A 282,101-nucleotide genomic window follows, 5' to 3' on the forward strand; every position below is an offset into this window, starting at 1 on the left:
TTTTGAATTGATATGCACACCATCTAACCTAAATAAATCTAATAAATGAAAGTATTCATACATTTTGTGTTACACCCATTAAATATAAATATCTATTTTTGTAATTGATTTATTTAAATGTATCAAACAATATTTAAATGTGTCACCTCGAAGAAGGGCTTGAATCGTTTTTGTGAGTGTAACCTAAATAAATCTAATAAATGAAAGTATTCATACATTTTGTGTGACACCCATTCAATATAAATATCTTCGTTTGTAATTGATTTATTTAAATGTATCAAACAATATTTAAATGCGTCACCTCTAAGAAGGGCTTGAATCGTTTTTTTGAGTGTACTTGTTGGGCTATCCGAGTCCCCATACTGTACCACCATGAATACATCTGTACTTTCAAGTGGCGGCTGGTTGACTGACGTTGAGCAGATGACGTCTGCAAGCTTGCTGCAGACAGGCGCTCCCGACGGGCGAGCAGGAGCACCGCGAACGCGCCTCTCTCTCTCTCTCTCTCTCTCTCTCTCAGGTACGCGCACATCATAACACTCACAACAGGTTAACATCACATGGCACTTGGTTAGTTTAAATGTTTTTGTAATAATATTATGAAAAGACGTTGTTCTTTATGGGGAGGTGACATAATAGTAATGAATGAACACGTATTGTCACTATGACGCAATGTTGCGCAATCAGCGCTGCATATGCCACGGGGCCGTTGCTGCTTGCGTTATATATTCCTTTATTCCAGACTCGTGGGTCCATAAAACAATAAACACAAATACAACAACAATATATACAATTCAAGACACAAATGTGTGCAAGCTGTCGCAGGATTCACGTCTATAAACGTGCCTGTAATGGTCCATAGACCTTTGTGCCGACATTATTTTTCATGCACGCCTCCTGGCCCCTCCCCTCCCTCCCCTGTCCACGTGTTGGGGGCATCCTAATGGGCAGTTTTCCACCTACAATCTCCTCCATGCGTCCTGATATTTAAGTAGCACCCACACTTTGAAACCTACAGTCTGCCATCGAGGACTTTTAACAGTGACCCTCTTTGATAGTCATATAATCAACCTTTATTTTGACAGACCACACTGGAAGTGTAGAATACATTTACAAAAAGTAAAAAAAACAAAAAGTGTAAGACCATCATGGAAAAAGGTATGAGCTGAGTGAATATGGATTATTCTTGTGATATGACTTTCTAATTGAAACGTGTATTTTAAGTTAGATGCAGCAGTCTGATGCAATCTGTTGTTTTGTGCTAATTTGTTCCCTTGGCTGGTGGAAGTAATCCTGCTGGAATGTGCCAGTGGTTTGACTTTTTTTCCCAATAGGTTTTGTCTGCGTAAACATTACCCTGCATAATCTACCAGAACATGTCAACATGTCCTGAAGCATGCGTTACCTGCTGAACCAGTGGCTTTCTCTGCTTTTAATCAATCACTTGAATTAATAGGCCTTTTTGACATTTCTTCTTTTATTTGCAACATTTACAGCCAAAGTATCATTTTAAGATTGCTTGTAACCAGACTAATGGTTAATCTGTGTTTTGAAGAACTGTATCTCAGAAATTATCTTTTAACATACTGTGAAATGTCACTTTGAACTCGAATGAATGGCAAAGTATTTTCTTCTTAAAAACTTGTTTGGTTGCACATTTTATGTTGGGATATAATTGATAAGATAAACATATAGAATACTTTGTTTTATGAACTACCTGATAGATGATTCACAGTCTTGAACTTTGCCACATATTCTAGAGGTAGTGTTACTCCTCTTCTAACAATAAATATAGTTTTACTTGTTTCAAATCCCTTTTTGTTAATCTAATCTGGACACGTATGTGCTTGACAGCTCGTAGCAACATGATAGAGTTTTGGAAAGAGCACTCCAAAACTGCCACAGTGGAGGAGATGATGCTGGACACTCGTGCCAAGGAGCTGAATCAGCAGGAGATGCCTGAGATCCTGTCCATGCTGCCCTGCCTTGATGGATTAAGAATACTGGAGCTTGGAGCCGGCATCGGGTGAGCACACTGCTGCTTTAGACTAGTCAGTAGTACTGCATGTGTGTGAGCAGACTTGTCAGGGTCTCTATAGCAGAAGGCAAGTTCAGGTCTTTAAATGTTGTGTTCTGCACTGAATGAAGATGGTAAGGTAGATTTATACTGGTGTGTCTCTCCAGCCGTTACACCAGCCACCTGCTGACCAAGGCCTCCCATGTGACGGCTGTGGATTTCATGGAGAGCTTTGTGGAGAGGAACAGGGAAAACAATGGTCACCATAGCAACGCTACCTTCATCCAGGCTGACGTCACAAAGCTGGATTTACCCCAAAACAGGTGTGTGTGTGTGTGTGTGTGTGTTTGTGTATGTGTGTGTGTTAATACATCTATTGCGGAGAAACATTTATTATTTGTTTTATGATGTTTTTTATTGCACCATCTTTTACTGTGTATTTTACTTTGCTCTTTTAACTGTTGAAATGTTTTGGCGCCTGTTATTGCCAAATTATTTTACTTGACTACTGTATACTGCACTTTGCAATATAAATAACCTTTACTAACTTACTGACTTACTTTACTTACCCCCAGTTTCCATTTAGCGCGATTATCTGCTCAGAACCTAAATGTGTCTGCTGATGTCAGCGTTTAGCAAAGTGCTGGAGGATGAATGACGGAAGAGTTACGAACGAGTGCCCGCTTACACCTCTGGTACCCGGTGGCCGTTAGATCATACGTTAGAAATTTCCAAGATCTCAACTGAATACCGGCTATATTTATTAAAATAAAGCAATTACAGCTTTTTGTTTCATTTGAATGTATCCATGTGTTGTGCCCCTCAGCATTGACTTCATCTTCTCTAACTGGCTGCTGATGTACCTGAGCGACGAGGAGCTGAAGTCCATCATGAAGAGCATGTTGGGCTGGCTGCGGCCCGGTGGCTTTCTTTTCTTCAGAGAGTCCTGCAACTACTGCTCAGGTACTGACTGTGTAAAACAAGTGTATAAAGTACCCAAAAGCAATACTTGAGTAAAAGTAAAGATACCGTACTGGAAAATGACTCCAGTAAAAGGGAAAGTCACCTATGAGAATACTACTTGAGTAAGAGTATAAAAGTATCTGATATTTATTATATTTAAGTATTGAAAGTAAAAGTACAAGTAAATACTGTTAATAAAAAAGCAAAGGGTCAGAACTTATTAATTATGAATTATACAGTTTATTCTTTTATGTGCTGTGGCCACCATGACCAGGGACAACATAATAGATTGTATATATGTATACTTTTGCATCTACTATGAACTTATTATCATAATTCACCACAACAACATCAGCAACATTGGGACTACAGATGAAAAATAGCCTCTTGGCTAACTCTGGCACATTTACTGCAAAGTTTTTATCAATGTGCACTGTCCCTTATTAAATAAACCATTAAAATAAAATAAACTAATATGACACTATGAAGGAGTTGTAGCAGTGCGTTTATAAGTATGCTCATTCAGACTAGAGGATGTAGAGGGAAAATGCATAATAGTGTGTTCAGCAAAAAAGATCAACTTGATGCATCAGGTCAGTGTTTTGAGAAAGGAGAGCTGCCTTGTAAACTCCTCTGGGTCTGATTTGAACACAATAGATCTGGTCATCCACAAAATGACTCAAATATCAAATCATGATCAAGCAGCTTTTTCAAAAAACAATAAGGAGAAGAAATGATTTATTTCATCTTGTACATTTGAACCAAGGTGACTCCAAGAGGGACTTCAACCCCACCAACTACCGCACTGAGGCCCACTACAGCCACATTGTCTCATCAATGCAAATGGAGGAGCCAGAGGGGGGACAAATGTTTGGTTTCAACATCGTGTTGAAGAAGAAAGTTCATGCCTATGTCGAGGTCGGCGTTTAAGTATTCCAGTGAAACCAAGTATAAAACAGAAGGACAAAGCTGTGTGTGATGTAGGTGTGATAATGCGTCGTTAACCCTCTCCCTCCTCTTCCTGACCCCTGTCCATCCCGCCTGTCCTCGTCCTTCTCCTTTTCCAGATGAAAAACAATGCGAATCAGATCTGTTGGCTTCTAGAGAAGTCTCCCCGCTCCTCGAGCACCGAGAGCGGATTCAGCAACTTCCAGCAGTTCCTGGACAACCACCTGTACACTAACCGCTGCATCTTGCGCTATGAGAAGATGTTTGGGACCGGTTACATCAGCACAGGCGGGCCGAGCACCACCAAGGTAGGAATAATGTCTGGAAAACACCAACAACATCGTCTGGAAGGAACCAATGGGTGTTTTTTGGTTGTTGATAGTGTTCGCTAGAGCGTGAAACAATTGTACTGAGGTCCACTACTTTGATCCAGATTGAAATATCTCAGAATTTTTTGCCATGATAATTGCTACACACATTCAAACCAGACTCGGGATGAATTTGAATAGCCGTCAACCTTTCATCGAGCAGCCAATGTGACTAATACTTCGGTTTATGATCAATTACCAGCTAAACTAAAGACACGCCCATCAGCCTCAGCTGTTCTTTGTGTTTAATGCTTTATTTTTTCATTCAAAAGTTGTCATGCCTAAACTAAGATGGTGAACATGGTGCAGCATCATATTCTAAAATATAGCCGCTTATTATCGTCACGTAAGCATCATCCAACAGCACTAACGTGGTAATGAGTTGAGGCTAGCATTTAGAGAAAAGCAGTGCAGTTCCTAAATACAGCCTCAAAGTTTTTGTTAGGAAAGCTGCTTTTTCTTGGAACATTGGTAAAACTACATTTCTGTGAATAATGACAAAAGAAATGTGAAATATGACCCATGTGTGTCATGAACGAAATGACAGAAATATTGCAATTGAAGCATTAAAACCTTCGCTCACTCTCATCGTCAGTATGATATCGTTGATATTTGGCACTGAACACACAGGACACGTATGTGGCTTTATCTCTTTGGACTTTGAGTAAACTAAAGAATGAAGCCTTTTTCTGTGCTGACAGGAGTTTGTGGACCTGCTGAACCTGAAGCCCGGACAGAATGTTCTGGATGTTGGCTGTGGCATCGGCGGAGGAGACTTTTACATGGCAAAGGTAAGAGCCACGGCATCTGATGTTCGGGATATTTTATAACGATGAAAGGGACTGCAGCGATGCCAATGGTTCGGTTACTTTTCAGACGTTTGGAGTGGAGGTGCTTGGGCTGGACCTGTCAGACAACGTGGTGGAGATTGCCATGGAGAGGGCGATCACTGAGAAGTTGCCATCAGTACGTCTTATCCTACTGGTTTAAATACCTCAGATAATGGTTTGATTAATATATATATATACACTACCGTTCAAAAGTTTGGGGTCATCCAGACAATTTTGTGTCTTCCATGAAAACTCACTTTTATTTATCAAATGAATTGAAAATTGAATAAAAAATATAGTCAAGACATTGACAAGGTTAGAAATAATGATTAATATTTGAAGTATTAACTTTGTTCTTCAAACTTCAAGCTCAAAGGAAGGCCAGTTGTATAGCTTATATCACCAGCATAACTGTTTTCAGCTGTGCTAACATAATTGCACAAGGGTTTTCTAATCAGATATTAGTCTTCTAAGGCGATTAGCAAACACAATGTACCATTAGAACACTGGAGTGATAGTTGATGGAAATGGGCCTCTATACACCTCTGGAGATATTTCATTAGAAACCAGACGTTTCCACCTAGAATAGTCATTTACCACATTAACAATGTATAGTGTGTATTTTTGATTAATGTTATCTTTCTTGAAAAAACAGTGCTTTTCTTTGAAAAATAAAGACATTTCTAAGTGACCCCAAACTTTTGAACGGTAGTGTATATAATTTATATGTATTTATTTATTTTAATCAGTAATGGCATGCACTTCAGGTCCAGTTTGAGGTGGCTGATGCCACCCGGAGGTCGTTCCCTGAAGGTTCCTTTGATGTGATCTACAGCAGAGACACAATCCTGCACATAGAAGACAAACTCGCCCTCTTCAAACGCTTCCACGTGAGCATCTACTCCCATACTTGAAACGGTTGCATTAAGTCGTGTCATTGACTACCAAACCTCTTTAAATGTGTAGCTTGTAGGAAGTCCGAACAAAACACATGCACAAACTACATCCAACCCTGTTATGTTGTGTCATATATCTAGTATGTATCCCTTGTTTTATCTTTAGGAAATTAGAGCCTTTTTTGTGACTTGATCTGGTCTAACTAAACTGCCTTGTCTTTTTCACACACCTTGTTCTTTGTGTTTAGTCATGGTTAAAGCCGGGTGGCAAGTTGCTTATCAGTGATTACTGCAGCGGGGAGAAGCCGTGGACAACGGCGTTGGAGGCCTACGTCCAACAGAGAGGATATGTCCTCTACACACTCGCACAGTATGGCACGGTAACTACAACACAGCCTAATTGTGCAACAGTTTGCAAAAGCACCACACTGCCCTATGGGGGTTTCAACCTTTTGCTCCTCTTTACTATGATGTAACTAGATTGGGACACATAATATCGCAATTACGTTGCAATGTCTGTTTGCACACTTTACCATTCAATATTTAAACAAAGTGATATATCCGTGAACTTACTACAGATGCTTCAGTTTTGGCTTATATGTTGACTGATAAGTTAAAAGCATTATGAGTCGAGAAATGCCAAAGATATGTTTGGCAGAAAATAGAAACAATGTCACCATTACATCGTGTGTCCACCAGATAGCACTGACAATTACATTTTTAAACTGTCGTGCCATGCTCCTCTTCCCTCACTGTGCAGTGAAAAGAAGAATGTATGTATAATATTATTATACATTTTTTTAATGGTGTCTTGTCTGTGCACTGTTGGCTATTTAACATATGCACAAACTTCCCTAAAACAAAAAACTCAAATCGTAGTCAATGAGTTATAAGACATAACGAGTATGGTCCTTTGACTGTTAGTGAAGCTAAGATCTCATGTTCAGTTAAGATATTACACAATTAAAGACTGTTTAATGAATCCTGTGTCTGCTTTACCAAGTCCTCGGGCACATTGGGGAACAGTCTGCCCTGTAGATGTAACACTCATGTCCACCAGCTGGTGGTGCTGATTCCCCGCCTACTCCAACCCCTACTGTCTCTTCTCCTGTAGTTCCTGCAAGAAGCTGGTTTCTGCAACGTTCAGGTAGAAGACCGGACAGACCAGTTCATCCAGGTTATCAAGACCGAGCTGCAGAGAGCGGAGCTCATCAAGGAAGAATTCATTGAGGTTAGTGGGCAAAACCATAGAGTAAAACAAACTAAATGTGCATCCAAATGATTTGGATGACTGCTCATCATGGTTGCTCCTGTCCTCTGCAGGAATGCTCTGAAGAGGACTATTTTACAATAGTAAACGGATGGAAGACCAAACTGGAACGTGCCAACAGCGGAGACCAACGATGGGGACTCTTTTACGCAACAAGAGATTGAGTGATTGCGCTAAGATTTGAGAGGATAATAAAAGAAAACAGGGAATGTTCCTTTATTATCCATGTTTTGTCTTTAACTTGTTTGAAAAAAAACATTGTTAAGAAATTGACAAGAAAACATGCAGTGTTTTTTAAGTGAGAGACTGTCCAATGTGATGAGATTAATAAATATAAAAAGTGTGTGTGTATATATATTACGTTAGTTACAGTAAAAAAAAAAAAGGCCAAAAGATGTAATCAGATTACTGATGCATTTATTAAACTGAGGATTTTAGCAGGATTCCATTTTCAAAAAAACATTTTAACTAAAGAACGATGTACTATGCACATCTGCACACGTTACAAGTTACCATTCAGGATACAAGTTAGATCCACAAACAGCTCGCTCCTCCGGGTCCCCAACACCAGGCTCCGCACCACGGGCACCGGCCTTTTGCTCTGCAGCGCCGCGCTTATGGATCAGTCTCCTGGAGCACGTGAGGGCAACACGGACACCGGACTCTTGTAAGACCGGCATCAAAACCTTTTTATTCAGGAAAGAGTTCATGACTTTGTGTTAATTCACTGACAGCTATTTATGTTGTATTATAGTACTGTGTACTGTAGAACTATGTACTGGCTCTCGCATTAGAAAAATGACTTTAGCGCCTACAGTCTTCCTTGTATGACCACTAAACAGTAGCTTATAGTGGCTGATTTTAACTATAACTCTACTTGTGTTACTTCTACACTTTCATAGCATTCAGCATTGTCATGTGGCTGCTGTTGAGCAAATGTTCCACAGGTTAATAAAATAGACAGATGTTGAACGTACCGAAAAGATAGCGCCATGACATGCCTCTCTGAAGGCGAAGGTAAAGCGGTAAAACCCGGCTCCTGGAGGAGCAGGGTGTATGTGAACATGTATAAACCATTGTAGATAGCCAGGGTGACTTCTTAACAGCTGCAGGAAACAGAAGCAAGAGGATATTGAAGGGGGGGGGGGGGGCACACACACTTGATACGCATCCGTTAAACAGGCTTTTCCTGTTTCACGCAGTGCATCATGTTTGCATTCACTTCAAACTTCTGGCAGCTGGATTGTCAAGTGTTGTGCATGTTCATCTGCAGGTCAGGAACTACAGCAGCTCTCACCTCAGGGCAAACGACCTTTGAACCATTACCAGACGTATGCCCTCTGCAACTCTTGACCAAATGCCTCATGCATCCTTTTAACTGACACAATGAAAATGTGCTCTGACCAACTGACAAGACAGATTTTTAGCTCCTGGGTTGTGTTTGCTCTTATCAAATTGGCCCAACAGTCCTGTCTATTCAGCTTTGCAACACTGATCATGGTGAATACCTCCTCTTAGTTAGGATGTTGTAATGTTGACGTAGTGTGCCTCTGGTGACAAATATTATAAAGGATATATTCGCTTTAGTTTGGCTGGCTGTTGAAAGCTACGGCAAATTCATGAAACATATGCATTATGTGTATATTATTGCAGTCTCTTAATTAAAATGGGGCTAACTCGTGCTTTCGTTGTGTATGTTTACCCACAACTGCTGTTCGTCGTTGTTGTTTTTTTCGTTTTTTTACTTGGCTTAGTAAAACATATCATGCCAAACACAACAGGACAATGTCAGGGAGGGTCTGCTAGATGCGGTTTCACATCGGTTTGTCTTCAGTGAGTTCTCACCTCTTTAATCTTCCTCATGACTTCCTTTGGCGCTGCGCCTCCTCCTGTGACTGCGGTTACGCGTCTGCGCGCACACGGCCAGTCGCGGCAATGGCGAGGTTAAGCGAGCACGGGATCCGCCTGAGTTCCGTACGTATTTTTCAACCCCAATGTTTATTTTACTTGTTCAAATGAGTTTTCCCCTTAAGGTGCAGAATAATTTAAACTGAAACAACACTCACTAATTATTTTCTTTACATTTATTTCTTCAAGATGAGCCCTTCCTTCCTGAACAGCAACTCCACAAGTCACACCTGGGCCTTCAGCGCAGTGGCAGAGCTCATAGGTAGGTGTCATCACGGAGGACCACGCCGAGGCTTCTGGCTCCTGCACTTGCCGCTCCGGTGCGCTCTGTGCAACTTTCCGCGGCGTTCCCGTCGCGCGCTCCTCCGCCGTAACGCGCAGCGTGGACCGTGTGTGTGAACGATGTGTGTTGGTGCTAAAATGGGACGAATGGACTTCCTCTTTCACAGCCGCATCGGCGTTGTTACTGTGACGCGCCTGTCTGTCTGTTGAACCCGCGGCACAGCGTTATGGTGATCAAACGTGTTATTTCGTATAGGCTAACAAGGTGTGCTTATTATCATGTGTTATCGCCTTGCAATGGTCATAATATTCCTAAAATGCTACTAACGTGTAGTACAGTACAGTAGTTGTACATCAATTCACTATTGCCTATTGTTAAGATATCTGGGTTAAATGGCACAACAAGAACGTGTTGACTATACAGCTGGTAAAAGGTGATTTGTTCTCCCACGTGATACAGCGCGTCCTTTCTGGGCTGTCAACATTGCCATTCCTCCCCTCTAGCTCTCCTGCTTGTTCAGACGTGCTGGCCGTCTGTTGGCTGCTGAGCTTTGACAGGAGGAGAAGTGGGAGTGTGTTATCATGCACTGCACAATTTGTTGTGACATGCTCACAGGGACCTTGAGTGGATGAGTTGTTATTCAACCCTGTTTACAAGCATGTTTGTAGAGGGAAGACGGTGCGTTCTCACACTACTCAAGGTCTCGTGAAAAGATGGACGATCTACAGCAAATTCTAACTGAGAATATTATATTTGATGTGAGTTGAGATGTACGATATGCCATCAGGTAAAGATGTGAAGATGAGAAAACCAGGGTCACTTGCAGAAGAGGATAAACAGATGCATCATGTAGATTAGAGAGGCCAACTGAAACTACGTGGTAATATAGATGTACTAGCATCCTCAGTATGAAGCATAATACCTTATGTGGTGAGTGTAAACTGACGTTTATAATGTTTACAATATGTACAGCTTGGGGCAGAATAATAAGTACACACCCGATATGATGACCTATGTTGTGATATCTGTTGTAACTTGTTATAGTGTGTTTGTAACACGTATTGGTAGAGATGAACGTTTTTTAAGAACATCCAATATTTAATTTATTTGACAGATATCGCAATATAATTTGCGATTTTAGAGGGGGTGATTTGTTTGCATCATTTTTATAATTTTCACTGGTATGACTTTTGCTGGGATTTGTAGCAACCAGGTGTTTCTTACATCTGTACAATATGATGTGTAGGCCAGGACATCTCTGCAGCACCACAATATTTGATTTTAAATGGTATTCTGACACACATTTTGACGTAAACAAATAGTATGTCTTCTGTGATTTGAAAATTGCCGATATTCTGATTAATTGTGCAGCACTACTCAGTAATGATTTTAACAGTCACTTTATAATACTTTAATGTAAATGTCTTCATTTCTTTGTCTTTAATATATTGTCAAAGACTGTTAAACATTAATTCAGAGACAGAGTTTACGAGCAATATAAGGAGCTAAAATTAGCCCAATTTGCCAACTAGCTTCAGCTGTTAAATTCAGCTGCAAAATCAGATTAATTTAGTAAATCTGCAACTATCATTGCAAAGTGCATGTAAGCAAACTGAACTCAATAAATAGTGTGGTTCATAACTAATCTGCATAAAGTATACCACTGTATGTAGTGTAAGTGTATCGACATTTCTTTTTGTTTGGTTATTTCCTACATGGAAATATACTTTTGGAGTTTAAACCATAGATGTATCAAGACTAAGAGAACTCGATACACCGTCGGAGAGAGGATCCCCTGCAGAAGAGGTCCACCTCCTCGGTTTAAGATTACATTACCCAAATCTAAAAAGACAAAATAAAGTGCAGTTGTCTATGGGAGCTGGTTTAATTATAAAAAGGTGCAGCGCTTCCTCACCGACCAAAAAGTCCAAACAAGAGGGAGACGAGAGTTTGCTGTGCCAGTCTCACGATACCAGACAATCAGAGATCCCTCCATCCTAAAGTCTCACGATTATCTCTCCTTCTCTGTTTTTAATTAATGTATTTCATCCTGTGTTCTAGACAATGCATCAGATCCTGGTGTTACCGCTAAACAGATCTGGATAGATGTAGTTGATGAGGCCGGGCAGCTGTGTCTAACCTTCACTGATAACGGTAGCGGCATGACTCCCAACAAGTTGCACAAGATGCTCAGGTAATACGCACACGGAAGTTGACATGTTAAGGAAAAAACATGTAAAAAGAAGTTATGTTGCACGTTGCATGAGAAACATTTAATTGCATGAAGTCCAACACACTGATATGTTCATCTCTTCTGTATTGAAACCACAGTGTGACTCACCAGCACTTTTACAATGCAAATTAAAACTGAAGCACACATTCTCTGAAATAGACCCACACCAGTTGGGAGTGTCCATCAGATTCACACCAAGACTGTAACTACACACAGATACATAGATCTGAACAGATAATATGACGAATTGCTAAAGTATGAATTTAATTTACAACAACTGTGAGAGTCCATTAGGCCTGTAAGTGTTTAAATAAACTAAATGTTGAACATTATTTCATCTTTACAAATGGAGAGGTTTGGCCTAATTGGCTGGCTATGCATATTTCCAGTGGGTAAATGCATCCCTGTGATTGAAGGACAGTTCTACCCATAGAGTCCAGTAGAGAGCACAGCCTAGAACAAGCAATATGAAGACACATTTACTCGATGTATAAATGGCATCAATCACATCTATTGACTTATATTTATTATTAATGACAGTTTATTCTACAATGAAAATAATAAAACATACATCCTTATTCCTCCACTCTTATGTCCAGCTTTGGTTTTACAGAAAAGGGTTCGGGTAGGGCCAGTCTGCAGGCCATCGGTGTGTACGGGAACGGGTTCAAGTCTGGCTCGATGCGTCTGGGCCGCGACGCGCTCATCTTCACCAAGAATGGCGGCTGCGAGACTGTGGGAATGCTGTCTCAGACCTACCTGCGAAACATCAAGGCCCAGGCCGTCATTATACCCATCGTCCCCTTCAACCAACAAACCAATATCCTTCATGAAGAAATATGGCATGGGAAGTAAAACAAATAAGATGTTGTTTGTCTTAACACTGATTGAGAGAGAATATGTTTGTCACATTACAAGCTGGTTTATGTTCTGACCTTGACTCAGTGAAACAGTCTCTGGTGGTGACCGAGGACTCGGAGGCTAGCCTGGCAGCCATCCTCAAACACTCCATCATCACCTCCCAGGAGCAGATTCACGCACAATTTGACTCCATTCTCTCCAAAAAAGGCACCAAGATATTTATCTGGAACATCCGCAGGTCAGAATCATACATTTGCTCGACAGTAAACAGCATAAGATTTTATTTTTCACCTGCATGTTGGGGATTAGAAATTAATTTTAAAATAGTTTGACATTTTTGAATTTACTATTTTTAGCTTTCTTATATCGAGTTAGATGATAAGACTAACTTTTGTATTTGTCTATTAAAGTGTCAATGAACTAGTTTTTTTTCCTTAACTTTTATTATGTTATTATTATTTGTAACTTTAGTATACGTTATGAAGTAATTGTTGATTGCAAAATGTAATGGCATAAAATAATGACACCATAGATGTTCGATTGGTTCCCTACACAGTAAATTCCCCAGTGTTAAAAATGCAGTCAAAGTATATTAACTCTTTCAGAGTTATTACAACATTAGCAAGAGTAAATAGCCCTCAAAGTTGGTGTAAATATTACCCAGTGTTAAAAATGCAGTGTTAAAGTGAATTGACTGTCAGAGCCAGAGTAAAACCCCCAGTGATGACAACATTCACTGTGACTCTGGAAAGCTCCGCCCCCTCCTTCTCCTTTCAAATTGAGTTTTATTACACGCGTTTTAATTCTGGAAAGACTGCAGTAAGTTTCTCGAAATAACTTTTTTATATTAAATGTTAATATATTTCAGCAGAAGCTACAATTTAGCATAACTCTATACTGTGTTCAACTTACACTCGAGATGTTTTTGTGTCTTGAAATATAGAATTGCAGACGGCTAACGTGACAGTCAAAAGCAACACAGTAGAATTAAAGAGTACATTATTACTAAGCCAGTAAACATATGGGGCCTATCTACAGAGAGTTAAAGATCCACTGTTGGTTAGTGGTTAGCAGGTATGTCTTTCAATCACGAGCTTGGTGGTTCAATCTCCACCCAGTCGTTGTGTCCTTGAACAAGCCTGAGTCGTTCCCTGTATCTGTATCTTTGTCTGTGGTGTATGAATGTAGCATGATTGTATGTTGCTTTAAATAAAAATGTCAGCTAAATAGAATATAATATAAAGTAACACTGAAAAGAGTGATAACATTTCAGAGTTAACGCAACTCTTGTAAGAATTATTATTCTACACTGAGAAGTGTCCAATATAAATAACACTTTTAGTGTTTATCAAAATGAACACTTCTCAAAGTAGTGTAGAGTAAAATAATAACTCTTACCAGAGTTGCGTTAACTCTGAAATGTTAGCACTATGTTCAGTGTAACTTTAACACTCAAAAGATAAGGGACCATATGTTCACTGGCTGAGTGTTAAAATGTCCTCTTTAAGTGTAAAATTAACACTGCTAATGTTACTGTGTATAAGTCTGGCTTTATGTCATTCACGCTGAGAGTGAGTTAGTCTTCTCATGCTTATCGGTTGTGTTGACAAGAGTTAGATATTTCCCCAAATGTTTAAAGTTTGAGTTCACACTAAAAGTCTTGGTTTGAGAGTCACTCGATCTGTTCGGACTATGCTCTAAGATTCTGAGATTGATGAGTATGCAAAAACAGACTCAAACAGAAACAGGCAAATAAGCATGAGCACACACGTATGAAATTTGTTTCAAATTGCTTTTAGACAAATGTATGCAAAACACCACCAGAAACAAAGCCTCATATCGTCGTCATATGAAGAGCACATGACATGTGAACCTGTTCCTCGTTGCTTTCTAAAGCAAAGTTTTCTTGAATGAATCAGTTCATGTTCAGGAGTTTCTCAGATGTTCTTCTGATTCTCTTCTAGTTTCAGTCAAAGTGGCTCTACAATTATTACATTACATGTCATTTAGCAGACGCTTTTATCCAAAGCGACTTCCAATAAGTGCATTTCAACCTAGAGTATAAACCAAGAACAACAAGAACACAGGAAGCAACACTTCCTCAACTCAGTCGAACCACAAAAGCACCACAATAAGTGCCATCCCAGTGCCACTGAAATGCAAATCTGTGTTTTAATCCAGATATAGTCGGAAAAGATGTGTTTTCAGTCTCAGGCGGAAGATGTAGAGACTTTCTGCTGTCCTGATGTCAGTGGGGAGCTCATTCCACCACTGAGGAGCCAGGACAGCAAACAGTCTGGATGTAGAGTGATTAGCTCGAGGTGCAGGAGTCAAAAGTGGCTCGGCAAACGGGTGGAAGGAGGAGAGGGACAGGGGGGGATCAAGGAGGGTGGAAAAGATAGAGAAGAGTTTTTTGGGGTTAGAGAAGGAAGACTGAATTTTGGTCAGGTAGAACAAGCTTTTGGCTGCAGATATAGAGGAAGAGAAGGAGGAGAGAAGAGATTGATAGAAGAGCAAGTCTTCCGCTTGATTCGTTTTTCGCCATTTTCTTTCCGTCGCTCGCAGGGTGGCTCTCTCGGCGCGCACCGAGTCCGACAACCACGGAGCCGGAGAGGATTTCCGAACCGATCGTGTCTTAAAAGGACAAAGAGAATCAAGAGATGAAGACAGGGAAGAGAGGAGAGTGTCTGTGGCAGAGTTAGGCTGCATGAGTGAGAAGGAGCCAGTTGAGGGGAGAGCAGATAGGACAGAGGAGGCCAGGGAGGAGGGACAGAGGGTGCGAATGTTGCGTCGTACAGGTGCAGAGTCTGTCGATATGGGTGGGTTGTCAGTACCATAGAGCGAGAGAGAGTAAGAGATGAAGAAGTGGTCAGAGACATGGAGAGGAGTTACAGTGAGGTTGGAGGTAGAGCAGTTTCTCGTGAAAATGTAGTCAAGGCGGTTGCCGACTTTGTGAGTGGGAGGGGAGGGACTGAGTGAGAGGTCAAAAGAAGACAGTAAGAGTACACATGACTTCTGTCTGGATGTTAAAGTCACCCAGAAGGATGAGCGGGGGGCCGTGTTCCGAGAAGTTCGACAGGAGGGCGTCTAGCTCTTCCAAGAAATCTCCCAAAGAACCAGGGGGACGGTAGAGAACAACAATGTGTAGTTGAACCGGATGAATAACCGTCACAGCATGAAACTCAAAAGTCAGTGGGATAAAGAGTGGAAGCGAGTAGGGAGAGAAACACCATTTGGGTGAGATGAGTAAACCTGTAGCTCCACCCCGACCAGAGGGTCTGGGTGTGTGGCTGAAGGAGAAGGCAGAGGAGAGAGCAGCCGGGGTAGACGTGTTCTCTGGTGTGATCCAGGTCTCAGTGAGAGCCAGGAAGTCAAGCGACTGCTCCACAGCAAAGCCAGAGATGAAGTCAGCCTTGCGGTTGGCTGACTGACAGTTCCAGAGGCCTCCCGTGACAAGGTGCTGGGTGTGAGTAGAACGGGTAGGAATGATAACCGAGGAGGGGTTCCGGTGCATGAATGAACGAGTCCTATAGTAACTACGAGTAGAGACACGCACAGGTATGGAAGAGACACACATATTCACAAAATGGTGGAATACACAGCCACCCACGAAGACTCCAACGGAAGACTCCTATGTCTTTGTCCTCCGAGTCTTGACTCCAACGGAAGACTCCTATGTCTTTGTCCTCCGAGTCTTGACTCCAACGGAAGACTCCTATGTCTTTGTCTTCCGAGTCTTGACTCCAACGGAAGACTCCTATGTCTTTGTCCTCCGAGTCTTGACTCCAACGGAAGACTCCTATGTCTTTGTCCTCCGAGTCTTCTACAGCTGACGCTAAAGACCCGATCCGGTTATGAGCCCAAATTGGTGCCAATTACCTCCAGCCGCGTTGACACCACCCCTTGCTCGTTGGTATTCAAATGACACTCAATTGAAACCAGGTGATGAGCGCTCGTCCAATCAGTGAAGATTCAGGTGTCAGTAATCAGGACACACCTCTCTACCAAAACAAATCCTAAAATAGTACAGACCAACAACCCAGCAGCTCCAAACAACAAATACAACAGTAACTCAGCAGATAAACTAATCTAAAGAAGACACTTAGCAGGATCCAAGTAGTCAGTAGTCTCGCCTCACGGGTAGAAAATGCACACATTATCATTATCATCAAATACTAAGTATAAAATCCCCGTTTGTGTAGCTTTACAATCGGAGGATTTACGAGATCGTATTTTTGCTGCTCCTAATAAAAGTACTATGTCTTCTTTCAATGTTATCCTGAAGGGCAAAAGATGGCAAGCCAGAGATAGACTTTGAGACCGATGTGAGCGACTTCCGTTTGCCCGAGATTCATGAAAAGGAGCTGAAGAAATATCTGAGGACCGGTGGATCCCCGGGAGCCAGACATGACATCCCTGACATACACAAAAGTCTCAGCGTGAGTGGATCACATTAATGTTCACTGCAAGCAAAGTTATTTATGGATAGTTTGTGTCCCGTCATCTGGTAGATCCAGTCTATCCGATGAAAAGGTTTTTGTTTTTGTTGTAATTATAGTATAGCATGGCATTACTAGCAATTACATCATGTTTAACTTTGGTATAATATATAATTATACAGCAATGTCAGAATGTCCATGGTACTGATTTGTTGATGAGCAAAACTTAAGTGAAACGGACATCCAAGGCCGTAGTTTCAGTCTATTCAGGAGCTGCTCTGGAGCTTTCGATCATGTCACGGGATCTTTATGATTAGCTCTGTTGTGATGGAATTCAATATTTATATTTTTCTGAGCACTTTTCATCAGAATTATTTAAAAAATTAGGACTGAAAGTAAATACATTTTTATTTGACTCATGCAAGAACACTTTATTCTTCAATTTAACTGAAAAAGAACACGGCGCGAGGACAACTGTGCCTCATATATAGAGATGAGATTGTTCTGGAATGTTTGATGTATAACACGTGGGTATGTGTGATATGCAAAAGCCTTTAAAAGGTGAATTTAAATTTTTTTGTAGAATGGAGAAAATGCCCCGAGACTCCAGAGGGTTAGCGTGACATATTTGAATGTCAGTCAGCCACTGGTTCTGCTGTTCAATGTTAAAGATGACAGGACCAATGGGGTCTCAAATACACCTTGTTTTACTAATCTGGATGTTTCACTGAAGAAACAATTTATCATACACGATATTAAATACCTCGCTGGCACTTTATAGGTAGGAGCCTCTTTGAAAACACAGCTCTGTGTGAAGTTTTGTCTTTAAAAAAACGAAGAAAAAAACCCTTTTAATCGCGATTAATGAATTTCAAAATGTGTGATTAATTAGTTCTTTTTTTTTTATCGATTGACAGCCCTAATATATATATATATATAATATTATATCAACATGTTAAAGAGTGTCAACGAATGGCGTCGGACTGAAAATAAAATAAGAGTCTGCGTTTTAAATGTAAAATGTCTTACTGGCTCGTCTGTTTCTATGTTCCTCTCAGGACTACCTCAGTATCTTGTATCTGAAGCCGAGGACACAGATTTTTCTGAGGGGGAAGAAGATTGTGGTTAAGCTGGTGTCGAAGAGGCTGAAACTCATTGAGCATGATGTCTACAAACCCCATTTTAGTGTATCCCAAACATATTTGTGTGGTTGCTTGTATGTGTGGATGTATGAAGCCAAGTAATGAATCAGGCATTAATACTTCTGCTCGGATCAGATAAGGTAACACTAATCGACAAAAACTGTGACTTGGTACTTTCCACTGTTTTCTTTGGCATGGCCAACCAAACATGTTTCATGGAAAGTTCTACAAGTGCATTATCCTTCCCACAACTCTGTTGGCCGTCTAGGATTTTTGTTGGTTCTGAAACAGTATCTGTTAAAACTTTAAATACGGACTGCATCCACCTCAATAAACCTGAGGGAAGATAAAAGCAAATGCAGAACTATGTTGTTTTTATATCGACACTGGTACCAAAACTCAGGTGTGGTATCAGCTCTCGTGTTGAAGTCCAATGATTTTAGATTTTTCTGTGCGGATTCCATCATCAAGTTTGTTTCTGTTTCATATATTATCAGTAATGCTTGATGAAGCTAATTGTTTTAAAGAGTTACAGCTTACATGAATCTGGATTAACAGTGATTTTATGCAGTTTTCCTTATTTTGCTGTTGGAAAACTGGCTGCTTTCATTTTTAATTGTTGTTAAAAATCATTGCAGAAAATAGAAAGCCAAAAGCATGTCAATGTTGGCTTTTGCTGCTGTTCACCTCGAATAACTTGAGTTTGCAGAATGTTTGCTGATCCCCATCTGAAACCTGCCAATGCCCATTCATGTCAACCTTTACTGTTGTCTCTCAGAAAGATAAGGTGAAGGTGACCTTTGGTATGAACCCAAAAAACAAAGACCACTTTGGCATCATGATGTACTACAGGAACCGACTCATTAAAGCCTACGAGAAAGTGGGCTGCCAGCTGAAGGTAGGGGGAAGGATGTCACTGTATGTCTTCTTGTATGGCACACGCGGTGATCTTAATCACAATTTACAATTCCCTCCAGGCTTCAGGTCAAAGGGCAGGTGTTGGGGTCATCGGTATCATCGAGTGCAACTTTCTCAAACCTGCCCACAACAAGCAAGACTTTGAATTCACCAAAGAATACAGGTACAACACACACATACAGAACAAACTACGGTGGGTGCTAATGAACTATCTGCTGAGATTGAGTCTTGCCATTCAGAAGAAAATGGACAAAGATAATTGCTACATACTAAGTTTACTACGATATTAGAAAACTCTTGCTCATGCAGCTCTTCCTGGAAATGCTCTCACTTCTGCAAACTTTACACCAAAGGAAGCTAATGATGACCACAGAAACCTAAAATGACCTTATTGATCTTTTCGAGACACAGTCCTGTGGAGAAACATTTGCGAATACACTGTTGTGTTTATGGTAAAACAGGTAAAGATATTCACGTGTTCTTCTCCCAAGACTCACCCTCGGTGCTTTGGGCTTAAAGCTGAACGACTACTGGAAAGAGGTGACAGAGAAGAAGGCCAGAGAGCGCGAGTTTCAGGCTGTGGAAAGAGACGAAGATGCAGACCAGCAGGATTCTGACGAGTAAGTGTTGACTGTTTTTTTATATAATCGTGACAGTTTTAGTGCGAAAATTATTCTCCTCACCAAAATATGTAAAAGAAAATAACAATTAAATTTAAGTTTAAAAAATGTGTTTGATTTGTGTATTGCACACTAATGTATGAGGATTTGGTTCATCTGGTTCATCTGGATCAAAATCTGCATACATCTACATAATACAGGAGGATATCAGTTCATAAAACCCTTTCATGTCCGAACTTGACAATTCAACTAAAAGTGTAAAATAGTTTGTTTTATTCAAAACTTGAAATTAGAGACTTGAGACACTTGAGCTGCGATCTCAACAGCAACACAGAAGAGTAAACATGCTGAGGCACGGAGCATTATTTATTTAGCATACAGAACCATAAAATGCAGAAAATATGTGTCTGTATAGTGTATAGTTGTGTATTGCGTATAGATACGTTCATGTACACAAACCGATAGACTCGCTGTGATCATTATTCGAATGATTAATATTGGTGAAAGAACTTCCCCTTAATTGCCAGCTGCTGTTTACTGATACTTCTCCTACATGAATGTGTGTGTGTACAGGGGTCCCATGTGGATACAGTGTGAAGACTGCCTGAAATGGAGAAATGTCCCTGTAAGTCATTATAATGTGGCTCCTGAAAGCTGGACCTGCAGCCAGAACCCCAATTCAAATTACAGGTGTGTATTTATTGTTTTATATTTCCTTGAATTTGACTTAAAGCATCAAATGTTGCTTTTTAAACTAAAGCCATGGAGGGGAGATATTTACCAGGCAGGAATGATCTAATGACGGACAATATTCAGTTTTATTCTGATAAATTCAGCATAGAGCACTATTTTGGATTACTGACCTTAAATCAGGATACCAGGGCCTACTTTTTAGATCATTACTTTTGTCAATTAAGTCTCACAAATATATGAATGTTCAGTGCTGATTTGCTGATGTGGCTCTTTCTACATACTTTTTCAGATATATTTTTTTAAATTATATTTTCTCTCCTACACAGAGGTCACTAAAAAGGAACATTTTTGAAAACAACTTCTAAGATTGGCATTTCTCAAAACTCCAGTTACTTTGTAGATGTGTACATGGGAAACAAAGCTTTTGGGAAACAAATACGTCGTCTCCACATGCTCAATGGGGTTGGACGGACTATCGGTGATTCGTCCGTCCACAGACGAGTCACATTTCGGTTTCTCCGAAGCACCTCGGACCGTGTACCACAACGATGTGTCTCTCACTTTAGCAGTACTTGAGTTGCCAGGTCTCTTTGTCTTTCAGAAGCTGCTCTTCACCAGAGGAAGCAGAAGACGTCGAGGAGCTGTTAACACCCAGCTACCAGAAAAACCACAAGAAACAGTGAGCTTCCATTTTATTTCTCTAAACCTCTCAAACTTTGTCTGAGTGAGAATGTGGACACGGGGAGACGTTCGCTCTGCTCCTCTCACTGCATGCCGGTGCAGTCATGTGGGTTCACGTGCCATGATGCGGTTCCCACCTGTCAGTTTCACGCTCTTGTTTCCTGGCCTGACTGCGTGTGTCTAGTTCTGCTCTTCTCTGCCCGGCCGTGATCTACATAGAAAGGCTGAATGGAGAGTCAGTTTTTCAAAATGTGGTGACTCGTGACCCATAAAGCGATTCAAATATCGATTGGGGGAATACATTTGAAACCAAAAACTGTTTCACCCTCCTGTCGCCTTCGGGTCAATATGACCCGATTCAATGTTTAGCCCTCCTGTTACCTTTATATTTACTAACATATTTTACCCTTGAGGTCAATATGACCCCAGCTATTAAAATCTCCAGAAAATGATGAGAATTAATATTGTTTTCCAAGTTTAAGTGTGAGGTACTTTATGTTTGTTTGTTGACTCCCGAAAGAACACCGACATTAAACATTGAATCGGGTCAAATTGACCCGAAGGCGACAGGAGGGTTAAATATTGAATCGGGTCAAAATGACCCGAAGGTAACACAAGGGTTAATGGCTAATGTAAAATGTGTTGCCTTATTAGGAGCTAAGATCTTCAAAGTAATGTGCTTGCTGAGAAAAATAATGTTTATCTTGCAGACGTTAGCACGAAATCTATGTTGCAATAAAATATGTTTGCAAGAATATCTCACTATTTTTCCAGGGCTTCCTCTCTTCCCTAGTAACAGATAATCCTACTCGCAGTCGGATTAAAGAAAAAGCAGCCAATCAGAAGCTGCATATTGTAGTTTAACTAACTAACTAACTGATAATTCATCTATAATTATGGCTCATAAAAACAATCTCTAATAATCTCAGATCTTAAGGGTTTGGAGCGCAAAGGGAATTGTAGAAAGAGTTATTGGGGTTATACAAATTTATACATTACAGTTAAAGCTCACCATACAGGTTCAGTATCACATTATGTATTTTTCCCCACTCAACTCATTAATCTCTGTTTGTTTTTCCGACAGAGAGGATCGCAAAAGCAGAAAACGAGAAAAATCCATGGAGGTTTGTGAACAGTTGAAAACTTTAGGCAACTTTGCTATTGATAAAGACCCCAATGTGTTGTTTTGATACACAATGTGCGGCCACATTGTGTATAAGTGTGCTTGGTTGTTTGTGCTGCAGGTGAGTGAGTCCCAGGACGAAAGCCAGAAACATCCGCCCCTCTCACGCAGTTCATCAGAGCCGAGTTGGCCCACCATCCGGTCAGATCGAAGCCGCACAGAGGAAGACACACTCGGATCAGACCGGACGCGCACAGTTCACGCAGACGCACACGTTCATGACGATGCGCAGACACAAAGCACCGTCACAGCTGAAGTCACACACACGCAGCAGAGTCACGGTGGAAGACGCAGAGTCATTGAAGGCAAGACACAAGTCACCCATGTGGAAAAGGAGAGCATCGATAACAGGGGAGAAGCTAAAGAGAGAGACACGGACGTGCAGCCGGTTGAAAGAGAAAAGGAGGACACGGACGCAAAAAGGTGCGTTGTGTTGCATGTGTATTGTGTTCAAGTTCAGAATCGTGAATAATCCTCCTTTTAAATAAGATCCATCCATGTATTTAGTACTATAGTGCAATCATTTAAAGTTCAAAGTTGTACAATGTTTTTTCAGTTTATCATTCATTTCAGTTTTCAATGAATTGTGTTGTCAATGAATGGTAATGCAGTTGGGAGCTTGATGGCCAGCAGATAAAGGACACTCCAACCTTTGAGATTCAAGAGATTGCATATTTTAGACATTTCTTTTAACAATGGTAATGTTAAGTTATTAAGAGTCTTTTGAGTGTGTTATATGACTGACTCTTAAATCTCTGATGTTGAAGTGTCCTGAGTTCTGCTTCCACAAGCTAACCCTGACGCTAACATGTAATGTAGTGAATATTGCCAGAGCTGTTTATGTTTTTCGCTGCATTCTCTTTTTTACGCATATTTCTTTTTTTAAATATAAAGCTCATGAAATATGGATTTCCTGTCTGAAGAATATTTGAAGTGACTGTAAGTTTATTTTCACTGACTAGCTTTTGTCCTTTGTAGCCACAAGAGGAAATCACGATCGTTAATTGACTCTGTGAAAAAGAAGCCGCGTCTTCAGAAAGAGCAGCCGGACTCAGAAAATACGGCCAAAGAGATGAACCCTGAGAAACCGACGGATATACCCGAGACGGTGTTCTCGGAGAAGACCAGGCCTGGCGGTAGCAGCCGAGTGGAGAAACAAGGTGATGCAGCACAGCGAACGCCCACCAATCTCTCCTGGAACCACTCGCTCCCCTCCACCCAGACTGTGATGGTTTCCCCTCTGAGTCGAACAGAAGGGCCTTGGAGCCGAATGCCTCCAGAGGGAAGTGGGTGGGAGGCTAACGTGCAGAAGCTGGCCGGGTTGGAGAAAGAGGCCCAGAGGCTACGAAGGCTTCTTAATCTGGAAGTTACAAAGACAACTCAAGGCACGATGACAACTGCTGATCGCAGCTCTGAAAAGTCCACAGCAGGGCCGGAGACGCGTCCAGCCTCCAGAGCAGGAAGAGAGGTCGGCTGCCAGACCGACTTGTCTGAGGTCAGCAGAATTTACACTCAATATTTTGTAGCTTCATTGTGATGATACGTGACCAAAAAAATCACATATGAGCACAGTAAAATGTTTTATTGACGTCCGTCTGCTCAGACTAATCTTGTGTGAAGATCTAGCAGAAAACTCATGAGTAATCCTCTTTTCTCTTCCCTCTGCGTCAGAGCTGCAGTTCATCCAGCAGCCTGACCTCGGCTCCAGGTCTTCTGGGGATGGTGGTCCTGGGTCATAGAGCTGTGTGCGGGCTAATAGGGCAACCTGAGCAGAACGTGTCTAAAAAGGAGAAGACAGAAGCTCAGAGCAAGATGAGAGTCGGGGACAGCGAGGCCTGTGAAAGCAACAGGTGTGTATTCTAGAGAGACATGCGCCGGCACCACCATGTGTGTATCATGAGTTTGTTACAGGTCAGAAATGTGATACTCAATCAGGGGCATTTGTAGGATTCAAAGAAAGGGGGGGCTAAACCCCAAGGGGGGAGGTATGACTGGTTATGTTTGCGTGTGGCACATTTGTGTGTGTGTGTGTGTGGGGGGGGGGGGGGTATTCATTGTTAGAGACAGAATTTCAGGGTCATAGTGATATTTTATGCTCACCTGGACTCTATCAGTGAGTTAAAGATTAACTAGTTCAGTGTCAAATATACCATTCAATGGAAAATAATATTAGAATAATATATATTAATGCAAAGAATAGAGAGATGTCGATAGTTATTTCTTATATTTCGAATTTCGCTCAATGGAGACATGTTAACATTCTGTAACTACCTGGACTTACAGGTCACTCCGTGCATCATTTACTTTGAGCTAAACTCATGGGCTGTACTAACTTTTAAAGCCAATAATGCCAAATTATTTGGGGGGGGGGCTGAAGAACATTTTAGGGAGACTGAAGCCCCCCTAAAATAGGCTTAGCAACACCCTTGTACTCAATCATAGCTTTTCTTGGAAGATTCCGGTCGTAGCGAGCAGTAAAAATAAATCAAACTTCTCCCAGTGTAACTTTATTTACTCTTTGGGCGTGAATGTTTTTACATATCTTCTCCTTTCTTTACCGACGTTCTTTACTGTTTCTTTTTCTCTCACTTCCTCAAAAACTGTTAGGTCATGTCCTCTGTCACAATTATTTAAACATCCATTTTTGCTGAGCAACTGAAAATGTTTAATAGCTTTAATGATTAAGCTGTTCTCCAATCAGATCTTCACAAGAAGATCTGCACAGCATCCGTAACAATGTGGTGGTGCTTCTCACGGCCCTCTTGCCTCAACTGGACCTGGCTGGCATCAGCATGGAGACCGCCGACGTGGACAACATCCTGCAGCAGATCATAGAGGTCAACTCACTGAAGCTGTGATCAGTGTTGTTATAAAATCAAGATTGATGTGTATTTCTATTGAAAGTTTGGATTGGACTTTGTAGTCTTTGTTCTCAGAGTTGTTAGACAAACACAAATCAAGCTGGTTTTACCTGCACACATATTGCCAGTGGCAGTTCCAATTTTCATCCATTTTCGGCGCTCGTATATTTTGAGAAGCATTGCTGTGAGCATTTCTGTCCAATTCACGTAGATGTAACTTTTACTTTGATATTTTCCATTTCTAGAAAGTGTGATGCATTGCTTTTTTTGTTTTTTAATCTGTTTTTAATGACTATTTAAATAAGTTTTATACGCATGTGGTCAACTTGGAGGCATACTTGTTTCTAGATTTTTTCACACACACATAAATGAGACTTTTCACGTTTGCATTAAAATGCTGAAATCATTTCTTGTACTCCGCCTCTTTATTTTCAGGGTTAATTAATAACAATGTGCTGTTCTTCAGTCCAGTGCAAAATGCAGAAGTTCTGCAGTACCTCTTATTTTCCAAAAGATGGCATTGAATCCTAGTTATGAAAATGTGGCTCTCAAATCCGTATTCTTGGAGTGTTTAGGTTATAATACCCTCCGAAACCCTTCAATAATTTGATTTGCCAGCAATAATGACAAGAAAAAAACAGTTTAAAAAATGGTCTGGTGGTTGGATCCTAAATTATATAAAAGTCACACAATTCTGTTTTGATTTTGATGGGTTGGTTATTTTGTTTTACAACACCATCAGCTAAAAACTCTTGCCATGTTTATTAACTCTTAAAAATAGATATATATAGTAGGCCTCTGCTACAACATTGCATACCGAAACTAAAGATGGTGTTTCTTTGCAACCACAATGTCTATTTGAATATTATTTGTGTTATTCAGGCGAGATCTGGCATGTTCTATTCCTTTAATTCTCTACTCGTTTCTTTATCATTCAAGTTGTATTTAGAGAATGTATACAAGTGGATGATATATTATTAAATCCCCGATTTTTCTGTGAAACAATAAATGTATTTATTTCTAATCACTCATTATTGTCTAATATAAAATGGTTAACGATTAAATCATGGTCACAGTTTGGACCACATCTTACCTATTTGTTCCCAAAGTAAAAATAAGTTTTACTATTTAATTCAATTAATTTGTATCGGCCAATATCACAAATGTACCTCGGAGAGCTTTACCATCTCTCCACGACTCTCTGTCCTCGGACCCTCGCATCGGAAAAGGAACAACTCCCCCAAAAAATACACTTTAACGGGGCAGGGCTGCACAGTTATACATGTTTGTAATCAATCAAAAAGCCAAAGCTTGTTTCTCACTTTAAAATAAGCGATATGGTTAGGCCTATAGGTAAATGATAAGTAGTTCAAAGGATTGCAACGAGTGTCAACTTGGCAACCCACTATGTTATATATGTATATTAGGCTATACTTGATATGACATCATTGTATGTATGTGTGCATTTCCCCCCCATGAGTTTACTGTTTGTCATTACTGCATTGCTCAGCAGCATGATGTGTCCAAGACGCATTCCTCCCACTGGACAACGAAAGTTCACCTGACCCTATCACAGCAGAGCGCGCGCACTTCACCCTCCGCACGCCCCGGCGTGCAATGTCAGCTGCCCCGTTACTCCTCTCCCCAACCCCCCTTTCCTTTAAATGTCTCAGCCCACACGAGGAGCCGCAGAACCGGGCACTGCTTGACCCTGGGCACGTTGGAGATGAGCGCCATGAGAGCCGCAACACTGCTGTTGCTGCTCTGCTGCCGCTGCGCCGCAGAGACGCAGCGGCCCGCTGCTGCGACAGCCTACTACATCGCAGCGGTGGAGATCGGTTGGGATTACCTGGACGACGTTGACCCTGCGTCCGACCAAAGGTGAACATTGCTTTGTTTCATTCAAACTACCCACTCTGATGGCGCATTGAGACCTCGTACAGTTTTCAAACGAAAAAAATATCTACAAATATGCTCACATGCTTCTAATATAAGCTCATGTTTTAGAAACTAACACATTTACAATTAATTCATTAATTGATTTAAAGGTCTGATTATAAGTGGTCATTTTATTACTATTGGATTGATTTGGTTCCATTGTTTTCTTTCTTTTGTTTCTAAAAGGAGAGATGTTCCTCAAAAATACATCAAGGCAGTCTACAGGGAGTACACAGACCCTAAATACACTGTCCCCAAACCAAAGCCAGCATGGACAGGTAGGTCTCTTCTGATATTCTACATGCTCTTAATCAAACAAATATGCCTTTAGTTTTGTGTTATTTAATCCGAATTGTGTGTTCATGTTTATTAGTCTATTGATTAATAAATAAAACAAACAAAATAATGTTCAGAACCTGGAATGGAGAGTAAAAGGTTTTCCAGTCAACAACGTGATTGTAATACTGATGTTTTTTCAACATAAAGAACAAACCGTAACAGTTGTCAGTTCTGTTACGGAGCATGTACCCTTGTTCTTAAAGTATGAGGTCATATGTATGACTTCTCTGAGAACATGTTGTCCTGGTTGCAGGTATTCAAGGCCCAGTGATTGTGGTCCAGGCTGGTCACAGTGTGGTGATCCACTTCAAAAACCTGGCCTCTCAGCCCTACAGCATCAGCCCTGTGGGGATCACCTACGGGAAACAGTCTGAAGGTAAAACCTGAATGAAGGGATCTCCAGTCATCCTGTGATCTTTTTTTACTTTCTCTCATGCCCATGCTCCTCATGAGTCAGCAGCAAACTACATTGTTTGACTCATAATCACTTTTTAATGTGAAGTCCATGTTTCAGCTTATATGAGTCAATGGCAACACTTACTAGTCAAATCCTACAAATGTGATCTTCTAACTCAGATGCTTTTTTGTTTTGATTTGCTGAAGCCTGAAATAATTTTGGGGCTATAAATGATAAAGATCCACAGAAAAAAGCGATGATGTAAAAGTCAAATTGATACAAACCTGCAAAGGGTGTGGCAATACTGTGGCTTCAAGTTGACTCCCCATTCTTATGAAATTACAGCATGTACCGGTTATCATTATCTTGTGTGAGCATATTTTTGAATCATTTCTGAGCCAAAACGGTCAGTCTTACAGCATTATGACACATTTTAGGTGCCTTTGAATTTCAATACCTAACTAATAATCCCTGATCAGAGAAGCTTTTGAAGGTTGATATCCTTCACAAAAAGCCACTGGCTGAAAGTTCCCAAAACATAATTTTCCTAACAGTATGTCCCTTTATTTATTTGTTATTGTGTTTCCTGAAATGCCATTATAGCTTTTGTTTGTATAGTATAACCTTAAAACCAGATTACTTGCATTTGTGTGACACATGTTTTCCTTCTTTAAACCCTCCTCTACGGCTGAATAAAGAGTCATGCTGCGTCTTTTCTTTCCAGGAGCCGGCTATGATGACTCCACAGCAGGCCAGGAGAAGGAGGATGATGCTGTCTCTCCTGGAGGCTACTTTGAGTATGTGTGGAACATCAGTTATAAAGACGGTCCGACTGCGAGTGACCCAGAGTGCCTCACCTACTCCTACTCATCCCAGGTGGACACGGTCCGAGATTTAAACTCAGGACTCATCGGTGCCTTGCTCATCTGCAAACCAAGTCAGTGTGTGGAACATTCACTAGTTTTAGGAAAACAAATTTGAGATAATAAGATAAACTCTTACATGTTAAATTGCTCCGTAGCATTGCATAGTATCACATATTGCATTGTGTGTGTGTGTGTGTGTGTGTGTTTGCGTGTGTATATGTGTGTGTTTTTCCCAGGTGCCTTCACAAACAATGGCCATAGGAGAAACCCAATGTTTGTCCTGCTGTTTGCCGTGTTTGATGAGACCAAGAGCTGGTATGGAGAGGTAGGAGAGAGGATGAGCAGGGAGAAGTTCAAGAAAAGCATCGGCAGAAAGGAATACCACACCGTCAATGGATATGTCAACTCTACGTTACCCGGTAACGAACCAGACTGTCTGTAGACAGGGAGTCTGCTCCATGAGTGCTGCTAACTGTGCTCAGTGTATCAGTGGCTCCGCTGCAGGACTGTGGCCTCATTCTCTCTCTCTGCCTCTCTCTCTCTCTCTCTCTCTCTCTCTCTCTCTCTCTCTCTCGCGCGCTCTCTCTGTTTGTGTTTGTGTGTAGGTTTGACAATGTGTCAAAGCCGTAAACATGTATTCTGGCATCTGATTGGGATCGGCACAACACCAGAAATCCACTCCATTCAGTTTCAGGATCACACTATGCAGGTAACTCAAGTCTTCACATTCGCACAAACCAGCAAGAGTATGCTAGAGTTTGAAAGTATCAGTGTTGCCAAAACTTTTCCAGTCAAAGTAGCCATAGCAGCACTTGACCCAAAAGTCTCTAAATCTGCTTGAAAGTCGCAACGTTTGCAACGTAACAGTCAGACCTCCAAAATGTACACTTGTATTGATTTTGTTTAGGTGTTGAACCATCGCAAAGTCAACGTTGAGGTGACCCCCATGACATTCATCACTGCAGAAATGAGACCTGCTACTTTAGGCCGCTTCCTTATGAGCTGTCAGATACACGCTCACCGCCACGGTAAGAAAGACCAGATAAGTCTCTTGAACTTAGGACCATCTGTCACGAAATAAATGTACTTCACCCGCTCCATTTAAATGACAACTCTTGTTGTTACTGTGCACTCCCGCTCAGATGGCATGAACGCCTTTTTCACTGTGGAGAAATGTCCTGACCCCGTGATTCTGCCGGGACCCGACCTGCGTAACGTCAAAAGCAAGGATAACGTGGTCATCGATGACGAATATAGTGACGACTACAGTGACGAAGACGAGGATTTGTTCAACACCATAAGCGTTAAGGCAAAGAAAACACAACTGCAAGCAAGAGCCAGCGGAGGGCAGCCCCTTATAACCTGGGAGCATTACATCGCCGTTGAAGAGGTCACCTGGGACTACACCCTTAATCTCAAACCCACAGATAGGTAGGAAAGATAGAGGAGGAGAAGGAAAAAGAAAAACAGAGAGTGAAAATGTATTTCACTCACTGTGGCTCAGTATTGAACACGGTCGTCCTTCAATCAGAGGATCGGCGGTTTGATCCCCGACTCCACTAGCCGTTGTCGATATGTCTTGGGCAAGACACTTAACCCCAAATTGTTCTCGTAGCTGTGCCTACGCTGTATGAATGTGTGTGAATGTTAGCTACTCCTGATGGGTAGGTGGCACCTTAGCCCCTCCCATCAGTGTATGAATGGGTGTGAATGGGCGAATGATGTCATGTAGTGACAAAGTGCTTTGAGTGGTCGGAAGACTAGAAAGCGCGATACAAGTACAGGTCTATTTGAATTGATTGCCTTTTCTCTTTTGTCTTTGACACATCAGTGAGTTGCGGTCAAGATATTTGGTTGCACCCTCCCATCACCTGGGCTACAAGTATAAAAAGGCGGTGTATAAAGAATACACAGATGGATCTTTCACAAAGAAAAAGAACCCAGACACGACATTGCTCGGTCCACTTCTGAAAGGAAAAGTCAACGATCAAATCCATGTGAGTGAGGACAGAAAATATTAAATTTGGTCTTTTGCGCATCATCAAATATGAGCTACAATAAATAAATCATCAGTTATTAATGATAGAAAACCTGAAGCAAACGTATGTGGTGCTTTTTGTTTGTCTTTCTACTGATCTCCCATTGGTTTGAACTGTGTCTCCAGATTACTCTCAGAAACTTGGCCAGTCGGCCTTTCAACATCTACCCCATCGGCCTGACCAACATCTCTCCACTGCAGAGATCTGCAAATGGTAATCTGGGACATAAACCAACAGACTAAATGCATCAATAGTTTGTGTCACAATCAGCATGCAAGCTTGCAAATATACTAAAAATCTGTAATTTTGTCAACACAAATTGAATGTATAAACTGTTTCGTGTTTTCCAACCTGTCTTTAGTGGTCTTATTATCATTTTACCTTCTGTATGATCTATCTCATCCCATTAAAACAGCTGCAGAGAAGGACTTGCGATCCATGGAAGTGCCACCCAACGGGACGTTTAGCTATGTGTGGAGGCTAACAGCAGACGATGGACCCTTGGGGGGAGACCCCCAGTGTCTGACCCAGCTGTATCAGAGCACCGTCTCCCGAGAGAGGGACTTGGCCTCCGGGTTGGTGGGCACCCTGCTCATCTGCAAATACAACTCCATGGACACCAGAGGACGTCTGGTGAGAAGAACGTCTCTACAATAATAATAATGAATGTGCTTGACGTAGCACATTGTTTCATGGATCATTTGCAAAGATCCTGCTGTGTTCTCTCTCACCTGCTCTTATGTAATATAACACCCTGTGTCTCTTTCATTAAATCTACTGCTGCATGCAGTTGGGCCCAGATAAAGAGTGGAGCCTGATATTTGCTGTGTTTGATGAGAACAGAAGTTGGTACTTCAACGAAAACATGCAGAAGTCCAGCCAAAACCTCCCGAACATCACAGACCCTGAATTCTACAAGTCTAATGTCATTTACAGTAAGATCATTCTCTGTCGGTTCGTCACTGAGCCCTTTCACATTGTTTTCAGTGTCATTTGATAGATTGTTATAAAAAACAAATATTGATTATAACTGCTTTAAAGTGATTATCTCTATTCATGACATCAATTATGTATGTCCACACAAACAGGCATTGCTGTTTTTTGTGTTGTTCTTATTTGTATGATTGATGTTATTTGTATGATCTGCCCATTATACTTTGAGCCATCACATCATCAATTTAATAACTCAGAATATCCTTTTAACTCTAGGTATAAACGGCGAGATGTTCCCCGGGCGACAGTTTGTGGCGTCTCAGAATGACATTGCCTTCTGGCATGTGGCCAATGTAGGCACCCAGAGTGACTTCCTCTCTGTTTACTTCACGGGAAACGTCTTTCAGTACCACGGCCTTTACCAGTCCGTCCTCACCCTCTTCCCCATGACTGGCATAACGGTTCCCATGGAAACCGAGCTGATTGGTGAGACTGATGTTTTATTTGTTAGATCATGTTGGTGCGTGTAACCAAATTGTAACTTGTTCATGTCATACTCTAAATGTATCATGCTGAATGTCACAGTGACCTGAGTACCTTTGTAGCTCAAAGTGTTGGCGTGTTGTGCCGTCCCAGGTGAGCTGGGCTGTCTGTACTGAAGGTGCAGTAAAGTACTGCGGATATGTTTTTATGGCTTGACTGCAGTTGCTAACAATTGTTGCCAGTGTTCCCAAATAAAGTAGGAATATCCAAAAAGATTTAGTTTGACTTGAAAATGCAGTTCAGAAAGGGAAAACACTTTGTAACGAGAACGGGCACTCGGTAGAGCGCATACCTTCGCATATCACAAGATTGGGCATTGAATTATGAACATTTTGGCATTAGTTGCATGCCAATTGGACAAAAATGTATCGTGCTATGGTAAAAAAGATTTTGACCTTTCCATGACCTTGACCTTTGACCCAATTGATCCCAAAATCTAATCAAATAGTCCCCGGATAATAACCAATCATCCCACCAAATTCCATGTGATTCAAGAAGATTTGACCTGTTCATGACCTTTGACCTTGACCTTTGACCCGATCGATCCCAAAATCTAATCAACTGGTCCCCGGATAATAAACAATCATCCCACCAAATTTCATGCGATTCGGTTCAATACTTTTTGAGTTCTGCGAAAGATTTTGACCTGTTCATGACCTTTGACCTTGACCTTTGACCCGATCGATCCCAAAATCTCATCAACTGGTCCCCGGATAATAAACAATCATCCCACCAAATTTCATGCGATTCGGTTCAATACTTTTTGAGTTCTGCGAAAGATTTTGACCTGTTCATGACCTTTGACCTTGACCTTTGACCCGATCGATCCCAAAATCTCATCAACTGGTCCCCGGATAATAAACAATCATCCCACCAAATTTCATGCGATTCGGTTCAATACTTTTTGAGTTTTGTGAATAACACGCATACAAATAAATAAATAAATACACGGCGATCAAAACATAACCTTCCGGCATTTTCAATGCGAAGGTAATAACAAAACAGTTCACCCATTACGACTGTAATGTTACAACTCACGAACTAAAGGAATTCCAAGTATATCTATTACTGCCAGATGGCTCTAAACGTAGCGACGGCTAAGCTGGCGACAACGGCACAAACATGTAAAAAAACAGCTACAATGATGACGGGGCTAATAGTGTTTCACTGGGGGGAAAGTGGAGAGTGAGGATCAGGTTACTGCTGATATGTGGGCGTAAATAGAAAAAAAGTGTTTTTGATGTGTGATTTTTGTGGATTGTGTTTCGCTCTTGAGTCATAAAATATCTTCTCACAGGTGAGTGGGAGATCAGTGCCTATGATGGCAACCTCAAGAGCAAGGGGATGAGCATCCGCTACACCGTACGTCCAAGCGAAGATGGATACCGAGTTGATGAGAAGGAGATTCCAGACGACATCTCTGACTATTTAGATCTACAGCCGAGGGGCAGAAGACCTAAAAGTGCCACAGTGTTGGTTCCAGTGAGTAAGAAGCCCCTCGCTAATAACAATACTCAATCAGGAAACACTTCCGGTCAAAATGTCGCTTGTAATAAAACTGAAGGGACTGGGGGTGAAGAACCTTCAGCATCTCAGATGAAGGAAGTGACAGCAATATCACCGGAAGCAGAAGGAAGAATCCCGCAGGATATCTTGGAGGAAATAGAAAGAGTTGGGGAGCGGACAGTTCCTGAGAATGGGAGTGAACCTGGAGGAGAGGGAGGTGTCAGGCACAAGAGACAAGCAGACAACTTCTGGCCAGATGTAGATGTCAGTTCTGGAGCCTCCGCAGATGAAGGACCTGGGATAGAGATCGGAGAAAAAGCTGTGGAAAATAGGACTGAGGTTGGTGGCCAGGTCAAAGCTGAGGGAAGGAATGAAGCATCCGGTGTGAATAATGGGACGAGTGAAGACCTTGAAGAGAACAACGAGATCTTACTTGACAGGAATCCACAGCCAAACGAGAAAGAATCAACTGTGGGGCTAAGTAAATCAGAAGAGATGGATCAAAACTTAGTGCCACAAAACGACATCCGGTCTGAACCTGAACAACGTACAGCAGATCTGAGGGTTCTGGAATACAACGACACGGTCGATTACAACATCACAACAGGGCTTGAGCTGTCCTTCGAGTATGATGACTACGAACAAGAGGTACCATTCTCTGTGTGTGTATGTCTTATGTGCATTCTTTAATATGTATACTTATATATATGTTGGCTGTTGTCATAAATAGCTGAACAGTACATCATATGTACTTGGTACGGATTACATGGACCTGCGTTCTGGAGAGACCAGATATCGCCACTACTACATTGCTGCTGAGGAGATCAGCTGGGACTACGGCATCAGAAAACCACATCAGTTCATCAAACCCAGGTTGGAATAATATTTCACCCAGGCATCCGTTCAGGACCTTAAAAATGGTGCCTACCTGCACCTGTAGACATCGAAACAACATTGCATTTCGTCAAGTCAAAATATCCACATTTTGCGCTGGTGATTGAAATTGAAATTAGCTTCATGTTTTTCGACAACATGTTTTTTTTGTGGTGTTCAGAGCCTTACTTCATTTAATTTGTGATTGTTAGAACTAGGGGATGTTTTGTATGATTTGGTTCTCTTTGGTAACATGGTCACAATTCTGGGTTTTGGGCAAAGTCAACATTTAAACATGGAACAAAAGACAGTAAAAAAAATGCGTTTTAAAATCCATTTTAATACCAATGTGTAAAGTAGTTGTATTGATTCAGCTCCTCTTTTCAGAGAGATGCGTCGAGGGATGAGGAAGTTCCTGCCCGTGTATAAGAAGGTGGTGTTTCGAGCCTACGCCGATGAACACTTCCTCGTTCCTGTGGGCAGAGGAGAGCAACAAGAACACCTGGGAATTATGGGACCTTTCATCAGAGCGGAGATAAATGATGTCCTCACTGTGAGTTATATTGTCACTGAGCAAAATAAAATAAAATAATCCTCCCTTTGTATTGGTTCTTGGTGACGTATCTGTGCCTTTTATGTCTTATTCAAGGTGGTCTTCAAGAACAAGGCATCCAGGCCTTACTCTTTTCACCTTCAGGGGGTGTATGACCTCAGCCAGGGGGCCGGCTTCGTCAAAACTCAATCCCCATCTGCTCCATCCGGGGTCCCAGGAGAGCCTGTGGCCCCTGGGAAGGCACGGACATATAACTGGAGCGTAACCAGGAAACAAGGACCAACTGACACTGAATTTGCCTGCAAGACTGGGTCTTACTACTCTACTGTGGATAAGGTCTGGATAGGTCTTCATCTTGTGCCTGTTCCCACTTTATCTTCCATGGATATACAGTATTTACTGAATATCAGATTGTTTTTCAAACTGTATAATCAATCTTGCACAGCAGTCAAATGTTCCCATATATATATATATATATATATATATTAATCAATTAAAGTTTCCTCTTTTGTAATTATTAATGCAAATAGTCTTGAGCTATAGTTACATGACAAGAAGAAAATACATATTGTTGTTCTGTGTTCTAGGAGAAGGACCTTCATTCGGGGCTGATTGGTCCACTGGTGATCTGCAAGTCTGGAATTCTCCGGACTCGTCAGAACACACAGCCAAATGTCCAGGAGTTCGCCCTTCTTTTCCACACCTTTGATGAAACTAAAAGCTGGTACCTGGAGGAGAACCTGCGGCTCCACTGTTCTCCGCCCTGTCAGGCCAACACTCAGGACCCCTGGTACCACATGAGCAATAAGTTTGCAGGTGGAGAAAAATGGTTGATTGTTTGTGTCATGTTGTAATGAGCGTACTCTAATCTCAAACTCAAAAATGAAATCTCAGAAATAATGCCTGCGCTTTTCCGTAGCAATAAATGGTTATGTGGCAGAGACACTTCCTGGTCTGCTGGTCGCCCAGCACCAGCAGACCAGGTGGCACCTGCTGAATGTTGGAAGTGATGGAGAGTTCCACGCTGTGCACTTCCATGGTTTACCGTTCACTGTTCACAATGAAAACGAACACCGTATGGGGGTCTACAACCTCTTCCCTGGTAAACACACAAACACACACATAAAGACACACATGACACCAAACATCATGCATACACTCTCTGTTTATGTGTTGCATTAAAACATGAACAGATGTTTACCCCTACATTTGCAGATTTGAGTTTCACTTCTCGGGAACCTTTTCCAATGCCCTGTACAGTAAATACAACTGCAATCCATAGAGGTCCTACTGTAAAACATGTTTTGGGCCAAACTTTAGTCATAAGATTGATTATACTCCACAGACATTTCGCTACGTTCAAACAAATTTATCTGAACCACGTCCTTATTATGCGTTTAATATCAATAAGATGGTTTCTCTAAATTACGTTAAACAGGACACTCAAAAAGACCAACTTTAAGAGCATAAATCAGTGTTTTTACAGACTGAAAGTAATTGAATCATACAGAATAATCATCTTTCTATTGTTTGTTTTAAGTCATTATATTACTTGAACTCTAAAAGCTTTATTCTTGACTATTATTGCATGTGTTGCATTGCTCTTTGTCACTTAGGAGTGTTTGGCACGGTGGAGATGAGACCACCCACATTAGGCACGTGGCTGGTGGAGTGCACGATAGGAGACTACCAGCTCGCCGGCATGAGGGCGAAACTACTGGTCTACAGTCCAGGTACACGCAGTGGCAAAATATCTATATAGTATTTTCTATTTAGAATGTCCTTTTATAGAGCAAAAGGATTCCCTGTAGGTTGTTTATTTGCCATCAATGTCCGGATGAATGCATCGCTTCAATTTTCCATCTTTCCAGCACTCTAGTTTAGTAAAACACAAGGAACTTTTATTCTATTTAAAGCCAACAATCTTGTCAGTGTACTGTTCGTCCCATTGCATGAATAAGTCAGTTACATTCCCCACATTTTCTAGATGTATTTTGTGAAATTTATTTTGCAATAAATTAAACCTGTAGATTCCTGTAGATTTCACAGATGTAAAAAAAAGATATATAGTGCTGTACTATCCAGATGTGTCAAGCGCACAGAAAATGATTTGATGAATGCAATATTGAGCTGGAATTTTCACGTGCAGGATGTCGCGTTCCTCTGGGGATGAAATCAGGAAGGATTGAAGATTCGCAGATCACAGCATCAGATTACATAGGTAAGACAGTGGTGTTCACCTCAAGACTCTTAATATGTGGTAATACTTGTAGAGAGAAGAAGTGCTTATCACATACAGGACTGTCTCAGAAAATTAGAATATTGTGATAAAGTTCTTTATTTTCTGTAATGCAATTAAAAAAACAAAAATGTCATGCATTCTGGATTCATTACAAATCAACTGAAATATTGCAAGCCTTTTATTCTTTTAATATTGCTGATTATGGCTTACAGCTTAAGAAAACTCTAAAATCCTATCTCATAAAATTTTAATATTTCCTCAGACCAAGTAAAAAAAAAGATTTATAACAGCTGAGTGTTTGTCAAGGCTCAGGAAACCCTTGCAGGTGTTTCGAGTTAATTAGACAATTCAAGTGATTTGTTTAATACCCTACTAGTATACTTTTTCATGATATTCTAATATTTAGAGATAGGATATTTGAGTTTTCTTAAGCTGTAAGCCATAATCAGCAATAAATCAGAATAAAAGGCTTGCAATATTTCAGTTGATTTGTAATGAATCCAGAATGCATGACATTTTTGTTTTTTTAATTGCATTACAGAAAATAAAGAACTTCATCACAATATTCTAATTTTCTGAGACAGTCCTGTATACCCAGTGTGCTGAAAAAGAAAACACCCCAGTCTTGCGGCCACCAAGCAGCTTCAATAAATTTGAAGAAAAGGAAATGACCCCCACTGGGTTGGATTATAACCGTGTTTACACACATGTGTGTCCAGATAACTGGGAGCCGAGGTTGGCGAGGCTGGATCAGTCTGGTTATATCAATGCCTGGATGGGCAGAAACAAAATGTCATGGATACAAGTAAGATATACAGCCTTTCTCCTGTTAACCATTGCAAAGCAATGCTATATTATGAAGCGTCCAGTGTAACCTGAATTGAGTGTTATTTTTATAATATCTACATGTAAAATAGAAACACAGTGAAACGTGCTGGAATGCATGTGTTATTAGGTTGATCTTCAGAGGCCCGCCCTGTTGCACGGTGTGCAGACGCAGGGAGTCAGGTCGAAGCTGAGGGACAACTACATTGCACTCTTCCACATCTCCTACAGCCTGGACCAAGAGACATGGACCACTTACAGGGGAAACGGAACCAAGCAGTACAAAGTGTGTCCTCAACTGTTACTAGTATTAAATGTACCAAGAGGCACTAGTGGTCTCTAATCGGTGCTGCATAGCCATGACATCATGCTGTTTCCTTGTCAAATGAATACAGTAAAGGCATCACATTGTTCACTGTCATGTTTTGTCTATATCAAGCAAGTTTGAATGATCCTTGAAGTTTGAGCTGAATTGTTTGTGTGGGTCTGGTTTAGTTATTTCATGGCAACATGGACAGCTCCAAGGTGAAAAACAACCTCATCAATCCACCATTTGTGGCTCGCTACGTCAGGATTCAGCCCCTAAACTTTGTGCAAAGGCCTGCTCTCCGTCTGGAGCTGCTGGGTTGCGATCTCAACAGTGAGTTACACCAGCAGTAGCATCATTTATTGCAGAGGGTTCATTTGATTCTGTAGGCTATTAAAGTGCAGAGAATGACTTGTGTGTGTGTGTGTGTGTGTTTGTGCGTGTGACCAGGTTGCTCTCTCCCTCTCGGACTCAAGGACGGGCGGATTCCTGACAGCAACATTAGTGCCTCCTCATTTTATTCATCTTTGCTGCGTAGCTGGAGCCCCAAGCTCGCTCGCCTCTACCAGGAAGGCAGAGCCAACGCCTGGAGGCCAAAGGTGAACACAAATCCACAAATACTGTACACGCTAATAATTTAGACCACTTCCAAGAGTTGGATGACAAGATCGACACCCCTCTATGTAACTATATCTTTCTGCTGAATATGAAGCTAAACCCAAAGGAGACATTTAGCTGAGTGAAGATTTAGTGAACACTTAGCTTAGTTCATGAAGACTGACAGCAGGGGGAAACAGCTAGCCAAGCTCATATGAAAGTGTTCAGGTCTGCATTGATGACAGGTAGTCAAAGGTGTGCTGTTGCATCCACAACCAAACTTAGCAATGATGTCCTTGATATAAGTCGTTAGCGCTCTTCCATTGTGGGAGGAACAGAGACTACAATAGGCTAGCACCCTTTCAATCTCCTCTGTCTTTCTTCTTCTTCGTTTGTTCTCCAGTTCCTCCTCAGCTTAACATTCAAACACTTTGCAGAACTCAACTGTCGAGGTGTCGAACTGTTGAGCTGTTATTGAAGGTCACACGCCAATCAGTGGCACTTGTGATCCAGGTCAACCACTGCCAACTATTATCTGAATAGCAACCCGAAAGAGCTCCAATGGCCTAAACAAATGCAAACAGGAGCTTCATTTTTCATTGTTCTTAACATCAGTCTCATTAGTAAAACTTATTCCAAATGTTTCCCAGGAAAGAGAATGGAATGGGATGACCTTGATTTACTTTCCCTTGTAGCCTATAAAACGGGGAGAGCTGTGGTTTAAGATTCAATATAATTTGTTGGGGCTTTTCTTGTTGCCAAGCAACTCTTTGCATATCAGTCGAAACCAAAAGTGATCATAAATGTTGGTTAAATTAATTAAAATGGAGAAAATCCCCACATTAGCTACTGGTTAATGTTATGAGGTTTTGCATTGTGCAGCCACATCGTGTCAGTGGAAAAAGATGCACTGCCAGAAACATTTCCCTACTTTATAAGTTTCCTAATCGTATTGTGGGAGAGGAAGTGGTGTGGCGTTCCCTTTGGCCATCCCCACATCTGTTTTCTGTTTTCTTTTGCTCGGCCTACTTCTTTCAGAAGCTGGTAGGGCCTATCTATTTATTTTGGTTTGCTTTGGTATTTCTGCTCATATTATTTCATAATCGCATGATCTTCTTGTAGTTCTCATTTGGAGACAGAGATCATACTATGGGAGAATCAAATCAGATAACAAAAAAATAAAAATAAAAAATGAAATACAGACCCCAGTATACCTTATATATTACTTTGTGAGATTGAAACATGTTTCCTCGGCTCTATTCTCCCCAGAACAACAACCCTCACGAGTGGCTGCAGGTTGACTTGGGGAAAGTAAGCCGCATCACAGGGATCATAACCCAGGGAGCACGTTCACTGTTGACCCAAATGATGGTGACCGAGTTCTCAGTCACCATCAGTCACGATGGTCACTCCTGGACCAGTGTGTTGGAGGAAAGCTCCCAAAGAGAAAAGGTACACATCACAGTTTCCTCACTGTCACACAAGTGGATGAGTCACTCTGTGTTGTGGAGCTGACGACCCAGCAAAGGAATTCTATAAAAGTGTGTTAGTGCCACACTTTCATGGGATTCCTCTGTATCAGTTTAGGTCATCGATTCACTTCCTGTCTCCTTTCCTAAGATCTTCACAGGAAACAGCGATTCAGACGAGGAAGCTCTCAGCGTTTTCGATCCTCCTCTGTTCGGCCACTACCTCCGCGTCCACCCGCGGGGTTGGTTCAACGGCATCGCCCTGCGTCTCGAGGTCCTGGGCTGTGACACAGAGTAGGGGCTCTGACACTGCCGGGACGACTCACCAACGCCAAGCAGCAACATTTTAGTAGCGTCATGTATCCTGGTTTCATTTTGGAGTTTGTTATTAAGAGCACTTATGATATTAAGCTATTTGTGTAAGAGAAGCTATTTGTTCTGTGGCCACAACTTTGTTTACATTTCGGTTGACAAAGAATCCTGTTTGATGTCATTTTAAAAAGGATATCTGATGTTGGTAGAAATCTATTTTAAGATGTGAGTTTAAAGAGAGACACAGTTTTAAAATCTGTTGAGCAACACAGTATTGGCTTTGCTTTAACTTCAGAGCACACCTTTTGAATGTAAGTGTGTGTATATATTTCAGATGGATGTATAAAGTTTGAAGGGTTGATGTATATTGTTGGAAAAGTTAGTATTAATGTATTTTTCTGCCTTATTAGAGTTTATATAAACAATGAATCTCAAGATTGTTTCACTGGCATTTATTTATGGCTCCGGTGTGAAACTGGACTCACACACACACACACACACACACACACACTTGAAAGCAAAATGGTTTGCTTTCAAAACTCTAAACCAAGTTCAGGTTTTTGATTAAACAGTTTCAAACAAGGTTACTTCCAAGGAATGAGAAACACCTCCCGATACACTCCTTCCTGCCCTGTTCTTCATGTCCATGTCAGGCGAGGATGTAGCCCTTGCTCTGTGCTTTTGTTTTCTTCCCTCTTTCCAGCACATTATCTCTGTTCTTTATTCTGTCTCTAACGTGTCCAAAATGTTCCTGAACTGTTATTTTGGCTTATCCACCTCCACCAGGACCTCCCTGCAGAAACAATGACCAGTTCTGCTCAAACATTGTTCCGTCACTAGTTGAAATTCACAGCTGTGTTAAGCAGAAGCTAAAGTGGAAAAGTACGTTCACAGCCCAGGGTGAAATGATGAGATGACTGGAGGGGAAACGGCAAGAGCAACAAGGTGCGTGCACGCTTGTGTTGTAAGTTGTGCATTTTGGCCAGACTGTGTGAAACATAACAACGTGAGCAGCGTTTATCACCTCATTATCAGCGCAGGAAGTTTTGCGGGAGTTAGTTTTGTTTGGAGGACAGGACATAATCCTTTCTGCTCGACTGTCGCACTTTATCTCTCTGAAAACAATAACACGCCGGCTGTAATCTCAGCAACAGACTGAGCACCTGTATACAGGTCCAACTGAATAACGGTTAATACACATGATTGAGGTGGGCAGAGGCTATGGTCTGCTGCCCAGGTGTGATTACCCATCAGCTGCAATAATTCCATAATATTAAGTATAATATAAGTCCTTTATAGTTTCTATAAAATCTAGAATAGTTCAAACGCACTTCAGAATTGTTAGGAAATGTCCAGACTGCTTTTTTTGTCCAGCCAACAGATCAAACCCCCAAAGTTCTCCACTAATGATGAAATAAACACCAAAGAAAAGTGAAACACTTGAGGAACAAGTTCAGTTACTTTTTGGTCTCAAGTAAACCTCAGATCTGTTTGTATGATCATGTTCAGACTTCATTGAAAGTGTGTAAAAACTTATGGGAACTAAGCACTTTCAGAAGAATATGGGTGGCAGTGATGTGTGATGTAGTTTTTGTTGTTAATGGTCTGAAACTCGCAAATCGACCACAAAGGTCCTGTAACAAATGGTAACCCTCAAATTCTTCTTGTTTTCATCATTTCAACAGACTAGAAACTCAAGCTTGCCAATAATGACAAAGTTGAGAAACAGATTGTACAACATTTCTGAAATACTGTATGTATGGTTTTCATCAACTGATCCACCCATGTACGTAATCCGAACTCTTCTGAATTTAAGAATTGCCCCATAATCAAAATTCATCAGATTTTAAACTTCCCAAAAAATTGATCTGGAATTCTAGTTTCTCTTGACCCCGACGAATGATTACCACACTTTCCTTTGTCACAACCTGAACCTACTAATATCTAACAGTGTAAAGGAATCTGTTTCTCTGTTGACAAATCAGTGAGGAAGTGCCATGAGGGGGGCAGGAAAGAAAACAGTGTGACACAACAGAAACATTTCCCACAGTGTTATCACTCTCTCTTACATCACTTCCTGCTTTGTTCTTCGGGCCCTTGTGCACCCAGCGGCCCCTGTCTGTAAGATAATACAAACTAACGTAGACCGTATCATTACCTTCTTCTTCTTCGTCTTCTTGGTTAAACTTACAATACAATAAAATACAGTATGCATCTGTGATGGTTGATGTATACTGTTGGAAAGGTTAGTATTAATATGTTTATATTTCATTAGATAACTGGACTGTACTTGTATAGCGCTTTTCCAATCTTCTGACCACCCAGGGCACTTTTACACTACATGCCATTATTCATAGACTGATAGCAAGGGCTGCCATGCAAGGTGCCACCTGCCCATCAACTCTAACTAATTATTGTTGGCCATCAAATCTAACAGGCATACCCATTCACACACAGGCACAGCTGTATGTGAATGGGTAAGAAGGTCAGATCAACACAGACTATCGAACCCGGGGATTGAACCTACGATCCTCTGATGGAAGGACTGAGCCACGTTCGCCATTACTTAATTTGGAACCAGTTTTCATATGACTTTTGCGTGTGGGCCTGTGTGCGCGTGTGATGATTTTCCCACAAGTGACTATTTTGATTTAATAGTTCACATGAAAAAGATTCTAAGTTTCGCAACCATAGAAAACAGTCATGCTTGTCATATGCTTACAAGGAGAATAAGATCGGTTTTCAAAACATATAGACAAGCTAGTTAATTAGAGATGAGAATATATATATGCATCTTGGTATAACTTGTAGATGTGTCGCAGTAAATTCAGTCAACAGTGAAATCATCTATCTGTTATCAGTTATTCATGGTTTGTTTATAATGTGACATTTTTCTATGTTGTTTAATTTTTTTGCATATGTATAACTAGAATATATAAGTAGGATAAGAAAAAAATATTGTTATTTTATAATATAAAATTAACAATTTACGAATATTAAGTAAATCATGTGTGATGTCATTGAATGTATTACTAGATCCTACAGAAAGAACTGAAGGAGAGAGAGGACCCCTACTGGACAATCGACAGTGTTACATTAGTTATTGCGTTAATGCAGTGGGTTTCAGCACAGTATCGGGACCTACATGTCAGTTTATAGAAATAAAAATATTTAGTCTACATTTATACAATTTATAGCCATCCAACTAATTTATGTTATCCCAAAATAAGGAATTAAACAGCAAGATAAGCTTTATCTTTGACAGCTCTGCAGCATCAGTCAGCTTTCTGTCGGCCCTCCTCCCCTGGGGCTCCTGCTCTCTCTCTCTATCTCCTGGTCCCTCGTTATTTGCTTCTTTCCAAGGCAAGTGGAATTGAAAAAGATGAAAATAAATGTGGTGGCACTAAATCAGAGCAGTAGGTAGTTACTACTGTTTTTGGTATTCAGAAGACGGCGCTATTTGTTTGTATTCATGAATCTGTTTATGTGCTTCCTGTAGCTTTCACTGCTTTGCAGAACGATTGTGTTTTATCAGTGCTTGACACATCCAGGAGTCCATGGTACAAACATATGCACAAACTATATTAATTGCTTGCAGTTTCCAGAAAGAAAAAAAACATACATCAAATATTTTGGCATCAATACATTTGAGTTCAAGTTGCAGCTCCTATGCTCCCTCGTTTTGCAAAAGCCATGCATATCAGAGACTCATTTTCATAAAAGACACAACCTCTATTACTGCTTCTGCTGCTTCCTCGTACTACTACTGCTACAAACCATAAAAGAAATCATATTTTTGAATATCGTTAGCACCATTGACTAAGAGCTGCCAGTTCTCTGTCATTTCCCTTTTCCCAATTCCTTTGAGAGGAAAGTCTGAGTTAATTGGAGGGTTCTTCAGATGATCTGTTTAGCATGGTGTTGGGGACTGACTCCTAATTAAGAATTGAGAGCAGCTTGGTGCAATTCCCCTCTTGGCCAATCAGGGTGTGGCAACGCCCCTTCTTTGTGACTTCAGGGAGGTGGGGACTCACACCTACACATCTCTTGACTTAATGCAGACCTCATTTTATTCGATTCAACCAGAAACCCTGGTCTTCAGGCCCTTTCCGCAATTCTTTCCAGTCTTTTGTTTTTCTGGTTTAGGTTAGGTCACCTGCGTAAGAGCAGACCTTAGTTACCTTGTGTGAAGTACTTTTGAGGTTTGTATCCCCAAAGTCAATATTTCTGTATTGTGTGGTTGGAACTGGTTCCCAGGTTTCTTTGTGATGAGCTGAAATTGGAGTTGGTATTGCCACACGGTAGGTGAAGTTTGAATCGGTGCACTTGGTCAGACATTGATGATCCCGATAGGACCTCTCATTTCTTGCTGGCTTTAATACAACTTTAGATTTTATTTTATTTAATAATATTGTTCTCTTTTTTATACCTATGCCCCATATAAGTTTCTTCTTCACTTTATTCATGTTCATTTATTTATTTTTAAAAAGAGGAAAAAAAGGATCGCCCCAGGCTCAACTTGTGACCTATTCCTGACTTGTGACGACATGAAAAAAACCCGATCCCATAACTTCAGAACTTTGCTGCTTCAGAAAAGTGTGATCTTCAGGACTGCTCGTGATTGGCTGCATTGTGAGATACTGAGGTTAAATAAGGGAAAGATGAATCAAGAGAGGACTGACTGCCTCAATGAACCCAGCCATGTTGCCGTGGTGATAAGGAGGAGTGTGTCCCTGAATAGCACCCGTGTTTACGTGTTCATGCATTCAGAGGGTTTGGGGTTAATCTCCAGCATGAAAGTGGAACAGTTCAGGACTGGAAGCACACCGCCAACAAAAGAGTGACTGGCAATGACAGCATGAGTTGTTTTCATATTACATCTTTATTGTTGGTTTAATAGAAAAATGTGCCTCCTTTGATACAGATTCAAAATAACTTTTTTTTTTTAAACACCAACAATTACCTTAATGATTCTAGCAGCATGCTTTAATGTCAGATATTGTTAAATGAAGTAGAATAACTAAGCCAGAAATATGTATTAATATAAAAAGGTAAGGCGTGTGTCGGGAGGACATTGCAGTTTAGTAAAAGAGCTCTACCATATAGGTTTAGTCGGTCCTGGAGCTTCTGTAGGATACAGGTGATCAAATTCATCGTTTAGAGTTTGACGTGATGACAGAAAAGGAAGCGGTCACCGGATGTCGGCTGCGAGTGAAGCTCAGCACCGGTTCCACAGATGGCGTGCAACCAACCAGATGCACTGCATCATTCCTCATCTGTTAAGCTCCTTCACTGTGGTATTTCATTTGAAAACTACGGTTTCCAGTAGTCACTGAAGTGTATCATTAAAAAGCCCAACAAATACAAGTCAGTTATTAAAAACAATAGAAACATTTCTGGTTATTTAAAGACCATGACAAAGTGTTTAGTATAAAGTACATATCTTCGTACAAACATGTCAGTTTTCTCTAACATACTACTAATAAAAAGGAGCACACTGGTGGTTCTGAGTCTGACAAGTCATTAAGAAAAGACAGAATTAAAAAAGTAAAATAATGAGTCAAAAGTCACGTTAAAATATGGAAAATTCACTTTATAATCTCAAATCTAGCAACTCTGATCAAAAGTCTTTCTTCTAGTCTTCGTCTCAATAAAAATAAAAACATTGATGTTAAGTATAAGCTGACAACATATTTGACAAGTAAATTGAGAAAAAAACATGAATTCACAGTAAAACAACATTGTATTCAATGTTGTTGAGACGGATATATTTTGTGCATAGGAACACAATCAGGTCCTTGAATATGGCCACATGAGGGGAAGTCCTCTGTTGTAGGGTCCATGCCCTCGTTCATTTGCCAGATCGGCCTGAAGGGAAACAGGCCCCTAGTTTGAAAGCAGTAAATCAGTGCAAATTCTCAGTAAGTGGCCAGTGTTTTCTTCAGTGGAGAAGTAACAGAATTTAAAGTGAAAATATGAAGTGATTCATCAAATGTTGCCTCTATTTAATTTCCGAAAAAATACATCATCTGTGTATTGTGGGTGAATGCTGTCCACATTGTAGAGCCAATAAGGTTTCGTTATTTTTAGATTATATAAAGAGAATCTCTCGCAACCTTCATAACACACAACTGTAATGAGAAATTAAATAAATGTCTTAGTTAATCACAATTTATCAGGCATATTGATTTGGTTAAATACAACGCTTCAAGAAAAAAGAATTAGCCAGTAAGAGTAGACGGTGTCCTTATTCCTGGGATTAGATTTGTCAGGAGGCTGATGAACCTAAATTTATGATGCTAGTTACCTTACATCACAGGTACGAAGACATTTCAGGCAGCGGCACTTTTTAAAAGTACCGCTGCCTTTTGCTTTCGTCTGCTAGCGTCAGCTGCGACTTGCACTGCCGATCAAATGTAACACAACCTCCGTCAAACTAGAGGCCTATTTTTTGCTTTCAAACATGCTTCAACCATTATATGGTTCTCCACTGCTGACGGTTGAGTGTCTCTTTAACTTAAGTTAAGGATATTAGACAGTAATGTAACTGCATTTCTTCAAACACAAACAGAGATATGAGGATGTGATAAATATAAGAGAATGCTGTGGAGGTAGAGGTGAGAGAGAGCAGGAATGGTGAGGAGCAAGAACAAAGGAGCAAGTGGATATGAAGGCAAAATAAAATGGAAGGATAAATATCAAAATGGGTTACGCACCAAGTATTCGATTATAGGGAATGGAAGTTTGACATTTCCACAGTTTGGTGGTTCCTAAAGAGACACTAATGAGGTTTTAGAGGAAGCCATGGTGATTTAAAACAGGTGTTGGGCGGCTTTGTGGCTCTGAATTAAATTCCAACAACAAAAACCATAACACAGAAGAGAGAAATAATAAAGTAATGAAGAACTTGTTCATCTGGATTGCTGAGGATTGTTTGATTGCTGAGGTATAGATGTATGTTTCCGATTCAGAACTGTTTGTCTAATAGCATTACTCCCAAAAAACTACTCAGTAATGAGGTTTGTGTAGCTTTTGGGCTCTAAAGTGTTGTAACACAGAAGCTGACTTGGTGCTGGCAGTGACAGCAAAGCTGGGAATTGACAAAAAGTAATAGGCTACCACCTGATCAGCGGGGCACTTCCTTCCTTACTGTGTACTAATTCCTCTCTGCCACTCAGTTATGCGTATAACCACATTGTAACTCAAACAGCAGCTCTACTTCACATCTTTTCATTAAAATGCATGGTTCAAGAGAACTTGTAATCTAAGAGTGCAGAGGTAAGTGGTCCAAATGTTTAAGAAGCATAATAACTGCAAACTGTCCTCTTGAAGGAATATCTCAATGAGGCTGTGACCTTTTATTTTATGACTGCCAACGCAGTGAGTGACGGCCTCATGACACAAAGCTAAACTTAAAGCAGCACATTGATTGGCTTATCTGTGAGATGGCCTAATAAGGGCTCAGGCCATTTGGCAGCTTTAATCTCAATCACCCGCTCTTATTAACAGATCGTAACGTAGTAACTGCCTCTGCTATTATAAATGCAGATGCACACACACAGGCATTCAGAATAAATCGACACGAATCGGAAGTTGAAAGAAATCCGATGCTACCAACAGCGAACACTGCATGATTCCAACTCCTTCCACTTGTAGTGTTCACACTACAAAAAAACGTATGTGAAGTATTTTTCAAAGCCGTACGAAATACAGTTACTGCAGATTTATCTAGCGCCCTATTTAAACTATTCAAGGCCAATAATAACTAGTGTGATGATGGGAAAAACCAACGCTGAGGGTTGAGGCTGTAAAGACTCGTAAAAAGACCTTGCATCACCTGTAGTGTTTCATGAATTAAGGCAGCAGATGCACAGCTCTCATGTCTCACTTCTTCGGATTGCATAAGATAACCTGCCACGAGCTGCAGAGTCATTGACCAAAATTCCAACCGTGTAAAAACTCTAACACTCTAGGGTTCATGGCATATGAATCAGCGGGAATCAACAGCTGCCACAAACACAACTGTGGTCCACACAGGCAGGCTTTTGGAGCAGTTTTTAAAAATGATGAAGTATTTTGGGCCCTGGGTGTGATAACAGTAGTCGGTTCAGTTGAGGTGATTGTGGTGTATGTTTTTCTCTCGTCGCAGTGGAATAGAATAAAGCAAATCCCTCAAAATCAAATTGTGGTTCAGCTACAGTGGACTAAATAAGACTGGATTACTAAATAAAATGTATTGTTAAAAAAAAGTAGACGCATGAGGAACTACATAAAGATAGCATGAATTTATCACCTCACTAATTCCTTTTGTATATGCCTGTTATCTTAATGTGTTCTTTGGAATCTAGAAACAAAGTTTTTTTTAATTTTTTTAGAGCTTCTAAAAGCCAAAGCAGCATGATATGAAATTTTTAAAATCAGTCAGTTAAAATGTCATCATTTCTTTCCTCTTGGAGGTATGTGATACTACAGAGTCTCCACAGATTAAACAACCCTAGTTGAGACTGTGTTGTGCTTATCCTCCTTCATACATTCCCATCATCCTTCGCTGATGTGCCTTCTTTCCATCCTCTCTGTCGCTGGTAGCCAGAGCGCCCTTTTTCGATTTCTCTTCACATGAAAATAACAAACAGCCCATAAGAGTCCAGGAGGGTGAGAGGGTGAGACGTCAGCCGACCGGAAGTCCATGGTTGAGAGAAGGGAAATCTAAGGATGATTAAAGGTGCTGGTGGGCTGAATCCCTGGGGAGTGAAAGCAAAAGCAGAGTCACATATAAGAGGAAGAACTATGTATACGTATACGTCAAAGTGCACCAAAGGGCTCAATGATGCTTGACATGTATAAATATAGGGAACCTTTGTACAGTGCGACTCAGATGTGTGTCTCTATGTCGGTGTAGCCCGGCAGTAGGTCTCCATTGGAGCAGCTCTTGTGCTCCCCCGCTGGTGTTGCGCTTGGCAGCATGTGGGCGGTCGTGGACGTCTCCTCCGATGATGCCGCTGCCTGGAGCCTGCGGTGTATCAGTGGCACAAAGAACAGCACCACGCCCCCCACTATAGGAGGCACCCCAGCCAGGGAGAAGGCCACCGTGTAGTTCCCAAAGTAATCGTGGAGGAGACCTGGGCAGTGGAGGTAGTGGGACTCGATTCATGTTATCATGTCTTCAAATAAACAGGATGGTTCAAAGATGCATACCCTAAACGTTGACCTGTTTCTGAAAAAATAGCGAGAACAGCACAGAAAGATCCTGTTTTTGCAGATCTCCTGTGGTTTAAAGTGTCACTTTAATGCAGTTATCTAGAAGTGTGCTCCTGTGTGTGTCATGAATATAGTGCCTTAAAATTGGGCAGTCAATTGTGTTGGCTCATTGATGCACCAGCCAATTTAATTAGCTATTATTAACATAAGTGGCAACACAATATATGGTCACAATAATACTGTTTTAAATCCAAAGAGTGGAAGTCAACAAGAAGACTGTACTATTGTGATCAAATCTAGCACTAAAACCTGTCCCTGTCTGCAGAGCGTAGATCCACATACTACACACGTCAGCATGCAGGCTAAGTCATACAAAGCGCACCGACGGTGACAAAGCCAGGTCAAGAAGTTCAGCACACTGCACTAAAAGTTCAATCTACCGCTGAACATGTGACAGAGGAGCAGCGGGAGGGGCGTGCACTCACATTGTTGCCTGTAATGTATGCTTTCTTTCTCTTGTACTGTACAGAACAACACTTTCAGACTATGTCGCTGCCTTCGTTGTTCATGTATGTTCATATTGAAAGTATAAATCCCACATTATTGTCGTCTGCATCCTGTCAATGTTTTGTTTAACTACAGGAGACGATGTTATATATCTGTGGTTAGTCACAGGGGAAATTAAAACCATATGCCACATTTTTGTCCTTTATGTCTGAATGCAGATCTTTGTGTGCAGAGACAAAAAGTGCAATCATTTGGCTGGTCAGTTTAGTCCTTTTGCTAAAATAAGATTCAGAGAACGAAAACAATATGTATAGAATACTACATGTAAGTAGATAAATGAATTAAATGTATATTTTTGATCTGAAACAAACCATAATTTTTTTAATCTGACGAACAATCGTTTTGATTAAACAATAAATTGTTCCCTCTCGAAAATGTCAGAAAAAAGGGAACATTTCCCACAGCCTGAGGTGACATCTTGAAATCTCTATTTTTTTTTTTTTACCAACCGCTAAAAATAGTTGCAGATCAGTATCATGGACATAAATATGCATAGTTTGGGACGTCGTCATCAAAGAATTTCAAGATATTGCTTTCCACAATAAAAAAAAAATCTAAAACAGAAATGACATTGGGTTGTTCGTTCGTCCTAAAATGTAATTTGTACAAATATCTCAAACCATGATGAGAACATCTGGTTTGCTGAGCTAAGGCCACCAAAGGAACGCTGAGTGTTTTGTGGTAAAAGCAGTCCCGGTATGTGTGAGACCTAAAAGAGGTTGGCATGAGGGAGCACAAGGATGCCTCAACAATGTAATAGTTGTAATAGTGCACTTCTATACACGCTTGTTATTCGAGAGAAGAAGAGAAGGACGTAGACGAGACACAAGAGGAGTTGAGTTCTGTCATCTGACCCTGTAGTGCTTTTCCCCCTGAAGATAAATCCATAGACAGCCAACAGTCGGCATCGAGCCCAAACCGCTCTACAGATACATTCTGATGCCCTGCATTTGTCTTACTCTCTTTGATCCCTACATACTGTTTTACTCGGATAACATCAATAAGCTTGCTGTGCGTTGCCACTGCCAACATCCTGAATGTAGTGCAAGAAACCAGCTCACTGTAATTAGTTGTGTGTTTTGCTTCTCACCAGCAATGGGTGGCCCCGCAGTCATGGGAAGAGACATAAGGCCAAGAAGGTAGCCGATAGCCTGCGACGCCTGCATCGGCCCCACCAGCTCAAAGGCTATGGGAGCCATCATGGTGAGGAAGCAGCCATCACACAGCCCCAAGAATACGCACACAACCACCAGCCACTCGAACACCAAGCACTGAGGGATCAAGATGGACATCAGGCCCAGAGCCATGAAGGACACCACCTGAAACACACAAGGTAACAACGAGCTTTAAGTCTCTCGCACATTTCTATTTCTGAATGACATGGCTGGCTGTTTCAGAGGCCATAGCTGCAGTCGGTGTTTGCTTGTTTTCAGCGCACTGATGAGTAAGTGAGGGGAGAAATACTGTACAGATGGCTCAGTTTCTATCCTTGTTGTACTTGTACAACAGGAACAGACCTGCAGGCCTTTTGGCTTCCTTTTAAACATTGTGTTGCTTCTGCGACAGAGCAAACCCTCCGGCTACGATTGGGACTTCAAAAAACATACATATTTCAGGTGGAATACAGTGTGGGGCATCTCAATGCAGAAAACTAAGAGCTGAAAATATTTCATCTGTGATTAAACTGACTTTATTGAGACAAGATATTAACAGTTTTTAGGACTAAGGAGTCTAATGGCTTGGGAGGGAGACACTAATGCAGAACCTGGTAGTTCTTATTCCTAGATTGTACAAGAACGCAAGATGGAAAAAACTTGAAAGATTGAATTGAAATAACTTTGCTGACTCAGGGTCCCTCTGCTGAAAAACCCACTTGATTGACAACATACACATTGTGGGGATTTTGGCCAACACAGCCTTTGGGTCGTTTGCATTCAGCAGGCACAAAATGAAAAATCCCATTCCTATTCACCTTTGATCAGAACTGCTGTGCTTCCATTTTCTGCAGACTAAATCATCCCCGCCATTATCCAATCGGGTAAATCTTTTGGCAACACAACAGCTTATTTCTACTCCGGTACTGTAAGTATGTGCAAATAGGTATTTGAGTCGTGTTTCTCTGCAGCCTAATAAGCCATGAAAGATTAAATCTCTCTGGTTGCAAATCAAAATATATAATGTTCAATTTAGTGACACTCCATAAAACTTTTAATAGAATACAATTAAATACATCTTGGCTCAGTGTGATAGTATGTGTGTCAGTGCAGTGAGTAAAACCAAGAGAAAAGGAATGTCAATGTGAATGTTCACAGTGTCTCACAAAGAACCTCAAAAGACAACTATTAATAGATAACCTTCAGTCTTTTGATTACAGTTGGTGTGCAGATTTCTATTTGAATTGTTGGCACTATTAACAATGTTATCATCATCGTGGCATTATACCACAGGAATATACATGTAGAAGCCACAAAGCTCTAAGAAATAGTAAAAAGTAACATTTATCATTGATTGATTGTGAAATAGAAGGAATCCTTAAAATCATGTTCATCTGCACAAGCTGCTAGCTCGACAGCTGTGAGTACCAACAATAGCAAAGAGCTTTTTGTTATTCACGTTTGTTATATGTTAAATCATAATGGCCATTTTGGGGAAGTAATAATAATAAGAAAACATTTAATTTATATAGCGCTTTTTAAGGTACTCAGACACTTTACATGTTGCATTGATACAGCGGAGACACAGCTACAGGGAGCAATTCAGGGTTAAGTGTCTTGCTCAAGGACACATCGACTAGGGCGGGGATCAAACCGCCAACCCCCTGATTGGAAGACAGACCTGCTGACCACTGCCCCACAGTCGCCCCGACGAAAGTGGCTTCGGATGGAGGCCGGACGGGACGAGCTGTCAGTGTTGCAGAATAGGTGGCTTTCTCGTTTTGCTGCTAGCTCCATTCGTCGGTTGAATTCTTTCAAAATCTAGTCTTACTGGTTTTCACATTCTATGCCTTTAAATATTTCCTCACCTGCATGTAGATCTTTTGAACGCCGGTAATGAGGTCTCCGATTTTGCCGAAGGCGAGGCGTCCCACCCCAGATGATGCTCCTATGCATACAAGTAGTACCCATTCCTTCTGGGTCCCCTTGAACTGCTCCTTCACAAAGTTAATCTGAGAAACGGAAAGAGAAACAGACTCAGTGCTGCGTGAGGTTTGGCTGCGTGCTTGTTGGTTGAATCTGATTGTGCCACACAAGAAGCTCACCAGGAGCTCGTAATGTTAAATGATTTATCACACAACCTGCTGGTTACCTTCGCATTGAAAATGCGGAAGGTTATGTTTTGATCGCCGTGTATTTATTTAGTTATTTGTATGCGTGTTATTCGCGTAACAAAAAAAGTTTTAAACCGAATCGCATGAAATTTGGTAGGATGATTGGTTATTATCCGGGGACCATTTGATTAGATTTTGGGATCAATTGGGTCAAAGTCATGGATAGGTCAAAATCTTCTTTTTACCATAGCACGGTCAATTTTTATCCAATTGGCATGCAACTAATGCCAAAATGTTCATAATTCAATGCCCAATCTTGTGATATGCGAAGGTATGCGCTCTACCGAGTGCCCATTCTAGTTTCTCATGTTTATGTGCGTGCTTCAGGCCTAAGAAGTCAATTAACTCAGCAAATGTCTGTGCATTGAGAGAGAGGGGGTGAGGAATTGTCGATCCATAACCCCCAAGCAAAGTTCTAACAATAACTAAATATCTCCATCCACAGACCTTTTGAACAGCAGACCAGGAAAACCCAACACATATAGGTCAGACCCTCCCTCTCTCAGCCCCCAAATCAGATTCAAAACATTAAACTGCTCTCTGAAGTCTTTCCTGAACTTTTGAAAAATGTCCTCTGCTTTGAAGGTCTCTACATTCATCAATAGCCATAGGATAGGCATGTTTAGGAATACAGAGAGGCCATACAGGAGAGGTTTCCTGAGGTGGTCGAGCCAATACAAAGACCGGGGCTGTGCTTACATCTGGGCCCAGCCTGAAACAACAGGCCAGACGGAGGGAGGCCAGAGCTGGAACATCCGACATCTGGATAGAGGGAGATCAACTTCACAGCTACATGCTGCAGCTTTACACTTCATCCTCTTCCTTCACTATCTCACTATTTCACACCAACGTCTGCAATCGATCATGTGCAGATATGTCCCATATTTCAAATTTCGGATTGTTTTCATCGTGGAAAGCTAAATTACTATGCTTTGTCTTGAGGGAGATTTCATTTTATTTTTTATTACCTTCGCATTGAAAATGCGGAAGGTTATGTTTTGATCGCCGTGTAATTATTTATTTGTATGCGTGTTATTCGCATAACAAAAAGAGTTTTAAACCGAATCGCATGAAATTTGGTGGGATGATTGGTTATTATCCGGGGACCATTTGATTAGATTTTGGGATCAATCGGGTCAAAGTCAAGGATAGGTCAAAATCTTCTTTTTACCATAGCACGGTCAATTTGTATCCAATTGGCATGCAACTAATGCCAAAATGTTCATAATTCAATGCCCAATCTTGTGATATGCGAAGGTATGTGCTCTACCGAGTGCCCATTCTCGTTTTATAATATTTAAGTTAAAATAAATCACATTTTTGCAGCTCAATTTAATCTGTTATTTTACTCTTTTTTTTAATACTGTTTTTTATTTTCCGTCCATCCATCATCTGCCGCTTATCCGGGGTCGTGTAGCGGTGGCAGTTTTTTTATTATTAAAAAGAAAGAAAAAAAGGTCTTCAGAGACATATCTTAAATTCTCCTTTTCCTCACAGCCACTGGAGGTGTGTGTGTGTGTGTGTGTGTGTTAGATTAACAGCAGCTGGCAGGCTGAGCCCAAGCAGGGAACAAAAAACAATGTAAACTAACCTGTGCTGGAGCTTCTAAAACAAGGGCAGACATTATGTTGTTCGCAGAAAAAACGTACGTGACATTTGCTGGTACGTCTACATGTTATGTAATGTGCTTCAGCTGTGCGGCTCGTCAAAATACCGAAATACTATTTATACAACACTAATATTAATTCAGAGGGCAAGATGTCCACGTTCTCACGGTCACACTCCATAAGTGACCATATACATTTAACACTTCTTGAACTTTTTGCTTAATATTTGTACAGTTTTTAGTTTAGATAACCCAATTCAAGGCAAGCGCAAACACACAATGTGCAATTTAACTACAAGCAGTCCTAGTATTGTTCTTACCAGATGAACATACGGCACAAAGTATCCCAGTACAGCTGTTGCAACTCCAAACGCCCACAGTCGGTATGTCAAGATGTGGAACACACGCAGGTTGAAGTACTTCCTGACCTCACCCAGAACCCTGCTCCACCTGCTCCCCTCCTGGGCGGTGGCCCCTGGCTGGGTTTGGGGTTTGGCAGGGCCAGGACCCATGCCTGGGGGTCCCATGCCTCCTCCAGCAGGCAGTAAAGGTTTGAACAGCAGCGCCAGCAGGGCCTGGACCAACATGAAGAGGCTGAGAATCTGGAAGGTCCTGCTGAGGCCCAGAGGTTCCCCCACCTTGTTGAGCAAAACCGGGAGGCCCATGGAGAAGAGGCTTGCACCGGCCGTCACCACGCCGTTGGCCAGGCCTAGGCGCTGGCGGAAGTAGTGACCGAGGATGACCAACGAGGGCTGGAAGGCGAAGGATGAGCCACAGCCGAACAGTATGCCATATGTGAAATAGCGAAGGCTCAGGGAGCTGCAATGGAAAATAAACTGAGGGTCAGAGGACAGAGGGTGTTGTATGGTGTCGTCCCTTGTAGCAAATTTGAGATGTGTTATATTGGGCTATATACACTGGTAAATAAATAAAATGTTGCTTCAGCTGAAATATCAACATTTGATATAAAAAAAGGATTTAGAGAAATTCTTTCTAGAATTAAAACGCACGTGATGAAACTCAATTTGAAAGGAGGAGGGGGCAGAGCAACAGTGAACGTTGTCATCAACATGGGGGTTTTACTCTTGCTTTAGTTGTCATGATTCTGACAGTCAATTCAATTTAATACTGTATATTTTACACAAACATGTTTAACTCTGAATATGTACACCAACATTGGGGGCTATTTACTCCTGCTAGTGTTGTAATAACTCTGAAAGAGTCAATATACTTTAACACTGAATTTTTAACACTCTGGAATTTACAGTGCAGGGATCACAGAAACTGCAGAAGTTTGATTCAATATCAGGGTCTAGGAACAACAAGAAACAAAGACCACGAGACTGAAAAATCTAAAATAAATGATATTCTCGGCACAATCCACTGAAGAACTAATTGCAAGCCTGGTGTGCACGAGAGGAGCCCGCACAGGACGCGGAAGTACACGGTCACAGGAGTAATACTCAGGCATGAGGCGGAACTGTAATGATGGCTGCTCTTTATAGATTTCTTTAGGTAACAAAATCCAAAATCTTAAAAGGTTTATGTGGAATTGGTACTATAGCTTTATTTTCATTGTCGTATCTATCTTCATGTTTTTTTCTCCCACTCTGTGTGAGTATAGACTGAGTGCAAGAAAGTGGAATATGGCCATTTTTCAGAAACACAAATGCTTTGTTCTTTGAGTAAAATGTACTATTAATACATTATAGTCACAAAGTAGGACTCGGACAAGTAATACCTTTAATTATTAATGTACAGTAGCTTACTTTGCAAAGGATGTACTGAGCAGTCCTATAAAAGCCAGCAATGCCCCGCTGACAGCTGTCTTCCTACAGCCGAAGTGGTCTGTGAACATGCTGACCACAGGTGAACAGAAGAAGATCATGCCCATGGCCAGGGCCCCGACCCATGCTGGAGAGGAAGTGGAGGAGAGAGAGGTCATCGTCAGAAATATGTTGATACGCTATATGTTGTAGCTATCACATACCCTAAATAAAAGACTTGTACCCATTTGTACAGTAAGCAAGGCTCAAAGTCCATGTAACATGAAATGTGAGCTGTAAATCAACGTGCCATTGATATAAAGGATACAATACCGTACAATTAATGAGAAGAAATGTTTTCCCTTTCCAGCCTGGAGACAATACACTCAGTGGTGTAGATTCAAGATTCAAGATCAAGATTCAAGATGTTTTATTTGTCACATACACACAGGGTGTGCAGTGAAAATAAAAAGTAATAATCACAGGATGGAATAGGCAACAACAACACACACACTATTTACAACAACAACAAACACAATATTTGTGTGTTGTGTGTGTGTGTGTGTGTGTGTGTGTGTGGGAGGTTGTGGTGGGTGTGGGTGGGTGGGTGGTGAGGTCCACAGTCCAGGGTATACGCAGGTATACGGCGTATACCCACTTATTTTTCAGTCAGCATTGCGTATACCCACTTCTCAATCACCGCTGGTGCCTGGTGCAGGGGCGTCTCTAGGATTTGGATACATCTGGGGGGGGGGGTGCTAGTGAGTTTTTCTAGTGAGAGTGTGCTCACCTGTGTGCGCGGATGTGTCGGCGCGTATCACGGCAGAGCGATGCGCGTTATGGGAGCGGCGGCGCTGGGCTTAGCCCAGAAGAGTGAAGCAGCGAAATTTGTAGACATAGAAACCAGTGGCGGTTCGTCCATAGAGGGCGCTAGAGCGCCGCCCCTCTTAAAATTTGTAGATGAAAAAAAAAAAAAAAAAAAAAAAACAACCTGTCAAAAAACATTCTATGCCAAATCATTTAAATAGTAAATATACCGTGTTGACGCGCTAAATGTGTGTGGTAGACCGTCAGCCTGTCAACAACCACTTAAGTTAATGTGAAAAAATATAATATATCGCCATTATCACGGAGAGAAGCCCCTCCCCTTTTTGGAGGCGATCCAACGTGTGTGTACGGCATCAATAAAATATTTCAGTCGTTTCGGCAAGGACGGCTTCTCATTGGCGGATGAAACGTGAATCTTGGGTCGCAAAAATGTGCGCTCGTTGGCCAATGACATCGTTTTATTATTTCACGTGATTGAACTATTCGGCAGATCAGAGACCGGCGTTCCCTCAGCCCAGAGAGCTCCACGGAGCTACGGGAGCAGGTTGCTAACGGAGCTGTCAGCTGGAGGCTCAGTGAGTAATGCGCTGTTTAATTTCCCCTGTCTGTTGTTCCAAAGGGACTGAAACTCTCTGGACTACAACGGGGTGAGGGATCTAAAGAGCTGCAGACAAGTGTAAAGCACGAATCTTGCCGCAGTTATCTAGCTAAGAGCATGGAGCTAACTCGCTAACAGCCTGAAGCTAACCCTGTTTACAGTCAGCAGAAGGAGACCGAACTGGCATCGAAACACAACGAAGAAGTTCTGAAAAACAGACACATTCCCTCAAGAATAATGGAAACAGGCTGGTTACAGACATGATTGACTTTAACCAGAGAGTAAAGTGACCACTTTAAAGAGAGGAGGCTACTTTTCTTTACAGTAGTGGGTCTGCTCTGTCACCCAATGTAACATGTGCTGCATCTCTTTCTGACTATTCTGCTCTGAACCTCTTTTATTTTGCAAACCTCTGAAACCCAACCCAATGTTCCTTAAAGCTGCTCTGAACCTCTCATGCCCAAAGTTACAGTGTGTTGATAGTTGTTATTGGACAGTGTTGAGCACGGTGTGTTCTTGAAATAAAGCTTTGTTTTTTACAATATTCTACTCAAAACCTCTTTTCTTTTCATTGGTGAGTGATATTTAAACTGTGCCCCCCCCCCCCCAAAATTCACCAGCCGCCACTCAGTGCGGTTACATGCAATCGAATTATTGGCTTAGTCGGACTGAAATCGAATTATCCGTTTCATGTAAACACCTTAGTCGGACTATGTGCGGTCCGACTTCGGTCCGATTAACACCCCTGGATAGCTCGGTCCGATCCAGTTGATAATTCGACTCTCGCGTCATGTAACTCTGAATTCGATTCGGAACTGGACTTTGCGTCTTTGCGCATGCTCGAGATCCCGCCGCCCTCCTCCCTCCCTCCCATGTCGTGACCCGGAAGTCGAAAGACGATAAATTAAATTCTCCATGTACCGACGGCGTCTTCTCTGTTATCAACTCAGCCAATAGCGCCATTTGCATTCACTGTACTGCTATTAACACCATGGAAGAATAGTAGAGGGATGTAGCTTCGCCTCGCTCTCTGTTCGCCATCTTTCTCGAAATGTTGTTGTTGGTGGTGGTGAAGAGGTCAAGCGGAAATGGCTGTATCACCACGAGTTGTAATGAAAACAGCGCCGCCTATCGTATCGGATATGACATGCTTTCGGCCAATGATTCGAATTACTCACTGCCATGTATATTGGGATAACAGCAGATCCCCCAAAAGATAGCATCGTCCGACTAAAGCAAGATTCGAATTATACCATCATGTAAACGCACTGACTGATAGAAACACTCTCAGACAGCAGCTTGCTGTTACGTGCGCCCGCTGCCAGCCTGACTCCGCTGTTTTGGGTGAATGACGTCACGTGCGACCTGGAAGTGTTAACCACTTGTGTGCCAAATCTTTTTTTTGTTTTTTATTAACATTCGGGGCTAATTAAAAAACATCCGGGGCTTTAGCCCCGGATGTTTTTTAGCCGAGGGACGCCACTGGCCTGGTGCGCATTATTTAGTAGTGCATGGGTCACTCACAGGCGGACCGCGGTCCGGGTCTGGACCCAGTCGCCGTTGTCTGTGGACCCTGGACCGAAATCCAATTATTATTTCCGAATTATTAACTGTTGATGAATCGCTTCTATTTCACCGGCGCAGCTTTTCCTGCCTTTGCGGCTCTCGTCCAGCGGTCCAGGAAACACACGCCTTGTAAATCCTCTCACACACTCGACCAATCACATGTGTGTATTCCGTTAAGCCCCGCCCTCGACTCTTGTGCCATATTCACACACACGGAGCGACGGGAGAGAGATCAGATAGTTGAAAAAAGTACGTGAATCAGAGAAGTTATTTCACTTGGCGCCAGTGGCGTCCCTAGGCTAAAAAACATCCGGGGCTAAAGCCTTCGCTGGTTAGATTGGTTAGGTTTTTAGCGCGAGTGGAGAGAACTGATAATGAGCCAATCAGAGGCAGGTCTTAATAAGCAAAAATGTTTTGCATATAGACAAATTTGTTAATTTACTTTGAATTATTAGCCTTTACTAAAACGTAATGAACAGGTAAGATGAAGCGAGCCATTCAAACAACAATTTCTTTTTACAATTGCAAACGCCCTCGCGAAACTTTGAAATTCAAGTGTCTTCTCAGGGAAGTAGAGAAACAAGTCTGTCAGTCTTGAGAAATAAGGTCAGGAAACATGCTTTGTCCAAGGCACACACTCAAGCTGTGAAGGTGGCAGAACAACAGAAAGAAGCGGCCATTGAGAATGCAGTGGAGGTTATGACTGAGTCCTACATGAAGGAAACCGAAGCTGTGTTCCGAACAGCCAACCATTTGGCCAAAAAGAACAGACCCTTTTCTGACCATGAAAGCCTCATTGAGCTGCAGGAACTTAATGGTGAAAAGATGGGCTCAATACTTCATTCACGTTACAGTGCAACACAAATAATACAACATGTTGCCAGTGAGATGCAGAGCAAAATTGTCAGTAGCATAATAGCATCATCGACTAAGTTAGCTGTCCTAATTGACGAGGCCTCTTCTTTAAGTCACAAACCTGTCATGACAGTTTCTGTTAAAGCGTCAATTCAAGAAGAAAGCCCTGAGTTCATATTCCTTGAACTTGTTGAACTAGAAAATCAGAGAGCAGATGGCATAGAGCAGGCTTTACTCACCTGTTTAACGAATGCTGGCTTTACAGAAGAGTGGCTATGTGAAAACTGGGTAACATTTGTATCTGATGGAGCCAGTGTCATGTTAGGAAACAAGTCAGGAGTAGCAACCAGGTTGACCTCGAGATTCCCAAAGCTCTTTGTATGGCACTGTATGAACCATAGACTTGAACTAGCTGTTTCAAATGCAGTTGATGAGGTACAGGGTGTCAATCACTTTAAAATATTTATGCAGAAGCTATATTCTCTGTACAGTATGTCAAACAAAAATGAACGTGAACTCAAAGATGCAGCAGCTGAAGTAGGCTCACAACTTCTTCGCATTGGCAGAATCTTGGATGTACGCTGGGTGGCCAGTAGCTTTCGTACTGTTCGTGCTGTTTGGACATCACTGGGAGGTCTTGTGCAGCACTTTAAGAATGCATGTTCTGATGAGATGAGGTCCACCAAAGAGAAACAAATGCACAGAGGTTTATTATATCGTGTTCAAAGTCCTGAATTTATCTGTGACCTTGGGCTCATGTATGACACTCTCCATGAACTAAGTCTACTGTCACAGGAGCTTCAAGCTCATTCTATAACTCTTCTCAGAGCAGAGCATCTGCTGAAACGCTCAATCAGAGTGATACAGTCATTCAAAGAGCGTCCAGGTGAAAAATACTGTGAGGCTTTAGAAGCAAAAGAGACTGGGGAGTATCGCTCTATAACTGTGGTAGGAAATGCAAAGCTGAAGTCAATCAATCCAGGCCAGTTCTTACAAAGCCTTGTGAACAATCTTGGGCAACGCATATCTTTTGAAGATTCAGCATCCTTGATCAGAGTAAATGGCCATCAAACCCCAGCATTCGCCATGGTGAAGAACAAGTTAAGCGACTGTGCAAGCGATTTAACTTGTGCACAGACCAAGCACTGAATGGGATGCGAGACCTACTGGAAGAGCCCAATAGTGAGCCCAAGGACCTAAAACCACTCATGAACTGTATGAAAACATTCCCTGTCAGCACAGCAGAGTGTGAGAGGAACTTTAGCCTTATGAACAATATAAGCTCAGACAAGAGGGCTGTCCTACTGATCTCAAACATATCAAACTTGATGATGATTAATATCAATGGCCCCCCTACTTCCAGGTTTGATCCCCAAAAGTATACGAGGACCTGGTTGAAGAGACACCGTGCTGCCTCGTCTATGCGTTTAAGGCAATGCGGTGTGAAAATTCCTGCAGAAAGCAAGTCTGTCTGGAATATACTGTAATATGAGCACTTATTTAGAAACCCAGCACTGGGTTGAGTCACTGTGGTTTTCATGGATATGTTGTAAAATGTATATATTTGATTTGTGTTCATTGTTAACTAGATATTGTTGTTTTGTAACACATCGCTTTTAATATATTGTTGAATTATTTGAATGATGATATTCAATATTTGTGGTGATATTTGTATATATCTCAAGAGGTATGCTAAAATAGTGTTCAGCTGTTGAAAACCATTTATTTTTTCAGCCACACATCGTATTTCTCACGCTGAAAAAAACTCTTGGCTAGTCACTAGCAGTCAATAGCCCCCCCCCCCCCCCCTGTCAACAACTCTTCTCGGCTCGATGCGCACAGGTGAGCATCGGGTGCTTATGGAAATGTCACGCTTGCCTGTCTTCAAAACTTGAGAGCCCTGAAAATGTCATATTTGCGGATGCTTAGAAAATAAATTAAAGCCTTTATAGACACTATTCTTCTCTTGAAAAGCTTTCTCTGCGATCCTCCACCATCTGGTGTGACTTTCTGTTTATATTAATGTGTGTAATTCTGCTCTTTATTGTCTCTTTACTTGCATCATGTACATCATTAGATATCTCATGGTAATTAGGCAAGTGGACAGGTCGGGCCTGTGGTGCAATATCCATCCAGTGTTCAAATATGACATACCAGAATTATCCAGCTGAGACTCTGCGGACCCTGAAATGCAAACAAACTTCTGGGTCCAGTCTCCCGGGGGAGCAAAGGTAGCTTTAATGTCTACCATAGTGTCTGGGCTGCAGGTCACACTGATCCAACAGCTCAATGAGAATGAGACCAGAGAGTAAGATAAACAGGTGGATGGGATGATTTACCCACACACACACACACACGCACTGAGTACAGTGTGAAACATGAGCTCTACGACACTGTAAAACCAGTCTTTGTTATGTCTGATGACCTGAACATGTTGTACTATACAAGCACACGTCTACCGGCACATGGCGTACACTACAAAGTAAAGTGTTGTGGATAAGGGTGGGACTGGTCCCAATCCTTCTTATAGTTTATTTATCCAAATGGAACAAGACGGGGGGAATTCTCCTATTTAGCATGTACTTCGAGAACTACCACCATTGTGTACCTGTTCCTGAAAAGAAGTTGAACATTCATCCGATAAAAATCTGTGTAAAAGCATTTCATATCCTCAAGGCATTCAGTGGATATCAGTATGCTGCCACAGTAACGTAGGTAAAATGCTATATTGAATGTCAAATGTGAGTTTTCCTCCCAACCCATTTCAACTGAAACACCATACATCAGTGGTCACCAACCTTTTTGAGCCCAAGATCCCTGACCTCCGCCTTCATGACCGGCAAGATCTACCTATTGAGGCGTTGAGAGAAAACGACGGTCCAGACTGGATTTACAACTTTTTATTTGGCCTAATTGTCATTTGGGTCCAGCGTTCAAATTGATGGGACCAGGAACACAGAATTTAAGTGTAATATAACAAGTAAGATATTTGTTAACCGCACACAATATGAACAAGAAAAAACACATTTGCAATGAGCAGCTGGATGAACTACCAATATAAATGTTGTATTTATTTACATTTCGTTGCCTCTGTACCTGTACTCTAGCAATGACAATAAATTTAATCCAATCCAGTTACAGCACAACACTGACAACATGATCAGTCAGTGCAACTCATGTAAGTTCAGCTCTCATCACAATGCCATCAAGCCATGTGATTCCAGTCAGTGTGATGCTGTGACTGAACTCTGTCTGTGAGCTTGTAGTTAGTTCATAATCACAGACAACCAGTCTGAGGCCGTCTGTCAACTGTGTCAGTAATCCAGCTCCTGGTCTTTGATTTGGTGATTTTCTCAACTCCACTGACGAGTTTTTCGGGGCAAATTTGGTATTCATGGAAGTTTTCTCATCTGGGATTGATTCTGAACTCAGACCGTTGGTGATTACATTCACATCAACTCAACAGACATCCTCAGATTTAAATAATTATCATAATAATAAATATGAGAATCACCATTTGTGACTCCTGCATCTGTCCCTTTTCAAATAATAGAATAAATGCAATTGCAATCACTTTCAAGTAAACCAGATTGCTCTATCAGACAAGAAAAAAAAGCTCAATGTTGAGCTTTTGTTTTGAAGGACAACAGCAGAAAAGCCCAACTCACCGAGGTAAGACCTGGCAAGTCGCCAAGAATCTCGGCTGTCGCGCATGCGCAGGCGTAACCTGTTAATGCCGTAACGTAAACATGTACACGAAGGTACAGGCATTTCAACATTTATTTATTGATGACGTAGTTTTATGTCGGTGTACTTTGAGCTTGTGTAATATGTGAAGTTATCAATCAAGGTCTTTCTGCATTTCCCCCTGCGTCCCACCTGTAGTGGTACGTTCCCCTCTTTCAGGAGCACAGCTGACAACACGGCTGTGTAAGCGAACCCGTTTTCAGGCGTTCATGAATCAGGCGGAGATGTTTTCTGACGTCAATCTTCCAGTCAGAAAGAAAACATTTCAGAAGACACTTCAGAAAATGTTCGAAAACAAGGAACAATGTGTTTCTGAATTTATTTTCATTTTATTTTGGAGATCGACAGGGAACGTCTCCGAGATCGACCGGTCGATCGCGATCGACGGGTTGGCGACCACTGCCATACATAGTATACCATTGAGACGGAACTCAATGAAAAAGTTGCTTGAGATCAGATTAGCCCTCTTTACTAAGTAAGGCAAAGAGTTTGGACTTGGCTTCCCATAAGCCCATATCATTCAGAGGCAATGTGTTTTGACCTCCATGTAAGGGGTATATCTGGCTCTTTAGCCACTAAATGCAAAAGGTTGTTCGTATCTACACAACAGCATGTCATTTCTGTCTCTACGTGTTGCGTTAACACTTCTCGTCTCTCCGTCTCTGCAGAGCTCTGATGCCGGCGTGTGCGCGCGCATCGGAGCATCATGCAGCACCAGAAGTCGCATTAAAAGCAAGACATATTTAATTTATTATCCGTTAAAAATACTATATGGCTCTCAATGAAATATATTTAGAAATACTTGGCTTTTATGGCTCTCAGTCAAAAAGGTTCCTGACCCCTGAGCTAGAGGATTTTAAATGCTCCGTAGAGCCGAGGGGAACTGCAGAGTTGGCTTACAATTCTCTGAACCCTTTGACATTACATATCGTACAAATATTGACAATAGCAGTTTAAAATATAATGAACCCTTAAATGTTGAACATAGTTGTAAATTATGTAATAATTCTGTTCCGTTTAGCTCTTGCACCATATTTGTCCTGAGGGGCTAACATATGGCTTTCCAGTATAGAAATACCAAGATTAAAGCACCTCAGTGCAAAACTATTTTGACTGCTCTCTAAAGATTTCCCATACAGCAAACTTGAAATTGGATTTTGGCCAAAAATCTCTCCGTTAAGGCTACAATACATGTAGATGACACAATATCTATATAAATATAAGGGGATACGTGTGATATAATGATGGCTCAAAGAAAAAGGCTATAATATTTGTAAAATGACTCCCATGACTGAAGTGGTGGATGTGATCGATGAGAATAGCCTGTAGTCTCAACTGTGTATGCAAAGCCACATGGCATATGTCAGAAACAAAACAGAAAACCTGAAAATGTAATGATAAATGTACAGTTCAAAGTCCTGAAAGTTAATAGCTAGAATAATGACCCCAAACTCCTGACAGAATCGGCTCGGGTTTAGTTTGCGTTGCCTCTGGTGCCTAGTATCTCAGATACAGGACTGTCTCAGAAAATTAGAATATTGTGATGAAGTTCTTTATTTTCTGTAATGCAATTAAAAAAACAAAAATGTCATGCATTCTGGATTCATTACAAATCAACTGAAATATTGCAAGCCTTTTATTCTGATTTATTGCTGATTATGGCTTACAGCTTAAGAAAACTCAAATATCCTATCTCTAAATATTAGAATATCATGAAAAAGTATACTAGTAGGGTATTAAACAAATCACTTGAATTGTCTAATTAACTCGAAACACCTGCAAGGGTTTCCTGAGCCTTGACAAACACTCAGCTGTTATAAATCTTTTTTTTTTACTTGGTCTGAGGAAATATTAAAATTTTATGAGATAGGATTTTAGAGTTTTCTTAAGCTGTAAGCCATAATCAGCAATATTAAAAGAATAAAAGGCTTGCAATATTTCAGTTGATTTGTAATGAATCCAGAATGCATGACATTTTTGTTTTTTTAATTGCATTACAGAAAATAAAGAACTTTATCACAATATTCTAATTTTCTGAGACAGTCCTGTATGTACACCCTGCAAACTTCTTTATCTGGGATCGCTTTGGCTTTCCTTTGTTTTTCTCCAACTGAAGACAGCTCAACCTATCACAAGTACCACTTTCTGTTCCTTGTTCACTACCTCATGTCCAGATTGTTTGTCTGAAAGGATCCCAGGATTTGAAATCCTTTCACTCATTAACCGCCCTATCTGGACGTCCTGTATTCTGTGTAGTCTCTTAGCGGTTCATCCTCGGAAGTTCTCGTAAAATATTTTAGTCGATTCCTCAGTTTGTGTGTGTCTTTGATAACTAATCCCGCCATCTAAAATTTGTTTGCCTTTCTGTTACTAAACTTCTGTACTGGGTACATGTTGAATCATTCGTTGTATTATAGCATTTTGCGGTTTTCCTAACAGAGGCTGGAGTGAGCAGTTGCAGCCACCATGGCTCAGCACCAACACAAATATAATTCAAGGAAATATACTGCATGACACTCACAGTAGTGACATGCAGTATACTGTGTATAACTGCTTAGTATCAAGGATTGAGACAAATAAAACATATCAAAGGATTACTACATTAAACACTGTCAGTTTGCATATCACCAATATCACTGGTTGTATATATTATTACAGGAGACGGAATCACAAAATGACAGCATGTAGAGTAATGTGGAAAACCTATAGAAATAACTAATTTTACCATTTCCCTTCACAATCATTTTTCCTGGCTTCCGGAAAGAAAGAAAAAAGAAGGGGAAAAAGAACATTGCGTTATTGGAAGCAGCCTTGTAACATGCAATTATCAGTAGTATCAGCAGTATGTCTCACTCAGTGCGTTTACATGATGGTATAATTCGAATCTTGCTTTAGTCGGACTATGCTATCTTTTGGGGGATCTGCTATTATCCCAATATACATGGCAGTGAGTAATTCGAATCATTGGCCGAAAGCATGTCATATCCTATACGATAGGTGGCGCTGTTTTCATTACAACTCGTGGTGATACAGCCATTTCCGCTTGACCTCTTCACCACTACCAACAACAACATCAACATTTCGAGAAAGATGGCGAACAGAGAGCAAGGTTAAGCATAAATTCTGTCTGCTCTTCGGTCCAGAAATGTGTGGTGGCTCTTGTGTTCTCCATAGCGTTGTTTGTTTGTTTTCTGCCGGCCAGGCTCCCGGCAGTGACAACTTATCGTCTCTTTCGACTTCCGGGTCACGACATGGGAGGGAGGGAGGAGGGCGGCGGGATCTCAAGCATGCGCAAAGACGCAAAGTCCAGTTCCTAATCCAATTCACCGTTACATGCCGCGATAGTCGAATTATCAACCGGATCGGATCGAGTTATCCAGGTGTGTTAAACCAGAATCAGAATCAGAATCAGAAACAGTTTTATTGCCAGGAATGTTTACACAAACGAGGAATTCTTTTTGGCGGTAGGTGCAACATTTGGACATGACAAACAACAATCATCACGACAGAAAGACAACAAATAATGTGAAAGTGTTTGGGTGTGTGCTTCAAGTGATGTGTGTTTTAGTTAAAAGTGTATGTTACATGTGGCGTGTGTTTAAGTTAAAGTGCATGTAAATAAAGTGACATGTGTGTGGAGGAGGCCTCAAGTTAAAGTGCATGTTAAAGTGACGTGTGTGGAGGAGGCCTCCAGGAGGGAAGAAGAAGGAGGAGGGAGGAGGAGTAGGAGGAAGAGGAAGGAGCGGGAAGAAGGAGGAGAGAGGAAGGTGGAAGAAGAGGTGGTAGTCCTGGGGGTGACAGTCAGTCAGTGGGGGACCCGGGCTCCATTGATGAGCCCGACTGCCGATGGGAAAAAACTTTTGGTGTGGCGGGAGGTCTTTGTCCTGATGGACCGCAGCCTCCTCCCAGAGGGGAGGGACTCGAACAGGGAGTGTCCAGGGTGGGAGGGGTCAGCGACAATCTTTCTGGCCCGCTTCAGTGACCTGGAAGTGAACAGGACCTGGAGGGAAGGCAGATTGCAGCCAATAACCCTCTTGGCCGAGCGGATGATGCTCTGCAGCCTGCACTTGTCTTTGGCTGTGGCTGCAGGGTGCCAGACGGTGACGGAGGAGCAGATGATGGACTCAACGATCGTAGTCGGACCGCACATAGTCGAACAAAGGTGTTTACATGAAACGGATAATTCGATTTCAGTCCGACTAAGCCAGTTATTCGAATGCATGTAAACACGGTCACTGTCATTTTAAAATTTAGCAATTACTTCATTCAAGCCTGCATTCACATGCTTTCTTGCCTGAACTACTGTGAGGAAGATAATTGTGGTCCCTGCTTGAAAGTGCACTCAGTTCCTGTGTACACATCCAACATATAAGGAACAACCTTCAACCAGAGCAATCCCCAGTTCCCCCATGGCCTGGCACCAGCTAAAGGTCTGTGAATAGACTGAGCTGAGTGTGCTCATTACAGACGATTAGGGCTCCAAACAAAAGAAAAAGGACAAAACAATGGAAACTAAAGTGGAAAGAAAAGATGTGTGTGTCGTGGTAGTGAGGAGGCTGAACAAGCGTTTCTCTCTTGAGTTTCTATACAGGCCTTCAGAACATTCGAGGAACTATCTTCTCTTTGGCAGAGAAACACTGTTGGGCGATGTTTAATGTCACGAGAGAGTTTCACAAGAGTACTTAGTTTTGTTCTAGTTCCCTATTTTTAGAACTATGTTCATTGGTCTCAATGTATATCATGACAAAATAAGACCAAACCAAATATATATGTATGTTTATACAAATACTTTGACTGATATCATATGTATGTGTCAAAGTTGAAACCGTTCCGAAATTAGTTCGGTATCTACATAAACATCCTCCTGTATGCGAAACCAATTACAATATGGAGCCCAAAATTAATTTCACAGAGGTTGCCGAACCTGTCAACTTGCAGCTACAGTGCAAAAGCAATGTGTTTGGAAAGTGACACCATTTTGTTTCGTTTGCCTTTATACGACAGGATCTCTACTGAGGTTAAAGCACCAACTTTTAGTTTAATTTGAGGGTCTTACCATTCCTATCTAATTTGCAGCATATGGATTAAAGACCTTTAGTTCCTCGGTTTTAGAGTTCAAGTAATGTAGGAAGTTAATTTAAATAAAACTATACAGAGCATGCTCTTTAGATTATCCTTAGAGGCCATGACATTAATTCTGGAAAAATATGTTGCCACTGGCTGTTTTAAAAGGTGTCACTGTTTTGAGCAGTACCAACAAAATGTTATCCAGCACCAACCATCCATGCATCTATTTTCATCCGCTTATTCCGGGGTCGGGTCGCGGGGGCAGCAGACCCAGCAGGCTGACCCAGACTTCCCTCTCACCCACAACATTTTCCAGCTCATTCTGGGGGATCCCGAGGCGTTCACAGGCCAGCCGGGAGATATAATCCCTCCAGTGTGTCCTGGGTCTTCCCCTGGGTCTCCTCCTAGTTCGGCACCAATGTAATTTAAAAAATCTGCTTCGATAGATGTCACTGCAAGCAAGTACGAGAAAAGTATTTTGGGGGAATTTCCCTGAACCCTCAACAAAAACAAAAAAAACATTGTCCCCGTTTCATTTCACAGTGCGGAAAACAATCCAAATGAAATCTGACGGATTCCTGTATTATCTTGAGACACATAGAAGAAATATTCCATCAACTAAACAATGCAATACTTGTGTGACTATATCATGATTTTATTTTGGCCGATGTCCAACAGGAATAGTTGGCAGAATTGGATTTAACAAAAAGAAATCACGAGCCAAAGACCACATCAAAAACTTGCTTTAAGATGGCAAATATTTGATGGGTAGGTTTTTAGGGTTAGCAAGCTAAGTGGTTGCTTAATTCTAAGAATCAAGTTCCCAAGAAGATATTGTATCTAGTATATTCCAAACTGTGAGTCTTGTTTACCATAACAGACGGCTACAAATGTTCCGGTTGAATCCTCACGTTTTAGCTTATATCAGTCAACACCTTAGGTCTTATTGGACAGTGCACTAACTGTCAAGAAACTACTGGTATACCCTTTATGAACACACAGCACAGATACACATTAAAGAAAAAACAAGCTCATTCTGAAGGTAGCAAGCAAGTATGAGCTGTATAAAGCGTGTGCCGAGAAGATGAGAAGAAATAAATAAGGTATACGAAAGGTAGTTACGTTGTTGTCAGAGTTTCTCATACTTTCAGCATGTGTGCATGTCAGCGAATATGTTCTCAATAGTATGTTTCAAGGAGGCTACAGCCGAACCCTCGTTCTGTTTTGATCAATAGTAATCGAGTTGATAAGCGTGTCTTCTTGTCTGATCAATACGCAACTGTGAGGTGAATGGACAGAGCGGCCAGCTGCTGATCACTCAACAGCCCGACGTGCACGAATACACCTGGACTATTGTCAATAGGGATGCACAGATCTGATCGGCGCCGATCCATATCGGCCGATATTCCCATTATCGGTTTTGATCGGCGTTCTCAAAACGGCCGATCAAACTGGCCGATCAGATGACATAAAATCTGCGAGAACAATCAGAGACGTTTCAATCGCGGCGCATCGCAACGGAGAAAATCGCCGGCGAGGGCCGCAGAGGTCAGAGGTCACGAGGATCCTCACGCACCGAGCGGCGTCCCCGTCCCCCGAGTTGAATCTCTGGGTCAACTCAGCCGACACTCACATGTCTGCCCCCTAGAGACTGATGTTGACGGTACACGCACTCGATCGGGCGCGAGCGAGGGTTTTTGATAAAGTTAGCGGAAGGATTTAAGTGACAACATCCGGTTTTGCAAAGATAGCGGAAAGAACCACGTGAAACAACATCCGTTTTTCAAAATAAGATTTCGACAAATCATACACGAAATAACATACAAGTAAACAATGAACTGATTTTGTATCTTTAGAGATCTGAGATTTAGCTTAAATTATGCTAACATTAAAACATTTTTACTGTACCAAGGAAGAGTTTATAAAAATAAGTCAGACTTTTGTATGTTAAGAAAAGTCCTGTATATAGATTTCCCCAAGAGTTCCAGGAAATGAATGATGCAGATGTGTTCCACACATATCTGAAATCCCCATCACTGGCAATCAATCAATTTTAATGTATCAATTAGGAAATTTTCAAAGTAAAAATCCTAAATGTTTAAAGAAATCGGTAATTTCTTTAATGTTTGAGGTGCTTTATATATGTATTTCCTCATAGTCCTAGGCAATAATGCTACACAATAAATAGAATGCTTCAATTGACACCGTGATCGGTGATCGGTATTATCGGATCGGCAGATACTGATTTCAGTGATCGGTGATCGGCACCCAAAAACCTGATCGGTGCATCTCTAATTGTCAATCTATAAACCTATCTATTTTAATCTAAAGTGGAAGCAAAATGATTTCCTCAAGCATTGCCTCCATTATTCATGTGAAAAAAATATTTTTTAAAAGACAGATGTCTGCTAATTACGGTGATATGGCAACATAGACAACATAAACAAAAAAATTGTTTGGGAGCACCGAAGACCTATTTTGACCCAGGATAAACCCTGAGAACATAGCATTTTGGGGATCAGCTGTCACAAATGTAGCAGGTGTGTCTTCTAACAAGTAAGCCGCAGTCCATGAATGTGTCAAGCTTTGTCCCTCCTCTCCACACACATTTCTAGTGCCCCCATTCACACAACTGCCATTGTTCATCCGTCCACCAGATGCCGTGGTGCTTTCCTTCCTTTCCCCATCACCGGACAGCCACACACCTGTTCCCACTTCCCTAATAAGCCTGCCCCACTTATCTCCTCATCTGCATCTCATTTCCTTGTCAAGCCCTCTCCACATTTCCTTTGTCAGATCATCATAGTTGCAATGCTGTGCACCTGTCTTCCATTACCTGTCTGCCGGTTTCCTGCCTAAGATTTGGACTTCCTGCCTGTGAGCCATCAACTGTGCATCTGGGTCCAATCCCTGTTGTCCTGCATACTTGCGTTGAAGTTGTATACTTGCTACTAATCCCAGACAAACCCATTCCCCTGCCCTGGAGATGCTGGTGAAATCCTTGGCAGCAGAACTACAAGACAGCATTACAGAGCACAGCAGCATGCTAATTATTTTATTACTTGTTCTTCTCTTGGCAGAATGGAGATTTGAGCGTTGGCCACCTTTGATTCAATAAAAATGTACATTCTGACCACAACTTTAGAAATAAATTGTTGAAACGGATACTATTGTTATTTAAGGCCAAGGTAACCTGCGGATTGACCACGGGTCAAATTGGGCATTGTCCTTTAAAGATTTGCTAATTCTATCCCCCAGTAATAAACACCTGCTAAATACTGTTTATCTGACTATATTGTATGACTAAGCCCTTGTTGAAACTGTCAGCTCAAACGTGTTTTTGGCATTGATTTAAGAAAGTCCGGACAGAAGAATAACGATTCTAAACTCTTTTTCACAGCCCACGGATATATAAAGAGAACAGGATACAGTGTTGGAGGCAGCGACCCGTTCATTCCTATGAAAGTTGCTCCAAAGATGCTCTCTAACACAGAGGTATTACAAGCGAGGCCAATGGTTTGAAATGGGACGTTGGCGTGGTCGTAGCCGGTTATAACTCCTCTGGGAAGCGGGCAAAAAGTAAATAGCTATAAATAGTGTGCATATGTATAATATTGAATTGTTCAACGCAGGCTGTTTCGATAGATACATTAAATATATGACAATACATTACTTTTGTAAGGCACCGAAGAAGCCTTTGGTCCAAAATGGCGGAGGCATAGCTCCGTTTATGCTGCATGCTTATGTTGCAATGGAACGACCAATTAGCTTTCACTTATCGACTGGACAGTGTGATTGGTTGGAAGGCAAACGCTTTCTCGTTAGAAAACCACCAGTGTATCAACGTAGTTCCTGACTCCAGCAACCCATGCAGATAGGTTGGGGATGTATGGACACACAAATCCGATCTGATCATTTGCAACAAACAGTGTGGACATTCTGTGTAACAGATCGGATTTAAGAAACAAATCGGGTTTGAACATAGCCTAATTACCAAGTCAAATAAGACACAATAAAACAAACTACACAACATTCAAACACACATAATCTCTGACTAGTTTTACTTGTATGTTACTATTGTTTCTCAACTATTACTGAAATCACTATAAGCTACACTGAACCACTACTAAATGTGTCAACATGCCATCTCTTGTGGCACAGAGTCACTTGTAACTTTCTGATATATTTCCATTTTCCCACTTAGGTTGTTTAAAAGTCTGGTTTCTTAAGTGTCATCAGTGTCTTTTTTAGCATTTAATGGGCAACTTCATTCACGGCCTAATGCTGCTGTCATCAAGATGTATAGTCTGTCCACTTAACTGGAGTGAGACAAGACAACAACCACTCCTTTAGCTCTACATTCAGACACAAACAGGACACATTGTACTCGAATGAGCCTCTGGTTTTTTGTCTCGTTTGCAGTCTTCCCACTGATCTGTTTCACACTAGTGGTATATAGATGGGAAATAATGTCAAGTATTGAGAAAACATAAATCACTTGCTCACTCAGCCCATGTCTTTGCCGCTTCGCTCGCATTCCCAGTTTTTTCAAATTCTTCTGCAGCAGAAACGGCACAACGCAAACATTTCTTCCTCCCTTGCACATGTGGTTCACCAGTCGTCAACCACACATCACCTCATCCCTCCCCGCGGATTATAGTGTTACAGTTTTTAAGATGTACTGGTTACAAATCTTTTACATGAAAGCAATGGTGTACATGTGGTAACAACAGAAATTAAACTTCTTACCGTGCCATGCTCTAATCATTGAGTAAAATACCAACATCTGCAACTCATAACCCCCCCATCTCATTACCTTTTTTACTTTTAAAAAAGAAGCTTTTTTGATCCCCCACATTGATACTTATGAACTTTTTTGAAAATACGTTGTTTTCGCCTCGAGGCTTAATAAATACCTTGTTTAAACAAGCGTGGTAAAAAGACCTAATTGTAATCGCTTCTCAATCATTTAGTGCTGCCTTCTCTCCTTACGGGGCTGTAGTGTATCGCTTGGGAAGTATGTTGCTTTAAGACATTCTACACATGTGAATGTCATTTTTACTGATCTCTCAGACTGGATTGTTGTTCAAAGGGGGCTTTTACAGCTGTGGCTATTGTTGTTAAACTGTTTCCCTCTGTTTTCTTCTATTGCAGGGGGGAAACGGTCAGTACTGAGCCTACCAGCTTAATCCTTTCTCATATGAGAATAACCAAGAATCAAATCCAAGGAACGGCTCGGGGTGAAATCTCTCACAAGTCAGAAAAAGGGTGGAAAGCTGGCTCGTAATACCTTGACAGCAACTGCCCTCTGTTGAATGCAAGATATACTGTAAGTCAGGGCTATTCAACTTCAGTAGCAAGTGGGCCGAATAAGAAAATCACGGGGGGTGTGAGGGACGCACAGAATATTGATCAAATAATGGCTAAAAATGAAAAACAGTAATGTATATTTCCACAGGTAAACAGTCACACACGCATCTCTTTTCTTCCACTTTATATAATCAGTTACAGACTGTAATTCCATTCCAAAACACAGGAAGGCTATCAAGCTTTGATACAGAAGTGCAAAAGTTACATAAAAAACATAAACAAAAAATGAGACTGTTTTTCTGACATGTCCATATCCACAAATGTAGAAAACAATTTGAAAATAGTCTAATAGTATTCAGATATCAGATTAACAATAAATGAGCCTTTTCAGGAAACTATTAAAAACAATTCCAAGCAGAAATTAGGTAGTTACAGCAGGTCCATATCCCAAAATGCATAATGTAAACTGAACATCTTGAAACAGTATCCATCACAATAATAGTAAATAAGCCTTCAACAACATTTCCAAGCAGAAATAAGGTGCTTTGCAGGTTCATATCCATAAACACAAATAGCCAGATAATTCTGGTAAAACAGCATCCACCAGATAAACAAAAAATGGGCCGACTCATGATATTATCACAAACAAGCCAAAAATAAGGTGCCTATAGCAGGTTCATGTCCATATTTGTTAAAGGTAAAAACTAAAACTCCAGACAAACCAAAAGGGAGCCTGTTGAACCATAAAACAGATTTGTATTCTGTGCATTTTCAGTTTGATAGCATTACATGCCTCAGTCAAGGTATTTTACGACTACACAACTACTTTAATTATCAGACCTATGTGGTTTTGAGCCTGTTTGACTCAGTGAGAAAAATTGCATTGCCTTGATTTGGCAATTTCAACATAGTTTGGCTCATAAGTAGTAAGGGCAACCCTGAGACACTCGTGTAGCTTTTCATTGGTCATGGAGCAACGTGCCCTTGTTTTGATTGCATTCGTGTGAGAAAAGCTAGACTCACATGTGTAGGTGGATCCAAACATTGTTAGTATTAGCAGCGCCACTTTCCTGATTGTGGGGTACTGGTATTGGCAAACATGGTTACACCAAAAATTCACTGCACCCTCAGACAGCAAGTGCTGCTTTAAAGCAAATGAGGACTGGACATCAACCATTTCCATCTGAAGAAGGCTCTCATCAATGCAAGCAGTGGCGGTGCGTCCATAGAGGGCGCTAGGGCGCCGCCCCTCTTAAAATTGTGAGATGAAAAAAAAAATGGGAAAAAAATACATCCTGTCAAAAAACATTATATGCCAAATCATTTAAATAGTAAATATACCGTGTTGACGCGCTAAATGTGTGTGGGAGACCGTCAGCCTGTCAACAACCACTTAAGTTAATGTGAAAAAATATAATATATCGCCACTCATCCTCACGGAGAGAAGCCCCTCCCCTTTTTCGGGGCTCCGGCCAAACGTGTGTGTGCGGCAGCGAGCAAACATTTCACAGTCGTTTCGGCAAGGACGGCTTCTCATTGGCGGATGAAACGTGAATCTTGGGGCACAAAAATGTGCGCTCATTGGCCAATGACATCGTTTTATTATTTCACGTGACTGGACTATTCGGCAGATCAGAGACGTATGGTTCCCTCAGCCAGAGAGCTCCACGGAGCTACGGGAGCAGGTTGCTAACGGAGCTGTCAGCTGGTGCTCAGTGAGTAATGCGCTGTTTAGTTTCCCGTCTGTTGTTCCAAAGTCCTGGGACTGAAACTCTCTGGACTACAACGGGGGGAGGGATCTAAAGAGCTGCAGACAAGTGTAAAGCACGAATCTTGCCGCAGTTATCTAGCTAAGAGCATGGAGCTAACTCGCTAACAGCATGAAGCTAACCCTGCTTGCAGAGCAGCAGAAGGAGACCGAACTGGCATCGAAACACAACGAAGAAGTTCTGAAAAACAGACACATTCCCTCCAGAATAATGGAAACAGGCTGGTTACAGACATGATTGACTTTAACCAGAGAGTTATGGAGAAGTTTGCCAACTTTAAAGAGAGGAGGCTACTTGTCTTTACAGTAGTGGGTCTACTCTGTCACCCAATGTAACATGTGATCTCTTTCTGACTCTATTCTGCTCTGAACCTCTTTCATGTGAGGGTGAAACTCTTTTATTTTGCAAACCTCTGAAACCCAACCCAATGTTTCTTAAAGCTGCTCTGAACCTCTCATGCCCAAAGTTACAGTGTGTTGATAGTTGTTATTGGACCGTGTTGAGCACGCTGTGTTCTTGAAATAAAGCTTTGTTTTTTACAATAGTCTACTCAAAACCTCTTTTCTTCTCATTGTTGAGTGCTATTTAAACTGCGCCCCCCCCAAAACAAATTTCACCAGCCGCCACTGAATGCAAGACATTACCCCTTTTGCTTTTACACAGAAGTCTGCCTCAGGTTTGATGGAGAATGGGTCACGAGCAAACTGCAGTACCTCAATAGGAATACTGAAGCCTTGGAATCTCTCAGTGAAGTTATCAGTCAGATTTCTCATAAAGTTTGTCATGACTGGCGTTACGTGTGCCCCAGGTGCTGCACTCATGAATGCACAGAGTTGTGAGAAGTGCAGCAACCTTCCTGACATTAGGTCTGACGTGAAAATCGTTAACTCTGTTTTGAAGGCGCACAGCCTCTCAACCAAATCAGCGATAGACTTTTCCGCCCCTGAACTTCCAGATTCAAAGTGTTCAAGTGTCCAAAAATGTCACAAAGAAAGTGGACTTCTGCCATAAACTGTTCATCCAACATGCGCTCCAAGAAGTGTGCTGCCCGTTTGTGTTTACACGTGCGAAGGAAAGACAAAATCTCCTGGCGGAGTTCACAGAAACGTTCCAAAACCTTTCCTTTGCTGAGCCACCTGACATCACGATGAACCAGCAAGTCAGTGTGCTCTGCAGATGCGTCAGCAAGCAACATACGGAAGAGGCGATGTTGAAGGCTGGAGGTTGAGCGGATGAAATTCACAATGTTCATAACAGTGTCCATGTTGTTCTTCAGATCGCCGCTGAGCTTTGCGCACAGTACAGCCTGATGAATGATGCAGTGTAAAAACTGCATTTGCGGGCTCGACTGCCAACCTGGCCACCAGCCCTTTCACTCTACCGGTCATAGCAGGAGCTCCATCCGTAACCAACAAGCAGACTTTTTGTAAATCCAGTTCATGCTCATTAAAAAACGTGACAATCTTTTGAAAAATCACTTCACCTGTAGTGTGTCCCTCCAGCGGAACGAGCCCCAGTAGTTCCTCCCGAACGCGCACTCCATCATAAAACCTCACATATATGCACAGCTGGGCCATGTCGGTACAGTCAGTCGATTCATCCACAGCGATAGACATAAACTCTGCTTTTCGAAGGTTTTCCAAAAGCTTCCCTTCGACATCCGTTGCCAGTAGCTCCAGTCTGCGGAGAGTTGATGTGTCCGAGAGAGGCACTTTTTTAATGGACGAAGTGACGCTTGCCTTCACTTTTTCGTCAACAATCATTTCATCAATAACTGCAAGCATGCAGTCTTTAACAGTCTCCGACTCGGTAAAGGGCCTCTTCTGTCTGGCTAGTGTCCAGGCTATCGTAGAGATGCTATCATGGCTCTCTCTTGTTCCGTGCAAAAGCGACTAAGGGTACACTGCCCTCGTTGAAAACATGCTAACAGTCCGTTTACTTTCCTCCTACGTTCATCAGAGCCCTCGGGAAAACTGTTCGAAAATGAGCCATGATTCGACTTGTAGTGCCTCTTTAGTCTTCACATTATATTCTTTCATCACAGCAATGGATTCGCTGCACAATAAACACATTGGTTTGTTGCTCATTACGGCTGGCAAAGTAAATAAATACTTTTCAGTCCATTCACTTTGGAATTGGCGGTTTTCACAGTCAACTTTCCGACGCTTCGGCTTTGAGAGAGACATTTTGCAGCTTAATGGTATCGTCAGCTAGCGCAGGTGTTTCAGTGGTCAGCCAGACCAGAGCGCAAGTGAGGAGTGGGTTACGGCAACCAACACGGGTGCGTAACATAAAGATTAGGGCTGCAACTAACGATTATTTTGATAATCGATTAATCGGTTGATTATTTTATCGATTAATCGATTAAAAAAACAAAAAAACTTTAATTTCCAACCCATTATTCAAAACAGGGTTCGTACAGTCATGGAAAACCTGGAAAAGTCATGGAATTTTTAAATGGCTATTAGCAGGCCTAGAAAAGTAATTGAAAAAAATAAAATCCCAAAATATTTGGAAAAATAATGCAAATTTGTTTTATTCTAATTTTAATTTACACGGTATATATACGGTATGCTTTGGAATTCTCATTGTTAGTTTAAATACTACATCTTCTCACTTTGTAACGTATAGACAGAGTTTTCACAAAATGTTTAATCATGGAAATTTGGTTTAAAGACATGGAAAGGTCCTGGAGATCCACTGGTCACCATGGTGATGAACCTGTTCACTGGTCACCATGGTGATGAACCGTCACAAACAGACTTACAGCTCTCCTCTCCTGAGCAGTGGTCCCCATGTGGCCCCGCCCCCTGAACAATATCAGACGCATTCCGATTTATTATTTTTTTCACCTGGCCCGCTGCCGTTGAGATTGCAGTGAGACGCGGAAAAAATGTGAAGTGGTGCTCTTCGCAATAAAACATCTTTGATGGACGTGTCGCGTCTCGGCCAATCAGCGTTCCGATGTCCACAGCGTTTGGGAAGTTAGGTTAGCTTGAATGTTAGTCCGCTACATCTGCTGCTGTCACGCTGCACGGTGTAGCGATACTAACAAAGTACCCGTACGTTAAAAACGATGTGATTTAGCATATTTTTAGTATCGATACTTCATTAAGAGCGATCAGAGCGCACGCGCTGCTCCGCTCCGTTAAATGACGTCTGCACGCGCAGCGCTCACAGCGAGTAGCGTCGTGGTTTATCTCCGTTGCCTTTCTCCGTGGAAAAATATTTTCCACTATCCGCCACGGAATAAATAACCACGTTTTCTACGTTATACTCTTGTGGAAATGCCACACACGTCGTGACATGTAGCGCCCTGGTGTCTGAGTTCACAACGTCACCCGTAGGCGCACAGCTCCGTGAATGTCTCCGACTACGTGAATAGATAGATAGATATATACTTTATTAATCCCCAAGGGGAAATTTGTCGTGACAGTAGCAGCAACACACAAGAGTAAAAACAAAACATAAGAAACAGGGATGAAAGATATAGAAGTATACAAGTAAAATAAAAGTAAAATACAAAACAAAATATATATGTAAATATACAACACACATGCATACACAACACACAACAACACTGACAAATCAAATACACAAAATATTAAATATAGACAGAGTGCAAAAAGCAAAGTGTGTGTATGAGTGCAGAGCAAATGAAATGATGTGTGTGTATGTGTGTAGTGCAAACAAATGAGATGTGTGAAGTGCAGATCAACATAGTGTAAGTATTCAGTTATTGTTGTAGTTATTGCACTATGATCTGGCAAGAGGTGATCTGTTGTAGAGCCTCATAGCCGCCGGCAGGAATGTTCTCCTGTATCTGTCCTTGTGGCAGCGGAGCGTGAGGAGACGTCTGGAGAAAGTCCTCCTCTGTCCCTGTAGGAGGTGGTGGAGAGGGTGGTCCGGGTTGTCCAATATGGACACAAGTTTCTTCAACGTCCTCCTCTCCACCACCTGTTCCAGGTGCTCCAGCTGGCAGCCGATGATGGAGCCAGCCTTCCTAACCAGTTTGTTGAGACGGCTGGTGTCACCGGCTCCGATGCTGCTCCCCCAGCAGACAATGGCAAAGTGCAGCACACTGGCGACAACCGACTGGTAGAACATCTCCAGCATCTTGCTGCACACGTTGAAGGATCGAAGCTTTCTCAGGAAAAAGAGTCGACTCATCCCCTTCTTGTACACAGCGTTGATGTTGGCCTTCCAGTTCAGTCGGCTGTCGATGGAGACGCCCAGGTACTTGTACTCCTCCACCATGTCCACGTCCACTCCCAGGACACTCAGAGGTGTAGGAGCTGTCGCCTTCCTCCTGAAGTCCACCACCATCTCTCTGGTCTTGGCCACGTTCAGCCGCAGGTGGTTCTCATCGGCCCACTTCCGCTTCCAGCACCACGTGAGCAGCAGCAGCCAATTAGATTCATCAACAGAGGAGCAGCTCAATGCTGATTGGCTCTCACAACGCAGCGTTCTCTCTCCTCTCTCTCCGCTCCGGTTTCTCCTGCGCCGCTCTGCGCTCAACTCAACTTTGTTTATACTCCGCGACTTATTGAGCGCCGTAATAATCGCGCGACACAACGAATCGATAATGAAATTCGTTGCCAACTATTTTAATAATCGATTTTTAGCGATTCGTTGTTGCAGCCCTAATAAAGATGTAACCATACAGGTTTGGTTGAGGCAACAGTGAAACTCAATGGCTCTGGGTTAGATGTCTCAATGTATAAAAGAGGCGTGTCCGTCAGTTTTATTTTTTCTTACCAAGCTATACTGATTTGCAGGCAGTCTTGCGGGCCATAGTTAAATTCAAACGGGCCGTATCCAGCCCTCGGGCCGCTAGTTGAATAGGCCTGCTGTAAGTAATACATCTGGAATCTCTTTTTAGGCCCAACACACTCTCTGACTCACTCAAGTAAGCACTAAAAGAAATGTGATGCCTTGTCGAGCTTCCCCCAGGCAGTAGTTTCCTTCACATAAATTAGAGATGATAAGGTTCAAGACGTCACTAAATAAATTAACATGGGCTTAAATGAGCCTTTTGGTTTTCACTTAAAGTTCTCTATTCCTCTGTAACTGTTTTTCATGCGAATGAGAAATGTTGAACTTGGTCTAGGGAACAGTCTTGGAGCCGTAATCCCTTCCAACATCGTGACCTTCGCTGGTGATTGTGGATCTTGACAGGAAGTTAAGAAAATACCTACTCTTGTTACATGCTACTCCCCTCCTAAAAAAACATTTATTTTCACTATAATCTAAAACAGACCATTTCAGAGTTTCATCCATCAGAAGTTTCTTCCCTTAATAATGACTAATTTAGTCAGAAGTAATTTATGTGATAATAACCTCAGAGGTAAGAGTCCAAAGCTCTCCAAATATGCTTTATTGACAATTAAGTGGATGTGGAAGTGTGTTCCCTTAAAATGTGGTTGTTATATGGAAGATAAGGGAACAAACACAAGCAAAACCATTTCAGTTATGGAAGGAGGCTCGGGAAGTCTTAGTTTTCAAAGTTAGTCTGTAGACTCAGGCACGTGCACAGATAGAGCCCTAGTGGTGCTCAAGCACCAGCCCTTTTGCCCTGGATGAGTAAAGGGCCCTTTTTGCTGGAGACATTTTTTTCATTCTTCAGTATTTAAGAATAAAAGTTACTCTCTCTGTCATCAAGTCCCCACAAATGTGATTTGATATCCGACGGGGCATTTATTTGAGTTCTTGTGAGAATTTCGCCCCAACGTGCTCCGTGGCGCTCACGAGCCCCCCCTCCTCCTCCTCCCGCCGCGCTCCTCCCTCCTCCTCCTCCTCCACTTCGTGCTCGCGCAGTGCTCCTCGCGCCACCAAACGGGTGCACCTCCTTCTCCTCTGACCCGCAGCATCAGACACACAGGTCATGATGGTGTTTGTCCCCCGACGTTGTTTTGTGATAAATCAACCACAACATTAGCGCTGCTGAAAACATGATGTCACAACTGGTCCGACGTTTCCTGAGAAAATAAACAAACATAAACTCACGAAATCCCTGATTTCAAAGCCTTGCAGTTGTTTACTGACGTCATGTTTAATGAATGGAGAGAGAGAAGAGAGAACATTTTCTTTGTGTTGTATAAATGCAGTTTAGACAATTTCGAAAGTATGTTAAAAGTATGTTTATAAATGTCACGAGAATTCACAGCTAGAAAATAGCAGCTAGACTATTCTAACAATGCGAGCTCTCGGTGTCATGCTATCCTTGTGCCTCATTGTTTTATGTGTTATCTCTTTGTTTGGTCTGTTGCAGTCTTACAACGACCAATCTTGTAGAAAACGAACAACACGGCTCAGCTAAAATAAATTTTAATTTACAGTAAAGTAACAACACAAGTGATTCAAACTATAGTTTATAGTCTTCATCACTTTCAATAACACATTTTCGCTGCTTCTGAATTTCCTCTTGGCTGTTGATGACGATCAATATCGCTCATTTTGAAAATGAGGTCAGAGGGCAATACGGATACATATCAGACCGGCGAGGAGGACGATAGTGGCTGGCATGACGACCCATTAGCCAATCAGAACGCTTGTACTGTTGTTGCCATGTAATAATTCATCTTTATTCATAAGGAAAATGTAAGCTAGCTGTCTAATCCTGCCCAGAGGAAACGCAGGTCGAGGACAGCATCATCAGTGTAATGCTTCAACTCTGTCAGAATTTATTTTGGCAATGGGTGCCCTTTTTTTTGGTTTGAGCACCTGCCCCCCAAAATGTCTGTGCACATGCCTGTGTAGACTGATTTGTCTTGTTCCTTGAAAGTAACATAAGTGATTTCTATATTAAGATGCATGTGCCTGCTTCAGTATCTGGCTGTGTCCTCGTCAAGTTTTGCACCATCCAGTATTTTGAGAAAACGTTCACAAACTTGTGATATTCATAGAACAGAATGGTTTAAATTGAAGCATGCAGGGAGACCGAGAGGTGAACATTGACCTTATTATGGTCATGAACGGCATGCGGCTAACAGCTTTACTGTGTGACATATGAATATAAATTCCTAGAATTAAATGATCACAAGGTATTTTAGCTTGTACACTATATTTAGCACTGGAGTAATGTCTATGTCTTAAATCTAACGAAAGTTAGCTGGGTCACACTTGAGTAATTAAAATAGTTGGGGTACATTTCTGTAACTTTCAGCCTTTAAGGGGGTCCACTGGCAAAAGAGCCACTTGTGAATAACCAAAAAGCATTTTCTGCTTCTAGTTAAAAGGAGTAAAAATAACCGTGGTGTGGATGAATAGCGAGGAGAGAGCTGCTCAGCCAAACATCTGTTAACGAGTCTCCAAAACATGCAGCTGACCAACTCAATCAAGGAGTAAGGAGCATGTTTTAGAAGGCATGAACACTTTTCGATAAAAAAAAAACCAACGTGCTGACATGCCTCATAAGGCCCGTTATGTAATGTAATACTATATGTTTAGTGGGCCACTTTAAGTGCAGGGCAAACTCACTTTAACTCTGGGATGATCCATATGTCTTTAAGTGTGCATGTGTGACACGAAACCTAAGCAGCACTCACCACGCTGCTGTTACGAGAGGATGCTGATATTCTTTCAAATCAACGTCCAATGTCCACCTTTTAGCTTTGCATAGGACATGATATGATTGTAATGTACCTTGCATGCATTCAAGACGAATGTACATCACATGTCCACCCGTAGAGGTATCGTTTCATCTCGTCGTCGAGCTCGCCTCAGCAGACTGTCCGGTACTCACCCACTTTGAACTGGGACGTCTTGTCGTCTGGGTCTGCGTGCTCCTTCATCAGCATCATGTGAAGGATGCCGAAAGAGTTTTGAATGCCGAAGATCGACCCGTTGCACCAGGTGGCCGCGAAAACCACCAGCCAGCCGTAACCTCCTTCGGGTGGGACGAACGCGGCTCCGTCGCCGGGCTCCTCCACCCGGACCACCGACTCGGAGTCACAAGCCGGGGAGAGGGGCGGTTTGCAGCCGGCCTCCAGCAACCGCAGGGAGCTGTCCTCCTGCACGATCTGGTCATCCTTCCTGCAGTCTGCTTCTCGAGGAGCAACACTTTTCTCCGTCTGAGGATCCGCAGCTGTGTCCTCCGCCCGGGACACTCCGCTGGACGGCTGCGCCTGGTTGTCTAGCCCGTTGACCCCCATGCTGTCTGGTCTGGTCTGGCGAAGAGGTTACTGTGGGCGCACTGACATATGAGCGCCGATTTAAATATAAGATTATATTGGCTATCTGTCACAAAATGCAGGACAGACGGTCCTCGCTGATTGACACAACCCTTTCCACACGCTGCTTGCAGCCAAAGTCTGAGCGTCAACCTCGGCGAATATACCCCAACCTGCACAACTGTAAATGTCTCATTCTGGTTGGAGCTCTGTATTTTTCCAGGAATTGGCAGGCGCCGCCTATTCCTCCTTCCAATGTTAGGCCGTGTCTGTTGAAGCAACCTATCGACAACAATCATGTAGGCTACTTTTGCTTTCTCCCCAACAGATCAACCTGTGAAAACGTCCGCTTGAATCTCGACACTGTTTCGTCTGGTCACGCAATCCGCGCGCAGGCCCCCCCCCCCCTCCCTCCCTCCTCCCCCCGCCCCTCCCCTCCTCCGCGATAATGTAGCCGATTGGTGCGCGGGTGTAAAGATACACGGCGTTTCTCAATATGCGTACTTGTGCGTACTTTCCTCTACTCGTGTCCTCGTGACTCGTGAAACGTCATCAGTCTCAGCCCGGGTACATGTTCCAATTCAAAGTTCGCTTCTCGCAAAGCACGGTCAAAACACCCGGATGTGACTTGATCCTCCCACTTTCCGGAGGATGCATCAGAGGAGACTTGTGCTTACTCTGGCCAGCCGATATCCCAGAATGCATTTCACCAGCAACCGGAAACAGTAGCGGAGGAGAAAATAAACTACTGACAGTTGACTTTTTATAAATACTACTGTTGTTGAGTCACGGAATGTAATTTTAGGATGTTTTGTTTATTTGACTGTAAAACATAATTTACAGTGAATAATTAGAGTAAACTCATGAGCAAGAACAGCTGATGTGGTGACGTCATCAAGTCAGCTGCTGTTCCAATCGCAGAAAGACCGTCCTCCCGTCCTCCGGAGTCTGGACTCCCAAGACCAGACTCCAAAAGAACACAAGTCTGTACTCGTGTACTTTGAATTGAGAAACGCCGACAATATGTAGGCCTGTGTAGGTCCGGGAGGCTGTCTTTGCTCTCCGAGGTGTAAATAGAGCAACGGCCGTCATTCAACAGCCCGCCCCCGCTCGAACCAATGGCGGAGCGTCGTCACAGTAACGACCGCTGACAGTAGTGGAACGAGTTTTCGCTTCGGATTCACGTAAAGATCCGAATGTCGCTCGGCTCTGACGCCGACGCAGCCGACTTCGAACTTCCTCAGGGCTCGATCACACCAGACACGCCTCTCAAAAACGCTTAGCCCGCAAAACCATTGATTCCCTATGGCACGGCGCGACTTTCAGACGCGCCTTTTAAATGCCACGGGCGCGGGTTTCTTGCGTTTTTCAGGGGCGGTTAAAAGTTAACATATTCTCAACTTTAAGCGCCAGGCGCGCCGCTCATCAATGTCACACTCGGCCAAGGCAGCCAATCGAATCAAGCAGGAGGCGGGCTTTCCTTCCTGTTTTCCCGAGGAGAACCTCATATTATATTAGCGGTATTTAATTACGAATATCTTTATTATTCCAAATCTAAACACGACTCAAACTGACTCCTGCTCGGTCGGAAGTGCAACTGAAAGCCTCGCCATCGAAACACAACTCATGGAATAGATGGTGGTGTTCGCCGTTCCTTTCTTTTTTTAAATATCTTGAACCCAAAATCAACGGTTGGTTGCGCACGCAGGTCCGCTCCACAGGCGCACCGCGCTGTTTTGCCCCGCACGTTTTTGCCAAGGCGTTTTTTAGAGTCGGGTCTGGTGTGATTGTGACTAGTGACACTTTTTTTGCTCCGTCCCGATGCGCGCAGACCGGCGTCGGAGCTCTGCAGCGACTGCGATCGACCAATCGATCGGCGTATTGAGCACCCCTGCATTCAAGCATTAAATAGCCGAGAGTTTTTTTCAGCGTGAGGAATACGATGTGTGGCGGGAGTGCGTGAGTTAAGACCGAAATGCGTGAGTCTCACGCTCAATGCGTGAGACTTGAGAGCCCTGCTTTCTACATGTGGTTTCTTTGACGCGCGTGTTTCATGTTTTCCTGTCCCGTGTTCAAAACCTTTCTGGGGCACTTAACTGGGAGTAAATGGCGAACTGCATGTTCCCTCCCATTGCTTCTCACTTTGTCCACTCTACAATATTTAGATCAATACGTAACGTGAGGCTGCATCTATCCCAGTAGGCCTACTAGGTTATTTCTGAGAGTACAAGTAGCTAGGTAGGCCTACTTGTAATTTACTGTACCATTTACATTGTATGGTTCATTATGTCACTATGGGTGTGTTTTGTTATAATAAGTTATATATCATTGGATTATTATTTCTCATCGATGAATGTGGAAAGAAAGGCAGTTGTTGTAAGTTGCTTTGCATGAAAGCATCAGCTAAATACATGTAATGTTGTAAAATATAAATCTGAAAAGTATAACTTAACTATCTTGTAATCTGAATGTAGTATAAAGAAAATAAACACTCAATGAAATTCAAGTAAAACAAATTATAGTGCTTCAGAAAATGTACTTATTCTCAACACTGTCATCTTGTATCAATGTAAAACATCAATGCTTCTTAAACCACTGTGAAAAACAAAACCCTTTATAACTGTTGACATCATGCTTGGATGATCAATTAGTTTCTCCTCTGAACATGTCGGTCAACCGCACAGCCTCATCTGTTTCGGCTTTATAAAGTGAGTGAGAGTCCCCAGGCCCAGATCATTAATGTGAAGGAATTTCCCACTTGAACAGACTTCTCCAATGAGAGAGCAATAAAAACACCACGTTGCCATGTTGATCTTGATGTCTTTAGACATGCCTCCTCCCCTCTCCCCCAGCACAAATAATTAATCAATTCCGCCTCCTTACCAATGCATGTGATTCAATAAGTTTTACTCAAATATGAAAGAACGACTGTCAGAGCTTTATTTAATTGTTTTCACGTGATTCTAGCTGACAAGTGCAAGTCTTCACCACTAAGTGGAGCTACAGCTCAAGTGGTTTGTTCAGGTTCGAAGTTACCCAATATATTTAATTATTAAGTTAGTTACATATCTTATCTTACTGTAGCAAGATTATTTCACATAACAATAAACTATTGGATTTGTTTTAACTGCAGATACCTTTGTCATCAAAGACATTCTTACATGTCACCGAAGAAGAAAGCTGTAAATAATAACATTAACGATGGCTGAATTTCATTCAGCTGCTTCAGTTTCAGGGTCCCAATATGTGTTACGCTGGCTTACACTGCCACGACTAACCAGGGCACTTGATGAGAATCGAGCAGTCGTTAACCATATTGGTAACACCTGTGCTCTTTTACCATGACCATAAGTACACATATCTGCTGTATAAAAGGCATGTTACGTGGTTGTACGGTTGAAGACCGAAAAAGTATTTAAATGTAGTCAAATTGGTGTTGTGGTTTATCAGTCAGTGCTCCTGTTTCCCGATTATGGTGCCAAAGGTTGCAAGCTGTTTCAAACTATCTTTTCATTGAATGGAGAATAGCTGAGGTTGTGTGTTAGACCCCCACATGCTGTCGTAAAAACTAACCGTATATATATCGATAATGATAGTCCCTTCGTCAGAGACTCAGCAGGCCAACACGCCAACTTTACACTCCCACTATGTTTATTTTATATTGTGTCATCTATCCGAGGTGTGTCATGAGACAACACAAACACATATCAACATGTGATGTTGCCATAACATCCCCACTTCCAGTTGTTTTCAAGCGCTACCAAGCGTTTGTCCAATCAGTGGTCACATTTTCAAAACTCTAAACACAATGAGCACAGCATCGGTGTTTTGTGGCCGTACCATTCACACGTCATGTCGTTTTCAAACAATATGCAGTCAGTGAACACATTTCCACAATGCTTACATTTTCATAACAGACGAGCTATACCTCCCAACAAAACGATGGATTGTTTTTGTATTATTTACGAATGTTAACACACAACATCCCACCATGGCAAAAACAATATTCCAAACCTTAGATACAGTCTAAAAACCTCTTCAATTATATCAGTTATAAAACAATATATCTCAGCTGATAATACACAAACAATTGATTCCCCATCTCCTCCTGATGGTAGGTCAGGGTTTGGAATGTTTTTGAGAAATATGTTTTAGCAAGTTTTGTATTAGAATTTATGTAAGTTTTGATTATGGCAGGTTGAGATGTTGATCACACAGACACCGCCTACATTGACGAACCCAATGTTGTTCAATCATCTGTTGCAGCCGTTGCCCCTAAACATAGTTTATTTGTAAAAAAAAAAAAAAAAACGTGTGGATTTACTGTAACTTTTTTAAAGGAACAATAGTTCCCCCCTGTGTATCTGGACTTGTTGCCGTTGTTTTTTTTGTTCAGAATGCTCTTGTGTGTTTCTTGGATATTTTGTTCACTGTAAGCAATACTGTAAAACTTTTTCTGTTCCATAATACTGTAAACAGTATTTATACTGTACCTCCTGTAGTAAACAGTACAGGAAAGCAAACTGTTTTGTTTTTTACTGGAATGTGAACATTACATGTGGACATACAGTTCCCAACCAAGACATTTAGTGTAAAAACAGTGGATTGCATGTTTTGCATGCAAATACCTGTAAAACTGAAACATAAAAGTCTATGCAGTTTTTGTAATGTCAGCAATAGCCAGTGTTTTGAAACCTGGTGTAGTTTGATTGACTGGAAGGAGCTTGTGAAGTGAAAACAAGAGTTATTCTTTAACAAAATAATTTCATTTTGAGTCAGATTTCCAGTGTTTTGGTAAAGTTAGTGTCTGCAGAAAAAGATGTGTTCTATTTTGAAATGAAGAGTTAGTATATATTTAACAAAAGGTGCTTTTGAGAAGAAAATTATCCATTTGGCCAATTGTGGTTTGTAGGTGTGAGTCTGTGTTAAGAGTTTACAAAAAGTATCTGAAGTATGGCTAAGCGCTTGTTAGCGATTGAAAAAAAAAACTAATCCAGCCAAAGTTGTCTTGTATAGACATTATATGAAATATAAAAGAGCATCTAGCAGGTTTTATTCCCCCAACAAAGATTAATATCGATCAACATCCATGGAGATTCACTAAAGCAGGGTGGATTTAAAATGAACTCCGCCTGTTGCAGCATGGTTTCTGTAACTACCAACAGCCCACTCTAACGTCTACATAGTTTTAATGACCCAAACATGCCGCAGCACCAGGAATGTGAGACCTTGTCATCTGATGGAGCTGCTACATCATCACATGTCTGCTTCCAATTAGCACCATGCGGATCAGTGTCTACACTGCCCACTCTGGCTCCACAAATAGCAGTTCACACAACAGTCATGGTTGCAACTTGCAAGACTACCGCAGGATTTATTTTTGAATGAAGTAGAAGTCCAAGGTGATGTGGCTATAGCCAATAGTAGTGCTTCTGGTTTCAATTTGAATACTTCAACTCCTTAGAGAGGTGTGGGTAGGAGAGGGATTAAGCATCTGGGAGAGGCCCACACATTTCTGAGTTTGATAAGGTCATACTCTGAGGCTTGAAGGCTGATATGAGTAAGTGAATGTGAAATTAAAGTGTATTTGTTTAAGTTTTCTGAAGAGGCGTAGGAGAATGCCTGCCTTAAGAGTGTAAGAAATAAAGCTATTGTTTCTCTCAGACTCTACAGCACTTTAGAGAAATTGTGGCGCTATCTCCAATCAGATGATGGTGACAGGGATGCATGCAGGTTGTCTCATACATGTCCAGCAGCATGCTCTGACATGTTGAGGTGGTGGGAGATGGAAAATGCACTGGCGGGCTAGTCATTATCTAGAACAGTATGACTCACTCTCAGCAGCTTCCTTTATTCCCTGAGGGTTTTGGAGTCTCAGTTTGACGAAAACTTCACCATGCCGGCCAAGAAAGCTCTGTCTCCAAAGTGTCGCCTATTTTAAAGAAAACTATTGAGTTCAAATGAGTCGAGACATTCAACAGGGATTGACTCACCTGAAAGTGTCAATGAATAGTTCCTTTGTTTTTCCCGCTGATAAGTGATAAGGATATGACAGTCGGAGGCAAAGTACAAGAGACAAAAAAAGTTGATCTGCTAAATCCAGATGGTTGGTGGTCCCGGTAGATTTCACATACTTGTTTGTGTATGCCTTCTTCTTGTCCTCTTCCCTTATTTGAAGAAGAGAGGAACTCTTTCATTATCAGATGTAATCTGACCCATACAGTACAGAAAGAGCTCATTCATATAAATAGCAGATGAGCTTTTAAAGACGTTCTGACTCACTCATACAATATTAATAGCTATATTGATCCAGACTAACTCTGTGTTCACCCACTCACAAACAGGAACAGTGACACACTTTCATGACCATATCCTAACAAATAACTGATGTTGTGTGTGTAGGTTCGCTCAGGAGTGAATGTTGAAATGAATCAGATTACAGAAACCTGTACCATCCAGTTACAAGCAGGTTGTTGAGACTTATCAGCTCCTGACGTTGACGACCGGGGGACAGGCGGAGGGAGGGGGGGTGAGATGGTTGTCTCATGCAGACAAAACAACCTGAAACTTGAAGCACTTGAATAGTCTTTAGGAGAAGCCATCCTCTTTGATCCACATCGACATTCTTTAATAAACAATATATCAATGTATGCCTTTCTGCATTATCATTTATATTTGATACAGACTAACCAATACACACAAATAAGTCCAACAATCAACAATATTAGAACATTCCTGGGATATGAAATAGATAGTATGATGACTTAACCTTTTCAATCTGCTCGAGATATCTGGCTCGAAGCAGCCACCCGGCGCAGGAGAACACGGCTGTGTGTGTCATCCCGCCCGCAGACAAGATCATTTGGATATAACATGCCCTCCATAGGTATGACAACAACATCAATCAAGAGGCCACCAACCAAGCTGCTGTGTTATAAGAGGTGCGAGTGAGAATATAGAGGAGCCTATCAGAACATTTCCCAATCAATCACACATGGTTATTGCCACAGAACGTAAGCCTCTTTCCAAAAACCTCCCTGAACAACAACACGTTTTACAATTTTAGAAGAACTTCTCCCTTCTTCATTCAAGTCCCACCCATATTCCCTTAAAGCAAACACAATTACTTGATAATGTTTGCAAGTTCAAAATGAGCAACACTGAGTCATCAATATACTATATGTGCTTCATCAAGGCGTGATCAAAAGCTACATATAAGCTACTCATGAGTTTGTTAAAAATTAAGTGGTTGGTGAATGTTTACAATTTGGGATTCCTTTACATTTAATCTTTATCTCTACAACTGTACACAATATATAGATGCACACACACATTGTGTACAAATTGGAACATACAGTGGGTATGGAAAGTAGACCCCTTTAAAATGTTCACTCTTTGTGTCATTGAAGCCATTTTCTAAAATCCAAAAAGTTCATTGTATTTCTCATTAACTCAGCACCCCATCTTGACAGAAAAAAACAGAAATGTAGAATTTGTTGCAAAATTATTAAAATAGAAAAACTGAAATATCACATGGCTGCAATGAAACAAAGAGTTAACAATTTAAAGAGGTCTGAATACTTTCCGTACCCACTGTATATTCTCCCAAATAAGTAAATATAATTGTATATAACGCTCTATTTCCTGCTGTACACTTTAAAGCAAACACAATTACTTGATAATGTTTGCAAGTTCAAAATGAGCAACACTGAGTCATCAATATACTATATGTGCTTCATCAAGGCGTGATCAAAAGCTACATATAAGCTACTCATGAGTTTGTTAAAAATTAAGTGGTTGGTGAATGTTTACAATTTGGGATTCCTTTACATTTAATCTTTATCTCTACAACTGTACACAATATATAGATGCACACACACGTTGTGTACAAATTGGAACATACAGTGGGTATGGAGAGTAGACCCCTTTAAAATGTTCACTCTTTGTGTCATTGAAGCCATTTTCTAAAATCAAAAAAGTTCATTGTATTTCTCATTAACTCAGCACCCCATCTTGACAGAAAAAAACAGAAATGTAGAATTTGTTGCAAATTTATTAAAAAAGAAAAACTGAAATATCACATGGCTGCAATGAAACAAAGAGTGAACAATTTAAAGGGGTCTGAATACTTTCCGTACCCACTGTATATTCTCCCAAATAAGTAAATATAATTGTATATAATGCTCTATTTCCTGCTGTACACTTTAAGTGGCAGTGTTTTTAAGCCTGCCTTCATTCTTTATTCATCTCCCAATGATCTATTGTTTCTGTGCACTCAGCCCTGTGAACATAAAATCAAATCTTTGTGCCTTCATGTGAACATTACAAATTGATTTGCCCGTGCAAGTTGACACCCTCACAACCTCTCTTTACTGTAATCTGCTTTAAGTTGTTGGTTTTGCTCCTCCAACAATTCCTTGTATCGACTATATATACATGCTCTTAACCCGGCACGGATTTAAATGAAGATATTTATTGTCGGAAAAAGCAGGTTGAATAAATCCTTTAGGTTTTGAAGTTGAGAAAGAAGAAGGCTCCTGCCGTGGTACTTTTCCTCTCATCGGTGCATGTGGGTACTTTTAATAAGAAAGAGAGTGCCCTCTTTGCCAGCTCAACCCCATAAAAGGACGAGAAAGGAGAAAGACTTCATCGTTCCCCTCTGGCTTGTCACAATGGGGGCTACAAGAGGGGGAGGGGGTGTCTATAATAAATACACATGCATGCATTCCTCACCCCCCACTCTCAGAGACACACATAAACACACTGAAGTGACACAATGTCCTGTTAGTTTCCACAAGAACACCTGTAAAGTAAGCAGGAAGTTTAGCTCTTAAAGAAGTAATCAGAAACAAGCCACTACACCGACGGATTAAACAAACGCATACTGCAACAGGCACAAACCTGCCTCCTGCTGCCAGCCAGCAAATTATTATGCAGCGCAGCCCCCATGGCACATGGGGGCTCCACTTTTCCAACGAACATTCACACAAAAATACCAAAGAAAAATGAAAGAGCAGCGAGGGCTGGTTGCATGTTGAGAAAGAGACATGAAAAAAGAGAGAGGAGAACAAGAGAGGCAGACCATGAAAGAGTAAAATGGGAGGGAGAGGCACTGAGGGGAGAACATGAGGGGGTGTTGAGGAGGGGGGGAGAGTCTAAGGGAAGCAGCTTAAGGCTGTGAGAGCAGAGGACTGTAGTGAGCACACGGTGAGAGCAGACAGAGTGGGAACCGGAGAAAATAAAGACTTGAAACGTCCACCACCATCAATCAGGTAAACTTTTCCTTTCTTTAAAGTCACTTTTATCACAATGCTGATTTGTGTGTTCACCAGATGCAAAACACTGGCATGTGGATGTCTATTTTTAGAGATTTAGTCATCAGTTGCATTTACAGGCCTGAAACAGATTATCTTCTGAGTATTAGGGTTATTCCCATATATTATTAATAACCAGAAAGTGTCAAAGTAAAGATTCAGTCTGTTTCACACAGAACTCATCCGGCTTGGTGCCAGTAGGAAATAGAAGGGCTAATGGTGTCATGTCAACAGTTGTATTTCTTTCTTCCAGCACTTATTTATCTTAAGCTGTTTACAGCATGGGAAACTAGAACAAGACAAATGTTTGATTAACCACAGAGACATTTACATCCGTAAACTTTGGAAAAATAGCCTCTTAGTCAACAAGCACAAGTTTAAAGTCCTACCACTCTGAACAAACCTTTCTTGAAAATTCTCATATGTTCTATATCTTATCCTTAGTACGGTTGATCCTTGTTGCGTTGCTTATTTCTGTCTGGTATTGTAACCAAGTCCTGTATTTAGTTTTCTGTGTTTTGACGCAGTGACCACATTTCAGTCTGTTTACTCCAACTTATTTACACTTTAAATTCCTTCTCATAACTGGCCTCTAGGTATAAAAAAATTGTCCACGGTCAATAGAGAAACAATGGCAAATGAAGGCGCATTTCCTTTCTTAGACTGACTGGATGAACATATTGTTTACAATGTTAAGGATTTGTTTGGATGTATTTACTGTATTCTTTTGGCAATTACCAATATTTTTTGAATTCATTCTTATCATTTGTCACTTTCTGTCCATAGAGATGACGTCACTGGGTAAGAACCTGGCTGTCCTTCTCCTTTTTCTGAGTGCCTCGCCTTTCCTTCACTCCCACCTCTCCTCCCATGCTGCCTCTTCTCCCCCTCCGGCCACTCGTCCACGGATCATATTCATGAATGACTTAAGCTCAGATGATATCTTTGAAGATGATTACCTTGACAATGACAACAACAGCTCTCTTCCTGAAGTGGTGCACACTATGAAGACTACCAAACTCCAACTACACACGCAGCTCTGCCAGCACAGCCCCTGCTTGGAGAATCAGGAACCCTGCAAACTCATTTCAAAGAGGACTGGGTGCCTCTGTCCTGGGTTCAGCGCAGCCAATGAGCTGCCTCATGCACCACGCATCCATATGCTGCAGCCAATCAGTAAAGGGGATAATAGAGGGAAGATAGAGGTCCAGTGGTGTGCTCCATCTTCTGTGGTGTCTGTGTACAAAGTGTTGATAGAGGGAAGTGAAACCCTGGAGTTTCAGGAAGTTTCGAGACGAGGTTTGATCGGATTTTTGGAAGCTGGCACGAAGGTGTGTGTGGAGGCCGTGAACAGTGCAGGACATAGCGTCCCCTCAGATTTCTCCTGTACGCGATACGATCCTCCTGAATTCGCTGACCATAAACTGTTTGCGGGGGTTATAGGAGGAGGAGTTGCCCTCCTTCTACTTCTCATCATAGCAGCTCTGATCCTCTGGAAGCATCAATTGCGTAAAAAGGCAAAGAGGGACTCTGCTGATGGACTAGGGAACCCTTCTTACAGCACAGAGGGGACTCTGTGATCAACACTTCAGCACAGACAATTCCTCCCAGCCACACTGAACAGGCCCCTGGAGACACGCGGCACAGCAACGGTGAAATCAAGATCAAAAGGCAAACTGTGTAGGGTGTTGTTATGATTAATCAGAATTAATAAAGTGTTCATACTCCTGTTTCAAGGAATATGTAAACATATTGGGAAAAATAGGAATTGTGATATTAGAATAGCACTAACAATTGGTAAGTCTGTTTCAGGTTTATTTGCTGGCAAATTAAGCTGTGTAGGTTCATTGTAGTGTTTTTCTATACTATCATGGTTGAATTTATTGTAGATATTTTTTTAGTATATATGTACTGACTTTTATAAGAAATTAAAACTTATTTTAATAAAAACAATATTTTGGTCTTGGTTGAATGTTTTGCTTTATGTGTTGTGACATGCAGCTGGGTGGCAAATTTAGTTAATAGTAAAAACAACATTGTGTCTTCGTAAGGAGTTCAAGCTATAAAACAGCTTTAATGTGCATTGGCATTATGTCGGTCCAAACTGTACCAAACCCCATGTGTAAATTGGTTTGCGTCAAAATCTGACATCTCATATTTTACCTCTGTCATATATCTTTAATCAATGGCACAAATATCTCCTTTTAAGAAAGGTACTTTTTATTTTCTTGAGTATTCTTTCCCCTACACTACATTTATTTCAGAGATTTAGTTACCTTTTTTCTTGGCAGATCAAGGTTTGAAATAGATGAAACTATTCAGCACTATAAAGAGTTGTTAGAATAAGCTCCACCTTGACCAGCTTCCCATCACACATTGATGAATCTTTATAATAATTTGATTGCATGCTGTTTAGAGTATATTAAACTATATTATAACACTCTGAAATGGGCCATTTTGCAGAGTGAGTACTTTTAGTTTTTATACTTCTTGTACATTTTACTGATCATTTTAGTAGAATTTTAAATGTAGGACTTTTACCTCACATAATAGCATCCTTCGGTTCACAAGACCAATTTTTACATAAATTCAATTTAGCAACATTTATTTTGAAAGTCTTGAAAAGCACAATTAGTAGGAAGTAGATTTGATTGGCTAACGGCTGGACAACATCCCGCCTTTCCACAGCAGCCGATGACTGCTCACTAAACAATGAGAGGAAGAAAATATTTCAAATTAACAGCGTGTGAAATTACCAATAAGCGGAATGGCGGTTTTTTGGAGAGCTGGCACGAGACTCATCCCGAGGAGAGTTTGCGGGCGTTGGGAGAAGAGCAGAATTTTTCGGTTGAGCAACAACTGTACCGTGAATGCAGATAACATGGGTGACAATACAGATGGCGAGAGAGAGGATATGCAATGGCAAGAAGTTTCCAAAGAGAGGAGAGATTGGAGCGATAGTTTGGCCACTCCGGAAGTGAGTTTGGCAAGGAGAGTAAAAAAGTGAAGGCTAATGGAGCAAGTGTAAGGAAAGAGGATGATACAGCGGAATGGAAAGTTGTGATTGCGTTTAAGAATGAAGGGGCTCACTATCATCCGTTAAAACTCACCAAAGCAATAGAAAAGTAATAGGAAAGATTAAGTTTGCCAAGTTTTTAAGCAACAGGCGACTTTTGATCTTCGCAACAGATCAGAGGCAAAGAGAGAAGATCCTCAGAGCTGAAACATTGAATGGAGAAAGGATCAGCAGTCATATTCCAGGGAGCGCTTCTAGACAGAGGTGTTATACAGGATGTACCACTGTCAATGGCCAGAGATGAGATAATCCAGGAAGTGAAAGGAGGAAAGATAGTGAAAGCGTCTAGATTGCAAATTAGTCGAAATGGAAAGAAAACTGATAGCCTAGCAGTGCTACTAGAGTTTGAAAAGGTCCTAGCCAAGAAAATCAGAATAGGATATATGAGCTATGAGGTAAGAGAGTTTATCCCAGCTCCCTTAAGATGTTTCAAGTGTCAAAGAATGGGACATACGGCAGGGCAATGTAAGGGGAAGCAGAGATGTGCAAGATGTGGAGGCGAGCATGAGTACAGGAAATGTGGCCAAAATGAAAAAATGTAATGCTGTAACTGTGGAGGTGAACACAGGGCTGCTTTCGGAGGGTGCCCAGTTCAAATGCAAGCAAAGGAAGTGCAGAAATATAAAATACTCAAACAAGTGTCTTATGAAGGTGAAGGAAAATGATAAAGTTACACTTAGGGAAGCTCTCATGAATGAAGCTGGGAATAGACAACTCCCTGTGGTCCTTCCCCCTGTCCCGAGTCAGTCGAACAGAGTTAAATCCATGCATTAAAGAGATAAATGAGGGCACGCTAATTGTTGATAAAATGAGTTTTGTGACCTTCATCTGCAAAACTATGAATTTGGCAATGCAACAAAAGAAAAAAAGTGACAGGATTAAAACAATTGTAGAGGCAGCCATAGAGATTCTGGGGATTAAAGAAGCTACGGCAGACTTGGTTCATAAGATGTTAAATCCTCCCAACTATGATGTTCAGATTGATTGATCTCCTTATGGTGTTGCATATCCTACAATGGAATGCCAGAAGACTAATTGCAAATGGGCAAGAGTTCAAAAAGGTGGTGGCTGATCTGAAAGATATGCCAGATGTTATTTGCATTCAAGAAACGTGGCTAAAACCACAATTGGACTTTGTCATTTCAGGATACAGCTCTGTTAGATGTGATAGATCTGGAAAACAGGGTGGGGGGTGTGTGACATTTATTAAGGATGCCTTAGCATATAGGAAGATTAATGTTCCAGAGCAGTATGAATGTGTTATGATAGAAGTATGCAGTCCCAGAGGAGATATCAAGGTAGTGAACTTTTATAATCCTTGTAAAAAGCTGTCGTTGGAAATGTTTCATGAGATATCAGGAAATATTGGGAGAAGAGACATCTGGTGTGGGGATTTTAATGCTCATAATACTTTATGGGGAAGTGAGTGCACGGATTTCAACGGAGGGATAGTGGAAGAAGTTATAGAGGAAAGAGCATTAATTTGTCTTAATGATGGAAGAGGCACGAGAGTAGATGTCACTCGTAATTCAGTGTCTTGCTTAGATATCACATTGGTCTCAGGAAATATGAGTAATTTGTGTGAATGGAATATAATGAATGACTCTAATATAGGGAGTGATCATTACTAGGGTTGGGTACCGAAACCCGGTGCCAATATTGTACCGGTTCCAATACAACCGATATTACCCGGACCGAAACGCAACGCACATTTCGGTGCTTCTTTCCGGTGCCTGAGCCGATTAAAATTGAAAAAAAAAAATGTTGTGAACTTCTCTGGTGACTCCGCCCTGTCAGCAGGTTACGATAGCCTATCATTTAACTTTGACAGCGGAGGCTGCGCCGTGGCCGTGTGCAGTGTTGCCAGGTCCGCGGTTTTCCCGCGGAATTGGGCTACTTTTGAAGTGTTGCCGCGGGTTGAATTTTTTTGTCCGCTGGTTCGGGTAGACCTATTTTGCATGCAAATTACATGAATATCTTTAAATAAAAATCCATATTTTAAATGAAATAATTTATTTATACCCAAATCCTACCAAACTGACTCCAGATCAGCACGTACACGCCGACACATCCGCGCAGTGCCTTCGATCTCCGTGACCTTGTCCGTCACCATGGAAACATTGTCACGTGACATCTAAGCACTTTGGTGCTAGTGACGTCACGGAGCCCCGAACCAGAGTCTGTAAGTAAAAGTGATTTCCAGCAAAGCAGCAGGGATTTGTGAATCTCACAGGAGCGGTGGGCGATAGGCGGTTCAGAATCGCCTACACGGGAGGAGCGATTCATAGGCGAGTCTGATTATGAATCGCCTACCTCCCCAACGGGGTGGGACGGTTTGGCGAGAATCACCTGTGTGATTACGCCTACACCCCATCCCGGGGTGGGTTTGGTTCTGTGGGATTCACAAATGGGGCCCTTTTAACCCCTTAGTTTATTTTAGTTTAGTTTAGTTTATTTTAGTTTAGTTTATTTCGATCAGCAAAATATACAACAATCAGAATTCAACAAAGGAAGAAAGTGGCTGACCGAAAGGGTCGAGGCTGAAGCTATCTAGCTTATAAGTGCCCTAACCTATGATTTCTCAAAAAAACTTATTTCAAAGAACCATATATATATATATATATATTAGTGCTGTGAAAAATAACGCGTTATGATTAAATTACAGGATTAATTAGTTAATTTTTTTTACGCATTTAACGCATGTGCAGAATGAGCTGTTTGTTGTTGGTCGTCTCTACAGCAGTATGTCATTCTGTCTACGTGTCGCGTTAACACGACTCCGATCTCCGTCACGCGCGCGCCGCAGAGCTCGGATGCCGGCGCCTGACGAAAAAAAGTCACTTGCGCCCCATCATGAAGGAGTTATGCTTAGGACACCAACATGGTTAGCAGCGGTACTGGACATGGACTTTAAAAGCAGTGTATATGGTTTGGCACGGGCATATTTTGAGTTCTGATATTGGGCTGGTTTTTGGGCTGGTTTTGTCATACAGACCTGGCAACCCTGGCCGTGTGTGACTACGTGAGCCCGTGTGGAGCACACCAGCGTCAGGCTGGGCGCGATGGGGAGACCGTCACCGGTCCCCCTGAACACGTGGAGACCGATTATGACGAGCAGCCTGAATTTAGATTAGTACCGTAACGTTGACTGCAAGTCTTGCATTCATAAAAGTAGGCCAAGAAATAATAAATTTGCCATTATAACCATGCTTAAGCTAGCTCGTAGCGAGCACGAGCTACGAGCGTGACAGTCTGCTAGCAGATGTGTTGATGTACAGCGATCCCGGCTGTATACCCGGTGTTACCGGGAATATAATGACGGAGGAATAAAGACCGTGGGGCGTCACTTTGTTTCAGTGGAACTCTCGCTGTCAGAAGCAAAACTTTACTTGTCACGTGTCATCTTCAGTCCCTCTGATTGGTTGTTCTCTTTGCCCATCAAAACAGTGACAGGATTAACCCTATAAAGTCTGCACATGACAATACATATCACATCATATAATGGAGAACATATATTGTGTATGTTAACAGTCTGATATCCGTTGTTTGTCAGTGCTCCATGATAACGGCTTCTACAGGGAATATGGCCAAAGAGGTTTTTAATGTCCTCATTGTGCTTTAACAAAAAAAAAGTATCGGTTCAGGCACCGTTTAGGCACCGGTATCGTTTTAAAAGTACCGGTTTAGCACCGGTATCTGAAAAAACCCAAACGATACCCATCCCTAATCATTACCCAATTTTATGCTCAGTAAATTGCAGTATTTCTCCTCAGAAGGGTAGTTCAACAGAAAGATGGTGTTTCCCTAAAGCTAATTGGGGAATATTTAAAGAATGTTGTAGGAAGGCATCTGAAGATATAACTATTGAGGGCGATGTAGACAGTTGCACGAGAGTAGTGACCTCTATGATTATTGGTGCTGCATCAATATGCATTCCTCAGAGTAAGGTGAATGGGGAAAAGAAAATGGTCCCATGGTGGAATGAGGAATGTAAAAATGCAATTAAAGAAAGAAACTCTGCCTTCAGGAAAGTAAGAAGCCTCCTGAATCAAGACAATTTGATTGATTATCAAAGAAAGAGAGCGATAGTTCGGAAAGTAATTAAGTCAGCCAAGAGGAATGCTTGGAGGCAATTCTGCTCATCTATTGGAAGAGAAGTACAGGTGCGAGATGTTTGGGCGATGATCAATAAAATGAGTGGGAAAAGAAAATCAGTTATAATCCCAGTTTTGATAGACGGAGAATATCGGGCAATTACAAATAAGGAGAAACCGCGTTATTGGGGAAGAAGTTTGCAAGTGTTCACAGCGGAAGTCATTTACATGAGATGCACAGACAGAGAAAAGAAGAAATGTTGGCAGTACATGCAGAAGATATAAAGAAAAAAGTCAGTGAAGACACGCCCCTTGATATGGAGTTTAAAATATAGGAACTGAAAACTGCAATAGAGGGAAGTGGGTATACTGCGCCAGGGCAAGACCAATTATGCTACGCTATGTTTAGACAGTTACCAGAGGAAGCCTTGGAAATGATCCTTAAACTATTTAATATGATTTGGAGGGAAGGTGTAATGCCAAGCAGCTGGAAGAGTGCTTTGATTCTACCTTTTGGTAAACCTGGGAAAGACCTAGCTAATGCTGGCAATTACAGACCAATAGCGCTGACATCTCACTTGTGCAAGTGGATGGAAAAGATAATTACGCGCAGATTAATTTAGCAAAGGGGCTTGCTTAATAAATCTCAGAATGGGTTCCGTAAAGGTAGGTCAACAACTGACGCTTTAATGAAAGTTAGCAATGAGGCAGAGAAAGCAATAAGTATGAAGGAGGTTATGGCAATAGTTTATTTGGATATAGAGAAAGCATATGACTCCATGTGGAGAGAGGGCCTTTTGATTAAAATGAATAAATTGGGTATTGGTGGGAGGATGTATAACTGGGTATTGGATTTTTTGTCTAGCAGGTCTTTTAAAGTAAAAGTTGGAGATGCGGTGTCAGAGGAATTTAGTATTGTAAATGGGATCCCGCAAGGTAGTGTCATTAGCCCTATTCTATTTAATATTATGATTAATGACATCTTCATGGATATTGGAAGAGATGTTGGCTCCCTGCTTTATGCAGATGATGGGGCGATATGGAAAAAGGGAAAGAATATTGGGCATGTGAGCAGTAGCATTCAAAAAGCTATAGATAAGGTGGAAAAGTGGTCATATGACTGGGGGTTTAAGATGTCGGTGGATAAGTCTTGCTACATGCTATTCACTAGAAAGAGAAATATAAGTATGAATTTTAAATTATATGGACAAGGTATGGAGAGGGTAGCGGAGTTTAAATACTTAGGGTTGTGGTTTGATGGGAAATGTTTGTGGAAAACACATATTAAACATGTTGAAACTAAATGCAAAAAGGTGATAAACGTTATGAGAGCAGTGGCTGGACATGAGTGGGGTGCAGACAAACAGTCACTTCTGGATATATATAGGGCCATTATTCGATCAAGTATAGACTATGGGTGTATGGTGTATGGAGCAGCTGCTAAGAGCACACTTGAAATATTAGATAGAATTCAGTCCAGAGCGTTAAGACTAAGCACGGGTGCAATTAAGTCGACCCCAAACATCGCACTACTGGTGGAAGCGGACGAACTGCCTCTAAGTTTAAGACGGGCAAAGCTAGCTATGGCATATTGGGTGAAACTGAAGGGATCGGGAGAGGAACTGCCTGCAACCAAAGTGCTGGATGAATGTTGGGAATACACTCAAAATAAAGGGAAAGGGTTTGGGTGGAGTATCGGTGCACTAGCCAATGAGGTTGGATTAAATAGGTATGAGTATGGTCCCAATGTGACGTGGGGAAATGTTCCGCCGTGGATTTTTCCAGTCAACAATGTGGACTTAACACTTGTAGAGCGGAGAGAAAAATGGGTGGGGGAAAACTGTGACATTGGACAGCAGACACAAGAATACATCAACAACACTTTTTATAATTACCTGCAGATATACACAGATGGGTCAAAAGATAATGGGAATGGTCATGTGGGTGCAGGGGTGTTCATAACGGAATTTAATAGGGTAATATGTAAAAGAATTGATGACAGGCAGTCTGTCTTCACAGCTGAAATTGTTGCGATAATCTTGGGGCTGCAATGGGTGGAAGAGGTCAGGCCTGAGAGAGTAGTCATCTGTTCAGACTCTGCTGCAGCGTTGAACAGCATTAGGTCCAAACGCTCTGTTCGGGAGGATTTAGTGATGGTGATATCAATGCTAATGTTGAGAATCCAAAGGCTGGGGATTAGTGTGTATTTTTGCTGGATTCCTGCTCACATGGGTGTTGAGGGAAATGAGAGAGCGGACAGGATCGCTAAGAAAGCGCTTAAATTCAGGAAGGAGGAAATACTGAGTATTCCGTTTGGGAAAGGGGAAGCAAAAGCAGTTATTAGAGAGGCAGTGAGGGAATTATGGCAGAGGAAGTGGGACAACAACTACAAAGGAAGGCACTATCACAAGATACAAAAATCCATAAATGTAAAGTTATTCAAAGGGAAGTGTCGGAGAGAGGTCATCATATCAAGGTTAAGATTCGGGCACACAGGGCTGAATGCAACTCGAGTTCTTAATGGCAAAAGTGGGAACAGCTAAATGTAACTTTTGTAACGAGACTGAGGATGTGGCGCATGTGATCATGAAGTGTGTGAAATACAGCTCTGAAAGAAAACGGTTGAAGGAAAAAATGTGTCAAGCGAGTATGGAGGACTTAAAATGACTTATGTATAAATAAATAAATAAATAAATGCATGAATAAATACAAGAATAAATAAATAAATGCTTAAATAAATGTATAAATAAATAAATACAAGAATAAATGTATAAATACAGAAATAAATACAGGAATGAATAAATATAAGTTGTAACTCAACAGGACATCATTAAATAAATATATCTCTACATTTCTGTATTTCTTGATTTATTTATTTCTCTATTTACGTGTCCACACGTATTTCTTCATTTATTTATGTGTGACATTTATGTGTCCGTATATTCAAATGAGCTGGGCGGTCCGAACCTCATTGTTAAACAGGATTGGTCAAGTCGGGGAGCAAGACAGAAGTAATCGATCCCTAGCACTTGGATCTTTAGACGAACAGCGTTTATTATGCATTATTGTCTGTACATTCTAAATACTACTGTTGTTGAGTCACGGAATGTAATTTAAGGATGTTTTCAGCCGAGAAGTTAGTAGTTTAAGCATCAAATCTGTGGTCGGTTTATCGAGATTCAGCCTAATAAGGATATGCGACGGAGATTTGAGGTCCTGCTCGCACAGTGAGCCCCGGGCGCTCAGCGCGCTGTGTGGCCGCCGAGAGCAGCCTGATCTCGGCAGGACTTTTTGAAATGCTCCGCTGGCTCTGACGTCTCCGTAGCGGCTAAACATGAGATATAATTAGGTTTGGGAGGATCTAAAGAGCACAAAGAGTTTATTATTTATTAAAAGATAACGTTACGTCAATTTGACTGAGGGTTAAGTTTCACAACTTCATATTGTAGCGACCCTGGGTCAGGAAAGCTACGTGACGTTGTATAGTTATTACCGTTCATTCGTAGCCTACGCCAAACAACAGTGAACACCGCAACACATTCTACTCCACTGTAAAGTATTTTACAGTGAATAATTGGAGTAAATTCATGAGCAAGAACAGTTGATGTGGTGACGTCACAAGACCAGAAAGACCGTCCTGCGTCCTCGAGAGTCTGGACTCCCAAGACCAGACTCCAAGAAAACACGAGTCTGTATTCAGTGTACTGAAATGATAAACGGCTGAAGTCAAAAAGCTGTCTAGGCTAACTTCTGCTAACGGTTAGCTGAGCGAGCCAACTTCAGCTTCATGTGCCAGGCAGAAGTAGTAGAGCACAACACACCAGGTGCATCACACTCCTGTGACCAATCATGCTTTAGACAGAGGTTCGGACCGCCCAGCTCATTTGAATATACGGACACGTAAATGCAGTAGGGGCGAGATCCCCCTAGCGACGCTGGCACTCAGTGGCACCTCAGTGGCAAGTCTGTGGCAAGTGCCGCTCGGTGCCAGTACTCAGCGACAACTCACTGGCACCTCACTGGCAACTCACTGGCACCTCACTGGCAAGTCTGTGGCAAGTGCCACAGACTTGCATAGATAATGTATTTTTTTAGACTTACTTAAAATATGCAATACGATATTGCTGTACAATACTGCTGTACTATATTGAATATTGTTTTGCTACTACTACGTTTCACTTCGTAATATATAACACTTATATACCGATATGTATAATGTACCCGCCTTTCTTTAATAATAAAAAATATATAATTATTTTTTTTACCATGTCATACTGTTATACCTCCATGAAATTCTCCTTTGAGGAGATGCCACTGTTAGTCTAAAGTTTAAGCACTGGCACTCAGTGACACTTGCCGGCACTTGCCATCAGTTGCCAGCAGTTGCCAGCAGTTGCCAGCAGATGCCACTACTAGTCAAAAGTGCCACTACTGGTTAAAAGTGCCACTACTAGTCAAAAAGTGCCAGCAGACGGAGGGTCGGCCGCAGTGACGAGTCTGCGACGATTTAGTGACAAGCTTCACTGAAGTGCCCGGACAGCGGAAGAAATCACTTTCATGATCACAAAATGGAGGAGCTGCGGTTTAGCTAGATAGATAGATAGCTAAAATAGCTAGATACACAGATGGATGTGTGTGTATATATATATAAAAAAGACACTAATTAATATATATATATATATATTAATTAGTGTCTTTTTGTAGACACTTACTGACAATATGCAATAAGATAGTGCTGTACATTACTGCTGTACTATATTTAATATTGTTTTGCTACTACTACGTTTCACTTTGTAATCTATTACACTTATATACCATGATATTGTAACGTCTCGGACGTTATGGCACTGATGACACGGAGACGGGACGACGTTATTAATCCTCCCTTTATTGGGCATCCACCAACACAGACAGCGTGCTCCTCTCAGCTTAGCAGGTCGAAAGTCAACAACAACGGTTCCCGTCAACCACCCTTAACTCCCGTTTTCCGACAGGTTAACCCCGCCTCCCTCTACTCCGCCAATCACAGGCACGCCCCCTCGACCAGCATGCACGGTGCCACACTTTGATTGACAGCCACTTCACAGGGTCGCTACAATATATTACGAAGTGAAACGTAGTAGAAGCAAAACAATATTAAATATAGTACAGCAGTAATGTACAGCACTATCGCATATTGTAAGTAAGTGTCTACAAAAAGACACTATATATATATATATATATCCATCTGTGTATCTAGCTATTTTAGCTATCTATCTATCTATCTATCTATCTATCTAGCTAAACCGCAGCTCCTCCATTCTGTGATCATGAAAGTGATTTCTTCCGCTGTCCGGCACTTCAGTGAAGCTTGTCACTAAATCGTCGCAGACTCGTCACGCGGCCGACCCTCCGTCTGCTGGCACTTTTGACTAGTAGTGGCACTTTAACTAGTAGTGGCACTTTAACTAGTAGTGGCACTTTTGACTAGTAGTGGCATCTGCTGGCAACTGCTGGCAACTGCTGGCAACTGATGGCAAGTGCCGGCAAGTGTCACTGAGTGCCAGTGCTTAAACTTTAGACTAACAGTGGCATCTCCTCAAAGGAGAATTTCATGGAGGTATAACAGTATGACATGGTAAAAAAATAATTATATATTTTTTATTATTAAAGAAAGGCGGGTACATTATACATATCATGGTATATAAGTGTTATATATTACGAAGTGAAACGTAGTAGTAGCAAAACAATATTCAATATAGTACAGCAGTATTGTACAGCAATATCGTATTGCATATTTTAAGTAAGTCTAAAAAAATACATTATCTATGCAAGTCTGTGGCACTTGCCACTGAGGTGCCACTGAGGTGCCAGTGAGTTGCCAGTGAGGTGCCAGTGAGTTGCCAGTGAGGTGCCAGTGAGTTGTCGGTGCCAGTGATTGCACTCGCCCTCTCTCCGTAAATGTCACACATAAATAAATGAAGAAATACGTGTGGACACGTAAATAGATAAATAAATAAATGAAGAAATACAGAAATGTAGAGATATATTTATTTAATGATGTCCTGTTGATTTATAACTTATATTTATTAATTCCTTTATTTATTTATTTATACATTTATTTAAGCATTTATTTATACATTTATTTAAGCATTCATTTATTTATACATTTATTTATGCATTTATTTATTTATTCCTATATTTATTCATGCATTTATTTATTTATACATAAGTCATTTTGAGTCCTCCATAAGCGGGGACGGAGGTGGAGTTTGGAGGGAGTGCTGGCAGCGGACCAGGATGGGCATGAGTGCTACAGGGCTTTGCTGCGATTTGCCAAAGATACGGGGCTAGGCCGCAGGATTTAGTGGCGAGTAGGTCTGTTGGCGGGGTCAGTAGTTGGGCAGTTAATTAGTATTTTGTTTTGTTTTATACGTTTTTTTTAGTAGTTAATACAGTTATACATGAATCTGCACACTCCGGTACAGTAGGTGGCGGTATGCACCTAGGCAAGTTGGTTGCGATCCGCCATTCAAATTTAAAGAAGAAGAAGAAGAAGCGGAATGGCGAGCTCAGGTGAGTCTATCTGTGTGTGTCAGTGCGTTTACATGATGGTATAATTCGACTGTCCGACTAAGCCAGTTATTCGAATGCATGTAAACAAGGTCATTGAACTTAACTCATAGAGAGTGAGACATAAATAATGTTACCGTGTGCAGAAACTATTGTAACATTCCTAATGATTACTTGCTAGTGAATCAGTATCTAAGAGCTTACCACGCTAACTGTAAGTGACGTGACATTAATTGTTGTTTCGGAGGTATCGCATTTCTAACTTTAGTTGTTGCATTAAGTGAACTATCTTCAGCACAGATTAAACCATCTAATGCATATTAAATGAAGGAGTCCATCGTTATAAGAATATTAAGTTATTAATTTCTTAATAATTCAGAACAACTGAATGTCTTGACAACGTCAAACCGGACGCTCTTTGTATCCTCTGGGAATACCAGCTCGATATTCAAGCCGCAAGCAACAAACCGGTTTCATTGTCTCCTCTCAAAATGAAGTTCAACACTGCATACCTTAACCTGGCGACTCCTAATATTTCAGACACACACTCACACACAATAACTAATATGTTTCACACAGTGAAGTATGTTCATTATCATATGAAATCAAATGTTGTAACCTAACCTGGATTTAAAAGATGTTAATAGTACACTTTTATAAGAGGTCCAAACAAAGGCTCGTCATAATATACAAAGCCCTTAATGTTGTTCCTCTCTCATTGCCAGTCACCAAGGATATCTCCTTTGAGGATCTGAAAGCACTCCTGGGAAAGAGTGAGAATCTCTTGCTGGTCGATGTTCGCACTAAAGAGGAAGTGGATAAAGGATATATTCAAGGATCTGTTCACATCCCACGTGAGATCATTTGTATTCATTAATTAAAATAGATACAGTATGTACCGCTTTCCCATAATGAACAGTGAATTTAGTTCAACCTCAATTTGACCATCTAACCTTCAGACCAAAGTTCTCCTGAATGTGATCATCTATTTCATCTGACAATATGTGTGCCTTTTTTTACTCAGTTGATACAGTAGATGCTGCTTTTTCAATGGCGCCAGATCAATTTAAGGCCAAGTACAAAGTAACCAAGCCACTGTGTGATGCACCAGAGCTGGTGTTTCACTGCATGATGGGCATGCGAGGGAAGACTGCCACAAACAAGGCCTACGAACTTGGATATGTGAAGTAAATACGTTATTGGTTGCTATACATTCCACGGACAGCCTGTCTTGCTTTTACGACTCCTGTTTACACATTTCTCCCCTTTTGTCTTCTATTTCAGTGCACGAAATTATACCGGAGGATACAAGGAGTGGTCCGTGAAAGAGAAAAAGTAAATTGTGTTGGAGGAAAGTTTCATATATAGTTACATTGTGAATTTAAAACCAACAACATCTTCTTGTACTGTTTTAATATTTCATTGCATTAAGATTGAATGAATTGTTACAAATGTAATAAATGACAATATCTTCTCAAATTAGCGTCTATTTGTGGGGATCATTTCAGAGAGCTTAATGTCTAGACATGCACAAACAGGAGAGAAAATACACTTTATGCTAAAAAGATTTTCACTTTGGTGGCATCCAATGTTGTACAAGCAGATACATTTAGAGAAGAAAGTCAGCTGAGGAAGATGACTAGAAAAAAACGTGACTGGCCTTTAAAAACCATGTCCTCAATAAATCATGTAATGAAAATATATTAAATTATGAAAATAGACAGCAGTAACTAATGTGCAAGGTTAGTGTTATTTCTTTGCAGTCCTTTTTTTCAAAATTGTATTTTGTACTTCCATTTTACTCACTTAATTTTGTTTTAATATCCATAAAATTTTATGTTTGAGTTGTCGACCTCTGTATTGCTACATTCCTGACTACTTTTAAGGCACTTTAAGGTGCGTGATACCATAAACATTTCAAGGTTTCATTTCCCCAAATGTGTCATTGATTCAACAGGCGACCTCTCTGGGATATTGCCAGCTGTATTATTGTAAATTAATGTATGAGTCAGAAGGGGGCGTTCCCTTGTGACTGCACCGGGAACAGGCACGTGCGCAATCTGAAAACCGATTCAGCGCGCGCGTTAGCTAACATGCTGAAAGAAATACAGAAGGTAAGGTAAATGTTTAAATAAATGCTACTCCAGCTAGAAACATATCGTCTGTACGTGTCAGTAACATTGTCTAATTGACAGTTAATCTCTGCTCGTATATATATATATATATAAAAGGGCCACTCATTTCGTGTTTGAAGCTAGCTAGCATACTATCATATGTTATATAGCGTTATTGGTTATATAGTATCAGAGCTACCAACTCACGGTTTCGCCGTGTGACACACGCTTTTGCATGTTTTCACACGCTCACGCCACACAACCAATATCTCACGGCAAAAGAAATTCAGATTTTGGGCTGAGGCGCGTTGGTTTCTTTTCAAACTCCGCGTCGATAGATGGCGCTAAGGAGCGCATCTGTAAACCTATTCGCTGCATAGACATCCTATTTACCCCAAAGAGTCCCGAAGTTAGCAACAGAAGAAGATTTTCAAACAGACACAACGAGCAGAGACTACGGTGTGTTAATGCAGGGCTCTCAAGTGTCACGCATTGAGCGTGACAGTCACGCATTTCGGTCTTACGTCACGCACTCCCGCCACACATCGTATTTCTCACGCTGAAAAAACTCGGCTATTTAATGTTTTAATGTGCCGCAGCACGCAAACATGAGCTGGCCGCGCTGCCCTCACCGTGGAGGAATCAAGCGCTCCCCTGGAGTTCTGCTGTGAGGAGCCACTTATCAGCCAATCAAAAAAAAGAAATGGGCTACACAATAGCCAATCAGAAAAAACGTATCTTGTATCTGGGTAAGATTTCATCCAGCAACCAATGAAAATAAAGCATCCTGGATAGATATGTCCCTCTTGCCTGTCTTCAAAACTTAAGAGCCCTGTTAATGACATGTGGTTCAATTAAGTTCTCACTCTCTTAAACTTTAAATCTTGAAATAATGTGTTGTGTTTGTGCGTGTGGTGATGTAAACTCAGCTGTCATAACAAGCAGCAGGAGAGCACCATGTTAACCTCTTGGTATACTGCATGCTCAACACATCAGAGCATTGTTTGTTAAGGCTGCCCACATAGCATTTATCACTTTATTTGCAGGCCTAGGAAAAGGACCCTCTCAAAAAATTTCAAAACAGCACTTTGAACAAGTAAGATGTATTATAAAGAATTTAACATAAAGACAGGACATTTGTGCAATAGAATTAGGCATGTTTTTGTAAATGAGAGTAGAGTTATTAAAAAACATTTTAATTCTTTAAGGTAGCAAAGATGCCGCGTAAAAGACCTTTGCCAGGCCAGAATGCCGGGTACAACATGGGTGAAACGCCACATTAATTCAAATTTCCTGATATTTGCGCCACCAACGTGTGTGGCTGCGTGCGCGGCAAAATTTTCGTCACCCCCGACAAAATCTCACTCCAAGGTTTTTTGAAAAGTTGGCAGCTCTGTAGTATCTATGTATAGTTAGCTATAGCTCTCACTCGCTAAACTAGGTGTGTGGTGCTTAATTACCACTTCAGGTGTTGCGATTGGTCATGCTTTTGGGAAAACGGAACCAGCAGTGGGGTTTGAAGACTGCAGGAGGGCTTTTGGTACTTCTGTGGACGGAAACGGGAGCTTCTGGTCAAAGTATGAACTGCACCGGTAAGTTTAAACAACACACCATAACCTGAGCTACTTCATCAGATCGAACAAGCAGTGGAAGAAATGGGCCCTCAAGTCCTCCATAGATGTCGATCAAAATATGTGCTTGCACATCTGTTTATTCTGACAGGAAAAGGCTATTTTATGGATGAAGGAAGGAGTGTGGCTGTTGCCAGCAGCTGTCAGGATTTCTAGGACATATAGCACATACAGCAAGTGTTATAACACTGTTCACGTTTGTGGCGCAGTTGCAGCTGCTGGTCCCTGGTGCACAGGAATTGAAATCGAAGTACTCCAAACTGGTATGTACACACGAGCACTTAACATATTCACACATCTCCAGCCTGTACATCACCTCCTTTTACCACATCAGTCCTCGCAGATTTGAAGGAGAGCATGTTGGCCTGCACGCGGCCGTGTCCTCAGCCTGATCCTGAAGAACTGTGTGCCTTCACTGACATGCATGGTTCTCTCAGATTGCTGCTGTCTTTTCAGGTACACACTACTATTACTGATAGCCATTTTTGTTAATTCTCACTAAGTTACTTATTACTTATTGGATCAAACTGATCCAAACTTCAATATTTAATGCTACACTTTTAATTTGATATATTTTCCTTAAAAGTGATGAATGATAAATGATCACAGTAAGCCTGTGAGTGAATATCACCGATGTCCATTTCTCTGCACTGCACAGATGAAAGATGAAAGGCGTTTCGGTCCAGAGTGCTGCAGTCGTATAGAGGCGTTCCTGCAATCATTCAGTTTGGCTAACGCAACGGTAGGATAGGTTTCCACAGTTTGTATCCAGCATATGTTTTTTAAAAATTGGCATCAATCATTTTACCGCCCTTCTTTTTCCCAGATAAAAATCCACTTTAAATTCAAATTCAGTCAGCAGAGCTTCCAGCGAGACTTTAGGTATGGATGCCAACTAAATCGATTTTGGAAATGTCCCTCTTGTTTCACTCAAAACTGCCTGATAAATTCTGCAAGGATTAATTTAGTCACGCTGTATTATGCAGAAGTCATAAAGTATGCATTATATTGAGTTATTTTTATCAAGTTGCTCTGTTTTGGGCTTTAAGACATGTGAAAGCATAATATGTAACACAAAGGCTGACTATTATGTTTAACTCCCTCACGCCTGTTTTTATGAAGTGATAACTGGTTCATATTCTTGCAGAGTGAAGATCAAGAGAATAGTTGCCTGTGCAACCAGACCATCACTGATCCTGGATGTCACATGTAACACACAGTCAGTAAAGCTGTTTTCAGCATTATTTCACGTATAGTTGTCGTGTGGATCAATTCTGTCTTACTTTCAGTAGAGAAGTAAAATAACTCAGTAGTTACGGAAGTGTAAGCAAAATAACTTTATTTTCTATCAATGCAACAAAAAAATATACATATGTCTACTATTTATAGAAAGTGTTTATCTCTCTCTGTGGGTTTAAAGGCCTCCAGAGTGTGTGAAGAAAGGATTTTGGTGTCACGGAGGACACCCTGTCCTTGGAGGCAGGTTGCCACTCAGTATCCCGCCTGAAGCCATGGACCATGGCCTGTTTGGGGAGCTCAGTGTCCAGCCTGTTGCTCTCCTGAGCCCGTGTGTGCTTCAGTACCCCAATCTGGCTACACAACTCACTGACATACAAATATCCTTTGCTGATTTTGATGGCCTCCAGATCGCGTGCCTGCTCATCTCAGATGACGTGGTTCAGCTGTCTTCATCAGACGATGACTTCCAGTGCACAGTGAGAGAGTTTGTGTCCTGAAAGCAGGGATTAGCGTAAATTCCTTCACCGCTCTCTTCGAATTGGGAGTGAGTCACTTCTCCAAACAAAGGAGTTCAAGTATCTTGGAGTCTTGTTTACGAGTCAGGGTAGGGATTCATTTTATGGGGGAATAGTTTTGCGAGTTTATGCTCAAGATGAAAAGCATGTGTATTGTCTTAACTCGGCACGCTGGCCTGTCACGGCATAAAGTGATTGGCCCGCTGTCGGTTTGGGATAGTAACAAAAATGGTCCCCCTTCCCTTGGGAGAGCTAAATTCCAACATTTTACCCCAAAGTAAATAGCTTTAGATTATGACCAAAACATTAAAATCTGACATTTGGGGGAGGGACTCAGACTTGAACAGTTGTCGACTCAGTTGAGATGTTTCCGGCATCTGATTTAGATTAGTGTTCCTTGACATCACCAGTCCAGGTTTTGGTATGCGGCCCGAGTAATGTTCCGGTCACAAGCCCCTCCACCGTCCTCCAGAACCTCCCTGCTCATCTGGACTGTCAGGAACTGGGCCTTCATGGCCTTCACTGCTCCTCCTTCAAAGGTAGACAATAACAACTGATGAGAACCACACATACTGATGGCAAGTTTACATTGTATGTAATTAGCTAAGAACAGTTTGTCCGGCCTGAGTTGAAGACTAATTTCAACCACCTGTGTTTGTTGGTTAGCAAATGAGTACACAGCCTGGGCCTGAAGCTGCCTATAACAACTTTATTAGATCACAAAAGGCTCATGATTGAAATTATATGAAACCAGACAGAACATTGGACGCAGTAAAAAGAACACATCTTTCCCATAGTTACAAAACGCTAAACGGAACAGTGCTCCGAGAGAAAGGGCTCCGACACTGTCTGCTAATCTGGGCTCCAGAAGCGAAATGCACAGCATTTTATCAACATGTCTCCAGGGAATTACGACCACATGCAACCAATCTGCACTCGCCGTCTATTGAGAACAGTTGGTTCTGATGCAAGAAGTAGTTCTGCATCATATCACACAAACGTTCACACAGCACATATTTAGTGTTTGGAATGTGTTTGAGTTGTAAATTGAGGTATTTACATTTGTCACAGTTAACTTTGACCATGGTGTTTCCCTTACCTTACCTAAGTGGCCTGGGGAGGTTTGACATTTTTTTTTACTCCAAAGTTCTGACACATGAATATTCTTTAGAATAGTTTGATTCGAAACCATGTGTTAGAAATCTGAATTAAGCAGACTGTGTTTGAGACCCTCTCTGGAGAACTAAGCCTAACCATCACTGAATAATCGTTGTATTACTTATACAATTTGACTGATTTCTCAGAAACTGCCCTTGCATCGGTGTTTCTTGTCCTTACACATTTACACAATGAATCACACGCAAAAAACACAGTTCTACGTAAGCCACAAGTTAACCACTAAAACGGGTCCCATGATACAAACTGATCTTTGGCTGCTAGAGAGAATATCTGGTGTGACAAATATTATATTAGTGAAGTTTGATTTACTGTAGCCTAAAAAAGGATTTATTTTCAGAATTGTCAGAATTGTTGTTACTTTACACCCAAGAAAAGACAGTGTAAACATCTGTTGACTGATTCAAAATCATTGAACTCAGTTTTCACAACTGGAGTTAGAAATTTAAATGTTGTAAGAATTATTTTCCCAACCCAAAAGGTGCGTCTTTCATTGCAACACTTATGTGTATGTTGTGATCGTTAACCCTGTGTTGAACCAGTGTGCCTTCAGCCAGTGTAGACTTGCAATGTTATCTGTTTAAAGTTAATATCGTCACTAATAATCATGTTTTCCATTAAATTGTATACTTATATTTGAACATTCTCTGGCGATCTAGTGCACAGGGGTGGCATTCTGTACACAGTAGAGCAAGAGAACACTGAGGATCCAGCGCAAGAATCAAGTCTTCCCCTCATGCAGCAGAGTCTCCTGCTTTACCTCTTCCTGCAACACAGTGACCCCTTCGCCTACCAGCTCTCTGATATGATGGGTGAGAAATAGCTGCAGGTATATTCCCCGAACACTGCCTTAAATTGGTCTCCCTGGCTTCTATGTCTATGATCTTCCCGCAGCTACCGAGGTGCTGATAGAGCACCACCTGGAGGCTATTCTGAACAACAACAGGCAGGCAGTCACAGCAGCCCTGCAGGCTGAGCTGAAGAACTCACTGAAATCCCAAAAGAAAAGAAAAAAGGCAAGCCTGACATACACTGACATGTAACTAACTACCAGAGAGGAAATAATGTATTTTTATTCTATACAATAGTGTGTATTATCTCAACAACTAATTAAATAATCGATCCAGAAACAATGGTCAACAAGATTTTGATAATCAGTTTATTGTTGAAAGACATTTGTATGTTTCGGCTTCTCAAATCTTTATTGTTGTTTTTCCCTGGTTATAATATATTTGGGTTTTGGCCTGTTTGTTAAGCAGCATATTTACATTTGAAGATGTCATCTTTGGGCTTTAGGGCATTGTGATGTTATTAATTATTTTAGAACATTTTAAGGATCAAACTAAATCAAATGAATTTGAAAAATATATATATTATTAGAGCTATTGATTTGGGCCCTAATAGTATATGTTTGGGTGTTCAGGTCCAAGAGACGCTGCGTTCAGCTGCTGAGGTGATTCTCAGTTCAGCCATCAGCATTGTGAGCGGCAGCAGTAACATGGACTTCAGAAACGCTTGTCTGGACAGCATGAAGGTTTCACATTTTTTATTTTTTGTGCATGTATTTATATTTATTTTAAAATAATTGCTATTCACTCCCACAAATCATATTTTACAAATAAGCCGCTGGTAAACATGTAATTAGATGATGTGCTACACAGTTAATACATGTGTTACTTACAGAGATGTGCATGTATATGTGTTGATAATATAGACGTATGTGTTTTTAAGGTGCGGGACAATCACGAACTGTCAGCCTCCCTCTGTGAATCACTAAGGAGGGTGACCTCGTGGAAATTCACTCCCAGGGGCAGGTGCTACTCTGCTCAGGTGAGTGGGATGTTTGTTGTTCACTGATACCAACTAATTACTATCGCAGCACTTCCGTGGTTTCAGACATGTGATTTTAATCTACAATCTAAAGCCACATTTTTACTTTCACAGATGGAAGACCCTCCTGACGGGGATGAGCCCACCAGAACAGAAATCTGAGCATGTCTACGTTCTGGCTGACAGCGGTGGAAGCAGTTTTCACTGAAATTAATATTTGTGGCAACTTAAAGTGTGCTAGTAGTGAATGTCTTAATGTGCTGGTGATTAAAATAGCTATTTACCATCTAATCAAATAACATATGCTTTATCATAGCTTGTTTGTGGCACCAGATGTTCTTTTTAAACACCATTCTAAAACGAAAGTTTCACATTGAACTGAATTTCTGATTTGAGATAACCCTGAGATGCTTTTATATATGGTTATGTACCCCTAATTAAACATATGGTACAATAACATGAACATGTTTAATACCCTGTGGTTGAGACATTCTCTTGTCTGTAAAAACAAGTTACGCTGGGATAACCAGACTGGTTAAACATTAAACTATTTCGACAGTCCTGGGGGCTCAAACTGAACATACTAAACATGGTGACCACGAGACGGCGTTGCAGGCTTTTATTTTTGTGACGACGTTGACTTCCGCTTCTTGTTTTTGAAAGTGACGCATCTTCCGGCCGCCAACACCAGCGGCACTTATTTTCGCGGCAAAAAGAAATGAGCGTTTGCTGATTAATTCCGCCAGCTAACGCGTAACGTCAGGTTGTTGCTGTCGAGAGCAGTTCTACATTGCCTTGTTTAGAGGAGGAGCTCTACGGCGCAGCTATGAAGTAAACAAGTTACGTTTCATAAAGCTGATCGTCTGACGTGTTGAACTGAACTAAACAATCTGTCAACGAAAACAATGGCGCTAGTGACCGGAGAAAGCCTCAAAGCAGAGCTGGAGGTCTTCGACATACCCTGCCAAGATGACTACGTCCTCGACAAGAGTGAGTAGCGAAGCAATGCTCATGTTGTCCTTTCTGATGACACTTCGGCACAAGTGCAACTTACCGACCCCAACAAGTCGTCGCCGGGGTGTAACGTCACGCGATGGCTCTGCTACTTGTTGTGTAACGTCCCCACGTACCGTGTGTCCCTTCACATTGCGTTATAATGGGGTCTGAGGCCACTTGTTAGTTGTGCTCATTATTTCATGCCCTGCTCGTTGGTTTCTCTCAAAGCCTCACGTCAATATCTGTCGGGATTGCAGGTGGACACATCTGCTACATTGGTGATTTTTTTAAACATGTTATTTAATGTGCACCATCTCTCTGGTGTATACAGCTATCTACTTTATCAGTCATTTGAATGTGTGCATGTCAGAGTGATGATGTACATTTAGCTCTGCAGAGCGAAGTCACAACTTTGTTTTCAGTCATCTTTTGAATATTACACTTGTTACACATGCACATTGTGCCGTCATCTATGTGTTAATTTATTACATTTCCCTTTCTTAATTTCTCTTAATCTCGCCCTCCCTCAGTGGTGGAGCAGTGCATTTGTAACAGGATACAGGCAGTTGAGATGGTGCTGGAGTGGGTGGCCTACAGCACCACCAAAAATGGACTAAAACTCACCACGGACACCCTGGAACATTTTGACCATGAGGTACCGGCGTTACTGATACCGTTGCTTTGAACTTGTATGTCAACGAACCGTCAGACTTTGTTTTCATTGATGATGAGTTCATTTTCTTTGAAGGTGTTAAGCAAGAAGAACAAATCTAAAAAAAGCCTCAGAAAAGAAGAAACTCACAACAGAACCAGAGACATCCACTCGCTACAGGACTTGTATCCTTTACAGTGAGCTCTTGTGCTCTTCTCTTTCTGTATGTCTCTGTTGTCATGGCTGGACCGTATTTCGATTGTGTCTCAGTCCTTGACGTCATTTGATCAGAATCAAAGCTGAGGAGGAGGAGGAGGATCTACTGGATGCGTACTCTACTCCTGCCAAGGTAAGCTGTCACTTTTGACTTCAGTCATTCTGTTGAGATCTACATTTTTAAAGCCGAGTGAAGTCGTCGCTCGACGCTGACCGTGTGTCCGTGTCTAGGGTTCTCAGAAACGAGCGCTGACCACTCCTGAACACCCTCACTCTAAAAGAAGTACAGTCCTGCTGTCCAGCCCGAGCCTTCTGCTGTCTCCTGCTCGCTTTTCTCCCAGGTACTTTGCGCCTCCACAGACCAACAGTCGGGGAATCTACTGGGGAACCGGCTCAATCGCAGACAACAACAGGCTGAAGGAAGCTTGTAGTGCCTTAGGCAGTCGGCTTAGACACTGACATTACGAGGGAAAACAGCTGAGGTTGACTCTTCCCTTCTCTCTTTGGAAGCACGACACCCTCACAGAAGTACAGCCAGCGAGGAGGCAAAGGGGAGGTGGCGGTCTCCTTCGGGGTCGTGCAGGGCACCCGCTGGGCAGGCAGCAAGAATCTGGGTGCCGGCGTCCAGCTGCAGCTCCTGGAAGGGCCTGAAGACTCGCTCGGCTGCAGCTACAAGTACATGTTCCAGAGGCTGCGCGATGTTCGAAATGGTGAGAGACAAAACCAGTAAAGAGTACTTTGTATCAAGTGCATATTAATTTGTATTCTTGAACGAGCCGTCTCGTGGCCTAAACCCTGGCATTCAAATCGTTGTACTGTACACCTCGGTCAGATAATCAGAAATGGATTACACCTCGTTGGAAGTTAAAGACTTTTGCGTCTATGTTCCCAGTGTTGACGGAGAAGATAGAGGAGCTTGGCGATAACCTCAAGACTCACTTCAACATCGAAGAGTTTGCCCCCGTTTCGCTGCCCGCTCAGGTACAGAGGTGGTGCTAATACAGAGATATCTTCTGGTTATAATCTGATATTTAACTCTCAAGGTTTAGTTCCTAGCTACTGTGTTACTTGTTGAACTTTGTACATTTAGCCTTTGAAATATTTTCATGATATGTTTAACCCTGCAGACCTGTCTAGTTATTTCTGGGAAAGCTTAATTGCTGTAGCTCTCCTAAACTAGATGCAATGTATTCGTCTTATGAAGTATTTCCTGACCGCTCTGTCTGCATTACCTCTCCAGGACAGTATCACAGTGTTGGGTCAGGTGTGCTGTGACAGTAATGGCAAACTGAATGCACACTCTGTTCTGTTGGAGGCGGGGCCGGACCAAGGCGGTCAGGTCGTACCTGTTGACCTATCGGAGCTTAAAGAGTACTCCCTGTTTCCTGGTCAGGTGAGCAGAAGGAAACTTCTTCTGGTTGCAGATTAAGCTGAAGATGGGTCCGCTTTAAATTCTTTCTAATTATATTAAGAAGTATTCATTTATATAGACATTATTTAGTCACAAAGAACCATGCAGCTTTGAATTCTGCCATTCTAGGTCACGAGAGTAGAGTGCATCGTGATGGCCGTATTGAGCGGTGGTCCGTCCTTTTCCTGTGCACTGAGTTGTGTGCAGCAGGTTACACGGCCACCAAGAGTAACAGAGCATGCCAAGGACCTGGGCCGGAGACTCGCCCAGCGTCTGACCGAGAACTCTGACAACCCATCTACAATTCCCACATGAGAATAAATAGCCACCTGCGGGCAGTGTATGAAACGCTGTTCTCCTTCCTCAGGTGGTGGCGTTGGAGGGAATGAACACGACAGGGAAAAAACTGATGGCTTCCAAACTCTGCGAGGTCAGCGACAACTTCACGCATGATGCTTTTACAAAATAACGTTTGCATTCAAATCCAACTCGAGTGGTTCATTGTATCTCAACTTTTTGAACTATGTTCTGTTTGCGTGTCTTCTGTTAATCGTCTTGTTTTATTTTGTTTAGGGAGTCCCTCTTCCTTTCTACTCTTCTGATGTGAGAATGGAGATGGATGAAGGTAAGTGATGTTGGTTCATTATATTTGTAACATTCTCTGTAAACTTTGTGATTTAAATTTGTATTCTTAAAGCCTTTAACCACAATACAAGGAATGAATTTATGTAAGTTGCATACACACTTGTCATATCATGCGATTGCAGAGCCGGTGAACATACTGGTGGCATGTGGACCCTACACTCCCTCTGACAGCCTGACCTTTGACCCTCTGCTTGACTTAATCAATGTCATTGTCAAGGACCATCCTGATGTCTGCCTGCTGGTATACTTACTTATGTTTGTTCACATTTCAAAATAGTTTGTTCTTCCACAAGAAAATGCATGTCTTATGTCTTTTCTAATTCTCCCTTCACTTCTCCAGCTGGGCCCATTTGTGGACTCCAAACATGAACAAATTGAGGTACGTTTATCAGCCCAGAGTTTGTCCTAGAAACCCACTGCTGATTAGTTTTTTTTTTAATCTAACCCTTTAAACCTCCTCATTCAAAGTCATTGCATGGCAATGTGAATTCCTTTTTAAAAACAATTATGTTAATCAGTCTTTATGTGGCCATCTTTATTCCCACCTGTTTGTGGAATAGAAAGCTCAGGTGACCGAGACATTTGAAGACATTTTCTCAAGATGTATTACGAGCATTGTGGATGGCACCAAAAGGTATGTCTCATATCTCAATTACTATGATTACACTATTTAAACTCCTGACGCTCCTTTTGAGAGCAGCATTTTCCTTCACAATACTGACAGCTAGTGTTTTCTTTATCCAGCGTTGGCTGCCACCTGGTGATCGTGCCCTCCCAAAGAGACATCCACCATCATTTCATCTACCCACAGCCTCCCTTCACCCTGCCGAACCTCAGCAAGGACCAAGCCCAGGTCAGTCACACAAGCACCTGACTGCAGCATCGTAAACTACATTTACGGTTTATCATTTGCTGATGAGCATGTGCAACAGGTTTGTAATAGTATAGCGTTACACTTTTGATTTGCTGGTCTTAAATGAGGTCAAGTAGCAACACCTCTCTCAGGCTTGTTGTCAACAGCGTTCAAGCAGAAGAGCTGAGGGAGTCCCCAGTTTAATGCACTGACCGATCAGTCTCGTATGGTGTTCCTCTTCATACTCCGCAGCGTGTCACTCTGGTCCCTGACCCCTGCACCCTGCTCATTGACGGAGTAACTGTGGGCTTGACGTCCACCGACATCCTGTTCCACATGGGCGCAGAGGAGATCAGCTGGTGAGCAAGATTTTGGAGAGTATTTGGGAATTAATTTTAGATTCTTCAGTGATCAAACCTCTCAGCCACACTTTCTTCTGTATATTTTAATGAAAGGCATCACTACCGCGTTGTGTTGAAACTCAAAATGCGTTGTGTTGAAACTCAAAATGCGTTGTGTTCCAGCGGCACGGGTTCGGACAGATTTTCCCGCATACTGAAACACATGCTGACCCAGAGAAGGTAGCGTCCTATAAAACAATTCCCTGGTTCTCTCTATTTTGAGGATGCTCCAACAGTAATGACCCCCATGTCTTGTGATTCCACCTCCAGTTACTACCCGCTGTACCCGCCTGTGGAGGACGTGAATATGGATTATGACAAGTTTCAGAGCTTCGCTCAAATGCCGCTGACTCCCGACATCCTCATTATTCCCTCTGAGCTACGCTACTTTGTAAAGGTAGCGATCTCCAGTTTCTGTGAAAAACAACATTTTAAGAAGTTCATCTCATTTGACAACATGTTGACTTCAGTAAAGAATTTTAGTTTTTACCAAAGTTTTCACCATAAGATTTGACTGAAGGCCAAACATTTTAAGATGTGCTTTTTCTTCTTTGATTATTTGACACGTGACGTTTTTGAACACCTCATCTCAATTTGCCCTCAGGATGTGGTCGGCTGTGTTTGTGTGAATCCCGGACGGCTGACGAAAGGCCAGGTGGGCGGGACCTACGGCAGGTTGCTCGTTCAGCGCAGAGCTGCAGCCGAAGACGGGAGCCGAGTGAGCCCCTGTTTGGCAGCTCAGGTGGTGAAAATCTAAATCTGAAAAGAAAATTAAGACTGAATGCTTGTTGACTGAACACGGACCAGTCTGCAAGCAGCTTTGAACCTTCGAGGCACGCGGATGTAAAATGTGTTTTTTAAAATACACCAATTCACCATTTTGCCTAAATGTCTATTTTTACATGACGAACATGGCTGGTGGGTCATTACTAGGGCGGAATATCAGTTTCTGTCAATAACGATCTCTTTTGAATAAATTGTTTTTTTGTATTTTTTCTTCTTCTTGCTACTAAGTGTTTGTAACGTTCAAAAGCACATTTATATAATTCAGTTTTATGTAATGGCTGGTTAATTATTATACGTCTGTGTATATATATCAATCTTTTATCAAACATCTGAAAACAAAACTATCAACAATAGAACATTACAGACCTTCTTTTTCAGAAGTTGTATCTAATATGAAACATTTAAGCATAAAAGTCGTCAAACTCCGAGTCACTTGGGTGGTCAGACTTTGTTGATTTGTCCAGCTCCACTTGGAAAATCTCCACGTTGTCACACATTGCTAGAAAAAACAAATCAATATCTTTAAAACTGAGGATTGTTGTGTGTATCCCGCTGTGTTTTGATTGTGAACACTGTCGATATTGTACCTTTGGGTTGCTCATCTGCTCTCAAGTCCTTTTCTCTGAAGATATGTAAAAAGAAGAAGAAATAAGGTGAGACTTATGTCCGGCTGTATAGATGTAGCTATCAGAGACATAAAAAAAGACTCACTCTTTTTTCTCCGATAGTTCTTGAGGTGCAAGTAGATTCTCAACATCGTCTTCATCGCTGATCTCATTCGAGTCATCGTCAGAGGATCCTGTTTTGCTCTCCTCTTCCTTCTCATCTTCTTCACTTGCCTCTGGAATAATGTGCATCTTTTTAGACCTAAAAACAGATTGCACAACATCAGGTGTTTGTTTAAGATGATAATATTCTTTACTTCTCTTACTTGTCTTGGGGTGAGATGATGCTGTCGTCTGAGTCGCTCTCCTCTGGTTCTGCTAAGTCTTCTCGCTGTTCCTCTTCATCTGACTCCCTGTCCTCCATGTTGTCTTCACCTCTGTCACTCTCGTCCATTTCTTCATCCTGAGGAGATACAGAACCCTTTTTTCACTTCTCACCATATTCATTCTTTAATCTGACTGACTTATTCTTCTTCGCAGCCACCCTTTACCTCTGAATTCTGCTCCTCATCCTCTGCTCCAGTCTCCTCGTCATCCTCTGTTGCATTCTTCCTCTCAGCAGCCTCACGATCCTCCTCCCCATCTCTCTCCTCTTGGTCTTCATCCATCTGACTGTATTCATCTTCTCCATCTAGATCTTCCTCATCCTTTTCTCCGACATTGCTTTCTTGTGAGCTGCTACTCGCCTGCTTTTCTATTTCATCTCCACCTCCGTTTTCAATCTTTATACTATCACTTCCTGTTTCTTCCTCCTTCTGGGATCCAGACTCCTCTCCACAGTGTTCTGATGTATCATCAAGGTTTCGATCCTCTGCGTTTTCACTTCTGGATTCCTCAATTTGACTCCCTAACTCCTCGCTAGTCGACTGACTCTCCTCGTTGTGACTCCCTTGCTCGTCTCCCTTGCTTCCCTTCTCCTCCCTTGGCGATCCGACAGCAAGCCCCCCACTTCTCATTCTCCTCCTTGTGCTGGTTCTGCTTTTCTTAGATGAGGCGTCACTTTCTGAGCGTTGGACCACTTTGACTGCAGCGATGACGATGACACTGGAAGACCTAGATGAGCTGAAATCATCAGTGAATGAAAAACAAAAAAGATTGTACTGAAAGAGGGTTGTGAATTAGTGGATTCATGATTAAGCAAAATGGATCATAAGTGTCAGATTTTTCTTTATGGTTACAAAGAAGTTATTATAAAATATAGAGACTGAAGATAATATTACTTACTCCTGAGAAATGCATCCTTGGCTGTCTGAGGAAGAAGACAGTGAACGTCCTCCCTCCCTCTTCTTTCTGTTCTCTGTGCTCACCTGGCCGGGCTCCCTGGTGCTCTCACTGCTTTCTGTGAAACCACCGGACAGACGAACTACCGGCACGGTACGGACACACAGAAATTACATATCAGAGGTGATGGAAAATATCTACTGAGGAAGATGTTTGCAGAAGAAAAAGCAGATTCTCATTTGTTCTTTAACCCACCTGGTTTGACATCCAGCTCCTGGGATAAACGACTGCTCCTGCTCCCACCACCTCTCTCTCTCTTTGAGCTTGTGTCCGCCTCCTCCCCCACCACCTGCGCTGCCCTCACGTGTGGAGGAAGCTGCTCCGTGTAGAGCTGACCCCACAGAGCCTCAGAGCAAGAAGGGATCCCAGCTGCACCAGCAGCCCAGGACCAGGGGTAGTCGGGCTGTGGGGGTCTGGGATGTTGATTACTGGGTGAGGAGTTGAGGTGGAGCTGCAATGCGTGAGGATGTGTTGAGATATATGGAGGGACATGAGAGGAACACTGAGGTTGATGAAGCGCTCTGATAGGAAAGCTGGCCGTCTGGGATTGAAGGCGGGTCTGCCAGGAAGACTGCACAGAGGAGAGATGAGGGCTGTCTTGGTTGTAATGTAAGTGGCTGTTTGGACTGTAGTGCTTTGGGTGTGCAGCAATATTGTGGTTCATTGTGGTGGAGCCTGCAATGAAGATGAAGATGCATATTGGATAATATTGTATAACTGTCCAACACACCATTACAATTTAAGAATTCATGTGACAATAATTTTTTCGAGTCAGTGACGAGAAAGACAAACCTTGAGACGGTAACGGTTGATCTGCAGACGTTGCTGTCTCTCGTTCCTCTGTGTTCTTTAGACATGACCTCAAAGACTCCGTCCTCTGTGGATGACGCGTTGTTTTACGATGATAAATCTGCACAGCATACGGTAAAGGTGAACAGAAATGTCTTTTCCATGTATAATGAGAAGTTATTTTCACATACTTTATATATATATATATTTTTCTTTTGGAAAAAATCACATCCTCCAATGTTGTAATTATTACACCTGTAACCATAAACGCACCACTTAAGAGTTTAATTAAAAAAAAATTTTAATTCAGTCTCAAATTGTATATGTTGAATGATTTGCGTGTACCTTTATCTGAGCAGCCTGTGTTTTCTCCTTGAGTTGCTGCTGCCAGCGGGGGCAGCTCTCCAGGTACCGTTCATACTCCATCTGGAGAGATTTAAGTTCAAGAAGAGGGTTCAACACCTAGCTTCACAGAGGCACATGTAAAGTACAGATGGGAAGAGAGTGTGTTTGTGTGTGTGTGTGTGCGCCTGTGCACCCGAATAGTTTTCATGGTCGCAGTGAGGGTTAACATCTCTGCCAGTGTGTCCTGGGCCTCTTCAAACTGCTGCAGCAGCTGCTTGTTGTTTTGTTGGGCTGTAAACTGTCTCTGCTTTAGCTCCTGCCAACATTGTTGCAGCTGCATCCCCCTGCTGCAGAAAACACGTACAGTCAGTTCTTCAAAACATTCAACATACAGGATGATGCATCTTGCTGCCTTGTGTATTTGCACTACAGCTACTGGGGACTTTGAGGAGTTGAAAAGTCAGGTTTCAACAGCATAGGCCTGTTGATACTGAGATAAAGCATCATGGTAACACAGCCCACACATGCATAGCCTACACTTCTTCACCCTCACACACAACCATGAGTTGACAGTACTATGATATCAAAACAGCACTCGAGGATCTTACCTTATTTTTAGCCTGTGCTCTTTTTGTTTTGTGAAAGTGTTTCTTTTTGGGCCGGTAAGATGTTCAAGAGACAGTGAATTCTCCTTCCGTGCAGCCATTACAGCAAGCGTCCAGTGTATGCAGAGATTATCAGAGATTAAGGTCTGTCCATTGGGTGTGAGGGGGGAGGAGTAGGTGGGAGGGCGACCAGAGACATGCTCCCGATCCACACATGGTCACGTAATGGGGTTAATTAGTAGTAAGAGATTTGTTATTCTTGAAACTACTACATCCTAATCTTCTTAAATATAGGGCTAGGCGATAATTAAAAATGTTATTATTTCAATGGAATAATATTGTGATGAAATCATACATCGAAATAGCGTGATCCACAATTATATCGATAATACCAGGCACATACTAACTAATACTTCTCAGAAAATCTCATTACTTTGGACTAAAGTTATTAATTAAATGACCAAATATATATTATATTGTATTTAATAAAGATGAGAGAACACCCTTTGTCTATTTCATACTGACCCTGGTCAAGCATATTTTAGGGTCAGATAAAAGACATAATATCCAACACAAAAGTACAACAAAATGTAAAACACTTTTTTGATTAGTATTTCAAAACGTGCATACACACCGAGGAGACGTGTTACAAGCGGAACCAATGTGTTGTTGCATTGCGGATGTATTTTCACGGGACACCGCAAATGGAGTAGAAGCTCGATCCCGTCAAGTAGCAGAGAATCGTGTCAGGGAAAGATTTTTAAGAGCCAGACAGCGTAACATTTCAACTCATAAATGGCATTAATTTGTCCGGAAGTTATACAAAGTATCGTTGATGTCACGCGGTTCATTTAACTTCCGAGAGATAGCTTAACGTTGCGGTTATTTATTGTTCCGGGCTGACGAAGCTAACCAACGGTGAAGACGGTGCGTCTGTCAAATCGGTCCTTCCACTTAGCTCCCACCGCACGGTGGAAACATGACGAGTTTTGTCAGTCAAGTCTTTCTCAGGGTCGACAAGTTTTGTCGACCCCTCCCCATGGTCCTCAACACCTTCTTGGTCTTCTCCATCACCGCGGAGGTGAGCTACCTGGTGCTGGTCGAGGCTCCGCTGGAGACGGACCAGAAGAAGACCGTGTGGTCCGCCTGTTGGAAAGCGTTCCACCTGCTGGTTCAGTACTTCATGCTGGGGAACATCTGCTGGAACGCCCTGCTCTTCCTCAGAACCAGCCCCAGCATCAAGGGGGTGTTTTTGGGCGGAGAGGGCATGGGCCAGGGGTGGAGGTGAGGAGGGAGCAGCTCGAGCGGTTATTACACAATTTACCACACCGCTTTGATTTGTTGATATACAGAACACTATGTGGTCAAAAGTATTGGACATCCCTGTCTCCACTTGTCTGGTCTGTTTTAATGGTTTCCGACAAGACCCCTTCGTTACCTATGTTTTGATCGCCGTGTATTTATTTATTTATTTGTATGCGTGTTATTCGCATAAGTAAAAAAGTATTAAACCGAATCTCATTGAATTTGGTGGGATGATTGTTTATTATCCGGGGACCATTTGATTAGATTTTGGGATCGATCGGGTCAAAGGTCATGGTCAAGGTGATGAAAAGGTCAACATCTTCTTTTTACCATAGCGCGGTCAATTTATATCCAATTGGAATGCAAATAATGCCAACATGTTCATAATTCAATGCCCAATCTTGTGATATGCGAAGGTATGCGCTCTACCGAGTGCCCATTCTAGTTACAGATGTTTCTATTACATATATTTGAGACAATAGTGATCTTCCAAGTTTGAGATAATAGAGAAGAGAATATGTAATCCCAGCAGTCAGACGCCCACACTTTATAAATGTAAAGGGAAACAAAGAAAGTCATTCCTCTGCGTTTTCACAGCTGAAAAGATAGATTTGTTCAAAGTTAAGACTTCATGATAAGTATTTCCATCGACTCCAGCCGATGGTCACAGTTTTTGTTTGAGTTGGATAAAAGTGTGTCTCGGACCATAAATAATAGTTATTTCTCTGTTCTTTCCCCTCACAGGTACTGTTACACGTGTGAGACACACACTCCTCCTCGGTGCTCCCACTGCTACGACTGCAAAGTGTGTGTGCTGCGGAGAGATCACCACTGTGTCTTTTTTGGCCAGTGCGTGGGCTTCCGTAACTACCGGTACTTCCTGAGCTGTTTGTTATTCATGTGGTCGGGGCTGCTGTACGCCACTCTGATGAATGCAGAGGTCTTCATCGTCATATTGAAGGAGGGTGTGACGATGCACAGCGCCCTGCTGCTGGTCATTCCCTGGATAATGCTAGTTTCAGGTATGTAGCTGTGGTACTTACCAGTGTGACCTATACTCTACACTGATAAGTAGAATGTAACTAATTGTTTTTTAGTGAATTAACTGATAGTCTGTGTATAACCAGACATTCTGTGTGAGACGTCCATGCGCTTCATTCTTTACAGCTGTGTAAGAACCTTCTCTCATTGAGGACCAGCTTGTTTCTCAAGGTGTTGTCATTGTGACTAATGACACAGGAGGAGTAGACGGTGTTTTCCCAGATCCTCGTTATGTACATTAGAATAAACGCACTTCAACCAAAAATATTTTCGCTGTGAGATTTACTTATATAAAATCATTTCAATTGGCTACGCCATCTATCCTAAAACTCTCACTTGTGATAAGGCCCTCCCCCAAACCCAGACACACACAAACAGGCAGTAACCTCAGGAAGAGCAACAAAGAAGGAATTGCTCCTCCAGGACGGTCAGACAGGGAGTTGTTGTTTTGTGCTGCCATGTTTTTGTCACCTCCATTATTTTGTGCCATAGCCCAGCGACAGAAAAGCTCAAAGCCCCGTGTTGCATTCATCCCCTCTCGTGGTCACATTCATACATGTGGCTAACGCTCCAAAATGGAGAAAATACTGATTACCTTCGCATTGAAAATGCGGAAGGTTATGTTTTGATCGCTGTGTATTTATTTATTTATTTATTTGTATGCGTGTTATTCGCTTAAGTAAAAAAGTATTAAACCGAATTGCATGAAATTTGGTGGGATGATTGGTTATTATCCGGGGACCATTTGATTAGATTTTGGGAAAGATCGGGTCAAAGGTCAAGGTCATGAAAAAGGTCAATCTTCTTGAATTGCATGACATTTGGTGGGATGATTGGTTATTATCCGGAGACCATTTGCTTAGATTTTGGGATCGATCGGGTCAAAGGTCAAGGTCATGAAAAGGTCAAAATCTTCTTTTTACCATAGCGCGGTCAATTTTTATCCAATTGGCATTCAACTAATGCCAAAATGTTCATAATTCAATGCCCAATCTTGTGATATGCGAAGGTATGCGCTCTACCGAGTGCCCATTCTAGTTGTAAATATTTTATGTGTTTATTTTTGCACAAATGCATCTTTTTAAAAGTAATGCAGCAAGGTGTTTTATTTCTGCTTCTGGACACATTGGTTCTTCAGTTGTTTTGATAAGATGGATCCCAATAATGTAACCAACTCTATTTAATGTACCAATGTAATTTATGCGTGGATTGATATCACTGGCTGTGACTCCATCAGTGCTCCTGTCCCTTCTTTCCCCAGGCCAGGTCACTGCGCACGCTTTTGCATTCGCCTTCATCGCCGATACGTGCGTTGTGGGCTTCCTGCTGGTGTCCGCCTTCTTCTTCTTCCATCTCATCTTGATGCTTCGGGGACAGACCACCAGGGAGTGGTACTCGACCCGCCGACCCTACAGCCTCGGGCTCCGGGGCAACCTGCGTCACGCGCTAGGCCTTCGCTGGTACCTCTGCTGGCTCTGCCCACTCATCCCATCACCTCTCCCTGGAGATGGGATAAACTTCCAGGTCACAGGATTGCTAGAACCTACCCGGTAACAGCTGAAACGGGCCATGTGACTTGCTTTATTGGTGATGGTTAATGTTATTGGGAGCCACAGCAGGGAAGACCGCCTCAGTTCAAGAAGAGGTAGCTTGGGGTGGGAAGAAGCCTAAACAGTGGTTTGGTGTTTCTGGGTATAACTGTCTACCCGTATCTTCTCCGTAGCCTTTACCTGCGCTGAGTCAAGAAAGTTATGGGTCTACTGTGGAAGGTACATTGACCTTGATCAAAAGGTAACCTGTTCCTCTCATTGAAACTGGCCTCAGAATAGTGTTCCTCTGGAGGAATACGGAGCACTGAAAGTGTATGTAAACGACACTGAAATGAGAATGTATTTTATTGATTGGGAAGAATGTATACTTGTGAATCCTTGTTAACAAGCACCACCACTACTTCTCTTGGGTGGTCACTTAAATTGTCCTCTTTATTTCTGTTTATTTGCCTAAATCTAAAGGTCATCCAAATGTATTTCTGAATAATAGGATTATAAATATGCTTTTGTGTGTTAACAGCCAGGCTCTAGATGTTCTTGTGCTTTCCACTTGTCTTTATCCACTCCTGAGCTTCAGCTTGTTTTTATGACATTGAGCCTTTCACTGGATACTTTTGCACCAAGTTAGATAATGAGAAAGGATTTACAATGATGGACAAGGATGTTGAAAAAAACAATCATCTGAAATTGTACATGTTATGAAATCTAGTGTTGCCGTTTACATACTAATGTAAAGTCATCTACTGAAAACACGGTTTAAAATGTACCCGTAGACGGCACTCGTGAACTGCATTTCCCCATGTTTCACATCACGCTTTCCATGTTTCAGTTCGTACGACGACAAACCAAACCCACGGTGTGACAACATGAAGAGTCATGTTCTGATTCAAGGAACTGCTGTTGACCAACTACACACGAGGAACCAGAAAACATTAGTTATAATCTTTATATTATCCTGTTTTTGCAGTAAGTGTACAGAAAATCAACATGCATCACTAATGTGTTCAATATGTTTGATACAATACGCTGGAGGTGTTTTTTGTTACGACTATGTCGTGTGGATTTGGGACTCGGCGAACATGTCTCACATCCCTTTATGCCAACGGGACTTATGTTTCCTCAGAAGTTAATTTAATTTAGCTGCTCTTAAAATGTAGTGAACAAATTCAGGCCTTTGTTTTAAAGTGTGCTCTTACTTTACAGCCAAACGTATGTTGATCTGCCTTTTTATGCTATTTTACCTTCATGTTTTTGTGTGCCATTTGAACGTGCTGAACAAATTGTTTCACAGGAAGTATGGATCCATTAAAAAATGCTCAACATTATATCTGTTCTAGTGGTGTAATAACATTTTTGGTTTAAAAGAGGGTTTTTTTCTGTTCCAATAATTGGTGATCATGACGTTGGACCCTTGCTCACAATCCTGCACCCCCAGTCCCGTCTGTGACGTCACGTCGGCCGCGCGGTCACGTAACTGACTGGTTTCTGGCCTCCTGCGTGATCAATGGCAGCCTGAACTATACTTCAGTAAGCTGCTATAAACTCCTTAGTTTGAATTAACTCGCTGGTGAGTAATTTTGTTCATTTCTAAAGCGAAAATAAGTTTAAACCCGTTGTTTTAGCGGTAAATTCAATAATAAAACAATAGGTTAGCTAATTGAAAAAAACCTAGCTTGCTTTAGCAAGCGTGTAACTAAGGTAACCTAGCGAGCTAAATGTTTGAAACATAAATTGATTGTGAATACATACATTTAGACGAAATGTGGCTGTAACCTCTCAAGTTACATATGGAAAGTCAATTGTTCTCAAGAGCCAAACATTCGTGCCACATTAAGTTAGTTGATTTTCAGAAATGCAGATTAGCAGAAAAGGGCGGTTGAGCCCCCCCACCCATACAGGTTAATCGCAAATCCTGAATCTCTTATTCTTTTTAAATATTGGGTGAAATCCGCTGAAACATGCGCCTCTCAATGCAGGTGTTTGCGTTTTATAAAGTGCTTCCAGGAATGATTGTTGTGCCAGTTTGATTTAGCTCGATCAAACTTCATGAGTTATGGGAATAGTAACACTATTCAATGGGATTCAGTCAAAATCTGTACATTTAAAAAATCTAGTTTGCGAGAAACATTTATGATATATCTTCACGGTTGTGGTCACAGGGAGGAGTCGGCCAGCAGGATGGATGACACTGAGGAAAATATGTGAGTGATGCTCACTGAATAAACCCATACACAAACAATGTTTGGATGAGTTATTCAGCAGTAATGTGTGTGTGTGTGTGTGTGTGTGGATGCGTGTAGGATGCTGAAGGAGAGGATAGCAGAGCTAGAGTATAGTCTAAACCAGCAGAAGGACTTGACCACCAAAATGAGGCACTGGCTGGACGTTGCAGATGATGATGTGGCATTACTGCGTTCTGAAAACACCATCCTCAAAAAGAAAGTAAAAGCGTAAGTGGTCACATGATTGTCTACTCATTTAGCAGGAGGGTGCTTGAACCTTTTGACTATCAAACTTAAACTGTCGGTTCATCTTTTTGAGCTCCCTGCTGTCTTTGACACAGACGGTTGTTTTACCCCCGCAGAATATGTTTTTTGTAATTCTATGTTATGTGTCAGCCATGTTATCTGTGTTACGTCCTACTTTTGAACCAATGCTTTAACATGTTGGTGAAACACATTCAGGAGCGTGCACATGTGTTTGTGTTTCTGCAGCCTGGAGAAAGTCATCAGTGAAGCACAGAAGGTCGAAGCAGAGCCTTGCAAAAGTCTCCTGGCTGATGACCTTGGTGTAAAGACATTCAGGGAAAACAAGATTCAGGAATTGGTGGGTTGAAAGAAATTATAGTTTTACATTGTGTATTACTGATGTCTTCAAAAAGACGTTTAGACAAATTGATCGCTGCCTTAAGACCAAACTTGAGCGAAATCAGCTCATCAGGAAAAGCAAAGTCCTTGATGACGTGTTGTTTTACATTGTATTGATACGTTGCTCTGCTCTATGCCGATGTGACTTCAGGCAGAGCTCAGATCTACTATTAACTTTTGACAAACTTTAAATGATTTTTTATATTTCAGAAACTACTATTCTCATTCTTAACATCTACATAATGTGTTACATTGTGTCTTATTATATTCTTATCCAGGTCCATGTATACAGGTCACGTAGCATTTTTCGTGTAAAACTATGCAATAACACTGAAGTATACGTCAAGGATTTTATGTTTGACATGAAATAACAAAATGAATCATCAAAATGTTACTTTTACCATTTATTTTAAAAAAATTATGTATTTCACACTACTATTTCAATTACGTCTGTGAATCAACAGACGTAATTTAAATAATAGAATGTTTTACTCAAATCTTATGTTTATAAATCTATAAACATAAGATTTTAGTAATACAAGCTAGAGTCATACATCACACATGCAACAAGATAATTTCATATTCATTTTTGAAGTACATGTCACATGACACATTAGTGTATATACATATACATATATATATATATATAATACATTGTTTCCATTAGGTTTACAGCTTCAGGGGGGCGGGACTAGTGCTGCTGCTCGTCATGTTGGTGCCCTAAGCTTAACTCCTTCACGATGCCCCCCCTGAGATAGGAAAGGGACCCACGGCGAGCGGCGAGCCGAAAACTGTAAACGCGACACATATAGACAGAAATGACATGCTGTTGTGTAGAGACGATCAATAACAGACGTTTAGTTTAATAAAAGAACAAAGACGTCTTTAAGAAAAGGGACCTTAAATTACTTCTGCTGTAATCTGGCGCTATAGAGAAAATAACAGGGTGGCGGGCGGAGATTTCAGGGGGGCGGGCCGCCACCCTGTTAGAATGGTAGGGGAAACACTGATATATATATATATATATATATATGTGTGGTTGACAAATGGTTAAACCTCAACCAGTCAAATAGGCAGATGTTTTACATTTTAAATATCTCCAGATAAAGCTTCTTGCTGTTTATTTATGCAGGAAAATAAAACCACCATGATGATGAATGAACAGAATAAGAAGCTAACTGAAGAGGTATGATGTCTCTTACTTTTCACATAGCACCTCAAATCTGTCAGACGACAGTTAGAAGTAGTACCAACATTTCAAAACACTTTCCACATCAAAAAATAGTTTTGCCTTTTTCAGCTTAAGGACCTCCAGCAAGAGAGAGACCGGGACCACATCATCTTCAGCAAGTTACGGGCTGAATTTCAAACCCTTGAGGTAACACTATTCAACATGGAGATATTTAACTCCTTTTCTTTTTTCGTTCATACTATCATCATGAGTCACGTGACATCGCCAAACAGCGCCTGATTTGTTACGTCATGTGTGTCTTCAGTGTGCATTGGAAGAGGCTCAGTTAGATCTTCAGAAAAGGAATGATGCTATTGACCAGGTAGGAACAGAGACCTCAGTCCATTAAAGCAACTGACAAAAAAGTTCAGCTTTATCTCTTTGTAGTTCAACATGAATATTTTTAATGTTCTCTTTCTTTTATTACTTGAACATCCCATTTTCGTTTCTGTGTGTTTGCGATAGAACAACTTTCATATAAAGCACTTGGAGGAAACCGTTGAAGAGTACACCCACTCCATGGAGGTAAAGATGGTCTCATTCATAGCTAGAAAGATAAAAAGGTTGAAGAAGAGTAGAAAGAACAGATTCCACTCTGCTGTCGGATGATAGCTTTATGTTATGCGCTGTTGAAGTGTGTGTCGTCGTCTCATCATGTTTCTCTGCGCCAGAATTTCAGGCTGACAAATAAGGAGCTGAAAGAGAAGTTGGAGGGCAGACTGGATGAGGCCTCATTGTAACTGGTGCACACTCTCTTGCTTTAAAATAATACCATGACCGATGCACTCACACTGTACAGTGATTCTGCTGTTGGTTTCCAGAACTACTTTGAATAACCGGATGGAAGAAGGGGACGGATGGCTCAGTCCCCCTTTGTCCTTTGCAGAGGAAATGAAGCTGTTGAAGTCTTCAGCTGAAGTGAAAACCGCTGTGTCAGACTCCACAGATCTTCAACATGTAGGACCCCTCCCATCAGTATTTAGACTTTTGAACTTGAGAGAATGTGAAATCACTCAGTTGCCAGTGTATTGGTTCCCTCTGGTTAAAGATGATGCAGTCTTAATACAGTCCTGCAATAAATCCTATGAAGTGGCAACTGAGTGAAGATGTATCAATCTGATTGTCCTGTAGTTCTACAAGTGACCACTAGAGTACCGATTCAAAAGCCAGATTCAAATCCTTTCTGTCAGAGGTATCAGTGATGTCTGGTTCTGTCTCTGTAGGAAGAAACTGAAGTTGAAGAGCTGCTGGAACCTCAAAGTGTGACACTAGACTGTCAGACCAAAAGGTACTTCAGTTTAAAAATAGATTTTTGAAACACATTTGTTTTTCTTTGTTTCCTCATGTTGTCGTCATCCCTCTGGTTTCTCCGTTGTCCAAGGTGTGCAGGTGTTTCGGAGGCAGCTGTCCTGAGAGCAGGACGTTTTCGTCTGTTATTCGTCGTTCTCTCTCTGCTGTTTGTTGTCGTTCTTTCTGTTTTGGCCTTTGTGACTTCAAGAAGATGTCCAGGAAACCATTTCTCCTTCAACACTTTGCAGAGCTTTGTTCAGCTGGTTTTACAACCCTACTGCAGTTTGCATCATGGGGCCTTACCTCCTATCTGAACTAACCACTCCCTCTAATAAACATGTTCACTCTTTTTTATGACAGTCAGGTTTTTTTTATATGTTTTCTACACAGCAGCTCAGAGGGCTGAAGTTTTCTTTTACAGAAATAGATCAAATATGACGTTGAATATGCATAATGTTGCAATGTGTTAAGACTGGTCAGTTCTATAATAGTGAATGACTTTGACAAAATTACAATCAATAACTTGACAAAATTGTCTGCAGTGAAACATATTATATATTGTATTAGTAACGATCTCAATATATTTTACTCCAATATGTGTGAATTGGAACAACAGATATATATCAACATAATGTACAGTATACCTTTTTTATTTACATTTTTTTATTTGGGTTTAGAGGAGGAGATGTATGATTTTGTATTAATTTATATAGACCAAAATCCTGCTCAACCCATGAGTAAAGTTAAAAGAAAACCTCCTGGCTACCACATGTCTGACTTAAATTACACAAGTCAATAAATTAAAATAAGAAATAGACATATACTCCAAACATATATGTTTAGAGTATATGTCTATTTCTTATTTTAATTGATGTTAGTTGTGTGTGTGTGTGTGTATATATATATATATTAGGGCTGTCAATCGATTTAAAAAAATTAACTAATTAATCGCACATTTTGAAATTGCGATTAATTAATCGCGATTAAAAGTTTGTTCCTTCTTTTTAAAGACAAAACTTCACACAGCTGTGTTTTCAAAGAGGCTCCTACATATACAGTGCTAGCGAGGTATTTAATATTGTGGATGATAAATTGTTTCTTCAGTGAAACATCAGATTAGTTTAAAAAAAGAAGTATATTGAGACCCCATTGGTCCTGTCATCTTTAACATTGAACAGCAGCAGAACCAGTGGCCTTGGTAACTGACTGACATTCAAATATGTCACGTTCACCCTCTGGAGGCTGGGGGCATTTTATACATTTTACAAAATAAATTAAATTCACCGTTTAAAGTATTTTGCATGTGACACACGCCCACGTGTTATACATCAAACATTCCAGAACAATCTCAGCTCTATTCAATGAGGCTCAGTTGTCCTCGCGCCGTGTTCTCTGCTCTCTGACTGACAGGCTGCTCTAGAGTCTCACCCGTGAGGTGGGAGGTCCTTTGTGATTTACTGAGTGTTCATTGGTTGTTTTTTCCCGAAATGTTGACAGACAAACGGATTGACAAATCAACGTTGAAGGTTTCGTGTGTCGCGTTCTTTCCGCGCCGCGTCCCCCGACACGTCCCCTCCGTTCCTCTGTGTATCAGAGGGGGAGACGGGAGGAAGGAGGAGCAGGAGGAAACCCGACTGATTCATCCATGAGTTAAACTGATTTCTGCTCCTTATTTAAGCGGAGAAATAATTGTTTTAAAAACGGAAACAGTGTCAAACCGTACTGCCGCGGTTTAAAAAAAAAAAAAAACTTGCGTTAATTGCGTTAAAATATTTTAGTGCGTTAACGCGGCCAAATTAATCGCATAGATTAACGCGTTAACGCTGACAGCCCTAGTTTTTTTCCAAACTTAAAACTATTTCCCTCATTGTGCTGCAAACAAAAACTGTTATGTGAGCACCTTTTTAATAACATATATATATTAGGGCTGTCAATCGATTAAAAAAAATTAACTAATTAATCGCACATTTTGAAATTGCGATTAATTAATCGCGATTAAAAGTTAAAAGTTCATTCTTTTTAAAGACCAAACTTCACACAGAGCTGTGTTTCAAAGAGGCTCCTACCTATAAAGTGCCAGCGAGGTATTTAATATTGTGGATGATAAATTGTTTCTTCAGTGAAACATCAGATTAGTAAAAAAAAGTATATTGAGACCCCATTGGTCCTGTCATCTTTAACACTGAACAACAGAACCAGTGGCCTTGGTAACTGACTGACATTCACATATGTCCTGTTAACCCTCTGGAGGCTGGGGGCATTTTCTCCATTTTACAACAAAATTTGTTACCCAGTTAGCAGACATTGCTTCGAGTAACGTGTTCGTGTGCCAGTAAGACATTACTCAACATCCTGTCAGCAGATCCGGCCATCACTTTTTATCATGGTGTAGTCTCTCAGTTTCACGACATAGTTGTTAACAGTACATTTTCATATTTTGTATTGCATGCACCAGTCAAAGTGCACATCTGCCCCCTCCCCCCAGTCTCCAGCCAGTCGCTCCTCCCAGCTGGAGGCGCTCCCCGGTTGGTCTTGTCCTCGACTTGAGGAAAACACCCCCTCCCAAACAGAAACGCACTAAGTGGAGGGACCCTATGTAGGGCAGGAGGGAAGGATGGCGCTCTGAATCAGAGATGTTTTTATATCGGAGCCGGCTGGGGATTTCATTGTGTGTCTGCCGGGTCTGAGCTCGTGGACGCGGCTGCCGCGTCGGTGCTGAGTCGCGCTGCGATGCTGCGGACGGGCCGAACCCATCACGCGCTGCCCGGGATCGTGGATGGAGCCCAACGCTGAAATAGCCGAACGAAGATCAATAAGAAACGGGAGAGGCCAGTTTGATCCAGCCTTGTGAACGGGGGACTGGCGGATTGAGAAGGGCTAGCTGTGGAGCGGCGCAGGCGACATGTTCTGAGCCGGAGAGCCGGAGAGCGACGACGGCGGGCGGCATGAAGGCGCCGAGGAGACCGAGACAGACGCGCCTCCTCCCGCGGTTCTGCGTCTGTGGAGTCACTCTGCTCGCAGTCGCCTGGATCTTTAACTTCAGCGACGTGACAGGTGCTTCACGAGGAATTCACAAAGACCTGTTATGGTTTCATCTGCAAGAAGCTGATTCGTTATATAAGAAGCTGATTCGTTATATAACTGATTGTTTATAACTATGCAAATAATATGTTAGATTGCAGTAATAGTGCAATTAATGACAACCATAACATGTTTTAGCAGCACAGCAGCCATATCAATACATTAAAGTTGGGCAAACTTACAGTATTTCTCAGACACTCAGATATACAGCATTGTGACTCATATTGTTGGTATTTATTTTAATGCCAATTCCTATTGTTGTTAGGTTTCCATGCATCCACTGTGAGTCATGACTTCTCCATGTCCAAGAGAGAGCTCATCCAGCAAGAAGAAGACAACAACACGACTGTTTCTAGATCTGGTGAGATATTTAACTGTGTGTGTAAAAGTGTCCTCTGCTCAGAAATCTATACCTCTCCGCTCCACCTCATCCTTCAACTCTGCACATCTTGATGTCTAAACACAGTTAGGCCTTAAAGGGAGCCGGTTGCTAGGAAACTGAATTTAGAATGTGTGGTTGGATGGCGTGTGCATCTGGATCTGTTCAAAGTGTCTGCCCTGGTGTAATGACTAGCCTCTCATCAGCAGTTTTCTCATCACCTGTGTGTGCTTGGATCCATTTAGCTGTTTTGAAAGACTGAGAGAGGAACAGTGACATCATCTTGTGATCTGAGAGATGAAGAGATGTTATGGCCAATTACACATAATACAGCTGCATGTATTGAGCTAGAACAACTGCATGTTGGAAATACAGTACAGATTAACTTCAAGGCCTCGAAGACATTATCTCTCAATGCCTATATTACTTATTTTCATGAGAACCATCTTGTTCTTGTTGATACAAATATACAGTTTGATCTGTGTCCAAAGAAAATCACGTGACGCATATTATCATTCGATATTTGTGCCTTCATCTCCAAACATGATGCATGTTAGACTCTAACTGCACGATGTCACCTCTGTGCAGGATCCCATCCACTGCCATCACACTAGTTTCACTCGGATGTTTGTTGCTTTTGTTTTCCGCAGGCAGTTTTATAAATCCTGACTCACAAATAAATCTGAAAGTCACTTGGGAGGCAACGTTCCTTGTTATGGATGTTTTGAGCTGCCTCATAACAAAAGATTCTCTTTTTTTGGCGCAGTGAGTCGTGGCATTAGTTTGAGCTTCTTTGCGAGACGTTGCAATCTATCCAAAACACCTCTCCACAGTTGGAAGGAGGGTGGTTGCAATGCATTGTCTAACTCGGCCACATTAGATGCCTCTGAAGGTCGACATTATAGGAATCACTGTTTTTTATGAAAGACGCTGAAATAAATAAAGCCAACATAAAAACGTGGCTGCAGCCCGAGAGATGCATTCTGACAGAGTTATTGCCCCCCAAAAATCCAAGAGCAGAGGAGAAATGTGAGAGCGGAGGTTTTTCGAGCACACAGAAGCAGGAGAAGGGCTGAAGCGCGTGAAATCTGTGCAAGCAATAATATAACACGCTTACAGTTTGAGCAGAAGTCAAAGCACAAGCAGGCTCACAGAGTGAAACCAGGGTTTTGAGGGAAAGCGTTCATGCTCTCGAATTGAATGACCACACTTTGAGAACAGATTAAACGGCACCTGTAGAGGTACGGTGTGCTGCTGGAGGGGTCAGTGAAACAGTCAGAACATTTAACTTCCCTTATCCAATGCTCTGTTCTCATTAACGCCGCTTCCTCTCCTGAAGGCGGTGTGTTTACAAAGAGCAACAGACAATGCTATTATAGATCTGAAAAACCATATCAATCATTTAAATTGAATCCGAAAGGACCATGGGGGGACAGATTAACATCGAATTTGAGAGGCTGGATCTTGAGAATGTTTGGCATTCTTGCTTTGAAAATGACTGAAACGATTAATCGATTCAGAGAATTTTTGCCCACTGAATCTTCTGTGATCCACCAATCGATTAATCCGCTTATCTTTTCAGCTGTAGTTCAGGAATCCTCCTAATCTCATACATACTATATGTTCCTGTCTGTCCATCTCTTCTCCAGCTATCAGTGATTTCCCTAAAGACGTCTTCACTGCAGAGCAGAGGAGACAGGGAGCGGTCCTCCTTCATGTTCTCTGTGTGAGTATCGGCTCTGCCTGAAAGACAGATTTTGAAATGAAGGAAACTTAATTTTGTTGCATTGAACTCAAACAGATACGCTCCTACAGGCCGAGAGACAATAACGTGTCTTCTGTATTTCACAGGCGATCTACATGTTTCATGCGCTGGCCATTGTGTGTGAATTTTACTTTGTGCCATCACTTGAAAAAGTATCAAAGGTATGAACTAAAGACACGTCTAATAAGTAAATAAATACAAACAGGTAGGACTTATCGTATAGTTTGTCTACAATTAGATGGACGATGTTGTCGTTGTGATTTTTACCAAATCATCTGGTTATTTTCTTTCCCTCCAACCGTTTCAAGGATGTTCTTACTGTCTATATATCCACAAAACGAAGTAAACCAACAAGGCATTAGTCCAGCTGTATCAGTACTTTCTGTCAACCAGAAACGTGTTTAATATCACTAGTTTGATTCTTTAATCTGTTTAAAATCTTCCTTCATCCTCCAGAACCTGAACCTCAGTCAGGATGTTGCCGGGGCAACCTTCATGGCAGCTGGAAGCTCCGCCCCCGAGCTCTTCACCTCTCTGATTGGTCAGTATGGCACTGGTGTAAACAATAACTCGCTCTAATGGGTTAGCCCAATGAGTGCTACGTCAGTTCTCCAACTAACTGCAGTCCTCTGTATCTTCACACTGGGAGGAGTCACGTGACCTCAGGCAGACGCACTGATTTAAAGCGTGAAGTAGACATGAATAAAGATGGGACAAGAGCATTTTAGAGAACATTTTTATAAATAAATCCACAAAGAATATACAAGATACAAACAAGCCTGGCATTCACTTTCTTCAGTCATTGCTTAAGAATAATTCAAATGTAAGAACAAAGAGTAATTAACACAATTACCTTGAAGAAAAGAAAAATGCATAAAAGAAAATGATGCTTTTAGAACCAAATCATGTTTAATCTTAAATATAAAACACGTGCTTGATGGTCATCGCCAGCTCACCTGCAAATGACCTCAGTGGCCCAGATGTTCTCAAATGTATTTTCTCCCAAATGATTATTGATATATGTGGATTTTTCTTTTTATAATCCAGGCATTGGCACTGAAGAAATCAGAGTTTCTGGTGTAAAATGTAGGAGAAAAGTATGTTGTTCACAGTGTTTGAAAACGTTGGCCCGGATATAAAACACAGACCGAAACCATCGCACACATGTTTTGGAAATCTGATAAACTGGAACATTGTGGAATATATCCTGAATACTACTTTTGATTTGTAAGAATTCAAACTTTGCTTCTGAATGCATGTGGCCGAGGACATCTCCTCACATATTGCCTTTTAAATATCCGATTTTATTCTCAGAAGAAAAAAGGCTGGCTTGGATTTGAATGGCTTTAGGCAATATTGCAGTGAATGTTCCATATGAGTAGCATAAGATAAAATATATCCACCCAGCCTCTGTGCCTATGAACCTAAGATGCAATATTTCTGTTCAGAGAGAGACATTATATCTAACTTGTACACGGAGATATACTATTCACCATTTCTTCATTGATAGCTTCTTTTTTCCTGTTGTGTTTTTAGGGGTGTTTATCACCAAAGGAGACGTGGGTGTGGGAACTATCGTGGGATCAGCGGTCTTTAACATCCTGGTTATCATCGGCCTCTGTGGCATCTTCTCTGGACAGGTACAGCTGAAGCTAAAAGGAGGACTAATTTCACTTCTTCTGAACTAATTCAACAGAAAACGTACAACGTGTGTCTCTTTCCAGCCCATCTCCCTGAGCTGGTGGCCGTTGTTCCGTGACGCTGTCTTCTACATCCTGTCCATCTTGGTGCTGATCACGGTGAGAAACGCTCCAGTGAATTCCCGCAGACATCATCTCCTTTAATTCCTACATTTACAAGACCACAAACAGTATATCTGGCTAGTAGAGAGAAGCTACTCACTTCACATGACATTATTGCTTGACTGAACTGGATTTTTTTAAGCCAATATTAATGCAGAACCATATCAGGATCCTTTTAATTTGTTTAGTTTTAGAATTGTAACCAAGATGTGAGGAGCTAATAATATTAGTAACTTTAATATTCCTTTGATAAGGTATGGAAGGAGTATTCTTTTTTATAAAACTAAAGTATATTTTAATTGTTTTTGCAGGTGATCTATGACGAAAAGGTTGTGTGGTAAGCCTCTGTTGATTGGATATCGGTTTGCAAGATAACAGACTGTCAGTGTAACGAATGTGGTATTTATATCTGTTGGTGTGTGTGTGTGTGTGTGTGTGTTTCAGGTGGGAGAGCATCATCCTGATCTCCATGTACGGAATATACATAATCATCATGAAGTGAGACTCTTTTCATTTCTCTCACATTTAAATCCTGTTGGTATCAAACAACCACACTCTCTGTACCTACTGAAGACACAATGTGTGTGTGTGTGTGTGTGTGTAGGTTCAACAGATCTCTGTGCAGCCTGGCAGAGGGATCGTGTCTGAGTATCCTACGACGGACGACTGCTGTCGGAAATGTTGGAGACAGTGACAACGACATGGTGCCACTGAAGCCAGGTGCTGGATCGCGTGTCAACGTGAACATGGAAAACATTGAAAACATGACAACGTTTCCCCTCATTCAGATTTTACTCCAGTGCTGACTATTGTTTACTATCTGTGTTATTCAACTGTCCTCTCCTTTCCACTGATATATCCCACTAATGTCCCCCCCCCCCTCCCCCACACCTTCCCCAGATTCATGTGCGGTGGCAGGCCACGACTCGGGGCTGGTGATGGCGGATGAGATGCTGAACCTGCATCCCCACCAGCTCTCCTTCTCAGAGGCAAGCCTCCGCCTTCTCGTCACCCTGCATTCACCCCTTTACCCGCCTGCGCATGGCAGCATGCTCATCAACGAGCTTCACTGCACTTGCTTACACGCTTCACATCACGTCAAGTTCCCCTGTGCTTGGTTGGTGGGTTTTTAAATGTGCATGTGCAGCATTTTAAAAAACAATACGTTAAGTTCAAATAAGCAGGTCATATTGGTAAGATGACCTTTTATATAATGAAGGATCACTGCACTCACGCTTACGGACCTGAACTGGAGTGGTTCGTAAAGCCATTCCTGAGTTTGTGTTGCAGAAGTATCTCTTCGTAGTTACTAACTATTTGCTCGTATCTTTCCTAAATTGTGTTCATCCATTAAGATTGAGATCACAAGTTGTAAAATAACTGCAGAAGAAACAGTTTTCGGGGCCTTTTCTATGTTTCATTTCAACGTATACATTGAGAAATGTGTGTTTACAGAGTTGGTAGTGTCCACACAGTTTGGGATAAGTGGGGGATGCTGAAGGACTATTTAGTCATAGCAGAAGCAAAGAGTTGCATTATATGACTTTATTTGAAGAAACTGCAGATCTCAGTGAGAATGTTGCTTCTCCATTGTCGCTTTCTTCATTGAAAAGAAGCACAGAGGTTGTTGTTTTTTCTTCCAATCCTCCCACAATATGAGAACTCTTTAAACTTTTCTCCATTTGTCCTCAAAGAAAAGTCTGTTTGCGTTTCGAGGCTACCGCTTCATCTTTGTGGTGGTTTTATTTATGGTAATTGTGTTTTTAATTGCTATATTGATTTGTTAAATGTGGTCGTGATTTATCAATTCCAAGATACTATTCACAGTGCAGCTTGTGCACAGGAGTTTTGCAGTGAGACAGAAAGATAAGGAGATCGATTTTTCTGCCATCATATTATTAAACAACATCCGATTTGCTGCCACAGACACACAGACTGCTGCCTCATGATGATATTAACCCACAGTCATATCGGCTGTCCTGCATGTATAAGTAAAGTGTGACTCCCCCTGCTGACCCAGTCCGCTCTGGGGAATGTGAAGACATGCCTGGGGTGGGAATTCTCCTCCTGCTCCAGTCAGATGACGTTACTTCTCATTTCATTTAGATTTTCCTTCCTTCTTTTCTCCGACTTAACCCTCACTCCCTCCCGACCCACAGAGGCAGCGGCTGATTCGGTCCCAGGGGGGTCCGGAGGAGGAGGGGGCTTCAGGGGAGGAGGGTTTGGGTGCTAACGGGTTGTGGGGGAGGGAGAGCGGGACGGCGTCAGAGGGAGACACGCCGCCGCTAGAGGAAGAGAAGGAGAGGGGTAAAGAGACAGGGGGGGAGACGGGTGGGGCAGCACAGCCTAAAGAGGAAGAGGAAGGAGAGGAGGAGGAGGACACTCCTTTCAAGCCCTTCATTCTGCCAAGTGAGTGGTGAATGGAATCAGACACTCGCTTTATTATACACATTTTTCCACACAGCATTGTGTCAAATATCTAAATAATGATAAAACATCTCTCCGGTTCTAACTGACATTTATTTTGACCTTCTGCCAAAGCAACAAGCTGATTTCTAGCAATCATAACTCAGACTTGAGGCCGCGGTAGCAAACAGAGCAGCTTCCTTTCCCCACATTCCAATGTTTCCCAGTCTTACAGATGGATCATTGGCTATTGGAGCCAATTCAAAAAGGATGATACTAAGATTATCCAGCCAGGCCACACGCATAATTTACAAGTTTGGAGGAATCTGTAATGATCCCGGTGTTTGTGTCTGTGTGTGTTTTCATCATTTCCCCAGAGCGGTGGTGTGTGCGTCTGAAGTGGCTGCTCTCTTGGCCCCTGAGCGTCCTGCTTTACTTCACCATCCCCGACTGTAACCTGCCGCAGTGGGAGCGCTGGTACCTGCTCACCTTCCTGTCCTCCACGCTCTGGATAGCCCTCTACTCTTACGTCATGGTCTGGATGGTGAGAAACACAGTAACGCACCAGCATACTTGCGTGCACACACACATACACACACACACACACACACACACACACATAAATATACACAGCCTCCTCCCCCTGTGTCTCTGTCCAGGTGACCGTAATCAGCTACACACTTGGAATTCCAGAAGTCATCATGGGCATCACTTTTCTAGCAGCCGGCACCAGTGTCCCCGACTGTATGGCCAGCCTCATTGTCGCCCGACAAGGTGTGTTTACGTGTGTTTGAACTGTCTCAGCACGTAATTACATGGTTGAATCATTTATACCACCTCACTTATTGGCACATTTCAGTATGTTACGAAGCTAAATCACATTCATAGGCACACTTTTGACGGAAAACTAAAAAACGTCAAGCCGTTTGACCGGGTGTTGTTTGAATGCCTTCGCACTTCATGAATTTCACTCTATATTTTGTATCGTGTGTATGTCAAATGTTGCAGGGATGGGCGACATGGCTGTGTCCAATTCCATTGGCAGTAATATCTTTGATGTGCTGCTGGGCCTGGGCTTCCCCTGGGCGCTGAGGACTCTCATCGTCAGCAACGGATCAGTGGTAACCCAAATAGTTTTCTTTATATACAGCTGAATTGACCCTTGATCTTAATAAAATAGCAATATCCTATTGGCTATCCTGTGTCTCCCCCTTGTCACTTCTTGAATATCTATATATACAAAAATGCCCTCTAAAAAATACTTCTGTAAAATCTCTTTTCTGAATATTGCTTAGCATTTCAAAGAATAAATGTTTTTAGACTTGAATGTAGTGGAGGCCAAAAATGAAGTAAATGAGTGTATTTAAGTATCGAACACCTTGGATGAACACAGATTTGATTATTGGAATTCATCAACATGTTATTGCCTTGTCATCTGTTTTCTCAGGTGACAATCAACAGCAAAGGCTTGATATACTCAGTGGTTCTTCTGTTGGCCTCAGTCATCCTCACTGTGAGTTCGATCATCGTTGTTAAAATTCAGTCCTCGTCTCTTTTTTCAAACTGAATTATATTCAGGTGAGTGCAAAATAAACGAAGCTCTCTCTCTGTACTTTCAGGTCCTGTGTGTCCACCTGAACTGCTGGAAGTTGGACCGCAGGCTGGGACTCTGCCTCATCCTGTTCTACGCCATCTTCCTGCTCTGCTCCGTCGGCTTCGAGATGTTGTAGAGTGCACGCACACGCCCCGTGCACACTCACGACTCATGCGTTCACAGTTGCTGTACATGTTTGAGCAGCATTACTTCGACACCGGCCGCCTGAAAGCTGCATGCTTTACCTTTGAGAAACAAGTATTTTAAATAGTTTTGTACCAAGTACCTCCGGTCCAGATTGTGTGTAATCAGACCCAACTGGTAACGCACGGTCTCCAAAAAATTTATAAAGTATTATAAAACCAATGTTGTATAAGGAACCCCAAAATGTGTAACTTTACTTATTAATATGCTATGACTGCCACGATTAACCTCAAGGACCAGTTGATTACCCATATTCACGTGTGTAGTTGCTCCTCAGTGCTTGACGTTATTATTTTATGTAAAATTCACGTTGAGTTCTCATCACGCCTTTGTGTTTGTAGTTGTAACCGGCAAAGCATGGCTGATCATCACGCTCCAGATAATAATTGCACTAAGCCACTGTTGTCTTCCCCCCCCCCCCCCAAACAGAGGTGGTATTTATGTGCTGGAATGTCTGTTTGGAGAGTCGTTGAGTGTGTTGAGTGAAATAAAATGTTCTGTTCTGTGAGGTTTTGCTTATATTTTTTTGTAAATTGCCTTCACTTATTGCGCGTATAAGTAAAACATGACAAGAATAAGACGACATATGATGAATCAAACCAAAGCATACACCATCATATGTGTATTGTATTTAACTACCAAATGAAAGGAAAACAAATAACATAAGGCATACACAGTACATATATGTACATGTATTTGTCCTGAATTAGGGAGGAAAGATACTATATTATACTAAAAATGCTATTGCCTTTTTTTTTAAACAATACTTTAGACAATTATGACATACACAATTAAGACATTTACTATGGCATACTACATTACTAGTTGTTCATAAATTGTTCCCCCTAAAGTGTATTGTGATCAAGCCTCAAATATTACTACTTGTTCCTAATGTGGAACCCAGCGCTTAGTCGCTTTGGTTCCGCGGCTGCAGGGAGTGTGCCGGAGTATAAGACGGTGTGGTTACAGTAGTTCGGAGTCACAGAGAAATATTGCCTTTCGTACGTCAGCACCACGGTCAGCTCTGCCACCTCCAGCTGTCTGGGAACAGGGAGCTGTCCGAGTTCTGGAGCCGACACGTTATAAACATCAACGATCATCCAACTTTCCTCACACAATGAATGGTCATTGCACACTGCATACATTATACAATATGTAACAAATTATACTTCTCATAACACACCATCTTTAATCTGTTTTGTACCATCCACCAAGAAATGGGACAATATGTGTACCAGCAGACAAAGTGTTAAACCTCAAGATCCTTTTCCAAAGATTTAATATATTTCTGATTCTGTTGAGGTTTTTTCAATCACCATCCATATTGATTTGAGAAACATCTGACAGCTGTGAATAACGGCTCCATTCCCTTTGTGTGTTTGTCAAATCATTCTATGAGGACCACTTGATACATACGACTTATGAGTTGTTGATGTGTACGAGCCGAGCCCCCACCACAGAGGCAACACAATACTTTAACACCGAGTGCTCCGCAGAGCAGACGGCTATAAACAAAATGCACATTATGCAATTCTTATATTCCATCTGGACAATATGTATTATGTTAAACAATTACAATGAGCATGTAATTCAAAGTGATTTTTATTTCAGTCAAGCTAAATTGGCTTTGATACCAAAGAAATGTAAAAAATAAAAATAGTACAACAAAGTACATAATTCTACAAATACTCATCATGGAGGTCTGACATATCAGAATAATCAAATAAATTCAAACATGTCAGTCATAACAAAAATAGAAAAAGTCAATACAGTACAGAGAATGCATTAGGAGCTATATTGAAGTGTTTGCTATACCATAGACTTTACAAAATTCTACTAGAAAAAACTCCCAATACCAATGGAATATCAGGTAATATAAAATGTTTTAAAAAAGCACAAAAAACAAACAAACATTTGTGGCGTGTGCATTCATACAGGTGCAATATGCATGCAAATCTGCCTCAGTGTGACAAATGATAAAAGCAGCTACAGTCTATATAAGATACTGTGTCATCAGTTTAACAGCAGATGTTGACTTGTGAAGGGTGATGTCACTGAAAAACTGTTTCTTAAAAGCTACCACAAAACATCTTTGAGAAAACGATGCACCTTTGTGATTACTAGTTTCAGGTATTGGTCGGTTTCTTTCAAAAAGAACGGCATTATCGGACTAATTAAAAGTCATGTTTTTCAAAATAAGACAATGTTAGCTCTGTTGATGTCTCAACTTGCAGTACTATGCTCTGATGTATTGGGTTACGGTAACGGATCCAACCAGTCACTGGACCAGAGGGGAAAAGTTGGTTTTGGTGCCACGCTAAAGAAGCAAGGCCAAAGACAAAGATTTTTGTTTGGAAAAATTTAAGATTTTTTTTGTTTTCATCTTTGTCCCACTGGTTTAAAATAAAAACAAAGATGTGGTTATGATAAACTCCATGGGTACTTGCTGTGTGTATTTCTTATGACGGTGGATCTTGGCACTGACCGGCTCCCCTCAGGGACACCTTTCAAAGATTTACGCTCCAATGGATCAGACAAAAGTACACAAACAAATGCCACTACAAAGGTCGACTAGTAACCAGAACAATAACAATAGTAGTAATAATAATAATATTCCTTGACTGTATAAGTGGTGGGTTTTTTCTTCTTCTTTCTCCCACATTCAGAGAGTAAAAATAGATAATTTAGCAGAAATAAAACAGGGTCGTCTCGAAAGTCCACACTGTCTTTAAGTGTGAAAGCGTGCAGATAATTAGCTGTGAGGCTCGTGGGAACTCCCATGGAGATAGCCATTACTGTGGTTACTGCATGCTCTCTGTATATAGTGTGTGTAACAGTCCTGAAGAGAGTGCGTGTCTATACTGTATATACTAAAAAATATGTATGTGTTTGATGGCAAGCTGCAGGGGTTTGGAGGCAGGTTGGTAGTGATAACATTTATTTCCACGTTGACCGACAGTCGATATTAAGACTTCTAAAGCTGATCTGCAATCTGGCTCAGCTACATCTGCACAGAGCCCGGTGGTCTGGACTGGGAGGAGGTCTGATGTTTCCATGGGGGGGGGGGGGGCGTGTTGATATGATGTCACTCAGGTGTGGAGCTCTGATTCTGCTGGTATATGGAGGCTTTGTCCTTCAACAGAACCAGGCACAGGTGGCAGCTCCAGCTCCCTGAAACATACAGAAACACAGTGAGGCCGGCTTCCTAAATGGAGACTTAACAAATGAATATTTTCCCACAGCGTTGCTGAAAACTCAGATGTATTTCTACACCTGTGGTCAAGCATTTGAAGCGCTTGGTTAGCTCCTAGGACCGCTATGCTCCTGTTGATGTCAACATGGATCTGTTGTTGACAATGCAGTATAATCAGTGATCAATGACTAAAAAGCATTACATCACATATTTGTTTACTGAATATCAAAGTGACAAAGGCAGTAAAACTGTATTTCCCAATATGACGGTCACATTGTATAATGTATCCGCGGTTCACATGCGTACCGAACCGTGGGGGGGGGGGGGGGGGTCCATAGGGGTGATCAAGGTCTGATACACCACGACTATAAGGCCACGAAAGAATGTATTTATGAAAACAACTGTCAAAGGAAATGATTAAAAGATACAAGAACATGACCGGATAGGTTGGGGCTGCCGTGAAGTTGACCTTGGATGTCCTGTGAGAAGGAGCGCCTCAGAGGACCGGCCTTCAGCCAAGTGATGATATCAGGGATGGATAAAAACACGTCCTTCGAGTCTGGTAACGTGTGCAGCATTAGCTTACCCTCTGGTGGCTCCGTCATGGGGGGACTCAGACAGTACATGTGGTAGCCTCGGTCACAGTCGTCACAGAACAGCAGTTGGTCCTACAAAAACACAACGTCATGTTGAGTCTACTGACGAGGCAGGAAGAGAACATCAGACGAGAGAGGAAGTGAGAACGTTGTGTTCACGATGGAAACTCTCGCTGATGGTTACAGTGCTCGCGACAATTAACTTATGTTCCCGTTCCATCCCAGCTGACATTGGGCGTCGGCAGGTTCACCCTGGACAGGTCGCCACTTTATTGATCTCAGGTTCAATAGAGAGGCAGATAACCATTCACGCTCACATTCACACCAATTGAGAGCCTCCTATGAACATGCGATGCATGTCTTTAGTATGTAGGAGGAAGCCGGAGAACCCCGACAATTCACTTTATGATTGAAAATGTCATTTTATTCTAAAACGTAGACATGTCATGTTCACTTATACCAACTCAATTCATTATATTTGAGGAGTCTGATGAACAATCTTGGGTGCAGTTTTACTAGATAGTGCAATATTTAGCATATCCAATTCGTCCAATTTGCACATATTCCTGCTGGAAGTCAAACATGCTGAAATCTTGTTGCCGGCTTTGCTTCATGTTTGACATTCGCATTAGTCGACCGTGTCTGCATTTGATTCAATGGGGAAGTATTTTAGATTGATGATGCCAAACAAAAACAGATGAAATTACTCTTACATGGTTTCATGAGCTGCTCACAGATAACACACTCACTAATCTGTTCAAGAAATACACGGCCAGATATTTACCAAACCATCAGAAACTTTATCTGTTCGGCAGTAACTAAATCAGTAAAAAGGCATGTGAGACTGAAAATATGTCCATAACATTTTGGAAAAAGCACCTTCTCCATCCTTCTCTTCATGTTAACTGCATGAATACATGTATACACAAACGTGTGCAGACATGACCTGCAGGAAGGAGGAGACCAGGGAGAAATCTTGTTGTGTGTGTGTATGTGTATATATATATATATATATATATATATAAATAAAAGGGGCTTACATCATTCTCTGAGGTGCCGCAAACATTGCAGCACTTGCACTCTATGCACTGCCAGCGGTAGGTCTTCACTGCAGCCATCATCACCGGTGTGAACTGCAAGCATGTTGGGTGGCCTGCCAGGAGAGGACACGGGAGAAATGGTGTCAAGGAAGATGCTGGAGCAGAACACTTAACAGGCATAGCAACAGTAACCATGGGGCACAGAGTGAATAGTAAATTAGTAATCAAAGAGGCATGTCAAGTTCATACCCGAGCGTCCGCAGTCTGAGCAGGACACCAGCCCTTCTGATTGGCCAGTCTTCTGGTTTAAAGTCGAGTCTCCCAGACAGAAGTCGCAGTAATCGTTGGGCAGCGCCAGCCCGTTGGGACCCTTCTTAGTTGCTGAGAGGAGAACGAGTGAAGAAACCATTCAGTGGACCATAAAACTGTCACTCTAAATTGAGTAATCGAGGAGGATGAATTAAATACCGCCATCTTTTTCCCATGCCACTTGTTTATTTGATATGTCACTCAATCTCCACCGTGTGATCTTAGTAACTGGCTGATGATGTGATCCAAAGGAATGAATGACTTGACGACTGACAAAACGCACTTGTTAAATGGATTTGCGAACACGATGCCACGTGCACAAAAGAAAACAGCAATGCGATGGATATGTTGGATATAAAACGATATACTTTAAAAGAAAACTGAGTCGAATCCTAGATTTAGGATTTAAAATGAGGAAAATAAAATACTGAAAAGGGTGTTAAAAAAAAGTGAAGAAAAGACAAAAGGATGAGAGAGAGAGACATAGCATGCAACCACACCTCCCTTCCCTCTCCGTCTCTCTCTCAGCACTAGAGGGTGACTCACTCTTCTGCTCCTCAGGCTTGCGAGGAGTGGGAGGAGCCTCGATCTCTTCGCGGTCCTCGCCTTCCTCCTCGGCCAGGTGAGAGTGTGTATAGTGGTAGCTCAGTCCAGGGCGGTTCTTGTAGCGCTTCCCACAGACTGACACACACACACACACACAAAAGATGGAACCACAAAACTATGCCAATCGTCACCCGACAGGTGAGCAAGTCAAATTCGATGTAGCCAGCAGGAAGTTACATCGCACACACGGAGCGGCATCTCAAGAAAAGAATAAACCGAATTTGGACTTTTCTAATTTCTACGCTGTTAAACTTAAGTTCCAGGCGGGGTCGTTCAGATCGCACCACGCGGGGCAGGAGGCTCGTTTTTTGTCTATTCGCTGAAAAGGCAAAAGCCTCTCTTGCTGACATGCGTGTCGCACGCGGCCCTCGCAAAGGAAGCTCGTACTCACTGTCGCAGGCGTACGGCTTGTCCCTCTCCTCCAGCGCTGCGGCCGCAGCCTCCTGTTTTTTCTTGCCATTCTTGTCACTGCGCCCCTATAGAACCCATTCAACAGTTGACACATCGTACAACGCTGAGACATCAACCCCACGGGGAACTGACTGCAGGAACAGAAGAGGCACTCACCTTGGACTTGCTCTTGCCTCGTCTCTTCGGGGTCTCGTCCTCAAAGTCGTCATCGTCCAGGTCGTCCAAGTAGTCATCGTGGTCCAGGACTCTCTGCAGTGAGACGGTCTGGGTCAGATCTCACTGTATTGAATGTGTGAACTCTTCCTTACTTCACTTTTCTGAACATTTAGAGTTTGATTCTTGGGAAGAACTTGATTTGTAATACAATTTAAATCCATCCCTGTTGTTTGTACTCTGCTGAAGCAACGACATCGTCATACAAGAGAGACCGGTTTCATTAAATGAAATCCTGTCGGAGTGATCGAAACTTTGTTTTATCCATAAATTGTACTGAATAGGAATTGCATTGGTAGAAAACGGGAGTGTTGAGCCAGCTTTGAGCTGCACCTTGCGGACGCGCCCAGAGGATGTGTGAGTGGTCGCCGAGGTGGCAGGAGGCTCCACAGCAGCCGAGTCTTCTTCAGGGCCCTGAAGGTCCGACACGCCGCTCTTCTTTTCAATGGGCTCCGCCTTCAGCAGGGCCTCCAGACTGCTGCCATCCGCTGCCTCCAAGGCATCGCGCTTCAGACCCAGCTCCAATTCTGCTACACACACACACACCAAGTGAACCGGTAAAACATGCATTGACGCGACATGAACACAGAATCAGACAGACGCAGAAACATACCCACATTAATTAACAGTACAGGAGCTCCTATCTTTAACTATTGCATATGAACAGATATTTACTAAATATACAACATCTTACTTGTAAAATTCTACGAGGCTGAATGAACCCAACATGACGTGTTTTGGTGATGGGAGACAAGATGTTCCACCAAAAGTCATACCTGTTTTGAGAGGGGGGAAGGCTAAGCGGGGGTCCTCCGGGGGATGAGAACGCCGTTTCTTCCTCCAGCGACGGGCTGGGTAAGTGTACAGCTGGCCCGGAGCTACACCTGACGAGACACAGAACAGAACATTTAGAGAACCAGCAGGCGGAGTCCCTTTTGGTGTGATCAAATTAGTATTCCGCGCTCATTATATACCCGCACTCCGGTCACTCTTCTCCATCCAGATGTAACAGTTGGACTGGGCCACACCAGTCTGAGAATCCAGGAAAGGCATGAGGATGCTGCGCTCGGCACACAGACGAGCGTTGTAGCTATGACACTGCTCAATGGCATCTCTGTAATACTGCTCTCCCAGCCTGAAATGAGAAAGCGGAACCAGTCAAATAACCCGGATTAGGATAGAAGGTTAATAGTCACTGATGGATAAATATTGCAAATTGAGCTTTACAATAATAAAACTGTGTCTAGAACCAACACTGTCAAGCTCCCAGTGTAATGTGTGCAAGTATCTGTAGATGGATTCTCACACGTATGCCAGACTTCTCAATCTTAAAATAACCGTGTTGTGTTCAAGTCTTATTTCTGAAACCTCTGCCATGGATTTCATTGGTATATATATATTTTTTACAATAAAACAAAGATAACAATCCTTTAAATTTGAGAACCAAAGTATAAATTGACATTGACAAATTTCTGGTCACTTATTGTCCTTTTCTGGTGCAACCAACTACATAACACTGTTTTTACTTGAATAAATATATGTCACAATTTCTTGTTACAAATCTGCCAACATACAAAAACATATTAATATAGAGGCAATCAGTTAATATAAGCCAATGTATCATCCTGGCCAACACAACGCGTCTGTGAAAAGGGACACGTTCACATTAAAACACATTTTCTTGAATGCAACCAGTGTTGCAGTCACCGTAACAATGTCATCACACACTCTGGCTTTTGTAGATCTCCCCAAAGTCCTCAGGGCCCTAAGGCGTATGCGTCTTGTGATACAAACTAACACTATAAAAGGGATTGTTGAGGGACATTTGTGCTTTGAAATTGCAAAAGAATGATGAGGGGGATGTTTCAAATGCAGTTTGAATGCTCTGTTGAGCAACTGGGGAGATATAAATGTGTAACACCAGTAGGCCATAACTGTGGGTGATTTCAATATCCAGCGAGACATAAATGTAAAAACGTTACTATATAAAAACCGTGTGAAAGGTCTCCTTAGTGTGTTAACTTATATTAAGACGACATTGAGCTGAGCTGCTGCGCTGACTGCACCGTCTCCACGCGGACTAACCGCAAACACGAGCCCGGCTTCACCGCAATGCTCCGCAACGCCAGTCGCGCCGGAGGGACGTCTGAACAAAAGGTTGATTGTTGGCCCCTCGTCACAACAAAGCACCCGCCAAGCTGACAGGTTACTGCGAAATTAACTCTCTTATTCAACTGCAGGCGGCTCTGGTTAGCAACCGTGTGGATACATTGCGTGCAGCAGCACCTGAAACGTTCCCCCGTGGCCGTGTTGGAAAAGAGTCGTGGCTGAAACACGGCTCCTCGATGGGTTCGCCTCGTTTAGATTTGCCCACAGCTAACACGCTAACATTAGCTCAGTGGGTAACGTTATTCTCTCGGGACAAATCTTGGACTGAAGATTAAGGATACGTTTAACGTTACGGTTTACGGCAACCTGCAGTAACATGACGATTGCGCGGTTATACGTTCAACTGTGTCTGGCTACTCGTTTTATTCTCGCAACAAATAAAGGTAAACTTACACTTTCACAACACTGTCGACGGCCGCCGCCATGTTTGCTTATTGCGGTTGTGTTGAGTGCTACTGCGCATGCGCGTGGACGTCAGCGACCGTTACTGCCTCCTGAGGTAAAAACATGAAGTTCACGTTAAACAGGCGACACCAGTGTTTCTCAAACTGTGGGGCGCGCCCCTCTAGTGGGCCGCAGTGGTATTAAAGGGAAATGCAGATATATATTTTTTTACATTTCAAGACCTTTATTGAGAATTTTACATATTACAAAAGTACACGGACATAAAATGAGCCGTTTTGAAATTCCAAGTACACTGAGTACAGACTTGTGTTCTTTTGGACTTTGGTCTTGGAGTCCAGACTGGAGGGAGGACGGGAGGACCGTCTTTCTGTGATTGGAACAGCAGCTAACTTGATGACGTCACCACATCAGCTGTTCTTGCTCATGAGTGTACTCCAATTATTCACTGTAAAGTATTTTTGACAGTCAAACAAAATATGACAACCCTGGTTTTGTCCTTATCCTTTCAATATTATATATATATATATATATTTATATACACAATTAAAAATAAAATAGTCCTACACATATAATTGTAAATATATTATGTATTATATTTATATATTGTTTATACATATATAGTTTATAAATATGTGCATATATATAATGAATATGATATACAGGACTGTCTCAGAAAATTAGAATATTGTGATAAAGTTCTTTATTTTCTGTAATGCAATTAAAAAAAAAAAAACATGCATTCTGGATTCATTACAAATCAACTGAAATATTGCAAGCCTTTTATTCTTTTAATATTGCTGATTATGGCTTACAGCTTAAGAAAACTCAAATATCCTATCTCTAAATATTAGAATATCATGAAAAAGTATACTAGTAGGGTATTAAACAAATCACTTGAATCGTCTAATTAACTCGAAACACCTGGAAACACATTTTCAAATGTTTGATTTTGTTTTGCTGTTATAAATATATTTTTACTTGGTCTGAGGAAATATTCAAATTTTATGAGATAGGATTTTAGAGTTTTCTTAAGCTGTAAGCCATAATCAGCAATATTAAAAGAATAAAAGGCTTGCAATATTTCAGTTGATTTGTAATGAATCCAGAATGCATATTTTGTTTTATTAATTACAGAAAATAAAGAACTTTATCACAATATTCTAATTTTCTGAGACAGTCCTGTATATGCATACATATATATTTGTGTATATATATATATATTTGATTATTTAATTATTCTTCATAACGTTTAACGACGTACTCACACTCCAGCGCCCTCAACATATATTTCTATAATTATTTATATATATATATATATCACACATGTATTTGCAAAAATTCGGTAAAAAGTGAAAGACACACACCGCTATAGTTCAACATTAAAGTTTAATTAACCTGGCGCTGCAGAGCTCACTGAGCGAGCAGAATCTCAAATCTCCGGCGCATATCTTTATTTGGCTGAATCATAACAAACTACTAACTTCTGGCCTCAAAACATCCTAAAATTACATTCCGTGACAGTAGTATTTAGAAGAAGTCAACTGTCAGTTGTTTATTTTCTCCTGCGGCATTGTTTTCTGTTGCTGGTGTGAAATGCATTCTGGATATCGGCTGGCCAGAGTATGCAAAAGTCTCCTCTGATGCATCCTCCGGAAAATGGGAGGATCAAGTCACATCCGGGTATTTTGACCGTGCTTTGCGAGAAGCGGACTTTGAATTGGAACATGTACTCGGGCTGCGACCGATGACGTTTCACGAGTCCACAAGAACACAAGTACAGAGAAGTACGGACAAGAACGCTGATTGAGAAACGCCGGAAGTCATTAATAAATACCTGGGGAAATACCAGTACTTTCATGTATATGTTTCTGTTACGCAGGCCAAGACTCTTGGCGACTCGCCACAACCTAACTCATTGAGATCGGCTTTTCTGCTGTTGCCTCTCAAAACAAAATACAGATCCGAGCTCAACAGTGAGCCTACATTGAGAGTGGCCTTATCAAGCCTGCAAGCCCGTTAAAAAAATAGTTGTAGTGGAAAGCAGGCTCGTTGTAGCCATCAATGCTGCTACAACTTTACGGCTTACAACATATCTGCACTAATTTCTCTTTTGTTTTAAACAGGTTGCATGTTATTGTTGTTTTGAAAACATATGCTGTGTAAAACTCAGTAAAAGTCTTTATTGCCAACTATTTGAACTTGTTTTGTTTTTCACAGGTTGCACTTTGTTGTTTTTATATTTAAAAGATATGCAGTGCAAAATAGGTTCATTGCAGCCACAATAAGCTTATTTATAAAAGCACAGATGGAGGAATCACAAAACAATTTTCTTTAAAAAAAATCAGCTTGGACCATTTTGTTACAATTTTTTTGGGGCATGAACATGTTTCTTGCTCCATAATGGAGCGTGACAGCACAAGTTTGAGTGGGCTACACATTCCTGTTGGATCCATTCAGCAGACACTTCTCTTTCACTAATAATTAGAGACTTCTTTTGATCAGACCATATTTAACGAACTCAACTTTCCTCCCATCATCTTTCACCTTCTTGATCAACTCTTCTTTTCATTAAAATCTCTTTCCACAGACAGTCCAAATGGGCCCAAATTGGCAAATGACGACAATTGATGCACTGTAGGCATCTGGTTTAAAACAATAGTGCACGACCAAAGTAAAATGTGGTCACAATGTGATGCCACATTTAACTGTGATTTTATTGTAAGGCACCAAAACGCTGAGAGAAATTGGTGCAAACCTACGTGAAAATAAAACTTTTTCTGATTCTAATTTCTGCCAGAGTCAATGATATTCAGAGTGATTCTTGTTTCGCTTACATAGGGGAGAGCAGTGTGTTGTAATTTATGAGGTTAAGGCATCACATGACACCACAATACACTTTTATCAAGACTAGACATTACATTGTACTATTACTAAAGCCATTGAGAGATATGCGCAGTTTCCGTTGTTAGGCCAAAAAGCCAATACATATTTATGTTTTAAATTAAATGCAGTATTTTAATCGTAACTCCAGCCGTGGATAAATTAGCTGGACACAGATTGCCTGTATTTCGCTCATACATAATCATGAGCCTTGGGAGTTTTTCCTGGTCCTGGGACAGGGATGTCATATGTGTACAGATTCTAAAGCCCTTTGGGGCAAATTTGTAATTTGTGATATTGGGCTATACAAAATAAACTGAATTGAATTAATGACTGGACAAACACACCCCTCTTGACTTGGGCTGTCAACTTTGCTTCCAATTTACACAACTGGAAATACATGGCAGTTGTTCCTCAAAATGTCTTCTATTCAAATTCTAATTATTTTTGGTCCCAATGTTTACTCTCTGGGTAAAAGTGCTCAGTTACTTTCACTGCTCCAACTTCTCTCTCTGTTTTCCTGTGACACAATTAATTGCATTGTGTCCACAGTTCAAAACACAATCCAGCAACAAAAAGCATTATGATATGTTGTAATCCTGTGTTGAAAAATCTCATTGATATGTCTTCCCTCTCGTAGGCGCCACAGAGCACTGAAAGCCAACACAATCAAGATGAGTTTAATCAGTTGCACACTGTCAAGTCTCGAAAGTCCCTAAAACCCAAATATCCACTGCTGCCTTTATATATTAGAATTTCAGTTTGTAAAGCACAATTTGTTTTTTATTACGTACATATCATCTGTTATTGTCAAATTAAATCATGCTCGCTCTATTATACAGAAAATAAACATCTTTATTTGTACATGATTATACAGAATCATTTAGTCCATCTATATTCATTCATTCAGTATTTTTTGACTAAGTGTAAGTCTCCACTTGAACTCACTCTTGCACTTCAGCAATCGACTCCCCACAGAACACGAGAGAGGCTGGTTCATGGTTCAGTTCACTGTAGACTTTATTTGCAGAATAGATGTTCAAACAAAAGAGTTGAGTCTCCGGCTCGTCAAGATGGTACGACGATACTTACAACAACTACGAAATTAAGTACACAGCACACGTTGATATATCATCCTGGACAGATGAGGTCACAACATCCATTGAGCGATATGCACAGTCCATAGTGGCTTGTTGACTTGTGTTCCTATTGGTCCAACGGTCAGTTAGGGTTCTAACGTAATTACCTCTTCAGTTTGTTAATATATATATATATATAAATTATTATTTATTTATTTTTATAACGTTTATCGACGTACTCACACTCCAGTGCCCTCAACATATATTTCTATATTTATTTAAATATATATATACCTGAACACTTTCAAGCAGAATTGTTATTCTGGTATAAGTTTCGCTCTTCAGCTCTTATTTATTTGATTGATTATAACTCAGCACGTTTGTAACGTATGGACCAACCTAAGCATCATGGGTTATTAAGCATCATGGAAGAACTTCAGGGTTGGTTGAGTTAAATCATATAGAACAATTTATAACTCATGGGCTATTAAGCATCATGGGTTATTAAGCATCATGGGTTATCATGGAAGAACTTCAGGGTTGGTTGAGTGAAATCATATAGAACAATTTATAACTCAGGGTTATTAAACATCATGGGATGAAACAAGCCAATATTTTAATGTCAACAATCCGTCATTTAGTGTAAGAGTTTTGAATTTTCCCAGCTGAGCACAAAAATACTTAAAACCAATAAAAACCTGCAGTATTTAACCAGCTGAGCACACAAATACTTCAAACCAATAAAAACCTGCAGTATTTACCCGGCCGAGCACAAAAATACTTCAAACCAATAAAACCCTGCAGTATTTACCCAGCTGAGCATGCATACTTAAAACAGATATAACCCTACTGTATTTACCCAGTTAAGCACACATACACTACCGTTCAAAAGTTTGGGGTCACTTAGAAATGTCTTTATTTTTCAAAGAAAAGCACTTTTTTTTCAATAAAGATAACATTAAATTAATCAAAAATACACTCTATACATTGTTAATGTGGTAAATTAATATTCTAGGTGGAAGTGTCTGGTTTCTAATGAAATATCTCCATCGGTGTATAGAGGCCCATTTACAGCAATGATCACTCCAGTGTTCTAATGGTACATTGTGTCTGCTAATCACCTTAGAAAACTAATGTCTGATTAGAAAACCCATGCAATTATGCTAGCACAGCTGAAAACAGTTATGCTGGTGATATAAGCTATAACTGGCCTTCCTTTGAGCTTGAAGTTTGTAGAACAAAATTAATACTTCAAATATTAATCATTATTTCTAACCTTGTCAATGTCTTGACTATATGTTCTATGAAATGTTCAATTCATTTGATAAATAAAAGTCTGAGTTTTCATGGAAGACACGAAATTGTCTGGGTGACCCCAAACTTTTGAACGGTAGTGTACTTAAAACCAATACATACCTGCATTATTTACCCTGCTGAGCACCACAAATAAAATCCCGCTTGCCAGGCGTTAGACTTTACTTAAGCGCCATTCCACCTACGACAAGGCTCGAGGGCCTGTTCACCGTTATCCGTGACTATTCGTCCGCATAACACGTCAGTGGTTAAACCTCTTTCACCTGTTTGCGCTTTCACATAACGAAAAGGTTTTAAACATTATCAGACTACACGTTCGTATAACACGACAGCTTTTAAACCTTATCTTCATTCACTGTCGGATTTTCTCTCACACCACCTCTGTTCAAGGAATTTCACTTATACACCAACATACAGGCCGCACACATGCATAATACACATGCTTCCGGATTCAAGCTTCGTGGACAAGACCAAACTCTATTCAATATCTTCTCTATTCTCAAACAACTAATGTATTACTTTGTTTTATCAACAATTCTGCCACTGTCCAATCAGAATTAATAGCATATCACAATGTTATACTATTGGAGTTCAATAAAATATTAACTGAGTGCAGTCTCTATTCTACGGTTCTATGGCCTCGCCTCGCTCTTCAGGCATGGTTCCCCTGGAGCCCCTCCTTGTGGCTCGCCAAAATATTAAACTTGACTCAAATATAGATGTATAATTTCCTATTTTATTGTGGTTAATTGTACATTTTATTTATATACATTTTATACATAAAATATAATCTTCATCTGTCCATCCTAGCTGTCCTTGCCCGCCGCAGTTATTTTGTATAAGAAAATCAGATGCAAGATAACAGTCAAATTCGTTGTTTGTGCATGAATACCTAGCCATTAAAGCTGATTGTGATTAATTAGACTGTACAAGAAGACAGATTTCCTTGTAAATGATATTTTATGAAGAATTAACCTTCAAACATTTGTGTATTTACAGTATAGGCTATATGCATAAGTAAATCAATGGTAGCTGAAGGATATACTTAACATGTCTTGAGATTCATAAATAGTAGGTATTGATTGTTTTTCCACATACTTGTATTGGCATAGTTTCATGGGGAAACAGCTAGATATAAAACATATCATTGCTCAGTTGCCTCTCATTAGGAACCCAGTGATAGACTCACCTCCCCCTTTAAGAAGAGAGTATGAGGGACCATGTGACAGACAGACAGATAAAGAGGAGAGGTGGGGAAGACTTATGTGGATGAACCCTTGTTTCTTCACACACTCAGCAGACTGGTGAGTAAAGACATCGCAGTCAACAGAAAGCTTTTGACGTTGACCATGAATTTACCTTAATTTGTTTGTTTATGTTTGTCGACATTAATCTGTCTGTGATACAGTAAACATCTACTTCAGATAACATAGAACAACCCAGTGAGCAGTGCTGGAATGAAACTGTATAATGTGAATTGTGAGTTAATGTTAAGCTACTTTTACTGGGATTGGTGCATTTTGTGCTAATTTACGTTATTCTGTTAATTCACTTCATTTCTGTAGCAAATGCTGAAACGGTACTTTTTACTTTTTTACAGATATAGTTAGGCCTACTACTTAATCGATTTTAAAATATCTAAGTGTTATGCTGGACCCTCACCTGGAATTTGACAAACAAGTTTAAAATGAGTAGACCTGGAAAAGTTAATCTCTACACAATTAGACGAATCAGGGAAATTTGGTACAACCAAAATAAGTTCATCATTGACTAGACCTTGAGGCAAGTTCATCATTGACTAGACCTTGAGAGGGTTTTTACAATCATGCAATACAATATTTCACTGAAAGTCAATGAGATCAAATCATTTTCACCTCCTGGAAAACCTGAGCATGCTAGGAGGAACAGGACAATGCTGTTTGGGCCATGAGGGATTTGTGTGCTACAATACGCGATTGGCCGCTGTAGGAAATTGAAAGCAAGGCTGTGATGCCGTATGTTCTTATTATACACCCATGGCTTAAACATTAGCATGTTAGCATTGTCGAAGCATATATTTTAGCATGTAAATATGAGCATTTAAAATCACTGCCGTGTATAGTCTCACAGAGCTGCTAGCATAGTTGAAGTGGTGTTGAGTGTTAAACTCTTCTTAAGGATGGGGTTTTTTCAGTGATGTCAACAATGTTGGTTTTTGCTCATCTAGCCTTGAATGTTGAATATTCTTAAGTAGCTTTAGAAAGATTCTTGCAATTTAAAACCAAGTTTTTCAGGGTCTCTGTCTTCATGACACTAATGCGTGATAAGGACGCACAGGTCTGTGTTGTTGCTGGCAGATTCCCGTTGTGGTGTTTTGACTGCTGATGATTGTCACGCACGAGTGCAGATCAGAGACTTCCCATAATACCACGACAGTACAGGGAGAAGGCATACATTTGTTGAACTTGCTGTCGTTATCAGTCTCACTAGTCCAAACAAGACTAGATATGTATATATAATTGACACACATCATGTTAAAGTCCTTGTGTCCAATTGGCAGAATCGAAAAAGATGCTGTTCAGTTAAATGAGACATTTCCACTGCATATTGGGGCTGTGCAACTTGTGAAACTATGCAGTACTACACAAAAAGGCAATTATTAAATAAACTTAATTGTATTATGTAGAATAGATCAAACAGAACTAAGATTCTAGAATTACCATTTGTCAGTGTTGGCAATACAAAGTAGGATGCTGATACGAGTACATAATTGCAATATATATAATACATACATAAATGCAATAAATCTGAAATACTCATCTGCCCTAAGTCCATCACGCGCTCAGCCCAGACCTTCTCTCTCAACATTGATAGCTCCATGATCACCCAATCCACCCAGGTCAGCAACCACGGTATCATCCTCGACCCCTCCCAGTCTTTCCTACCCCCACACCACATCACCAAGACTGTCTTCTTTCACTACGTGAACTTTGCACGCCTCCGTCCCTCCCTGTCCTCGGCCACTACTGAAATGATCATCAGTGCCCTCATAACCCCCTGCTCACCTCCCCCCGCCGCTATGAACACATGACCCCGGTCCTACGCAACCTTCACTGGCTCCCGGTCAAATTCAGGATGGACTTCAAAATATTACTCGCCACCTACAGAGCCCTAAACAACCTGGCCCCTCCCTACCTTTCAGACCTCCTCCTCCAAGCCCCAACCCATTGCCTCAGGTCTGCAGGTGCAAACACTTTGAAGAGTGAAGAGAGTCTATTTAGTTTAGTTCTGTTTGTATATGCCTTATGTAAAGTATCTTTTGTAAAGCATGTATTATTATTATGAGAATAAGGAAATAATACCAACCCCCCTCTACTTTAGTCAGCAGGTGTCAAATGGGTCACATGGGAACATGTCTTTGATCTTGAGGAGTTGTCGCATATATTTACATATGAATAAACTGCAAACACACTGCAGGTCGTATTCACAGTGTCACGTCACGGGCTGTCCCTAGTGCCGTCTAGGGTGGGGCAGTGCAAGGGAGAAGTAAAAACAGGCAAAATGGAAAGGTTTAAAATGAACGGGAAGGTTTATTCAATCAAACAAAATTTAAAAAAGTCCAATGCTCAACAAAAAGCATCCCGGGGGAGAAAAAGTTTCCTTAAACAAAAACGTATCTTGAAGCAAAGTCCGCTTAACAAAGTCCTCCTCTTGTTTGTTCTCTTGGGCTTGTCTTCGTTCTGGAGGCCCTTCCACTCCTGGCTTGTCCAGCTCCTTGGTCCGTGTACGTTTTGTTAGTTTGTTTTTTTGTTTCATTCCAAATACGGAATACGGAAATCACGTGGTTTTTTCGTTTTCCGTCTGAAACCAAAAACGGAAAAACGGAAGTGCTTAAAATGAAAGTCAAAATAAAAGCCAGTGATACATATTCGTATTAACGTTAGAAGAATATTAATTAGTCAATATAAAGAATAAATAATTAAACCGGGATATTTTAACGATGCAAACACATAGCAGGGTAACGTTAGAATAATATAATTTTGTCAATATAAATAGTAAATAATTAAACCTGGATATGTTAGCGACAGTTGTGACGACGGGAAGTTTAATATTCATGCACACAGCAAGAATCACCTTCTCACTTTAATCGTTGCATTGTTTAATGCAACACAGTTCCTAATATAGATTAATCAAAGTAATGTTTCTGTGCAGAGACTATATTTCCACCGCAGAGTAAACGGTTCACCTTTATACCACTAGATGGCAGTATACATGTTATTGATACATATGTATTTAATGCCGTTTATTTCCTCTGATATTTAATGTTCATGGTTCATTTCCAGCATAGTTGTATACATCATGTATTTACTTGTTTTATTTGGGTCATTTTGGAACTAAACATTCCTACATGGAAGAGTGAGGATATGATGACCACGAGGCAATAGATATTGACAATTGAAAAATAAAGAGACAGTTGAGTTTTTCTTATTAAGCAGCCTTCAGTTAGCACCCAGTCACACCACCTGTGCTTCACCTGTAACCTTCATTAGTACATCATCATTACATCAACGGTTAATGGGGACAAGTTTTTAGTTTAGTTTTTAGTTTTATGTTTATATGTATGTGTATGTATGAATAGTGTGTGTGTTTATGTGTATGTATGTGTGTGTATTTATGTATGTGTGTGTATATGTATATATGAATAAATGTGTGTGTACATGTATGTATATGTATGTGTATGTATATGTATACGTATGTATGTGTGTATATATATGTATATATATACAGTATATATATATATATATATATATATATATATATATATATATATATACAGTCGTATGCAAAAGTTTAGGCACCCCTCTGAGGCTGCATGATAATTTACTCTGTCTTCACCAAAAAAAGATCACAGTTGTGTAATATTAATTTTCTAGTTAACACTGAGTGCTGGGGTGTTTTCCAGACAAAGATATTTAGTGTAGCAGTATTTACTTGTGTGAAATTAAATCAAATGTGAAAAATAGGCTCGTTAAGCCTTCAATTCCATAGAAAGGTGCATCCAATCATTAGAAAAGGTATTTAAGGTAGCCAATTACAAGTTGTGCTTCTCTTTGATTCTCCTCTGAACAGTGGCAAAATGGGGGCATCAAAACAGCTATCGAATGATCTAAAAACAAAGATTGTCCAGCAGTATGGTTTAGGGGAAGGCTATAAAAAGTTATCCCGGAGGTTTCAGCTATCAGTTTCCACTGTGAGGAATGTTATTAAGAAATGGAAGGCAACAGGTACAGTTCTTGTTAAGGCCAGAAGTGGCAGGCCAAGAAAAATATCGGAGAGGCAAAGGCGAAGAATGGTCAGAATGGTCAAGGACAACCCTCAGACCACCTCCAAAGACCTGCAAGGTCATCTTGCTGCAGATGGTGTCACTGTGCATTGCTCGACCATTCAGCGCACATTGCACAGAGAACAGCTGTATGGGAGAGTGATGCAGAAGAAGCCTTTTCGGCACACACGCCACAAACAGGCTCGCTTGAGGTATGCAAAACTACATTTGAACAAGCCAGGCTCATTTTGGAACAAAGTGCTGTGGACTGATGAGACAAAGCTAGAGCTATTTGGTCACAACAAGAGGCGTTACGCATGGAGGCAAAAGAACACAGCATTCCTAGAAAAACACTTGCTGCCCACAGTCAAATTTGGTGGGGGGTCCATCATGCTGTGGGGCTGTGTGGCTAGTGCAGGTACTGGGAATCTAGTTAAAGTTGAGGGTCGCATGGATTCAACTCAGTACCAGCAAATGCTTGACAATAATGTTGGAGAATCTGTAACAAAGCTGAAGTTACGGCGGAGTTTGGTGTTCCAGCAGGACAACGACTCCAAACATCGCTCCAAATCCACTAAGGCATTTATGCAGAGGAACAACTACAATGTTCTGGAATGGCCATCCCAGTCGCCCGACTTGAATATAATTGAAAATCTATGGGGTGACTTGAAGCGGGCTGTCCACGCTAGGCACCCATCAAACCTTACTGAACTGGAGATGTATTGTCAGGAAGAATGGTCCAAAATACCTTCATCCAGAATTCAGACACTCATCAGAGGCTATAAGAAGCGTCTAGAGGCTGTTATTTTTGCAAAAGGAGGCTCTACTAAATATTAATGTGATTTTTCTGTTGGGGTGCCCAAATGTATGCACCTGTCTAATTCTCTTATGATGCATATGGCATATTTTCTGTTTATCAAATAAACCTTATTTCACTGCTAAAATATCACTGTGTCCATGAAGTATTATATATATGACAAAGAAGTTCCTGATCCAAACGCCCAACAATTTATAGATGAAAGTAATGGAGATTATCAGGGGTGCCCAAACTTTTGCATACGACTGTATGATTCTTTGAAATAAGTTTTTTCGAGAAATCATAGGTTAGGGCACTTATAAGCTCGTTAGCTTCAGCCTCGACCCTTTCGGTCAGCCACTTTCTTCTTTTGTTGAATTATGATTGTTGTATATTTTGCTGATCGAAATAAACTAAATCATCATCAACATGTAACCTGTTCTGTTGTGACTCTGCTGTCTTACTCCTCTGACTACATCACATCATCATCAACATGTAACCTGTTCTGTTGTGACTCTGCTGTCTTACTCCTCTGACTACATCACATCATCATCATGTAGTACTTTGGTCTCCAGAAGGATGGAGCTCTGTGTTGTGTGAACATGTTTTGAGGAGCTGACTCCATGAGTTATTGTATCAGAGTGAAACATGGAGAGCACAGCTCCTCTCACATCTCTAACATGTCTCACATAGTTTATAGTAGTGATTGTTAGGCGTTGTTGCCTGTGTTTAGCCGTATGGCTATATCTCTGCATGTACATTTAGATAAGCCATATTCATTTTATTTGTATACACTTAAAGCTGATTCTGTTGGGGGGGCTTTATGAGTCCTTATACGCCGAAGATCGGAAAGCTACAAACAAATACTTGGAGAGTATTATGGTTAACTAGTTTGGGGTCTCCAAATTAGTTAACCATAATATCCTTTTCTCTTCTTTTTTCCCCATATATTTCTCCAGAGCAGTTGGGCCAACGCCCCTCGCCCTTTCACACCTCAGTGGAGTGGAATTTGATGTGGTGCTTATTTAGCTTCCAAGTCAATTAAGTAGTAATGGAAAAGCTAAGTTTGGTAGTGTAGCACATGCACTGCAAACACATGTTCATAAGAGTAACCACAAATATCACCCATACCTGATGTGATTGATCTTGTTCTGACCAATACATTCAATAACACTGCAGTTGAGGAGAAATTGTCAACGCTGATATTTTTGTGTGTGTCTAAGTTGTTATTGTCTGTGCTTTTTAATTGGTTCAACTGACGGAATGTTTTTTTCTTTTCTTCAAATGTTGGGGGTCTAAAGGGAGAAATATGTTCTTTTTGAATAAACACTTCTGTTGTCTTCAAAGTCTGGCACGAATTTCATTTTTAATCTGAAATGGGAAAGTCTGGACCTGTAACACCAACTATTGATAGTGACACGGTGTGTTGACCCCCTGCCAGTGTGAGTAAGGCACTGGAAGATAGCTTGTTCAGTGACCTCTGACCTAGGTAACAAACTTACACCCCAAAATATACACACACAAGACGGTTGCAGCCGGTTTCGGGCGGTGAAGCCATGATAACTTCATACATTAGCCACCATTGTATCACTTGTTTCAGGCTCATAAGTCGGTCTCCCCGACAGCCGGATATCACAGATTTGGACCCAGTGTGAAGATTTCCCACTGGAGGAGGACCCCTATGTGGTTGGGAACCTCGCTTGTTTATGAAGGGCAGCTTAAGGACCCTGACACCCTCAGTTTGGATGCCAATCTGACACCTATTGCTTCACTAAGAACACAGCTGATGTCTGAGCACTACAATCAAACAGCAGGAACAAACATCAATGATAAACAATCTGAGCCAACCGAGTGAATCACATAATACTAAACACCATTTTGACCTGAGCCTGTAGCAGGTATGAAGCTTCAGTGAAGCTCAGTCAGGACGGTTCATACATCTGACATTCACTTTTCATTTGGAACAGCTCTTGGAAGGCAAAACTTTGATGATGTAAATCATGCGAGCAGATTGACTGCAGATGGAAGAATCAGAGGAATTGAGATCCAGCAATACAATTCAAATACAGGAATGTAATCCTCATGCAATGCTACCACTAATTCTGAAGGCTCCCTCTTTTAGGGGAGTAGTTAACTTGTGCTTGATATAAAGAATTAGAAAATACCAAAGATTGTCTTTCTTTACGAATCTAGAAGTGTGCAGATGTCATTGGATCAGATATAAGTACATGTGAGCTACTGCTCTGAGCTAAAGAAGGTCATGACCTGTTGCTCTATAAGCTAAACAAGGCCACGACCTGTTGCTCTGAGCTAAACCTGTTGCTATTAGCTAAACAAGGTCATGACCTGCTGCTCTGAGCTAAAGAAGGTCATGACCTGCTGCTCTGAGCTAAACAAGGTCATGACCTGCTGCTCTGAGCTAAAGAAGGTCATAACCTGTTGCTCTATAAGCTAAACAAGGCTCTGAGCTGAATATGGCTTATCTAAATGTACATGCAGAGATATAGCCATACGGCTAAACACAGGCAACAATGCCTAACAATCACTACTATAAACTATGTGAGACATGTTAGAGATGTGAGAGGAGCTGTGCTCTCCATGTTTCAGTCTGATACAATAACTAATGGAGTCAGCTCCTCAAAACATGTTCACACAACACAGAGCTCCATCCTTCTGGAGACCAAAGTACTACATGATGATGATGTGATGTAGTCAGAGGAGTAGAGACACTGACAGCAGAGTAACAATAGAACAGGTTACATATTTATGATGATTTAGTTTATTTCGATCAGCAAAATATACAACAATCATAATTCAACAAAAGAAGAAAGTGGCTGACCGAAAGGGTCGAGGCTGAAGCTAACGAGCTTATAAGTGCCCTAACCTATGATTTCTCGAAAAAACTTATTTCAAAGAATCATATATATATATACACACATACATACGTATACATATACATACATATACACACACATATATACACACACACTATACATACACACAAATGCATATAAACATAAAACGAAAAACAAAACAAAAAACTTGTCCCCATTAACCGTTGATGTAATGATGATGTAGTAATGAAGGTTACAGGTGAAGCACAGGTAGTGCTGTGACTGGGTGCTAACTGAACGCTGCTTAATAAGAAAAACTCAACTGTCTCTTTCTTTTTCAATTGTCAATATGTATTGCCTCGTGGTCATCATATCCTCACTCTTCCATGTAGGAATGTTTAGTTCCAAAATGACCCAAATAAAACAAGGAAATACATGATGTATACAACTATGCTGGAAATTAACCATGAACATAAATATCAGAGGAAATAAACGGCATTAAATACATATGTATCAATAACAGGTATACTGCCATCTAGCGGTATAAAGGTGAACCGTTTACTCTGCGGTGGAAATATAGTCTCTGCACAGAAACATTACTTTGATTAATCTATATTAGGAACTGTGTTGCATCAAACAATGCAACGATTAAGTGAGAAGGTGATTCTTGCTGTGTACATGAATATTAAACTTCCCGTCGTCACCACTGTCGCTAACATATCCAGGTTTAATTCTTTATTCTTTATATTGACTAATTAATAGACTTCTAACGTTACCCTGCTATGTGTTTGCATCGTTAAAATATCCCCGTTTAATTATTTATTCTTTATATTGATTCATAATACGAATATGTATCACTGGCTTTTATTTTGACTTCATTTTAAGCACTTCCGTTCTGTCGTTTTTGGTTTCAGACAGCAGAAACGAAATACGGAGGTGGTATTCCGTTTTTCCGTTTTTGGTTTTCAAACGGAAAACGAAAAAACCACGTGATTTCCGTATTCCGTATTTGGAATGAAACGAAAAAACAAACTAACAAAACGTACACGGACCACACGGACCCCCAGCCCTGCCTCAATTAGCTGTCCTAAACACCTGCAGCTGGGTGAGTGGTGAGGCAGTCTGGGAGCTGTAGTTTCCGCCCGAGCGGCCATTTTGACCTGTGGCCGCTGTATTTGAGTGGGAATGTAGCGTCCCTCCACTACCTGGCCCCTTGTGATGCCACAACAGTTATGACTTCACTGTTGTTGATTACATACACATAATCAAACACAAGGTCTCACACGCTAGTTTCACGATACGAGTAGAGGCTACATGAGCTGCGTAACTGAGCAGTACATCTACAGCATTATGAAATCATTGACAAGACAAACTATACCTAATAATATGTATATTCATCAAATTAGATTTACAAACATTTCACCAGGAATCCCACAATCATATTCGACTGCAAAAATCTCACTCTGCACATTTAATTTAAACATAAAGAAAATGTATTTAATGTCATAATGATGTAAGCTATTGAACACGTTTATTTATTTATATATTCAGATCCTTTGACTGGTCAGATAATTAATTTGATTGTTAGTTCTATTTTATCACAATGAAATGAATTAATTAATGCACAATCCAATTAAAAAGGTAAACAATTATTGTATAAGCAATGTATAACTTCATGTAGTTAATCCTCAACTAAACCATTGACAACAAAAGAAAAGTACATACAATAGTAAAACCATGTTGCTGTGTAGTCGACCAGCTTCACTGGTTGACTTGGCCCGGCTGCCACTTGATGTTAACCCAGTCCTCCTTTCCAAGTCTGTTCCGGCTCATTTTGAAATACTGTCTGCAGGATGAAAGGAAAATAATTTTGGTTTACATTTGCACTTACTCTATGGCCTTACGAAAGATGTGTATAACATTATATATTTCCCAAAATCTAATTAATATTACCCAAATCTTTGGCCAGCCTTTCTGGAGTCGTCAACTTCATTTGACGCTTGCAGAGGATCAACCACAAATATGCGGTTTAAAAGGGCATGGAGATACTGTTTTAAAAAGTAATATTGTGTTAAAGCATGCCATATTTTAAACGTACCAACAACAGCAACAATAATAACATAATACATTTTATTTATGTAAAACCTAAATGAATGAGCAACATTGGAAGTATATTTATTGTACACAAGATAATCACAACTGTGAGTAAATAAAGAAACAAACCACATTAAATAGGCATATTTTAACATTTTACTAGAAAGTACTGAATATTAGTCTGAAAATAAGTTCCACAATATGGGGTCATACTCAATCAAAGAAAACTCAAATTGTTAGAGTAGCAGTGGGGACTACCAACGGGATCCTGTTGGATGATTCAAGTGCTTTGATTGGACAATAATCATATATATATTTTTCATTAAGATAGGGATGACGACCATGAAGACATTTAAAACTAAAAGAACAGTCTTAAAATCAATCCACATGCTACAGATGTGCATGTACACAATGCAGCTACATTAGATACAAATATACAATCTCATTGTCTCTTCATTTATTAATGACAATTTATGAACAATTACATTAACTTGTAATAAAACTTGTATTTAACATTAAATTAGATTTAGTTATATTGACTTGATTGTAGGTTGTTATAAATATTTAAAGCAATTTTAAGATTGATAACCTTAAAATACACTCACAACAATGAGCCATACATGAATGCTGTAAAGGCACATTGAACCACATGACCAGCTGCATACTCACCACAAACTTCCAGTGCACATTTCTTATGTTGACAAATCCAATGGCTCCATCATAGTCATCAAATGTGACCTGACAACATGCGTAAAAATGGAAAAATAATTGTATTTTGCTGCAAAACTCAAATAGAATGTACCCATTGTGTATTTTTCCTCCAACGGAACAACCAAAAAACTAAAGCTGCTTTTTCAAATGGATTGTTTCAAAACAACTTGATGTTAAGATTTATAATAATAATATAATTAGTTTTTACTCACCTTTTTTAACCCTTGCCTGGCCATTTGCTCTCTCGTGCCGTACAAGATTAAACCCATGGTATAATGATTCATGAGGTATAGCCGGCCAGGTGTAGTACACTTATGTGGAGCCCATTGATGTAGGAAATGAATGGTTTCATCCTACACTTGATATCAGTGACGCTATTGAAGATTGTTTCCATAAATTCTGACAAAATATTCATAATATTTATTCCAAAGAAATCTTCAAAATGAGAGGTGTAGTACACTAATGTGGCGCCCATTGATGTAGATATTGAATGAATATACTCTACACTTGATAATAGTGAAGCTATTGAAGATTGTTTCCATAAATTATTACAAAATATTCATAATACTTTTTCAAAATCTTTTTTCTCCAAAGTAAGAGGTGTAGTCCACTCATGTGGAGCCCATTGATGTAGATATAGAATGATTTCACTCTACACTTGATAACAGTGAAGCTATTGAAGATTGTTTCCATAAATTATGACAAAATATTCATTAAAAATATTCAAAATCCTTTTTCTCCAAAGTAAGAGGTGTAGTCCACTCATGTGGAGCCCATTGATGTAGATATAGAATGATTTCACTCTACACTTGATAACAATGAAGCTATTGAAGATTGTTTCCATTAAATCTGAAAAGATATTCATAATAATTTTTCAAAATCTTTTTTCTCCAAAGTAAGAGGTGTAGTCCACTCATGTGGAGCCCATTGATGTAGGAAATTAATGGTTTCATCCTACACTTGATAACAGTGAAGCTATTGAAGATTTTTCCATAACATATTAAATATAATTCATAATAATTATTTAAGATGAGGTTTTTTCAAAATAACAGCTGTAGTACATTACAGGGTGGCCATTTGACGTATGGTATAAGTTCTGTCAGCCTTCACAATCTTTCAGTGGATATATTGAATATTTTTGGAATATGTTTTTCCTGGATTGCTTTTTGCAGACGGTCGCTGGGTTTAGGTCTCACAGCTGATCGCACATTGAGACCAACGTCATTCATCGATCTCGGAGACCGACTTTTTTTGGTAAAATCATGGTTGTAGCTTGTTGTCGACATCACTACGATCACAGAGAGGTGTTTTTTGTGTTTTAACTCTGTGTCGTGAGAGAGCTATTGAGCAGGGAAGTCCGAATCTGTGAATATCTTTTTAACTTTACTGAACTACTTTACTAAACTGTAGGTGTGAGAGGCTGAGCTCAGTCAACTTAGAATAACCGGTTTTGCTTCATTTTACACAAGACGTCAGGAGCCGCAGTCGGTCAGTGAGTCAGTGCATGATGAGCCTGAACGTCCCAGGACTCGTGCTGATGGTGCTCTTCTACCTGCTGGTGCTGGGCACCGGTATCTGGGCCGCCATGAAGACCAAGCGGCTGCAGAAGAGCATCCAGGGTGACCAAACGGAGATCACTCTGCTGGGCAACCGGGGGATCAGCCTGGCAGTGGGAGTCTTCACTATGACAGGTAAGTGTGTGTGTGTGTGTGTGTGTGTGTGTTGGGGGGGCTCAAAGGAACTCGACTTCCCTTGAACTTGTTTTGTTTTTATCAAAACAAAGCAACTCATAACTGAAGGTGCCAATGTAGTGAAGTAAAATGTCGATTATTTTCTTCCAGAAATGTAGCATAAGTATTTCAAACTGTATGCAAATACAGTATGTGAGTTACATTCCACCACTGATTATTCTGAGACATTTAATGTGTGCCCCTCAGTATCTTTATGTTATACTATTCCATCATTTTTGGGATGGGGGGTTAAAACTTAAATATATAATTTTTTTCCATCAGAATCAGCACATATTTGCACTTTATTTATGCCTTTATACTTTTATGCCTGTGATTGATGATGGCGATGTCTTATATATGCATGCATCTTCTCAATGTCTTCACTCCTTAGAATTCAGACATGGGCAAACTACAGCCCGCGGGCCACATCCGGCCCGTTAGGCTTTTTAATCCGACCCGCCGAACTTGTCCAAATCGCAACTTCGTTTACTTCCGGTGTGCGTTGGCGAGGAAAGAACTCGTCACACGAAACCCTTCACCGTGATTTGTCAATCCGTTTGTCTGTCAACATTTTATGAAAAAAACAACCAATGTGCACTCAGTAAATCACAAAGGACCCGCCCACCACACAGGTGAGGCTCATTTAGAAACAGCCTCAGTGATTTTGGCGAGCAGCGCGGAGCCTGAAGGTATGGAGGACTCAAAATGACTTAAGTATAAATAAATAAATAAATGCATGAATAAATATAGGAATAAATAAATAAATGCTTAAATAAATGTATAAATAAATAAATAAATGCTTAAATAAATGTATAAATAAATAAATAAATATAGGAATTAATATATATAAGTTATAAATCAACAGGACATCATTAAATAAATATATCTCTACATTTCTGTATTTCTTCATTTATTTATTTCTCTATTTATGTGTCCACACGTATTTATTCATGTGTGACATTTACGTGTCCGTATATTCAAATGAGCTGGGGCGGTCCGAACCTCTGTCTAAAGCATGATTGGTCACAGGAGTGTGATGCACCTGGTGTGTTGTGCTCTACTACTTCTGCCTGGCACATGAAGCTGAAGTTGGCTCGCTCAGCTCACCGTTAGCAGAAATTAGCCTAGACAGCTTTTTGACTTCAGCCGTTTATCATTTCAGTACACTGAATACAGACTCGTGTTTTCTTGGAGTCTGGTCTTGTGAGTCTGGTCTTGTGAGTCTGGTCTTGGGAGTCCGGACTCTCGAGGACGCAGGACGGTCTTTCTGGTCTTGTGACGTCACCACATCAACTGTTCTTGCTCATGAATTTCCCCCAATTATTCACTGTAAAATACTTTACAGTGGAGTAGAATGTGTTGCGGTGTTCACTGTTGTTTGGCGTAGGCTACGAATAAACGGTAATAACTACAACGTCTCGTAGCTTTCCTGACCCAGGGTCGCTACAATATGAAGCTATGAATCTTAACCCTCAGTCAAATTGACGTAACGTTATCTTTTAATAAATAATAAACTCTGTGCTCTTTAGATCCTCCAAAACCTAATTATATCTCATGTTTAGCCGCTACGGAGACGTCAGAGCCAGCGGAGCATTTCAAAAAGTCCTGCCGAGATCAGGCTTCTCTCGGCGGCCACACAGCGCGCTGAGCGCCCGGCGCCCGGAGCTCAGAGGTCCCGCGAGCAGGACCTCAAATCTCCGTCGCATATCCTTATTAGGCTGAATCTCGATAAACCGACCACAGATTTGATGCTTAAACTACTAACTTCTCGGCTGAAAACATCCTTAAATTACATTCCGTGACTCAACAACAGTAGTATTTAGAATGTACAGACAAGAACGCATAATAAACGAGAGAGGGCGAGTGCAATCACTGGCACCGACAACTCAATGGCAACTCACTGGCACCTCAATGGCAACTCACTGGCACCTCAGTGGCAACTCACTGGCACCTCAGTGGCAAGTCTGTGGCAAGTGCCGCTCGGTACCAGTACTCAGCGACAACTCACTGGCACCTCACTGGCACCTCACTGGCACCTCAGCATAGATAATGTATTTTTTTAGACTTACTTACAATATGCAATACGATATTGCTGTACAATACTGCTGTACTATATTGAATATTGTTTTGCTACTACTACGTTTCACTTCGTAATATATAACACTTATATACCATGATATATATAATGTACCCGCCTTTCTTTAATAAAAAAATATATATAATTAATTTGTTTACCATGTCATACTGTTATACCTCCATGAAATTCTCCTTTGAGGAGATGCCACTGTTAGTCTAAAGTGTAAGCACTGGCACTCAGTGACACTTGCCGGCACTTGCCAGCAGTTGCCAGCAGTTGCCAGCAGATGCCACTACTAGTCAAAAAGTGCCACTACTCGTTAAAAAGTGCCACTACTAGTTAAAAAGTGCCACTACTAGTCAAAAAGTGCCAGCAGACGGAGGGTCGGCCGCAGTGACGAGTCTGCGACGATTTAGTGACAAGCTTCACTGAAGTGCCCGGACAGCGGAAGAAATCACTTTCATGATCACAGAATGGAGGAGCTGCGGTTTAGCTAGATTGATAGATAGATAGATAGATAGATAGATAGCTAAAATAGCTAGATACACAGATGGATATATATATATATATATATATATATATATATAATTAGTGTCTTTTTGTAGACACTTACTTACAATATGCGATAGTGCTGTACATTACTGCTGTACTATATTTAATATTGTTTTGCTTCTACTACGTTTCACTTCGTAATATATTGTAGCGACCCTGTGAAGTGGCTGTCAATCACAGTGTGGCACCGTGCGTGCTGGTCGAGGGGGCGTGCCTGTGATTGGCGGAGTAGAGGGGAGGCGGGGTTAACCTGTCGGAAAACGGGAGTTAAGGGTGGTTGACGGGAACCGTTGTTGTTGACGTTCGACCTGCTAAGCTGAGAGGAACACGCTATATGTGTTGGTGGATGCCCAATAAAGGGAGGATTAATAACGTCGTCCCGTCTCCGTGTCATCAGTGCCATAACGTCCGAGACGTTACAATATCATGGTATATAAGTGTAATATATTACGGTGAAACGTAGTAGTAGCAAAACAATATTAAATATAGTACAGCAGTAATGTACAGCACTATCTTATTGCATATTGTCAGTAAGTGTCAGCACAAAGACACTAATTAATATATATATATATTAATTAGTGTCTTTTTTATATATATATATACACACACATCCATCTGTGTATCTAGCTATTTTAGCTATCTATCTAGCTAAACCGCAGCTCCTCCATTTTGTGATCATGAAAGTGATTTCTTCCGCTGTCCGGGCACTTCAGTGGAGCTTGTCACTAAATCGTCGCAGACTCGTCACTGCGGCCGACCCTCCGTATGCTGGCACTTTTTAACTAGTAGTGGCACTTTTTAACTAGTAGTGGCACTTTGAATTATGAACATTTTGGCATTAGTTGCATGCCAATTGGACAAAAATGTATCGTGCTATGGTAAAAAAAGAGTTTGAACTTTCCATGACCTTGACCTTGACCTTTGACCCGATTGATCCCAAAATCTAATCAAATGGTCCCCGGATAATAACCAATCATCCCACCAAATTTCATGCGATTCAAGAACATTTTGACCTGTTCATGACCTTTGACCTTGACCTTTGACCCGATCGATCCCAAAATCTAATCAACTGGTCCCCGGATAATAAACAATCATCCCACCAAATTTCATGCGATTCGGTTCAATACTCTTTGAGTTCTGCGAAAGATTTTGACCTGTTCATGACCTTTGACCTTTGACCCGATCGATCCCAAAATCTAATCAACTGGTCCCCGGATAATAAACAATCATCCCACCAAATTTCATGCGATTCGGTTCAATACTTTTTGAGTTCTGCGAAAGATTTTGACCTGTTCATGACCTTTGACCTTTGACCCGATCAATCCCAAAATCTAATCAACTGGTGCCCGGATAATAAACAATCATCCCACCAAATTTCATGTGATTCGGTTCAATACTTTTTGAGTTTTGCGAATAACACGCATACAAATAAATAAATAAATAAATACACGGCGATCAAAACATAACCTTCCGGCATTTTCAATGCGAAGGTAATTATATATGTTAAACGAAACATTCTTTAAAATCATAATAAAAAGATTTATCTTCAGTTACCTTTTTAAATCTTTTTAAACTAAATTATTATCACAAATGAAACTAGAATGGGCACTCGGTAGAGCGCATACCTTCGCATATCACAAGTAGGGTTAGGGTTAGGGTTAGGGTTAGGGTTAGGGTTAGGGTTAGGGTTAGGGTTAGGGTTAGGGTTAGGGTTAGGGTTAGGGTTAGGGTTAGGGTTGGAAAGATCAAACTCTTTTTTTACCATAGCACGATACATTTTTGTCCAATTGGCATGCAACTAATGCCAAAATGTTCATAATTCAATGCCCAATCTTGTGATATGCGAAGGTATGCACTCTACCGAGTGCCCATTCTAGTTTAGTATTGTATTTGAAAGCTGAATAATTTGTCTGAATGTAAGCTTCCAATCAGATGACGTCACGTCAGTATAACAGCTGTGTGTTGGACTGTCAGTCGTGTTTGAGTTCAGAGTTGTTGGAAGCGACATAGTTTTTTGACCGTGTGACTATGTACTATACGTTTTTTTTTAAGTAAACATCATTTTGTATGAAACTACTTGTGTCACTCGCGTGTCAATTAATAGCTTTAAAGACTGATCTCAAAAGTGTGGTACAGAAGAACCAGAACAAGACGGAGTGCCACTACAATCCCTCTCCAGGATGGACAGGTGCAATTGCATGTATCTAGCATTGTATTCAGATAATTCACTGCTTTTGTGAACCTATGACCTTTGGTAAACCAATTTCAAACACCAAAACAGTTCGTCCACATGAGTAAAGGTGTGTTTTCAGAAGAAATATGAAGAATTTTTAAAAATCGAACTTCAATTGTCAGCTTTAGGGTCATATTATCTCGAGTAAAGCGCTGTCAGTCTGTTTGTGACGGGTTCATACACATGCTGACCAGATGACGCCGCACATCGCCCTCAATTTAAAGACCTCTTTCTAGTTTCTGCTGCAGGCAGGATATTTAATACAGTCTATCTCTCAGGACAATCCGTCCATTATTTTGCGGGGTTTAAAACAATTAGAAATTATTGAGCTTGAGTATTTCGTTGGGTAATAATTTGTTTTGAATGTTGAAAGTGCTTCCATTGATCTCTTTCCAGTAAATGTTGATTACTTTAACTTTGCACCTTAAATTGAAATGTATAAAAAACAGACGCAATCTCCAGGTTTAATAAATTACATTGCGTGTCCAAATGCTCCTGGCCCGGCCCCTCTGTCACATTTTAGAACCGATTGTGGCCCACAGGTCAAAAAGTTTGCCCACCCCTGCCTTAGATACTGTCTACCATGGAGCATTGAGGTTCATAACTAATCTTAAGGCTCTGACTCACCACTGCTCCCTGTATGCTAGGGTTGGTTGGCAGTGGCGGCTGGTGAATTTTTATTGGGGGGGGGCGCAGTTTAAATAGCACTCAACAATGAGAAGAAAAGAGGTTTTGAGTAGAATATTGTAAAAAACAAAGCTTTATTTCAAGAAAACACCGTGCTCAACACGGTCTAATATATAATATATATATAATAACAACTATCAACACACTGTAACTTTGGGCATGAGAGGTTCAGAGCAGCTTTAAGAAACATTGGGTTGGGTTTCAGAGGTTTGCAAAATAAAAGAGTTTCACCCTCACATGAAAGAGGTTCAGAGCAGAATAGAGTCAGAAAGAGATCACATGTTACATTGGGTGACAGAGCAGACCCACTACTGTAAAGACAAGTAGCCTCCTCTCTTTAAAGTGGTCAAACTTCTCCATAACTCTCTGGTTAAAGTCAATCATGTCTGTAACCAGCCTGTTTCCATTATTCTTGAGGGAATGTGTCTGTTTTTCAGAACTTCTTCGTTGTGTTTCGATGCCAGTTCGGTCTCCTGCTGCTGCTCTGCAAACAGGGTTAGCTTCATGCTGTTAGCGAGTTAGCTCCATGCTCTTAGCTAGATAACTGCGGCAAGATTCGTGCTTTACACTTGTCTGCAGCTCTTTAGATCCCTCACCCCGTTGTAGTCCAGAGAGTTTCAGTCCCAGGACTTTGGAACAACAGACAGGAGAAACTAAACAGTGCATTACTCACTGAGCAACAGCTGACCAGTTCCGTTAGCAACCTGCTCCCGTAGCTCCGTGGAGCTCTCTGGCTGAGGAAACGATACTGGTCTCTGATCTGCCGAATAGTCCAATCACGTGAAATAATAAAACGATGTCATTGGCCAATGAGCGCACATTTTTGTGCCCCAAGATTCACGTTTCATCCGCCAATGAGAAGCCGTCCTTGCCGAAACGACTGAAATGTTTTCTAGCTCCCGTACACACATATTGGGCCGTAGCCCCGAAAATGGGGAGGGGCTTCTCTCCGTGAGGATGAGTAGCGATATATTATATTTTTTCACATTAACTTAAGTGGTTGTTGACAGGCTGACGGTCTCCCACACACATTTAGCGCGTCAACACGGTATATTTACTATTTAAATGATTTGGCATATAATGTTTTTTGACAGGATTTTTTTTTTTTTTTTTCATCTCAAAATTTTAAGAGGGGCGGCGCCCTCGCGCCCTCTATGGACGAACCGCCACTGTTGGTTGGACTCCTCTGTCCATCCGTAGACAAAATCATTGGCATGTCCTTATTTATAAGGCTATTCTACACGTACTTCCATCGTATCTTTGTACTCTAATTCAGCTGAAAGACCATGGAAGCTACCATCTTCGCTCTGTGACCTCTGCTCAAGGCCTCCTCTTGCTCTCCGTCCCTAACATCCGTTTAAAAATGGGAAAAAGAGGTTTTAAGTTTGCTGCTCCTGCGGCTTGGAATTTGCTGCAGACAGACCTCGGTCTCCGGGAACCGGTCTCTTTTGGTGTTTTTAAAAATAGATTGAAAATATTGGAGGGAAATTCATCTAGCTGTAGATGTTTTATATGACGGAGGCAGGGATGGATTAACCAACGGGCCTACCGGGCCCAGGCCCAGGGGCCCATGAGCTCAGGGGGCCCCTAAACCAGAGCCTCCGCGTGTGACGTCGCTGTTATTAACATTGTATTGATATGAATATGATGATATGACACGATGCGCCGTAGACGGTATATGCTAGGCTTAAGTCATTCATGTCAGTAACAGGGCCCCAATAGTCCTACTGAGGGATGGATTACCGAACGAGCCTACCGGCACCAGGGGCCCATGAGCTCAGGGGGCCCCTAAACCAGAGCCTCTGCGTGAAATCGCTTTTATTAACTTTGTATTGATATGATGATATGACACGATGCGCCATAGCCGGTATATGCTAGGCTTAAGTCATTCATGTCATGGTCATATAATTCGCGTTATGTTGTCTGCTCAGCTCCGGTATCGTTGTTCCATACGGACTTTTTTACTTTTTTTTCCTTCTTTTTTTCGGGGGGGGGGGGCCTTGACACGTCCAGGCCCAGGGGCCCGTGGTTTCTTAATCCGTCCATGGACGGAGGTATATGCTCCTGTGTAAACTGGGTTGTGTTGACTTGAGTCTTAGTTTTGGTTTTATTCATGCTGTGATTTTGTTTTTCGTTTTTTATATTGTCTGTCATTGTTTTATGTTGTATTGTATGGAACTTTGTGTGACGTGCTACTGCTGCTGTCTTGGCCAGGACACTCTTGTAAAGGAGATTTTTAATCTCAATGAGGCATTTCCTGGTTAAATAAATTTAAATAATATTCATCTATCACGATGAGTAGGTGAACATGTTTGCTAAAAAGGGCTGGGATAAAATGTGCTGTCAAAACAATTATTTTAGTGTATAGTGCAGACAATTTTAACTTTAAGTCCTACCTTATGATTTCATGTTACATATTTTGTTATAGTTTACTGTGGTGTTTTTAAATATAATATGCAATTACATTGCTCTACTTATTTTTACTACCTATAGAACAACATTTCATCGTTAAATGTCGTAGCATTCTGTATGTCACATCTACTTTGGAGAGTTTGTTTTTCTCACAGTTCAGTTTAGCCCAAACTGAGGATAACAACGTGATCAGTGAGGGTTTATATACTGTTGTAAATCTGTCTCACAAATAAAGGGAACATTTATGTATACAACCGTGTGGATGTGTGTGGATGTTTTTCATACAGCTACATTTGTTGGAGGGGGCTTCATTGTTGGTCTGACAGAGGTCGTGTACAATCCAACTATGGGACTGACGTGGGCGGTCATGCCGATAACATCCAGCCTGTCTTTCATTCTTGGTAAGACAGTTGTTCATGCATCTTAATAATGACATCATGTCTATATGTTTATACAAAATATAAATAAAACATAGATTTTTCCCCTAGTAGTGACATATCAAGGGACATTTGTAACGTCACTTAGTATTATTTTACAGCTGGAAAAAAATATCTAAACATTGAAATATTACACTTGTCTGTCAGGGTTTGCACTAGATAAACAGTGGTATGTGGTATATTCATGTTATGATAGTGAAGTGACGTTAACATAGGGTGCAAATTGTACAAAAATAATGACAGGAAAGAATAATGTGTGAAATAAAATACTACACTGTCCATTGTGAGTCTAACAATATTTAAGGGATGTAATTCTAAATAATGTTGGCACAGAGTTACAAATCTCATGCTTTGTGCGATTCAATTCTTCAGGTGGACTTTTCTTCGCCAAGAAGATGAGAGACAAAAGATATATAACGATGATGGACCCGTTCCAGATCAAGTATGGAAATGGAATAAGTGCAGTTCTGTCCCTGGCACTGCTGTTATCCGACATAATCTGGGTCACAGGAACTCTTATCGGTTTAGGTAGGTCACACGGACACTTTTCTCCAAAAGTCACATTTTGCAAGAATATGATTCAAACAATTGTTTACTTGTTTTACTGTGTCGATTGAAACGTACATGATTTCCAATGAATTATTTTTCTTTTGATTTAAACATGTGATGTAATCTTTCACTCAGAACCAATGAGCTAACTAGCCTGATTTTACACACCAATCACAAGCGTCTTGTATTTGGACGAGTAGAATATTTCCAAGAATGTGATCAGGAGATATGTTGAAACATCTTTCAATACCTGGGGGAATAATAAAAATAAATAATAACCTGGACATATTTGACAAATCGGTTTGATTTATCAACTCTTCTGCTGCGTTCACACCAAAGGCATTGCAAATATTTGCAACGCCTTTGGTGTGAACGCAGCATTAGATTTCAAGCACAGTCTTGTGTTTAAAGAATGTTATGTGTCAGTTACACACTGAAGCCGTATCATCATACGGGAAGTTAAAGTTAAAACCATGAATTAAAATGAATTCAATCATACTATTGTGCACAATTTATTTCATACTCAACAGAAAGATCAATTGTTTTGAAACCTATATTTTCTGCATTTCTGCATGGATTGTGTTACTTTTTTAGGTGCAACAATGAATGTGATCCTGGATTTGCCCTATCATGTCTGCATTTGGATCTCTGCCTCAGTAGCCATCCTTTACACACTGCTGGGAGGTCTCTACTCTGTCGCCTACACAGACATCATACAGTTAAGCCTCATATTCATCAGTTTGGTGAGTTCCGCGCTTTTCACCAGAAACATGCTGGATCTTGTTCTCGAATTAACAGAGGTCTTTAAAAAAACTTCCCTTGAGGCACAACAGCATTTAATTTGTCCTCACATAACAGAAATGCTGAGGCGCTTTGCCAAGGTGTCCTTAAAATCTACCAGGATCTGCTCGTCAATTATACAACTGTTATGTTAAACTAAATAAGCATGTTTTAAAAAGGTGTTGTCTTTCTGCAGTGGTTATGTGTCCCCTTCATCTTCATGAACCCCCATTCAACTGACATCACCAAGACTGCGTTTAACTTCACCTACCAGGCCCCCTGGATTGGTTCGGTGGAAAAGGAAAAGGTGTGGAGGTGGATTGATAATTTCTTATTATTGGTAAGGGTTTTACATTTTTACACAGCAGTAAAAGAATAAGTGTAAATACTCAAATGAATGATGGCTGAATTCCATTTATCTGCAGCAGTTTAAGGATCCTGGTGTTGTGCACGCTGGCTCCCTATCAGGGTTTACTGAGAACAGAACAGAGCCTTTCTTAGGGTTTTTAGTAACACTATAAAAGTATGGTAAAATTACATTTCTGCTCAATTAAATATACCCATAGTCTGCCACAAAAAAGGATGTGGTGTCATATTTTCGCTGCAAGTATAAATATTGTTGAAAGTAATTAATAAAACATATGAGAGTGACGCTACAGTTTGTATTTTGGTATAAAACATGCCAGAACAATAACTTTTCTAAACACTCTGATTAGTGTTTTTATTGCGTTCTAAACTTGAAACACATTGAATTTGCCATAACGTCTTCAATAGGGTACTAAGGACATGAAGTGTAAGTTGACCATAGCTTGACACGTCAAAATGTCTGCTGTGAAAGCGTCGGAGGATGCATTAAAAAACATCCCGCTCGGTGTCCTGGTAAACAAGCGGTTTGAGACACTGATGATGTAATTGAAACATACAGCCAGATATGAACAAGGTTGTCTTAGAACATCATAGTTATCTTCCCCACCTGGCTCTTGACTTAAGATAATGGCGATATCACTTTCTTCAGTCCATCAGCAGGATTCTTATTATTTGGAAAGTGTGCATATCATGCAGATTTTAGTTAAATTGATCTGACAAATCGTAATGAAAACATTATTATGCAATATGTTAAATTCCAACGTTTCTGGTTGCATGGAAAATAAAAGTGGGCTACTAATAGTCGAGATGACTTATTTACACTAAGGGCCTTTTTATCTCCAAAGGCATTAGGTAACCTTGGATACCAGGACTTCCATCAGAGGACGCTGTCAGCTGCCTCGTCAGCTACAGCCAGGTTAACCTGTTTTATTGCAGCTCCCTTCATGTTCATACTAGGGATCCCATCCATTTTGATCGGGGCAATGGCCGCATCCACAGGTACAGCAATGGAATTAAAAGGCAAACGTGTGGAGATACTATGCTAACGTATGTCACATTTTTGCCATCAGATTGGAACACAACCGCATACGGCTCTCCGAGCCCATACGAGCGTGGAGAGGCCAGTCAGGTTCTGCCCATTGCTCTGCAGCACCTCACCCCACACTACATCTCCGTCATCGGTATCGCAGCTATAGCAGCTGCAGTGATGTCATCGACAGACTCGGCTTTATTGTCCGGTGCCTCCATCTTCACATCCAATATCTATAGGAACATACTGAGGACTACAGTAAGAGGACACCTGGGGGGAAGATTCTACTTGTGGTTACTCCTTTTCTGTTTGAGCTTACAGGCTTTCCCCCCCCTGCAGGCATCAGATAGGGAGCTCCAGTGGGTGATCCGTGCCACCGTGGTGTTGGTGGGCTTAGCTGGTACCCTGCTCACCCTCGTACACAACAGCATTATGTTTTTCTGGATCCTGGGCTCAAGCATAACCTACACCATGATGTTCCCCCAACTCGTCTGCGTCCTCTTCTTTCCCATCTCCAATGGCTACGGCTCCATCATGGGCTTGATTGCTGGCGTGTCGCTGAGAGTACTGAGCGGCGAGCCAACAATAGGGTTGCCCGTTGTTCTCCACTTCCCAGGTTGCACACTTGAGAACGGTGTTTACGTCCAGCACTCTCCTGTTCAGACGATCTGCATGTTGTCCAACTTATTTGTTACTTTATTGTTCTCTTTCCTCGCTTCACTTCTCTTCAATAGAGGACTGGTTCCTGAGAGGTGGGACATATTTAAAGTGAAAACCCCCAAACCGCCAAATAAAATAATGTTAGTGAGCAATGGCACCACCAAAACAGACGAGGAGAAACCTGAGGTTCATAATGAGCTTGAATTAATGTTGACCACAAATCAGTAGGTTTGAAGGAGAAATTATTTAATGGAATGTCAACAAGTTTTGTGCTATAGTATTGTGTCACCGATGAAATATATAAGAAGAATTAATCTCTTGCAACAATTTTATGGTATTATATATGGCCTTAAGAAAAGATGTTGAAGATAATAATACAATGTTTTAAAATGAACTGTATTTAACATTGAGATTGAAAGCATTAATAAAGCAACACACATTGATTATTTATCTAAAGATATAGTGGAGTAATGTCTGCCTCAGCAGATAATTAAGTCTCTCTCTCTCTCTCTCTCTCTCTCTCTCTCTCTCTCTCTCTCTCTCTCTCTCTCTCTCTCTCTCTCTCTCTCTCTCTCTCTCTCTCTCTCTCTCTCTCTCTGTGTGTTTGTGTGTGTGTGTTTAGCTTCTCCTGCTTTAATGCTTTAATGACATGATGTCATAAGTGCCTTACTGGTTAGCTCATGGTCGTGAGCCGATTGATGCACTGTGTTGAAATGTGTTTATTTTGAAAACGCCCAGGTCAGCTTTAAATTGATTGATTGATTGATTATCAGAGGACATCGCTTTGGATAACTCGGTTAAGAATTGTAAGTGTTGCACTTTCTAAGAAAAAACTGTGATGAGTCCAGTTTTATATTGTGAAAATGAACAAAATCAAGTGTATAAGAAGAATACATTTTCTTTTTTAATAATGTAATAATTGAACGCCTCCTTATTTGGTAATGCAGCTAGTTCACAGTTGTCCAATTTAACATAATAAAGGTTTCATTTAAGGTGTGTTTAACACACAACATTAAATTAAAGTTCAAGCTGGACCCAAGGAAAGAGAGTATGACGGATTTAATAAATGTGGCGCTAGCATTATATATCTATTATGTGCTGGTAATTCCTGCTTTGGCCTTGTTGTGGCGGTAACGCCGCAAGAAGTCCAGTGATCTCTTCTTCAGAGAACAAGGAAGTGTCAGTACAACAGCAGAATGGTCGTCAACTGCAAGAAGTAGTTGCCCGTTGATTATCTCTTCTGGTTTTGAATAAGGTGAGAAATGTCTCCATCACACGGGAAGACACCGAACCGGTGAAGACGAGTGGACATCCTGAAGGGGACGAGCGTTAACCGGTGTGTGTGCGTGTGTGTGTGTGTGTGTGCGCGTGTAGGTAGGTTAGCTAGCGTTAGCTCGGTGAGCTGCAAACCTTCAACGCTCTGCTGTGACGTCTCGGAACGTTCGTTTAAGTTCGTCGACGTTCGTTTAAGTTCCTTAACGGAGGTAAACAAAGTAAGGCGTGTAAGAAATTTAGCGTCACGCGGAGATTAGATATCCAGCTAACTCTACTCGGCAGTCTATTCGTACGTTGCTACAGTGGGACGCAAGGGTTTAGATTGAAACCAGTGAATTTAGTGACTTTAACCATTTAGAAACGGTGCACCTGCAGGACTGATTGTTAAAGGCTGCCGCTACACGCGACTGTCCTTAGAGACCGTCTTCTTTGGTTTTTAATGGCGGTTGACAACCAAAATGTTGCATTACCGCCAACTACTGGATTTTAACTAACATATCTACTTGCTAAATTTAATAATAACTCATTCCTACTCCTCCCCACTCTTCTATAAACTCTATATTTGCCAGCTGCTTGAGAAAGCCTAAACGCTTTTCTCACCTGCTGCTCCTTTCCCAGAAACTCCCAGTGCATTTATAATGTCCTTTTTTCTCAGATTATTTCTCCTCCGGCAGTAGAGTTAATTACCAATGCCAAAAAGATGAACAAAAAACTGTCAAACGATTTGAGTGCCTATTTAACAAAGTCACATAAAACCAGTATTAATGTGTACTTATTACTCTCTACAGCTCAACTGCAGAAATGGAGGCTGCAGGAGGAGATGAGAGCATGGATGTGCAAGAACCGAGCGTTTCTGCACACAGACGGGCGTCTGTAAAGCCAGTTTGGACTTCACTAGAGGAAGCGGTCCAAATGAAAATGGAAGGGAATGTTTTCTACAAGGAGAAGAACATTCGCTCGGCCATTGGGCGTTATCACCGAGCTCTGCTGGTTCTCAGAGGCCTCGACTCTGATGTGATGGCGTCGGTGAAAGGCTTTGGACCGGAGATACCTGCTCTCACACCTGAACAGGAGGCTTCACTGAGAAGCACACAAGTGGACTGCTACAACAACTTAGCTGGTAGATATAATCACATGCCAGTGTTAAAAAGTACTATATGTGGCTTAAACAAATCTGTTCAAATCTATTCAAGTTATATCCCTTCAAGGAAATGTTATGAGTATCGGCTAAGTAGTTTCATGTAGTTGCCAGTTTATATCGAGTCCTAATGATCATTTCAATGTGAAAGTGCCCAACCAACAAATCCCTGTGCAATTCAGTGGCGACTTCATTTTATCATGGAGCTTTTTCATTGTTTGCAAGACGAGGGAAATTGCCAGCCGGGTACCGTATGTATAGTATTATATATATATATATATATATATATATATATATACACTACCGTTCAAAAGTTTGGGGTCATCCAGACAATTTCGTGTCTTCCATGAAAACTCACTTTTATTTATCAAATGAATTGAATAGAAAATATAGTCAAGACATTGACAAGGTTAGAAATAATGATTAATATTTGAAGTATTAATTTTGTTCTTCAAGCTCAAAGGAAGGCCAGTTGTATAGCTTATATCACCAGCATAACTGTTTTCAGCTGTGCTAACATAATTGCACAAGGGTTTTCTAATCAGATATTAGTCTTCTAAGGCGATTAGCAAACACAATGTACCATTAGAACACTGGAGTGATAGTTGATGGAAATGGGCCTCTATACACCTATGGAGATATTTCATTAGAAACCAGACGTTTCCACCTAGAATAGTCATTTACCACATTAACAATGTATAGTGTGTATTTTTGATTATCTTTATTGAAAAAACTGCTTTTCTTTGAAAAATAAAGACATTTCTAAGTGACCCCAAACTTTTGAACGGTAGTGTATATATATATATATATGTATCTCTTTCAGTCTGTTTGTTGCAGAAGCAGAGCGTCGACTATTCTCGTGTGCGGGACTACAGCCTGCGGGTGCTGCAGTGGCGACCGGGTGACGTCAAAGCACTGTACAGAGCAGGAGTAGCCACTCTGGAGATGGGCGATGCACTGACTGCCAAACAGTACCTCACCCAGGCCAGCAGAGAGCAGCCTAATGGTAAGAAGAGCCAGCACACCATGGTCATTCACAGCCCACCTACGCCATCCTTGCATGTTATGTTTTCACAAATCATTTAAGATGGATATTTATCTCAAATGTGTATTTAGCCCTTATTGGTTCTCATTTGTGAGACTTTTCTTAGTACAGTGTATAGATACTGTTAATAATTATCCTGATCATTTCATATTTGAGAAACACCCAAGAGTTAAATACCCTTGAAAAAAAAGTATTTGTCAAGATGTATTTATCACCTTTTAATAACATGTATTCACCTCTTTGCCAAGAGTTGGTCGAGAAGATCAATAATAGTCTCCTGTCTGAACGTTAAATATAAAACTAAAGCAAGTTAGCCTAACTCGGCATAAAAACTGGGGAAACAGCTCTCCCACGTGTTATAGCTTGTCACAAGATACGTATAATTCGTCCTTTATTGAAGGTCAAATTGAATATGATGCTCTGAATATTTATTTTTTGTTTCGCTCAAAGGACATTGGGTTCTTTCACAGACTTGCTGGGTAAATCACAACTATCCATTAAATGTCTATCATAACCCTGCATATTATTTACTAGTCCTCAGCTCTTGGAATAAAGAAAGTATGTATTTACAAAATAAAACATCTTATTTTTTCTGTCTCAGATGCCAATGTGAGAAAAAACCTGCAGAGAGCGGAGGAGAAACTGAGCCGGGATTTACAAAAAGAGAGGGCCATGTACCGAGGCATGTTTCCCTCCAGTGTGAAGAGCAGCGCTGAAGAAGGGATGAACCAAACCCACAGAGCCAGTGGAGAAGTTTTAGCAGGCCAGCTCAACACACCAAACGAAGCCTCAAACTGAGACTCTGTTCAGCCTCAACTGATGACAAACCAACTTCAAAATGTTCACACATCTTGACTCATGTTACCTTTTCAGTGTTGATGAGGAGAGTGTAGGAAAGTAAGAATTGAAAATTACACAGAATACTGGGAGGCAGTCAAAATGAAACGAAGCATGTCGCTGCTGAAAATAGAAAGGAGAGGATGGGGATGTTGGTTTCCTAGCAACACGGATGCAAAGCTGTATTTAGTTTGGATATTTCACAGAAATGCCTCTGAAAACTAAAGTGACACTCGTAATGCACTTAAAGTTCTGATTATGCCTTCATGATTGCAGCTGTGTGATCAATACTGTGAATGCAATTTTGTGAGTTTAAGTAAAATATTTCTTTTTTTATAAATAACATCCAGTCTCTGATGTCTATTTAACAAACTTATTTGATTATAAGAGATAAATAATGTATTTCAGGCACAGTACAAGTTTATTTATGGTTCTTTTATTATTCGTAAGCCATGAAAAGCCACATTTTGTCTCAAATAATTCATCAATATCTTTAAATCATTCAATATTTATAAATCCTGAGCACAATATCAAGTTTTCAAGGTTTTGGTCATCTGGCCAATATGATTGTACTTCAGAGGCACTGCTGCCCTTAAAAAAAAAAAGGAATATCACATTCTCACAATAGCTATTATCACTGAACTAGTCACAGAGCAGCATGCAGTAGTATACAGATACACACTCATACTCATGCTTACAGGAGGGTTCTGCTTATGAGTTTATACTCTATCTTCAAATTGGGCTTTAGATGTAAAATCCTTTGAAACAACATTCACACCAAAGACTTTAGGCGATAATGAATTTAATTGACTGCAAAGCACTGATTATGTTGCTGGATAATAATTTACATGTTTTTTGGGAGGCCATAAAAAAGTGTCTTTTAAAAATGTACAAAAACATGACTAAGATGAATGATGTGAGCCAAGAGAAGAAGTAATAGCAGGTTTTACAGACTTTATGCCTGAGAGGAACTTCCATTATACTGGCAGTGGATGAAAAGACGAGTATCTTATAGCCAGTATCATAAAACCAGTTTATCTGTCTCATCAATCACAAGTCTTTGAAGTTTTAAAATGATGGAACTTCCTGTTACATGAAATATAATACTGACCATTGCGGGTGTTTTGAACTTGACGCATAGAAGAAGCATTTACTCTGACGGTTATTATACAAGTGTCACTTCTTGGATGGCTTCCGTTTGAGACTCAGGGACCTCATGGAGCCAAACACTCTCCTCCCCAAGTCCCTCAGTGACCGAGAGCGCTGCAGGGGCATTTGAGGAGGAGGGGATGGAGAGGAGGAAGGGGACGAGAGAGGGGAGAGGGAATGGCAGCTGCCTTCGAGGCTCTGCGAGCGAGAGAGGTTAAAGAGGCTTGCTGTGGAGGACAGGCGTTTGTCTTCCTCTGCTCTCAGCCGTCTGACGCCTTCGTGCTTGCCGAAGCCCATACCACCTTGCCCGACATCTAATGAGGAGACCCAATGTGCCCGCTTTGGGGGCTCCTCGCCATGGTTACGTGACACCAGCAAGCCTTGGGACTCACTCCTGAACAATGCCCTCCTGGAAAGCCTGAGGCTGGTGCTACGTCTCTCCCCATCTTCCTTTCCCCTCTTCTTTGAGAAGATGGGAGAGTTCTCCACTTTTGGCCTCTTGTCATTGCTGCTCGACGAAGCCTTACCCCTCCGATGCTCCCTCCTCCAGCTCCCAATGCTGCTTCTCCTCCAACCGTAGCCATACTCAGCTCTGTCCATCTCCTCTCTTTCGCTGAGAGACTCTTTGCCCCAGAGGAGTCCCTCAAAGCCCCTCCAGAGTTTGTTGGAGGTCTTCCTGGGTGTCTGGGTTGCTGATCGCTCCATCTCCTGCTCCTCAGCCCAATCGGAGCTATAGTCCTCTCGCTTGGCGTAGCTGCTTACTGCGGATGCCCGGATTAACTTGTGGGAGGAATGCTTTCCTCTATAAAGCCCCTCTCCCTCCGCCCTCTTCCACCCGCCACTTCCCCCACTTACTCCCCCACTCTGCCGAAGTGATCCACCCCTTGGATGGACACCACTTGGCTCCAAAGGAGAGCTCCTTGTGTTGGTGCGAGGCAGCGAGCACTGGAAGGGCGTATCCCGGCGGAAAACGGAGAGCGGGGTGGCACCCAGAGGGGAGGGCTGGAGAGGCCGGGGAGGGGATCGGCCCCTGGTGGTGGGGCGGGAGGCAGGGGAGGAGGCTGTAGAGGAGGGAAGGTCAGACGGTGAAGGGATCTGCTGGTAGTGGCAGTGTGAGGAGTAGTGGGGAGAGGACATATGGATTGACTGATATGGGTGTATGGGGCTGCAAGAGTGTGATAGAGGAGGGGTGAGGCTGGACTGAGATTGTGGAGAATGGGTGACACTGAGAGACAGCTGTATCGGTCTCTGGGGATTCAGGTCGGTCAGTCTAGTAAAGTCATGCGACTGATCTGAGTGGGCTGTCAAGTGAGTTTTGCTGTGACCCCTCACCTCGCCTGCATTATCTGTTTGGAAGCAGTCGATATCCAGCTCCACGCCTTGTTCCATCAGACCAACCACGACAGACCTGGAGAGGCCTGAGAGGCGGGAGATCTCTTCCACCATGGGGGAGTCTTCGCTTATCTTGGGACTCGAGCTAGACTCTTGGATGAAGCTACTGCGCTGAGACCTTGGAGCCAATCCAGAATTTGTACCAAACACTGATGGTCCAGGGTCAGGTGGAGCACCGCTGCTCCAGTCTAGTGAGCGACAGAAGGTAGATGATCCAAATCCAGAACTGGGTACAGACCCGGAAGTGACCTCCAGGGAACTGCGATGGCTCAGGCTGCTTGGACATGTTGAAATGCGAGGGCGAGTCCGAAGTGCTGGGGTCGGTGTAGCGGAGGAGAGTGATGTAGCAGAGGCTGTAGAAGCTGAGGCAAAGTCGCTCTTCAAAGCTCCACAGCTGCCATTTTTGGGATTGTCCACCCGTCCCCGGATAGAATTTAAACCAGGAGTCCGGTTCATGTTGAAGTTCTGGTGCAGACTTATGTTCACGTCCTCCCCAGTTGCTGAAGGAAGGTTACCCAGGTTGATTGAATTCCTAGTTGCTTTTTTTCCAGGGGTGTTCAGGCTAATTCTGGCGGAGTTACCCAGTAGTGACTTACAGGGAGTGATGCTGCCCCCTAGCAGGGTGGAGGGTGTACTGCGGCTCTCGAAGGCAAAAAGGGACTGTGTAGAGCCGTGACGTTTGCCAGGGGTACAAAAGCCTCTCTGCCTCACTCTACCTGGGGTGGCAGTTGAAGTGAGATCAGAGGTGGAGGAGGTTACCCGACTTTGGTACTGGCGTGCCAGTCGAGAGATGTACTGCTCCAGCTGGGTGAAAGAAGCCAGGGTAGGGGGCTGTTGAGGCTGGAGTAGCAGAGCTGGATCACTGTTGGACTCATATATTTGGGGTCCTTCAGGGTTCGGAGAGGCTGATTGCTCCCGACTCTGGGAGGTGAAGAGGGGGCTCTGGAGGGCAATGGCATGCAGCGGGCTGGGGTAGGGATAAACTTCTTTGGTCCGACGGGACACCAAGTCTGTGCAGAACCGAGGGTCCATCTGGGGGCTTGGATGGAGAGAAGAGGAGGAGGAAGCAGAGGTGGAATCAAGTAGAGGGAGGAGGGAAGACATCAGGGAGTCACCAAGTCCTGAGCCGAGGTCAGACAGAAAGCTCAGACCCGTCGCTTCAATGTCACTTTGGACTGTAAGAGACGAGAGAAGACAATTTCAGACAAAACATTCATGTTATTCAAGATCATCGTTCCTTAAATGTTTATATATTCATCTATTTCCAGGCATGAGAGCTCTACCGATGTTTATAGCCAGAGCACTTCCTTGAATGGTCTTCAGTTGACATTTTAAAAACTGCTTCAACTGACCGCTGCAAATTCGAATTCTGAATATGAATGGATGTACATGACAAGGATCTATTTGGTGCACCAGCTCACCTGAAGCTGGCGTCACTTCTGCTGGTTCTGTGTCTTCCAGGCTGCTCTGCGACGCAGGCTGCTGTTGAGGCGCGCTACTCTCTGACCACAGGACGTCAGTGTTGTCAGCGGACAGAGGAACCTGCTCCCACAGCTTCAGGGGTCTAGCTGGTGGCACCGATCCCCCCTGAGCAGCCTCACTGGACACCGAGTAGCAAGAGTCCGAGAGGGAGCTCCCGCTCACTGAATAGAAACCTGAAAGAGGAAACATTCAGTATGTGTGTTTCTTCTGTTGATATCTAAGTCACAATATACAACAATGGATTAGATCGTTATTTCATTTGATTAATAGTTCTCTGAATTAGCGATTGTACTTTTGACTTTGTGCCGTTACTGACTTATTTATTACTTCATTACTTGTTATATTTAATTTAACAGTTAATTACAGCATGTTGTTGGATGTTTCATATACTCTTTGTTTATTAAGTCTCTCTTGAGAAGGGAAGTTATGTTTTGTAATGTTGATGTATATACTGTAAAGAGAACCAGGTTGTAATTGGATTGAAAACTAGCTAAACAAAGACATCGCCTACAGAAACTCAAACATCCTTCACATAAATTCTAGTCGAAAGTCGTCACAATACTGGATCCTCTGTGAAGGTGCTGCAGTATGAAAACACAAGCACTGTGAAGACTTACAATAGCTGCAGAAATATCACAACAAAACTCATTTTAATTTAACATTTGGAAGAATGAAAAGATAAGGCTATGAAACCAACTTCAACCCTAAAATTCTGAACTAATGCCTTTTAGGTTTCAGGTCACCTTTTGCAAGAGAGTAAAGAATCGTAAAAAGAAGGCGTGCATGTTTGCATAGCAGGGAGAGGACTGAGTTGGGTGTAGAGAACACGGTTACAATGAGAGTTAGGCAAGAAAAGCTGACAGTGAGGGAGAAACAAACGAGTTGGTGCCAAATCCCTGACTGCAAGTAAACACGAGTAAAAAGAGCACGGTTAATGTGTAATAAGACTTCGCTTACACAAGGGGAGCTGAAGTGATGTCAGAATGTGACAGACTGCGCTGCACACTGCTTTCAGAGCTGTGAACCAAACACTGAAAACAAGTGTGTCCGTTTACCTGAACTAGGTCTGGAGTCGCTGTCCAGATGGACCGTACCACTGGCGTCTGGGGGCGAGAGCAGCTCAGAGGACGCGTCCCAGGACAGAGTTGACCAGCGTGAAACACTCCCCCTGCAAGATGAGGAGTGGACTGTCCCGTCCCCTGAATTACTGCCACAGTCCTCTGGGTTGCTCTGACAGGGCAATGTCACCTTATCCGAGGAAGACGGAGCCTTAGAAACACAAAACATGTGACAAGTAAGAACGAAGCAACATTGACTCGAATATTGCAATGTATTTGACAAACAATTTAAATAATGTGACTGTGATAATATACACATACAAAAATCGTTTTATTACATACAGCTCTCTCTCTCAACCAGGTAACAACATTTGTAGTTCATTTTAGTCAAATATTAAATGTTCCATCTCAGTCATTCAGAAGAATTACAACAGCTAAGCCATATCATACCATCTGTGGCAAAAGATATTTAATGTGAATGGGATCATGTGGGTGTAAAAACAGGAATAACTCGTTATGATACACAGTACACGGCGTGTTTGCTCAAGTAGAATTTGACCTCTGAGATATATTTTAAATTATAGTGGGTGCAACTCTCTAGATGTACATGCATGAGAGACAGCTACTATACTAAGAGTGGCCCCTCATACACAGGTACCCCCCACCTCGTATAAATCGGATCTTTAAAATCAAGATAGCCTTGATGTTTGCTGCATCAATCATAAACCGCTTCAACAATCACTATTTCAACAAGTTGGCCTTGAAACGCATTCTTAAGGCAAGAAGAGTTCAAATGTTACGAACACGTTCTCTTCTGGTTTATACAACACATGAAGAATACTTCATTTGGAAGTCAAAGCTGGTTCTATTTATGAAAAGCAGATTGCAGGTCCCAAACTGAATTATTTATGATATTGAAACATGTAAAATAAATGTGTTTATTTCCACAAACAATATTAAAGAAGCATTATTTTCACTTACAAATTAAGGGTTGGCCCATGCCCTAACAGCCATTTTACCAAGATATCGAATTTTATCAATTTTGCATGTGTTGTTTTTAATGTACAATCTTAAATCTGAATTGTAACTGATAATTATAATTGTCAAATAAAATTATTGTACTTTTCCCCACTGAATGTATTGAAGGAGATCTAGAAAGTATCATCGTACTTAAATTCATGTACTCCGCACGACACTTTCCACCACTGATCGTAAGATCACCGCTTTCAACACACATGTAGGGAGGAACATCCATGATATAATTTACCAGACGCCCTCCGGTGACGTGCACCGCTTACTGGAACAGCCAGGAATAGTGACTCACACACACACACACAGACACAAACACACACTCACAACTATCGCCCTGTTAAGTCAAGCAAAGTGCCTCCATTTCCTAGATTAGTACGCCCTTGGTGGAGAAACTCCCCTCCTCCAAATCCCCAGGACAGCAGCCAAGAGGAGCCCCTGCATTACACTGATCGAGCCCAGACAACAGAAACACTGAGTGGCACTGATCAGTCCTCCTCTTACCGAGGAAACAATACAGGTAGTGACTCACTGCTGGGGTTGACAGGAGAGAAAGAGAGGTGGGGGGGTGGGTAGAAGATAATGGGAGAAGACAGATGACGTAACAAAGAGCAGCCGGAGCGGCAGAAGGGTAAAGGGGGGATGGAATGGAATGAAGAGGGGAGGAAGGAAAAGAAGTGGGAGAAAGAGTTGAGACTTTGACCCGTCACTACGATTTATCTCCCCTTTGCGTGTGAAATTAGTAGCTTTTACTCACTCCTTCCCTCGTTATTTTTTAATTTCCCAGTGAATCTGAAGTGAGTCAAGGCTGAGTGGGTGACCAAAAAAAAGAAAAGGCGTGAGAGGGACTAAAAACAGAGAAATAAGAGTGAGTCACTGAGTGAGTGAGGGCGGTGAAGAGAGGGGGAGGGGGGGAGGGGGCGAGCGGTTGCAGGGTGAGAGAGAGGGGCATCTTGAAAGACCCCCACCTCCCCCACACTCCCCATGACAAATACACCCCCTCCCACTTCTGTAATATCCTAGGAGCCAGCCGCCCCATGCTCACCATAGCTACAGCCGCTCGCTCTCTAACTCTTGCTCACTTCTCCTCCCACACAGAAGCTCATCAGGCCCGGCGAAATATTTAACTCATCCTCAGCCTGAGCACACACACAATCCAGTCCTCCTGACTGTGAAATGTTCTGCTCCAAAGTCCCACTCACTATTAACATGTTTATCAGCACTTGTAAGAGCCTCGGCTAAAGTTTTCCCTTCTCTTCCGTTGGATGTGTGTGTGTGTGTGTGTATAAATGTGTGTGTGTATATATAGATATGTCAGTCATCTCCTCATTATTATCCCCCAACAATATAATGCATTGCACATTACAGGATATAATGTGACACAGACACCAGTGCATGATCAAATCATAAGAGGCAAGTGTGTGGGGGTCTGCTCAGAGCTCTGTAACATGATCTCCTCCATGTGAGGGAGCAGCTCAGCCCCACTGGAACAATATGAAGGAAGTGTATTGGTCGATTGGACAATAATGCTACAGTAATGGCAGCTGCACAAGCACCACACCTCCTCTTAATAAGTGCATTACGTCATGGCAGCGAGACAAATGGCAGCGGTTGCCATAATTTGGTCAAACAGGAGCGGGTGTTTGGTGAGGAGTACGTACTTGTTCTACGCGGCGCAGTGTTTATCGTTTCATGCATTATTAATGTGGGATTGAAATTTAAAGATAGCCCACGCTGTGCACATTCATCTCCAGCAGCCGAGCAGAGTGATACGTGCTGCAGCTTTTCTGAACCGTTCAGGTGAACCTTTCACTGCACATAGAAGCATGAGGGTTACAGAGGTTTTTTTTAGGGGAGCTCAGAAAGATCCCGAGGCAAGAACCAAGAAACAAAAGCTGTCTCACTCCACAAGTCAGGGTAATGGCTCTCCATGTAAGATGATGCTTTCCAATACAAAACCTAATTTCAAGACAGGCTGCCCTCAGTAAGAGTGCATACAGCACTGCAGATGGTGTAGAGACGTGTACACACACTGTGTATTATGGCTGCAACTAACTATTATCGTTATAAACGATAGTCAGTCAGTTTGTCTATAAAACAGCAGATAAATGTAAAAATGTCATCAAATGCTTTATTTTGATCAGCCAACAGCTCATACCCCCACAATTATTCAATGTGATATACTGCTAAGACAAGAAAAAGGAACCAATTCTCACATTTTGTAAACTGAAACCGATGGATTTCGGATCCATTTTCTGTCTCACGATTAATCGACTAATTTTTATGTAAATGTGAAGTAAGAGAAGCTTTCCAGCATAATCCCCGTTTCCACACACTACTGTCCTCTATGTGCTTTCTTTAGCGAGAAGAATTTTGATTCTGAATGCTGAACATTAAACGGCAACAATCGGTGTTTGAACATCTCGTCCTTGACACTCATTCTGAAGGCGAGTTGCTTAAAAGTGTGAAAAGATTAAAATGTTACAAACAAGTTATCTTCTAATTTATAAAATACATGTTAAAGACTTAATTGGAAATAAAAGACGGGTCTATTCATGAAGAAACAAATTACAACCAAAACTGTACTATCAATGAAAATTAATAAATGTGTTTCCACAAACAATGTTGATGTATTTCTTGGGGAGTGTTATTGCTTCCTTCAGAAACCTGTGAGCATGGTTGAAAAGATGTCATTTTAAATGGCTTTTTCTTTCTATCACGATGACACTAATCAGCCGTAAACCGACTGCTAGCCGCTCTACTATTGAGAGAAACAGCAGATCACATTTCAAGAGTTTAATACACAAACAAATAAAAAAACTAAGCGTTAAGTAAAGTGCATTCTGTTGTGAGTCATACAATCCTCTGTTAACAAAATAGTTATATTTTTAGTAAGTAATGAATTTCAGGTCCAAATTAAGATGTGTTTAGGGATGAAAGCCCAAACATCTCCTCCCTCGTCCGTGTTCTCTCTCCGGCTGCTGTTTGATTTAGATGTGCTCACTTTTGAAACAACTATTTGTTTCTATTTATGCAAACGCTGTGTTTGTGTTGGCGGAGGTCGACCCGGGCAGAGGGCCAGCCCGCTCTGCTCCACCGGCAGCTCCCTTCAGAGGTGAGAATGAGCGATGCTGCTCGGCCTCTCCGCACCCCAGGGGCAACTCCAGAGAAGATGTTGGGAGGTGGGCGGCGAGGAAGGCGGAACATTATGAGCCACACTTCCATGCCGATAACCTCCGATGGCTATGCCACTTCTGTCGCTTGCACTAATAAAAGCAGATTATTATGGTCTTCCTCCCTTCTGTGTAGCCTGTCGGTGCTATGCTTCAAGATAATGTTGTCGAATAAATACACCGTTCTGCAGCTGTGGCCTGTTTTAGACAGAACATGCATTAATGTGCTGCAGGCTGCGGACTAATACGGCTCATTAATATCAGGCACATATATTCACGATGTAACAACACTGTGTGCAAAGTGAAGTACGTGAAGTGTCAGTTATACTTTCTCAGAATAACAATACAATGGTTTTGACGCAGCACCAGCAGACTCTGGACACAACGCAGACCATCGTGTCATGTCACTGGTTTGGAAATAATCCGGAGATAATCCATGACATGAATCTAATCTCTGTACAATGCAGTGAATTAGGCATATATAAAAGGTAAGGCCATAGTTTTTTGATGACATTATAAAGATCAATTTAATGCATGGAAAAAGGATCATTAAAAGGTTGTCAATGTCGTGGTGGGGTGCAGTTATTCTTGCTCCCTTTTGGTTAAAAGATGAGTGGACTCCATCACAGGTTTCCCAATGCCCAACGTGACGACATCAAAATACTCGTCTGGTCCAACCAACAGTCCCAAAGTACAACATATTCAGTTTACCACGAAAAGAGACAAAAAGGCTGCACATCTATATGGAAGAAGTTACTACGGTGCTTCTGTCAATTTTGCATGAACAATTATTTTAAAGATTAATTCCTTTCCAAAATAGTTGCTGTCAGTCCTGTATTTGACTAATCAACTAATTGTTGAGCTCTAGGATGAATATATTCTAGCCAATGCCCATCACAATTACATTATAACAACTCCTGTTTCTAACCAGAAAAACGTTTTGGGTACACTCAGTCACATGTATTCTCTTCTTTCCAACTAATTTTCCATCAGTTTACAGGTTCAAATATAGTTAATGTTCACAAATAATAGACCAGACCATGAACAGCCATCCAGGCCTTCAGCATGGGACCTGCTCACCTCCTGTCCTCCTGTATTACATGTCAACCCACATTCCTACCACAAAAAGGCCTGAGTATGCATTTCAGGGAAATGTCTGGAAATGGGTTACTTTATCTGTGGGTGTGTTTGAAGATCACACAACCTTTAGGATTGAAGGCTCCACTGGAGCGCTGAAGGTTTCAGGATTAAAACTGCACTTTCTGCAGGACATGACAGCCAGTGATGGAATCTACCATCATATAGTGATTTAAATGCAAATTGGAGGCCAAAGTGACCTTAAACAGCTGATGATCTTACCAGCCAGAGCAAAAAACCCTGCAGCAGTGTCTGGTGGCTGGCGTGTGTGTTAATACCTGAACCTGGTTTTAGCGCCTGTATCCCACCACATCCTCCTCGTAACCTTGAGGCAGCTCGGGCACAGAGCCAGCAAGAGTGAGCTGGTCCTGGGACTCTGACCTGAATGACATTTGCTCCATGTGACGGCCACACACTGCTACTGTGTCAAATGATCAGGCTGCATGCACGGATGGCCCCTGGCACCATCTCGGTCGGTTGGGTGTTCAGCCGTCGACGCAGCCATGCGCCGCCGGGCTAGCCGCAGGGGGACCGGCTTGTTGGCAGATAACCATCATCCCCGCATCCATATTTTATAATCTCGTCATGTAGAGCTCCGCGACAGACGCACTGACTGACCTGTTGCCTGCGGGATGTCGCAGAGCCACGCTCGGCTTCCGAGTCGGCGCTCTCCGGGGTTCCGCTCGCCTCCTCCGGTCGTGGCTCTTCGGCGGTGGAGGTGGCTCGGTCCTCCAGAGCAGTGTCGACCATCTCTAGATGTTTGCACCGGAGCAGCTCCAGCTCCAGCACCCCAGCGAGCGTCGCTTTGAGGCGCTCTCCGATGCGGAGGCGCTCGGAGCCCGACCACAGCGAGCTCCCGCAGCCGCGGCTGCCGGCCATCCTCGTCGGGGTGCCCCGGGCAGGCGGAACCGGAGCGCACCGCTGACCGCCGCTCAGATGCCGTGCAAATTGACGAGAGGAACGAGAGGACTATGGTGCCGCTCCAGGTTGAGCAACACAGGTCCGGACGGGCGTTAGCAACATAGTAGCCGTTTGAACTAACGCGATACGCAAAATGTAATCACCATCACGAACGCGCCATGCAGCTTCAGGCAGCCCGCGACTCGTAGTAATGAATCCAGCGGCGCACTGGCGGAACATCAACGAGCCATGTCTTCATTTCCTGTTGACAATCCTTCCTCAATGTCACTTATCAGCCTCCCGGTCCGGTGGAGTTACCATGGCGCTGTGCTCCAGTACGCGGCGTCCCCACGGAAACAATGCAACAGACTGAAGGAGGCTGATAACGTTACATGTGGGGAGCGGGCAGCGGGCAGCAGGGATGGGGGGTGTAGGGGATAGGGGGTGTAGGGGGAGGAGCCCCAGCACCAGAGCTGCACACGGATTGGTCAGGGAAGTTTTTCGAATGGACGCATAGAAAGAAAATCCCCACGCTGTCCGCCTCATAGTTCACTGTGCAGTGAACTCGCATTCCTCTCGTGTTCCCGCAGTGAGTTAACAGAGTGACCTCATCGGGCTCTCATTTTGTACACAATACAGTTTTGGTGTAAACATTCCTCGAGGGTCTCAAGGCTGGAGCAAACAACAGGTCAGGGAATGCACCTTTTTTAAAGACATGTTGTCAGACACAGGTGCAACTAATTAAATGAGCAACGGCTTCAGTTTCAGGGTCACGGTATGCTCCATGTTCACTGGGACCCTTGAATATAACATTCGTGTTAATAATAACCACTGTACATTTTATTTATTGCCTGATTAGTTCAAGTTAAAGTGTCCCTTGGAAAAAGGCATATGTGCAGCCCAGATTATATATTTATATAGAATGTGTGCTTATATCTATATAATTATAAATATATTAGGGCTGTCAATCGATTACAAAAAATTAACTAATTAATCGCACATTTTGAAATTCATTAATCGCGATTACAAGTTATTTTTCTTCTAAATCTTCTAAATGAACGACTAATCCCTTCAGACGGCGTGTATTTTAGACACTTGTTTAATTGTATTATTTTTTAAAGACAAAACTTCACACATAGCTGTGTTTTCAAAGAGGCTCCTACATATAAAGTGCCAGCGAGGTATTTAATATCGTGGATGATAAATTGTTTCTTCAGTGAAACATCAGATTAGTAAAGAAATGTGTATTAGAGACCCCATTGGTCCTGTCATCTTTAACATTGAACAACAGCAGAACCAGTGGCCTTGATAAACTGACAAATATGTAATGTTAACCCTCTGGAGTCTGGGCTCATTTTCTCGATTTTACAAAAACATGTAAATTCACCTTTTAAAGGCTTTTGCATGTGACACATCCCAGTGTTTCCCCCACCATTCTATCAGGGTGAGGCCCCGCCTCCCTGTACTTTTCTCTATCGCGCTAGATACAGCAGAAGTAATGTACGTAAGGTTCTTTCCTTAAAGACGTCTTTGTTCTTTTATTAAACTAAACGTCTGATATTGGTCGTCTCTACAGCAGCATGTCATTCTGTCTCGACGTGTCGTTCACTCTTCTCGGCTCTCCGTCTCGCGCGCCGCAGAGCTCCATGCCGGCGTGTGCGCGCGCATCGGGGCGGAGCAACAACAAAAAAGTCACCTGCACCTTCCGCCCCGCGTCACCGACACGTCGCCCTCTGCTTCTCTGTGAATATCGAGGAGCAGACGGGAGGAAGGAGGCGGACTGCCGCGGCTTGACACTCAGAGGAGTGCAACAACTTCAACGACACCGGAAGTAAACAAAGTTGCGTTAATTGCGTTAAAATATTTTAGTGCGTTAATCGCGGCCAAATTAATCGCATAGATTAAGGTGTTAACGCTGACAGCCCTAATATATATATATATATATATATATAACATTATCATGTGGCCCTGTTTTTCACTATGTACCGGTGTCAAAATGTCATTTTAGAACATGATTATTTAAGTTTATTTTGTGTTCAAATGGTGTACAATCCTAGATAAAAAAACTTTTGGAAATCAAATTACCACAAACTAATTGCATAACAGCCCTCTGTAAGACGACTCAAAAGTAATGGAAACTATTATTTTGTCTACTATTTGGTTCATTTCTGCTATTTTGGTGAACACAAACTTGATGGCAATTGTATTAATATTCTTTCCATTGATGAATATCCAAATTTCAAAGTCAACCACGTTTAGAAACCTCCAAAAGCATAGAGTCAATAATAATAATAAAGCAATCATGTATCTATAATGTGAGTTTGATCGGTGGCGTGCACTTTGCTCTAGTGCCGCCTTCCACCCAGCAGAGGGGGGTCTTCATCTACAACAGAGCATCCGTGCTCAGTTATGTTTCATATGTTTTACATATCTGAATTAAACTACATGTACATTTACTTACCCAATGATATCCTTAGCACAAAGCAGAAACTCCCCTCATAGATGTGCATTGTCTCGTTTAATCCCTTTAAACTAAATCAGTTGACATCTTAACTCAAAGTCCATTTAGCAGCTGTTCTGAAACCTTTTACCACATCACATGTCAGCACATAGGGCCCTCCAGAGGGGGAAGATGCACTCCTATCTTGTACTTAAGTAAATACATGATATAAATACTCAGTGACAAGGTAAAGTGATCATGTGAGGTTTTGGGGTAGGGATGTCTATGTGTACAGATTGTAAAGCACTCTGAGACAAATTTGTAATTTGTGAAATTGGGCTATACAAATAAACTGAATTGAATTGAATTGAATTAAAAGCAGAAAAGTATTAGCATCAAAATACCAAATATCAATCAAAGTATAAAACTGAAAGTACTCATCATGCAGAATGACCCCGTTACAAATAATTTATATCACGTTATTGAATTTTAAATGATGGATGCATTAACCCTGAATGCTGGGCTGCTTGTTAATTTCACTAAGTAATCAAAAAAGTGTTATATTATTTCTAATAGTACATCAGAATGTATTTGTTGGTTATATTTCATATTATTAATCTGCACCTGCAAAGTAACTAATGTCACCAACATACTGTAGTTGAGTGAAAAGTACAATATTTGTGCAAGACAGTTACTATAACATAGTAAGTATATATTTGGTTAGTTACTTTCTAGCACTGCACACTGACCAGACTTAAAATTCTGGTTGGTAAGAAATAGAGAATAGTAAATTGCACAATGGGTCAATACATGACTCATCGTATATCAGAAAAACAAGAAACAGAAGATATTTACATCGTATTACAGTTTGGAGATTCTCCACCAGCATTGACACCGCACATCAACACGCCAGTCAGTGTTACGACTGATTCTGATCATTCTGATCAGAACTAATGTGGCAGGTATGGCTGTCAGACAGTGAGGTCAAAGGTCAGAGAAATCTCATGATATAAAAGTGGTACCAGTTCCCTCTGGGGTGCGTCTGAATCATTAATGTCATGTGGTGTTTATGCTCCTCACATGTTGTGCTGCTCTCATTACGCTCCTGTCTTCATGTTTGTACCCCTCTGTGTGAATGTGTCCTGGACAGCAGCAGCATCCAATATCACCAGTAGCTGTGAGAATGCCCAGTGAGATAACCAGTACATGTGAATCTGCAGCCACACACGCTGCCCACCAGGACGAGGAGTGTGTCTTTGATGGCGTGTGTCACATTTCGACCCCTCCCTGCTTCTATAAAACACCAGTGGTCTGAGCAGCACAGTGGGGTTTGCTGACTTCCACCCGAGGGGACTTCATCGTCAGCCCGGGCAAGACCGCCGCCGCTGGTCTTCGCAAACCACCCTAAGCAACAAACAAACATGGCTCCTTTTGAGAAATCCATGGAGATGATGCCTTTCAAGCAGAGGAAATGCCTTGGTGAGTCACATGCTTGTCTTGCGTCTGCACATTGAACTCACCCTGTTTGATGCTGCATTAAACACTCCAAATTATTTCTTCTTAGAAACAAGAAAAGATGAAGTCTGCACCATTCGCACTAAATTCCCCAACAAGCTGCCTGTAAGTTGGTGTTCCGTACAAACACAATGCATTTAATCATCAGTTTCACACTTTAAATGTGCATGTGCTGTGACCACCAGCTGACCAGGTATGTGTTGTGTTCAGGTGATAGTTGAACGTTACATCCGTGAAAAGACTCTGCCCCTGTTGGACAAAACTAAGTTCCTGGTTCCCTTCGAGCTCACCTTGGGTCAGTTCCTCTGTCTGCTCAGGTAAATGACTCGTGACACTCTGTGTCTCGTGGAACCAACGACTACTCACTTCTCAACCAACTTGTTTTTGGAGTTTTCTAGCTTTTTTCTTCTCAATTCTACCTTCTCTCCACTTTTCTCCCCCGAGCTGTCAGATGTGCTGTTGTTCTCTGCATGCCTCCTTCGTGCTCTCTCCTTCTTTGTCCTAAAAATAAGTGGATTTCCATCCTTCGTCACCTCCAACGCACTCTCTAATTCTTTCAGGAATAAGTTTTCATTGGAGTCCACCCAGGCTCTGTTCCTCCTGGTGGCAGAGAAGAGCATGTCCTGCATGTCTTCCAGCATGGGGGAGGTGTATTCCCACCACAGCGACACAGACGGCTTCCTCTACATCACCTACGCCTCGCAGGAGGTGTTCGGGGCACCTCCACCCGCTGCCAGGCCGCCCTGCTGAGCCTGAAGCAGATCAAATGAACTGAACCAACAGAGGTGACAAGAAACAACCAAACTGGAGGGAAAAAAGAGCCAAGCAGCCACAAACTGCATTTCAGCCTACCTCAGGAAACTTTCTGGACTTTCAAACACAGCATATCTCTATTTATTTATGCTCCTCAGCTCACTTGACCCATACTGGAGTGGACAACTCACCCCGATGATTTGTCGTAGACAAATTGATTGTTTGATTGTGCCAATCAATCAATGCAGATGCGTTGTGATCATTCTCTGTTGCTTTAAAGAAATTGGGATGTTTTTTGTCTGCTTTATGTGGTCACTGTTCAATAATGTCAATATTTGCTCAGAAACGTCGAGCTTCAATGCAAACAAACCTGCTGTAACTTTTCTGTTAAGCCAGTTTAGAGTAAAACCAGCACCAGCTTCTCCGCTCTACACAAACAGGGTCAATGCTGGTAACAAAACTTCTTTTCAGCACTTAGCTCCCCTTCTTCCTCTCCTTTTGTTGATTGCATCTTCATCATTGTCTTCCCTTAAAAATGTGAAACTGTCCTGCGGACTCTCGAGGCACTCGTTGAAAACATGTCAGCATTGAAAACAAATAAATCCTTGTGCCTTCAATTGACTGACTCTGTGTGATATTTATCTTTAGTTTATAAAATATATTGTGTTAAAAGTGCATATGCCGCTTTCGAAAGATAGTCCCTTCAAAACATCTTTCGACTCGATGTTTGTAGTTTATTGCACAGAGCTTGACTGCGTTACAAATGTTGTCAAACCACGGACACACAGCTTAATCCCTCATGTTAAATTATAGCGTTACAAATAGACACTGTCTCATAAGGCTCCACTCACAGTCGTGTACTCAGTGTATTGTACACACACATGCAGGTGCCTCATTCCTCACCTGCCTCTGAGAAGCAGCACTCCCTCCACATGACGATGTTATATAAGCCAAGTCAACTATCTGCAGGGGTCATTGTGTCAGAGGGCTGAGGGGGTTATTTTTAGAGGTAGAAGTCACAAATGTGACTTAAAATACTTAGATGGTAGTGTGTGTGTGGGGGGGGGGGGGGGGTGTAAGAGAAATAGGTTGTGGGGGTGACAGGAATACAAATAAAAAACACAAAGAAACTTAGTAAATAGATAAACATGTGGAAGAGGGGAAAGGAGCTGGAGGGGGAGATAGCCACGTCCGAACAGAGGAGGACAGGAAAAAGGAAACACTGTATAGGAGAGATACAGCGGGGGAGTGGACAGCTATCCAAACACACGAGGACGCACAGTGACTTCACACCACGGTGGGCATTCAGGCAGCTCTCTGTCAATATATTATCATACCAGAACAAGAGCAGCCCCCAAGCTGTGGATTATATAATGCTGTCAGCGCTAAAGCTCATCAAGACCGACTGTAGTGGGTTGAGATTGTTATAAAGTATAAATACATTATTCAAAGATTTTAATCTTTTATTCTATCTTCATAATATATTCATTACTGTAATTTGATACATTTCATCCTTCAGATCACACCTCTATCACGATCCATGAGTCTTCATCGAAGCCTCTTACATGTTTTGTAACCTACATTTATTATGTTAGGATTGACCCTAATATGAGTCGGTCCCAACACAAAACCTGTGATAACTTATCAAGACACGAGAGAGCGCCTCTTGACTTTATCGAAAGAAAATAGCTGGATAACGTCATGTTTTTCTGATTCTGACCGATAGTCCAGGGAGTCAGTGCGGATGAGGGAGACGACTGTGTGCAGCGTGAAAATGAAACATTACATTGAATGTTTGAGAATATCTCGTCACAAAAGCTGTAAAACAGCCAGGTGATGTTTCGACGTCAGCTGTACTTCATGCACATATTTTGTACATTAACTTAATGTACATATTTCCATCAGATGTGGAAGAATATAAACAGACATGCAGTGAGAGATCCTGTGGGGGTCTATTTACACATTTTTGGTGTTGCATTAATAACCTGGTTGCTGCTCCCTAGAGTAACACGGTTCCTTCAAATCTACCATCAACCATCCAGGTGCATCGGATTGACATTTCGGTTTCTTTTACCTACATTCTTACTTGAATTATGCAAACATACATCAGAAGAATCATATCGTCTAAAGTTATACACGCATGCAGGTTAACAAGGGAAATATAAAGGGAAACTATAAGCAGCCGGCTTCATCTTTACTCACTCTTAATATGATATATTTATAAAGATAGAGCTTCCTGTGTTCCCGTTTTTGATTTGTGCTCATCGGCTCGAGTCTGGACTAAATTTCTGGCTCTATAAAATGTTTCCATGTGTTTTGAAAATTCTCCAGCGAAAGTGTCTGCCACTGGTTTCAATATGCTCTCAAAAATATGCAGAGGCAACTTGTATCACGAGCAAATGTCCTTGTATGTCCCGTGGCAGTGCTGTTAATGACTGCCCCACAGAGGGCACTATACCATGTTCAAACTGTCAAAATTAGAGCATTTCAAAATAAAGCTGAGTATCTTAATGACCTCTGGGTGACATTCCTTAACCTCAACCTCACTGACACATTTAAGCCACACAACCAGTATGTTCCCCAATTTGAACTAGTGTCTCTTTCACTGAGACTTTCTTCTGCTGAACTGTAATCTATGTTGTATATCGGAGATTCAATAAAAATCCACATCATCAAGAGTCAGATGGTACAGTAATCCTTTTTATTTATCTGGCATAATAATAAAAAGGGAAGCATTTGGAAAGAGTCAAAGTTAACAGTCAGGAAATACAAAAATATAGATAAAACAACGGCTGTTTTGATTGATTTCCTTTTTCACTCTCCAAATGGAAAACAAACTATTTCTTTGGATCAACATAGAATATGGACTGAATGCTTCGAAGACATCTTTTACACAGGATGCATAAATCCATGTTCAGCCCCAACATGCAAACTCCGTCTACCCATCAGTTCAGTTCATGATCTTATGCTGAACTGATCGGTAAATGAAAAGATCATGTACCCACCCTCCCCCCTCATTGATTTCTAACTGATACCTAAATATTATTCCCTAATGCACATCGATGGACCTGTCCTCCCGCGGCCCTCCCCCCGACAGTCTCTCTCTGGTGGAAAAGATCACAGCGATACCTCCTCATGGTGCGTCAGGAAGCCTGGAGACTCGCAGCTTGATGGAGGACGATGCTGTTCCTGCTTGTGGTTGGACTTTTGTCTGGAGAGTCCTGAACATGACGCAAAGTGTTGCCATGGCTGGTCTCCAGGCTGCTCCTCTAGTCCTCTAGTCCTCCACGGGTAACCCGCGTTTGGACGGGGGAATCAGGTGTACAGGGAGCGAGGGCGGCAGCTCGTGGCCCTCCAGCTTCACTTTGATCAGGTGGTTGGCCAGGGCGAACTCGTCGTCGTCGAGGAGGCCATCTCTATCCACGTCTGCTAGCTTCCAGATCTTCCCCAGGACTGTGTTGGGCAGCTTGGACTTCAGCATCTCCTTCTTGGCTGCAGCGCCGGACACTTTGCCATTGATGGGAGAAAGGGTGTAGAAGATCTCATCATATGTCGGCTTATCACGACCCACCACCCACTCCAGCTCATCGATGCCTTCGCTGGCACCCTCTCCATAGCCATGACCAAAGGGTCCATTCATGGTTCCCTCAAAGGCTCCACCCTTGACGGACTGGCTGGGCATGGCGGCCTCTTCCTGGCGCACCATGGCCATAAGACGGGCGATGTCGTTGGACAGCATGTCCTCCACAGCCTCCAGCAGCTTGGGCTTCAGTGGTGCGAACTTAGTGAAGTCCTGGGCATTCAGTTGGTCCTGAAGGGATGGAGGGTTGAGAGAAAACAGGAATTGGTGATAGAAATAGATCAGTCTTCAATGGCTACCAATGGGTGAAGTATACAAGGAGCAGGATTTCCTGACAAACCAGGAAAAATAAATCTCATTCCCGTCCTGGCCCATCCTGGAGGGAAAGGGCCGGCAAAGAAAGGCAAAGATGTGAAGAGAATAAAGGTTGGAAGGTCGTTCTACTCCGATCCGTTTGTTTCAAAACACGATGTAGCACACCAGAAGTAGAGTCAAAAAAGCGTTTTCATCAGATACTCAACACTGACCAACATACGAGGTGTTTTCCTACAAAAGCCAGAAACAAGTGTATACTTCCGCTCATTACACAAATAGTCTTTTCAAAATAAACTTCCTCCTTTACAGGAAACTGTTTGATTTTTCCAACCAACCTACTTGATAATGTCTATGAATAGACCGGGAAACACTTGATTAAGTTAAGGAAAAGATTATTGTTTGAATTAGAATAACCACCAAAGTTACAAGACCAAACCATGGACGTTGACTTCTGGTTTTTGAGAATGAACAGCAGTGTCATGTCTGAAAGGTTCATGGTTTTATGGATAACATCCAATGGTATATCAGTCTGCTGTGTAGGTGGCTAGATTATTTGTTTTCATCCTACCTGCATCTTGGTAATGTTGGGGAAATCTCCAGGTGAGATCTGGTGCTCCTTCTCAATCTTATGGTAGATTTCTCCCAGGTTGGCGATCAGCTCCTTCTTCTTGGATTCCTTCCCAAACACACTCGGCATGTCTTTTTTCAGAGAGCTGATAATATAGGCCTGTACCTAGACAGCATCAAGGAAACAGTACATACTTTCAGTGATTATTGAAACAAATGAATGACCCTCCACAGATATATATATATATATATATGACCCAGAATTAACATCTAAGTCAGAGACGCTCTGATGCTCGTCCCTCTCCACTTAAATGTGTTTTGCTTATATTTTAATTGTAAGCTTTGCTGCGAAGAATGTTGTATATGCAGTATCTGACACTAGAAGTGTTTCACACTCATGTGCTGTAGGATGACAATTTCTCTGTATTCACCTTGAATCTGATTTTAACACGCGTTTGTACAATTTTGTGACATCACAACTAGTCTGGAAGCCAATCATGGTCCTGTATGTGGAAAACTTGAAATCAACAGCAAACATACACACAGTGAAGGGCTGATTAAAGAATGAAACATCTTTTGTCCAGCAGTTAAACTTAAATTAAAAACGATTTATAGATGCTGGATGTTTCAATGGGGCAAAAGAATAAGATCCAATTTTAAGGGTAAGTATTTCTCAAAATATTTAATTTAGTTAATCAAACCTTGTGTGGAAAAAAGTATGTCATGCGTTTCTTAGGGGGGTTTTAAAGTTGTGAATTTACAAAATATCCGTATAGACTGGAAGCAGAAGTAACAAATAATCCCTCCTTTCTGGTTTATCAACATACCGTAATCTTTAGACATAGGATTGTACTCACTTCTTCTTTTGGTTAGTTAAGAAACTAAAAGCACGAAAAAAGTTGCATAAAACAGTGTTTGTGTGTAATCCCCGTCTTGTGGGGCTGGACGTAGTAATGTGAGAATGATTTAGAACGAGATGCAACTTCCTAATCAGGTTTTTTTTTTTACCCCCTCCAGCACCTAGCTTTAAAGTCCAAGGTCCCTGTGGGAGTGCTCATTCTCTCTCAAGTCAAACACATGCGTCAGGGAATCAGACAGATGAAAACTGTCTGTCCACCATGTTGATTCTGACCTGAACTATTGGATGAATTCACATGAAATGAACCTTTAGCTAATAGCATTGCTGTAGCTAACTAGCATGCCTGTACACTTTTAGAAACGTTATGCATTCCTATACTCATACGATTTAGTATGGTATAAAAGTATACAAAGTTTTTCAAATTCAGTATTTTCTTTCGAACACATCAGAATGTATCCGTTGACATTTTGTATACGTTTTTCTGGGCTATTCTGACCCACAATCCTTTGCGCAGCAAAATATGTCACAACCACTGAGCCGATAACAGCGCACAGATGTCAGCCTGATGACAGCTCACGTACGGATATAATAAATATTGAATATATGAACACGAAGGTCAAAGGTCAAGGCACAATGTAATAAAGTAGTGTACAGTATCCCAAATGTATACATGCTGCACGCAAGAGTACGTTTTGTGCAGTACGTTCTGAAATACATTTGAAAACGTATTCGAGTTGGCACGCAGCCTTGGTCTTCTTATTACTGACCTTGGCGAGTCGTGCTCGTTTGATGAGGTCATTGAGTTTGCGTAGAGCTGCGTTACGTGGCAACGACTGGATGTCCAAGAACAGGTCCTGCTCCTCTGCTTCAAACAACTTCCTGTTGTCTGGGACCAACAAGGGCTGGGCCCAGAAAGACCCAATGTACACACGCACCACCTGGAATTAAGTTAGCACAAGTTAACCTCCATTAATCTCCGCTGTACATTAGGTTACACGTAACTGCCCACACAAGAGGAAACAAGTGACATCCATGACACTGAAAAATACATGTGTCTATTTAAAACCCACATACAGGATGTGTGGCAATGCAATACAAGACCATGAGGTTGAGAGTGAAGCAATTTTAAAATGTGTGTGTTCTCTGCTTCACATCTTGTAGAGAGGCTTCACAGTAAAACACACTCTCAAAGTCAATGAATGATTCTCAAAATAATCCAAAGGTTCCTCTTGGATCGGTTTATGAATATGGCCCTGGATCAAACATTAACGATGCAGTCAGATAAAAATCATTGTACAAGCTGGGTCAGCTTCTTTCTTTTTTTAATCATGACAAACTGAAAATAGGAGCTGGTATAATCTTAAAATCTGTCACTTTTCAATGACTGTTTCCTTGAAAAAGTCCAGTGACCTCTGTCCAGAGGAGCAAAGAAACCCAAATAAGATAAAAAGTGAAAACGAATGAGATCAAAACATCCATTTTAAAATAAATCTGTGGATCACAAAAGCTCAAATGGAAAAATTCATTATTTTGACCTCAGGTGTGTTGATGATTTTTCCCAAAGACCACATGAGAGCTCCGTAAACCCTCATCAGCTGCTGGGTGCTGATCTGGTCCGCCTTGTTCAGGACCACTCGCATTTTGTCCTCGTGGTTCTTCAGCGCTCGGATGACCTCGGAGAACTCGTCCGAGATGTCCAGCTTGTGAGCGTCGAACAGGAGGATGATGCGGTCGACGCGCTCTGCAAACCACTCCAGCACTGCGGCGAAGTCGTAACCTGGGGAGAGCGTAGAAGAGACCAGCTGGTTAAAGACGGGACTATAGACACCGTTGTGCCCCCTTATGACTTGCACTGTTTAAAAATATATATATACACCGGTATATACCATTACTGTAGCAGATGGCGAGTGAGGACAGGTGGCATTAGGATTTAGCACACTGTCATATCAACTACTCTGTTACTTTGTTGCCTAAAATAGTTGGCAGTTATTTGGAGTACTAAAGGATTTTTAAAGCTTTAAATGGATCTTATATTTTTATAATTTTTTTTATGGTGCCACATTAAATACATTCCGGTTTGGAGAAATACAAGAGTTGAACCTGACACAGCTAATTGCTCCAAATCGGTCAATGCATTGTGTGTAACACTAATGTTTAGATAAGGGCCTTCAATAGAAAATTTTCTCCCAGGTTACCTATTAACTAGTTTTACTAAGGCAGCAGGAAAGGTGTATGAAGGTAATGACAGTTTGAAGTCCACTTGGAAAATATACAGCATGTATTAGGAATGAAATGAAGTCTTAAGCAGGTTAAAGCAGTGCGTGCGTCTTAAAAGAAACAAGCTTGATCGTAATGTTAAAAAAAAAGTTATCAAGCAAGACAGCAAACATTTGAGACAGACAGGAAGTTCAAGTGTTAAGATACAACACTATGCAGTGTCAGTGAAACTCGATGTACTATACCCTTCCTGGTTGTTTGAGAAACATAAAACAGGCTTTCCTTTGACCCCAGGGGCAGAAGAGGGAGTGAGGAAGAGAGAATTATGGTTCTGATTAGCGTCCGTGTGTCATCTGATCAGAGAAGAATGCAGTTGCTCTAAAAGCTCTTGTGGGCTGTTGCACAATCAGCGGTAGATCTGCTGCACATGCATTCCAACATCGCTGGCTTTTGTCTGTGTCTGAGCACATGTATACAAAAGAGAGAACAAATTAGATATGGATAGATAAAAACAGGAGAGAGAGAGAGAGAACAAGTGAATGTAAAAGTCCAACATTAATGGACAAGACCTTCAACAACAAGTATGGGCCCGTTTGTGTCCATGACGACTTGTGAAAGCAGAGGGGGTTAAAAGGGGAATATTTAGAGTCCAGGATCCCTGTGGGAGTGCTCATTCTCTCTCAAGTCTGTTTTTAAACACATGTCAGGGAATCAAACAGAGACATCTGCTGAAGTTTAGACTTACTTATATCACGGACAACATGCGTACAGACGTACATAGTTACCCACCCGTGACAAATCAGACAGACTCATAATCATGTGCCAATCAATGACAGATAGAAGAAGAGTGGAAAGATCGGGCTGTAATCTGGTTTAATTTCATAAAATTAATGGTCGATATCTTTGAAGATACAGCCAGAGGCTAGTTAGTTTAGCTCTGCATTAGGAGTGGAGATTGGGGGGAAACAGCTCGCGTTGCTCTGTACAGGGGCAAGAAAATCCTCCCAAAATAGTATGAAAGTCTGAAAGATATTCAGTTCACAATGATAAGCAACTAATCTGACTGGCAGACACCATCAAAGTGTTGTCACCAAAAAATACTTAAATGATCAATCAATTATCATTTGTGTCGATCAACATATCAATTAATTGACCGTTTTATCGAATAAAGGATTTTTAAAGCACTTACAATCTAGTTTCTACACTTCAGTTTTTATACATAGTTAGCAAACAGGATAGAAAATGTTAATTTGTGAGCTTTATTTTGACTTAATTGTGTTACATTTGAGCCCGTTTCCAGCCTTAATGCGGAGCAAAGCCAACTGTCTGTTTCAGTAGCTTCATATCTAGTGTGGACAGACATGTATATATATTCATTCGTTTCAATAATCACTGAAAATATGTACCGTTTCCTTGATGCTGTCTAGGTCCAGGCCTATATTATCAGCTCTCTGATAACAGACATGCTGAGTGTGTTTGGGAAGGAATCCAAGAAGAAGGATATATATATATATATATCTTGGACAGATATGGATATATATATTCTGATCCAACTCTGAGCATGAAAGTGAACACACGCGTTTCTCAAAATGCCTACTACTACTTCTTAAAACAAAAAAAGGTTCAGGGATATGTTATGGCCACAAATTCTAAAAGTTTCAAATTAGATTCTGACAAATAAATTTCTTATGTCAGCTAAACTGGCTGAATGGTGTTAAAACGAGTCAGTATCCATGTCAAGTCATCAGCAACGAATATGGGAAAGACGCCAAGCAGTTCTGCAAAATCACAGTTTCGTTATAGTTTTTGTCACTCTGTGGTTCACTACGGAACAAGCTTCGACTTACATGCTGACCTCATCAAAAATGAATACATAATAAAAAGCATTATATGGTACCACAACTTCATTGTTTCTGAATATTGCTGTGTGCGTGTTGGTACTGGTTGTACCAACACACACACACACCACAAAGCCTAAGACCTAAGCTGCACAACTCCATCAGTGCTGTTTATATAGGACACAGTGAGTACGGTATGTTTGTGTCGTATCTGTGTTTACTGTTTATATAGAAACAATTAAGAGGATAACATGTGTGGGTGTTTGTGTGTTTTAGTGGCCAGTGTGTCTTTCTGTTTCAGAGTGTGTATGCAGAAACAAAACTGAGCTAAGAGGTGTGAGACTTTGTCTGCTCCTTAATCTTTTTATTCATACGAAAAACTAATCATAATTTTTTTTGTCTATGAAATCTGAGAAAACAGTGAAAAATACCCCAAAAACGTCTTACAGACCAAAGTAATGTCTTCAAATCGCTTGAAGTGTACTTTGGATTAAAAAGATATTAAATTAATAATTTTATAAAAGAGTAAAAGCACCAAATCTTCATGTGGAGAAGCTATAACCAAATAATGTTTGGCCCTACATTGATGAATTAATTACTTCAATAATTTGTTGCTGATTTACTGTCAATTAGTTTAACATCTTGATATTCTTCTCCTTTCCTTCTTATTGTGTCTTGTGGGAACTACGACTCAATAATGAAAAGCAGATTTACAGACCGTGTATGCTCTCTGAGTGGTGGTGAGAGGGGGGGGGGGGGGGGGGTCTTGGGAAACTCTGCTTTGTTTGCCATTTGACTCCACATCCTTTCCCTCAATTACACAAAAAACTCTTGAATGTGTGCTTCCTCTTAAAGGGGCTCAAATCAGGTAGAAAAAGCAGAAGTTGTGTTGAGCTGTACGGTTATCTTCTGCCTTCTGTAGGATCATCAAGAGTAAAAGTAAAACTGTACGTAGCAAGATTTGTGAAGGTCACAGAGTAGTTGGAGCATGTGGCCAAATGGATAAAAGTATTCATTGATTTATTCCCACAGTGCATGGGGAAATGACTGCGGTAAAGTGATAAATGATGCAGCACAGGACAAATAGAGAGGAAATGCTCTCGATTATTACGCTCATTATATATTTTTATGTAAACTGGATACAGGCCTATCTGGAAACAGAAAGAAAAACCAAAATGAGGGAAGCATGTGGAAGAGGATGATGCTGTAGAAAGCCACAGGTACAGAGACAGGAAGTTAACTTCAAAGTGCTCTGTGCCGTCTTCTGGCTACAGCCAGGCGCTTCTATATGAACTGTTTGAAGACGATTTGACCAGAGAGTTAAACAAAGGTTTGACCGGACTAAGAGCTAGACTGCGAACAGAAATACTAAGGCGAGACTTAAAGAAACGAAGAGTATGTAGGTCGATAAAGCGCGTTTCCTTTTCATATTTGAACGCGTGACTTTCTGTCGGTTCCTTGTGCATGTATGCATTTAAAGTATTTCAGAAGTTTTGAGCAGAGAGGGTGTGGCTCTGTTAAACCGTGACGGTGCTCGTGACTGAGTGAATGAGCGAGTGGGTAAAGTGTGAGTGTGTTCATCAAGCACACCTCTGCTTATCCTCTGCTTCTCCCCAGACAGAATTCCAGGAGTATCGATGATACTGATGCTCTCCAGGACGGCGTTAGGCATCTGGGCACACATGAACCTGCCAAGAACAAGAATGAGAGAGGGGACAGTGCAGGTAACAGAGGGGGGACATAAAGTAAAAGAGTAGAAATAGAGATGGAGAGTATGAGACAGGAGGAGGGAGGATGGGAGAAACACAAACAGTGGGTGAGAGTGTTTACACAAAAGCTTGACATTAAACAAACATTATTCTGGAGCTTTTCAGCAACAACCTTCTTGCTCTCTGGCACTAACATTAGTGGAATACCCTTGTTGGAACGTCACACAGCGAGAACACAAAGTAGCAGAGGAAAGGTTTGAGTTCAGGGTGCTGCCACCGGTCCTTCAAGTTGTCCACATGTCGGCCCATGTCATAGGTCTACCAGACTCTTTACACACAGCGAATTAGATGCCTGGTGTTTTTTTATTTCGACACTAGGGCTATAACTAACAGTAATATAATTATTTATTTACTTTCCTAGACATATTTCTATATTTATAATGAAGCATTTGGTCTGTAAATTGTGAAAAAAATCTAAGATATTCAGTGAATTCAGTTTGTAACATAAGACAAAGTAAAGCAGCACATTTAAAACCGCTGACATTTTAGCTTTTTTTATTTTTGGAGTACGAGTTGATTATCAAAATGGTTGCCTATTAATTTGCTGTTGGTCGACTAATAAATGAATTGATTAATAGTTTCAGCTCAAGTCAACTCTCTGGATCTGTAAATAACATGGGACCACATGATTAAAATGTTCCACACGGTGTGTGTGGAGGTGGTGGAGGGGGAGGGGAGGGTGCTTGTGGGAGGTAGCCATTGATGTAGGAATGTTTGGGAAACACTGGTACAATACATTAAAAGGTTATGAATAGTCATTACCAACACAACATACTTCACTTGACAATGGTCTCCTGTAAGCTGGGACACTGGGGTTGAAACTTGAAAGGGGAGCGTTGCTCTCCAACAATAAGCAAGCAAAGGGACACACACATGAACACACAGATATACACACTAAAGTATGATAGGATGAGTGGTTTTGTCGCACTCGGGACAAAGAAAGGGATTGTTAAGACACCAAGCAGCTCCGAGGACTACTTCTCGCTCTACTGGCCTTTACTCAATCTGAACTGATACTCACAACATGAGCTCAGAGGAACCGGGTCATAAGACCGGGAGAACCATGCTTTTACATTCCTGCCTCAACCACACTAAGGGCAGACACACACACACACACACACCACAAACCCTAACGGCAATCCCACACCACACGTAGGGAGGAAAAAGGAAAACCAAGGACAATGAACAACTCAAATAAAAATGAGAGGGGCTTCTCGCATAGAGATCCTATGCGAGCTCTGACATTACAATAACAGCGACTGCCAAAGACAACAAACATGCAGGTTTTCCATCGCCTCCCACAGCTGATGGCGTAGGATATCCAGTTGGAATTTTGGCCCATGGTTCCATTTAACTATCTATGCCGACATTTTCCAGACAGAGCGAGTAGGAAAACATGCTCTATGAATTCAAACTGGAATTCTCAGACACAGGGGACCCCATCGGGCCCGGGGGCCCAGAGCCTTGAACTAGCCGAGATCCTCGCTGTTCAGTTATGTATTGCGAAGGTGAGAAGCCCATCCTCTCTGTGAGGCTGTGACCTTGGCTTGAAGGCCTCATGTCATTGGGGGTCTTCCTCTCTTGCCCCACCTCCTGACCAATGACCTTCCCTCACATTGAAAACTCAACTTCCCGTAGGGAAGAGGAAACAGGGCGGCTGCCGCGAGCACTTGGGATGTGGACAGGGTGTTTACAATTGTTTCATTTTTCCTTCCTCTAAAATGTGTGTGAATAAAATATGTATAGATCATATCTACATTACATTACGCGACTTACAATCACGTTACATTCATACACCGTAGACAAGGAGCAGTTCTAGGGTTAAGTGTCTTGCTCAAGGACACATCGACTAGGGCGAGGCTTGAAGTTGAACCGCCAACCCCTTGATTGAAAGACGGACCTGCTAACCACTGACCCACAGTCACCCTATGCATGTGTCGCCTCACGTGTATTTGTTTGTTTTGTGCTTTAGAATGCTGCGTTCATAGCAAAAGCGTTCCAAATATTCGCAACGCTTTACTACTTAGAGTTTACTCGCCCGACAATTTGTGGTTTATTCACGTCATTCTCTTAATTCGTGGCTTTACTTCGTGGAAACAGTTATCATTTCCGCCATCCACCACCATGGGAGAAATAACCACTATTTCTGCTTTATACTTGTGGAAATCCCACAAGCGTCTGAACATTGACGCCCTTGTGTTTGGGTTCATAACATCACCCGTAGGCACGCACAGCTCGGTGAATTTCCCAGACGACAGCCAGTTTGATTCACCAAGGACACAACGTCAGTGATGACGGGCGGAGCATCTTAATGCTGATTGGCTATCGCAACTCGGCGTTGGGCACATTTTTCTAAGCTTTGGCGAATGAGAATTTTTTGCTTCGCTCTATTCGCGTCAAGATTAAATATTTCAACTTTGGCGAAGAATTCGCCCTACGTGTGATATTATTTATGAACCCAAACAGGAGGGGCGTATGATGTTCCGACGTTTGTGGGAATAGTGATTATTTCTTCGGAACATCAAACGCCGTCGTGTTTGGGTTCACAACATCACCCGCAGGCACATACAGCTCGGTGAATGTCACCGACTACGTCTGGATAACTGCCGCTTCCGGCGCTACTAGAGTAGCAGCAGCCAGTAAGATTCACATTTATTTTTGCTTCGCTTTAATTTGCATCACTCGCATCCATTTGCGTCCGTGTGTTGCCTTTGCATGGGATCTACTCCCGCGAAAATGCAGTGTGAACGCAGCATTAGATTGTGTGTGTGTCAACCCCGAGCTGAGGAATGTGCAGAGTCAGTGTCCTGGAATAAAAGGCCCGGTGAGGAGTGAGGACAGGACGGACCGGGACAGTGTCGGCCAGTGAGGAACTTAAACTTTGCTGACTCGGTTTTACTGACTAGCGGCTTACAGAGAGAACAAACACACGGAGGCCTTCTGACTGCGGTGGTATGTCGACTGAAAATAACTTTAAATCATTTCGGATTTAGTACAAATTGGTGCACATGCAACGGGGAACTCTGTGAAACCAGGATGTTCAAGATAGAAATGATGGGAAAGCAGTCAAACATTACCGAGCAGGTAGAGCACTCCAGCTACTCGCTTTTTGGTTCGCCAAATCTAAGAACAAAATGTACGTGTGTGTGGGTCACATGACTGATTTCTGTTTACGCTCTTCATAAATAACTGATTATATTGAGGGGTAAATCCTATATAAGGCTGGTAGTTAAAGGCTAATCTGCAGAGTGAATGACTATGGTTAGAGAGCAACACTGGGAGCCGCCATCCCGCTGAGCAAGGCCTTGAGTGCTCCTGACATGGCGTTTTCTCCTCCACCTCGAATCGGTCAATTAACACCATCTGATCCAAAACATCTATATCTATCTACCGGTACTTCTATGAATAAAATACTCAATCAACAAACAGCTGAAGGCCAAATCCAAATACTGTTGGCCTCCTCAAGAAGGAAAGTGGAAAACTGGCAGTCTGAGCCCAAAGCAGCCAAGTTCAAAATGTTTGACTGGATCTCGACAGACTTTCCCCCCTAACGAGAGCAGCTCTGGGCTCGGTGCCATTACAACCGATTCAATATGCATTCGGCCGACACTTTCACAGAGCGGTTCAAACAGGTCACGCCCCGGTTGTTGTCATACAAACATTATTTTAGATCATGGGAGCATTCCCCAAACCAACGAAGGCCACTCAAACCTGAATTCAAAGAGACACAATTCCTGTGGTATTGCAGGCGTGCGGCCAGCAGCTTGACAAATGATGCTCCGATGGCCAAGAGCCTTCGTTTAGACACAATCTTATCTGGTTTCCTCTCAAGTCTGTAATTAACTCCAAAGGGGTGAATCGTGGCCCGTGAGGTTTAACACTCACTCATTCTTTTTTGAAATGTTATCTGAAATGTAATACTTCACTTTTCTGAGTTTGCACTGATGCACGATAAAGCAAACACTCCACACCATTGAGGGAAGTGATCCGCAACCTCTGCCATTAATATAGTAATGCATCTGAACGAGTGAATATTGACTTGACATCTGCATGTTGTCAGAAGACTAGAAAGTTAATTTACCAGCTCAATAGATAATATGACATGGGCCTAACTGGGAAAGTGTCAATTGGTGTGTTAGTCATGCCATCGGCTTGTCTGGCTTTTCCTGTGCAGGGTGACACCACCACACTCGTCACTAAGAAGAGAGGGGATATACCCACGTCCTCTACAGGATGTGACACCATCATCCATTGGATGTCAGCCATCACACAACCCCCCTACAACAAATTGGATAAAGATGTTTTCCCCAAACATCGTAACACTTGCTCTGACTCATAGTACTCGGATTGTGCAGACTCACCTTGCCCTCTGGGTTCTCTCGATACTACTCGTTTGTTTCACTTTTATTTAGAAGTTTTGTATCATTTCCAAATTTCTGCCATTTTATCTTGTACTCATTAGTGAAAGCCCCACCTGTGCAATACTTCATGCGAGTCATGAGTTTTTTTCCATGTGGCCATTTCTACATCAGATTTTGGAATCAGGCTGAATACTAGGCCACTGTAATTCATAACACTTTGGTAAGTGCTCTGGCACTTTCCTCAAAACCTCTGGATCATCCGCCATGTGGATCAAACTCCAATGAGCTCAATGTCAGTGAAACACCTGCGGACTGAATGAAACAACAGTGTCAGAAGATAGACACTCTAAACACCTTTAAACCTTTGTGATAAGATGTCATCTACACACCGTTATCGAATTAGGGAGTTGACTTGTCGGCTTCTATTGATGAAGTAACACTTAAGGTTGTGGGTTCGATCCCCGCTCTCCCCATTAGTTGCAAGTCGAAGTGTCCTTGAGCAAGGCACTGAACCCCCAGTTGCTTCCCGGGCGCATCACTGCAGCCCACTGCTCCTTAATAACTAAGGATGGGTTAAATGCAGAGAACTAATTTCCCCTTGGGATTAATAAAAGTGTATATTTTTATTTGAGGTTTGAAACGTATAGCACCTACATCCGAGGGCAGAACAAGGTCATCTCATTGCCTAGCAACACTTGAAACTATTTCTCTGTTCAAGGGGCCAGGCTTAGACATTAGGGGGGAAAGCTCCCTCACCAGAGGCTCTACCAGCTGCTTTCAGTCAGGAGTGCCTGGAGAAGGGCAAGGTGCAATGTCAACTGGCAGGATTTGATCCAAAGTGAAAGGACTTCCTAGTAAATGGGATCAGGTGTTGAAAAGCACCTTCCTGTCATTTGCTTTGCTCTATACAGACTGGCACTTCCACATAGCTATCGACACTAAAAACCCTCACTTGGGATGATAATGAAAAAGGTGAATCTCTCACACCGTCTGCTGAGAACATTGTGAAACAACACTATGCTTTTACATGTGTGGAGGTACATGTAAGGACACGTAAGGGGGCATTTAAACCACGGGTGACGCGCTGTGACGTGGCTCTTAACACACAGCTGTATTGACATTACATTAATTGCAATCCCTCATTAAAAAATAACTGTAGGGCTCGAACTCTATAATCCAAGTGTATTACATACTTCACATTGCTCCGTATAAACTTTTCAATGTGGTCCGGCTTTAACGTTACCTGTTCAGAAAAGCGTTGCCGAAGGCGTTGAGTTTGCGGAAGGGCTTCTTGGGGTCGACCACCAGCGCGTTACCGGGGATCACCCCCTCCTGTTCGCCGTGCATCACCGCGATGAACGAGTCCGTTGTCGGCTCGGGGCCAATCCGCATACCGGGGAAGTCCTGCTCCATGAGGTGCCGGATGAAGGTGGTCTTCCCGGTGGAGTACTGACCCACCAGCAGCACCATGGGTTTGTTGTCGAAGTCGGCATCCTCGAGCGCAGGGGAGTGGAAGTCGTGGAACAGATACGTGTCCTCCAGAGGGAACAGCTTGGTCCGGTAGAGACGTCGCAGCCCCTCCGACACGTTCTGAAACATCTCCGGGTCCTTCTTCGTGTTCTTTCTGAACATGACTGATTTCTGCCCGTCGTTGACACAGCCGTGTCCGTCTCCAGTTGGATAATTATCTGGTTAGGTGGTGGGGGAGCCCTCTCTCCGCTCAAAAGAGTAGCTCGCTGCCTGTTGGAATGAAGCGACGGCTGGGCGAGGTCTTGGAAGTTTGTTCCCCTCCCTCCTGCTAGCTAGCCAGTCATTCAGGGAGGACCCTATTTCAGCTGATGTTGGCTCACGTAAGACAGGCAACTACACTCTACCATAAATGTGTAGCTATAGGAAGCCTGGTGTCGTCTAATACAACAGAACTGTGGCCGTTCAACCTTGATAACTCCGTTTAGCAGTTGGCTAACTGGCTTAGCAACCGGCTGTCAGTCAGTGAACACCTATAAAGAAAGCTGGTACGCAGATACCGGAAGTACACGTATTTCACAATAAAAGCGTCAACGATGAACGCCAGTCCAGTGATTATTATAGGTTTGTGCTCATAATCTTCCACAATTGATCAGCTGTGTCTTTATTTGTAATTTTAGTCACATTCAAAGGGTCACAATGATTCACTTTTTTCCCAGTTTGGGAGTTATTGTCTTAAGCTGCAGAAAGGTTTATACTTTCGTCAACATGAATTTACCCCTCGATAGTAGGGAAATTAATTATATATAAATGTAAGGTTTTGTCCCAAACATGCTCTCACAAATACTTTTTTCTACTCTGATATTAAAAATATAATTAAATCCTATATAAACGATATGTTATTAATAACAATAATAATCATTAATAATATTATAATTGTTGTTTTTGTTATTATATATATTCTTATAAATAAGAATATATATTTAAATTGCACAACCCATACATAAAATGCTGCAAACATTTGTTATATTAAATATGGTGCCATTGTTTCAGTATGATAGCATTTCATGTTAAGTTTGTATCTGATATACTATGTCTTGACCTATATCCTTTGGACCCTCAAATGAAGCATTTATTCATCCATATCAGTAAAACTTCCAGTAACTTGTCCTTCTTTTTTTATACTTGAACAAGTAAAGTTTCATTTTGACTGGATACAGTCTGGCCCATCATTTCAAATAGTTATATCTAATTGCACTCAGATGTAGTCACAATGATATCTTCATGTATTTTATGTTTTGTTTTTCCGACTGTGTAATGTGTATTTTCAGTTGTATGCTCCGTTTTTAATTTAGTGTCCCAAAACTATTTTTAGTTAGACTTTGATCTGTCCCTTTGTGTTGCAGACATGAATGGAATAAAGCTCTGTAATGTACCTGTTATAAAAGCAGTATTTCATTCAAATATCAACTAAAAATCCTCTTATGATAGATAGATAGATAGATATATACTTTATTAATCCCCAAGGGGAAATTTGTCGTGACAGTAGCAGCAACACACAAGAATAAAAAACAAAACGCAAAATATAAGAAACAGGGATGAAAGATATAGAAGTATACAAGTAAGATAAAAGTAAAATACAAAACAAAATATATATGTAAATATACAACACACATGCATACACAACACACAACAACACTGACAAATCAAATAAAAAAATATTAAATATAGACAGAGTGCAAAAAGCAAAGTGTGTGTATGAGTGCAGAGCAAATGAAATGAAATGTGTGTATGTGTGTAGTGCAAACAAATGAGATGTGTGAAGTGCAGATCAACATAGTGTAAGTATTCAGTGATTGCACTATGATCTGGCAAGAGGTGATTTGTTATAGAGCCTCATAGCCGTCGGCAGGAATGTTCTCCTGTATCCGTCCTTGTGGCAGCGGAGCGTGAGGAGACGTCTGGAGAAAGTCCTCCTCTGTCCCTGTAGGAGGTGGTGGAGAGGGTGGTCCGGGTTGTCCAATATGGACACAAGTTTCTTCAACGTCCTCCTCTCCACCACCTGTTCCAGGTGCTCCAGCTGGCAGCCGATGATGGAGCCAGCCTTCCTAACCAGTTTGTTAAGACGGCTGGTGTCACGGCTCGATGCTGCTCCCCCAGCAGACAATGGCAAAGTGCAGCACACTGGCGACAATCGACTGGTAGAATAACTCCAGCATCTTGCTGCACACGTTGAAGGATCGAAGCTTTCTCAGGAAAAAGAGTCGACTCATCCCCTTCTTGTACACAGCGTTGATGTTGGCCTTCCAGTTCAGTCGGCTGTCGATGGAGACGCCCAGGTACTTGTACTCCTCCACCATGTCCACGTCCACTCCCAGGACACTCAGAGGTGGAGGAGCTGTCGCCTTCCTCCTGAAGTCCACCACCATCTCTCTGGTCTTGGCCACGTTCAGCCGCAGGTGGTTCTCATCGCCCACTTTACAAAGTCACTCACCACTGCCCTGTACTCCTCCTCCCGTCCATCCCTAATACACCCGACCACTGCAGAATCATCAGAGTACTTCTGCAGATGGCATGACTCCGTGTTGTACTGGAAGTCACTGGTGTACAGGGTGAAGAGGAAGGGAGACAGAACAGTTCCTGTGGGGCTCCAACATCACTGACCACCGTTCCAGACAGCACACGCCCCATTCTGACAAACTGTGGTCTGCCTGTGAGGTAGTCAGTGATCCAGGAGATGGTGGACGCGTCCACACCGACCACCCGCAGCTTCTCACCCAGCAGCAGTGGCTGGATGGTGTTAAATGCACTGGAGAAGTCAAAGAAAGTGACTCTCACAGAGACACCGGTTCCATCCAGGTGCGACTGAGCTCGTTGCAGCAGGTAGATGATGGCGTCGTCCACTCCCACATGAGGCACTCACACCACTCTTAACATTAAAACTAAAAAGATAGTTATATTCCAGTAACCTATGCTATTATGTCAATAATACAGACTTGTATGTTTAAATTTTCAGATTTATATGTAATATGTTTTGACATAAAGATATATAATATCATGTGTTTTTTCTTCTTCTCTTGTTTCTGTATGTAATGTTAGAAACTTCTAAGCTTCTTGCACAAGACATTACAACAAAAATGTTTTATATATTAGAACATTGAAACTGAAAAGATAATTTATACTTTGGTGTTATGTCAGTAAGTAAGTTTAATTTGGTAAAGTCATATACACACACACAATATATATCGAGAGTATATAAAGATAAAGTGAGGTGTCAATGTCATCTTTATGTTTTCTCTGTAACAGAACAATACAGAAACAGAAAGACAGCCATAGAGGATTTAAAGGATCAGTTTAATTGTATTGCAAAAAGCAACATGCACAGAAATAAGCATATACAAATGACACATTTTGTTAAAACAGCAAAAGGAAGGTATTACTGTGCACAAACAATATTTTTTTTTATTTAACTGTGTGAACTGCATGTTATGGAGATTCTCGATGACGAGAGGTGTCCCACCACAGATAACAGCAGCTCCACTGGATGCCAGAGTTGTTCCATATGGAGATGCTGTTACAGCTGGTGAGACCCACTGAATCAGCACAGCTGGCAGCGCGTGAAGACCATGAGAATGTGGTGGTGGAAATAGATGGAGGTTACACCAAGAGTTTGAAAATATAAGTGTGATTGTAAAAAACTTGTCCATGCTCCTCTTGCCTCTGACATTGTAACTGCTAGCCACCAGAGTCGTAAAAGTGTTACACATGCAACATAATTCTGCCCTCTTCTGGTTGTGCCACATTCAATCAAATCATTTTACTGCAATTTTATCTGAGCCCTCATGTGATAGTACCACCCACACCTAATAAAAAGTTAATAAAATATCATCCACCATCGTCTTACATCTCCTGATGTTGGTTTTTACCGCTTTTAAGAAACATATTATGAGACCAATAAAATGCGGGTCATTCATTCAATAAAAGTGTGATTTGAGTCCGACGGGAGACTTTAGACCATTACAATTAATCTTTTACACACAGGCATTGATATGACTTTGAACTCAAGTAGTAAACATGAGTGTGTATCATTTCCTTTGTGTATCATTTCCACATCTCCTATAGTTTACCAGAGTCTATCTTAACTTATCCCGACTGAGCATTGACCCTTAACCCTCGCCTTCAGTGAAAAACAGGGCCATAAAGCAATTTAAAAAGTAGACCGAAGAGACCTTCATCACGACCTTCAACTTTGTCCACTCAGCTAGTGTATATATATTACTAGATAATTCCACTATGAAAGTTTGAATTATGCATTCAGAAAATCTCAGCACTCAAATTAACAGTGAGGAAGTCTGGACGGAGAGTCTGATCTGGTCAGAATTGGGACAGGAAATCAAGTTTTAGAACATTTTAAACATGGCGTATGTGATGCAGGGTTGACTCAACACTAAAGACCCCTTCCACAAGAGTCAGGTTAACTCATCTACAAAGATACCTTTCTATCCTGAATACATTCAAGGTTTATGTTGTAAGCAGTAGTTATGGTTAATGTACAGATATAACAGAAAGACCCACTCTTACAGAAATTAAATGTGAAACATTCTAAAGATTTTAAGAACGATTGCATGTGTGTTGGCAGGCAAACAATAATTCCATCAGGAATCATTTGGAGTTTAATTCCGTTTTCACTCATTTTATGGATTTCCTCAACAACTATTTTGATATCTTTATAGCCATTTCACCAAATGAGACGGCAAGACTGTTTGCTGGATGATCTTTGATTGACGTCTAACTGATCAAGTCAAATGAATGCACTTCCAGTGACAGGTTGCTCAAGTTGCTTGCCCAGTTAATGCACAGTTGATATCTAATCAATTCAAAATTACATGATAGTTTGGTGTAAATTCAAACTAAAACTGCCTTTGTCCTATCCAGTGAATAATATATGATTAAAAAAACTATACTCTTTGATTACTAATTTTCAGTTATATAGCCACATTTAAATATACATAAAAAGTTCATACTCACCAAGTCATAACCGCAATTGAGGCGTATTTCAGTCATTCATTTTAATTAATAAAAGAGAGAAAAGTCAGAAAAGTGGGGAACAAAAAGTGTGAGGAAAAGCAAACAAATAAATGGAGTCAAAACAGTAAGTAGGTGAGCTTTAGAGGGATGAGAAAAGACAGATAGAAACAAGTAGACGGCGGCAGAAGTCTGTCTCTAAGTAATGGCAGACTTGTCAATGAGGGCTGCTTAAGACTGCATGGGGGAGAGAAAAAATGAATCATTACACTCACTGTAAATATGTAACAGACTCAACCTTCCCATATAAGTCAGCAAATTGCATTCTGTTTGAACACCTACGGACAAGAAGATGGGACAAAAGCATACAAGGTGGAGAGCAGCCAATAGGAAACACCATCAGGCCCTTAAGCACTTCAAATGCACCTCCTCACCCTAACCTAAGGCCTAAGGCCTCTTCATTCCCTGTTTTCTTCCGGCCTCTTCGCACATATTATCCAAAAGCTACATAGATATTTTCTCTACCTCATGTGCAGCAGATGCAATTATCATGAATGAATTGATTAAATCAAAAAAACAGAAATCTAAAAAAAAACATTTATCCAAAGCAGTGGTTTCATTCGAGCCAGAAGATTTATTTTAACATTCTAGTTGTAAATACCTGTGTGTGTTGAATGAAGCATTTCAAGTCCACTGGACTTTTAAAGAAATGATACACATAAAGACAATGTTTCTCTTCTTTGTAAACTGACTGTCTTTTCCATTAGCCTTCACCAACTAACACAAATAATACATGGGGTAGAGATTATTATTATTATTAACCATTATTATAGATTAATGGTTGGTGTCAGATACATTATCATGCGTATACATTATAAGCACATATCTGAAATAGCCCCAGAGAGCATTTCACATTCTTTCGCTTTTCGCGTTCGGTTCAGTTTGATGTATGTGAGTTTCCGTACTGTCGAAGCGCTGTTGCCTGATGTGTGAGTAGCTAACTAACGTTGTCTTCATTAATATATTACCTGATATTGCCTCTGTAGAATATACAATTAGATGTATATGTGCCTTTACGTGTTACTTACAAGCAAACATTAATGGCTGAAGTGACGGAGAGCTTGTGAGAGTTCCTGGTTGTTTTTAATCGAGCTATCCAGCGAGGCTTCTCGGCTCGCTCTCGCGATTAGCCACATTAATGCTAACTGTAGCGCGCAGCAAAACGGCACATTAACGGTCGATTCATTAATTTCCATTTAGACACGTGGTTACGCTGCTGCGGTTTGCTGCTAATAAAGAGTAGGTTACAGGGCACATTAAACTTGACTAGCTCGCTAAAGACGTTCCTTTAGCTCAGTGCTGTGTGAAGGAGCGACATTAACGTCGCCATTGTATTACGAATATGACATTAACTTTCCCTGACGTCACAGTACTCGTTTCACATTACTCTGGTTATCATTACGTATTATTCCTATCTATTCTAACTATTAGTGTGTGTACAATGTGTTCCAGGTCAAGATGGCAGAGCTAACAACAATAGAGAGCCTGCTGGAGATGGGCTTTGAAAGAAATAGAGCGTGAGCGACACCAACTATCAAAATACATCCTGCGTCATGTCGTTCCGAGACAAAGTACAACGTGTAACATAGAGTGAACCTGTCTGTCTTTTATCTCATGCCTTTCAGGGAAAAGGCGGTTGCCAGCACAGGAAACCAGGGAATAGAACAAGCCATGGACTGGTGACACACACACACACACACACACACACACACACACACACACACACACACACACACACACACACACACACACACACACACACACACACACACACACACACACACACACACACACACACACACACACACACACACACACACACACACACACACACACACACACACACACACACACACACACACACACACACACACACACACACACACACACACACACACACACACACACACACACACACACACACACACACACACACACACACACACACACACACACACACACACACACAGTCTCTAAAACCTACCTGTGCTACTGATTCCCTGTTATAATCAGATTTTTCGTCATGAACAAAGTAAGCAGCCCTCATCTTTCCTGTGTGATGTGCTTCCTCAGGCTGATGGGGCATGAGAACGACCCAGACATTGATGAGCCCTTCGTGCCGCCTGTTGGGAATGTCCTGGGAGGAGAAGCAGACAGCCAGTCGACCACGGAGCAGCCGGCACTAGCCGACACCGCTGAAGGTCCTAGACGCCACCATAAAAGTCATTTAGTGATGTCCAATATTCAATTCTATTCAGTTTATTTGTATAGCCCATTTTCACAAATTAACAATGTGTCTTTGAGTGCTTTACAATCTGTACACATAGACATCCCTGTCCCAGAACCTCACATCGGATCAGGAAAAACAACCAAATAACCCTTCAGGGGGAAAAAATCGGGAAGAAACCTTCAGGAGAGCAACAGAGGAGGATCCCTCTCCAAGATGGAGAGGGATATGACAATATCATTTTATTCAAACAATTAGACGAAAACAGACATATAAACTGTTTATGGGGATAGGATATATTAATTTTCTTATATATATATTAGGGCTGTCAATCGATTAAAAAAAAAAAACTAATTAATCGCACATTTTGAAATTAAAAGTTAAAAGTTCATTCTTTTTAAAGACCAAACTTCACACAGAGCTGTGTTTCAAAGAGGCTCCTACCTATAAAGTGCCAGCGAGGTATTTAATATTGTGGATGATAAATTGTTTCTTCAGTGAAACATCAGATTAGTAAAAAAAAAGAAGTAGGCCTATATTGAGACCCCATTGGTCCTGTCATCTTTAACACTGAACAACAGCAGAACCAGTGGCCTTGGTAACTGACTGACATTCAAATATGTCACGTTCACCCTCTGGAGGCTGGGGGCATTTTCTCCATTTTACAAAAAAATTTAAATTCACCTTTTAAAGGCGTTTGCATATGACGCGTACCCACGTGTTCTACATCAAACATTCCAGAACAATCTCAGCTCTATTCAATGAGGCTCAGGTGTCCTGGTGCCGTGTTCTCTGCTCTCTGACTGACAGGCTGCTATAGAGCCTCGCCGTGAGGTGGGAGGTCCTTTATGATTTATTGAGTGTTCATTGGTTGTTCTTTTCCCAAAATGTTGACAGACAAACGGATTGACCAATCACGTTGAAGGTTTCGTGTGACGAGTTCTTTCCGCGCCGCGTCACCCGACACGTCGCCCTTTCGTTCCTCTGTGTATCAGAGGGGGAGACGGGAGGAAGGAGCGGTGGAGGAACCCCGACTGATTCATCCACGAGTTTAAACTGATTTCTGCTTCTTATTTTCGCGGGAAAATAATTGTTTTAAAAACGGAAACAGTGTTAAACCGTACTGCCGCGGTTTGACACTCGGTTTGAGTGTAAAAACTTCAACGAACACCGGAAGTAAACAAAGTTGCGTTAATTGCGTTAAAATATTTTAGTGCGTTAACGCGGCCAAATTAATCGCATAGATTAACGCGTTAACGCTGACAGCCCTAATATATATATTATACACACACATACAACAGGACACATATTGATATTCTGCTATAATATGACAGGATGTCTTATAGTTAGCATTTATAAACAAGTTATAAACTCCAAATTAGCTATAGTAAATTAAGTTGGTGTCGCTGTTAATTTACGCTGAACATGATGTGATTTTCTTCAGTTTTTACTTTCTCTTAGTGACATCACCGCCACCAAGGAGATTTAATTGGTCCGTTCACTTAGTGTTTTGTGATTGATGTTTTCTTTATCCTCATTGAGTGTTTAAGTTACACACCTAATGGTGTGTAACTTAGGTTGACCTTTTTTCAGCAAGCATTTTTGTTACAGTAAGATATTTCAACACAATACATATCGCTTTCTCATGTGTTTTGGCTTCAGGGACAGCAGGTGGAAAAGGCAGCTGTGAGGATGATGACACAAGTGCAAGGATGCCAATGTCGGAGGAGGAGAAACTTGACCAAGTGAGAAGGTCAGAGTTCACATTATTGATACAATACCTCCAGTACTGTGTGCCTAACTCACAGGGTCTTCTCCTTACATAAAAGTTATATATATATATATATATATACATACAAAGGCAAATATCTGTTTTTCAGGCTAGAGGAGCTGATGCGGGTGAAGCAGGCGGAGAGGCGAGAGCGAGAGCGGGTAGAAGAGATGGAGCGGGAGAAGCAGCGGCGGAAACAGGGCCAAGAGATGCAGCATATTCGCCAAAAGCTGCAGGATGATGATATGAAAAAGCTTACTGATAAGCGCATGAAAGAGAAGATGGAGGACAAAATGGCAAGGTATGGTATAATTATTATATAGTTGCCTTAAGTAGTAATAACTTTTCATGGATCAATTGTCATGTCTGATCAGAGATGAAATAATGCAGTTCCTTAATATCCAAAGCTGTTTCCACTCAAAGATGTTTCCACACTGCATATTTTCAAATTTACTTGACTTCCCTCTGCAGATAAGCAAAATAAAGTTAATTACCAAATGCAGCTGATGCAAGCTAAGACCAGGAATGAGTGACATGAGTCACAAGTACTTGAACAGACATGTTGCCTTTAAGTCAGCAAACTTTACAACTGTCAAAGTAAGAAAACTATTCATGCTCCCTTCTTTATTCCTGTCAGGCAAAGGGTTAAAGACAAGATTGCACGAGACCGAGAGGAGAGAGCACTAAAGGTAACCCCGCCCATGGTCATCTCGTCACTTGTCATATGTCAGTTCTCCTATTTTCCTGTCACTCCCTATGTATTCCTTTTGACCACGCCTATTTGAACCAATAACAAATCATCATTTTTGTCCTCGTTTAGTTTGGAGCCAGTGTACTCACGAGCACCGCAGCACCGTCTCAACCGGCCCAGCCCAGCCCCTCGTCACCCACCAGTCACGGCCCTCCCCCCACCAAGAAGGAGTATGACGAGTCCAGGATACAGGTAACGCCTTCAGTCACAGGAGTAGGATGAACGCACACAAATGAATCTCACTGGAGACGTCATCCATTCAAACACAAAACATTATCAGGAATCATAACTAGTTTGGATTTAATTTAAAATATTGGTTTGTTATTTTAATGTTACACATTTCTTTGGCATGAAATGTTCAAATTGAAAGATGGGAGAAGAAACTAACCTCCCATATCCACTGCCCAACCTTTCTCTTTCTGCTCCCGCTCGGTAAAGGTACGTCTGCTGGACGGCTCAACCATCACCGCAGTCTTCAAGTCCCAGGAGCCGCTGGCGGCAGTGCGCGTCTACGTGCAGGTGAACGGCAACACACCCGAGGGTCAAGACTTCACACTGCTGTCGCCCTACCCCCGCCAAGTCTACACCGAACTGGACATGGAGAAGCCCCTCAAAGAACTGGGTGAGCGCTGGAACTACATTTGCGTCTAGAGCACACTCCCTGTCGTAGACATTATTTAACTTCGTTAGCTGCGTCCGTGGTCCAGCTTCTGTGTGGACCTAAAACCTCATTTTGTGACTTTCCTTTCCGCTTTTAGGTTTGGTGCCTTCAGCTGTGCTGGTTGTTGCCAAAAAGTAAGATCAGGAGGATCTGCTCCGTGAGCCTACCTCACCGCTTCATCAACAGCAGACACAGCAGACACAGACGGACCCGGGAACAGAGCCACCACCTCGTAGTATCACTCAAGTCAGCTAACTGAACTACAGCAGAGAAATGTAGCTCAAGGCTGCTTTAAGATCGTTTCTATATACTCTTAAGAAGTTTACAGCGATAAACAGTTAGAACTCACTGAATGAGGCCCATTCTGGGCCCGATATAATTTGTTTTTTGTGCAATGAGATGGACTTTTACTTACTCAAGAACAAAGTGAAGATAGCTGGCTTGTGATGGATACTGCATCATGTTGTCGACAACACATTTATAAAAGTTATTCAAAACCAAATTGTTTCATTTTAACCTGATCTTTACAAAGCAAAGTACCAGACAAGATCTTCTTGAAAAGGCCTTAAATTTAAGCCACACGATCTTCCTGATTTTGTGACTCCTTTTTTTTTTTATAAGTTAAAATATATAGATGACAGTTATGTCCGCATAATCTCCAAGAATATACTTAAAATAAAGCTGACTCGGAAAATAAAGACGTTTGACTGAATTTTCTATCATTCATTTTTGTAACCTTCCTTAAATAAGCCTGTCCGTCAAAGAATACCATAAAGACCAAAATCTACAAATGTAATTGATTCTGTACTCACTAGAGCACATCTATAGCTTAAAAAAGTCCCCAAATGATAAACTCCCATGAGTAATACATACAAATCCCAGCTGTTAAAGGAAATTATTTTGCATAAAACATTTAATTAAGCTGTACATTTCAACCCATTAGTTTGATTGTTTTCCTTAAGAACAAGTGGGTTAAACTAGAACATCAGCATCTTTAAGTTTGCACAGATGTCATCGCCACACAAAACTTCAGATAATTGAACAAGGTGTTTTGCAGCAAACATTAAACTGAATACTCATCAAAAACTTCTTGCAACATGTGACCTGTTAGCTTCAGGCATGGCGCGGCTAACGGGACACTTGAAAAGAACAGAACTGTTAGTAGTAACAAGTCAGTTTAGCTTTGACAAGTCTGTTTATAAATGCCTATTAACATATTCAGCAAACCGGTTTCAGAGGATATCGTCTCACTTTAAGTCAGAGTAGCAATCGAATGGACAAAATATAAATGCACACACACATGTCAGTGGACTGTTGCCAATGATCCTGTTGTAAGAACATTTGAGCGCTTGCCCTACCGGGATGTGAATTAAATATAATTTTATTTTGGCTGACAGCACCATATATCAGGCATGAGAATCCCTCACCTTTCGGCGAAATTCGCCGTTTTGAAACCAAAATAGATGACTTACGTGAATCGTGTAGATCCGAAGAGTTTTTGTTTTGGGGTAGGGGGGGGGGGGGTCCGTGTACGTAATGTTATTTTGTTTTTTCGTTTCATTCCAAATACGGAATACGGAAATCACGTGGTTTTTTCGTTTTCCGTTTGAAAACCAAAAACGGAAAAACGGAATACCACCTCCGTATTTCGTTTCTGCTGTCTGAAACCAAAAACGACAGAACGGAAGTGCTTAAAATGAAGTCAAAATAAAAGCCAGTGATACATATTCGTATTAACCTTAGAAGAATATTAATTAATCAATATAAAGAATAAATAATTAAACGGGATATTTTAACGATGCAAACACATTGCAGGGTATTAATAAATTATTTAATTTAAAATATGGATTTTTATTTCAAGATATTCATGTAATTTGCATGCAAAATAGGTCTACCCGAACCAGCGGACAAAAAATTCAACCCGTGGCAACACTTCAAAAGTAGCCCAATTCCGTGGGAAAACCGCGGACCTGGCAACACTGCCTGGTTGGTTAATAAGCAATACTTATAAAGTAGGGGGAAAGTGAGAAGATGTGTGTGTGTGTGTGTGTGTGTGTGTGTGTGTGTGTTTTGAAACATATGGTTGGAGGAGCAAGAAAGACTGTCCCACATTTACAAAGAAACAAATGGTCAATTTGACCCGCAACATAACAGGAGGGTTAAATGTAGTTGACACTACAAAGGGTTGCATTTTGGGTAACTGAGTTTATTCTGTGTTTATCTCCCGCAGTAGACGTGTTTAGGTTTGCCACTGCTATATACACCCTTTTGCACTGAAGCACGCAAGATGGACTCCAGCCTGTTACCTTACTTAGATATTGTACAACAAATGATGCATAGTGGCTGTAGTGATGTGGACATAAAAAACCACTTGATATTTGAATGTGGCTTGCGTAGAGGAGCGTCCGTGGCCAATATTCGGAAGTTTTGTTAAGACCACGGGTTAAAAAGACAGCGAGTGACGGACCAACAACTTGAAGCTGCAGTCTCCAATGCAATAACACAGGTAGGGTGCAGTTAATTTATTTGCGCGAAAAAATGCATACAACGAAACTATAAGTGTGTGTAAGGTTAGTATGTCATACTTTAACCCTCCTGTTATGTTCGTTTCTTACATACAGCCGTCATGCTCCCGGGTCAGTTTGACCCAAAAGTGGTCAGAAACAAAAAAATCCTAATAACTATAGTTTGTACCTCATCACCAACACCATTACGAACAATCCAATCAGTTTTTAGTGGAATTGAGTTATTCACCCCTCCATAGATTTGATGAAAAATACATGTTCAAACAATTTTTTAGGTACATTGAAAAAATCTAAATCTAAATTAAATTGCATTAGTTTACTATAACATGTATATTCTCCTACATTTTATTACCATTTAGTAGAAAAATGTCATGGGGTGATGTAGATAAATAGAGATGAGACACCTGTGTTCAGGGTCATAATGACCCGCCCACTAAAAATCAAGCCAAATGAGTCATAAAGGATTTGTATTGAAAGTAAACTTTAGTTATGTTCATTTATAGTGTTGATATGCATAAATTATGCTGATGGATGCTGATGGAAATGTCACTCTTGCCTGTCTTCAAAACTTGAGAGCCCTGAACAGGGTGTGTGTCACTCTCAGTCACCCAGTCTATTAGAAGTACTAGAGCACCATATTTATTAGGAGAGACATGAAAGAAAGCCTTACCTTAGTGTCCCATGTCCAATAAAGGTGTATTTAGGGGGGAAATGAGAAACATTTGTAAAGTGTGGTTCTCGTGGGGTGATGGCCGGGCACACAGGCAGGATATAGATGGTTCATACAAACAGATGGTAAGAAAGACTGTCCCACATTTACAAAGAGGGGGGGGGGGGGGACTCCATAATAGCTATTGTATTTAGTAGTTATATAGTTATTGTAACACGGTCCGAAAACTGCAGCTCTACGCAGCTCCAGCCGCAAATACCTGCCGTAAAGTGTGATCCATGTGACGTCATTCTGTAACTTGCTTGTATTTATTACAATAACAAATGATAACGACATCTTTTAACATTAAAGTTAGACACAGATCTGATTAAAGGTCAACATCTGAATCCAACTAAATAATGTAGCCTACTGCTAATTAAATTTGTCTCTTACAACTATGAAAATGTAACGAGTAAAACATGTTTAAACTGCAACTAGTTTTCATAATCATCTATAATTCAAAACACTTAACAATTAATAGTAATTTAATTGGAGTTGAAGTTGACATTTCATGGCTTAACATTACAATGCAACATGTATTCCTTTCTTTATCTTCAGGGTGGTCCTACCTATGGCAGGAAAATGATGACTGGGAGTCTTGCAGCTGCAGGTGTCTTCGCATCAGAGGGTCGTGTTGGAGCTGTTTTGCGCAACATTCACCCACCTTACCATAAGGCACGATGCCAGGTTTTTTTTTTCTCAAATTAGAATATGTTGTGCTATTCAATAAGGTCATGATGTTCTTTTTTGCCTGTGTTTAAGGGAGCAAGGAACCTCAACCTCTTCCTTACCATGCAGCCTATGTGGGTCATAAAATCCACATGGACCAAAATGAGAAGATTGTCATGTTTGGCGTGACTCATGTGCTGGCAATAGATGGCTTCTCCAGCAAAATTGTTGGACAAGCTACTATGCCTGTAAAGAACAACCTCACCATCTACAATGACGTTTACAGGTAATTGAAAAGACTGTTGTCCTTGTACCCTAAACATTACAAATCATCCCCATTTTATGAGGTGTTTTAACAGGGTGTCTGTGGGTCCTTAAAAACAAAAAATGCATTTAAAATTAAATATCTTACAATTTCTTGAATACCATTTTGTCAGCTCTGAAAAATGTACTTGATTAGGAAGAGACACATTTTCGAAAGTGGATTTAAATTCAATATGGCTTGTTAATGTATTAACCCTTTTGTGTTGCCTTGGTCATTTTGACCCGAATCAATACACCCTCCCCCCGCCTTCGGATTAATTTGACCCCATTCAATGTTTAATGTCGGTGTTCTTTCGGTAGTCAACAAACAAACATAAAGCGCCTCACACTTAAACTTGGAAAACAATATTAATTCTAATAATTTTCTGGAGGTTTTAATTGCTGGCGTCAAATTGAACCCAAAGGGTAAAATATGTTAGTAAATATAAAGGTAACAGGAGGGTGAAACATTGAATCGGGTCAAAATGACCCATAGGCGGGTTTAGTTTGGATTTGAATCAACGTATTAAATTGCATTCATATTGGTCTAAAAGAGGACTTAAATTAAACTTATTGAAAACTACAGAAACCCTTTTTAAGCAGCAAGTTAAAACTCATCTCACCTCATCAGTACCTGATAACACAAGGCCTACTACACATTTTGTAAATGTATCTGACACCATTAGCCTTACCCTCCATACTGCTGTCTGCCAATGTTATGTTTTCTTGCAGGAGTGCAGTAATGGAATATGGGATGTGGGACCAGGTCAGAGTGGATCATGGAAAGGAGTTCTACCTCACTCTTTTCATGCAGGAGAAGTTGGCCAGCCACCACCACAACACTGAAAGGCCACCATATCTCCAAACACCATCAACAAAGGTGATCAACATACAATGGTTTTGCTGATTATAAAGTTAATCAACATGTAATTAAATAACTATTTCACACTTTCATTAATTATTCAGAATGGTTAACTGAAGATATTGAAATGTGTGAAAGTAAGTTAGTCTGGGGGGGCGGGAAAATATTTGTTTATCAAGAATCTGAAAATGTCTATTTTGCAATGACAGAATCACAGAATCGAGAGAATCTGGCCAGAAATCAACAACCTGGTTAACTACCCGTTGAAAGCTGCATTGGTCCAACTGGTGGATCAGGAGGAGCTGGACATGGAGGACCAGATGACTCGGTTCTGTGTGTCATCTTTGACATGCCAGTTGGCCCAGATCGGTGTTAACCGAACTGTGCAAGCATGGAATGCACACAGGATTCCTGGTATGTCTTGGGGTTGGCCTTTCAAGCCTTTTTAATGTGAATAATTATTTTCAAAATGTTTTACTATTGAATGTTTCTTAAACATGTTTAATCAAATACTAGAAGGAGCATGTTGCAATACATGGCATGGTTGTGACAGCCACATTGAATTATTATTACAGGAGGGGATACCAAATTACTTGGCCAGAGATGGATGCCCAAAGAAGCTGTCGACAGACCTTTGCCAAATGCATCTGTGGCTGCAGACTGGTACGACCAGGAAGTGGGCTCACTGACACGAGTGTCAGACTTTGGCACCAACCCATTTCCAAGTTTACAGGACCAGGAAGCTGCAGTGAGGGAATTTGCTCTGCAGTGCCCTGATACAAGTGTCCTGCTGGACAATGCAGTGAATAATCTGCCACAACCGTTCAAAGATGGACTCAAAGGCCTCATCGACATCTCAAGGAGAAGTTGTCAACGCTGATGTTTTTTGTGTGTCTAAGTTGTTATTGTCTGTGCTTTTTAATTAATTGGTTCAACTGACGGGATGTTTTTTTATTTTCTTCAAATGTTGGGGGTTTAAAGGGAGAAATATGTTCTTTTTGAATAAACACTTCTGTCTTTAAAGTCTGGCACAAATTTCATTTTTAATCTGTAATGGGAAAGTCTGGACCTGTAACACCAACTATTGATAGTGACACGGTGTGTTGACCCCCTGCCAGTGTGAGTAAGGCACTGGAAGATGGCTTGTTCAGCGACCTCTGACCTAGGTAACAAACGTACACCCCAAAATATACACACACAAGACGGTTGCAGCCGGTTTAGGGCGGTGAAGCCATGATAACTTCATACATTAGCCACCATTGTATCACTTGTTTCAGGCTCATAAGTCGGTCTCCCTGACAGCCGGGTATCACAGATTTGGACCCAGTGTGAAGATTTCCCACTGGAGGAGGACCCCTATGTGGTTGGGAACCTCGCTTGTTTATGAAAAGCAGCTTAAGGACCCTGACACCCTCAGTTTGGATGCCAATCTGACACCTATTGCTTCACTAAGAACACAGCTGATGTCTGAGCACTACAATCAAACAGCAGGAACAAACATCAATGATAAACAATCTGAGCCAACCTATAAATCACATCATACTAAACACCATTTTGACCTGAGCCTGTAGCAGGTATGAAGCTTCAGTGAAGCTCAGTCAGGACGGTTCATACATCTGACATTCACTTTTCATTTGGAACAGCTCTTGGAAGGCAACACTTTGATGATGTAAATCATGCGAGCAGATTAACTGCAGATGGAAGAATCAGAGGAATTGAGATCCAGCAATACAATTCAAATACAGGAATGTAATCCTAATGCAATGCTACCACTAATTCTGAAGGCTTCCTCTTTTAGGGGAATAGTTAACTTGTGCTTGACATAAAGAATTAGAAAATACCAAAGATTGTCTTTCTTTACTAATCTAGAAGTGTGCAGATGTCATTGGATCAGATATAAGTACATGTGAGCTGCTGCTCTGAGCTAAAGAAGGCCATGACCTGTTGCTATTAGCTAAACAAAATCATGACTTGTTGCTCTAAGCTAAAGAAAGCTCTGAGCTGAATATGGCTTATTTAAATGTACATGTAGAGATATAGCCATACGGCTAAACACAGGCAACAACACTGAACAATCACTACTATAACCTATGTGAGACATGTTAGAGATGTGAGGAGCTGTGCTCTCCATGTTTCAGTCTGATACAATAACTCATGGAGTCAGCTCCTCAAAACATGTTCACACAACACAGAGCTCCATCCTTCTGGAGACCAAAGGACTACATGATGATGATGTGATGTAGTCAGAGGAGTAGAGACACTGACAGCAGAGTAACAACAGAACAGGTTACATGTTTATGATGATTTAGTTTATTTCGATCAGCAAAATATACAACAATCATAATTCAACAAAAGAAGAAAGTGGCTGACCGAAAGGGTCGAGGCTGAAGCTAACGAGCTTATAAGTGCCCTAACCTATGATTTCTCGAAAAAACTTATTTCAAAGAATCATATATATATATACACACATACATACGTATACATATACATACATATACACACACATATATACATATAAACACACACACTATACATACACACAAATGCATATAAACATAAAACGAAAAACAAAACAAAAAACTTGTCCCCATTAACCGTTGACGTCATGATGATGTAGTAATGAAGGTTACAGGTGAAGCACAGGTGGTGCTGTGACTGGGTGCTAACTGAACGCTGCTTAATAAGAAAAACTCAACTGTCTCTTTATTTTTCAATTGCCAATATCTATTGCCTTGTGGTCATCATATACTCACTCTTCCATGTGGGAATGTTTAGTTCCAAAATGACCCAAATAAAACAAGGAAATACATGATGTATACAACTATGCTGGAAATTAACCATGAACATAAATATCAGAGGAAATAAACGGCATTAAATACATATGTATCAATAACAGGTATACTGCCATCTAGCGGTATAAAGGTGAACCGTTTACTCTGCGGTGGAAATATAGTCTCTGCACAGAAACATTACTTTGATTAATCTATATTAGGAACTGTGTTGCATCAAACAATGCAACGATTAAGTGAGAAGGTGATTCTTGCTGTGTAGGCTACATGAATATTAAACTTCCCGTCGTCACCACTGTCGCTAACATATCCAGGTTTAATTCTTTATTCTTTATATTGACTAATTAATAGTCTTCTAACGTTACCCTGCTATGTGTTTGCATCGTTAAAATATCCCCGTTTAATTATTTATTCTTTATATTGATTCATAATACGAATATGTATCACTGGCTTTTATTTTGACTTCATTTTAAGCACTTCCGTTCTGTCGTTTTTGGTTTCAGACAGCAGAAACGAAATACGGAGGTGGTATTCCGTTTTTGGTTTTCAAACGGAAAACGAAAAAACCACGTGTTTTCCGTATTCCGTATTTGGAATGAAACGAAAAAACAAACTAACATTACGTACACGGACCCGGTCGGGGGTCAATTGGCCGGTCGGCGTTTATGAGATTGGAGTGGGACGCGGAGAAACTGTGAAGTGTTGCTCTTCGCAATAAAACATCTTTGATGGGACGTGTCGCGTCTCGGCCAATCAGCGTCAAGATGTCTTCAGCGTTTGGTGGTTTAGGTTAGCTTGAATGTTAGCCGCTACTTCTGCTGCTGTCGCGCTGCACGGTGGAGCGATGCTAACAAAGTACCCGCACGTTAAAAACAATGTGATTTAGCATATTTTTAGTCTCAATACTTCATTAAAAGAGCGATCAGAGCGCACGCGCTGCTCCGTGTCAAGTTGTTTGCACGCGCAGCGCAGCGCTCACAGCGAGGGGCGTTAAGTGGCCGAATTTTCGGCTTTAAAAATAAAAATAAAAAAAGATGCCAGAAGTGAAATGTTTAAGTTCAGTCTGTAAAGTTCTGTAACTCTACAGCTGCTCTTCCTGATGAACTCTGTATCCTCTGGTCAGAGACTAACGGCCTCATAGTGTATAATCATTGATCAATGCTATGATGGCTCCATGTAGTTTCATTAATATCTTGCTGTATTAATACTAATATTACTGCTATTTGTTAAGTGTTGAAAAAGTTGGTACAAAGTGAACCATACAGATATTTTATTTATTACTATTATAGATAAATATACCAGTATCGTATTTATGGTATACTGTTTTTATGGTATTGCATCATGATATTTATGGCAGGTATGGTATAGAAGATCGTGACAACCAGGTAGAGGCAGAACAGACTTGAGGAACAGACTCATGGCTCAGCAGAGCACAAGACTTGAAGACTTGTTCACGCCAACAACAAAAAAAGGAAGTTGGTTCATGAATGACCATATTATACACAATATTACTATTATTATAGGGCCCGATCACTGACTTGGTGTCAGAATGGAGGACCTATAGATTATCATACAACGTCCAACATCGATGTTCGTGGAAGTCACCCCCCCCCCCGCGCCTATCCTCCTCACCTTTTTCACCCCTGACCCGTTTTCATGCCTGACTGATGTTCAGAATACTCTCCCAACATTTCTAGAAATACTGTAGATACGAGAAGCAAGTTTACATTTCACAACTAAGTGCGACGGTTGAGTTTTCCCCCTCGTTATGGAAGTACAAGTAAACGGACACATGACACAAACCGCTCTCTTGTGACACTATAAAACACCTTTATATACATTAGAAAAAACAAATATCCTACTCTGGAATGGTACAAAATGTCAATCATACATCACCTGTGAAGTTGGATAAACTGGATGAGTTTAAAAACGGGAGTGAAGAGCTTGCAAACAAATACAAAAATAGTTCTGATTAAAATGGAGAGACACTGACGCAGAGAATAGGAGTGCGTTCCTTTCATCGTCTTTCCACTTGCCACTCAAGACTCAACACTGAAATGACACAACATGCTAAAAGAGCTCAAATCCGGACCCTTATTTAATCACATCCAGGACAGTGCGGTAACTCAGAGGAAGGACGGGGAGGAGAGGATGCTGGGATATTATTTTAGAAGGTGGACCGGCAAGACTGGGTGGTTCATTTGTCCAGCTGATAGTCATCCTGGGTGAAAACCGTCTACTGTGGCGTTTTGGTGTCAGTCACTTAGCTGGGAGGATAGTAGCCTTGGTTGTAGTTCCAGGTGTTTTGGTAACCGTAGCTGCCATAGCTGCCGTACTGCGGCTGCTGGAAAACAATCACAAACAAACAATGAGTATTCACTTATCGTAGAAGTAAAACACCGACTAGAAAACCTAGCAACTCACTGGACAGATTGGGTGATAAATACAATGCGGCTGATGGAGTAGCTAAGAAATGAGCCATCTCACCTCCTTCTCATCTCTGTTGAGTTGCACAAGTAGAGCACCGACTGGGCATGTATGGTCTTTGTTGTTTATACAAAAAAAGTGTACAAATGTACTTAGGGAAATGTATTTCAGGTCTAGCAAGTGAAACAAAACATCGAAAGGTACACAGCACATCTCAAACTGCAGCGTAACCCAACTCGCCCAGTGATGCAAGAACTCTCGCAGGTTTTTTTTGCTCGAGCAAGTCAGATATATATTTAGGCCCAAGTAGAGATTTTAAAATAAAACAATAACAACATTCTTTTGGTCAGTCCAGCCATATTTGTTCATTTACAGATTCCCCTGAATATTCTTTCATCCACACAAGCAGTAAACTCATCTCACCTGGTACCAGCTGCCGTAGCCCCCGTAGCTGGCCTGTGAGCTGGCGTCGGCGCCCATCACAGGAGGAGGGGGGGTCGTGATGGGGACATGCGGCACGGTCGGTTGGACTTCAGCGGACACGGCAACAGCTGAGCCGTCGTCACTTTTGCTCAGCTTCTCCGAGTCCTCGTCGCTAAAAGAAAATCTAATTGTTACTAATGATCTCAATGCAGATCTTATTTACACAGAAACAAAGAAAACAATCCTATCGGCAGACTTCTGATGGTATTTGTCTTCAAACGATTCTCCCAGCTGGGTGAGCCGAGTCATCAATAAGGCCGAGGACACAATATCAATAAATTAACACTTGAATCTAGAAAATGTGTGAAACAAGTTGTTGTTTTATTTCATTTAGCCTATTTTGATTCTAGGACTCAGAAATAAACGAAAAAAGAACAGCATGCACCATGTTCAACTATCAATATTGAAGTTACAAAGCGAACTTTATTTTAATACATTAAATCTGATGCAGGAGCTACAACTATGTCATTTTCAAACGTAAACATTTAAATTACGGTTGTGTGATTTTTTGTGTGGATTAAGATTACAACTGAAACCTGTCCAACATGAAAAAGGAACAAACTAAATACTATTCATGACACTCGCACAATGTGATATTTAACTTTAAACATGAACAGCTGCAGCTGAGAGAGAAATGTTTGGAATTTGATTAGATCTACCCGTTCTCAGCTCCTCTCTTCGTTCCACCGAGCTCCTTCAGCAGCTTCTGGTGCTCCTCGTAGACGGACAGCACACTGCAGTGGACACACGGACCATGAAGACCTACACTCAGGACCGAGACCACGAGTGATTTGTTCATCAGGGTTTACAGAACCACTCATGTGGCGAACTCTGACCTCTGGATAGAGTTGCTGTAGTCCTCTGCGAACTGGAGGCGTCTCTGGGAAAAGAGGATCTTGGTGTGTGGGGCGAGGGGAGCTGCCAGGGCCCGCGTCACACACTCTTGCACCGCCTCCGCTGAGGGGTCCCCCGACACCTCCAGCTCCAACAGGTTGAGGTGCAGCTTATCGTTATCCTGCGCGGGGACACAGAGACTTATCAGCAGATATTTAGAGGTGTTCAATAAATGTTACGGAGAACTTGCTCTGCATGTTGAGCCCCCAATATGCAGCTTGCTGCAAGCTCAACGTCGTCCGTGTTCAACAATGACAATCTTAACTTTTGGGATGAGAGAAGATTGACCAAAAGCCCGTGTTATTAGTCGATGTGTGGGTGCTGATCTTCTCACCGGACTTATCTCCAGTGCCTCCTGTAAAACTCTGCGGGCTCTGCTGGGGTTCCTGCCCACCTTCAGCACCAAACGAGCCAGCTTGATGGAATAAAAAGCGTGTAACGTGGGCTTCTCTTTGGATTCATCCACCGCCTCACGCAGCAAGGCCTCCGATTGGTCCAGCTGGCCCGCTCGCCTCTCTAAAGCCGATCTGCGAAGGCGGACCACCGCCAACCCTGGTAGCGTTTTCTCCAGAGCCTCCAGCACTCGTCGGGCCTCGGTTAAGTCGCCTGATGGAAAAGATGAGGGACATTTCATGAGTGGTGATGAACAATGCAGGGAAGGGATCGCATAAGGAATGTCTGCTTGACTTTGAGACGACACTGAGTGTTGGTGAGGAACACAGAACCCTCCATGGGGCACCTTCAATGTGTTAGAATTATGAAAAGGGCATTAGAGGGCTTAGAGGACCCACATTAAAGACATTTCTAATGGTATATATTCAGTTTATGACAAATAAGTGAAAACATGACAAGTTCAGCTTCTTATCAAGCACAATAATTAGCTTGACCATTTGACCCCCTTAGTCACCTTCACAAAGTTTGAACTTGACTGACATTCACAACATATTTGATGGATTACATCACAGAGTATCTTGAAATGAATAACCCTGCATACTGAAAAAGTTAAGACGGACTTAAGGCATTTTACATTTGAAAAAAGAAAACCGAATGAAGCTGCGTTGGTACAGTGTGTTCATGTTGTGTCGTACCGTGCCTCTCCTCGAACGTGGCCCACTGCATGTGGATGTTGGGTTTGTACGCAAGGTGGATCTCACAGGCTCGTTTGAAAATGGCCCGGGCCTCGTCCATATTCTGCGACTCCAAGTACTGATTGTACTGAATGACACATACGAGAACATGTTACACAGAGATCTCTCACATATACATGTATATACACACACACAGTGATGACCAGTGTATGCCCTTTTGTGTGTTTTTTCAAGAAATATGACTCTCAGACAAACACACTTTTCCTCCTCACCCTGATCCAGAACTCCTCATACAGCGCGCAGGCGATCAGACAACGTTCGAAGAGTATGCGAACCCTGCTGTCGTCCTGGGCAACCGCAGCATCCTTCGATTCCTCCTGGGGCTGGGCTGTGACCTCCGACTCCGCGGTCGCTGCCTGCTCTGGATCTAAAAAGGAGAAAATGGCATTCAAAGTTTTTAAATGCTTTCAGATGTTACCACAGATGTGAAGACCCTCTGAGACGGGTGACAGCTGACCTTGTTGGGGGTCTTGGGGGTCTTTGGTGTCCTTATTCAGCTGAGCGATCTCCCAGTCTAGGTAGGAGTGCCAGGCCCGCAACTGGAGGCGATCCAGTGGCTTGACATGGAAGTAAGGACGTTTGATCTACAGGCCAGAGATAAATAAATCCGTAAGTCATGAAAGTGTGTAACCAGTTAAATTACTATAAATTAAAAAAGGGGAATAGAAAATGTACCAGGATTCTAAATAGTTTCTGTAAAACTGCAAACAGTAGAGCACATTTAAATAAAATACATTAATACTATTTGGTTGTGACCATTTTGGGATTCGGTTTTCAGAAAGATCTCAATATTGAAGCTCAATACGTGATTGAAAGCCACTCAAATGTTTCCATCGCACAGTGTTAAAAACACCAACTCTTGAAAGGTGGCACATTAACTTCCCTGTTATTTGATCCATGAGTTGGCTTCTTTCACAAAATGAAAAAGGCCTTCGCCCCAAATTAAGGTCACCATCAATAAATTACGTTTTTTTCTCTCGTACTAAAACTCATCATAAGTATCAAACGTGTAAAATATGTTAACATGTTTGTTGTCAAGCCTTGCTTTTGAGTTTCAGACAAGTAGCGAGGTAGGAAAATCACAAAAAGATGGAAGAAGTCATGAATGAACAGAGCGTAGAACAAAGAGAGAAAGGGGAAACTCACAGATTCTTCGTAGTGCCATCTCTTGCGGACTTCTCCCTCGTTGTCTTGGTACACTTTGTCCCTGCGAACCAGCACTTGTTCCCTCATCTTCTGCATCAATTCCTCCTAAACACAGAAAGTGGGAAAATATACAAAATAATCATTTTTTTGATCATGTTATAGCTCACTCGTATAAAGGTTTGAAACTTTCAAACCGAGTGAGTCACAAGTTACTCACTGTGTCTGTGCCCTCGGGTGTGGCGGGCTCTTCCTCCCCTGGCGGCCTCTCCTCCTCCTCTTCCTGGGCTTGTTCGGCACGCTCTGCTTTCTGACTCTGCCGGCACAACGTCCTCAGCTCCTCATACTCCTCCTGGGAAAGCACATCTTTAGGTTCCTGGCTGTTCAGGTGCTCCTTGAACCTGAAGGAGGGAAGGATGCAAAATGAGGAGAAAAGAGTAAAAAGGGGAGAAGGAGAGAGGAGGTGTTCAAGCAAGAGAAGAAAGATCACAATAGTATGTTGATTTAATGCTGAAAATATTCATTACCCAACAACATTCTAAAATAACATTGGCATTTTTATTTTCTAATCCAAGAAATTGTGACCGGCGCACACTCGGCTCACGTGTGTGTGGTCTTACTTGTCGTAGTGAGTGTTGTAGAGCTGCGTGGGAACTTTGAGGACTCTGTCCAGGACGGCTGCTGCTTTCTTCATGTTGCCCTGCTCCTTTTCCCACTCGACATAAAGATCCCAAAGCCTGTCTGAGTGGAAGTCCACACCTGCTGCCACAACCGCATCCTCAAACACACTGCGGGTCCAGGTTTGGAAAACAATTAAGACTACAGCTTTAACAACAGCCATTAATTGTTGATTTACTGACGACAAACAGCATAAAACACAACAACAAAAGATGTGTCTTTAAGTACCAGCGAATCCGCGTGGGCGACTCGGGCAGGTTCATATCCAGTGTTCCCAGCAGCAGATTGATGTAGTGGATCCACAAATCTACACTCAAGGGGATTGCCTGGAGACCCTGAACACACACCTGACACAGCACACAACATTGAAACCAGTGAAAAAAGTTTTCTAAAATAAACTTTAAAGTATATTTAAAATGGTGAGAGTAAGAACCAGCACTGAATTGTAAACCCTTTCTCCAGTTTTACCTCCTGTGCTTTGTCGTTGTACCCAGCTCGGCGCTCAAGATCAGCAAATTTCTTCCAGTAGCCGTAGCAGAGCGGATAACGAGTGAGGAAAGCCTCCAGCGCTCTGCGTGAGGCAGTGATGTGACTCTGGACATATGAGAGAAAATGGAAGTCAAAACGTCACTCAGAGTTACTGCAAGCCTCCAGACCCAACATTGACTGGATGTCAATATAAACGCATCTTTACTGACGGAGAATATGATAGTTGCCCAAAAAAATTAAATGTATTTGAACCCTGTTGATTCTCCTCTGACTCTCACATCGAAACAACTAACACACACCTCTTGCTCGCAGTACTGCAGCAGGTCAGTCCAAGTGGTGAAGTCTTGAGGATTGTCCTGGGCGGCCTTCCACAGGCGCTCAAAGTCTGTGGGAAAGTCTCCCTCCTCGTCTTCTGCAGGTGGTGGCATTGAGAAGGTAACAGGGTCGGGGCCTACGAGGGCCTCGCCGGCCACGGCGGGACTGCCGTTCTCTTCTGACATTTCTGCCATCGCAGCCGGAGGCGATGCAGCAACCTCAGAGGCCTCCATGGCTGAAGACGGGGTAGATGGGTAATGAGTCAGTAAATCGACAATTATATGATGATGATTTTTTGACCATAACTTTTTTTCATGAAGCTTTTGGCCACAATCACTAACTCACAAAGTCCCGACAAACAGAAACACAACAATATCACAGACCACTCTTTCAATATACATACTCTTTTTTGGTTGACCTTCCTCTGCTACCTGAACACCAACAGGTGTTCCAACAATACAACAACAAAGTGTGGAAATTAATACAAACTACAAGGAAACCAATCAAAACAAATAAGCAGATAGACTACAAATATATATAATACGGCGCAGAGTAGGCCTAAGTGCTTTGAGAAGAGAAAACAAACTAAATATAACATTGACCAGTCACACTAGTCATGCAGCTGAAGCAGCGCCCGCAGCAGGCGAGATAAAAACAGTCAACAAAACAAAAAGTAAATAAGTAATGTTCTGCTTTTATCCTCGAGACACCTGCAGATATCGGTTTCATTCACAAAAATAGTCCACACGGGTTTGATCTCTGACTCTTCTACCTTTAGGATGTTGTGGACCTAACGACATAGCTAAGAATGATATTGACCGCAGACCACTTTTTTGAAACCCCGGGGTGAGGTGCGCTACAGTTGGTGAGCGGACCTCCGAGCTGGGTCGTTCTGTGTAACGTCATTTGAAATCACGTTAGCCTAGCTTAGCTTGTCATGCCTGTCAACAAGCCTCCAGTCGCATCGGACCTTTATTTCAAATACTTGCAGATGAAACCAATGCTCATGAATATCTGTGAAACGAGAAAACGGCGCATCGCACATTCATAAATACTGCTCTCACTACCTGAAGACTCCTCGAGCTCCCCGTTGCCGCTCATCTCCTCACAGCCTTCCGCCGCCATGATGGGAAACGTCTCACTGACGTCATTCACCCGCGACACGACACTGACCAAAATAAATGAACAGCCGTCAAAGAATCGAAAGAATACCTTGTTACATAAGCGTTGTGTAATAAATGTTACAGATACATCTCCCTGATGCAGTTTGAGGTTGCCTGAATTACTTCATGTCTTTCTTATTTTGTAATGTTTGATATTGTTATTGTACGGTACTTTAAACATAACAAAAAATAAACCGTGTTTATAGTAATTCATGATATAGATGTAGGCCTATTCAAGATTTAAAGTAATTTGTTGTTGATTGGAAACACACACGCACACACACATATATATATATATATATATATATATAAATAAATAAAATTGTATTACTAAAACCAACATTTTGGAATGACCTACCGGAGGGGATAAGGCTCGCAGAATCAGTAACTTCTTTTAAATCACTTCTTAAAACCCATTTTTATAGAGCAGCTTTTGAGTGATCTATTTAATTTTTAATTTTTAATATACTTGTAAATGTAATATTGGTTTCTTGCTGTTCCAATTGTTTGGCTTTGACTCTTTGTGGAGCACTTTGTAAACATTGTTTTTAAAGGTGCTATATAAATAAAGTTATTATTATTATTATTATTTAGATTTCTACAAATAACATGTTACATTTGTAATGCTGTTCAGGATCTAAATATATGTATGTACCATTGACAATTATGTTCATAAGAAAGGGTTAAATTATGATTTGTCATACAAATAATTGAACAATTGTACATTGTCTATTTGTAATTGTGTATAACCGTTTGCCTCCTATTTGCAAGCTAAAAGGAAAATGTGAAAAAACCCACTTTGTTCTTGATGAATACCTTATTTACATTATATTTACTTTAAATGAACTTTATTTGATTTCATCAAAGCTACGATTAGTGTGTGGTATGTCTTGTTTTATCATTCTATGCCCAAAGGGTAAAATAATCCCATTGGAACTTTTTTTGTTGACACACCTTAAATCTCCGCATAGCCAGTGTCCAAAATCTCTTTGAAACAAAACTGGTTCAAAAAAAAGAAAGAAAGTGAAATAGACTCAAACCAATATGAATACAATCCAGTCTAGGTCACAGTAAAACCTGTTGTTAAATGTACTTATTTCTATTCTTAATGTGATTTTTTTTGGGCAAATCCCTGTAAAAATATTTTTACATATATATTTAATTGTAATTTATATTTTTTTATGAAATATTTTTTGTATGTGTTTCTTGTCTATTTACCAATACGTACAATTTAATTTCGTGAATGTGACTACTTGGCTTTGAAATTCCAGAAATGATTTAGGCAAGAAGAAAAAGTTACTTTTTACATTTGGTCAACTTTATTTTTACTTGGTCTTATCTTTTAGTACATCTGACAATTTTGAATTTGTTCCTTCGCTTAAATATCCACCAATTCAAGCCATCACCAACAAAATTGCAGCAACATGTACATTAATGATCATAAAACAATCAAAAGACAAATTTATAACAAAACCCCTAAAAGGTCCAATGATTTAACAATCCAGTCTCCAGAATCATTTGAATATTTATGAGTGCTGTGTGTGTATTTAGGATTGATTTGTTGTGTAAATCAAAAAGCTTTAAATGAACATTCGCTTGTGAAACACCCCATTCAAAAGATTAGATTTGAACCATTCATTAAAATCCAAATGACATACTGGAAATCCTGGACGATCCCGACATCTAGCAACACATGAAAATCTAAACAACTTTTAAAGTTCTCACTCTTCCTCAAGTGCATTAAAAAAAAAACTAGAAAACAAAGATGGGAAAGAACTCAATAAAAGAAAGCATGTCAACAAGATGATCCGCAAACATCAGTGGTTCAGTCCCCTGAGGTGATTCCCAACCGCTGAAAATCTCTGTGCTGCAGTTTAACAAAGTGAAGTGGAGAGCCACACACTGATTGTTGGCACGCCCACCAAAATACATGAAATGTGGCACCAGTACAGAAGGTCGAGCTCTGCGCTGATTGAAATGCTTGGCTGAAGAGTATCAAGTCGAAAACAGAGAAAGGGAATCACCAGCAGGTGGAGCGTGTGCTTTGAATGTGAACTTTCGTTTAAATAACAAACAATCATTCAGTGATCTTTCTTATGAGGCAGTAAAGATGGACAACACATTGGACAATAAAAAAAGTGTGCCTGAATGTTTTCTTTCTTTACCTAAAAGATTCATTACATTTTTCTCAATTGTTATCTATTTGTAAATGTGACAAACATAATTACCTAACTATTAGTAATCTCCTTTGTTGTTAGGTATGACAGTGTGACTGAGCACAAGAGGGACATGGCAGCGACGTTACGTGGCTCAGTTCGACTAACAGGTTTTGTGAGTGTGTGTGTGTAAACTGTGTATTCACTGTGTTTGTCCTTTATTTTCCATTATGACCATCCTGTTGTTTTGCTGTGGTTAGTCTTCTTCATCGGCGGCTTGTGTCTCCTTCTCATATTCTATCCACTTCAGTCAGTTTCTCCTTTTACACCTCCACTCCTGTCTCTATGGTAACTGAAGCATCACATTCCAATCTAACCCTGCATTCATGCCGGGCTTACGAAGCGTCAACACAGACATGGAGGCATCAAAGTCAAACTCTAGCTGGCTCTCCTGACCATCTGCAAAACACAAAGAGAGACAGGATGAGAGAAAAAAGGGCACTACAAAAAATCTGTATTCCAACTTGAGCAAGTGAGTTTTGTCAGTACACACGTGAGCATCAACGTGCAGGTGACATGCTGCATATTGCACTCACCAGCCGTCTTAAGGGTAACCTTGCCGGGTTTACTGGCTCCCAGGATGATAATTCGTTCAAACCAGGATTGGGTGGAAAACTGGGAATCTGGAGCCAGGTTCCTGTGAACCAAGCAGAGACATGGGCTTAATATCTGTACAACAGAACAATTATTACTTGAACCTGCTAAAACAATTGGTCAATATTTTATAGTGTTATATCTGTATGGCTCAGATCAGTCTCAATAATTGCAAATGCACACAAAGACTCACAAATGAAAACACGAAGATTCACAATGCGCACAGAATAATTCACAAATATATTCAATTTACAAATGCACGCAGAAGGATTCACAAATACATTCCAATGTACACGTAAATAAATTGGCAGGACATGGCAGCAACGTTACGTGGCTCAGTTCGACTGACAGGTTTTGTGAGTGTGTGTAAACTCTGTATTCAATGTGTTTGTCCTTTATTTTCCATTATGACCATCCTGTTGTCTTGCTGTGGTTAGTCTTCTTTGGTAAATAAATTACGATTTGTATAATTGTAAAAGAAAAATCATAAATATATTTATGCATTTCTATGTGGATTTGTCTATTTGTTTGTGGATTTATATGTATTTATTTGTGGATCGCTACACACTTTCGCACGGATTTATGAGACTCCCCTAGTGGCTGAATCTGTAAAGGTTTTTTTTCCAACATGGACCAATCTGTAGCCAATCAGATGTTGTCCCGCCTTAGAGGGGCGGGGCCTATCTCTGTGGCTCATCTCCGTGCATAAAGTTAAATTTTCCGCCATCCACCATCGAAGAATTGCAATTAATGAGATTAACCTGACCCCATATATCTGTGTTTAAGATCTGAACTGTATTTGAATTTGAAACTATAGCAATATATATTTGAGTTGATTTTTGCTTAAAGTAACGTTACATTATGTAACAATTGTACCTTAAAATAACAGCTTGAAAAAAATTGTGCCGCTACAATGACTTTTAATATGGCGATTTGCGTCTCCGCCATTGCCATCGGGGGTCTGTGGGGAAATAACTCCGCTATGTAGGATTCTGGAGCCGCCCGCTCCGGGCGGATGTACTTCGACCTGCTTTCTGGCAGTGATTACGCAATGTCATATAGTGCCACTCCACGCTCGCAGCTACAGTATAAGGGTAGCTTTTTTATGTAGCTTTAATGGTGTTGTCAACAATATTGTATTCGATCACACGTACTCCACATTCAAACATTTAGAAAACAACGTATATAGGCTGAAAACGCGATCGGTATTTCATCTAAACTAAATGTTGTCATTCTTTTGGTTATGTTGTAACAATTCGCCCTTAGCAACTCAATCAAGGGGAAAAGGTACAATACGCTAAAAAAAAAGGGAATGGGCGGATCTGCGAGTTCTGGTGTTAACTCTCTCTGCTCAAATGGTCGTAAAAGAAAAACACAGTCGATATGCGGAAACCCAAATGTTATTATATTAAATCAAATTCAATGCATCTGCAAGTCCCCAAAATGAACACATACACTACAAACAATCAAACCCACTCAAAACGAAGTATAATCCCCGGATCCCGACAGTCCCCAAAGTCTTTGCAGTCCCCCAAAACAAAAGTAAATGACTGCACCCCCCTCCCCAAAAGCCGGCAAACAGCTGACCGACCAGGCGGAAGCGTGGCGGGCGCCGCGTTCAATCCCCGCGCTACTTCACCCTAGTCCGGTAGGTGCTGGGCCCAGTTCAGTGTTCCTGCGCAGTCTTCGTATTAGTGATCCCACCCGTTGGTATAAATCCAAAATAGAAACAGTCGCCGGATTGCTTCTACCGGGCTGCATCTATCGTTACTGGGTATTTACGACACTGAAGTAAACGTTAAATACCTCAAAAACTGAAGGGGGCGCTAAAAGGGAAAAACTACATAATGGGGCTTTAAAAAGAAGCAGGAGAATATTGATTACTTACACAGAAGAGAGCATGTTGTTGGCAAAGAAGAGCTTTCTGTGAATAAACTCCTTCTTTTCATAGTTGAAGGTGTGGCCATCATCTATGTAGAGCTCGCCCGTTGCAGTTCTCTGTCAAAGAAACAGTCAAAACATCAAGTCGGACAACGCAACATGACAAAATAGCAGCGGATAAACATTTATTTTCAACTAGATCCCTTGTTTCACATTGTAGGAGCAATCCCTGAAATGGAAATATTGGCTTAAACACCATTGCCTCCAACAATGACGAGACGGATTACTGATGGTGTACATAACAGCAAAACGTCATGTAAAAACAGAAATATTTCTAAACTGATGGGCTTCTGATTTATTTTAGAATACCAAACTGAAGCCGCTGTCCTGATTGAATTGTGAATTTGGCCAAAACTAACATGCGTTTCTTGAAAGGTGTTTCTATTTATTAATTTTCTGTCTTTCTAAATCTTTTTCTTTTCATAAGACACAGAGTTGTGTCTTGGAGCAGTCTTTGGGGGATGAACGTTTGCGTTACCTGGGGGTTAAGAGCCACATATAAAGTGTAAGGATCTTGCATCATGCAGGAGGAGGACCTGCGAACCCGACTCTTCCTGGGAATAATGGAGCCGCCACGCTGGAACACGGGGATCTGATACGAAGACAGAAAGCTCCATATTAACAGAAGAGGATATGAGGAAAATACTGACCATAAAAATAATGTAGACAGAACTTACAGATCTTATGGTGACAGGGATGTAAAGGTTCTGGGCCCCATTGTGCTTTTGGAAGGTGTGGACATCAAACCAAACCTGAGGAACAAGTTAAGACATCCTTCCTTCATCACCAACGACACCTGAATCAGCCGTCATGTCCTACAAGAAGACCTTTTCTTGACAGGACCAATTTACATTCCAACACTGAGCTTCAGCCTGAACACAACAGAAAGATACTGTCATTGTAATGCGTGTTAACGCTTCCATGTTTCTTCCTCATACCTCGTCTTTGCCAGGTAGGTAGGCGGTGACTCCCCTCGCTCCTTCCTCAGTGACTGGGTGCACCAACAGGTCTCTCCCTGCAGCGTTAAGTAGCGTCAGTTGATATGTTAATCGCTTTAAAGCACGCCTGCCTTGCTGTAACAATTGATTTGAAGTTTTCATTCTCAGTTGTCCTCTTGTACCTCGGCTGGAGTACTTTTATGCATGTGCCGATTTGGACAACTGAGCAGAGATTCTATAATTAAATCGCGAAATAGTCAGAGGAACTTTCACCTCCAGAGATGAAAAACTAAAGAGATAAATAGATCCAATGATGGATTTGATCAAGCTAGGCAGAGCACATCATTCAAGATCTGGTAAGACTAAACAAAATTAAGCCCCTGGGCTTTCTTCAGGCACACTTAAAGTAAAAGTACTTTCTTTTTTAAAGTGTTTTTGTCTTGCGTTATCTTACCGATCAAGAACTCGTCATCCAGAGCGAACGTAGCAGGATCCTGAGGATACTCCACCCACAGTGGTCTGAAACAGATTCAAATATTTTCATCTGCATCAAAGCACATTATTTAAATCTGCAGTGAATTCAAACCAACAATATTCAGTATTCCTGTACATTGGGATATTATGCATAACAAGTCACATTAGTTAACATATAGTTTGAATTTCCATTCATTTGAACAATCATTTCCTCTTTCCTGTATGAAATCCTCACCAATGTTCCCTGCCCTGTGCTCACCTCATGATGGGCTGTCCTGTGCGGTGTGCGTGGTAGAACTGCTGGTACCAGTAGGGCAGCAGGGTGTAGCGCTGGCGTACCGCTTCACGGATCAGAGCCGTGTTTTCCGGACCAAACAGCCAGGGCTCTCGGCGGGGGGTGTCCAGGTGTGCGTGGGCCCTGAAGAACGGCTGGTACGCTCCAGTCTGGTACCAACGCACCAGCAGCTCGGTGCTCGGAGACTTGAAGAAACCACCAACGTCAGCTGTGAGACAGATGAGTCAGTACTAGTGTCAGAGGGTGACATAAATAAAAAGAGCCACCTCAATCTTTAGAGCCAATGGTTGGAACCGGAGAGGAATTTGTTTCTTTCTCGTACTAAATACATTTTATTTAATGCAGGTGCATTGACATAATAACACACGTGATGTAATCATGAATTTGAGCTTCACACATACATACAGCTAGCACACCTGCTTTATGCAACTGCAGCTAGATTACCCGGGGAACCGGTACGGTCACCATGGTAAACTCATGCAGTTTATCAGTGCACGTTTGCATGACATTACAAACACTGTTGGGAGATAAGGTAAAATAAATTTTCAAAACACTGATTAAATGCACTTCTTTTTTCGTCATCACAATGCTATTACTGCTATCGTCATGTGACTCTGGCAGCTAGAGGAGGCTCTGGTTATTTAATTATAACGCCTTTAATAGACATTTCTGCATTGAGCTAGGTTCCATTTGACAGTTTTATTTTACAGGTATATTTAATTAATAATAATAATACATTTATTTTATAAAGCGCCTTTCAAGGCACTCAAGGTCGCCGTACAACACATTAAAAAATAGTTCAAAGGACGGCCACAATTAAATGGACACAAATTAAATGTTATGAAACATTTGAATGAGGAAATGTCAGAATTCTAGACTAGTACCTCCCGATGTATACAACGATTTAACCATGAGGAAATACGCAAGTATTAATTGTATTGCAAAATCTTTTTACATATACCTAAAATAAAAAATAAAAACAACTGCTTCAAAAGTAAGCCACAAGATTTCTCTGAATATTTTTTGGGTGATGTTATTTTCAAGCCACGCTAAGTTAACGCCGACTGAAGGGACAAACTCACCACCGCAGAAAGAGATTCCAACCAGGCCCAGACTCAGACACATGGGGATCGAGATCTTCAGATGCTCCCACTCAGCAGCATTATCTCCCGTCCACACAGCACCTACAGACGCAAAAACACGTCACGGTTCTGTGCCTAAAATAACCTGCCATGAAAGATTTCTAGAAGGAAGAACAGTAAAATCCGTAAAGGGCTTACCGTAGCGCTGTGACCCAGCAAAGAAAGCTCTGGTCAGGACAAACGGTCGCTCAACTCCTCCTGACCTCTGGATCAGACCCTGCGCTGTGGCCATTTGCTGCAGGTTGTACACGTGATAATTAGTGCTATTTTTTGCCCATAACATTTTATTTATATTGTTTGGTACTATTTCAAAGTCATTTGTGAACTGCGACAGTATGATGCCGAAAAGATGATTGAAAACACAAAGATTTCAATCCCACTGCTGGATAATGGTATCATAGCATCAAGGAAAAGCACAGAGGTAAATCTTTATCTGTCTAAAGTCCCAAGTCTAATCACTCGGGGCATTATATTTTACCAAAACATTGATTTGGATTTTTCTCTCTGTTCTTATGGTATATTTGTGGGATGTGTCATGCTTAAATACAAACTGAACATTAAGTTATGCAGTAATGTTCCGAGATAAATCAACTACAGTAATTACATTCATGCATGAACACTGAAAACCATGAAGATGAAAACAGTCAGTCTTTAACATTAAGCCAATGACGGATAATGTGCCCTCACCACATAGAAACCATACAAGTTGTGCATGTCTCGGTGCTCCCAGGCTCCGTGCACCGCGTCCTTGTGCATGGTCACCTCTGGCCCGTTGAAGACAGACGGCTCATTCATGTCGTTCCATGCATACAGGTTCTCCATGGAACCCTGCAGTGGACAGATTGTGGATGGCAGTGTTAAAGCCCAAAAAACTATATTATTGGAAAAGTGCCATTTTAAATCCATGAACAAAGTTGATTCACCGGTGCGCAGAAATTACAAAAGAAAAATCCTTTTAGATACCTACAACTGTAGTCAGTGGCCAACATAACAAAAGTGAGGTTGTGGTTGGCAGATCCCAGGTGAGATTATTTTAATGTCACTGGGTTTTGCAGAAAAAGACTGTGTGACATTTACCGGTTCAATAAAAAAGGTTGAACGTTTAGAAATGTTGCATGTTTTAAATTATTGCAATTTTTTCATAAAAACCTAGCGCACAGCAAGAGCCAACATCCTAAAACTTCAATATCTCACTTGCACATGTAGCTACAGATCAGTGACCTGTTTGACTTTAGCTGAGCAACAGAGGCCACTGTCCTTTAAACTCACCTCATACTGATCGTAGGCAAACATGCTGGCCCACCAGTCCCTCATGTCGGCACGAGTGAAGTCAGGATAGCCGGCACTACCTAAAGGACATCATCCGAAGCAGAGAAAGGAACGAGAGAAATAGTAATTGTCGTAATCTCCGCACACTGAGCAACATGTCACTATCAATGTCAATGAGTCTCATCGACGAGCTAGTTCATGAAGAATATTTACAAATTCAGTTAAACATTTTCTGGTAAATGATGCAAAGTTGTCAGTCTCTTTACCAGGCCAGCACCAGCCCTCGTAGTCTCCACCATCTTTGTTCTTGATATAGAAAGCCCGATTTCGGATTTCATTATGAATCTTGTAGTTGCTGTCTACTTTGATATGAGGGTCCACAATGGCCACCATCTATTTAAAAAATGAAAGAAAATGGAGCAGCAAGTCTTGAAAGTACATGTGCAAGTCCTATCAAGAAGGTGCCTGCAGGTTATTTTACTGAGATTTCAGGTGACATGAGATTGAAAGTAAAATGGACACCGGAGAACCCACGAAATAGTGGATCCAAATATTATCTGCTGGGACTGTGATGTTGTATTATCTATATTATGTACCTTGCGTTTCTTGTCCATGAGACCCTGCAGCATTTCCTTTGGTGTTGCAAACTTGTGTGGATCCCAGGTGAAGTAACGCTTGCCATCCGTGTGTTCAATGTCAAGCCAGATGTAGTCATAAGGGATGTCATGCTCATCAAAGCCTGCATCCACTGAAGTCACGTCCTCCTGGTCGTTGTAGTTCCAGCGGCACTGGTGGTAGCCCACAGCGGCTTCGGGAGGAAAGGACTGGGTGCCTTATGGACGAGAGCAGAAGAAGGTAAGAAGACATGACAGGAACTGAGACTGGATAAGTCAGTACAATGCTGATCTTTTATTTGGCGAAGCAGATAACCAAACTGGTATCAGCTTGTAAAACATCCAACTTGAACTGAGCTAATGCATTTGTAATTAATGTCTGAACCGTCAAGGCTATTTAGTAGCGGTAATTTTTATAATAAACTTGACTTAAGTGAAACAGCTAACTGTAAATCAACAAATGTGTTGTTTATCTTTATTTAAAGAATCAAAGTTATGTAATATGTATCAAACATAAGTGGTTGATTCAATGAAAACTAATTGAAAAGAAATTGGTGCAGCAAACATTCAATGCTGTCTCAAGTCCCAGGAACTAATAGGTCAAATGGAGAAAACAGATGTCTTTAGTATTCAGAATATACATTGAAAGTGATACTTGTTCAGCCAACCTATACTACAAGAAGCACTCTTGAGTCCTGACCTGAGAAACCTTGGGAAATAAAGCATGCGTCCTACCTGTAAGGGAGGCATACTGAGAGAAGACATCTTTTGGTGTTGGCCCAAGCATGATGAAGACATCAATTATGCCGCTTTCAGAGATCCAACGCACATCTGTCTGTGGAGTCTCGCTAGAGCCTTGAACGTAATCCAACATTTTTCCAAACACGGTCTGGAAAGAGACAAAAGAGTGAGTGAATCACTGAGCTTCGGTGCAGCAGAAATTCACTGCTGGCTCAAGTCCCCGGCACAAAGGAAAAATAAAAAAAGGACATACCTTCCCAGCTGTGTTGGAGCTGATATCCACCCAGGTCTCAGCAGCATTGAGCCAGAAGATGCCCGTGGTTCGCTGGGCGTTGTGGGCCAACATGACCGGGACAGCGCCATAAAGGGCCATAGGGTTGTACAGCTCGTACTGGAACACATCCAAGTTATAGAGACGATATGGATCTCCATTCCTGAAACCGAAAAATACACTCAAGCTAGATCCAACGCAGAGAAGACCACGCCCATCAGTGTGCGTGTACCAATCAATATCAAAGGAATCTCAAATTCCATCTTAATTTTGCACATGACTTGTTGTTGCCACTCACTCTGTTGTTTTGAGCCTGAGGGTGTCTGCGTGTTCTGGGATGCCGTAGACGTGCTCAACACCCGGCAATGAAAAGTCTAAACTAATAGCAGATGGACCTTTGAGGCAAGATCATCACATTTTCAGTTTGAGGCGAGTTAATCCATAATGCAGGTATTATCAACTAATTCATCCAATTGAATTAACCAACTGAAATGATTACCATTTGGTTTGCTGTCTGAGTGCGATTTAAACGTTTCCTCCCACATCCCGGCTTCTACTTTTTCTTCCTCTTCCTCTTCTTTTGCTTTCTGGCAGGCAGACAGGAAGAACAATGACACCATTTACAAGAGAAGATACCGCACAGAAATGTGGCACTTAAAATAAAGAGGAAGTGTGTCGTACCTCTGCCTGGCTTGCCGGATCAGCCTCCTCTTTCTTCTCGCCCTCTGGGTCTACCTGACTGCTCCATGGCACACATCGTGGAAGGGGTGGGGGGGTTACAGGAAAGATAAAGATGTGTCACTTTGGAATCGTAATGCCATCTTGGAAGAATATATAGGGTTCTAATTAAACCATGATAAAAGAAAAATACATACAAACTGGGAGGTTGATGAATACTCCCTGACTCCACATTGACAACTAGCAAATAATCTACAAGGACTGGATTGACTTCACTGTAATGACAAAGGGGACTGAGCAACTCCCTACAGTGTGGCTATTTTCAAGCAAGGCATAATGGGACTGGATCTCTGGAGGCTACTGCTTGTACCAGACACAAAGCTCCCCAGGATCCCCAGTATACCATGGTGCGATTAAGGGCATAGCATTACACCGACATTTTGTATTGACATACAGTTGTGGATGTGCATGACCTGCAGCAGCGCACATGCAAGAGGCAGTGGTGCAAAAAAATACACCATATTCACATTTGAGCGGAAAAACAAGTCTCTTGTGTTGCTCCGCAAGAAGGTGAGTGGGGAGTTTGTAGAGTACTCGACTACAAACACATTTTAACACTATAACATTAACAGACTTATGAGGGACAAAGAAAAAAGAAAACATTGTATGCAGCTGAACCAGAAAGAGTTTTTATTCCAGTTTGGTCTCAATATGATGATTTGGTTTTGTAGTTTCACTCAAACCATATTTATTGATTTAGCCTCCATCTAAAATTGCAACCACAACTTAAAAGAAAATCTGTGCGCGACTGTCACAATGCACCACAAACACAAGTATGAAGGCGCCTACAAAGGCTGTATTTCTGCAATAATGAGTGTATGGTTTAGAGCTCAAAAGAAGCACCAAACCGTAAAAACAGTTTTTCCAAATATTTCAAAAAAATTAACTAAAATGCAAACTGATGTATAACCACAAAGAGAGATGTTGCTGTTGCGTTTGGGAACTGGGCAGACGTACTGGAAAATAAGACACTAACTATCTACTGGGAGTCAAACTACATGTGTGTGAAGACAACAAAGTTTTACTTTTATATGCCTTCTAAACTGGTGCACAGCTGCTGCCACTATTATATTTCATCTTTTGCATTTAGCGCTCACCACGAGATGAGCAAGCAACACACTGTCAGTCATGCAGTTATAATGTTAGAGTTAGATCTGCTGGATTGATGCGACATCGAAGGTTCAGTTCAGTGGTCACGGATCTGACAAGACAATTAAATCACTGGATGGTACAGCAGACCCTACAACATTCAGATGAACGTATTTTTTGATTATCGTTTGATTCTTTCTTGGATTCATGAAATGAGATGAAAAATCGACATCTTAAGTGGCAATTATTTAATGATTAGTTTTAATGATCTTTTTAAAACATGGAGGATGATAACAGGAGGCTAGGATAATTATTTAATTATTAATCGAATTAAACACCGACATGCACACACTCGGACACACCCTTCGCTCACACCCAGTCACATTTATTGGAGGATCAACACTGTATTTGGTGTGATGGGAGTTCCTAGATTTGTTGTCACTGTTGGCAGCATTAGCACAAGGAACAGAATACACACTTACAAATCTTAAGGGTCTTTACCTAGAGAATACTCTCTTGATATTATCCCACACGCTAGCCACTGTGCTAGTTACTTTATAGGAGAAACTAGGATGATAGGGAGAAGAGGACAGAACAACGAGTCAGAGACAATACTTAAAAAACAAACCATTTCATGGGAACAAAAATCGTCCACTGAGTGAGGGTGTGGATAAAAAAAAAAAGAGGGCTAGCATTTGTAAATGTGAATGCATGTGTGGTTTCTCACGTGTCCTTGCGCATCCTCAGGTGCTCAAAGGCTAGCAGGCCGCGCGAGTTCAGCGACATCAGCACTTCTCGCCCTTCCATAATGTCCAACCGGAAGGGCCGGGCGCTGACGATGACCCTCTGAGACTCCGACCCCAGTGACAGCACCACCCCGTTCTCGTCCTGAGACAGGAGAGACAGGCTGAGAGAGCGAGAAAGAGAGGTGAAATTAAGATAAGTTGGTTCAGAAAAACTCAAATGAGGCTGACAAATGTAAGAATTAAACTACTACATTGCACATCTAAATTGTGTAGGGCTGTCTTAGTCAATGCAAATGACGCTAAACTAAATTTCAAGGATGGAAATGTACTTGAAATGAAATTTTGAGGGATAAAGCCAGAGAGCAATTATCTGAAAATGCTGGCTGTTTTTCATCTGGTCTCTTGTCTTACTGAAAGAATGTCACACTGATAGTTTTTTCAGTCAAATTAAATATTCATTAGGTGTTACTTAATTCAGACATGCATATGGGCACAGGTACTAATATGATTAACAATGGCTCTGTTCTATTCAAGTGTCTCAGTAAGCTAGCATGTACAATACCAGGACTCTGAAACTGAAGCAGCTAATTGGAATACAGCCATCAATAATTGTATGTTTTACACTTCTGCTTTCTGTGATATATAAACATAACATGACTGAACAAAAGTTATAAATGATCATTCTCTTTTTTCTACAGTCCTGGAAGAAGGATAACGCTTTGGCCAGTTTCTGAGCTCTATAGAACACACAAGACACATTTCTGATTTGGGGCTAAATTAATCAAACTTAAAATGGATATTTTGCTTTTTCAGCTCGATTCATTTATATAAAAAAATCTAGCCACCCTACAGTCAGCAACACCCATGGGAGACTTACGGCTCAGTAGGCGGCTCCCTGATGAGAACGTCTGGGACCTCATAGCGAGGCTTCAGAGGCTTCAGCTCGTTAATCTTCACCCGTGTTATGTTTCCCTGGAGACGGTAGAGCTCAAGCAGCAGACGCACCTGAGAGACAAATGCAGAAAGAGAGCGCGAGGTAGAGGGGTCCGCAGATAAGGAGGGGAAATCGGGAGAAGCAAAAGAGGGTGCAGAAGAATAGTCTCATAAACACTACAGCGGAAACCAGAAATTGGCAAAAGGGTACAGGCAAGGGACAGTTTTTTGGCAGTCCACTCAGTTGTCCATATTAGACATTTGGAATAAATACTACAAAGGGAAACTGGTAACTTGTGTTTTCATAACAGGATCCACATATGGCCATATTTATATATTTTTTAACAGTTCGCGGCTCTTGTGATTTAAAGTACAAACAAGACTTGATGTTATGTTGTTAGTGCCTTATCTTTATGGCAGAATTAATTCCACTCAATGTGAACTGCTTCTCTATGTGCGTTTACCTTATTGTTGTCATTGATGAGCTGCAGCGTGAGTCTGGTGCCGGTCAACTCCATGGTCTCCAGCAGGGCTCGATAGGGAGACTCACCGGGCTTCAACGCTCGCTGACGCCTTTTGGAGAGAAAAATGTACAGAGTCAATACCGGTGATGAATCAGTAACTGTGTGCTTTTATTGCAACTCCAGCTTCAGGAGAGTAAAACAAAATGTGCTTATTTTTTCCATTTGCACTCACTTGCAGAAGGCACTCTGGTCACAGGTCTTGAAGTTGCCCTTGTCCACAGCCCACGTCCCACTGAGGGACATCACCAGCCAGAGCACCAAGACAGGCGCCATCCTACAGAAACAACCCAACGTTTAGATAATCACCTCTCCAAATAATTAGGTTGAACAATGCACAATTACCCAGGACGTGAGTACGTTTACAGGGGTTACGGTTCAACAGACACACACAAACGGACTTTAATCTCTCTGTGCTGGAAATGCAGCATCTGAAAATAACTCAAGACAGCGAACCCATTTCCCGTATCCTGGTCATGCCGCAGCTCCAACCCGTGCATATATTAAGATTTTAAACAGGAGACAGAAATCACGAGGACAATTGTGCCTCATTATATAGAGGGATGAGATTGTTCTGGAATCATCGAGAAAATGACCCCAGACTCCAGAAGGTTAAGCATTAGAGCCCGAATCTGCATATAAAGAAGTATTTTCGGCCCTCACATTTGTCCCCAAAACGTGCGGTGTGCTTGAAATGATGGCAGAAGACAGAGTTAGCTCGCTAAAGTATCGGCTAATGTCATTATGTGGGATATGTTCAGCTAGTTTGCGATCAGATTTCTGGAAAGAAAAGACACCAGAAAACAGGCACACATTACTAATTAGACCACACTAAAGCGGCGGTCTTTTACAAAGGGACTAACGTCTGACGTTTGACAGTGGAGGTGTCATTAATTAGAAATATATTCGGATCGTAATTTCGTGCTAACCTTGCTTAGCGGACTGACTGTCAATCCGTTAGCTTTAATTCAATTGGAGGAGATCGAGACTTTTACGGAAACGTTGTAATTGTCCGTGTCGGCCGTTACAGGTTGAAAAAATACGTTTGCTTACATGTCTACTAGGTGTGTAGCTACTAATCTCTGGGACATAATATATCAAACGAATGATAAATCCGCGGTGTAACGCCGGACCTGCTTTGTCTTACCTCTCAGCGAAGGCGGCCATCTTGATTATGCTTCCGCTCGACTCCACCCACTGTCCGTGAAAGACCATGAAAAAGTAACTGAAATATTTACTTAGTTTTCTTTGAACAAATACATATGTGAATTCAATTACACGATTTCACTTAATCGTGGTTATCTTTTTTTTAAAAATCTGGTTGGAGATAAAAGTAGGATATAAATTGGGTTCAGGGTTCAAGATAGGAGGGGGCGGTGTTTAGCGACATGAACTCCTCAGGGGACGGACACGTCATCTCTCAGCTCCAGTCGCTGAAGCGCACACATTTATCCTGGGTTGATTTCCAACCAATGGATAACGTATGGGTGGTGGAAACACGTGTACAGGCAAACGCAATCTACCTCATCAGTCCTCATTTTGTGAATCGTTAAAAAAAATCAGTAATTCCCAATCTGGTGATCACTCAAGGTTTATATGAAGGATAACAAAATTACGTTACTTTACATTTTTTATTTCCCCATTTCATCCTTCAATTTTAGAAGAAATAACAAAATTACTATTTGTTTCATTTATCAAACTATACGTCATTACCAATTTTGTAACAACTGGTTAAGGTTGTTAATAACAGGATGCAAAAAAACATGATACAACTTTCTGGTAATCACTTTAATTACCAGGACAGCCCCGTTTTACAAACGTTGGTCAAGAGTAATGATCAATTCAAGACACAATTAAGGACCAAATTATTTATTTTGTAAAGTGGTTTAAACATCAGTTTTGGGGAATATAACAGATAGAAGGCACGTTTGTCACCACAATTTTAGAACATATGCAATCTGAAAATAAAACAAAACAATGTAAAAGTGAATTAGCCAAGTTAAATTGTATTTTCCAACCAAAATCACACATTAAGGTTGTTTTGTGTGGAGCAAATTCTGTATTAACATAATGTACATGTGTGCCATTGGTCTTGTCCCCTTGTCATTGTCACATAAACAACTAGTTAGAAACATATCAAGTCTAAAAATATGGTACAAAAAAGGTACACACACACATACACACGTACACACACACACACACAAAGAACTGACGTACAGTGAAGAGCAACCTTGCAGTACACTCTTGAAGCGATGCAACACAGCATTCTGTCTATTTATTTATTGTTGCCCGGTCTACACACAACCCTTTAGAGCTGGAACCGCCAGCACAGATGTCCCAATCTATCAATGTTTTTATGCAGGACACTGTGAATTGGTGCCACGTATCTTGCCACGTCACCGTCCCGAGAGAAATCCCTGCAGAACAGCCCCTTCTCAGAGCTGAAGACAAACTTCTGAGGCATGGGCCCATTGCCTCTGACATACTCCCACACAGTCAGGAGCAGTAGCCTCACCTCGAAGGGGGTAAGGTGGGGAAAGACTTCGTGGACGTTGGCCAGGACAGGAGGCAGGAACTGGCCTTCTCCCATGCAAGACACCAGGAGGCAAGAGGCCTGGAGGTGCCACGGGTAGTCTGTGGACAACATCTCACGAGATGCCTCCCAGTGGGCCAGCAGAGCGGCCAGGAGGCCTCTGAGCACAGCTGAGCAGTAGCAGAGCGCCGGGCGTCCAGCTGCCACCACCTGAAGCAGAGGGAAGAGCACTGGGTGGGCCTCAAAGCAACGTCGAATGTGGATGTCTCTCTCCACCGTGGTGCGGGCGTGCTCTTCCGGGGGCCAAGACAGCTCACCATTGGCCACATCTGGACAGACGTTTTCCACCAAGGTAACTGCAATAACCTTGGCTGCTTCGGCGTTGATAGGCAGCGGCTCGTCTGGGTCAGATGGCGGTGAGAGCCGTGAGCTGCTGATGGAGCCGTTGAGACCAGAAGAGCTGCAACACTGGACGACGACAGTCAGCAGAGTCTGGACGTTCTACAGAAGAAATGAATAGCACATCAAACATTAAATACACATAATCACACTATCATTTACAGGTATAGTTGATATAAAAGTCACATGCAGGATACAATTCGTTACACTTCTCTAGATTTACATTGTGTTTACTAATCAGTTTACTTGGGTGGGCCACCCACATTGCTCTAGCTCCACCCAATACATTTGTAATTCATTTTCTATCAAATGTTTAAGTAAACATGTAGTTTCAACTTCAAAGTCAATGAAAACTGTTGAAATGTGCATTCATAACCTAATTCATCGGGAAAAATCTCTTTCCTAATTTGTTCATCGACAGCTCCAATGTTATCATACGTCATCCAAATCTTGCCAAATCTTGCTAAAAACTAAAGTGCAAATTGTGCAACCCACCTGCATGACGCCCGATGGGTCCAGCAGCTGTGTGTCAGTGCGGACCTTCAGCCCCTTGCCAATCACCCCGGCATGAAACACAGACCACACGCTGCCTGAGAAGTTGACGATGTTACCGAACCGACAGTTGATATCCAGCAACGAGGCTCCGATGTCAGGAGACACCGATGGGGCGAGCAAAGGGTCTCCAGACATGTCTGTGATCTGCCCTCCAAACAATCCAGCGTTGCCTTTATGGAGGGATCCCTCAACCAACTGCTGAAGCACCGCTTTGAGAGTGAGCGAAGAATACGCTGCCAAACGGGACAGGAGGAGGCCTGAACAGTTCACCGCCTCGCCTGCCTGTCCCCCATCTCTCCCCACTTGCCCTCCTTCTACTCTTCTCCGCAGCGCCATAAAGAAATGAGTGACGGCAGCGCGTGAGAGCAGGAGCAGGTGTGCTGGGGAGGAGGCGCGTGGGAGTGGGCTACAGGACAGGAGGCGCACCGTGGCATGAGATACGGAAGAGTCACCGTGGAGAAGGAGTGGGCCGAAATCATGGAGATGTCCTGAGACCGCTGAGCCCATCTGGATGGCCATGGAAGACTGAAGACCTGCAGCTCCTCTTCTCTCCTCCTCCAGACTCTGGATCACTGTAGCCAGGTTAAGCAACAGCTGCTTCAGTTTTCGGGGCCCCACAGTGTGTGTATGGATCTGGGCTACACAGCGGACTACAGCGGCCGGAATGAGTCCTGCCATACAGGAGGAGAGTGTAGTGTGCAGCTGCCAGGCCAGAGCCAGCTCCTCTGGGTTGTGGGCCTGGGTGAGTAGCTGGCAGAGCGCCTCAGTGGCAACACTGGGACCTCCATACACCGACAGAAGACACAGCAACTGGTGGAGCCAGAGGTGGCGCTTCCTTTCCAGTCGCAGTGTCTCAGCACAGAGCTCACCTACGTGGGACTGCAGCTCCTCCAGGAAAGGGATAACACGCTGGGGTTGAGAGGAAGCCGAGTAATGGGAGTTGACTTCGGCTCCATCGGAGCGGTTGAAGACCAGTTTGTGGAGATGCAGTAGCAGCATCTGGAGGAGGCGATCACAGCCTTCTCTGACACCTTCATGGGGGGAGGGTGTAGGCCCAGAGATGATGACCGAGGCCGGGGTTGCTGTGTCTGCCAGAAAACGGAGGACCCGGGACCCTCCTGATGGGCTCTGGCTAATAAGGTGGACCGCGAGCCCCAGCATGTTATCCAGTTCCTCTCTGGGAAGGCCCTGCAGCAAGGCCTGCAGCTGGAGCAGAACAGGAGGGCGCAGCAGCTCGACAAGCTCTGCCGACACTGCACCAAATAGGTTGGGGGACATTGCAGCCAGCTGAAGCAGAAATGGTACTGCGGCACGACGATGTTGAGGAGAACTCTCCCAAGATGTTGAGGATGAAGTAGGAGATAGAGGACTTGACGGACTCAGGCTTTCCTGAAACATCCTGAGCAGCTCCTTTCTGATGCTGGCTGAGTGGTGCACTGCAAGGTGTCCAAGGATTCCCACCACTGAACCAATCTTTGGCACTCTGCTGCCTTTATCCCCGACCATCACCATTGGCCCTTGATCCTGAGCGCCATGACAGCAGAAGTCCTTAAGTCCACATGCCAAGACTCGGCTGATTATAGTACCGGGGAAGGCGGAGCCGATGTGAGCCACTACCCAATCAAAATGCGGGGAGTGCTGAACTGAGGTGTCCAACAGCGCATTCACACACCCATCAGGGCACCAGGCCAGCATGGCAGCCAAACACTGGGAGTAGGCCTCCATGAGGGACCGGGTGGCAGCACAGGACATCCAGAGCTGGAGCAGCTCATTGAGACTGGATGAGTGGGGGGCCACCCTGCGGCCCGCGTGCTTGCTGCTCAGCTGGCCCAACAAGTCCACAGCCCAGGTGGACACCAGAGGGGCCCAGGCTCGGGGGTTGAGACGGATGAATTCGGACAGTACGCCATGAACCTCCTACAGACAAACAGAAATAACTCATATAATTTTCCAGGTAAACCATTATATATATATATATATACATATTTCTATGAATGCGGAGAAACATCTAGGCTAGCGAGATTGGGCAGGGTCTGGATCAGTTAATCTTGTGGATCCATGAAAACAATGTAACGTTCTAATTTTTACAGACTGCTGACTATTTTTATCCCTTCGTGATTTTCAAGATATAGTCCTAATTTTATAAGAAGCTGTAATCCTTGCATCATCACACCTGTATGATGTCCTCCAGATTGGCGCTGACCGCAGCGCTGGCATCGCTCTCCGTCTCCAGGTTGTGCAGGAAGGCAGAGACATGCTCATCATACACGCCCCTCAGATGCTCCAGCACCGCCCCTCGACAGGCCGGGACTGAGCGCAGCAGGCGCACAGCACAACGGGCATGTTCCCGGACACTGAGCTTCCGGCCCTGAACGGTGTCAACACCATTGATGAAGGACTTGATCTCCTGGGAGAGTTCCTGGGTGCTGGAGAAGAAGAGTGAACATGATGAAATGATGGGCAAAGTGGGAGGTTGAAGGAAATGATTAGGAGAATGAATGAATAATGAATGAAAAGAGTTGTGTGCTTGTGCGTGTGTGAGATGGAAAGGTGTATTCAGACTTCACATGAAGGTCTACTAACATCACCACTAACCAGATGGAAAAAGATATATTTCAGGGTTGCAACAAACAATAATATCCAATATCAATTCAGCTTTTCATTGGAGCTCTCAATAAAACTTAAAGAAGGTTAAAGTAGCATACAATATATAGTTCTAAAAGTATAGTCTAATAATCAATTGGGCTAGTTGATCAACAGAAAATTGCTCCTTAATAATTGATTTATCATTTCTGCTTTTCAGTTTCACATCTTTGTAACCTGAATATGCTTTCGTTCTTAGTTGGGGCATGGTCCAGCTACTTGTGACATCTGACACACTAAATGACTTATGTTATACGTATAAAATATATTACATTCAAATCTTGCATAGAATAAACACACACATGTGCTTTAAAAATACTAGCTTTGCTCCAACTGATGTATTTTAAAGAATTGTCGGGTGTTGGTTACGATAAATGCCTATAAAACAGCAAAACAACAAGTTGGGGATACAACAACTTGTCACGTGTCAGGTTGTTTAAATAAAAATAAAATATAAAGCAAAAGAACAATCTATTAACTGAAAAGTACTCAATGTAACGTTCGACTTGACGTCTTTTGTTGATTCGGTAACTTTCAATATTAGTTGGCTCTCAAGAATACTGTCGGACGATCTGAAGGTCTCCTCCACTGTTCTTAGCCCACTTTCCTTCAGTTTAACGTGTAGTAAACTGACTTCAGAGGGTACATGGACTCCGTCTGTCAGGCGAGCCGCTTCCTCTCCACGAACCGTGGACGTTACCACTCACCTCAGGGCAGTCTGGGGGCTGTGAGTGTGTGAGCTCTGCATCGCTTTCAGCGGACTCCCGTCCAACACTACAGACATAGTTTGGTCTTTTAACATTAAACCTTTACATCAAATCCTCCTTGCGACTGAGGGGCATCGACGGGAGAAACTGTGGCAGCTTTTTTGTTGATTTCTCTGTCCAATTCAGGGACAGAAATATATGGAAAGGGTGCTATGAGCCGGATGTTGGAACTTCTTCGTCGTTAGTAAAAGGAAAACGACACTGTCTGCTAACGTCTCTAGCGACACCTAGTGGTACTGAGTGGATACATTTATTTATTTGGTTGGCGTCAACGTTGTCGATCTCCTCTAAAATATAGTTAAGATAATAATAACCTGATTAATCCCCAAAGGTTTAAAATAAGTAGATATCAAAACAGGTTTATTGTCCAGTAGGGGCCAAGAAAAAGATGGAATGGAAAAAATTGTGTCGAAACGATGTGCGCGACATTTCAGAGAAAGACATATAAAAGCTGATATGTGTGTATAGATAGTTATATATATATATATATATATACTTATGTGTGTGTATATATACATGTGTGTGCGTGTGTGTGTGAGTGTGTTCCTAACCAGGAGTAAGGAGATATATGTATAAGGATAAATAGATAAATATAGATATGTTCTAATTTGATGATTTATAATGTGGTGTCCCGTGGAGTCTGTAAACTGTAAAGAAAATACCAAAACGTATACAAATATATGATCATTTCGGAGGATGTAGCTCCAGGTGCTGTTGGATTGCATTGCATGATACAGGTCAGGTGGTTCTGCTATTTAGCCTGTACCCTCAATGATATATAGAGTTGACAAATTAATAAATACCTGTTAACGTAATGCCATACAATGAACATATTGTGTTAAACACAGACTTATTTTTATTTGGACTACAACTATGTTATAATATGCTTCGAACTATAGTTGTTGCTGTGTAACAGCGTAACGTTTGCGTGAGACTTTTATTCTGAAGGAGCTTCAGACCAACAAAGCAACAATCAGCGGAGTTTCGGTTTCTTTAGTGTGGCTGTTAATACCTTATTATTATTTATTTATACTGTTATTATAACGAGCTCAGGACATCGTATTCCACGGTAAGTTTAACCATATTAACACATTGAACCGTAACGTCAGCCATGGCGGTGATTTCGTGATGCTACAGTGTTTTATAACTCTTTTGTGTTAAAGGCCTTTGGGTTACGTAAACATAGCAACCACTAGCTTTCGGGTATCTTCATGTTGGCGAAACAAAAACAAAAAAATTAAGCGAATGACACACCATGTCTACATCACAGCAGGTTGACATTGTTATTTAAATCACCAGAAGCTCTTTTATAAAGCGTACGGACATACGGTGCAGGTTAACAATATACGTACATTGTTAACCTGCACCGTATGTCCGTACGCTATCAAATAATAAGACAACACAAGGTGAAAGAGCAAGGCTCAAATTGTAATGCGTCATGTGCAGGCACGTGCACAGACATTTTGGGGGGCAGGTGCTCAAACCAAAAAAAAGGGCACCCAATGCCAAAAAAAATGACAGAGTTGAAGCATAAGCATCACTACACTGATGATGCAATACATCCTCAACCTGCGTCTCCTTTGGCAGCATCAGACCGCTAGCTTACATTTTCTTTATGAATAAAGATGAATTATTATATAGCAACAACAGTACAAGCGTTCTGATTGGCTAATGGGCGTCATGCCAGCCACGTATTGCCCTCCTCGCTGGTCTGATACGGATCCGTATTGCCCTCTTACGTCATTTTCAAAATGAGCGATATTGATAGACATCAACAGCCAAGAGCAGTGGTCCTCAAACTAAGGCCCACGGGCCGGATACGGCCCGCCTCCACATTTGGCCCGGCCCTCTGAACAAGAGAGGCCTTATGATTTTTTTTTCAGTCTGGCCACGCAAATCCTAGACTAGCCCCTGTTAAATAGAACGGAATAAGAATTCTCTCTCTCTCTCTCTCTCTTTTCTCTCTCTCTCTCTCTCTCTCTCCCTCTTTTCTCTTGAATTCTCTCTCTCCCTCTCTCTCTTCTCTCTCTTCTCTTCTCTCTCTCTCCCTCTCTCTATTTTCTAAACATAACTAACGTCAGTAAACAGCTGGACGAGGCTTTGAAATTAAGGAGTTTTTGTTTGTATATTTTTTTAGGAAACGTCGGACCAGTCGTGACGTCATGTTTTCAGCAGCGCTAATGTTGTGGTTGATTTATCACAAAACAACGTCAGGGAACAAACACCGTCATGACCTGTGTGTCTGGTGCTGCGGGTCAGAGGAGAAGGAGGTGCACCCGTTCGGTGGCGGGAGGAGCACTGCGCGGAGGAGGAAGTGGAGGAGGGAGGGGCGCGGCGGGGGGGGGCTCGTGAGCGCCGCGGAGCAGGTCGGGGCGAAATTCTCACAAGAACTCAAATAAATGCCCCGTCGGATATGAAAACACATTTTGGGGGACTTGATGACAGAGAGAGTAACTTTTATTCTTAAATACGGATGAATTAAAAAAATGTGTCTCCAGCAAAAAGGGCACTTTACTCAACCAGGGCAAAGGGGCTGGTGCTTGAGCACCACTAGGGCTCTATCTGTGCACGTGCCTGGTCATGTGAGCCGATCTCAAGCCCACATGACCGCAGTATATTATTGCAGCGACCCTGTGAAGTGGCTGTCAATCACAGTGTGGCACCGTGCGTGCTGGTCGAGGGGGCGGGCCTGTGATTGGCGGAGGAGTTGCGAGATTACCGCCTCAAAGTTGAAATATTTCAACTCGGGGCTAAAATTGTGCCGCTGTAAACGCGTCGGCCACATCGCGTCGCCCGGGAAAATATCGCATCTATCGCAGCCACACGCGTCTGTACGTTGACTTTTCATGGGATTCGGTCGCGCGAAAAAATAGTTTCGCTTTTGGTGTGAACGCACCTTTACGCTCACATTCACATCTGCATAGAGCCTCCTAGCAACATGCGATGCATGTCTTTAGTCTGAAGGAGGAAGCTGGAGAACCCGGATCGAGCCCACTCTCCACAGAAGGACCGTCCATATTTTACAATGTGCATTTCTTCAGCCCGCTGCCTAAAAGTGTTTATGTTTGCGACAAGAGCTAGTTTTTGTTGGCCTATATTTAATCAAATCAAGGAGATATGCTATTACAATTAGACATGTCTTTCCTAAACCAATTACAACTACAGTCATACTCTCAAGGACCTTAATGTATTGTTACACATTCAAATCACCGAAAGATAAAGGCTTAAAAACGGCAACTGCCCCGAACAGTTGCAGCTGCCACAAACAGTTGCAACTGTCGCGACAAGTCGTGGCAACTGAGCTTGCAGCAGGAAGTGCACAGCGAGCGCCGCTGCCACAATTTGAGCCAGCTGTTACTGAAAAAAGTACGAACACTTACTATAACAACAACACTTAACTATACTAACGTTGATTAAGTCCAATAATTCTGCATTCAAACCTTTTAGAGGCTGTGGTTTGTGGTGCTTGTTTATTTTAATGGCGTTTTACTGACAGTTGTTTCTAGTATTTTGTCCACTGCATTTATATCAATGAAGGTAAACTAAATAACAGAAACTGGCAAGTCAAAAATGATTTTTATTCAATGTAGATAGAAGCAATAAAGGACAAAAACAGATGAAGATAATTGTAAATAAATAACAAATAAAGTAATTCATATTCTGACAATCTAAGTATATTCAGAAAGGAAAAAGGGCGGAACCACTCCGTCTGGAACACAAGATAAGCAGACACGCAGCGACGCAGTAAATAAGTGATGGTTCACAGAATGCCTGATTGTTATCATAATTAAATGTAGTGAACACATAGTACCGTAAAGGGCACATAAACATTATATTATCAGTATTGAAATGCTGTGTTACACCTTTGATCTATCATAAATCAAGAGCAAAGTACAACTGTATCAAAAGTGTTCTCAAAGATATCGTGAACTATTTAAAAAAACTTTTTCTGTATCTTTTACTGTTCTCCATATCTTATGTGCTATCTGGTCTATGATTTTCTCCTGCAGGTGCTGAAGGCCAAAATCCGACAAAAGAAACACTGACATGGCTCCGACACTGGTATGGAAATTATCACTTAATTAATTTTTAATAAAATTGAACTGAGAGTTTTGCTGATGTTCTATTATAGCAATTACATGTCATTATGCAACTTGTATAGCATCTGTTCTTTTGTTCTAATCCAAGTATGATGAGAAACCAGAGGTTGGAGACTTGATCGAGATCTTCCGGGGTTCCTATCAGCACTGGGCTGTGTATGTTGGTGATGGCTTCATTGTCCACTTGGCACCACCCTGTGAGTGCTCTCTCTCTCTCTCTCTCTCTCAGTGCTAACCTCTCTCAGAATATCAGAAACACAAAACATGTTGCGATATTTAGTGCATAAATCCACATAAGTGATATCTGTTTCTCCCCCTTTCTTTTTGATACACAGCAGAGGTCCCGGGTTCAAGCGCCAACAGGATAATGTCTGTTGTAGCTGAGAAGGCTCTGGTGAAGAAAGAGGAGCTGTGGGACGTGGTGGGCAGCGACAGGTGGGAAATCAACAACAGCCTGGACGAGAAGTACAAGTCCCGCCCGGCTCACGTCATTGTGAGGGAGGCCTGTGCGAAGGTGGGCGAGGAAATGCCGTTCTGCGTCTTCAGGGGGAACTGTGAGCACTTTGCAACGGAGATGCGCTACGGAAAGGCTGAGTCTCGTCAGGTTGGTGGACCCATGTGGGGCGGTGAATAGAGTACTTATGTTGGACAAAAACATAAATGCATTAAGGAGTTCAAATGTTCGTACTGGTAAGATTTAAAAAAACATGAGCTACAAAATAAAAAAAAGTGATGTCAGTTACAATGGATTCCTATCGAGACCGGTTTCCGTGAGGTAAAAATAGAAATCCTTAATGGACATCACTGCTGTCCATTAAATGATAATAGAAAATGTAATTTAAGAGAGAGTGGAGTTTTGAATGTAAAAGAAGAGTCAGCTCACGAACTCAAAGGTGTCCGTTTCTGTTTGCAGGTGCGTAAGGCCGGAGAGACTGTCGCTGTGGCCGGCTTGGCTACAGCGGTGTTTCTGGGTATCGCGTATATGTTTTCTGGCAGCAAAAAAGAAAACAAGAACACGGAGTGATTAAAGTTCTGGATCATCTGTTCAGGGATTTGATGGAAGTATCACCAGCAAAGCCTAACTTGTACTTATTATTAATGATTTTCATCTTGCCTCCTTGACCCTGTGTCTCTTATGCCTTCTTAAGTTTGATGATGAGTACAAAGCTGGTTGGTTTGAGATCAACGCCCTGTGTTTTACAGACTTTTTAAGATGTCAGCACATATGAGCAGATGAACACCATTAAAAAATTTTTTTTAAAGCTCCAAAGATGCAATATGTATAAATGTTTAAATTGGAACTGAACATTTTGAAGACAAGTATTAATATATATTTATATTTGAAGGACGCGGTTGGGCTAGGGGGGATGCTTTCTCTTTATACAAACAAAAATGGTCATTGTTATGATGGAATAATGCTAATTAAATTAAACCTATGGAGAAGAATCCTATGTTAAATTATCGAAAGAAGATCATATATATATATTGTGGCTGAACTAAAAGAAAAGCTGTGTAATGTACTCTAGTTTTCTATTTAGTGTCAAAGTAACTTGATAAACCGGGGATCCTGGGCTGAGAGGAACTAACGCTCCAGCAGTTTTCATGTGACATCTCTGAATAACACTTTGTCTTCCTCTGACATTTAATTGTTTGTAACGGTTTTGAATAAATAACAATGTGTGTAATTCTACAGTATTACTCTAAAATCATCTGGTCCCAGTCATTTTTAAATGCATTTGATCTTTAACTGTTCACTTATTTCCCATAGTCCCTTTTGCTCATTTGAATCTCTCCTCATTTTATTAGCAGCATTTTAGTTGCAGTGTTGTGGAGACAAACCACCTCATTTTAACCCTGAATACAAATCTTTTCTATTTTCATTACACATGTTACATTACATTTGTGTCTCCTCTCCATCCCTGACTTCCGATGGCAATTTTAGCGACTTTACAGAATCATTAGTTTTTTCTAGTTTAGCAGTGTGACTTCCAACCTTCTTGCATTGGAGAACACATCGCAAAAGGAGGAAATACAAAAGTAAAAAGCAGTAAATACAGGATATCAAGTCAAAATGGGAATAGTCACAAAGAAATGCACACAGAATATAAAGAATGAATTAATGTCAATGAAAAGATTGCTCTTAACGGGTAACCGGTATCATTCAACCTGATTACCTCCGCATTGAAAATGCGAAAGGTTATGTTTTGATCGCTGATTATTTATTTATTTATTTGTATGCGTGTTACTCGCATAACTCAAAAAGTATTAAACCGAATCGCATGAAATTTGGTGGGATGATTGGTTATTATCCGGGGACCATTTGATTAGATTTTGGGATCGATCGGGTCAAAGGTCAAGGTCATGAAAAGGTCAACATATTCTTTTTAACATAGCGCGGTCAATTCTTATCCAATTGGCATGCAACTAATGCCAAAATGTTCATAATTCAATGCCCAATCTTGTGATATGCGAAGGTATGCGCTCTACCGAGTGCCCGTTCTAGTTTCACCATGTTTTTGGGAAGGGATGTCGCTCATGGGGTCATCCCATAACCACAAGGTGCCCGGTTCGATCCCCGCTCTGCCCAATAGTTGCATGTCAAAATGTCCATGAGCAAGACACTGAACCACCAGTTACACCCCGGGCACGTCACTGCAGCCTACTGCTCCTTAATAACTAAGGATGGGTCAGATGCAGAGAACAATTCCCCACAGGGATAAGTAAAATAATAAATTTCTTATTTTCTTGTTGTGTCTAAGTGACAAATGGCGACAACAAGTCTTGAATTTGGTCCAGTGCTGAAGGAGAGCGCTGCAGATGTTTGTACCTAATCGCTCAAACAACTCCTCATGCTCAATTTACCAAAACTAGAAGTGCTTATTTTGTCCACTGACAGGCTCCGATTTTAAAATTGTATTCAGCGAAACGTAAGACCATTCACTTATCGTTAACCAGTCTTTAATTTCCTTAATGGATGATAAATTGGTGGAATTTGACAGATATTTAATATATTTATTAAGCTTTGATCTGGTACTAAATACAGAATCCAACAATTGAAGATGAAACAATTAGTGGAGTTGGTGGATGTTCTCAGCATGGACGGGCAATTCCGTGTATATACATAAAACTGACAATAAAAGAGGCTCCAAGAAAGTTTGAATCTCCTGATATGACAAAGAGTTCTCGTGCAGTAAAACGCACCAGCCGCAGAAAAGATAGATGGAAAAGGTTTAATATTCTGAGGGGATCAAATGCCTTTGCTTTGATCAGAGGGAGGTTTTGGATCCAGGCCATTAAAAGATCGGATTGGGGTCCCGGTGGTCCTCAAGGCAGCACGAGTCTGTGCAGAGCCCACGTAGTGTCTGGTAAGGTTAAGTTATAACATTAAACTGTTCTTTTGATGTAATTAGTGCTGCGGAAATGAACATTATACTACATTTACTGTGTAAGATGTCATAGTTTTGCCGTCAAGTTTTTTTTCCCCCCAACCTTTATTAGAGCCCGTACTTAAAGTTGTTTGCCATTATTTGCATACCGGCTGATAAATGAAAATGTCCCTTTATTATGATTATTGTTGTTTGAAGTTGGCGAGATTATTCTGTTTAAAATTAAAGGAAAAGGAAAATAGAAGCACAGCTTGCCGCCCATGTCTTAAATGTTGTTGTGCTGATGTTGGTCAGAGACAGATGTGCTGCCACTGGATCGACTGAGACCGTCTTCATTGCTGCGGGATTCTCCTTCTCGCGCTTCGCCTTCCTCGCTCTGTGGGATTCATCGTGCTGTTGTGCAAAGGTTCAGGAAGGGCTGATTCCAGGGAAATTCTGTTGATAAAGAAAATAAAGAATTTTAAAAAACGTATTCTTGCAATAACACTTTTGTTTTCGTATTGGGTTTTTTAATAGTAAAAATGTACTCATTTGCTCACTGGACAGTTCATTGTTCATAGCCTATACACGCTCTGGAACAAGTTTCAGATATAATTAGTTATTTGTCAGTCACTACGTATCCTTTAAGAATTCCTACCTGTGAGGTCGGGTTGTATCCCTCCGTACTTTCTGTAAACAGTTATTGGTAGATGAAAGATGAGAATTCACATAATGCACATAATTACAAATAAATCAAGTGTTTTGAAGTTTTAGTGCAGCCCCTGTGAAAAAACAACCCTAAGGACTGCGTTTGCGGGGGAGATGGGAGTGTTATTTCAAGCACTGTTGAGACGATGACATTCGATCCAGGCCGGCTGACTAATAGAGAAACAAGTGTGAAGGTTTAACTCAACACACTGCAGTGGTTGATACTATTGTGAGATATGTGAATATATACATAGAGGCAGTATGTGATTATATATATGGGCAGTATGTGATTATAAAGTATTCAGCCAAACAGGTATTTTTCAAGCAGTTTCATATCCACTCCTCCTCTCTACCGCCATCTGCCTGATGAATCGTGGAGGTCTCCATCGTGGAATATGCCGACTATGAACTATTCATACACTCTGTCATATTCATTGAATGTATTTAAACTCTAAATCTGTCCTTCTGTACACATGACATCTATTGCATCTGTCCATCCTGGAGAGGGATCCTCCTCTGTTGCTCTCCTGCAGGTTTCTTCCCTTTTTTTCCCCCTGGAGGGTTATTTGGGAGTTTTTCCTGATCCGATGTGAGGTTTTGGGGCAGGGATGTCTGTGTACAGATTGTAAAGCACTCCGAGACAAATTTGGAATACAAATAAACTTAATTGAATTGAATATTTAAATGCTTATGTTTCAATGTGAACTTCAAATACATTGCATTTGTAAACGTTTTTGACATTTTGTGCATCTGATTGTTCTTCCGTGTGATTGTAAATGGTCTTTCACAATATCCTTCGGGTTTGGGTGTCATTTGAGGCGCTCTAACTAATATTATGGTTTCACGCAGAGGCAGAAGTCTCACAGATGGTTGTCTTCCTGAAGGCAACTCAATACATTTTTGGCTCATACATTTACTGGGGAGGAAGTTGTCAACAGCCTTTTAAATTAAATTTAGAAACGTACATGTATATAACTTATCTTTATTTTAAGAACAACTCACATGCTACATGATTTGGATTATCAGTGGAAGGTCGCGCCCGGTCTTTAAGTCAATCTGAAGACAGCTCCGTCCCTCACCTGTCCACCTCACACTAGGACATTAGCTCCAAACGTGATGGCTGCTGATTGTATCAATAGAGCTCCTAGCAAGGTACACAACCCTAAACCTAATTAATATCATATCCATCACAGACGGGAGATATGGGGCTTACACTAAAAGGTTCGATGAAAACCCAGAATCTGCTTGCGAGACATTTGTTTAAACTTGAGTTGTTGCAAGTGATCATACAGAGCAGATCTGTTCCATTAAATAAAAAGGAACAAATAAAAGGAGCAAATGGAACTTTTAGAGGAACTCCTTTACCCTGACCACTCCAATTGTTTAAAAAGATAATTGATACTTGATTGACGATCCCAACATGTTTAGTGAGATCTGCAGGATTAAACATGTACTTTCAAAAGATTTCAAAATAAAACATATTGGATTTCATGAACTCCTCCACCACAGCACTATTAGGACAAAAAGGCTTGTGAACACATACATTGATTTCCCCTTGAAACCAGTTCACCTGCATCAATTGAACTTATTTCCATCATGTGTCTGCAGTGCATGAGACACATTAACGGATCTGAAACCCGTTAAACGTGTCACCTTTCTAGTCAAATGCAGTGTGGAATGTGCAAAGTAAATACAACATATAATGTAATCCTGTACCATGAAATCT

General features: G+C 41.6%; 24 protein-coding genes and 1 long non-coding RNA gene across 44 annotated transcripts in view; 15 read left to right on the forward strand and 10 right to left on the reverse strand.

Annotated features, from left to right (window-relative positions):
• Positions 1-408: 408 nt before the first annotated feature.
• pmt (phosphoethanolamine methyltransferase) lies at positions 409-7,516 on the forward strand. Of its 2 annotated transcripts, none has more exons than XM_056439165.1 (12): positions 409-520; positions 1,855-2,026; positions 2,185-2,340; positions 2,844-2,980; positions 3,747-3,898; positions 4,048-4,236; positions 4,998-5,087; positions 5,173-5,262; positions 5,894-6,016; positions 6,271-6,402; positions 7,137-7,253; positions 7,346-7,516. In XM_056439165.1, exons 1-12 carry the CDS (start codon positions 424-426, stop codon positions 7,454-7,456), a joined length of 1,566 nt encoding a protein of 521 aa, XP_056295140.1. In that variant the 5' UTR covers positions 409-423; the 3' UTR covers positions 7,457-7,516. The 2 variants fall into 2 exon arrangements, with proteins under 2 accessions (XP_056295140.1, XP_056295141.1); XM_056439166.1 differs by lacking the exon at positions 409-520 and adding an exon at positions 593-1,158.
• Positions 7,517-7,692: 176 nt separating this feature from the next.
• Positions 7,693-9,222, reverse strand: LOC130209476 (uncharacterized). Its single transcript, XR_008834620.1, has 2 exons — positions 9,138-9,222; positions 7,693-8,398 (listed from the first exon to the last, which is right to left on the reverse strand). It is a non-coding gene; the product is annotated as an uncharacterized LOC130209476 (long non-coding RNA).
• Positions 8,392-25,520, forward strand: zgc:152774 (uncharacterized protein LOC553526 homolog). 2 transcript variants are annotated; one of them, XM_056439163.1, is made up of 17 exons: positions 8,392-9,266; positions 9,390-9,462; positions 11,545-11,677; positions 12,316-12,536; positions 12,668-12,815; positions 16,863-17,016; positions 18,075-18,203; positions 18,937-19,056; positions 19,136-19,239; positions 19,568-19,696; positions 20,270-20,386; positions 20,991-21,068; positions 22,143-22,194; positions 22,315-22,676; positions 23,232-23,748; positions 23,925-24,103; positions 24,955-25,520. In XM_056439163.1, exons 1-17 carry the CDS (start codon positions 9,099-9,101, stop codon positions 25,109-25,111), a joined length of 2,841 nt encoding a protein of 946 aa, XP_056295138.1. In that variant the 5' UTR covers positions 8,392-9,098; the 3' UTR covers positions 25,112-25,520. The 2 variants fall into 2 exon arrangements, with proteins under 2 accessions (XP_056295138.1, XP_056295139.1); XM_056439164.1 differs by having other exon boundaries at positions 22,155-22,194.
• Positions 25,521-26,814: 1,294 nt separating this feature from the next.
• f8 (coagulation factor VIII, procoagulant component) lies at positions 26,815-41,288 on the forward strand. The gene is made up of 27 exons (XM_056439934.1): positions 26,815-26,995; positions 27,239-27,330; positions 27,645-27,767; positions 28,513-28,725; positions 28,891-29,073; positions 29,260-29,363; positions 29,562-29,682; positions 29,797-30,085; positions 30,486-30,651; positions 30,819-30,906; positions 31,109-31,326; positions 31,484-31,628; positions 31,903-32,112; positions 33,467-34,323; positions 34,406-34,548; positions 34,936-35,101; positions 35,198-35,437; positions 35,689-35,917; positions 36,021-36,203; positions 36,718-36,834; positions 37,251-37,322; positions 38,063-38,148; positions 38,299-38,454; positions 38,664-38,808; positions 38,926-39,074; positions 40,342-40,524; positions 40,693-41,288. The coding sequence occupies exons 1-27, from the start codon at positions 26,841-26,843 to the stop codon at positions 40,837-40,839; spliced, it is 4,980 nt and encodes a 1,659-aa protein (XP_056295909.1). The 5' UTR covers positions 26,815-26,840; the 3' UTR covers positions 40,840-41,288.
• Positions 41,289-45,716: 4,428 nt separating this feature from the next.
• slc16a2 (solute carrier family 16 member 2) lies at positions 45,717-85,593 on the reverse strand. The gene is made up of 7 exons (XM_056439139.1): positions 84,803-85,593; positions 57,322-57,466; positions 55,873-56,371; positions 53,641-53,784; positions 51,709-51,937; positions 49,709-49,972; positions 45,717-49,594 (listed from the first exon to the last, which is right to left on the reverse strand). The coding sequence occupies exons 1-6, from the start codon at positions 85,209-85,211 to the stop codon at positions 49,725-49,727; spliced, it is 1,674 nt and encodes a 557-aa protein (XP_056295114.1). The 5' UTR covers positions 85,212-85,593; the 3' UTR covers positions 45,717-49,594; positions 49,709-49,724.
• An 8,811-nt stretch (positions 85,594-94,404) lies between these two features.
• si:ch1073-303k11.2 (LRRN4 C-terminal-like protein) lies at positions 94,405-96,496 on the forward strand. The gene is made up of 2 exons (XM_056439502.1): positions 94,405-94,501; positions 95,330-96,496. Exon 2 carries the CDS (start codon positions 95,332-95,334, stop codon positions 96,121-96,123), a length of 792 nt encoding a protein of 263 aa, XP_056295477.1. The 5' UTR covers positions 94,405-94,501; positions 95,330-95,331; the 3' UTR covers positions 96,124-96,496.
• tstd1 (thiosulfate sulfurtransferase like domain containing 1) lies at positions 95,267-109,744 on the forward strand. The gene is made up of 5 exons (XM_056439507.1): positions 95,267-95,285; positions 108,249-108,268; positions 108,991-109,119; positions 109,290-109,452; positions 109,550-109,744. Exons 2-5 carry the CDS (start codon positions 108,256-108,258, stop codon positions 109,602-109,604), a joined length of 360 nt encoding a protein of 119 aa, XP_056295482.1. The 5' UTR covers positions 95,267-95,285; positions 108,249-108,255; the 3' UTR covers positions 109,605-109,744.
• A 509-nt stretch (positions 109,745-110,253) lies between these two features.
• Positions 110,254-117,233, forward strand: zgc:195212 (DUF4554 domain-containing protein). The gene is made up of 14 exons (XM_056439510.1): positions 110,254-110,379; positions 111,848-111,971; positions 112,220-112,273; positions 112,345-112,466; positions 112,669-112,752; positions 112,837-112,892; positions 113,158-113,229; positions 113,431-113,635; positions 114,180-114,303; positions 115,600-115,752; positions 115,835-115,956; positions 116,364-116,474; positions 116,672-116,770; positions 116,885-117,233. Exons 1-14 carry the CDS (start codon positions 110,269-110,271, stop codon positions 116,930-116,932), a joined length of 1,485 nt encoding a protein of 494 aa, XP_056295485.1. The 5' UTR covers positions 110,254-110,268; the 3' UTR covers positions 116,933-117,233.
• Positions 116,999-122,934, forward strand: pola2 (polymerase (DNA directed), alpha 2). The gene is made up of 18 exons (XM_056439490.1): positions 116,999-117,760; positions 118,297-118,421; positions 118,515-118,603; positions 118,710-118,767; positions 118,866-118,975; positions 119,145-119,344; positions 119,527-119,615; positions 119,875-120,027; positions 120,413-120,475; positions 120,619-120,670; positions 120,813-120,931; positions 121,031-121,069; positions 121,251-121,324; positions 121,435-121,543; positions 121,796-121,902; positions 122,068-122,124; positions 122,215-122,341; positions 122,549-122,934. Exons 1-18 carry the CDS (start codon positions 117,676-117,678, stop codon positions 122,699-122,701), a joined length of 1,809 nt encoding a protein of 602 aa, XP_056295465.1. The 5' UTR covers positions 116,999-117,675; the 3' UTR covers positions 122,702-122,934.
• A 96-nt stretch (positions 122,935-123,030) lies between these two features.
• On the reverse strand, positions 123,031-126,531 carry LOC130209702 (dentin sialophosphoprotein-like). 3 transcript variants are annotated; one of them, XM_056439488.1, is made up of 11 exons: positions 126,419-126,531; positions 126,004-126,157; positions 125,811-125,891; positions 125,469-125,553; positions 124,872-125,351; positions 124,620-124,758; positions 123,887-124,457; positions 123,662-123,798; positions 123,442-123,597; positions 123,318-123,352; positions 123,031-123,229 (listed from the first exon to the last, which is right to left on the reverse strand). In XM_056439488.1, exons 1-11 carry the CDS (start codon positions 126,514-126,516, stop codon positions 123,132-123,134), a joined length of 2,034 nt encoding a protein of 677 aa, XP_056295463.1. In that variant the 5' UTR covers positions 126,517-126,531; the 3' UTR covers positions 123,031-123,131. The 3 variants fall into 3 exon arrangements, with proteins under 3 accessions (XP_056295463.1, XP_056295462.1, XP_056295464.1); XM_056439487.1 differs by having other exon boundaries at positions 125,469-125,586; XM_056439489.1 differs by lacking the exon at positions 126,419-126,531 and having other exon boundaries at positions 125,469-125,586; positions 125,811-126,096.
• A 520-nt stretch (positions 126,532-127,051) lies between these two features.
• Positions 127,052-131,636, forward strand: zdhhc24 (zinc finger DHHC-type containing 24). Its single transcript, XM_056439500.1, has 3 exons — positions 127,052-127,699; positions 128,465-128,742; positions 130,023-131,636. The coding sequence occupies exons 1-3, from the start codon at positions 127,395-127,397 to the stop codon at positions 130,313-130,315; spliced, it is 876 nt and encodes a 291-aa protein (XP_056295475.1). The 5' UTR covers positions 127,052-127,394; the 3' UTR covers positions 130,316-131,636.
• A 97-nt stretch (positions 131,637-131,733) lies between these two features.
• On the forward strand, positions 131,734-136,037 carry LOC130209708 (paramyosin-like). 4 transcript variants are annotated; one of them, XM_056439498.1, is made up of 12 exons: positions 131,734-131,878; positions 132,471-132,512; positions 132,612-132,761; positions 133,026-133,137; positions 134,311-134,364; positions 134,479-134,556; positions 134,675-134,731; positions 134,875-134,934; positions 135,081-135,145; positions 135,231-135,366; positions 135,633-135,697; positions 135,791-136,037. In XM_056439498.1, the coding sequence occupies exons 2-12, from the start codon at positions 132,490-132,492 to the stop codon at positions 136,011-136,013; spliced, it is 1,023 nt and encodes a 340-aa protein (XP_056295473.1). In that variant the 5' UTR covers positions 131,734-131,878; positions 132,471-132,489; the 3' UTR covers positions 136,014-136,037. The 4 variants fall into 4 exon arrangements, with proteins under 4 accessions (XP_056295473.1, XP_056295474.1, XP_056295471.1 ...); XM_056439499.1 differs by having other exon boundaries at positions 131,734-131,838; XM_056439496.1 differs by lacking the exon at positions 131,734-131,878 and having other exon boundaries at positions 132,307-132,512.
• Positions 136,038-138,314: 2,277 nt separating this feature from the next.
• LOC130209705 (sodium/potassium/calcium exchanger 3-like) lies at positions 138,315-147,438 on the forward strand. The gene is made up of 17 exons (XM_056439491.1): positions 138,315-138,753; positions 139,046-139,141; positions 140,809-140,885; positions 141,011-141,085; positions 141,381-141,465; positions 142,461-142,564; positions 142,649-142,723; positions 143,038-143,063; positions 143,171-143,224; positions 143,331-143,446; positions 143,627-143,715; positions 144,886-145,135; positions 145,510-145,676; positions 145,792-145,906; positions 146,141-146,253; positions 146,580-146,645; positions 146,752-147,438. Exons 1-17 carry the CDS (start codon positions 138,645-138,647, stop codon positions 146,860-146,862), a joined length of 1,728 nt encoding a protein of 575 aa, XP_056295466.1. The 5' UTR covers positions 138,315-138,644; the 3' UTR covers positions 146,863-147,438.
• A 1,076-nt stretch (positions 147,439-148,514) lies between these two features.
• dpf2l (D4, zinc and double PHD fingers family 2, like) lies at positions 148,515-155,961 on the reverse strand. Of its 2 annotated transcripts, none has more exons than XM_056439495.1 (11): positions 155,861-155,961; positions 154,273-154,433; positions 154,075-154,182; positions 153,632-153,825; positions 153,242-153,334; positions 153,066-153,150; positions 152,615-152,749; positions 152,009-152,140; positions 151,760-151,872; positions 150,710-150,791; positions 148,515-150,101 (listed from the first exon to the last, which is right to left on the reverse strand). In XM_056439495.1, the coding sequence occupies exons 1-11, from the start codon at positions 155,890-155,892 to the stop codon at positions 150,016-150,018; spliced, it is 1,221 nt and encodes a 406-aa protein (XP_056295470.1). In that variant the 5' UTR covers positions 155,893-155,961; the 3' UTR covers positions 148,515-150,015. The 2 variants fall into 2 exon arrangements, with proteins under 2 accessions (XP_056295470.1, XP_056295469.1); XM_056439494.1 differs by having other exon boundaries at positions 153,632-153,828.
• Positions 155,962-174,389: 18,428 nt separating this feature from the next.
• On the forward strand, positions 174,390-186,845 carry LOC130209706 (high affinity choline transporter 1-like). Its single transcript, XM_056439493.1, has 8 exons — positions 174,390-174,573; positions 182,861-182,974; positions 183,383-183,538; positions 184,154-184,302; positions 184,536-184,679; positions 185,551-185,704; positions 185,776-185,993; positions 186,075-186,845. The coding sequence occupies exons 1-8, from the start codon at positions 174,390-174,392 to the stop codon at positions 186,621-186,623; spliced, it is 1,668 nt and encodes a 555-aa protein (XP_056295468.1). The 3' UTR covers positions 186,624-186,845.
• Positions 186,846-187,496: 651 nt separating this feature from the next.
• On the forward strand, positions 187,497-191,035 carry ttc9c (tetratricopeptide repeat domain 9C). Of its 4 annotated transcripts, none has more exons than XM_056439503.1 (4): positions 187,497-187,731; positions 188,459-188,790; positions 189,632-189,814; positions 190,455-191,035. In XM_056439503.1, exons 2-4 carry the CDS (start codon positions 188,472-188,474, stop codon positions 190,649-190,651), a joined length of 699 nt encoding a protein of 232 aa, XP_056295478.1. In that variant the 5' UTR covers positions 187,497-187,731; positions 188,459-188,471; the 3' UTR covers positions 190,652-191,035. The 4 variants fall into 4 exon arrangements, with proteins under 4 accessions (XP_056295478.1, XP_056295479.1, XP_056295480.1 ...); XM_056439504.1 differs by having other exon boundaries at positions 187,498-187,650; XM_056439505.1 differs by lacking the exon at positions 187,497-187,731 and adding an exon at positions 187,794-187,879.
• Positions 191,036-191,104: 69 nt separating this feature from the next.
• si:ch211-168f7.5 (uncharacterized) lies at positions 191,105-202,359 on the reverse strand. The gene is made up of 4 exons (XM_056439486.1): positions 201,729-202,359; positions 195,769-195,982; positions 194,653-194,886; positions 191,105-194,406 (listed from the first exon to the last, which is right to left on the reverse strand). Exons 1-4 carry the CDS (start codon positions 201,987-201,989, stop codon positions 191,867-191,869), a joined length of 3,249 nt encoding a protein of 1,082 aa, XP_056295461.1. The 5' UTR covers positions 201,990-202,359; the 3' UTR covers positions 191,105-191,866.
• Positions 202,360-205,504: 3,145 nt separating this feature from the next.
• map1lc3cl (microtubule-associated protein 1 light chain 3 gamma, like) lies at positions 205,505-207,335 on the forward strand. The gene is made up of 4 exons (XM_056439508.1): positions 205,505-205,929; positions 206,015-206,070; positions 206,176-206,282; positions 206,526-207,335. Exons 1-4 carry the CDS (start codon positions 205,872-205,874, stop codon positions 206,713-206,715), a joined length of 411 nt encoding a protein of 136 aa, XP_056295483.1. The 5' UTR covers positions 205,505-205,871; the 3' UTR covers positions 206,716-207,335.
• A 2,057-nt stretch (positions 207,336-209,392) lies between these two features.
• ehd1a (EH-domain containing 1a) lies at positions 209,393-224,203 on the reverse strand. The gene is made up of 6 exons (XM_056439471.1): positions 223,468-224,203; positions 217,685-217,782; positions 213,575-213,816; positions 212,807-212,977; positions 211,182-211,346; positions 209,393-210,529 (listed from the first exon to the last, which is right to left on the reverse strand). Exons 1-6 carry the CDS (start codon positions 223,854-223,856, stop codon positions 209,996-209,998), a joined length of 1,599 nt encoding a protein of 532 aa, XP_056295446.1. The 5' UTR covers positions 223,857-224,203; the 3' UTR covers positions 209,393-209,995.
• A 5,477-nt stretch (positions 224,204-229,680) lies between these two features.
• Positions 229,681-234,898, forward strand: ubxn1 (UBX domain protein 1). 2 transcript variants are annotated; one of them, XM_056440009.1, is made up of 10 exons: positions 229,681-229,705; positions 230,229-230,293; positions 230,402-230,455; positions 230,850-230,977; positions 232,675-232,756; positions 232,884-233,075; positions 233,412-233,463; positions 233,595-233,717; positions 233,964-234,147; positions 234,284-234,898. In XM_056440009.1, exons 2-10 carry the CDS (start codon positions 230,235-230,237, stop codon positions 234,322-234,324), a joined length of 915 nt encoding a protein of 304 aa, XP_056295984.1. In that variant the 5' UTR covers positions 229,681-229,705; positions 230,229-230,234; the 3' UTR covers positions 234,325-234,898. The 2 variants fall into 2 exon arrangements, with proteins under 2 accessions (XP_056295984.1, XP_056295983.1); XM_056440008.1 differs by having other exon boundaries at positions 229,688-229,705; positions 232,666-232,756.
• An 8,951-nt stretch (positions 234,899-243,849) lies between these two features.
• Positions 243,850-250,769, reverse strand: si:ch211-114c17.1 (pre-mRNA-processing factor 39). Of its 2 annotated transcripts, XM_056439834.1 has the most exons (17): positions 250,688-250,702; positions 250,024-250,051; positions 249,605-249,855; positions 249,285-249,410; positions 249,045-249,163; positions 248,759-248,926; positions 248,359-248,539; positions 248,142-248,246; positions 247,453-247,579; positions 247,208-247,362; positions 246,936-247,062; positions 246,182-246,453; positions 245,790-245,968; positions 245,613-245,687; positions 244,894-245,065; positions 244,531-244,586; positions 243,850-244,387 (listed from the first exon to the last, which is right to left on the reverse strand). In XM_056439834.1, exons 3-17 carry the CDS (start codon positions 249,851-249,853, stop codon positions 244,303-244,305), a joined length of 2,196 nt encoding a protein of 731 aa, XP_056295809.1. In that variant the 5' UTR covers positions 249,854-249,855; positions 250,024-250,051; positions 250,688-250,702; the 3' UTR covers positions 243,850-244,302. The 2 variants fall into 2 exon arrangements, with proteins under 2 accessions (XP_056295809.1, XP_056295810.1); XM_056439835.1 differs by lacking the exons at positions 244,531-244,586; positions 250,024-250,051 and having other exon boundaries at positions 250,688-250,769.
• A 1,310-nt stretch (positions 250,770-252,079) lies between these two features.
• ganabb (glucosidase II alpha subunit b) lies at positions 252,080-266,514 on the reverse strand. 3 transcript variants are annotated; one of them, XM_056439045.1, is made up of 25 exons: positions 266,453-266,514; positions 265,481-265,582; positions 265,249-265,357; positions 264,729-264,856; positions 263,833-264,012; positions 263,607-263,672; positions 261,960-262,017; positions 261,778-261,865; positions 261,577-261,673; positions 261,261-261,441; positions 261,002-261,155; positions 260,249-260,484; positions 259,919-260,045; positions 259,653-259,732; positions 259,071-259,211; positions 258,522-258,618; positions 258,324-258,425; positions 257,206-257,449; positions 256,927-256,991; positions 256,473-256,549; positions 256,212-256,286; positions 256,013-256,126; positions 255,482-255,591; positions 253,536-253,636; positions 252,080-253,398 (listed from the first exon to the last, which is right to left on the reverse strand). In XM_056439045.1, exons 1-25 carry the CDS (start codon positions 266,470-266,472, stop codon positions 253,283-253,285), a joined length of 2,868 nt encoding a protein of 955 aa, XP_056295020.1. In that variant the 5' UTR covers positions 266,473-266,514; the 3' UTR covers positions 252,080-253,282. The 3 variants fall into 3 exon arrangements, with proteins under 3 accessions (XP_056295020.1, XP_056295021.1, XP_056295022.1); XM_056439046.1 differs by lacking the exon at positions 266,453-266,514 and adding an exon at positions 266,359-266,433; XM_056439047.1 differs by lacking the exon at positions 263,607-263,672 and having other exon boundaries at positions 266,453-266,487.
• Positions 266,515-267,158: 644 nt separating this feature from the next.
• Positions 267,159-272,353, reverse strand: ints5 (integrator complex subunit 5). 2 transcript variants are annotated; one of them, XM_056439044.1, is made up of 5 exons: positions 272,143-272,353; positions 270,966-271,218; positions 268,733-270,709; positions 268,156-268,339; positions 267,862-268,048 (listed from the first exon to the last, which is right to left on the reverse strand). In XM_056439044.1, the coding sequence occupies exons 1-5, from the start codon at positions 272,235-272,237 to the stop codon at positions 267,954-267,956; spliced, it is 2,604 nt and encodes an 867-aa protein (XP_056295019.1). In that variant the 5' UTR covers positions 272,238-272,353; the 3' UTR covers positions 267,862-267,953. The 2 variants fall into 2 exon arrangements, with proteins under 2 accessions (XP_056295018.1, XP_056295019.1); XM_056439043.1 differs by having other exon boundaries at positions 267,159-268,339.
• An 822-nt stretch (positions 272,354-273,175) lies between these two features.
• Positions 273,176-278,011, forward strand: LOC130209209 (phospholipase A and acyltransferase 3-like). 4 transcript variants are annotated; one of them, XM_056438714.1, is made up of 5 exons: positions 273,176-273,271; positions 276,213-276,264; positions 276,391-276,499; positions 276,638-276,906; positions 277,216-278,011. In XM_056438714.1, exons 2-5 carry the CDS (start codon positions 276,250-276,252, stop codon positions 277,324-277,326), a joined length of 504 nt encoding a protein of 167 aa, XP_056294689.1. In that variant the 5' UTR covers positions 273,176-273,271; positions 276,213-276,249; the 3' UTR covers positions 277,327-278,011. The 4 variants fall into 4 exon arrangements, with proteins under 4 accessions (XP_056294689.1, XP_056294692.1, XP_056294693.1 ...); XM_056438717.1 differs by having other exon boundaries at positions 273,183-273,270; positions 276,192-276,264; XM_056438718.1 differs by lacking the exon at positions 273,176-273,271 and adding an exon at positions 274,565-275,033.
• Positions 278,012-281,341: 3,330 nt separating this feature from the next.
• scyl1 (SCY1-like, kinase-like 1) overlaps positions 281,342-282,101 on the reverse strand; it is a 10,613-nt gene continuing 9,853 nt past the window's right edge. Inside the window, exon 18 of the mRNA XM_056438713.1 lies at positions 281,342-282,101. This exon is cut by the window's right edge and continues 756 nt beyond it. The gene's annotated coding sequence lies outside the window, so the exon portion shown is untranslated.

This window comes from Pseudoliparis swirei, chromosome 19 (genome assembly GCF_029220125.1).
Source record: "Pseudoliparis swirei isolate HS2019 ecotype Mariana Trench chromosome 19, NWPU_hadal_v1, whole genome shotgun sequence".
Taxonomy (NCBI): domain Eukaryota; kingdom Metazoa; phylum Chordata; class Actinopteri; order Perciformes; family Liparidae; genus Pseudoliparis; species Pseudoliparis swirei.

Bases quoted from the DNA above. Each gene is read 5' to 3' on its own strand.
- zdhhc24 (XM_056439500.1), top strand. From the start codon at position 127,395: ATGACGAGTTTTGTCAGTCAAGTCTTTCTCAGGGTCGACAAGTTTTGT. The intron at 127,700-128,464 runs GTGAGGAGGGAG...TTCCCCTCACAG, and splicing joins GGCATGGGCCAGGGGTGGAG to GTACTGTTACACGTGTGAGA. The intron at 128,743-130,022 runs GTATGTAGCTGT...TTCTTTCCCCAG, and splicing joins CTGGATAATGCTAGTTTCAG to GCCAGGTCACTGCGCACGCT.
- map1lc3cl (XM_056439508.1), top strand. From the start codon at position 205,872: ATGGCTCCTTTTGAGAAATCCATGGAGATGATGCCTTTCAAGCAGAGG. The intron at 205,930-206,014 runs GTGAGTCACATG...ATTTCTTCTTAG, and splicing joins CAAGCAGAGGAAATGCCTTG to AAACAAGAAAAGATGAAGTC. The intron at 206,071-206,175 runs GTAAGTTGGTGT...TGTTGTGTTCAG, and splicing joins AATTCCCCAACAAGCTGCCT to GTGATAGTTGAACGTTACAT.
- si:ch1073-303k11.2 (XM_056439502.1), top strand. From the start codon at position 95,332: ATGACGTCACTGGGTAAGAACCTGGCTGTCCTTCTCCTTTTTCTGAGT.
- LOC130209706 (XM_056439493.1), top strand. From the start codon at position 174,390: ATGAGCCTGAACGTCCCAGGACTCGTGCTGATGGTGCTCTTCTACCTG. The intron at 183,539-184,153 runs GTAGGTCACACG...TTACTTTTTTAG, and splicing joins AGGAACTCTTATCGGTTTAG to GTGCAACAATGAATGTGATC. The intron at 184,680-185,550 runs GTAAGGGTTTTA...TTATCTCCAAAG, and splicing joins TTGATAATTTCTTATTATTG to GCATTAGGTAACCTTGGATA.
- ttc9c (XM_056439503.1), top strand. From the start codon at position 188,472: ATGGAGGCTGCAGGAGGAGATGAGAGCATGGATGTGCAAGAACCGAGC. The intron at 188,791-189,631 runs GTAGATATAATC...TATCTCTTTCAG, and splicing joins CTGCTACAACAACTTAGCTG to TCTGTTTGTTGCAGAAGCAG. The intron at 189,815-190,454 runs GTAAGAAGAGCC...TTTCTGTCTCAG, and splicing joins CAGCAGAGAGCAGCCTAATG to ATGCCAATGTGAGAAAAAAC.
- LOC130209209 (XM_056438714.1), top strand. The intron at 276,500-276,637 runs GTGAGTGCTCTC...TTTGATACACAG, and splicing joins TGTCCACTTGGCACCACCCT to CAGAGGTCCCGGGTTCAAGC. The intron at 276,907-277,215 runs GTTGGTGGACCC...TTCTGTTTGCAG, and splicing joins GAAAGGCTGAGTCTCGTCAG to GTGCGTAAGGCCGGAGAGAC.
- ubxn1 (XM_056440008.1), top strand. From the start codon at position 230,235: ATGGCAGAGCTAACAACAATAGAGAGCCTGCTGGAGATGGGCTTTGAA. The intron at 230,456-230,849 runs GTGACACACACA...GTGCTTCCTCAG, and splicing joins ATAGAACAAGCCATGGACTG to GCTGATGGGGCATGAGAACG. The intron at 230,978-232,665 runs GTCCTAGACGCC...TTTTGGCTTCAG, and splicing joins ACTAGCCGACACCGCTGAAG to GGACAGCAGGTGGAAAAGGC.
- dpf2l (XM_056439494.1), bottom strand. From the start codon at position 155,892: ATGGCGGCGGCCGTCGACAGTGTTGTGAAAGT. The intron at 153,829-154,074 runs GTATGACTTTTG...GTGTGTGTGTAG, and splicing joins CTTCCCCCCTCTCAAAACAG to CAGAATTGGAGCTGGGTCTG. The intron at 152,141-152,614 runs GTGAGTCACCCT...TTCTCCTCTCAG, and splicing joins CAAGCCTGAGGAGCAGAAGA to CAACTAAGAAGGGTCCCAAC.
- tstd1 (XM_056439507.1), top strand. The intron at 109,120-109,289 runs GTGAGATCATTT...TTTTTTACTCAG, and splicing joins AGGATCTGTTCACATCCCAC to TTGATACAGTAGATGCTGCT. The intron at 109,453-109,549 runs GTAAATACGTTA...CTTCTATTTCAG, and splicing joins TACGAACTTGGATATGTGAA to TGCACGAAATTATACCGGAG.
- ehd1a (XM_056439471.1), bottom strand. From the start codon at position 223,856: ATGTTCAGAAAGAACACGAAGAAGGACCCGGAGATGTTTCAGAACGTG. The intron at 212,978-213,574 runs GTCAAAATAATG...ACTTAATTCCAG, and splicing joins AAATCATCAACACACCTGAG to GTGGTGCGTGTGTACATTGG. The intron at 210,530-211,181 runs GTAGGATGAAAA...CCATCCCTTCAG, and splicing joins CCAACATTACCAAGATGCAG to GACCAACTGAATGCCCAGGA.
- f8 (XM_056439934.1), top strand. From the start codon at position 26,841: ATGAGCGCCATGAGAGCCGCAACACTGCTGTTGCTGCTCTGCTGCCGC. The intron at 29,364-29,561 runs GTAACTCAAGTC...GATTTTGTTTAG, and splicing joins TTCAGGATCACACTATGCAG to GTGTTGAACCATCGCAAAGT. The intron at 38,809-38,925 runs GTGAGTTACACC...GCGTGTGACCAG, and splicing joins GCTGGGTTGCGATCTCAACA to GTTGCTCTCTCCCTCTCGGA.
- LOC130209705 (XM_056439491.1), top strand. From the start codon at position 138,645: ATGAAGGCGCCGAGGAGACCGAGACAGACGCGCCTCCTCCCGCGGTTC. The intron at 140,886-141,010 runs GTGAGTATCGGC...TGTATTTCACAG, and splicing joins TCCTCCTTCATGTTCTCTGT to GCGATCTACATGTTTCATGC. The intron at 145,907-146,140 runs GTGTGTTTACGT...CAAATGTTGCAG, and splicing joins CCTCATTGTCGCCCGACAAG to GGATGGGCGACATGGCTGTG.
- slc16a2 (XM_056439139.1), bottom strand. From the start codon at position 85,211: ATGGGGGTCAACGGGCTAGACAACCAGGCGCAGCCGTCCAGCGGAGTG. The intron at 57,467-84,802 runs GTGAGTACCGGA...CTTCCTCTCCAG, and splicing joins GACGTCCCAGTTCAAAGTGG to CATGGGTCGGGGCCCTGGCC. The intron at 56,372-57,321 runs GTAAGCTACTGT...TTTCCATTGCAG, and splicing joins CTCAGTACATCCTTTGCAAA to CTCCCTGAGCCTTCGCTATT.
- pola2 (XM_056439490.1), top strand. From the start codon at position 117,676: ATGGCGCTAGTGACCGGAGAAAGCCTCAAAGCAGAGCTGGAGGTCTTC. The intron at 118,768-118,865 runs GTAAGCTGTCAC...GTCCGTGTCTAG, and splicing joins CGTACTCTACTCCTGCCAAG to GGTTCTCAGAAACGAGCGCT. The intron at 120,028-120,412 runs GTGAGCAGAAGG...CTCCTTCCTCAG, and splicing joins ACTCCCTGTTTCCTGGTCAG to GTGGTGGCGTTGGAGGGAAT.
- LOC130209702 (XM_056439487.1), bottom strand. From the start codon at position 126,516: ATGGCTGCACGGAAGGAGAATTCACTGTCTCTTGAACATCTTACCGGC. The intron at 125,892-126,003 runs GTGCACAGGCGC...AAATCTCTCCAG, and splicing joins CGACCATGAAAACTATTCGG to ATGGAGTATGAACGGTACCT. The intron at 123,353-123,441 runs GTGAGTCTTTTT...ACATATCTTCAG, and splicing joins GAACTATCGGAGAAAAAAGA to AGAAAAGGACTTGAGAGCAG.
- si:ch211-168f7.5 (XM_056439486.1), bottom strand. From the start codon at position 201,989: ATGGCCGGCAGCCGCGGCTGCGGGAGCTCGCTGTGGTCGGGCTCCGAG. The intron at 195,983-201,728 runs GTCAGTCAGTGC...TGTGTTTCTAAG, and splicing joins CGACATCCCGCAGGCAACAG to GCTCCGTCTTCCTCGGATAA. The intron at 194,887-195,768 runs GTAAACGGACAC...TTCCTCTTTCAG, and splicing joins CGACTCCAGACCTAGTTCAG to GTTTCTATTCAGTGAGCGGG.
- LOC130209708 (XM_056439496.1), top strand. From the start codon at position 132,358: ATGAGTTATGGGAATAGTAACACTATTCAATGGGATTCAGTCAAAATC. The intron at 132,762-133,025 runs GTAAGTGGTCAC...GTGTTTCTGCAG, and splicing joins CTCAAAAAGAAAGTAAAAGC to CCTGGAGAAAGTCATCAGTG. The intron at 135,698-135,790 runs GTACTTCAGTTT...CCGTTGTCCAAG, and splicing joins CTAGACTGTCAGACCAAAAG to GTGTGCAGGTGTTTCGGAGG.
- si:ch211-114c17.1 (XM_056439835.1), bottom strand. From the start codon at position 250,745: ATGGCGGCGGAAGGCTGTGAGGAGATGAGCGGCAACGGGGAGCTCGAG. The intron at 248,247-248,358 runs GTGAGTAACTTG...TTCTGTGTTTAG, and splicing joins CACCCGAGGGCACAGACACA to GAGGAATTGATGCAGAAGAT. The intron at 247,063-247,207 runs GTGAGGAGGAAA...TGTGTCATTCAG, and splicing joins ATGAGGAGTTCTGGATCAGG to TACAATCAGTACTTGGAGTC.
- zgc:152774 (XM_056439163.1), top strand. From the start codon at position 9,099: ATGCGGTTTCACATCGGTTTGTCTTCAGTGAGTTCTCACCTCTTTAAT. The intron at 18,204-18,936 runs GTATCCCAAACA...GTTGTCTCTCAG, and splicing joins TCTACAAACCCCATTTTAGT to AAAGATAAGGTGAAGGTGAC. The intron at 19,240-19,567 runs GTACAACACACA...TCTTCTCCCAAG, and splicing joins GAATTCACCAAAGAATACAG to ACTCACCCTCGGTGCTTTGG.
- pmt (XM_056439165.1), top strand. From the start codon at position 424: ATGACGTCTGCAAGCTTGCTGCAGACAGGCGCTCCCGACGGGCGAGCA. The intron at 2,027-2,184 runs GTGAGCACACTG...GTGTCTCTCCAG, and splicing joins GAGCTTGGAGCCGGCATCGG to CCGTTACACCAGCCACCTGC. The intron at 7,254-7,345 runs GTTAGTGGGCAA...TGTCCTCTGCAG, and splicing joins TCAAGGAAGAATTCATTGAG to GAATGCTCTGAAGAGGACTA.
- ints5 (XM_056439043.1), bottom strand. From the start codon at position 272,237: ATGTTAAAAGACCAAACTATGTCTGTAGTGTTGGACGGGAGTCCGCTG. The intron at 270,710-270,965 runs GTGTGATGATGC...GTTTGTCTGTAG, and splicing joins ATCTGGAGGACATCATACAG to GAGGTTCATGGCGTACTGTC. The intron at 268,340-268,732 runs GTGGGTTGCACA...TTTCTTCTGTAG, and splicing joins ACCCATCGGGCGTCATGCAG to AACGTCCAGACTCTGCTGAC.
- zgc:195212 (XM_056439510.1), top strand. From the start codon at position 110,269: ATGAGTCAGAAGGGGGCGTTCCCTTGTGACTGCACCGGGAACAGGCAC. The intron at 110,380-111,847 runs GTAAGGTAAATG...TTACCACTTCAG, and splicing joins TGCTGAAAGAAATACAGAAG to GTGTTGCGATTGGTCATGCT. The intron at 116,771-116,884 runs GTGAGTGGGATG...TTACTTTCACAG, and splicing joins GCAGGTGCTACTCTGCTCAG to ATGGAAGACCCTCCTGACGG.
- ganabb (XM_056439046.1), bottom strand. From the start codon at position 266,396: ATGTCCCAGAGATTAGTAGCTACACACCTAGTAGACAT. The intron at 261,866-261,959 runs GTACGACACACT...TCTGCCTGCCAG, and splicing joins ATCCGGCAAGCCAGGCAGAG to AAAGCAAAAGAAGAGGAAGA. The intron at 256,992-257,205 runs GTGAGCACAGGG...AATCTGTTTCAG, and splicing joins ACAGGACAGCCCATCATGAG to ACCACTGTGGGTGGAGTATC.